General features: G+C 43.3%; 2 protein-coding genes and 1 pseudogene across 5 annotated transcripts; 1 reads left to right on the forward strand and 2 right to left on the reverse strand.

The window, feature by feature from the left end:
* The window catches only part of LOC147421173 (uncharacterized), a 19,613-nt pseudogene extending 1,903 nt beyond the window's left edge, over nucleotides 1-17,710 (forward strand).
* A 23,306-nt stretch (nucleotides 17,711-41,016) lies between these two features.
* TRP1 (tryptophan biosynthesis 1) lies at nucleotides 41,017-190,982 on the reverse strand. 4 transcript variants are annotated; one of them, XM_086504007.1, is made up of 11 exons: nucleotides 190,826-190,982; nucleotides 72,966-73,180; nucleotides 72,707-72,865; nucleotides 72,270-72,431; nucleotides 43,155-43,238; nucleotides 42,853-43,041; nucleotides 42,688-42,778; nucleotides 42,528-42,587; nucleotides 41,787-41,905; nucleotides 41,554-41,688; nucleotides 41,017-41,453 (listed from the first exon to the last, which is right to left on the reverse strand). In XM_086504007.1, the coding sequence occupies exons 2-11, from the start codon at nucleotides 73,167-73,169 to the stop codon at nucleotides 41,412-41,414; spliced, it is 1,245 nt and encodes a 414-aa protein (XP_086360133.1). In that variant the 5' UTR covers nucleotides 73,170-73,180; nucleotides 190,826-190,982; the 3' UTR covers nucleotides 41,017-41,411. The 4 variants fall into 4 exon arrangements, with proteins under 4 accessions (XP_086360133.1, XP_086360134.1, XP_086360135.1 ...); XM_086504008.1 differs by having other exon boundaries at nucleotides 72,707-72,850; nucleotides 190,826-190,981; XM_086504009.1 differs by lacking the exon at nucleotides 41,787-41,905.
* LOC147421175 (uncharacterized) lies at nucleotides 53,110-54,023 on the reverse strand. Its single transcript, XM_086504779.1, has 2 exons — nucleotides 53,793-54,023; nucleotides 53,110-53,704 (listed from the first exon to the last, which is right to left on the reverse strand). The coding sequence occupies exons 1-2, from the start codon at nucleotides 53,835-53,837 to the stop codon at nucleotides 53,378-53,380; spliced, it is 372 nt and encodes a 123-aa protein (XP_086360905.1). The 5' UTR covers nucleotides 53,838-54,023; the 3' UTR covers nucleotides 53,110-53,377.
* Nucleotides 190,983-288,358: the final 97,376 nt, after the last annotated feature.

The raw sequence follows: 288,358 nt of genomic DNA on the forward strand, positions 1-288,358 counted from the left end.
TTTTTGGCGCCGCTACCGGGGAATAGCCCTGCACTAAGCCCAAGAGGCACTTTGTGCTTCTTGTATGAGTGGTTTGCAGTAGGAAAGAAGAGGGAGAGGAAGGCGTATTTTTTCTGCAAGTTGTTAATTCTGGTTTTCTGTTGCGCACAGTTTGCATTTTCTGTGTTTTCTGCTGCGTACATTTAGTATTAGTTAGACAGTTAGCAAAATTCTGTTTTTCTGTTTACACACAGTTAGTATTTCTTGCTTTTTTTTGCATTTTCTGTGTTTTCTGTGTTTTCTGGTTTGTGCACAGTTAGGCGCACAGTTAGTTAATTAAGTAGGTTAGTAATTAGGTGAACCACTGATTAGCAGGTCAGTAGGTAGGTGGGACAGTAAATAGTTAGGTGAGGTCAACGCGCACCAAAACGCGTACCAAATAATATCTCCAAAAAAAAAAGTTTAAAAAAAATTAAAAATTAAAAAATTAAAAATTAAAAAAAAAAACGAAAAATAAAAACGTGAGCGAGGGGGAGGCTAGATTTTCGAAAATAAAAAACGTGAGTTATAAAAACGGACGGGTTGGGTTGTATAAAAGTTAGATCGGGATCGGGATCATTTTCCCAAGCCCAAGCCCAAGCCCAGGCCCAGGCCCAAGCCTCAGACTTATGATATATACTAGAGTCACTCTTATATATATACCCTACTCCCTCAAGAGAGAATGAGAGCATGTGGGACAAGTCCTCCACTCTCCTCCTTTCTCTTCCCACTTGCACCCTTAGACTTTCTAGTTTGGGCCTAGTTCCCTACTGGAAATTGACAGTTTTAGGGATTCCGAGGGCATAGAGTGACCAAACGGAGGGCTGTAAAGCACGGCACGACCCTCTGACCGATACGCTCGTTTTGAGCTATCACACGGCCCATTCCACGACACGCTCAAAAAAATCTAGCAAAAAAACAAACAAAAGACACGCTAAAAACTAGTCACAAGGCCTCCTAGAGCAGCTTTTTGACACCTTAGGGTATCAAAAGCACATGCACTTACGCTCTGGGCGGGTGCTAGAACACGAGCATATTGAGGGTGCCTCTGTTCATACGGACACCCATTACCCATCCACGATAAGCTCTAGACCCTCAGCGGGGACACAAGGTAGCACCACCCAAGACCCTAAAATAGCCGCTAGTGATTCCTCCTCCGACTCAGAAATCATGGAAGCATACCCTAACCAAAACACTGAGAGAGAAGGCCATGCACCTCCCGAAGCTCCACAGCCTAGTACTAGTATGTTTAGCCGTTTCATGGAAACATTAGGTAGAGCTACTCGCTCGGAACCTGATGCAAATGAAGCACACGAAGGGGGTGGGGAAGTGGACTCTCCTTTCACATCGCACGTGGACCCCACACCCCCAAAGAGTGTCCATGTGGATATCCTACCAACTTCTTACCAAGAAGGCCCTGTTGAGCTGCCTCCTTCAGAAGTTCCCTCTAGAGTACCGTTGGTGGCAAGTAAAACCACGGGGAGCAACATTGCTTCTACCTCACAAGAAACCGTTAACACGTCGACTCTAGAAGGATTGTTCATTAATGATCATTGGACATACGACCTCCACACTGAGGTGTTGACGGATCTACACTCTGGCCACGCCTACCATGTAGGATGGATAGAGATTGTACAATCCACCTCTAGTGCCACGAGCATCGAAGATCAACAGAAAATGATCTATAATGTTATCCATGGCATTATTCAATTAGAAAGGCAAAACCGAGGGGTAAATATACTCTCAACTGGCCCCATGAGATTTCTGGATACGAGCAAGGCTCAACAGCCTACTCTATCTCAAATGGAGACTCCTCTAATGAGCCCCATGGACCCATCTTACGTCATTTCACCTGGGGTCTCTATGCAATCTGAGCCTCCGAGCGAAAACTTTAGCTTCCCTAACTTGGCTCAACCCTCTATTAAGGAAAACACAGTGCTCACTCCAGGGATAAGCCTGACAGAGAATGTACCGATGACATCTACGGTTAGCGCAGTGCCACTACCTAGTGTCGTAGTACCTAATATGGGGCCTCGACCATATGTGCCTCTAGCCCCTTATGCACACATGGCCCCCACACCTCCAATTGTACCACTTGCTTATGCTCCTCGAGTGCCGCTCCCTAGCCCTTATCCAAGTGGACCTATGCCCGGTTATGTTCCATATCCTGCATCATCCACACATATGCCAAGACCGGTACCCGTTCCTCTCCCACATATGATTCCAAGAGTACCTCCACCGGCCCTGCCTCCTCACATAGGTGACTTGGCAGCGTTTGCTCAAACCATAGGTCGATCTATCGCGGAAAATATGCGTCATGCTTCTGATAGAGAGCCTAGAAGTAAGGCAGTACAAATTGCCAAACTCACGCAAAAATTCAATGGGGACGAAGATGCTAGGAAACACATTGAAGTGTTTGAACAAGTATGTGATTCCTTAGGGGAACGCAACGAACTACATAAGTGCAATGCCTTAAGCTTGACATTAAGTGGGAAGGCTGGAGATTGGTATAGGACCCTAAGGGTGGACGAGAAAACAATCTACCCTACCCTTCGAAGATTGTTTCTAAAAGAGTACATACGAGAAGGTGTGCTTTGGGGTGTAGCATCTCAGCTATAGAAGGCCGAACGTAAGGAAGGAGAGTCAGTAAGGGACTTCATTAGTCGTCTAAAGCACTTAAACTCTCGTTGCCCTGTAAATGAGCGCTTCAACAATAACCAACTGCTTGATCGATTCATTCGAGGGTTGAGGAATGAAGGAATCTATAATGGACTAGTGATTAGAGGTATCACAACTTGGGAAGATGTCACTGCCAATGCAATCCAATTAGAGGACAACTTGATGATAGCAGGCATGAGGGTGTCTACTGACACGAGATCCACTAGCTCACAAGCCATTGAGTATGAACCCATGACTGCAAAGCCCATTGCCAATGAGCCAAAGGTATTTGAGACATTCTTGACAGACCTCACCAAGGCAATCCAAGAGTCTCTTAAGGATAATCGACCCCCTCAAAATAGTCACATGTATCCAAGAAGGGAGCAACAATGGTGTTCCATTTGCTTAGGTCCACATAGCACTAGTGAGTGCCCTACGTTTAGAGTAAAATTTAATGGAACTTGCAACGCATGTGGTAGGTATGGTCACCAAGCTAAGGATTGTTTAATGATCAAACGTATGATGGCAAATAGACCACCTGTAGCCTACACGGATGCGCCTCGAGCTCCTGTATTGATGCCTACTCCACCTGTTGAGCAACTACCGCAACACATGGTCCCTAGACCTCAAAATGTTGTACAAGCTACGCCGTTACCACCTCCTGTGCTAGGACCGCAGCCCCCGCATCCAAAAGTCGCCCCTATGATCCAAGTGGGTTGCGAGCCATCAAATGCTTATGCAGATGGTTGTGAGGAGGAAATAGACACTAGTATTGCCTACGGACTTGATACATTGGAAGAATGTCCTATATACTACATGGAAGATTGTTGGGGACAAGTCAAGCCGGTTTATCAAGCTGCTGCTCTCGCATCCAGAGGTCAAAATATCAACACCCAGGCTAGGAGGCCACCTCTTCAATGCTACGAGTGTGGTGGACCACATCGAGTAGCGGAGTGCCCTATTAGGCTGCAAAAGAATGCTGCACAGATGCAAGTGAATCAAGGGAGCACGTCTGCAATGCCAATACTCACATGTAATCGTTGTGGCATAGATCACTTGATTGCCCAATGCCCCTATAACCCAAATGCGCCTAAAATCACACCCCTGAATTTGGTCGAAATTGCTAGTGTGACATCGCCAATACCACCCGTCGCACCCGCTTATGCGATTACACGGTCCATGCTTCAAGGGCCAGGACATATCCTCGAAGAGAGAGATACCGCGTCAATTATCCAAGCAAAGAAAAAGAAGACACGAAGGAAGAAGTCGCAGAATACGGAAAATTCAAAGCCAAGTTCCAAAACAAACATAGGAACAGGAGATGACCCCGTGTATATGAATGACCTCGAGGATGATTCAGATTCAGTCGAGACAATGGAGACTAGAACCAATACCACAAAGGGAAAGACCGACAAAGAAAACCGTAACATGGAACCAAATGAAAACCGAATGAGAGAAAACCATAAAGAGCCTCTGAAAACACCACAAGTGTTTCCAAATCCAATCCAAGACCCCCAAGATAAACCGCAGGGGCAAAAAGGGAAAAATCGTAAAAAGAAGATTGGGACGTATCCAAACCCAGTAGACGAGATTGAGCAGGTGAAACATCTAAGAGGTTTAGTGGAGGAGACTCAAAGGAAACTAGAACCAGAACCCATGCATATCAAAATTCATGACACAGTGTTTCCCACGCAAGTTCATCCACCCCACATGAACCATAGACCGTTAGCCATATCTAGTATCATCCAAGAAGGGAGTGAGGACGGGACATCAGAAAGTGAGCATACACCCTTCTTGTTGGAAAGGATGTTTAACGAAGGAATACCTGATCCCATTGAGGAATATGAGATTCCATCCTCACCAGTTCCTAGTCAAGGACCTACACCCTGCAAAACGCCAATGAATGTTGCCAAACTAGTGGACTTCATGTCTTCTGAGGTCCGAACCACGATCATAGCAAAGCTGTATGGAGATCCTGAGTTATTCCTTGCACTTCGAGCATTCCTTAACGGAGAGCTACGAACGGGATTACCGCAGTTTGCGCAACCAAATAGGCCTGACTCGATTATGATTGATGAGGAAAATCATGTGCAATCACTTGACTTAGATGGACACGAGTCTGTGATCGAGGTACCCATTAACGAATTAGGGCAGTATTTTGAAGGCGACGAGTCTAATGCGACCCTACCCATCACTACCAAGGGATTAACTATAAAGGGAATTCTTGATGGTGGTGCGGGAGTTAGCATCGTTACAAAAGATTGTTGGGAATCCATGGGAAAACCCCGCCTCAGTGTTACTAACATTGTGGTAAAGATGGCAAATGGTACCATAGCCAAACCTATGGGGATGCTCAAGGATCTTAAGATCAAAGTTCTAGGATACAAGGTGCGACATACGTTCATTGTAATGGATTTCTCTAAACACCTTATGTCATATGAAATGATTTTAGGACGACCATTCATGAGGGAAGCACAAATGGTTCACGATTGGTCTAAAAATCATGTCTATTTGCAATTCCAAGACTCTGTCCTTAGAGTGGATTTGGTGACTGGTAAGGTACACCCCTTAGGGAGTAAAACCATTATTGATCATCGCTCTGACACCACAGTTCACTCGGCCCCACTACAATATTGTTACACTTGTAAGAAGGATACAGACATTGGCCAAGATTCTCCTTATATGGATATCCTACCTGGGATGACTGAGTCGGACAATGTGGATTGGGTACACCTAGCTGCAACCATAGATACCTGGGGAAATAGAGGAACCACTTGGGTCACACCAGAGGGGGAAGAGGTACCACAAATTGCACCTCTGAACATGATAAGTGCCATACATGCATCTTCTAAGGGCAAGGCAATTGTGGACCAATCTGACAGTGACACTGATAGCTCAATAGAAGACTTTGACCAACACGACTTGGACACTGACTCCCAGAGTGAAACGGATTCTGAATCTCATGAATTAGAGAGTGGAGCAAGTTCACAGTCAAAACATTCGGAAGGATCGAGCACATCAACCGATGATAGCTCCTCCGAGAGTGAAGAGGACACCAACGAGGACTCCTTTAGTGAGCCAGATCTAAATGCAAATCAAAAGCAGGTCTCAAATAAGAAAAAGAAAAACCTTAAGAGGCGTCGATATCGAGCCAACGTACGTGCTAGGATAAACAAGAAGAGATCCTCAGCAGAATGGCTCAGTTATATAGGAGCATGCGATGCTCATCGAAAATTGGTAGACAATTGGGGTGAATATCTCCAAAATGTTATGTGGTGTAGACCACGACCCCATGACATAGCCCAATTAGAGATCATAGACAAGCCAAAGTTGAGCCGCACTGCAAGGAGGCGTCAAAACCAAGAGTTAGCTCGACAACACAAGAAAGCAGAAATGGAAGCACAAACCAACGCACAACCAGAATCCACAGACTTGCATCCTGCACCAGAACATTTCAAATCTTACACCACAGGGGAAGCAAAGGTTGTGTACACAAAAGCCCAAAGAATACCTATCGATGGGAATAATGGAATCTATGATGGTCCGGCAATAGTTAAAGAAATAGAATTAGCCGACCCCGGTGAAGAATCAAAACCTGTTTTTATTGCCCAAGACCTCACAGAAGTTGAAGAGGCGGTCCTCAAAGAGCTTCTCAAGGAATTCAAGGACGTATTCGCTTGGACATACCATGATATGAAAGGTGTTCCGCCTTCTGTGGTCCAACATACAATCCCTATGATTAGCACTGCGAAGCCCGTACAACAAAGACCCTACCCGATGAATCCTAAGTACGCAAAGATCATTCAAGAAGAACTAGAAAAGCTTATCAAATGTGGGTTCATATATCCTATTGAACACTCTGAATGGGTGTCGCCAATAGTTATCGTGCCAAAAAAGAATGGGAAACTCAGGGTGTGCGTGGACCTCAAAAAAGTTAATGCAGCTACTAGAAGAGACCATTACCCCCTACCATATTCCGAACATGTACTCGAAAGAGTTGCAGGCAAGGAAGCTTATAGCTTTCTAGATGGGTACTCAGGCTACAACCAAATCACGATAGCGCTAGAGGACCAAGCTAAAACTGCCTTCATCACAGAATTTGGCGTGTTTGCATTTCGTGTGATGGCTTTTGGCTTAACAAATGCCCCTGCTACATTCCAACGATTAATAAACACTGCTTTTAAAGAATATTTGAGAGAGTTTTGTGAAGCTTTCTTAGACGACCTTTGTGTTTACTCTTCTTGGAAAGAACATCTATCATGTTTGCGGAAGGTGTTTGAAAAATGTAGGTTATATCGTATCTCATTGAACCCGTTCAAATGCCAATTTTGGGTCAAGCATGGAGTTATTTTAGGGCATATAGTATCCAAGAATGGTATCTCAACCGATGAGAGCAAAATTAAAGTGATTCTAGAGTTACCACCACCAACCAATTACAAGGGAGTTCAACGGTTCATGGGACACGTGGGTTATTATCGACGGTTTATTTTATTTTTCGCTGAGATAGCACGTCCTTTGTACAAGCTTCTCATTGAATTTAAATGGACTGAAGAGTGTGACCAGGCCTATGAACAATTGAAGAAAACACTAGCAAGTGCTCCAATTTTAAGGACACCTAACTGGGATGTCATTTTCCATGTGCATATTGATGCATCAAACTTTGCTATTGGGTGTGTTCTCACTCAACCAGGAGAACATAAATTGGACTATCCCATTAGCTTTGCAAGCCGTCAATTGAACGATGCTGAAAGGAACTACACCACTACAGAGCGAGAAGGTTTGGCAATGGTTTATGCAGTAAAGAAATTTCGCTACTACCTTCTGGCAAACAAGTTTGTATTTTATGTGGATCATCAAGCGTTGCTGTATCTGGTAAACAAGCCATGCTCCACAGGAAGAATCACACGATGGTTGTTAATTCTTCTTGAGTTTGATTTCACGATTGTAGTGAGACCCGGTAAAAGGCACGTCATGGCTGATCATTTGTCTCGCATACCCAATGGTGAAGCCCCTACAGGAGTTGATGATGAATTACCCGATACTTCCCTATTCATAGTTGAGACTATGCCTGAATGGAGTGAGAACATTGTTAACTTTTTAGTTAATGGTTTTCCACCCAAGGAACTTCGTAAGGATATCGCTCGAAGGCTAGTAAAAGAATGTGAACCCTATTGTTTGATTGCCGGAACCCTGTATAGATTAGGCAAGGACGATATTCTTAGGCGTTGTGCCCGCGAGGATGAATATTTGTATATCTTGCAAGAAGCACATATGGGCATAGCAGGAGGACATTTTTCAGGGGACCTGACTGCTAGAAAGGTGCTGCAATCAGGCTATTGGTGGCCAACTTTATTTAAGGATGCATCACTTTTTACAAAAGGGTGTGATGAGTGCCAACGTTACAAGACCACACAGCGCAAGGAAAGAATGCCCTTACATCCTATTAAAGTAACCCAACCATTTGAAAAATGGGGCTTAGACTTTGTAGGTCCAATTAGTCCCGCAGCTCGCAACACTCAATCTCGATATATTCTAGTTGCTACGGACTATGTAACAAAGTGGGCTGAAGCTAAGGCTTCACAAAAAGCTGACGCGAGGACAACAGCTAAGTTTCTTTTTGAGAACATTATCACAAGATTTGGTTGCCCTTTTGAAATTGTTAGTGATAATGGTACCCATTTTATAAATGAGGTAATAAGAGAGCTTACCACGACCTTTATGATATCCCACCATAAGTCTACACCTTATTACCCGCAAGCTAATGGACAAGCCGAGAGCACCAACAAGACTCTAATCTCTATTTTAACCAAGACGGTAGAAGCTCATCGCACTGATTGGGATTTGAAGTTGACATCTGCTCTATGGGCTTATCGTACTGCTTATAAAGTGGCTATTAATTGTACGCCATTCAAAATGGTATACGGCCAAGAAGCGGTTATGCCTTGGGAGTTTGTCATTCCTAGTCTTAGGGTAGCTTCGCAAGAAGGATGGAATGGTAACCCCTTAACTGAGCGTTTGTTTATCTTAGAAAAACTAGACGAAGAGAGACAGTTGGCTGTGCAAAATGCTCTTGTGGAAAAGGATAGGAGAAAGAAGTGGTTTGATCGCCATGTGAAGGACAAGGATATCAAAGTTGGTGATAAAGTCCTTATGTATGGAGTACGTAAAGAGAAGAAAAAGTTGAAATATGCTGGTAAAGGACCATATAGAGTATGTGAAATTACCCCACAAGGTACCCTTCGTGTGGAAACTCTTGATGGAGTTGAAACCATTGGATTCCTCAATGGGAGTAAATTCAAAAGATATTATGATCCTTTAAGCCAAGAAGAACTACGGGCCATTCATCAAAAGAAGGCCGCCAAAGCACAAACCGAGTTAAACAAGATACAAGCTCAAGTTGAGGCTAAGGAGCGACAACAACGTATAAAACAAAAACGAGAGGCTAACCTTGGGGTCACAAATGCATTCCACGTGGAAATCGAAGAGGATGGGTTGGACTCTGACACACCTCTACGATACCCCATTGAGTTAAATAGTGCCTATGGAAAAGTGCTATATAACGCCTTATTGGACACGGGTGCTAAATACAATCTGCTATCCTATGGGGTGTGGTGTCAGTTAGGGAAGCCACCTCTATCTGAGAGTATTATCCAAGTCAAGGGTGTCAACAAGAAAAAAACTGCGGTTTTTGGAATCTGGCACACTTCTGTCAGTTATGACAATGGGGTGGTAGCTCAAGACTTTTTGGTCATGCCTACTGGAACTATGGAGGGTAATATAAACCTAGGCCGCACGTGGATGATAGCCACCAAATGCACTATTGATTGGGGGACTGGGGGTGTTACAACGCAAAAACCAACTCTTAGCCCTACCACTCAAGCCATAGTCCCTGAGATATTGCCCAAGGAAATAAAACCCAAGACATTGCATGTCCAGGAGGTTGAACCATACGTCCCCATAGCCCAACTCTCTAGAGCTTCAACTAATGTAGTTGAAAGAAAGCTTGAGACACACAAGAACCATCCTAATATAACAGAGAAAACATACAAGTGGGTCCCTAAAACCTCTGTAGTGAGCATGGTTGATGCAAAAACACGGAAACCTAGTAAGAACCGTACCACTCACTCCAAGAAATGTAAAGAAACGCTGCGTTGGATTCCTAAACGACTATTGGAAGCCCAAGGATACTATGAAGGAAATGATCAAATCTGGGTGCCCAAACGTAAAGTGTACTCTTACCTGTCACCTGGCCCATGTAAACCCAATCCTGTGGCTCCAAAACAAATTGAAAATCGCGGAAAGGAAAAAATCATGGAATGTTACACACCCGTTCTAGAGCTAGTTTGGGTACCAAAGAAAGAACGATTTGTCCCACCTAGCTCAGGAACAGGGAAATCAAATGAAGCTTCTTGCTCTTCATGTAGTTCCTATATCCAAATAGAAGCTTCGACACAACCTCCACCTACCACTGTACATATCCATCCAAGCACGAAAGAGTTTGCACCTTCCGGGGTAAGTTCACCACCTACAACAACGTTGCAAATAAAATCCTGGGAGAGTACCTTACCACCCTTACAACTTGACGAGGCACCTAGGGTAATAGAAAACTACTGGCAAAAATCCTCACCTATTACCAACTGGAACAATTGGTTTCAAAGGGTGACAAGCTCATTTCAAACGGTATGATCTACCCAAGGAAGGGGGGAGTGTTTGTGGACATCCATCATTCACTTGCTTCCCTCTCAACCTTTTTCCCTGACCTCTTAATCTCCGATCTTAGGGAATGTATATATATAGCCTTATACTCACAAAAAAACAAAAATAGTAAAGAGCAAGAGCGCCTAGCAATGAGAGAGCACCCTATCAGATCTTACATATAAGTCCAAATTCACCGTGTCAAGTCAAGCAACACACAAAAACAACTCTTATGTTTTAAAGGCCTAACCAAATCTATCTGTCTTGTCAGAAATGGCTACTTCACCAGAGGCATGCACTTCTATTTTTGATGAAAGGTACCCCTTGTCTTTTCAACAAGTGTTCTACGTATGCTACCCTATACTTTCTTGCGAATGGGATTTGATAGAGAGCCTTGCATGTGAGAGAAATTTTGAGGAGTTAGAATGGCTGATACGTCTATGGCTAACTAGTGATCCCTACCCAGTGGCGAATGTGTCTCCAATGGCACATGCTTATTCTTTTGCACAAGATGAGTATCCACGCATCACGAGGTTCTTGATTAGCATGCTTGCACAAGAGGATGATGAAGAGGAACTAATAGAGACCGAGGAAGACTATGGCCTCACGGACAACGATTTTATTTATCTAGATGATGAGGATAGAGGCCTAGCCTTAGGGTGGCCACCCGGTTTATATAATATCCTCTTTCCTTGATTCTAAAAGGGGTGACAGATAGGTAGGTTAGGGGTCTAGATTGTGTTTTGAGTTTGTTTTTTAGGAGTTTTAATTTTTCCCACTGATGTGCCTCCTAGAGGTATTGTTTGTGTTTCCTAGTGTGTACAGGAGCGTATTGCTATTGATAGGATTTGGATCTTCATGGAACCTTCAAATCAAGCGCGACCATCAACACAAACAGGTGTTTCTTATCCATTAGCATTGCCCTTATCTTTTTTGCATCCATGTTTGTCTGCTTTGATTGTGATTGGTAGCATACTATTCAGCGCGTTGGCTTAGTATCCAACATTTAATTCAATGCAATCTTTTGTCATAATCACTTGTTTAGGTGTAAAAATCAAGCAGTCCGACTAAGCTAGTTTGACCAAGCTAGGTATTAGAAATCTTCTCTTAATACCATGGGGAATGCCTTCCTAATAAACAATGGTTACTTAGGTTCTTAATCCGATTTAGGCAGCATTGTATGAAATGTACTAGGGCTTTCTAGTGGGCTTGACCCTATTGACCTTTAGCTTAAGTATTATAAAGGGAGTTTACTAATGTGATGAGCCTGGGGAGGGTAACAGTGTTATATGACCCCCCAAAGTTACAAAATTAAAATGATGAAAATGAACAAACAAAAAATCAAAGTGCCACAATGTAAAATTTTAAGCTGGAAGAGAAATCTCAGCTTGATTTGGTACTTCACTCACATGTATTGCCTACGGTACTAGAGCCCTAGAGGTTCCCAGTGTGGGCGCTTTTCCTTGAAAAGCAAAAAACCCAAGGCATACAAAATAAGCACACACATCATAATTGAATCAATGTGAAAAGACCTTGGGGGGTCAAAGAAAAAGTAATCAGTCAGGCGATGATTTCATGAGAAATTCCTTTTATGGTAGCTTAACTACAAGGTTTTCTAGATATAGCCTCTAGTCAGCCCTTGAACATGAATACTTGGCTCTCGCGATTAAACAACTTAATTGACCACAGAAAATTAAGAAGCTTACCCATGGTATTAATATTCGATCTCTAGTGCTTTTCGACCGTCAAATTAGCGACCCCAGACTTGTTTAATTTTTTGCCTTTACATCTGTTTATGCATTTGATTACATTGCAATTTAATGTTCATTGCTAACAAATTGTTTGAAATTCTTTTACCAATCAATGTGTCTACCTAAAACTGCATATGCTTTTTAAGAGAATGCAATTACTGTGCCAATGTTGTTTGATTTTGCAGTGACTGAAGAAGGCTAAGGACATTCATCTCAAATGCTCTTCCACCTCGACGAACCAGCTTCAACTCAATAGCTTCCGAGGACGGAATCTACATCAGGAAGGGGGGCATGTTAACCCTCACGGCACACGGACACCTGATCACCTACGATGGACGCGTATTATGTATGATTTAGAGTCAGGTACCGGGCTTGTCGGACCAATAGGGAAAGGTAGAGTGATCGCCGATGAGAGGCGCACTTTAACTTGGACATTCAAGGGATTAGTTGGTTAAGCATGGGCGCCCAAGTGTGAATGGGGTGAGCTCCTATAAAAGCCAACTAAACCTAATTTTTACTCATTCTCTCATTTGTGCAATTGAAGAGTGCTCTTGCTCCATCTCCATCTTCTTCTTCTTCTTCACCTCCTTGTGTGTGTGTGTGAGAGAGAGAGAGAGAGAGGGAGAGTGTGTGTGCGATCGAGCATTACGAAAGCACGACGGCGGCGAAGCGGTTGAGCGCGGCACGACTGCAGCTTCTTCTTCATCGCGGCGAGGAATCCACCACGAAGGCGAGCGTAGAGCGGTGAGTGACACACCCTTTGTTTTCTTGAGCTTGCTAGTTTAGGCTTGTTGTGTGCTTGGAGCCGTTTGTGGCTCGCATACGGTGTATTGGCAAGTCCCTTGCTTCGACAGTGCGGCAAGGAGCGCACAGCACAAAACCTGTGCTACAAACCTCTGTCATAAAACGAGCCAGCAATGCAATCAGAGTGACCACCTGTGAGCGCATAAGCGGAAAACCTATCCGCAAGCAACAAGTCAATGCATGACTAATACCTTACGAGCACTGTCACAACATGCATAAAACTCCTGGCACAAATCGGACAGAGTCTTATTTGTATGGGGACTAAGTCACACCCAAAACAACAAAGGAAATAAGATGCCAAATCCTATGGCAAACAATCTGGGAGTAGCTCAGCCAGATCACTGAGCATACAAAGAGCTCCCGCAGTGTACATACATGAGCACAAACCGGCTAACAAGACACTTCCATGCATGAAATCGAGTCACTGTAGTACATCTGCCATCTAAAGAGAAGTCACCTGTACACCTGTGGCAAAGTAAGATACCAAAGCCAGTCAACAGGACACTACAACACCTCTGGAACTGAGATCCAGGAGACTAGAGCGTAACAGCTCTCCACAATGTCATACATAGCCTGGCAAAGCACAAAACACGCTCTATGCCAACCCGGCTTCTAGAGAAATCTGTAGTGCAAACCCTATACCTGTACTTCGTCTCTCTGCTGCGAATGCGAGTAGGGCTGAACTGAGAGCTCACCTGAAGCTTATCGGTAAGCCACCGTATGGTTGTCCGCTAGCTCCATTGCTCTCTCCGCAAGCAAACTGCAACCCTCTCCTGCAAGCTCCGAAACTGTTTATGGCTTCAAGTTTCCAAACGCTGCTGAGCAGCGCGACACACACACTAGATTGTGTGTGTGTGTGTGTGTGTGTGTGTGTGTGTGTGTGTGTGTGTGTGTGTGTGTGTGTGTGTGTGTGTGTGTGGACACTACACACACAAACCCCTTTGCAGAGAGTGCACAACGTTGCTTGATTTGGTCTTCAAAAAACCTCTAGCACTGCAGTTTTATTTTGAAGCAATTCCCCCTACGCTGCTTTTAATTTGAAGCTCTTGCTTTGATTTGATGCAGGTTGTTGTAGACCCCCCTTGAATCTTGCTCCGAGCCTTGTGCAAGCTCTCAACTTTTGCTAGTCGATGTCCAAGCTTTCCAGCTATTTCTGTGCTTAAGCTTGCAATCGATTTGCCATCGATTCCGTGCTCGTGGCAGCTTCAATCGGTTCTCAAGCTACCCAAAGCTCTGCAGAGTCGACAGATCTCCTCATGCACCAAAGCTCTGCTCACTCTCAAGCTTTCAATTTTCTATATGCAGAATATCTCATGCCCGACTCACCAAGCCCCAAAGCAAGCTCACCTCTCTACGAGGTCGAGGCTGCCATAGCCGAGATCCGCATGCTCGCACACCGCAAGCACACTCGTATCGCTCCCATTAAGACCGCGCGCGCAACCACACACACACCGTCGTCCCTAGCTCTGATACCAATTGAAGGGGATCGGGGAGCACCACAGACGGAGAGTGAGAGAGAGAGAAGGAGACACACACGATGTGGGTGGGGAGACTGTGAAGTGGCAGCTCCCCCTATACAGTATACTCACTATAAGTATAGGGTAACAGTGGGCGGGCGCCCATGACCTGGGCGATCGGTCAAGGCACATAGGCCTTAACCCCAACACTATCTTAATGCTCAATATGCATGAGCATCTGAGGCTATCTGGCGTATACTTGGTTTTCACATGCATAAAGAGAAACCTGACATACAACAGCTCCAAGCTCACTTGCCTCATCAAAATCAAGTCATCTTCAGCGAGACGGAGCAACTGTACAGACTGAGTGGTTTGTTGCAAATCAACAATATCCAGAGGCCAATGATTTGTTGTACATAGACTTCCCAACAAAGTAGGTTTGGAAGCCAGCAAGTAGAACATGGACTCAAAGACATATTGGTGACATGATTGGAAGAATGTACCACATTGTTCCCAATGATGGATATTTGTACTATTTGTGTATGTTACTCAACATGTGCAAAGGATGTAAGTCTTTTGAGGATATTAGAACCTTCAATGGACGAGTATATGACACATTTAAAGAAACATGTAATGCACGAAGATTACTGCAAGTTGATGATGAATGGTTTCTTTGTTTGGAAGAAGATTCTTTTCAACAAACAGGGCAACAATTGCGCCTACTGTTTGTAGTCATTTTTGTTTTTTGTGATCCAATACATCCTGGTGCATTGTGGAATTGCTTCTGTAAGGAGCTTTCTGAGGACCATGTATATCATATGAGGGTTCACACAAATGCTGCGAATATCTATGAACACATGGCTCAAAACCAAGCTTTGTCAAACTTAGAGACAATGCTTCAACACTATGGAGAGAGGCTCTCGGATTATTCTGGAATGCCCCAGGTGGATCTCACACTGCCAATTATGAGTGAGCATGGAGTGCTTGCTGAAGAGTTCATGTATAACAGAGAGGAACAAAGAGTATTGTCTGCTCGAATGGAATCATCTTTCAATGTTGGGCAAAGGGAAGCTTACAATCAGGTTTTACAAGCAGCTAGCATGAGCAGAGGGATTGTTTTTTTCTTGGATGGGCCAGGTGAAACAGGAAAGACTTATCTCCATAATGCATTGCTCTCTCGGATACATGGAGAGTCCAAAGTTGCTTTGGCATGTGCATCTTCCAGTATTGCAGCACAACTTCTCGACAACGGAAGGACTGCACACTCTAGATTCAAGATCCCTATTGATATAACTTATGAGTCCACATGTAACATTAAAGTAAACAGCCAGCTTGCTGAGCTATTGCGAATGAGTTCACTGATCATATGGGATGAAGCCCCCATGGCTCATAGACACCCTTTTGAGGCTCTTGATAAGACACTAAGAGATGTCATGAAAAATGACATGTTGTTTGGTGGAAAGTTTCTCCTCCTTGGTGGTGATTTCAGACAGATATTACCTGTTGTGCGTAAAGGGGGAAGAGAAGACATTGTTAATGCATCTTTGTGCCACTCATACATTTGGCAACGTACAGAAATCATGCATCTAACACAAAATATGCGAGTGGTCAATTGTTTTAGTAATGTTATTGAAAGAGAGTTTGTGCAATGGACACTTGATATTGGTAATGGCCATGTTTGTGATGGGGACATACTTGATAATGTGGCTTTGCCGGCCTGCATGATGCCACCACAAAATAATTTGCAAGCATTGGTTTCTTGCATATATAGAGAACTTGAAACACAGACTTGCCATGCAACCTTTTTCAAGGATAGAGCAATTTTGGCTCCACGGAACAAGGAGGTGGATGCTATAAACAATTTGGGCTTGCAGCAATTTCCTGGTACTTATAAGGAATATGTTAGTGCAGACTTAGTGTGTGAATCAAATTGTGATAGCATTTTATTCACAAGTGAGTTTGTAAATAGTTTAGATCTTGGGGGAGGTTTTCCACCTCATGTTTTACAACTGAAATAGAATGCTCCAGTTATGTTGCTTCGCAATTTGGATCCAAGAAGTGGTCTTTGTAATGGGACACGCTTGATTTGTAAGCAATTCCACAGCAAAGTGATTGAAGCAGAAATCATTACAGGGTCACATGCAGGAAATGCAGTGTTCATTCCAAGGATTGATTTTCTCATGGGATCTAGAGAAGGTCTCCCTTCTAATTTGAGACGCCGCCAATTTCTCCCACGTTGTGCTTTTGGGATGACAATCAACAAGGCGCAAGGCCAAACATTGGGAGTTCTTGGATTGTATCTCCCAACACCTGTTCTCACCCATGGTCAACTGTATGTGGCAATGTCTCGCGCAAGATCCTCTTCAGCCATCAAGGTTGTGGTTGGTGATAGTCACTTAACAAGCGTTAGTAGACATGGAGATCAAAGAACATACACTTCTAACATTGTCTACAAAGAGGTGTTGCAATTGACCTGTCCCCTGCCACCCCCTTGCCATGGGGTTTAACGTGGTTGGATATGTTTCATCCAATAAAAAATCACTGTGACTCTCACAACTATTTCTTTGTCATTTATAAGCTTAGTATATCTTCTTATGAAACATTGTGTAGCCTCAAGCAAGGTATATTCGCTGAAACAATTGACTAAGATTTATTAGTGCTGAGAGATTTATGATTCATGTGCTTTTTGATGAATTTCTAATCCTTTATGTATATGTATGAATGAAAATGGATCCTAACGCCTCTATGACTTACACACTAGGGAGACAACCTCGACACGTCCGACGTAAAATATTGTATATGTGTGTTTGTGACATTTCGATACTTTAAAGAATTTAAATCTCACAGTCAATGATTATGTATTAGATCCACCATTATGGAGGGGTCCAATCATAGCCATGCAGGTGATTCATCTACTCGAGGACTTGGATGTAGCAAGGTAACAATTTTGATGTTGATATAGTAAAGTAATAGCTTTTGTGTATCAAAATATCTATCTATATTAATAGCTTTTTGTTTGGCTATAGATCACAATATTACCCAGAATTCTTGATGGCGGGTATATATCATGCTTCATATGATCCGAGCTTGTTGTGCTACATTCAAGTTTCTATTTAGAGAGGATTCAAAGCACGTGCCACCATTGCAGAGTTAGGCAGAACCCGTCCAATTAATGCTATGTTTGCTCAGAATCTTAGTCTCGGTGCTTGGTTCCTACGTGTTTTTGTGTTAGGATCTCTTCCTCCATTGATTGGTAGATGTGTTTTACATTGTGGGCCATGGATGGTTCGATACCGCAGCATGGCATGTCGTAGGCTATGCTTTTGAGCATATAAATCTTAAGTCTCTACGCATGTTATATTTTTTGACATGGGAAATATCACTTACTCTATATATGTTAGTGCAAAGTTAGTTTGAAAATATGTTGTGATGACTTTTGCAAAGATTCAAATGTTGTCCATCTTATAAATTTTAAACACATACAGTACCGCTCTCTCTCTCTCTCTCTTATCGAGAGAGAGAGAGAGAGAGAGAGAGAGAGAGAGAGCCCAGTTCATGGACAATAGAGAGAGAGAGAGAGAGAGAGACAGAGAGAATCCACCCAGTATGTAGACAAAGGAAAATGCTCCAAAAACACCAAGGTTTAGTGTAATCCCACCTAAAAATTTTGAGATTTACCTCTACATTTTAAATTTGAAGGAGGACTGATGAAAGAGTGCCCTATAGCCCTGATGACTGAGAGAGAGAGAGAGAGAGAGAGAGAGAGAGAGAGAGAGAGAGAGAGAGAGGGCACCAGAAGAGGGTGGCTATACTAGATTTTAACTCCTTCAACGGTGTACACACACACACACACACGCAGAGAGTGAGTAAATATTCATCTGTTTTTATGAAATTTGCCAAGAGCAAAGAGCTTGAGGGTAATAGAGGCCATGCCGCCGCCGAAGGTGGCGCCGTTTTACTAGTTAGTGTTATAATTTAGAGGTTGTCATTGTGTGCAGAGTACTCTCACATGAGGTAATAAATTTGCAAAATATAATATAAGAGGTCAGTTTTAATTAGTTCAGTGTTCGATTTTGACATGCAGATATTTTCTAACCTTAAAGTGAAGATAGGTAGAAACTTTTTTGCCATGTATAGAGCTATCACATTATGCTCTCACTCCAATTACAATTAAAAAATATCATGTTAAAATATATTGATATTTAATTCTCTTTATTTGGATTGCTAGATCTATCGTACTGTGTGATCGTACACGTGCAACAACTGTAGATAGATAAGCGTTCAAAGATCTATCGTGGAGTGTGAGAATATTATGTTCGCACTTCAGATAGATATGGCACTCGTCAAAGTGGTATGAAATTGATTATCATGTTGTATTGAGAATCAATTCCAAGACTTGATTAATATTTTCGATTATCGTAATGTGCGAAAGTCGTAAGCTTCCACTTTGAATAAATCTATAAAGTGCAAAGTGAAATAATGTGATTTATGTAAATTGTTTCTTATAACTGATTAAGATTATCGATTATCGTAATGTGTGAAAGCCAAAAGCTTGTTTTGGTCTTTGTGCATGACCCCCAATCCACAACGCCTACCTAGACGCCCTTCTATCCAAAATTTAGCATCATGTTGCGGAACTACAGGTCATTGCGGAGGTACTCATGCGCATGTAGATACTTTAGGGTTTGAAGAAGAGCATTAATTATCCGCAAGATGTTACTTTGAAACAGCTCTATTGTTCCTTCAGTGGTTACATAATCCCGAATGGCCGATTGATTGCCATCTACACTACACTCTTTTATCCACTGCTCTACATGGCCGTCATTCCAAAAATGTGAAATGAGCATTGGATGTAACAAACCTGGACACTCCAAGTCAAGAATCTACCATGACAGCACCAATAACCTGTCATAAAATATCATATCTAACCAACCCAAATGATTTTCTCATATTAAATTGATCACTTAATGTGGGATAATAAACGGGAACAAGTGTTAAGATATAGATATGTGCTTATAGATCTATCTCAACACGGGGCCAATGGTAAAGGGGCCCAAATCAGAGATGGTTGATCAAAGAGCAAGGCTAACCAATGGAGCATAAGACCTTAGGGTTAGCTTCATTGAAGACCTCCAATAATGTGTGTAAAAGTCCTTTGACCTTAGGTAAGCTAGCGCTGAGCTTGAGGCGGGAACCCGACCCAGCTCGAGGTGCTAGTCCTGCTTGTCATGCTTGATGACTGAGGTGCTTGAGGTGCTTGATGATTGAGGTGCTTGAGGTGCTTGATGATTGATATGCTTGAGGTGCTTGACATGATTGAGATGCTAGGGTTGCACTTGAGGTGAGAACCCAGCCCAAGCTTAAAGTGCTTAAGGGCCAAGCTTGTGGTGGGAACTGGGCCTATGGATGAGGGGCTTGAGGTCTCAAAAAGTCAAATATTGAATCCCTACAAGGAGGGGGTGAGCCCTACATGAGGGGGGATGAGAGAGAACACCCACACACTCACACAAGGCATGCATGGTACAAAGAAAGCAGAAGGGACACTTGTCAAGTTCCTCCTCATCTTGCCCTCATGGTGTGCCTGAAGCCTATTGGTTGGCCACCCAAGGGGTCCGATGATAATTTAGGATATTTAATTAATTGATTTTTCATTTATCAAGTCCTCTCTCTCAAAGGGGAAAGGGGGACACTTGTCCCAAGGCTACCCTTATTGCTTGTAATGCCTCCTGCTTGTGATTGGCTAGGCCTGGAGGGGTCCAATGAGCTTCAAACATGAGCTACAAGGGGGGGTCGACCCAAGCAAGCTAGGGGGTTGCTTAGGGAGTATACTCACCCACACACACTCACAAACACTCTCATTGTGTGCTATGCAAAGTGCAAGAGCTCCCTCTCCTTCTCCAAGCAAGTAGAGGTTGAGAGCCTACACCAACACTCTTGGCTATGGAGTGCAAATCCAACCAAGAGCCATGCTTCAATGCTTAAGCTTTCCATCTCCTTCTTCTTCATTACTATGCTATTATGTGTGCTAGCAACAAGAGTTATGATAAGTGAGGAACTAATTCTTTCTCCTATGAAATGTTTCTTCTTCCTCTTCCCTACCCTCATTCCCTACTAGCTCTCTCCACCTTCGAAGGTGTTTGAGGTCTTGGGACTGAGGCTTGGGATAGTTAAATCTTTCTTCAAGTTTATGTTATTCTTGTGATGCATGAATCTTTCCATCTTCATTGCATCACCTAGGTCACAAGGAACACGAAGATTGTATTGTAACAAGTCTCTCTTAATGGGAGAAATCATAATACAAATGCCTATTGGAGGGGGGACCGGCTCCACATAAATCCGGTCCTCAATTGTTGTCATGTTCTCTAAATTATCTCTCTTGCAAAATTATTGATCATGCCAAGTTAACTAATTTCTATGATTATGTTGTTATCTTGAATTATGTTCACCCGCTATTCTCACAAAGTCATTTCTCAAAAGTACTCTCATTAATTTCCGCTACTCTCAAGTTAAATAGGCCAATTCCATTACATTGGTATCAGAGCATTTGGTTTCTCTTTTCTTGCTTAAGAAGAGAGGTCCTTAAGTGGCCTATAAATGGTTGATGTTGTTAATTATATTAGGGTAGGTGGAATTGGGATTTATTATCGTTTTTGTTGAGCCCACTAGGTGGGGGATGGTGCACATCTCGGGAGCTTTGGACTTAATAATGGAGTTTTTTTAGACTTGCCTATGGCTTTACCATTATTCAGCCATAAGAAGTCCGAAAGGAGCTAGCCCTCGGCAACTCTTCTATTTTAGACCTACTCCTCTACTCTCTATAATTAACCACTTTGAGCCGTGGGTGTAGATACTTAAGAGCCGATTTTCAAAGGCTAACAGGAGTGGCAACTAAGGTTTTGAATTGCCCAATCATACACTAAGTACATACATAAATTTTGTTAACATGGCTGACAATAATCAAGAGAGTAGAATGAACATTGATAGCTTTGATTTTGCACACGAAGGTGCTAATGATGATGCTTCCATGTTTGTGAATTATCTCGTCACTAGGTTGCAGCAAGCTATGGGCAACCTTGCTTTGCAAGCCGAAGTTACTCAACAACTTCGTGCTAATGGAATTTCCCTTCCTCTCCAAGAGGAGAGAGAGCTTAGGAGGCCTCTTGAAGAGACCCCCAAAAGAAGACTCTCTCCCATTCGAGAGGAGGAATCCAAAGAGGAAGAAAGCAATGAAAGTTTAAGTTCCTCTGAAGATGTGGCTCCACGAAGACGGCGGTTTAGACGATCGCCCACTCCTCCCAAGAGGAAAAGATCAACACATAGTCCTTCTCCTCATCACTCTGAAAGGCAAGAGAGGAAACAAAGGAAGAAAAGGGCTAGGAAGAGGTCACCCTCTTCTCCTTCCTCCTCTTCCGATGAAGGTTATGGCTATTCTCCTAGAGAATACAAGAGGGGAGGACATCGCAAATCATTTCCTGCATGGCAAAGGTCACAAAAGCTAAAGAAGTTCAAGGAGGGAGGAAATAGTATCTCTTTTCTCACCTATGAAGGCACCTTTGGTGCTATCGACAAAGTGTTGGCCTTCATCCAGCAATTTGATGCGGCCTTTGGAGACGAGGCCTTCACAGAGTCCTCCAAGCTACGCAATGTAGCTATGCACTTCCAAAAATCAGCTCGTCAATGGTGGGCTAGCCTTTGTGGCAATGGTGAATCCCCAAAGACATGGAAAACTCTATGAGTTTCCATCATGAAGCAATTCCTTGCAAGCGATGCAAAGGACAAAGTTCTTATCGAATGGTGCAGCTTGAAGCTTCTCTCTCATGAGTCTATCCACAAATATGTAGATAAGTTTTGGGATTTACATCTCAAAGCTACTATCTTTCAAAAGATTGACTTTGCCGAGCAAAGGCAGCAATTCTGTGCGGGATTACCTGAAGAGATGGCCAAATACATCGACTCTCAACGGCCTGGTACTATTAGAGAAGTAATCCATCACACCATGGTTGCTTCACGCATCAATTTCCATCAAGGGGCTAGACGTAATGTCAAGCCCATGTAAAACAAAGACAAAAATGATGCAAAGGGGAAAACCAATGTTCAGAATACGTCACTTACAATAACAAGAACAACAACAGCAATCGGTCCAAGGAGAAGGGAGTTTAGAAAGGTAAAAACAAACTCTCTCCTAAAGAACTTGAAGCTTTTCGCAAGGACCATAAGTGTTTCAAGTGTGGGGAGCAAGGACATGGATATCGTTCTTTCCCCAAGAAGAATACTCGCAATGAGATTCCTAGGGTTTCCACCATCAAAGCTCCAAAAGAGGATGCTCATTGCAAAGGATCATCACTTTTCTATGCTTGGGGAAAGGTAAGAGAGCATGATGCCTTCATCTTGTTTGACCCTGGCTCTACTCTGAACTTCATATCAATGGAGTTGGCACCGAGTTGGGCATTCAAGCTTTTGAGATGGGAGATATGGTAATGGTTGATGCAGCTTTCAAGGGACAACAAGCCTCTGTTACTCCCTTGATTGGGAAGCTGAGGCTTCATGTCCAAAGCTATGTCGACAAATAAGACTTCTTCATCTCTCCTCTCCAACATGAGGATGCTATCCTAGGGGTGCCATGGTTTGATCGCATGGCTGTCAACATGAAGTTGCCTGAAAGGAGAATCTACTTCACCTACAGGGGAAAGAATATGTATATAGATGCTAGTTAGCGTGGTCGCACTATTCCACTTGTAAATCCTCTTGCTTTTGATAAGTCAATGAAGAGCTCAGTTTCTGCGTACATGATTTTTGTCAAAGAGTCTCTAAAAGATACTAATGTTTCATCAAATGTAAATGGTAGGAATCAAGAAGAGTTAGACTTATCTAATTTTCTAAAAGGATTCCAAGATGTGTTCATCGATGATATCCCTATGGACTTACCTCCAACACGAGGGGATGATGACCATCGCATTGAGCTCCTTCCATGAAGCTCACCGCCTAACAAACCTCCTTATCGAGTCTCACAAGCTCAACAAGAGGAGATCATGAGGCAAGTACAGGAATTGGTAGACAAAGGGATGGTGAGGCCTAGTTCCTCTCCCTTTTGTTCTCCAGTCCTTTCAGTGCAAAAGAAAGATGGTACATACCATATTTGTGTGGACTATTGAGCACTAAACCATATCACTATCAAAAACAGATTTCCCGTGCCTCGGGTAGAAGATCTGTTTGATAAGCTACAAGGCTCTACCTACTTCAGTAGGATTGACCTTAAGAGTGGTTATCATCAAATAAGGATAGTGGATGAAGATATCCTAAAGACCGCGTATCGCACAACATTTGGTCTTTATGAATATCTAGTCATGCCTTTTGGCTTGACTAATGCACCAGCTATGTTCAATCGTCTGATGGAGAAAATTTTTAGACCTTATCTCCAATTCACTGGAGTGTTCTTTGATGATATCATCATCTACTCCAAGTCTTTGGAGGAACATAAGCAACATCTTCAAGTGATTTTTCAAGCATTGAGGGAGAACAAGCTTTTTCTCAACCAAAAGAAAAGCAAATTCTTCCTTCAAGAGATTCAATACCTAGGTCATATTATCTCTCACGATGGTATCCATATGGATCCATCAAGGTTAGAGGTAATAAAATCATGGCCTAACCCAAGAAATCTACATGAGCTAAGAAGCTTTATTGGTATGTGCGCATACTATAGACGCTTCATAGCAAAATTCTCTCAAGTAGCAGGACCACTACACGACTTAACTAAGAAGAACATTAAGTATATATGGACTGCTAAGGAGAAAAATGCTTTTGAAAAGCTCAAAGAGAAGCTTACTTCCCAACCAGTCCTCGTGCTTCCGGATCTCTCAAAGCCATTTCAGGTCCAATGTGATGCTTGTGGTTATTGCCTTGGAGCAGTTTTGCTTCAAGAAGGGCATGCCATAGCATATGAGAGCCGAAGGCTCAATACTGATGAATGAGTCTTGGGCATTTATGAGAAAGAGCTTTTAGTTGTTCTACATGCCCTAGACACATGGAAGCACTACCTATTGGGGACTCCATTTATCCTACGAGCCGGCCACCAAAGTCTCAAGTATTTCATGACGCAAACCAAGCTTTCCGACAAACAAATGAGGTGGACAAATTTTCTTTCGCAATTTAATTTCCATATTGCTCACATAGCTGGTAAGCACAATCAAGTGGCCGATGCACTTTCACGACGACCAAAAGTTAATGCGGTGTCTATAGCTACTCACAATGACCATCCTCTATGATAGATGAGTATGATATTGACCCTGACTTTAGAGACATAATGTCAGCCCTTGCTTTGGGGAAGAAAGAGGAACCATTCACCTTGCAGGATGGTTATCTTCTCCACGGCAATAGGCTATGTTTTCGTGAGAAAGTTATGTATGAATCCCATGCTCCTCCATATGCAGGGCATAGAGGTATTCAACCTACTCTCCGAGGAGTAGAGACATACTTCTATTGGCCTACCATGAAAGTGGACATACAAGAGTATGTTTCAAAATGTGTAGTATGCCAAAAGACCAAGTATGATAGAGGGAAGCAACCTAGATTACTCTAGCCATTGCCGATTCCAAATTCACCATGGGAGAGTATATCCATGGATTTCATCTTTGGATTACCCAAGTCTATCCATGGAAATACAGGAATATGGACAATAGTCGACAGGTTTAGCAAGCAAGCACATTTTATTCCTGTCAAAAAGACTATTAAAGCACATCAAATGGAAAATCTCTTCATATCTTAGATTTTCAAGCACCATGGATTGCCCACATCCATCATGTCAGATAGAGATCCTAGAATAACCAGTAATTTTTGGAAAGGTCTCTTTGAAAATCTAGGAACAAGATTGAATTTCTCTTCGGCCTATCACCCACAAACGGATGGCCAAAGTGAGATAGCCAATCTTACGATACTCGATCTACCCAAGACTTATGTTACCGAAGAAGATCAACGCTCACAATGGGAAAAGTACTTACCTCTTGTAGAGTATGCCTACAATAATACTGTACATACTTCTACTGGAAAAGCACCTTTTGAGATCATTGAGGGAAGACCTAAAAGTCCTTGCTACTCAAAGTACATGGGAAGATCTTCGCCACCAATGAGTATAGCCGTGACCTACAAGAATCTTTTCAAAAGATTAAGGAGGCTATATCCATCTCTCAACAAAGGCAAAAAGCTGCTGCTGATAAGCACAGAAGAGCCTTAATGTTCAAAGAAAATAATTGGGTCTTACTCAAGTTTCCTAAGGCTCGATTAAGGCAAACGACGGGCAAAAATCCTACGGGTCATCAAAAGTATTATGCTAAAATAGCAAAAAGATACTATGGTCCTTTCCAAATCTTGAAGCCATCAATGAGACGGCTTATCAACTCAGGTTGCCCAACCATTGGCTCATACACGATTCCTTTCATGTAAGCCTACTTAAGCCCTACCAAGGAGAGCCACCAACAGAACCAATTATTGAAGACCCTCCTGAAGTTGAAGACCAAGAAGAGGTGCTACAACCCGAAGCTATCCTTCGGCATGACAACAAGGTACTACGACATGGTAAGATTATCCGACGGTATCTTATTAAGTTCAAAAATTATCCTTTTGAAGATGCTAGATGGATGCAAGGAATACAACTTATGGATAGTATGAACCTTGTCAATGCTTACAATGCTACATTAGAGTAAGCAAATGTACAAATTTCTTTTAAATGACTCATGTTTTTGTCTTATAAGACTAGTCCTCTTTTTAATTGTGCACAAATTTAACTAGTATGCATGCTTAGAATCATGTTTGTGATGACGACGTCTCTCAAACACCAAGTAGAATTTGTCACTCTACTTTGGGAGAATGAAATGGACTAAAGAGCACACATGCTTGCGGCATCTATGGCTCCCAAGCACCAAATGGATTAGTCATCCATCTTGGAAAGATGTCGTAGGGTAAAAAGGGATCCTCTACCCGCTAAGTAAAATTGACTAATGACTAAGGCTTTATCTCTTCTACCTCATAGTTGAGGACGACTATGATTTTAAGAGAGAAGTAATGTCATAAAATCTCATATCTAACCAACCGAAATGATTTTCTCATATTAAATTGATCACTTAATGTGGGAGAATAAACGGGAACAAGTGTTAAGATATAGACATGTGCTTATAGATCTATCTCAACACGGAGCCAATGGTAAAGGGGCCCAAATCAGAGATGGTCGATCAAAGAGCAAGGCTAACCAATGGAGCATAAGACCTTAGGGTTAGCTTCATTGAAGACCTCCAATAATGTGTGTAAAAGTCCTTTGACCTTAGGTAAGCTAGGGCTGATCTTGAGATGGGAACCTGACCTAGCTCGAGGTGCTAGTCCTGCTTGTCATGCTTGATGACTGAGGTGCTTGAGGTGCTTGATGATTGAGGTGCTTGAGATGCTTGAGGTGCTTGATGATTGATATGCTTGAGGTGCTTGACATGCTTGAGATGCTAGGGTTGCACTTGAGGTGAGAACCCAGCCCAAGCTTAAAGTGCTTAAGGGCCAAGCTTGTGGTGGGAACTGGGCCTATGGATGAGGGGCTTGAGGTCTCAAAAAGTCAAATATTGAATCCCTACAAGGAGGGGGCGAGCCCTACATGAGGGGGATGAGAGAGAACACCCGTGCACACTCACACAAGGCATGCATGGTACAAAGAAAGCAGAAGGGACACTTGTCAAGTTCCTCCTCATGTTTCCCTCATGGTGTGCCTGAAGCCTATTGGTTGGCCACCCAAGGGGTCCAATGATAATTTAGGATATTTAATTAATTGATTTTGCATTTATCAAGTCCTCTCTCTCAAAGGGGAAAGGGGGACACTTGTCCCAAGGCTACCCTTGTTGCTTGTAATGCCTCTTGCTTGTGATTTGCTAAGCCTGGAGGGGTCCAATGAGCTTCAAACATGAGCTACAAGGGGGGGTCGACCCAAGAAATCTAGGGGGTTGCTTAGGGGGTATACTCACCCACACACACTCACAAACACTCTCATTGTGTGCTATGCAAAGTGCAAGAGCTCCCTCTCCTTCTCCAAGCAAGGAGAGGTTGAGAGCCTACACCAACACTCTTGGCTATGGAGTGCAAATCCAACCAAGAGCCATGATTCAATGCTTAAGCTTGCCATCTCCTTCTTCTTCATTACTATGCTATTATGTATGCTAGCAACAAGAGTTATAATAAGTGAGGAACTAATTCTTTCTCCTATGAAATGTTTCTTCTTCCTCTTCCCTACCCTCATTCATTGCTAGCTCTCTCCACCTTCGAAGGTGTTTGAGGTCTTGGGACTGAGGCTTGGGATAGTTAAATCTTTCTTCAAGTTTATGTTATGCTTGTGATGCATGAATCTTTCCATCTTCATTGCATCACCTAGGTCACAAGGAACACAAAGATTGTATTGTAACAAGTCTCTCTTAATGGGAGAAATCATAACACAAATGCCTATTGGAGGGGGGACCGGCTCCACATAAATCCGGTCCTCAATTGTTGTCATGTTCTCTAAATTCTCTCTCTTGCAAAAGTATTGATCATGCCAAGTTAACTAATTGCTATGATTATGTTGCTATCTTCAATTATGTTCACCCGCTATGCTCACAGAGTCATTTCTCAAAAGTACTCTCATTAATTTCCGCTACTCTCAAGTTAAATAGGCCAATTCCATTACATAACCACTTCAGAAAAGTTCACAGTTCACAATTGATTCAACACTGGCCCGACGGAGTTTCGTACCTAGAGGTATTGGCCCCAAAGACTAGCACCCCTTTTGGTATTTCTTTTTGTATTAATATGAGTTCAAAGTACAAGAGTGCGGGCAGGCACTCACACTCAGACTCTGCAGCCAGATGCTCTGAGTTGTGAGAGGCTAGCTTGTTTATTTAAAGGTTACATGGATGCCAAAAGCAGAGCCCTAAAAGCTGGTAAACTCAAAAGCTTTGAAAATAAAGCAGTTCAACTTTTTCTCTTTCAAGCCTTAGCAAATAAAGCAAAAAGCATTTTAAATAAAACAAGGTGCTCTCTCTCTACCTCTATTCATCGTAGAATAAAGCAGAAGGCTCTCTCTCTCTCTCTCTCTCTCTCTCTCTCTCTCTCTCTCTCTCTCTCTCTCTCTCTCTCTCTCTCTCTCTCTCTCTCTCTCTCTCTCTCTCTCTCTCTCTCTCTGCCATGGCGTAGCCCAAAAAGCATCGCCCAAAAGCTGCCTTCGTAAATAGCGTCGCTTTTTGCGGGTGACCGTACTGTTGGTCTGCCACGTCAGCCTCTGCCAGCATCTATGCAGAATTTTTGGACTAGGGACTATTGTGTGTGTGTGTGTGTGTGTGTACGTACTGGGCATACCGCCACGTCACAGTTTGTGACATACCCCCCTCTTCAAAGCATTGTAATTGCCCTCGATTATGCCTGCAAAACAGACAGAAGCCATAAATTGTCTTAGCAAACACTGACTGTTAGTACCGACGCACTAGGAACACACATCTAGCACAAGTACCAATCGACAGTCACATCACACAACATCACAGGATATCACTAGACATCACAGGACATCACATGACATTCAACATTCATTCGGATCTTAGACCATGATTTATCAGCAATGTAGCTAGCAATCGCATCTAGATCAAGTCGGGACCTCATAGATGCCCGATTGACTAACCTCTATTACAACCATGTCTATTCGAGATCATTTAAACCAAAATGTTGCAGTCATTTTGTCTATCAGTTCCTGCATTAAAAAACAAGTCAAGAACAAATCAGTTTCATATTCCAAAATTCCATTTCATAAAGTCATACAACAGAATACTGTCATCTCTCAGTATCCCTGAAGCTCAAAGAGACATTAGTGACTCTAGTATTCTAAAAATTCGAGGCATATGTTGACAAAGGAGCAGAGTAACTCCCTTCTTGTGCATCCCACTGCACTAGATCTGTGACCAAGCTGAATTCTGGGTTCCATTTGGAGTAGACTATGCTAAACCAAAAGCTTCAAGATAAAGGTTCCCAATCTGAGGAGTATCTACTAGGTCCTCCTCCTCCATCCACTTTGCATCCAATGCAGGATAGTTCTTGAATTTAACCAAGAACCACTTTCTTACTTTACCCTTATTCTTTGTGTCCTTATGTGCCAAAATCTGTTCAGGAACAAGGATCTCCTCGTTTTCTTCCACTTCGGGTTGCTCATCGGGCTCCCCATCGTCAGGCACATCACCTTTAAAAGGTTTCAAGAGACTCACATGAAATGCATTGTGAATCCTCCAAGTGTCATGAAATTTCAGTCGGAAAGAGACGTCATTGATCTTTTCGGAGATCTGGAAAGGTCCATAGTATCTCATACTAAGCTTTGGAAAAAGCCTCTCCTTTCCCTTTTTCTTTCTCATGCGTGCCTTCTCAAAACATAAGCGCACCCAATCATCCTTCTTCAATTTCAAATCGCGACAATAGCAATCCAATGCCTTTTTTTATCGTTCTTGAGATTCTTGCAAAGCCTCGCGGACCTTGGCAAAAGCCGTGTCTAAGTCGCACGTATACTCATCAGCTTCAAAAATCTTATCTTTCGTGCTCAGGAAGGGTGGAACCTTCGCAGCACCTTCAACAATCTCAAATGGCGTCTTCCCCGTCGAAGAGTGTATCATGTTATTGGAGGCAAATTCCACCAAAGGTAGATACTTTTCCCATTGAGTCTTCTGATCCAACATATAAGACTTCAATAAATCTAAAGCCACTGAATTGGCAATCTCAGATTTCCCGTCAGTCTGCAGGTGGAAAGAAGACGAGAACTGCAACTGCGTGCCAATGTTCTCCCAAATTGCCTTCCAAAATGAACTCGTAAATCTAGGGTCCCTGTCGGAGACAATCGTCTCAGGCATGCCATGTAATCTGAAAATCTAGGCCACAAACAGTCTCGCTAAGTGATCCAGCTTGACTGTTTTCTTCACTGGAATGAAATGAGCCTACTTGCTAAATCTGTCAATAGCAGTCCAGATACCATCGTGACTACTCTGTGTTCTCGGGAGATCAAAAATGAAATCCATTGCAATACTTTCCCAGGGGCGGGTGGGTATGGGCAAAGGTTGTAACAATCCTTGTGCTTTATGCCTGTCAAACTTGACCTTCTCGCATACAAAGCAACTTGTTTTCTTCACTGGAATGAAATGAGCCTGCTTGCTAAATCTGTCAATAACAGTCCAGATACCATCGTGACTACTCTGTGTTCTCGGGAGATCAAAAATGAAATCCATTGCAATACTTTCCCAGGGGCGGGTGGGTATGGGCAAAGGTTGTAACAATCCTTGTGCTTTATGCCTGTCAAACTTGACCTTCTCGAATACCAAGCAACTGCGCACAAACTCGTCACATCCTTCTTGAGTCTCGGCCAAAAGAATTATCTCTCTACCCCTTTCATGGTGGTAGCAACGCCGCGGTGACCCGTAAAAGGTAGACAGTGGCATTCAATTTTCTCATCAAGTAGCCATCCCGAATGGAATATCCCGCTATTGTCTCCCCATCCCATATCTATGTGAAAACGTCTGCAAAATTCGGATTTGTGGCATACTGGTCGACCATATCCTCAAAGCTCCTATGTTGTATCGCGGAAATAGCCATAACCAATGGCTTTCGAGACAAAGCATCTGCCACCACATTCTTCTATCCCTAAACATGGACAATCTGAAAGTGAAACTGTGACAAGATGTTCGCCCATTGCATCTGTTTTTCCGATTGCTGCTTCTATGACAAGAAGTAGCGCAAACTCTAATGGTCTGTAAAGACAGTCAAATCCGGTCCGAGTAGGTAATGCCGCCACTGAGTAACAACATGGATAACCGCCAAAAGCTCTTTCTCATAAATCTGTGCTATCATTTTTGGCCTTAAGAACAATCGACTCTCGTAAGAAATGACATGGCCTTCTTGCATTAAGACCGCACCCAGACTACAACCACAAGCATCACAATATACTTCAAATGACTTCTGCTAGTCCGACAAAGTCAAAACTGGTCCCAAAGTCAATTTCTCTTTCAATGTCTGAAAGGCAGTCACCTCTGTGGCCCCACAAGAAAGGGACTCGTTTTTGTGTCAAGATATGCAAAGGGGAAGCAACCTCTGCAAACTTTCGAATGAACCGCGTGTAGTACGAACACAGTCCCAAGAAGCTTCAAACTTCATGGACATTCTTCAAATCGGGCCAATCACGGATAGTCTCTATCTTGGCCGGATCCATCTGCACTCTTGTTGCTGAGACAATGTGTCCCAAAAAGTGTATCTCTGGTAGAAAATTCACTTTTCTTTGCATTAATCACTAACTTGTGATCTCGTAATGCGTGAAAGACCTGAAGTAGATGATCTCTATGTTCTACCTCATTCTTGGAGAAAACAATGATATTGTCAAAGAAAGTGCCAACAAATAGCCTGTACTCTCGAGAAATCCTGTCCATCATCTGGTTAAATGTCCCAGGAGCATTGGTTAAGCCAAAAGGCATCACTAAAAACTCAAATAACCCAAAAGTTGTCCGAAAGGCTGTCTTGTAGACGTTTCCTGGCACGATTCTGAGCTGATGATATCCACTCTTCAAATCAATCCTGCAACACGAGGATACCTGTAATCTGTCGAGTATATCATCAATCCTAGGAACCGGAAATCTGTTCTTGATGGTGATTTTGTTGAGAGCTCTATAATCAATGGACATTCTCCAAGATCCGTCTTTCTTCAAAACCAACAACACTGGAGAGCAATACGGTGAAGTACTAGGTTGGACAAGACCCTTTTCCAAGAGGTCTTTCACTTGGTTCATAATCTCTTCGTTCTGTGCTCGGCTCACACGGTAAGGTGGCCGGTTCGGTGGCGTGCTTCCAGGTATCAGATCAATGGTATGATCTTCAAGACAAGCAGGTGGTAACTCGCCTGGCAGGCCCTCTGAGAAGCAATCAGCATGAGTGGAGAAAATCTTGGCATTCTTTATCAAGTTTAGACATATTTTTCCTATCCTCATCACTCAACTCTTTCATAAAGATCGAGTAAACAAACAGACTGGATTTCATTAACTTTGAAATGGCCGAAGCCGATACATTACGGACAGACTCGCCCTTAAGTTTAATATCAAGTACAATTGTTCTGCCCTTCTCTATAGTCAATGTCTCTTTCCTCGCTTGATAGTCGACCACGGCGTTGTTCTTGTGGTACCAGGGAATTCCCAAGAGGACATCACAACCTTCCAAAGGCATAATGTAAAAGTCCTCATTCCCCAAATACCCCTGACAATGCAACCGAAGTTTGCCAATGACAAGTGTAATGGCTACGTCCGTGTCGAGTGCTGCTAGAACTGCCTCTGTAAGTGGTCCCATCCAATCGAGAGTGATCTGGAGCCGCGCAGCCAATTCTGTTGAAATGAAGTTGGCCTTGGCTCCTCCATCAAAGAAGATTAGGGCTTCTTGGTCTTTCACTTTGTCCCAAGCTTGGCAAAGTTTTGTACTCTCGTCCATCGTGCTGGGGTCAGTACCCACGCAATCTGGAACCAGTTCCGTTTTCATCTTGACTTTTCTTCCACGATCCTCAGCTGCTCTTGCACTGTCATCCTTGTCATTCTATTCTTTCTGTTCCTTTTTAGGGCACTTCGCGGAGACATGCCCAGTTTCCCCGCATTCGAAGCACTTCCCCTCCTTGAAGTAGCGAGCCCTTTCTTGAGAAATGAGCTTGGGCCGTGCATCTTTCTTTTTTGAGTTGCTCTTTCTCTTTCTACTTTGATTTGCCGAAGTCTGTTCTGCTCTTTGTGTCCTGATCTCATCTGTGGGGTAAGTCAGACTGCCAGAGCGAATGGAAAAACTCCATTTTGCATGACTCATCAACTCCTGAATAGAAGTTGACTTCTGTTCCAAGCAGTTATCTTGGATCTTTGTAGGAAGACCCAAGGTAAACCGCTCAATCTGCTCCTTGAACGAGATCTTCTTAAATGAAGAGGCGGGTAGAAAAGAGCTCCAGAATCTCTCGCAATAATTGTCCACTGTATCTTTCCTGGTCATCCGAAGATGGTTCCCAGCAGTTCGTATATCACGTTCATACTCTCGATTCAACCAAGAAGACATAAAAAGCCTTTTGAATTTCAGCCATTTAACTGGCGCAATCTTGCTTAATAGAAGAGTGGACCACCAAGTTCGACCATTCCCCTTAAAGTAGGAGGCAGCTCTTTGTATCTTAGAGTGCTCTGAGTAACACCCTCCCGGGAAATCGATGTCAAACTTCTGTACAAAATACGAAGCCTTTGAAGCATCTCTATATCAGAAAATGTGTTAAATTTAATTGACTGTCCACCTTCCTTAAACTCTTGGACTTTCTTGCTTTTGTCCTCCAGAAAGTCATACTAATTGGCTTTGTAAAAATTCTTCTTCTTTGCATAAATGTTGCTGTCGTCAGAGTTTGAACTATCTGTAGACAAGTCCTATAGAACTGTCACTCACGGGGCAAGATTTTGGCTTCTTTGCCTTTTTCTTGCCCTTTCCAAAGCGTTGCTTCTTGCTTCGCTTTTTGCCTTTTCGGTCTTCTTCACTCGAGTCAGATGAGCTAGAAGAACTTTCAGAAGAAGAAGAAGAACAAGAATTGAGTACTCCTTCAAACCGAACACGCTTCTTCTGTTTCTTTGCCTTTTCAAATGTCGACTGACGACCCAAATAGCCCGGGAAGTCAGTGCCTTTCTTCTGGCTTTTTCGTGCTTTTTAGCTTTGTTTTGCGGATCAAGAAGCTGAGCAATTTGTGCATCCACCACCTCTTTTAATTCCTTCTCTGTATATTTCTTGGGAGTAGGAGGTTTCTTGAGAGCGGGTTTCTCTGTATATTTCTTGGGAGCAGGAGGTTTCTTGAGAGCGGGTTTTGGGGGTGGTGTTGTGGTTTTCTGCGTGCATCTCCTCCAAAGAGGTCTTGCTCATATATTTTTCCATTCTCGGGTCCTTGCCAAAATTAAGCATCATCTTTGTTGCGCCGTCGATCAATCGTTGACGCTCCATCTCTCGACGCTCCGCCGAAGTAGGCCGAGGCGGGCCATACTCCTTGCCTGAATCTTCGTTGTGATCCCTTCCCGCATCTCCGAATGCAGGGGGAGTCGACTGATCCTTGCCTAAAGCCATAGGTGCCGCGGGAAAAAAAAATGGGATCGGATTTTCCGTAGAAGAAAAATCGGTCGTGCTTTGATACCACTGACAGACTTGGACACTCCAAGTCAAGAATCTACCGCGATAACACAAATAACCACTTCAAAAACAGTTCACAGTTCATAATTGATTCAACACTGGCCCGCGGCGGAGTTCCGTGCCTAGATGTATTGGCCCCAAAGACTGACGCCCCTTTCGATATTTCTTTTTGTATTAATCTGAGTTCAAAGTACAGGCGCTCACACTCAAACCAGATGCTCTAAGTTGTGAGAGGCCAGCCCGTTTATTTAAAGGTTTCATGGGATGCCAAAAGCAGAGTCCCAAAAGCTGGTAAACTCAAAAGCTTTGAAAATAAAGCAGTTCAACTTTTTCTCTTTCAAGCCTTAGCAAATAAAGCAAAAATATTTTTAAATAAAACAAAGCACTCTCTCTCTGCCTCTATTCAGCATAGAATAAAACAAAGCACTCTCTCTCTGCCTCTATTCAGCGTAGAATAAAGCAGAAGGCTCTCTCTCTCTCTCTCTCTCTCTCTCTCTCTCTCTCTCTCTCTCTCTCTCTCTCTCTCTCTCTCTCTCTCTCTCTCTCTCTCTCTCTCTCTCTCTCTCTCTCTTTCTGCCATGGCGTAGCCCAAAAAGCATCGCCCAAAAGCTGCCAAGAATTTCCGCAAACAACGCCGCTTTTTGCGGGCGTCCGTATTGTCACCCTGCCACGTCAGCAATGCCACGTCAGCCTCTGCAAGCATCTGCACGGAATTTCCAGATTAGGGACTGTGTGTGTGTGTACTGGGCATACCGCCACGTCACAATTTGTGACATTGGACACTTCATTTGACGAACCATGGCAAGTGGATAAATAATGCCGCAATGAGCGATGTCCAAAACTCTAGCTTCGTCTTTAACCTATTGATCCACTGTTGGGCCATGCAAGTGGGCTTTGAAGATCTTCGCAGCATACATTGGATCTTTAAATGCAAGATGGGTAACACCTACACACTTCACGTGTGCCCATCTTCCTTCTCCCAACTGTGGAGCTTGTATGTTAAAGATTGCAGTATCATGCAAAATATATAATACAGGGGGGAGTTGTGCTGGTCTAAAGTGATAGTGGCACTAGCAGTTGGCTCCGCTCTAACGCAGACTCTTGAATCTTTAACAAGAATGGAATAGATGGCTTCCACTCTCGTACGTTTTGCTAATTTTTCCATCTTCTCTTTGCTCTTGAACTCAATATACAACTGATGTACAAGTTGTATGCGAGTAGCTATGCTTGGCAAAGTGGTAATTTTAGGAATTTTTTATCTCCTAAAACGTCCTTGAGATGTGCCCAATAGACTGCTTAACCATGTTAATGAACATGATGTCATCAGAGATATGTCAAAAGGAGTGGGCATAAAAATGAGCTAAAGTTTCTCAAATACAGACTTCATTAAAGTCTCTATAAATTGGTAATAATGCTCGAAGCTGAAGGGTTGAGGCCACGACGAAGCTCAATCCCTGACATGTGATGAAAGTGACATACTACAACCTCGAAGACGAACTTTTGTTGATGTTTCGCCAGCTTGGTGTCCTCCATATCTATGAGATATAATTTTAAAGCTTAAACACTATGATATAAATGCAAACTATTGAAATCATGTCATGATTGTGAACCATAAACAATAACATAATTTGTAACCAAAAATACTATGTTATGATTGTAAATTACACACTATACAATAGCTGATTGAAGTTTAAGGAAAAACAAAGCACATACACACACACACACACACACATAGGTGAACAGGCCGAAAGTGCATTAGAGAATACATATAGTCGATCGAAGGAGCGTACATATGAACAACCCAGTGTGTGTAAGGTACACTCAAGACAAGTCTTGGATGATGTTGTAATGTTGATTAATAGTTTAATCAATTTAATCCTTGATGAAGTGTGTGGAACTCACAACACAACCATCAACGCGGAAAACTTAAATTCAGATTCAGGACAAACATCGTATGTATCTACATCCAAGACAACACCAATTCATCCAGTGATGAACAATGGTGTATCTATGGATTAGAAAGTACAAAGATGAAGAGGGCATATGTATGCATCTCTTCACTCTTATGTTGATGAGCATAACCCTCATATTTCTAAGTGTTAATAATAATGTGACCTAATCTAATCCCTGATGAAGTGTGTGAAACTCACAACACAAGCATCAGCTAGACAACTTAACAATCTTAGATATAGACCAGACATCGTATGTATCTACATCCAAGAAAACACCAAGCCATCTAGTGATAAACAATGGCATGTGTATGGAGTTTAAAGCACAAGGGTAAACAGTATGTCACACAAAGTTGAAGACGGCATGAAGTATGCATCTCTCCACTCTTTGTTTGATGAGCTGCACTCTTGCGTTTCTATGTACAAACAAATGATATATCCTAATATAAAATCAAGAATCCTATAGGTCACTCAGAAGTGAGAGGTGTAGCTCTCACTAAATTCTAACTCAGCTCTGTGGTGGTGAGAGATAAACTACTGCATCACACGAGTGAGAATCTAAGTCTGTCCTAAAACCCTTCCCTGAAGTGATCCATGTGGCTACACATCATGGGAAGAGTGACTAAATCCTACTCACTTCTGGAGGGAGTTGTATCGCTACACACCACGAAGTGGCCTATAGGTTGCAAGCCAACTCTGTGGTGAGAGAGAAACTATTGCACCACACAATTCTTTCACAACACAAAAAACAAGTTAGTATGCAAAATTAAGTGAAAAATTATACCTTAGTAGTTCTCTACATGTCGGTGATCGCATTGTAGCTAGGTGACCACTCCTACAGGTAGTCTCTGAAAATCTGGCAATGGAAGTGGCAGTCACACTGATTTCGATTGCAATTGGCAACTGTTTGTTTTATAAGTTCTTTGTTTGATCGAAGTCTTCTTTGATCAAAACAAACTTTGATCGAAGTCTCTTTCAATTGAAAAAAAATGGGTATACGATCATTATTCGAGAATACGACATATAATGGCATTCTATACGTACATATTTTTTAAAACGGGCGAATAAATGCGACCCAAGAGTTCATTTGACCAAGTATCTTCCCATGGGGAGAACCTACTTTCTCTACACCTTTGTATCTTTGCATTATTATTGAGGTCTCAATCAAGTGTGAGTGAAGAACAAATACCCTATTTCTCGCATCGATGAAATTCTTGATAGGCTACATCAAGCAAATATATTTACAAAAAATGATCTTAGATGTGGCTACCATCAAATCAGGATAAAGGAATCATACATTTCCAAGACCACAATCAACACTCGTTATGAGCATTATGAATTTACTTAGCCTAACAAATGCTCCAACTATCTTCAACCCACTTATGCAGAATGGTTCTGTCTCGATATGGTATGCTGTGATAATATCTTAGTATATCCCAAGGATGAATAAGAGCATGAAGTCCATGTGCATAAGGTGTTGTACCTCTTACATCAACACTATAAATGTTATGCCAATCATTAGCTAGACTATTCTATCTTGGTATACTGTGATAATATCTTAGTATATTCCAAGGATGAATAAGAGCATGAGGACCATGTGCATAAGGTGTTCCACCACTTACGTTAACACAAACTTTATCCCAAGATGAGCAAGTATATTTGCTTCACTCCCAAAGTTAGCTACCTTGAATTTATTATATCACATAAAGGAATTACCATGGACCTTGCAAGGATCAAAGGTATTGTTGAATGGCCATAAGTAGACGCTAGACCTTCTTTAGATTTTTGACCCAAGCAAGCCCCTTGCTTGATTTCACGCCCTGTTTAGGATACCACCTAGCTTAGAGCTCATCCCTACTTGCTATGTTGAAATTTTTGACTTCAATAATGGCATAAGCATTAGGAGAAATATGAACCTTGCATGGGCCTTGTAAGGATTCTTAATTTTTAGGGATTAAGGCTAATGTGTGTGGGGTTTAGGGGGCAATGGCATTGAAGAAGTTAGTTTTGAGTAGGCTTTTCTAGCCTTTTTTTTAGACAAATGTAGGATGTGGACCTAAGGGGTTACTTTCTCTCTCTAGCTTTTTTTAAAGTGAAGGAAGCATAGGGGTGTGTCCACATCAGCAAAAACGTGGGTCACTAAGAGTCAAAATTTGACTTTTTTTAAAAAAATCATTTTTACTTGTTTTTTACTTAAAACTCCCTCCCAACATATATACATATCCAAAAATCATTTTTTGACCCATTTTTTAACCCACAAGCTTAGAAAGTCTATTTTTGCAAAAATCTTTTCCCCCAAAAAGTAAAAAACATTTTGTTCTCTCCTCCTCCTCCCTCCTCCCTCCTCCCTCCTTCTCCTCTCCCTCCCTGCCCCTACCTTCCTCCTCCTACCCAATCTCTCCGTCCCCCCTCTCCCTCCTTCTCTCCTCCCATCTTCCTCAACCTCCCTACCCTTCCCCCTCTATCTTTTAATCATTTGCTTCCTCACGCAACGGCTTCTATGGTGTTCACGGACATCACAAATGGTTTGCTTCCACCACCACATACTCCCCACACCAAAAGCATACATATTCGCTTACCCACAGCATTTGCACCGAAGACCGCTAGTGAGGGTGATCAAAGGTCATCACACACAGGAACGTCGCACCGCTTGTGAGACCAATGTTGACATTTGGGTGGATGGCCATTTGTACCCTTACGATCCTATAAGCCGCTTCCATCCATCGTTTAATAGCCTTTCCACATTTCTTCAATTTCTTGGGAGGGGAGAAGCAGGCTTGTTAGGCTATTGCAAGTGGTTGTGTATGGTTGCAGGTGCTTCTTTGTCTATGTGGATGCACGAATGTCAAGCTCTTCACCTCAAGACGACGGCATTACAAGAGAGTGTTGCCTCTTTGGAGAGGGTGGTTAAAACTCTTGAACAACAAATGCAAGAAAAGGACTCCCATATCCAGAAGCTAACCAACACCATCGCATACTTGAAAGAAACACCCCTTGGTGCAAGGGAACGCAGACGCACGTATTCATCCATTGCACATTTGGGAGAAGCACGTAAACGACGAGTTACAGCCACAAGGTGATTTGGTCTTTACTTGCATGATGCATTTTTACTTCATACTATTTTCTAACATTTATGTTTATTTGTTGCTAGAAACTTCATCCAGGAGGCATGCGGTGGAACAAGCCAAGATGATCGAGTCAACCTTGACAATAGTTGTCTCAATACCCAGGATGTGATTTCTATCTTACAATCACCTGGAGGTAAACACATTAAGGATGCAGTCACCAAGGACCTTATGCGTAAATTAAGAAATGTGGTTAGTGAAGCCTATCAGGCTATTTTCCAACTAAGCGAGGAATCAGCACCAAAGCCTATCAGGCTATTTTCCAACTCCTAAAGGATTCCCTCAAAGAACATGGCATTGTGGAAAACCTATTTCCCGTTCCTCACAAGGTCAAGCTCGCAAAGAAGGCCACAAACAAAGATGTGTTCTCCCGCATTGGGACATACCTACACATTGAGGACACAATGCCAACTTCCCTTTATGCTTCGTGTGCAACAAAGACAAGGGGAAAAGGTAAGAAACAATCCATAAGACCTTCGGAGAAGGGCTTTCCTTACACAATGTGGAACAATATTTTCGTGGATCTTAGAAGGCTTCAAGAAGCCATGCTTAGATTTTACGAGTGACCTGAAGAAGGTGACACACTTTACTTTTTTCTTTGGTATTGTTCTTATCATAGACTCTGAAGTTTAAGGTTTTGGCACTATTTATTTTGTAGTGCTTGGCACAAAAGTCGCTTTTGTGTTGAAACTCGATGAGTGTCCTTGTTGAAGAAACAAGCAGGTAAGAGCACACGAGGCCAGACCCAACAGAGGAACTTGAGTAGGGAGGTCTCAATATTGAAGAGTTGCTACTCACTTTGATCCCTAAACAAGACTTTGTTGCCAAAAAGAGTCAATCAATAGGATAAAAGTAGCTCTATCTTCTTAGTTATGCAATGTGAGAAGCTCAGGGTTGCAGCGACCTTCTTGGACAAAGAGTAGAGCGTCATATTAAAAGTGTAACAGAAAGGAAGGAAGAAGCACGATTGAGGGAAAAGGGCAGAGTGGAGCTGAAGCAAGGCAAGGAGGCCACTCTGAAGCAAGGGAAGGAGGCGAGAGCTATGTTTACCTGCAAGAGCCAGGACCGCAACCTCCTGCCATCAGTGTGCAAGCCCTAGGTTGCTTGATTCATTTCTTGATGTATAGGAGAATAACACAATGCTTTGATGGCTGTTCTCTAGCTATGATTAAAGCTGGTACTATCTGGTGTATAAAAGGGAAATGTTATTGATCACTTTTCAACTGAGAGCCAGGGTCTCCCTGTGCTACGAGATGCACGTTTTGAGCCCTAAAACAACAGACAACACCACATAGCGACTGCTGGAAGAGCGATATCTGACATTAATTCCAACAATTATAAGAGAAATCTTCATAATAATGGGAATGAAGAGTTTCCAACAACAAAAAGTACATTTTCTCATAAATTGATCGACATCACCAACTACATCGATACGTCACGTAGTGTGAGATATCGCAGATATCTCACAAAGATATCTGCAATATTGAGGCTCATAAACTTCATCTCCAACACTTCCTTTGTGACTTAACAAGATCCTCATCATTTTTATTCTCAAATGAACAGCTACTCATATGCTTGTAGATAGGTAGAAGTGAACAAAATTTCAGCAGCAGGCTGTTGTGTAAGTCGTCCCATTTCCCCTTTATTGGTTGAGACGGATTCATGATGGCTTCCCTTCTCCCACAAAAACCACCCTTGCTACATAGTTGTGAATTGGCAACTATATGCAATAGGAGAAGAGAAAGCTGATGGCAAGACAAAAGTGCTTCATGAGAGGGTTCCCATCTTCTGCTCTTCCTCTTTCAAAGCCTGTTGGATTACCCAAAGACATCAGGTCATATCTCAAAAAGCTCAACTCATCACACTGTAGGAAACAAATAGATAAAATAAGTGTGGCCTTGAGAGTCACCTGGGAAAGGGAAATCCATGCATCAAGAACTTCTAAGCATTTCCCTGACTGGTGGGTTTCTCTGGCTAAATGCACCCCTTCTGCCATATCCTTCACAATGCCCGACACCATAAGCCCCGCAGCTGCATTCAGGATCTGTCAATACAAAAAAAACAACCATTTTTCACTTAAATGTGCATAGCATGAAGCATCTTTTGCACCAATTGAAATGGGGAAGGGTTTTAATATGCTACTAATGCATCTGCAATAGGTCCCTTCTTTCCTCCAAGCACACTACGAAGAACCCTCGCATTATACTGAGGATCGCCCCCTCGTAGATCTTCTAGTTTGCACCGTGGTATCTGATAGTCCACTGATAGAATTTGCAAACAAAGCATGTCAAACAGGTGAGCAGAATCCCCAAAAAAATGTTCTTTCCTCGCTGTGGTTAACAGAGCAATTAATGTTTTCGTGCATTTTGTTACTGTTATAAAAAAGAGAACATGCAAATTATAGCAAAAGAGGACTTATGAAGCTAGACTAGTAACTATCCTTTCGAAAGCGCTAATATAATATGTATGGGCCTCAACATGATAAGTTGGTAATCTGCTTGCCAATGCCAAGATTGAAACACTTGCCAAAATGACTGAGTATTCAACAAATCAATCAATGGGCAAAGATATTACATAGTGTACCACCAAAAATCTCTCTTCCAGGCATTACTACAGATAGTTTTTTTAATTTGACCCAAGATTACTTGTTCAAACAAAGAGCATTCCTTAAGCTATATTAAAACAGTCCTATGGAGCGAAACTTGCTGACCGACGGCCCACAACAAAAAAAAAACTGGCAAGCCTACAAGATATGGCTTTCATAGAACACATGCAACTGTTACCATAGCAATCATCTATTATCAGATCAAAGCTAGAAAACACATGGATCCTAATTGTCCCACAAATATAAATTTTACCGTCAAATGAAACATAAAAGCTTACATGGTTCAAATTTGAATTCTTGAATATTATCGGCTGTAACCTCCAGAATGGACCCAGGGCCTAGCCAAAACCATGTAGGTAATGGTGTCAGGACACAAAAAAAGACAATTTTCCCTACAACTTGAAAAACATTCCACCGCATAGAAACAACAAAACTAACCAAGCGGACTCATTTCATCTAAGCCTTCGGAGTGAACAACAAGCGCCCTTTTTATGCCAAACTGTTGAAGAGCCTTGGCCATTTTTTGAACCTGCACAGAACGTTTTTAGGAGTACCCACCTCAAACCAATTAGCTTTTGACAGAACTGCCTAAAGACCACTCACAAGGTTGGCATGATAGACTCCTACTACAGCATATGGCACCCGAGCAGGATTGAGCATGGGCCCTAATATGTTGAAAACAGTTTTGACTTTTAGTGAACGCCTCACAGGTGCCACCACTTTCATTGCTGGATGATATTTAGGTGCCATCATAAAGCCAACGCCTACTTCATTCACACACTTCGCAACTCCCTATTTTAAAGAATAGAGCACACAAATCAGAAACAAGCGTCACATCTTTTACCACAAACTTCTTGCGCTTGTTGTATGCACAATCAAGCCCTTGTTTTGTTTGCAATGCTAACCTTTGGTCCCAAATCTATTGCTACACCAAAAGCTTCTAAAACATCTGCACTGCCACAAGCTGAAGAACTGGCTCGGTTGCCTTGCTGCAAAACCATTCTCAAAAGTGTTTAGTAACTCAAAGTGGGATGATATGTAGCTCCACGGCCAGCAACGACCAGCATACTACAGTCAGAAAATCAAAATTTTACAATAACTGATCCTCCGTCGACAGAGTTAAGTCCTAAGGTATTTCTTTTCCAAAAACACCATTCAGCCCAGTTCACAACAGAATTACGTCTCTGTGTGTGCATTTAACTTCTTTTACACCACACTGTTTCACTTTATACATCCACAGACACAAACATACACACCCCTATACCCTCTTATGATTCTGCACCTAAACTTACTTACAGAATCCACACCTGCATCTCATAACATGGTACATTGCAGGTTACAGCATCGCTTGGTGAAGAATGAAAATTATGACCACAGATGCACCATGAATAATGACTTCTCATATCTCTTCAGTTTCAAAATTGTTTGATTATAAATTTTTTGCATATAGTTAGTGTTTTCGGTACGTTTCTTTGGAAATAAGATATCAGAGCACCTATGTGTGACTCTAATGTAATAAACGAGGTTTTTTTATATTAACAAATGCAATACCCTTTTTAGTATCTGGTTGTTAAATGCTTTTTCCTGCCTTTGATTTTTCAGAAGATAAGCTCACTGGATCCCCTATGTCTAGAACAAAGGATCCCGTATACGATGTCTTCATTAAAGATATACATGTGCAACCACCACTAAGATTACTCTATCTAAATAGACAAGCGCTTCCAGCTGAGAACTCAAGCACGGCTAATTCTCTACTAGCATTGAGGGCCACCATAGCCATGTAAGCACACACTCTGCACAATTTTGCTTTTCACAATCAAGCAATAGGCAGAAATTGGCCTCCTCCTCAGGTATAATACTACCACATCTACACCAGAAAGCTATGCAAGTAGCAAAGCAAGGCATACCTAAAGAGCAGAAAGCAAAGAAAGACCCAGAGACATGGTAAGAACAAGAAGAAGGCCAAGAAGAGCGGAACCCACCGAAAGTCTCAGAAATTTTCTGACAATTCTAAGGAGGATTCATCCTCTCTGAGAGTTCAGACTTTGACGACCACATGTTCTATTCAAAGAGGAAGCATTTTTATAGAACCAATCAATATGACTTTCTCGAGGATAAGAGCAAGAAGACCAAAGAATTCAAGGAGGGTGGAAAAGCACTAAAATTTGATTCCTTTTCAGGTTTTCGAGATGCTCACATGGCCCTTGCTTTTATTCAACAATTTGACATAGCTTTTTTTGGAGGGTGCTACTGAGAGCACTTAAGCAACAGCTTATTTCAAAGGAAATACACGGACATGGTGGTCCACTCTTCTCCTATGAAAAGAAGCGCCGACAAAGTGGCTAAAATTTCCTCTTGGCTCACTCAAGAGTATGAACATGATGTGATTACAGCTTGGAATCATCTTCGGATGACCAAGGGAAACACTTTGGATCTATAGTGCAAGAAATTTGGGATGCTTTTCTATCTGCCTCTTCTTTTAAAAAGATAGCTTTAAGCAACAAATCGAGCGATTTTGTTGTGGACTTCTGAAGAGATTCGAGATTACTCCTTATTACAGAAGTCCAAGTCCATACAACAATTGATGGGACATGTTAAGCAAGGGTTTGCTATGCCTTCGGGTAACATGACTTATCCAACTGATCAACTGATGACACCAAGGACCGGACAAATTCAACAAATGTCAACAAAAGAAAAGGGAAGTTTCAGAAATAAAAAGATACACGTCCCGACTGACAAAGGAATAGAAAGTCGAGTATCTCAAAGTAGGAAAGTGTTTTGACTGTAGAGAGCAAGGACATAATGTCACCAGGAGGTGTATTTTTCCTGTTGCCTTCCGTAAATAGGTATTAGATATATTTATTTTATTTTTACTTGTTTGTCCCAAAACCCTTGAAAAGGTGCAAGTGGACATTGCATGGCTAGTGTGAAACGGCTGCAGCCAAATGGGTTTCTCACATCGGGGATCTAGGTCGGTCAGACAGGGACTGCCCGGGCCAGTTAGCACTGAATTCTGATGAGTATGGAAGCTCGTGTGCGCCAAACTGGAATTTGGGCCACTCGTCAAGTCACTGCAGCTTTATAAGTTGAAAGGGGCCAGTAAATTAACCCACATTGTAGATGGTGGTCAAATGGTAGTCTTCAATGATGGTCAGGAGACCGATAGGGACGCCATGGAAGCATCTCCTAAAATTTAGGGAACTGCTATTTTTGACCAGAAAATGTGTTCGCGTCATTAGCTCTGGAGTGACAAGGGGAACATTTTATTGCTCTGCTGCCAAGTCAACTGACGCACCAGTTGAGATATTTTTAGCAGGAAAAGCCCAAACTCGAAAACTGGGCGACGTGTCAGCCTGTGAGCGATTTTGCCACTCTGGGAGGCAAAAACGAGCTGCATCTCAACAAAGGGGGCGCCATTTTCAGCCTCAAGTGGATTGTAGCAGGTACAGAAGCTATGGAATGCTTACCTTGCCCTCTATGCACAGTATGGTGACGGGAGTGATGCCTCGCACGCTACATACTGCTCTCTTTCTCCCCTACGTACAGTATGTTATGCCCCACTAGTGGGCTTCTCATTTGACCTATGTACAGTTCTGGGGGTTTATGCACGTTTGCCAAGGCAAGAGCCTTCTGAACAGGAACCGGATTAGCTAATTGCTAATCCCCCACAGGTACGCACAGTTCCATCACGAAAGATTGTGAGTTTGGAGAGTTTTCTCGCGTGAAAACTCGTCCAATTCACAGGGGAACTGTCCCATTGCGTGCGGGAGCCCTTGGGACACGCGTAGGCGTGTTCGCTCCGCTAAAAACGATCCAAAACAGGGAATTACAGCCTGCTGTGTTTTTCTGCAGGCTTAGGGTTTCGCACCTAAACTGCAAGGGAACATCGGGGGAGCCTCGTAAGAGCCTTGGGATGCGTGTACAGGCTTTTGGGCTCCCGGCAGTGGAAAACAGAGAATTACAGCCCGCTGAATTTCTGTGACAGCTCACCAGAAAGCTTCCAGATATCGAGGGAATCCGTCCTAGACAGGTGTTTTTGACCTACAGGGGTTTTTGCACCGTTACGCTGTCGAAATCCGGTCGAAAACCTGCGTTTTCATCCCTCGCCAGGTTTAGACAGCTTTGTGAAAGCTTGTGCTAAGTGGTCGGATCGTCTACCTTAATTTGAATAAAGAAATACCGAAAGGGGCACCAGTCTTTGGGGCCTACAGGGTGTCGGTCTTGTGTGCGCAGTGACATTCTAGTCGCTGGACGCAACTGTGTTCTCTTCCCTTCTCAGTGCTCTGTGTAAAGTTAACAGGTAATTGAAATAGTCAGAGTTACCGGGGAACGGCATTTTAGGGCCTTGGAACGCCGGAACGGCGTTCCGGCCGGCTGGAAGTTTCTGGAACGCGTCGGAACGGAACGGCGTTCCGGCTAAAAGCTGTCACCGGAACGGACTGGAACGGGACGGAACGGGACGGAACGGCCCCGACGGTAGTTTTTGAAATTAAAAAAAATGATTGTTGGGCAGCCAACGGCCATTTTCAACAGTGAAAAAAGTATATAATGCCCCCCTCCTCCCCCATTCTTCACACACTCATCAAGCCTCAAGGCCCATTCTCCCTTGCTTGAGCCTTGCTCTCAACTCTCAAGCCAAGCTCATTCTCTCTAGCTTGCTCTCAACTCTCAAGCCATAGTGTGGCGCCGCGGCATGCCTGAAGGCTCAAGCTCTCAACCTCTCTCTCTCTTGGGCTAACTTCTAAGTTCTAACCCTCAACTTTCAAGGCTCAAGGCTCAAGCTCTCTTTCAAGCTCTCACGGAATCAAGCGGCAAGCCTCTCTCTCTCAAGCCCTCTCTCTCTCTCAAAGTTCAAGATCAAGCTCTCTCTTTCACGGATAATCCATCATCCATGGCCTCTTCTTCTCGTTCAACCCCCTCCATTCATGCGGGCAACACTCAAAAGGCGAAGGAATGGTCGTGGTGGGATGAAGTGACATCGGAGGGCACCTTGTCGACGGTGGGAGATTCTCGTGCATGGGGATGCAAGCTATGCTCTTACACGCAGAAAGGGGGGCATGACAAAGTGAGGGCACACTTTCTTCGAGTGCCGGGACATGAGGTGAAATTTTGTGCCAACGTAACCATCGAGTAGAGGAAGGAGCTCGAGGAAAAGGATCGGCAATTCAACCATAAAGCCAAGCCGGCACGCAAAGGTATTGATCCAAAGACCCTCATTTTCCCTTCTTCCTCTCTACCCGGTGTAGGTGTTGGTGCATCTTCAAAAGGTCCAATTCGTCGCCAAAAGACCCTTGCCACCTCTTGGGACCCAAAGAAGAAGGAAGAGGTGGATGCGGCCGTGGCCCGATTCTTCTATCACGACCATATCCCATTTGTCGCAGCGAGGTATGTTCATTGTTTTATGATTCATCAATCTTCTCTCTCATTTCTTCCGTTATCGTTGTTTCCACTTTTTTGATACTAACCTTTTCTATGTTTGATCGAAATATGTCGGAGTATTGGAAAGTCATGGTGCAACGGATAGGAGAGTATGGCACCTGCTATGTGCCACCATCTTCAGAGGCTCTCCGAACCACCTTGCTCGATCGAGAGAAGGCTATCGTGGAGCAAGCAACCCTCAACATTCAACATCTTTGGGCAAAACATGGCGTTTCCCTCATTGCTGACGGGTGGAGCGATACAAGGAAGAGATCTATCCATGGTCTCGTCGCATACTCCAGTGGAGAGATGTACTTTGTGCACTCTCATGATGCCACTGAGAGTGGCAAGTCCGCCGATGTCCTCTCTGCAGAGTGGACAGCGGCCATAGAAACCATCGGTGAGCAACACGTGGTGGCCTTTGTCACAGATGGGGAGGCATCAAACAGGGCAGTAGCAGCTATCATAGAGGGCCACTATCCGCATGTGACAGTGTGCTTTTGCATGGCACACTGCTTGAACAACCTTCTAAAAGACATGGGCAAGCTAGACTGGATTGCTCCAATCATTGCTGATGCAGTGAAGATGGTTACTTTCATCAACAATCACAACTTGGTTCAGAGTGAGTACCTCAAGAGGTCGGGCGGCAAAGTGCTTCTAAAGTATTCAGATACCCGCTTCGCATTCAACTTTCTTCTTGTACGCAGGCTGTCTGAATGTCAAAATGCGGTCCGACAGGTCTTCATCAGTGATGAGTTCACCACCTCCCCCTATGCAAAGACAGTTGCAGGGATTTTGTGCAAGGATAAGGCAGAGGATCTTGAGTTCTGGAAGGAGCTCAAGAGTCTAGATGCACAGGTAAAACCGGTGGTTCATTTGCTTCGAGTTCTGGATGGCATGGATCCTTGCATTGGCAAGATTTATGAGGCAATGGACCGCATGATTGAGCAGCTTGCACAGCTTGAGCCGAACGCAGAGCGATATGAGGAGATCCATGCGCTTTGCAGCTCGAGGTGGAATTCATATGCCTCTCCTTTACACGGGGCAGCGTACATGGTGGATCCAGAGTTCCAAGGTGCAGGGCAAGAGATAGATAGGGAAGTCATGAACCAATTTACAGAGATCTTAAACAAGATGGTTCTAGACAGAGATGGGCGACGCATTGTCAGAGATCAACTGAGACAGTACAGAGAGATGCGGGGGTCATTTGGCAGTCCAGATGCTCAGATTGATCGCAGGAAAATAGGTTCAGTGCTTTGGTGGGAGGACTATGGCTATGATGGCCCTGAGCTTCAGAGATTGGCGATCCGTATTCTCAGCCAGTCAGTTAGTACCTCATGCTTGGAGCAATTGTGGAGTACCTTTAGCCACATTGCTTCCAAGAAGAGAAATCGGCTTGGAGTGGAGAAGGCTAATGATCTTGTCTTCGTCAGCGCAAATTTGAAAATGCTTTGCAAGAGTACAGACAAACAAACAGATCCTTTTACACAGTGGGAGATGGAGCAAGAGGCTTCTCAGGCGGGTGGAGATGCACATCCACCAACACCAGGTACTTCATCTGTGGCTGAGATCGAGCCGGACCTAGACCTCGATGATGAGGAATGGGAGGATGTGCATGATTTACAGCCGGCTACTACGGATTGGGAGGCCTCTCAGGCTAGTGGCTCTTGAGTCTTGAGTCTTTGCCATTTATCCACCTTTTTGTATGGCTGCTTGAGCCTTGCCCTCTTTGCCATTTGTAGCTACTAGCATCTTTATGGTATTTGTCACCTTCAGTCTTTTGGTATTGTGGTCACTGAAGTCTGGCTTGAACTTTGCCCCCCTTTGGTTTTTTTGTAGCACCTTGGCTGCTAGCGGCCCTTGAGGCTTGTTACTATGTTAGCCATAATTAATTCCAAAGTGTTATCTCTGACTACTACTCTTGCAATTATTTGAGAGCATTGTGTATGTACTATGGGCATTGTGTTTGCTCATTGTTGTTCATCTGGCTATGTACTCTGGGCGCCTCACATCCCAATCAAGTCATAATAAGGTTAAATGGTCTTCGAATCGTGTTTTTTGTGGGTATTAGAGTCAAAGGACTCTAATACTACTTGTATTCAAACACATAACGCTAAAAAAAAAAATATTTGGGTGTTTTTTTAGCCTGCCGTTCCGCGCCGTTCCCGTTCCGGGCCCGTTCCCGTTCCCCCGTTCCGCAGGGAAGCCCGTTGCCGTTCCCGTTCCGCATTCCGGGTAACTCTGGAAATAGTACCGCCCTCTACGTTGTATAGGCCGGTTATATGGTTCCATCGACGGGATAGTCACTTTTTCTTCAAAAAGTGCAGCGTGGATTGTTGTGGGTGAAAGCAACACAGAGCTTGTCGATATGGCAGAGAAGAGAGACCAAGTACCTGAAGAGGGATCTTCCTCACATGGCACAGAGAAAATTCCTTCAACTCTTCAAGAAGAGGACAGGTTGTTTAGAACTCAACTGTGTTGTTGCATGGATATGTTTCAGCAGTTGGCTAACAACCCAAGGATGCAAGAATTCTTACAGGCTCCGACACAGGGTTTTTAGCCTCCTACACAGGGCATGACTGAGCCGTTGCAAGAAAAGGAGATTTCCAATGCGCAGAGGACTCATGATGCTCGAGGGAAAGCCCATGTGGTTGAACAACTAGCGGTGTCCAATGATCCAAAGCAACTTGCTTTAGCTGGACAGGAACCGTTTGTGAATGGTCAAGGGAGCAATGAACAGGCTATGCGTCAGACCCTTCCATTACCTAATACTTATCCTGGTTATTTTGGAGGTGGTTCAGTGTTTCAAGCTATGGCTGGACCTTCCATAGGTTATATGCCAGGGAATGTGTTCGGGACAATGCAAACAGGCATGGGTAACCCTATCTACGCGAACATGGGTGTCCAACCAGGTTTTCAGGGTGCCTACGGCCAGTTTCGAGTGCCTGGAACACAATTTGGTATGGCTGGTTTTTCGCAGCCATGCGTACAAAATGCAGATATGACAGGGAAAACAGTTGATGCGAGTGCTGGAATGAACACTCATGGAGCACCACTGTTACAGGCACCTGTTTATGATAATGTGGCTCCTTTGAGTCAGCCTAAGGATAACAAGGAAGGTGGGCAGGGAGTGAAGTTTGAAACTTTCAGAGGAACTGAGGACCAATTGAAGGCTTTGACATTCATACAGCAGTTCGATGCAGCTTATGCTGGAGGAAACTTCACGGAATCTTCAAAGATACGCAAGGCTGCCACTTTCTTGAAAGGGAATGCGCTCCAATGGTGGACCGCATTGTTGAACCAGGGTCAAGCCCCAACAACGTGGGTCCAATTCAAACAACTTTTTGCGCCTGCATGGTTGACAAACACTTTTGAAGTGGATGTGATGACGGAATGGCACGAGTTGAATGCTAAACAGTGTGCGGATCTGGAAGAGTACAATAAACGGTTTTGGGCCGCACTGTTGCCATTCACCTCTTACAGGTTTGTGCCTTTGTCAGAACAAATTGAGAAGTACTGTTGCGGATTGCCCAAGAAAATCAGGGACTATTGCACAAAGACTACTGTCATGAATATGTTTCAGTTGATAGAGAATGCAAGGGTGGCCAGTAATCTGTCGAAGGGAGATTCCGATGGATTTAATAGCCACAAGAAAGGGTCCCAGGGCAAATAGTTTTCAGCCAAGGGCAATGTTGCAGCAAAGCCTTCTGAGTCTCATTTGTAGGTTCAATAAGCAGGCCCATTTCATTCCTGTTAGAAAGAAGATAAAGCCAGAACACATGGTCAAGATATTCATGAGCAATATCTTTAAATATCATGGGATGCCTCAGTCAATTGTCAGTGACAGGGATCCACGTATGACGAGTCTTTTCTGGAAGGCATTGTTTGAGAACATGGGCACTACGCTCAAGTTCTCTTCTTCGTTTCATCCGCAAACTGATGGACAGTCAGAAGAGGCAAATTCTACTGTCTTGGACCTACTCAAATGTTATGTCTCAGAGCACAAGGCAACTTGGGAACACCATCTCCCATTGGTTGAATATGCTTACAATAACACTGTGCATACATCAACAGGTAAGGCACCATTTGAGATAGTGGAAGGAGGAAAGAAAGTCCCACCCATTTTGCAGACTAAGGACAAGATATTTGAGGCAGACAAGTATGTGCAAGATATGGATGAAACATACAGGAAGATAAAGATTGCTCTTGAGAAGACTCGGGCTAAGCAAAAGAAAGTTGCTGATCGTCACCGTCGTGAACTTGTATTTTCACTTAGTGATTGGGTACTTTTGCGCTTTGAAAAGGCCAAGTTAAGGAAAAGGAAAGGCAAGGAACACTTGTTTCCTAAGCTCAGTATGCGATATTATGGTCCTTTTCAGATTTCAGAAAAGATCAGCGATGTAGCTTACATGTTAAAGCTACCAGAAGGCTGGAAAATACATAATGCTTTTCATGTCAGCCTTCTAAGGCCCTTTGTTGGTGACGTGCCAGAGAATATGCTTGATGAGGAACAACCTGAAGTGGAAGAATTGGATGAAATCCTTGTTCCTGAACAGATATTGGCACATAAAGAAAGAAAGGTTAGAGGAAAAGTTGCAAGACGCTATTTGGTGAAGTTCAAGAACTATCCATCATTAGATGCCAAATGGATGGAAGAGTCTGAATTGCTTGATTCACCTCAGCTATTGCAATTGTATCTTGAAGCCTTTCAGATGGAACCCACAGTGACTTGATGCAGCCTTTTTGGAGCAAGGCAAGAGCATGGTTCATGATGCTCAAGAGAGTAGTTAAGCATTTGTATCTACTCTTTCCATACAGAATTTAGCTAGAGAAGTTTGTGCTCAAGAGTACACTAGAAGACTTCTATGCTTGATATATGTGTCGTAGCCAAGTTGGTGGGATTGTTTAATCGTCCAACGCTACATTTCCGGAAGCATGTATATCTTGGATTCCCATCATAGAATATATGTGATATCAGGAGATATCTGCATGTATTATTGGCATGCAAGCAAGGTCGCTTGCAGTATTTCAAGGGTGGGGTGTGTCACCAGGAGGTGTATTTTTCCTGTTGCCTTCCGTAAATAAGTATTAGATATATTTATTTTATTTTTACTTGTTTGTCCCAAAACCCTTGAGAAGGTGCAAGTGGACATTGCATGGCCAGTGTGAAACGGCTGCAACCCAAGGTTGTAAGGTACGTAGTATTCGGTACGTGTTCGGTATGTACTATACGTTGTACCGTATGGATTGGGCCATAAGGTACGTAAAATTCGTGGTATATTTTTTAAAAGCTAAAAATACAAAGAATTTCAAATTTATATACAACCTATCTAGTTTAAAAACACTGCACAATACTTAAACAGTCACAACTTTCCAAAAACTCTTAAAATCACCCCACAAGTTAAGTAACCGCTAGAATCGAGTCCAGACCACATGGCATAGTGTAAGTCAAAAGTACATAACTGAATGCTGAATCCTGATACAAAAATAACATAGTCACTCAATGAAGAGTCTGGGTGGCTCAAGCAACAAAATAAAAAGCATAAATGAGTCATGACAAATGTCCAAGTCCCAAGACCCAAAGCACTGGGCAATCACTACTACTCAAAATCATCATCAGAGGCTGATGAAGACTCAGAGAGCATGTCTCCATCTGTCAAGACATTGCCCTCATCATCATAATCGGGCTCTCTCTCCTCTGGCACAGATGCTAGGGGTGCATCACGCTCATCTGGATCATCAGCCTCTGAACTCTGGGTGTGGATGAGTCGAACAGCCTCATTGGCTCGTTTACGAGCAGGCCGAACGGGTAACTTTTCTCTGCGAATGCTCTCTCTCTGTGTGCAACCTCTGGATCTGCAGCAGCAATGCGAAGAGGAATACTGTAAGCTCGAGAGCGAGATCTAGTGACCCGACGATCCACGCTCTCTAGCTCCCTGTGCAACTCTCGAAGGATCTCCTCCTGCTCATCTCTAATCCGTGCATCGACCTCCTCCGCAGTAGGATCTGCCACCATCTTCAACTCTGTGGGATCCACCTACAATGACAAGACAAAACATAGTCCATGATTCAACACTGTCTTTTGATCATTGACTTGTTTTCATAAATGTGCATGTAAATCTCACCTGCTTGGGTGTCCCCAAGGCATGAAAGCTGTGCACAAGCCGCATGTTAGCACGGCAATAAACCAATCTCTCTAACTGCTTGGTGCTAAGACGATTGCAGATCTTCGTGTGAATAAGAGAGTATGCACTCCAGTTGCGCTCGCATGCCCCAGGTGAGCAATCCTACAGCAATTCAAATAGCGAACACTCATGGGTCACAAGTGTCACGTGTGACAATATAGATTCATCATGCCATAAATATAAATTATAATTTAGACTTCAGTATTCACCTGAGAAAGGATGCGCAATGCAAGGTAGCACAACTTGGGAAGGCCCTGGCGTCCATAGTTCTGCCACCATGTTAAAGGAAGCTTGGTAGCTTCCTTTCTCAATGCTATGGACCACACAAAGGTGGGTCCTAAACTGTTCATGTAGCTACTCATCTCTGAATCCAAAATCAATTGCTCATCCTCATCGTATATAATGTTCAGATATTCAGAGCGTAGTGTGAGCAATGAAGCCTCCTCAAACAATTCTTGGCTCTTGTAGAGAGGATGGAGAACTGCAGCCATCCCATGGATGGGACGACGCATGAACTGCCATCAAGTCTCTACAATAGCCAAAATATCATCACGACTGCAAACAAAATAGTCACAGTAAGTATGTGTTTTGAAAAATTATAAATAGACATGTCACATGAGGACATTAGAGCACTTTGTAGTTTGTACTTACCGATCCTGTGTCAATGAGGTACATCCAGAAATGTGTGTCTTCATCTGCATAAACAGATGATACACCAACCCAAGTGTAGAGCCCTCCATGTCTGTGACCCGTAGTAGTACATACAATGGCTGTAGAGCCACTGCCAAGGACTGCACCTGTGTCCAGAAGGTCTCATCAAGAACCTTTCTTTGAATGTACTTGGTCGCCTCTGACTGAGCGTGGTGCATCAATCTCCACTTTGGATCCACAACTGTCTGCAACAGTGGATCTCTCAATCTGAACAGCCTCTGAAGCACCAGATACATGTATGCAAATCTGGTCTTCGAGGGACGCACCATGTCTACTATGCTGTGGCTCTTGAAGATTGCCAAGGCCTGGTTTTTTTTGCGGAAATAAGTGGTAAGCTTGGACGCATCAGACACTGTAGGCTGCACCCAGGGAAGTTTGCCTATGTCCTCCATGAGAAGGTCTAGGCAATGTGCAGCGCATGGTGTCCACACAATGTGCTTGAACTCAGCCTCCACCATATCCCCCATGGCCTTGCAATTGGAGGCATTATCAGTGACCACCTACAATGAGTCATGACAAGATATTAAATGAAGTGTGGACATTATTACGTTGGACAATGTATGCAAAATTCAAATGTGCATGCCACATGGTCAGGAATCAGTATCTACCTGCACGACGTTCTTCTCCCCAACCTCCTTGATGGCCTGGCGAATATGTTTGAAGATGAACTCCGCAGAAATGCGTTCTCCAGCTTTCCCTGCATCCACGGCTCGTAAGAAGTATGTGCCCAAGCAGGAGGAAACAAGGATATTGATAATGTGGCGCCTCCGCGTGTCACTCCACCCATCAGAAAGAATAGTGCATCCAAATTGTTGCCACCCAACCTTCACTGGAGTCAATGCTCGGTCTATGATCTCTTTTTGGTCGTCAAGCATGGTAGTGCGCATCTTTTGGTAGTCAAGACCATTCCAGGAATCTGTAGCACCAACCTGTGAAATAGCTCTCACCATCCTCTTCCATTGATCAGTCTTCAACACATTGAATGCAATGTTGCACTCTATGAGAGTCCGCGCAATCTCCATCTCTGCAACTTTCTGTTGCTCTTTTACCCGTGAATCACTGTGTACACGTGATGGCAATGAGGTTTGCCTTGGGCCACGTACACCCTCAACCCCACCTGCACTTTCTGCTGAAGCACTAGCACCCTCATCCTCAGCCTGTGAAACATGAGCTCTCTTTCTACTAGTGCCTGCCAATGATGGCGCTGCAGACGTAGAGCGGCCAATATCTCCAAGTAATGCATCTTGCAAGGCATCCTCTGCTGCTGTTGCTGCTGCACGTGCTCCCCTTGACTGTGACGATGCAGTAGATCCTGGAGGAAAATGCTCCAAAATCAAGGCATCCCTCAATGCTTGCGGGATAGTCTCGCAACCCCCACAATGTCCAATGGTGCCAATACCAGTGAGGTGCTTCAAAACCCTTGTAATTGTACTGGTCATCTGCTCTCCGCAGTACTTGCACACCCAAGTGCAAGTCCCTGAACCTGCTTGGCCTCTTGTGTTGACAACTCTGAGGACATTGGTGTGCTCGGCCCAAACAGGATTAGGTCGACGAGGCATGATAACTCTGCAACACAATTAACGCAAACTTCAAAGTTGAATACAAAACTTACACAATCTTTCGCGAGGTCACGACTCTAGAGTGCCTCCTTCAGGCTTGCTGACTCCAAACACAAAGGGAGGGAGGGAGGGGGAACCTTATCGGCGGCGTTCCACACTTCCTTTGTCTCTGTGCAGACTCTTGAGACTGAGTTCTAACTTCTGCTACTCTGTAATGTGGTAATAAGATAGGTTGGCTTATAAAAAGGCTCGCCCAAAGAGTCCGACCAGGCGGATAAGCAACCGACGGCCGAATTTTTTTAAAAAAAGCCATGCACGTACGGAATCGTACGGTACGTACGGATTCCGTACGGAAGTACCGTACGGTACGGAAGGCAACCGGACGTACGTACGGAAACAACTATGCTGCAGCCAAATGGGTTTCTCACATCGGGAATCTAGGTCGGTCAGACAGGGACTGCCCGGGCCAGTTAGCACTGAATTCTGATGAGTATGGAAGCTCGTGTGCGCCAAACTGGAATTTGGGCCACTCGTCAAGTCACTGCAACTTTATAAGTTGAAAGGGGCCAGTAAATTAACCCACATTGTAGATGGTGGTCAAATGGTAGTCTTCAATGATGGTCAGGAGACCGATAGGGACGCCATGGAAGCATCTCCTAAAATTTAGGGAACTGCTATTTTTTTACCAGAAAATGTGTTCACGTCATTAGCTCTAGAATGACAAGGGGAACATTTTATTGCTCTGCTGCCAAGTCAACTGACGCACCAGTTGAGATATTTTTAGCAGGAAAAGCCCAAACTCAGAAACTGGGCGACGTGTCAGCCTGTGAGCGATTCTGCCACTCTGGGAGGCAAAAACGAGCTGCATCTCAACAAAGGGGGCGCCATTTTCAGCCTCAGGTGGATTGTAGCAGGTACAGAAGCTATGGAATGCTTACCTTGCCCTCTATGCACAGTATGGTGACGGGAGTGATGCCCCGCATGCTACATACTGCTCTCTTTCTCCCCTACGTACAGTATGTTATGCCCCACTAGTGGGCTTCTCATTTGACCTATGTACAGTTCTGGGGGTTTATGCACGTTTGCCAAGGCAAGAGCCTTCTGAACAGGAACCGGATTAGCTAATTGCTAATCCCCCACAGGTACGCACAGTTCCATCACGAAAGATTGCGAGTTTGGAGAGTTTTCTCGCGTGAAAACTCGTCCAATTCACAGGGGAACTGTCCCATTGCGTGCGGGAGCCCTTGGGACACGCGTAGGCGTGTTCGCTCCGCTAAAAACGATCCGAAACAGGGAATTACAGCCTGCTGTGTTTTTCTGCAGGCTTAGGGTTTCGCACCTAAACTGCAAGGGAACATCGGGGGAGCCTCGTGAGAGCCTTGGGATGCGTGTACAGGCTTTTGGGCTCCCGGCAGTGAAAAACAGAGAATTACAGCCCGCCGAATTTCTGTGACAGCTCACCAGAAAGCTTCCAGATATCGAGGGACTCCGTCCTAGACAGGTGTATTTGACCTACAGGGGTTTTGCGCCGTTACGCTGTCGAAATCCGGTCGAAAACCTGCGTTTTCATCCCTCGCCAGGTTTGGACAGCTTTGTGAAAGCTTGTGCTAAGTGGTCGGATCGTCTACCTTAATTTGAATAAAGAAATACCGAAAGGGGCGCCAGTCTTTGGGGCCTACAGGGTGTCGGTCTCGTGTGCGCAGTGACATTCTAGTCGCTGGACGCAACTGTGTTCTCTTCCCTTCTCAGTGCTCTGTGTAAAGTTAACAGGTAATTGAAATAGTACCGCCCTCTACGTTGTATAGGCCGGTTATACATAAATCCGCACGGTGCCGCAAAAAGACACCTAGTGGACAATCAGAAGATAGGCCTGACAATTCCAGAACAGCCGAAGGACGCGGAAGAAAAGGAAAGACAAAAGCAAGACTAGTACCAGACTCTGTGGGGACCGACCCCTCATCTTCTTTGACGGAGGAGCCAAGGCCAACTTCATTTCACCTGAACTGGCGGCTCTACTTGGAATTACGCCGGACCAAATGGGGCCACAAGCGGAGGTTGTTCTAGCGGCACCCTGACGGGATGTTGCCATTACACCTATCATTGGCAAACTTTGTTTGCATTGTTAGGGGTATTTAGGGCGCAAGGACTTTTACATCATGCCTTTGGAAGGGTGTGACATCCTCCTAGGAATCCCTTGGTTCCACAAGAACAGTTTGTGGTCGATTATAGGGCCAAAAAAGCGAGTTTGAAGAATGAGAAGGGCATAGAAACTGTACTTAATGTAAAGCTGAAGGGTGAGTTTGTCCCACTTGTATCGGCTTCGGCCATTTCTAAATTAATGAAATCCAATCTTTTTGTTTACTCAATCTTCTTTTTTTTTTTCCGAGAGAAAGATCCTTCTATTAGTTACTGAAATTGTCCATAGGGCTACAACCACCTCTTCAAAAGAGGGCTACAACAACCATGATGAGAGACTCTCCCAATGAAAAGACCAGCATATGTACAATGGGGCTACATCAAGAAATGGGGGGAGGGAAAAGCCACACAGGTGGTCGGTAGTGCCATCGGAGAACACCCTGGACCATGGTGTAGAAAGCAGAGTTATCGGGGAACGCCCCTACCAAGGCTTGGAACGCCGGAACGGCGTTCCGGCCGGCTGCAGGTGCCCGGAACGGCCAGGCGTTCCAACAGACCGGGAATACTGGAACGACAGGGGGGAACGGGACCGGAACAGCCCGGAACGGCAGCAATGGTAAGAAAGCATAAAGGGGCAGATTTTGGGTGTGTGTTTTTCCTTATAAATTGCTCCCCCCTCACCCCTTTCCTTCCCAAATGCAACAAGCCTCAAGGCTCTCTCTCTCTTCCTCTACCCTCGCGGTCGGGCCTCAAGCTCTCAAGCTCTCTCTCTTGGGCTTGCCCTCAATTTTCAAGGCTTCAAGCTCTCCCCCCCTTGGTCTCAAGAAGTGAAGCGTCTCTCAAGCTCTCTATCTCAAGCATGCATTGTGTCTGTTGTGAACGTACTATGACTGCACATCACCACACGATGCAATCAAGCCATAATAAGGTGGAATGGTATGGTTTTTGTGAGTATTAGAGTCAAAGGCTAAAAATTGCAGTATTTGGGTGTTTTTTAATGCCTCCCGTTCAACGCCATTCCCATTCCGGACCCCTTGCCGTTCCCCCGTTCCGCAGGGAGGCCTGTCGCCGTTCCCGTTCCGCGTTCCAGGTAACTATGGTAGAAAGGCCCAGGACGCCAGAGTCGAAGGAAAGCCTCTCTGCGCTCCCGCATGCGGTCGGAGCTGCCCTGCAGTCCCTCAAGCTGTCCACTGAGAGTATGGATCAGCTCTAGCCAACAATTGCGAACAATCTGCTGGTGGCACAGGGCGAGCCTCAAAGATGCAGAAGCAACGGGCCCGCCAGATGAACCAGAGTGTCAGGCCACTGATGAGCTCCAAACACTCCTCTCTCACTGCACCACTCCTGTGGAGTAAGCTCAGTAGCAGACTGGAGTGTAGGTCGCCCGTCCTGCATCACTATCATCCTGCTGGTGGAAGATAGCTCAAACTGAAGTGCCGGGCCCGTGAGGGTGGACCAAGCCGCTGCTCCCCAAGTGTACTGTCGAGCCGTGGAGAGAGCAGGCATCAGCCGAAGAACTCGTAGCCACGCCTGCTGGGCCGAGGGACAGTCCCAAAGACAGTGACGCAGACTCTCCACAAGATGGTCACAAGCTACACATGCGGCCGAGAGACCAGCCAGCTCCCAACTGCTGTAGCTCTGTGTGCGACCAGCCACTGAAACAAGGTGACTCGCCTCGGCTGTCTGGAGTCCCACAACCTCTCCCAAAAGGCTGCCAAGAACTCAGCTGTGAGACCCTCCTCCTGGCGATGAGGTGCTGCAACGGGGCGGGCCTCTCTCTGTGAAGCTAGTATATGACGGCCCAGTCGAACAATGTACTGAAAGAATGGGACACCTGGGTGGTCGGCAGAAGAGAAGGGGTCCCTCCAGAGCCACTCACCAGGATCCAACTGTACTCGTGCCAGTGGACAGCACTCCCAAGCCCACAGTCTCCAGTGACCAGTCTCAAGAGCTGCTGGGTCAGGATCTATGACACAAGTCCTCCCACAGATGCCCACTACTCGGATCCTTTGAAAACAACACTCTGCCACCTGCGGGGCCTCTACTACAACTCGCTGTAGGCGTCCCCCACCCTGAAGCTCGAAGAAAAGGGATGGAACAGTCTCTGAGCAGGCCTTGACTGAGATGAGAACCTCCAGTCGTGTGAAGGCTCTCATCCACCTGGGTGCTACTGGCTCGAGAGGCGTGAGCCACGCAGTTGGAACTGCCTCTGAATTGTCCTGACACATGCTCTGCACCCCTCTCATGCCCTGTAGCTGGAAACCCTGCACCTCCTCTGACAAGCCTGTGAACTCTAACCAGTCACCTAGAGAGCACGTTGGACCCGCTGCCATGGGACACCAGGAAACATGAGACTGACTACCAACCAAGCGGCCTCTCTCAATGCTAACCATGGGGTTCCAGACAAGGGAATGCCGTAGGCGCTCCTCCGTGCAAGTAGGCTGTCTCTGCTCCAAATCTCGCCGCAAGAGCTCCCAAGATCAAAGCAAACTCACAGCGAAGCGGTCCTCCAGTCTCCTGCGCAAACCAACTCTGCGCATCTCTATGAAGATCCATCTGGTCGAAGGTTGCCAGGGGCCTCCTGTCTGAGGCACCCTAGCACGAAGCCGCTGTAGCAAGAACTCCTTCCAGGGCTCCTCACCTGGAAGAAGTCCTCTGACAATGAACTTCCCAAGAAGGGCTCTGCTCTGTTGTGTTGGGTCAATGATCCCAACCCCTCCCTATGAGGGAGGAAGAGTGATAACCTGCCAAGCCACTTTGGCTCGGGCTATCTGAGTGTCACGTCCTGACCAAAGGAAGTTCTTGATCAGCCTCTCTACCTGACTGATACAAGAACTCGAGAAGATCCAGCAAGAAGTGATGTACCACATAGTCGCCAACAACACCTGGTTGGCCACTACTACTCTGCCAGCCAAAGAAAGTCGTGTTGAGCTCCAATGTAACAACTTTCTCCTGATAGATAGGAGAAAGGGGAGCAATCTGCTGCTCGGGAGACAAGTCCAAACCAACCTGGCAGCCCAAGTACCGAATTGCAGTCCCTGGGGGAATCCACCTAAAACCCTCTCCTGGCATCCAATCGGGCACAAGAGCACTACCAACTGAGAAAGCCATTGTCTTTCTCCAGTTGATCAGTGCAACCAATGCACAACAGAAGGTCTCCAGAGCCTGCTCACACTTGTGAAGGTTGGCCTCCTGACCATCTAAGTACAAGGCTGAGTCGTCGGCAAACTCAGCGTCCAGTAGCTGATCTCCCCGAATAGGGAGTGCTAAGTCCTGTAGACCAACCTGCTGCGACACCAAAAACCTGCTCATCGCCTCTGCATAGAACAGAAAGAGGAAGGGGGCAAGAGGACAGCCCTGTCTGACCAAACGTGTGAGCATGAAGCGATCACCTCTACCTCCTGCCAAAAGTAACTGACTATGAGCCTGTCTGTACAAAGTTGACACCCCTCTGATCCAAGCATCTGAGAAGCCCATCCTGCGTAGAGTGCCCTCTAGAAAGTCCCAATCAACTCTGTCCTATGCCTTCTCAAAATCAAGAAGAAGAATCACTAGGTCCTCACCTCGAAGACGTGCTAGGGCAGATGCCTCCCAAAAAGTAAAGATGTTGTCAAGGATACTGCATTCCTTGACAAAACCTGTCTGAGTCCCATGTATAAGGCTCTCTAGAAGTGGCTGAATCCTCAAACTCAGAGCCTTGGCAAGAATTTTGTAGGCTGAGTTGAGGATGGTGATGGGGCGCCACTGTCGAATCTCATCCAAGGAACCACCCTCCTTGGGAATGAGGTAAATCAGGCCCTCATTCATGTTGTCAGGCATCACTTCTGTGTGCAAAATGTACTGAAAAGCACTACATAGATCTGGGCCAAGCAGGCCCCAGTACTCCAAGAAAAAACTGGGAGTCAGCCCATCCTCACCTGGACAGCTACCACGGGGGAGGGCCCTAGGAGCTGTGTGCAGCTCCTGAAGCTGAAGCGGCAGCTCAAGCCTCTGACGCATCTCCACAAGACAAGGCATCTGTGCCCAAACCTGCTCCCTGCATGCATCCTGATGCTCTGACTGGGACTCTGCAGACAGTAACTCACGATAAAAGTCAGTAGCAACTGCACGCATATCCTTGGGCTTAGAAGCAACTGACCCGTCGGGCCTCCTCAACTGACTGACCTTGGCATGCGAATGCCAAGGTCCCACTGCCTCAAAGAAAGCAACAGTCACTCTGTCGCTCACCTGGGTCCACTGAGATGCCTGTCGGTGGAAAGCAAACTCATGTCGCCTCTCCTCTGTGCTAACAAGCTCCTGTCGAGCCTAATGTAGCTGCTCCTCCAACCAGGGACTGTCTGGATGCTGCTCCTGCATCCTCTGTAACGAAGCAATGCCCCGTCTGAGACGCTACTCCTCCTCTCTCACTGCAGCCTGGCGAGCCAGAGACTCCTAGAGAAAGAAACGGCTAATCTGAGCTAGGCCTGAGGCCACTCTGTCAGCAGGAGAATCCTGCCCGTCCAAGCTCTCTGTCCAGAGAGCCTCTACCCGCTCTCTGAGTGCTGAGTCCAACAAGACTCTCTCTAGGATGCGAAGCATCGTGCTCTCACTCCTCTGCCTGTCTGCCACTGTGAGGATTACTCATGGTCCGAGAAGAAAGTCCCTGCCACAATGCCCAATGTCCCTCCCAAGTCACTGAAATGGTCACTAGCGTAGAAGCGATCTATCCGCGATAGATTCACTCCTCCCACTGTGCGGTCCGAACGAGAGAAGGCAAGGCTGTCTGGGGGCCTCACAAAACCAGAGTGCTGCCAAACATCCGAGACTCTTAGAGTCATACAAAGCCTCTCCCAAGTTGCCAACTCAACTCCATGCACAATAGCATGGCTACCACCAATCCTGTCAGAAGGGTCCTCCAACATGTTGAAGTTCCCTCCTATGCACCAGTGTTCTGCCTGCGGTGGCAAAGACTCAACTATCTGTGATCAAAACTCTGCTCGAGCACTCGCCACATTGGGCGCATAGATGTTCAAGAAGCCCACTAGGCAACCCTGAACCTGCATAGTACTCTACTGAGCCCTGCCTGGCACAACAATCCTTCTGCCCACAATGACCTGCTGCAAAGAGTTCGCAATAGTCATACATACCCCACCCTGGATGCCTCCAAGTCCAAAAGCAGCTGACCAAAAAGTATCATATCGTTCACGCAAGAGCTGACCACAACGTCTAATGCGGCTCTCACACAGATGGTGCTCCTGAAGTATAAGGAGATCTTTATCATTCAATTCATCATGCTTCTCACAATCATGCAAATCCTGTGTGTCATGCTTTGGAGAAGAAGAGACTGAGAGTCTCCTTTCCCCAAATCTCTTGCATCTGTGCCTGAACTTGAGAAAAGAGTCGCCAGAACTCTTTGTTGTGTCGGTCGCTTTGTTCTTGTCTTACTTTCGCTTCCTTTCTTGCTGCTTCTCTTTCTGCATATCTTGCTTCGCGTTCTAACTTCCTTTTCATAAACATCTGGTCCAACTCCTCCATAGGAGTTAGTGCAATCCTTTGCGTAGATGGGGAAGGGGGAGGGTCGAAAAACCTCCTGGTGGGGAAAATTCTTCTTCGCCTCTCGCATGCTCATCACTTCCCAGCGAAGTATCCATTCCGCTTCAAGTGATGACCATTCTGAAGTCGTAGGTTCTTGTGGTCTTGGGTTCTTAAGTTCACGAGGAACTTGGGTTCTTGGGTTCTTGAGGGCCTTGAGGTTCTTGTGGTTTTCTTTCGCTTGCAAACCGTGTTTGAGAAGGATCTTCTCTTCACCCGAGTTCTACTCTTTTCACACCAAGGTTGCTTTTTCCCACCTCACGTCGATTGGCCAGCCGCTAAATGCACGATCCGCTCTCAATGAGTGAAAAGAGACACAAGGGGAGGCTGGACAAGCCCTTCTTTCTTGGGTTTCTTGTCACTCTTCAAAAACACGATTAGGAATCGACACGCCCAAGTGAACATGGGTTCGTGCGACCGCAACAAGCAAAAAAAAAATCTTGTGATTCTTGTGGTTATTTCCTTGAGTGATACAGAACACTGCCAAAGCTCTGATACCAATGTTAGGTGCAACGGAATGAATGTTTGTGCTTTGCTCAAGATGAGTGCATCATAGTGTGCTCAAGGTTCCTTTTGTTCTTATGGAAGCTAGAGCCTTCCGTTCTTAATGAGATAGTGCTATGATCACAAACAAAGTGAATGGACATTGTGCGTGCAAGCGTATGAGACTGAGAGATAGAGAGAGAAGAGAGATACGACACCAGAGACTGTTGTAAAACTCTCCTCCGAAGGCCCAACTCTCGTCGGCGAGAGTGGTCTACTTATGATTGCACAATCTGGTACAAACTGAATGCATGTGACTGCTGCAAGTCTAGGCTATGTCGGTGATGACGACGGGGACGACGACGACGACCTAAGGTCTGAAATCTGCAATCTTTTATCTGCTGTCCAAAAACGCTATGGGCTGAAATCTGGCCTGCTTGAAAACGCTTGGGAAAACGCTGGTTCCTGTTGTCTTTAAGGCTGAAAAACTGTATCTACTGTAGGGCTGAAAACCAATGATCTTTGGGCTGAATATGCTACTCTTTTAGGGCTGAATTTGTAGGTTTTCTTATGGCTGAAAATCTCTGCATGCTAAAAAACGCCAGCCAGAAAGGGAGGCGATCTGTGGTTCTGGAAAACACTAGGGATGAGAGGTGGTCTTGCTTGGAGGGAAAATCCACCAAGGTCTTGCTTGAGAAGTTGCCTGCTGAGCTTGGCTCCTGTTGCCTCTTCTGCCATTTAGTGCTAACTTGGGTTTGCTTATATATTAACTTACCCAATTTGCCCTACTCAGTTTCCAACAAAAGTCACTAAATGTCAAAAATAGGGAAAATAGGCTAAAATCACTGGAAAATTCCCCTGACTCATTCTGATGGGAATGCTTATGATCATGTTGTGTGCAACCAGAGGATATGCATCTATACTAAGTGACTTGGCATGCACGGTCTATGAATAGACTCACAAAAGTGCCAGATCACTTCTAATCTAAACTGATTGGACTAACGGAACCCTTGTTATGTTGTAGCTTGTCCACGGACACATAGGATTGGATGTGTCATGTGGCATTGTAACCCAAAGGCTTCAAGGTAAAGCTGCAATACATTTGGTGACTGACAATTCATGCTCTTCCATCCACTTTGCATCCATAGGCAGATAGTTCTTGAACTTCACCAAATAACGTCTTACAACTTGTCCTTTGACTTTTCTATCCTTATGTGCTAAAACTTGCTCAGGTACTAGGATCTCATCAAGTTCCTCAACTTCTGGCTGATCCTCATCTGACATATCTTTTGGCACATCACCCACGAAGGGTCTTAGAAGACTCACTTACGTGAAACACATTATGAATCTTCCACACATCAGGCAACTTCAGCCTGTAAGCCACATCGCTGATCTTGTCAAGCACTTGAAAAGGCCCATAGTAACGCAACTGAGCTTAGGAAATAGCCGTTCCTTGCCCTTCATCTTCTTTAACCTTGCCTTTTCGAACCTTAGCAGTACCCAATCACCAGGTGATAACAACAATTCACGACGATGATGATCAACAGCCTTTTTCTGTTTTGCCTAAGTCTATTCCAAGGCAACTTTAATTTTCTTGTACATTTCATCCATGTTCTCAATATATCGATCTGCCTCAAAGATCTTGTCCTTTGTATGCAAAATGGGAGGGATCTTTTTGCCGCCTTCAACAATCTCAAAAGGTGCTTTGCCAATTGACAAATGCACCGTATTATTCTACGCATACTCAAGCATAGGCAAATACTGTTCCCACTTGCCCTTATTATCTAACACATAACATTTCAGCAGATCTAAGACAGTAGAATTAGCCTCTTCTCACTGTCCATCAGTTTGTGGATGAAACGAAGACGAGAACTTGAGCGTAGTGCCCATGTTCTCAAACAATCCTCTCCAGAACAAACGGGTCATGCGAGGATCACGATCACTGATAATCCATTGTGGCATACCATGATACTTAAACACATTATACATGAACAAGCGTGCCATCTGATCAGATTTTATCTTCTTCCTGACAAGGATAAAATGGGCCTGCTTGCTGATCCTGCAAATAATGGTCCATATACCATCATTCCCTATTGGCGTTCTTGGAAGATCAAAGATAAAGTCCATAGCAATGCTTTCCCATGGTTTATCCGGAATCGCCAGTGGTTGTAACAACCCTGGTGCCTTTTGCTTGTCAAACTTGACCTTTAGGCAAACTGTGCATGCTCGCACAAAGGCATCTACATCTCTCCTCAAGGTAGGCCAATAGAAGAATGTCTCTACCGCTTTAACTGTCGCATGAATACCACGATGCCCTACATACGGTGGGACATGACTCTCTTCCATGACCTTATGTCGCAATGGCCTAGTGACACAAAGTTTGCCATGCATCATCATAAAACCATTTCTGAGGAGGTAGTGCTAATGATGTTGCCCCTCCTTTAACTGTTCAAAGATCCTTGCAAAATCTTCTTCAACAGTATACTGTTCCTTCATGTCATCTACCTCATGATGATAAGGAATTAACACAGCTGAAATTTGTTGCTTTCTTGATAACGCATCAGCCACAACATTCTTCTTGCCTTCCTCATGCATAATCTGGAAGTGGAACATAGAAAGAATGTTTTCCCATCGCATATAAATTTCGGATAACTTTGACCATGTCAAGAAGTATCGCAAGGTCTGATGGTCTGTCTGGACAACAAAATCAGCACTTACGAGATAGTGCTTCTACCTATAAAGCGCATGAATCACGGCCAAGAGCTCTCTCATAGACTTGCATAGTCCTCTCTGGCCCTTGCAAAATTCAGCTTTCATAAACTACTACCCGTTCATCTTGCATTAGCACTGCTCCAATGCTACTGCCACACGCGTCACACTGGACCATAAATGACTTCTTGAGATCTGGCAAGAGAATTACTAGATCTGAAGTCAACTTTTCCTACAAGAGACTAAAAGCTGAAATCTCTTTTTAGGTCCATCTGAAAGTGACCTCTTTCTTTTGCAAAGCATGAAGAGGTGATGCTATCTCAGCAAAGTTCCTGATAAACCTTCTATAGTAGGAACACAATCCCAAGAAGCTTCTGACATCGTGCACAGTCTTCAAGTCTGGCCATGTCTTAATAGCTTCGACCTTTGCGGGATCCATTCTCACACCATCCTTTGAGACTATGTGGCCAAGAAAGTGGATCTCTTCCAGGAAGAATTCACTTTTCTTAGGATTGACAAGTAACCTGTGACTGCGCAGCTCTTCGAACACAATGGTCAAGTGACGCCTATGATCCTCTTCATTCTTCGAATAGACTATCATGTCATCGAAGAACGTCCCAACAAACTGTTGATGCGAGTGGAAAATCCGGTCCATCATTTTGTTGAACGTGGCAGGAGTATTTGTTAGCCCAAACGGCATCACTAGAAACTCATAAAGACCAAATGTCGTTCTAAACGCAGTCTTGTGCACATACTCTGGCCTTATACGAATATGATGGTACCCACTCTTAAGGTCTACCCTGCTGAAAATTGCAGCACCCTCTAAATGATCGAGAATATCATCAATTCGAGGAATAGGAAACCTATTCTTGATGGTATTCTTATTCAACGCACAATAATCAATACACATGCGCCATGAGCCATCCTTCTTCAGCACTAGGAGCACTAGGGAGAAAAAGGGTGAAGAACTAGGTTGAATCAACCCCTTCTCTAATAACTCCTCAACCTAGACCATAATCTCTTTCTGCTGCGCCGCACTAACCCTATAGGGAGGTCTATTTGGTGGGCTGCACCTTGGCACCAAATCTATCCGATGGTCCGTCTCTCTGGCGGAAATTGCGACGGTAATGAATCAAAAAAACAATCACTAAACTCTCCCAAAAATGCTGACCTTTCTTTATCTAATGCAGATAAATTTGACTGACAACTATCTGAGACATCACGTGCAAAAATCAAGTACACAGAAAGATGATTCTTTATTACAGAAGTGATAGTAGAAGCACATACAATAGGGACTGACTCTCCTTTTAGCTTTACATCCAAGATGTGTGTTTTGCCCCTATGCTCTACAGTGATCTTTTTGTTGTAGGCATCCAAGACTCCATGCACTCGGAACATCCACGGGATCCCCAACAAGGCATCACATCCTTCCAACGGCATGATGTAGAACTCTTCTGTGTCCACATATGACTGGATATGCAGACGCAGCTTTCAAGTTTCCAATAATGGGAGTAACACACTCTGAGTGGCCAGGATACGCCAACCCTGCCTCTGCTGTGTACCCCATCTCTTCAGCTCTGATGCCCAGCTTCATAGCTAACTCTGGTGAGATAAAGTTGGCTTTGGCACCTAGATCAAAGAAGATGAGTGTCATTTGATCCCTAACTTTACCCCATGCCCTGCATAACTCACTGGCATCTGTACTGGGCCTGTCACCCACCATGTTTGGCACCAAACCTGCCGTGGGTTTAGGCTTCTTGCCTTTCTCGTCCTCTTTATCCATTGAGTTAGCTGGTCTTTTCCTTTGTGGACAATTGGTAGCAAAGTGACCAAGCTGCTCACATATAAAGAATTTGTTTTCAGCCATTACGACCTTCTTTTCCTCGAGTGACTTGTGCACGAAAGGCTTCCTTTTCTGTTTCTTTGCCTATGCTCCAAAAGTCTCGGCTGAATCCTTGTCTTTGGTGGCCTTTTCCGACCCCTGTGACTCTTCAGGAGCCATTTTCACAAAGGGCTTCTTCGTTGAATTTTTCTTTCGTTGCCCTCCTTTCTCGTTGCTCGGAAACCCACTGTCCTCTCCTTTCAACAAGGCAAGACCAATGTTGGCAACTTCCATTAGCTGAGTGAGGGTAGCCACTCTGTTCTTGGTACAGTAATCCCGAAGCCCTTTAGGCAGCCCACAACAATACTTCTCTATCTGCTCTGTCAATGGCACAAATCTGTAGGAGGTCACTGAGAGTAACACTTTACAAAACCTCCAATTATACTCCAGCAAGCTCTTGCATGTAGCCGAAGTAGGCTGGTGCCAATCTATCATGACGTCAGCTTCAAATTCATTTGATAGCCAAGCAAATGCAAACATTTTCTTGAAGTAAACCCAAGTGGCGGGTGTCTGTCCTTGCATTAACGATGTTTTCCACCATGTAAGCACATTGTCCTTTAAGAAAGTGGCAGCTTTCCTTACTTTAGAGGCCTCTGTAAAATTCCCTCTTGCATAAGCTGTATCAAATTGTTGGAGGAAAGTGAGAGCCTGTGTTTTATCCTCGAAGCCGCTGAAAGTGCTAAACTTCACAGCTGCACCACCTTCTTTGTAAGCTTTTGGCTTTTCCAATGCCCCCAAGTTGTCATAAGGAATGGTCTGCAACATGGACACTGTAGTAGGCATTATCGGCACATCTTGGCCATTAACATTTTGCTTCAGAGGTGCGATATCTGGCTGCTTTCCAAAAAAACCAACCATGCCAAAATGACCCTGTGGCACCTCAAACTGGCCCTGGTTGCACTGAAAACCTTGGTGCATGCCGATGCTACTATACATGGGGTTTGGCATCATGCCTTGCATACCCCCAAACACTGTTCCTGGCATGTACGGCTGACTTCCAGGTGCATAACCAGCCATACTTTGAAACACTGATCCACCCCCGAAATACCAAGGATGTACCGTGGGTGGTGGAAAAATTGGGTGCATAGCCTGGTATCCAGTTCCCTGTCCATTCAAGACAGCATGGTATCCAGTTCCCTGTCCATTCAAGACAGCATGCGGGCTCTGAAAGGTGGCGGGCTGAACTGGCATAACTGTGAAATAGGCGTTCTAGCCACCTGTTCAATTACGGGAGGAACCTGTTTTGGAGCCTCTGACGCCGCAACATGCAAGTGTTCCCTATCCTGCTGAGTCGCATTAAGTACTTGGGCTTGAGCCTCAACAAGCTCTGTACGTGGTGTAGGTTGCCTATTTTGCTATTGCACTGGTGGCGCTTGTAAGAACTCCATAAACCTTGGATTCTGCACGAGTTGCGAAAAGACATTCACCGCGGCAACTAAGTGAGTCCTGAACGCATAATCCTCAAGTTGCCCAGTCATAAAGCCATGTACTACTAGAGGGACATTCACATCGACAGGAGGTACAGAGCTGACGTGGCCGTGAGCTCTCGCCAATCTCGAAGACCATAGGGATTTCATGTCTGTCCTTTGAAGAGGAACCTTCTTCCATAATGCCTTCCCTTCGTCGGCCATAGTGTAATCCCGCGTTCCTATACTCTATGTCTTTACCCAAAACAACTGAGGCTCACTCTTTGAGGAAAAAGTGATTGGGATATCCTGGCAATGGAACCATGAAACCGGCCCGTGGGGCGGTAGGCTTTGGCTTTCACCCGAAATTCTTTACTTTAGACACACACACAAAGAGCGTGCAAAGGAAACCTGCAACGGGAATTAACACTCAAGCACACACACGGCTCGAAAGCTAGAATGCTTCGAGCAGATGCCGACAACCTGTAGACACCAAAATTGGCGCCCCTTTCAGTATTTCTTTATACTTTGAGAGCATAAATTACAAAGTGGAGTCTTGGGAATCCTTTACATATATCCAGCTAGATACGACCTGTTTGGCCAAATTTCAGTAGCATAACAGCTCCAAAACTTGCGCGAAACCAATTCCCCTGCTGGAACTCACTTCCACTGGCATAAACCCTCTGATTCCTGCCCAAAAACAGTAAATTCAGCACGCTGTATTTACTAGTTTTTGCCCTGTTTTCAGCCCCAAACAGTCCCCTAACTGTCCTCTGCCAATAGGGCACTATTCCCAATGGTTCTGGCGTCCGTATGGCTGAAAAACAGTCAATTTACAGCGCATACAAAGCGCTGAAAATGCACCTGTACGGTGAGGTTATGACCCTCACCGGTGCCTGCTTTGGAGTAGTAGTTAGCTACCCCTGTTCCTGCTCAAGGAAGCTCTTGCCTCAGCACAAAAGCTTCATTCGTGAGCAAGATGGGAGTCCATACCATCAGAGAAATCTTGCACCGGAAACTTGAGGATGGGGATAGCCTGAAGATGAGCACATTGAACCACCACCTCACTATGACAATTTAAGTGCTTCCTAAATCGAAACTACAGCCACATGTCGACCATTGATGTGACAACAAATTCCTCATCATTGAAATTTCCTTTGTGCGTAGCTTCTGGCTCTACCATCCTCAAGGTGTTAGCCCGAGGGGTAGCTAAAAATGTTAACCGGAGGGGTAGAGCTAGAAAAAAGAACAAAGTCCGATTATGTTTTTTCTTTGGATACTCCTTTTACGTGTCACCTTCATTGTGACAATGAAAACACCATTTTTTCTTAGCATACAAAGCTTGTTCTTCTCTAGTTAATTGTCCACCTAAAATTCATCGAGATCCTTTCTCAGGAGGACAGAGTTTGAGTTTATCACAAGATTCATTTGTGTGTAAGAGCGTGGACGTGTGTGCACCCCTGTTAAAACATCAATCAAACAATCAGACTACAAGACACTCTATGCCTGCAAGAAACCTGACCATAGATGGAAGTACAATGAAACGAGCACATAGCCAACACATACATGGAACAGGGAAGCCCAAATACAACTTCAAATTGGTAGCGACAGGGACTGTTCCATGACTTAGGACAGCCTGATGACATGCAATAAAGAGGGGAGAGGGAGGGGGCAAAAGGTAGGTGACAAGCAAAACTAGGAGGTGGCCAGCTTACAACCAAGGGCCTACACACATGCTACTACTCTAGGGCATGTCCTATTAGAGATTGATTTGAACATATAAATTCACTAAATCAATTTTATGGTTCCAAAAATGGCATTCATTCTGTTAGGAGTGCTACTATATATGTCTACATAGACGTGACCTTGCTTAAGGATGATGAAAGCATCACTAATGCTCAGTAAATATGTTTAAAATTTACTTTCAATAGAGCAGAGATATATCAAACGATCATGTTACCTTTGCTACTTTAGCACCACATGCTGCAGAAAGTATACAAGCCGCAGTTGAAATGTTAACAGTATTGGCACCATCACCTCCAGTACCGACAATATCAAAGGCATCGTCCAGACCTTCCACAGGTACACAGCGGTTTATCATGGCTCGAGCCAGACCACTAATCTACATGAAAAGAGAAACGTAAGCTGCGCACAAAAAAGAACTGTGGTGGCAAATAGTCAGACATTACACTAGCTCAAAGCCATGTACATACTAGCCATATCTAGAAATATAATCAAGATGTGACCAATGCAGTCATGCAAACCATTGTCATTAATTTTGTCAGTCAAGCAGCAGACTTAAACACTGTTGAAGACGTCATGGGTATCGAACAGACCCCCTTGTACTTATATTAACGTGAAATGTGACTGGTTCTGGCATCAAAGTGAAAGCTTCACCTCTTCAAAAATTTCTCCTTTAGCTCTGAGCAATACTAGGAAAGCACTGATTTGAGCAACATCACCACCACTCAATAAATTCTCCATTGCAACCTCCGTTTCTGCCTCGGTCAAATCCCTTCTACTGATGAGCGCTTCGAGCAACTGTAACTCCAAAGTCTCAACATGAATGAGACAACATTTAATTCAAATTATGGAAAACTGACAACCAAAATAAGAAGCAACCATGCAAATCAGTACAAGAATCAAAAGTAGCAACCTGGGGCATTGTAGAAAGGGATGCAGGAGCTAGTGCAGGTGCAGAAATGCTGGTTGCATAGATTGAAGAATGACGAAGGTTGACTTTACGGGACAAGTCCAACGGTGTAGAGAAGCTTGCCCTTCTGAGTGAAGCCTCGAAGAATTCACCATGCGAGGCAAATGCAGAAATGGACAGAGGACACAGATGGTGGATGCTTGCCATTTAGATCTCACCTGCACACAGAAATGTTCTAATGTTCAACTCACTTCCACTCAAGCTTTCACAGGAAAAATATTTTCTGAAAATCTGGTAGCCTCTCTCTCTCTCTCTCTCGCTCTCTCCTTCCTCTTCTCGGGTGTGTGGGTGTGTGTGTGTGTGTCTCCTAATAAAAGAGGAAAATGCTATAACCTTTCTATCACCCAAGTGTGGTAGAAAGGAAAATGGTATAACCTTTCTATCACCCAAGTGTGGTAGAAAGGAAAATGGTATAACCTTTCTATCACCCAAGTGTAGTAGAAAGGAAAATGGTATAACCTTTCTATCACCCAAGTGTGGTAGATTGGTTATGCCATTTCCCTCTTGAATAAAAAGTCTTGAGTTCAACTCTCCTCGTCGGCTAGATCTTTAAGGTCTCTTGGGATAGTTTCCTACGACATCTTCTTCTTCTTCTTCTTCTCCTCCTCTCTCTCTCTCTCTCTCTCTCTCTCTCTCTCTCTCTCTCTCTCTCTCTCTCTCTCTCTCTCGTGTGCATGTGTGAGGTGCATGTGTGAGGGTCTACCTAAGACTTGCAGATTGTCTACTAATGTGCCTATGTAACACACTTGGACACTCCAAGTCGAGACTCTACCGCGACACGACAAGAATTCACTTCAAAACAGTTCACAGTGCACAATTGATTCAACACTGGCCCGGTGGAGTTCCGTGCCTAGAGATATTGGCCCCAAAGACTGGTGCCCCTTTCGGTATTTCTTTTTGTATTAATCTACAACTCAAATTACAAGGGAGTGGGAGGCTCTCGCTCTCAGACTCTCCGTCCATATGCTATAAGAAGTGGGAGGCCTGCCCACTTATTTATTCATTACAAGGGATGCCAAAAGCAGAGCCCCAAACGCTGTCCCAAAAATCAAGGGCTTTTTAAAAGTTCTCTCTCTCTCTCATTCTCTCGCAATTTACACAAAATAAAGCAAGTCGATTTGCGTAGAAAACAGCCAGCGCTTGCGTAGCCCAAAAGCAGCCAGCAACTTCCGTAAAAAGTGGGCGTCCGTACATGCTGCCACGTGGCTGCTTTTCCGCAAACTGCACAGTAGATTCCGGGCCACTCCATACGGCAGTGCCACGTCAACATTCAGTCCGCCATTTCCCGGGACCAACAAGTCGGGCAGGTGTGTGTGTACTGGGCAGCCACGTCACCAATTTGTGACATACCCCCCTGTTGAAAGCATTGTAATCGCCCTCAATTACGCTTGCAAAACAGACATGCCATTAACTGTCTTAGGAGACACTGATTGTTAGTACCGACGCACTAGGAACACACATCTAGCACATGTACCAAATCGACAGTCACATCACAGGACATCACAGAACATCACATTCAACATTCATTTGGATCTTAGACCATGATTTATCGGCAACGCAATTAGCAATCGCATCTAGATCCACTCAGGACCTCATAGATACCCAATTGACTAATCCTATTGCAACCATGTCTATCGAGATCATTCAGAACAAAATGCTGCAGTCATTTCGTCAATCAGTTCCTACACTAAAACAAGTGAAGAACAAGTCAGTATCATGTTCGGGAATTCCAGTTCATAAAGTCATACAACAAAATGCTGTCAGCTCTCAGTATCCCTGAAGCTCAAAGAGACATCAGTGACTCTAGTATCAAAAATCGAGGCATCTATTGACAAAGGAGCGGAGTAACTCCCCTCTTGTGCATACCCGCTGCACCAAATATCCGGCCAAGCTGAATTCGGGGTTCCATTTGGAATAGACTATGCTAAACCAAAAGCTTGAAGGTAAAGATTCACAATCTGAGGAGTATCTGCTAGGTCCTCCTCCTCCATCCACTTCGCATCCAATGCAAGATAGTTCTTGAATTTAACCAAGAATCGCCTCATCGCTTTACCCTTAATCTTTCTTTCTTGATGTGCCAATATCTGTTCTGGAACAAGGATCTCCTCGTTTTCTTCCACTTTGGGTTGCTCATCAAGCTCCCCATCATCGGGCACATCGCCTTCAAAAGGCTTCAAGAGACTCACATGAAAAACATTGTGCATTCTCCAACTATCGAGCAGCTTCAATCCAAAGGAGACATCATTTATCTTTTCGGAAAATCTGGAAAGGTCCACACTATCTCATGCTAAGCTTTCAAGAAAGCCGCTCGTTTCCCTTTTTCTTTCTCGGGCGTGCCTTCCCAAAATGTAAGAGCACCCAAACGTTCTCCTTCAATTTCAAATCACGACGAAGTCGATCTGCTGCCTTTATCTGAGATTTCTCGAAAGCCTTCCGGACCAAGTCCCTCGTGAACTGGTTAGCTTCAAAGAAAAATCTTATCTTTCGTGCTAAGGAAGGGTGGAACCTTCGTAGCAAATTCAATAATCTCAAATGGCACCTTCCCCATCAAAGAGTTAATCGTGTTTCTGTAGGCATATTCCACCAAAGGTAAAAACCTTTCCCATGTAGTCTTTTGATCCAACGAAGAAGACTTCAACAAATCCAGTACCACTGAATTAGCAATCTCTGATTGCCCGTCAGTCTGCGGGTGGAACATGACGAGAACTGCAACCGCGTGCCTCTGTTCTCCCAAAAAGCCGTCCAAAACAAACTCGTGAACCTGGGGTCCCTGTCGGAGACAATCGTCTCACGCATGACATGTAATTTGAAGATCTGGGCAATAAACAATCCTGCCCACGCTGTGTTCTTAGAGATCAAAAATAAAATCCATTGCAATACTTTCCCAAAGGCTGGTGGGTATGGGTAAAGGCTGTGACAATCCCTGTGCTTTATGCCTATCAAACTTGATCTTCTAGCATACCAAGAAAATCATCCACGTCCTTCTTGAATCTCGGCCAAAAGAAGTATCTCTCCACACCTTTCAGGGTGGTAGCCATCTCGAATGGAATAGTCCGCTACTACCTCCCCATTCTGTATTCAATTGAATACATCTGCAAAAATCTGTATCTGTGGCGTACTGACCGACCATATCCTCGAAGCTTCTATGATGTATCGCGGAAATAGCCAGAACCAACGGTTTCCGGGACAAAGTATCTGCCACCAATTTCTTTTGTCCCTGCACATGGACAATCCGGAAGTAAAACTGGAACAAGATGTTTGCCCACCGCATTTTCTTTTCTGATAATTGTTTTTGTGACAAGAAGCAGCGTAAACTCCAACCATCTGTGAAAACCATAAAATCGGCTCCGAGTAGGTAATGTCGCCACTGAGTGAGAGCATGGATAGCCGCCAAAAGCTCTTTCTCACATATCTGTACTCTCAATTCCGGCCTTGAAAAAAAAGGGTTCCATAGGCCATAATGACATTGGCCTTCTTGCATTAAGACCGCATCCAGACTACGACCACAAGTATCACAATATACTTCAAACGACTTCTGCAAATCCGGCAAAGTCAAAAATTGGTCCTGTAGTCAAATTTTGTTTCAATTCCTGAATGGCAGTCACTTCTGTGGATCCCCACGAGAAAAGGACTCCTTTCTATGTCGACAAATGCAAAGGGGTAAACAACCTCTGCAAACTTTCTGATGAACCGCCAGCAATAAGAACATAAGCCCAAGAAGCTTTCAACTTCATGGACATTCTGCAAATCAGGCCAATCACGGATAATCTCTATCTTGGCCGGGTCCATCTGCACTCCTACTGCTGAGACAATGTGTCCCGAACAGGTGTATCTCTGGGCTCGGCTCACACGGTAAGGTGGCCGGTTCGGTGGTGTGATTCCAAATATCAAATCAATGGTATGATTCTCTGGACGAGCTGGAGGCAACTCGCCTGGCAGGCCCTCTGAAAAGCAATCAGCATGAGTGTGGAGAAAATCTTGGCGTTCTTTGTTCAGGTCGTGCGTCCTTTTCTTTCTTTTTTGGGTTGATCTTGCTCTTTCTACTTTCATTGTTCGAAGTCTGTTTAGTCCTTTGCGTCATGATTTCATTCGTGGGGTAGGTCAAACTGCCCGAGTGAATGGCAAAACCTCATTTCGCATGACTCATCAATTCCGGAATGAAATCTGACTTCTGCTCTAAGCAGTGATCTCGAATCTTTGTTGGGAGTCCCAAGGTAAACCACTCAATTTGTTCTTTGAACGAGATCTTCTTAAATGAAGATGCTGGTGTTGCTAAATTGTCTTTATCTTACAGAAAAATAATTCTAAATGAATTCTTGGATTTATAAGTGAGAGGGTTTTCTCGCTTGGAACACCAGGAAAAACTAATTCTAAATGAATTATTGTAATTTTAAGTGAGAGGGTTTTTCTCACTGGAGACATCCGAGTACAGAGTATTCCTAGTGCGTCATTCAAAGTAATGACGGGAGCACCGAGAACGGGAATATCTGTAAGGCCACCAGGAACGGGAACTTCTGATGTGTCACATCGGATGGGTGACAGGAAGCATTATCCGACCATCCTGGAACGGACATCTCTGATGCGTCATAAGATGGGTGACATAGAGCATCGTGAAGGGGATTGTACCGTAAGTTCGGTAGGAAAGGACTAGGTGATGGGTATTCCTGATGCGTCACAAGGTGGGTGACGGGTGCATCGGAAAGGGGATATCCATAGTCGAGAGGAAATCCGAACTGGAAAAGAGGAATACCCGTAAAGACGCAAGCACAAGAATAAAGATGGGTTCTGAGAAGCTTTTCTTAAAAAGCGAAAAATTTGAATGAGTTTTCTGGGAAGAGCAAACGCTTTCCCACGAGGAATCTATGTCTGCATTGCATTTGTGCATGTGGTTGCATCCACCGACGCTTGGAAAGTGCTGTGAAAGCATTGTTTTTAACTTATAAGGTTTTATTGAGTTTTTGGGTAGATTCATACTATTTTTAAAATACACCGGCCGCCCATTTAATAAGTGGGCAGCCATCCGATAAATAAGGCAGCAGATCAGCCATCGTTTTCTCTTTCTCTTTTTCTGACAGAACATCGAAAACAAAATTTGAAAAAAAAAAAAAAAAACCCCGCGATCTCTACGCGAGCAGCTATTCGTGTCGTGGCCAAGAAGCTATAAAAGCACCACATACCCTCACTGAAAGAGGTTACCAACGCCAGCAAGAGAAGACTCTGCCGCCAAAAGACGCGAGAGATCGCGCAAGACTACGAAGCACGGAAGTCGCTTTTCCCGCGCAAGAGCGATAGGTATCTATTGTGGATTCACCATACGAATTGTTGTCGCATGTTTGCGTGTGTGTTTGCAAGTACTTCATCGCGAAGGAGAAGCAAGAAGGCTTCGGCCTACGCTTGGGAATTCCGGGAACGAAATTCGGAAATTGTCTGTGGAGTCTCGACTCCGAGTACAGACGGAAAAAGGATTGAGAGCTCCTGTCTTGGATTTTCCTTACGGGAAGGAACGACCATCGAGTCAGAGAATTAGAATGGAGGGGTTTTCTCCGGTTCTTGTGCTTGTAAAAAAAATTCTCCCTAATAAAGAATTCTCTTTAAGGGGGGGGACCAGCCCATCTTCAGGTCCCCAGTACTGTGTCGATCTTCTCACTCTCTCTCTCTCTATATCCTTTGGCTTCAGTATTAAGTGATAAATTCTATTTATCCGAGTATATTTCATATTGTTATGCGCTCCCGTTTGTGACAGTGGTATCAGAGCATGGTCTCCTCTCTTTCTTTGTAAAGGAGGACGACTCTGGGAAGATACGGGAAGAAGCCATGACAAGCCAACAGAGAAGTAAGCAGGCGGAAACCTAAGTCCTACAGGAAAAAAAAGCTCGCAGAGTTGGAATTTTTTTTCTCTCTGCAAGAAGTCGACACAAGACTTGGGATTCTCTGAGAAGGCGACAAGAGCATGATGCTCAAGAACCTAGAGAATCCAAGGAGCGGAATGCTCGAGATCCTTGAGAATCTAGAAAATATCCATGAACATCAATCCAGAACCATAGCCAAGAAATCCCGTCATTCCGGGAAGGATATGAAGAAGGTCTTTAGACCTCAGAACACTCCGGTCAAGTTTGATACTTTTGACGGAAGGGAAGATGTCCCGAAAGCTACTGCTTTCATTTGACAGTTTGAAGTTGCCTTTGCAAACGGCAATTTCTGAAAAGCGTCGAAGGTGAGGCATGGAACCAAACATCTCAAGAGGAATTGCAAGTACTTGGTAGCATACCAAAGCTTTGCAAGGAACTTACAACAAGACTTGGATTCAATTCAAGACTGAATTTTCCGACAACTTTTTTTTTCCCTCTACGCTTTGAGGAAGGCATCCAAGAAGAGTGGGATCGGTTTGCCCAATAGGAACACGAGAAAGTCAAAGCAAGTAGTGGTTCACTCTTGCCAAGGTAGCTCCATTCTTTCCTCTCTGAGAAAGGAAATTATGAAGGAACCATTCCGAGCTTTCAACCAAGAAAAGCTTTCACTAAGCTTATGAACCAACACCCCCTACCCGGTCTCGGAAGACATGGTAGTGCTTTTCGCACAAGTGAATAAACACGCTCTTTACGAGGGAAGGAACCAGTGACCACTACGGCCTATGCTTGAGGAATCCAAGGATTGAAATCCTAGTTTATTTGATGAGCGGGTTTTGCTCTGAGATTGAGCCAAGGGATCGTCAGGTTGAGCGTCTTCACTCTAAGGATCTTACGAAGGGAAGGTAATTTCACAGGCTCACTGAAACTTATGTACACCTTTGGGTTCATGGATAACACACGAAGATGCAGACCTATGCTAAGGAATTGGACGGGAGTTTGTTATACTCTCTTGAGCGCCTTTTTGCGCGCAAGGATATTCCGACATGAGAATCTCTATTTGAGAGTGTGTTCGGTAGAAGGACTTTGAGTCTCTACCGAGAAGAGGTTTTTTGGATGATCGTTAATCGTTCAGTACGCTATGTACAGTAGCAACATATGTTTCTCCATGAGCAGGTCAAGTAGCATTTACACGCTGCTGGAATAAATTTGAACTATTATGTTCGTAAGAATATAGTTCGCCAACAGTTTCAAAATGGTAAGAATTACGTAAAGGAGAACATCCCTGAGAATCAAAGAGGGTTCGCTCTATCGTAAACCGGGTTTGAACGTACGTTCAGAAAATGCTATGGCTAGAATCCTATCTGCCTGAGATTTTGCAAGTCGTCATTGAAGCTTGCAAGGTGAATCATTTTTGATGATTTTCTAAGGAAGAGACGCTAATGGGCGTCGAGAAAACACTGTTGGTGGTAATAACTCGCAGGAGGAAAAGATTGGAAGGAAGTGCCGCCGTGCACAAGGAATCTTCGGATTGGAACCGTCCGCCTACGTTGAGTGACGGCCCGGAACAAGAACCCTCTTTAAGGTGATCGCAAACGTTGTTTGTGAAGGAAGACATCGAGATTAATACTCTTATGATTTGGGCATTCCCTATGTGGGAGGACACAAGAGGTTTAATACCCTCTCGACTAACATCGCAGGATTATGCACAAGGACAAATACCTAGATTGATTTCTAGAAAGATTATTCTTCTCGAATTTGAGAAGATGGAATCAAGTTAACAGAGTCTTGGATAAGGAAACTTTGGATCAAAACAATTGGCCTACCCAAAGCAAAGGCCCGGAATAAGAACTTACTTTGGTAAGATGACACACTTTGTCTGCCACAAGAAGATTCACAGGAGCTTAATGCTCTCGACATGCCCTATGCGGGAGGACAGAAGAGGTTTAATATCCTCAGGACTAATAGCGCAAGGTTATGCGCAAGGACATAGACCTAGATTGATTTCAAGGAGGAATTATTATTCTTCTCGGGATTGGAAAGGTGGAATTGAGCTAACAGATTCTCAGATAAGGAAAACTTCCAATATGTTGGAAAGACGTGAATGATGAGTTCTTACATAGCTCGTTAGTTTGATGATTAGTGAAGGATATTCTCGAGGTACTAAAGGAAGGACATGAACCAGTAAGTAAGTATTGAATTCTTGAATTTTTGTTTAATTTAATTTTTAAGTTCTCTTTTGAGAAAGGACTAGCTCAACTCACCTTTGAGCAAGATTTGGAATTTTCCGATTTCTCCCCGACAGTTCAGTTGGACCTCTATAGTTGAGGACAACTGTTTATAAGTGAGAGGGATGTTGCTAAATTGGCTTTATCTTACAGAAAAATAATTCTAAATGAATTCTTGGATTTATAAGTGAGAGGGTTTTCTCGCTTGGAACACCAGGAAAAAATAATTCTAAATGAATTATTGTAATTTTAAGTGAGAGGGTTTTTCTCACTGGAGACATCCGAGTACAGAGTATTCCTAGTGCGTCATTCAAAGTAATGACAGGAGCACCGAGAACGAGAATATCTGTAAGGCCACCAGGAACGGGTACTTCTGATGCATCACATCGGATGGGTGACAGGGAGCATCGGAAAGAAGTATCCGACCATCCGGGAACGGACATCTCTGATGCGTCATAGGATGGGTGACATAGAGCATCATGAAGGGGATTGTACCGTAAGTTCGGTAGGAAAGGACTAGATGATGGGTATTCCTGATGCGTCACAAGGTGGGTGACGGGTGCATCGGAAAGGGGATATCCATAGTTGAGAGGAAATCCGAACTGGAAAAGAGGAATACGCGTAAAGACGCAAGCACAAGAATAAAGATGGGTTCTGAGAAGCTTTTCTTAAAAAGCGGAAAATTTGAACGAGTTTTCTGGGAAGAGCAAATGCTTTCCCGCGAGGAATCTATGTCTGCATTGCATTTGTGCATGTGGTTGCATCCAGGGACGCCTGGGAAGTGTTGTGAAAGCATTGTTTTTAACTTATAAGGTTTTATTGAGTTTTTGGGCAGATTCAGACTATTTTTAAAATACGCCGGCCATTTAATAAGTGGGCAGCCATCCGATAAATAAGGCAATAGATCAGCCAGCGTTTTCTCTTTCTCTTTTTCTGGTAGAACAGCGAAAAAAAAATTTGGAAAAAAAAAAACCCCGCCCGCAATCTCTACGCGAGCAGCTATTCGTGCCATGGCCAAGAAGCTATAAAAGCACCACATGCCCTCACTGAAAGAGGTTACCAACGCCAGCAAGAGAAGACTCTGCCGCCAGAAGACGCGAGAGATCGCGCGAGACTACGAAGCACGGAAGTCGCTTTTCCCGCGCAAGAGCGACAGGTATCTATTGTGGATTCGCCATACGAATTGTTGTCGTGTGCTTGCGTGTGTGTTTGCAGGTACTTCATTGCGAAGGAGAAGTGAGAAGGCTTCAGCCTACGCTTGGGAATTCCGGGAACGAAATTCGGAAATTGTCTGTGGAGTCTCGACTCCGAGTATAGACGGAAAAAGGATTGAGAGCTCGTCTCTCGGATTTCCCTTACGGGAAGGAACGACCATCGAGTCAGAGAATTAGAACGGAGGGGTTTTCTCCGGTTCTTGTGCTTGTAAAAAAAATTCTCCCTAATAAAGAATTCTCTTTAAGGTGGGGGGGGACCAGCCCATCTTCTGGTCCCCAGTACTGTGTCGATCTTCTCACTCTCTCTCTCTATATCCTTTGGCTTCAGTATTAAGTGATAAATTCTATTTATCCGAGTATATTTTATATTGTTATGCGCTCCCGTTTGTGACAGTGGTATCAGAGCATGGTCTCCTCTCTTTCTCTGTAAAGGAGGACGACTCTGGGGAGATACGGGAAGAAGCCATGACAAGCCAAGAGAGAAGAGGAGCTAGAAGAACTCTCACAAGAAGAAGAAGAAGAAGAAATGGGTACTCCTTCAAATCGAACACCTTCTTCTGCTTTCTTGCCGATGCAAATGTAGACTGACGACCCAAATAACCCGGGAGGTCAGTTCCTTTCTTTTGCTTTTTGTCATGCTTTTCTGCTTTGTTCTGCACGTCAAAAAGCTGAGAAATACGTACATCAATTACCTCTTCTAATTCTTGCTCTGTATACATCCTTGGAGTAGGAGGTTTCTTGAGTGCCGGTTCGAGGGGTGGTTCTGTGGTTTGCTACCACTGTGAGTGCACCTCGTCGAAGGAGGTCTGGCTCATAAATTTTGCAAATTTCGGGTGCTTCGCAAAATTTGGCATCATCTTTGTTGCATCGTCGACGCTCCATCTCTTCAAGCTGTGCCTGAGTAGGCCGAGGTAGGCCATACTCCTCGCATGAATCTTCGTCGTGATCTCTTCCCGCATCTCCAGATGCAAAGAAAGTCGACTGATCTCTACTTGAATCCATAAGTGCCGCGTACAAAAGATCGGATTTCCCGGTAGAAGAGAAATCGGTCATGCTCTGATACAACTGTAACAGACTTGGACACTCCAAGTCAAGATTCTACCGCGACACGACAAGAATTCACTTCAAAACAATTCACAGTTCACAATTGATTCAACACTGGCCCGGTGAAGTTCCGTGCCTAGAGATATTGACCCCAAAGACTGGTGCCCCTTTCGGTATTTCTTTTTGTGTTAATCTGCAACTTAAAGTACAAGGGAGTGGGAGGCTCTCACTCTCAAACTCTACGTCCAGATGCTCTGAGAAGTGGGAGGCTTGCCCACTTATTTATTCATTACAAGGGATGCCAAAAGCAGAGCCCCAAAAGTTGTCCCAAAAATCAAGGGCTTTTTAAAAGTTCTCTCATTCTCTTGCAATTTACACAAAATAAAGCAAGTCGATTTGCATAGAAAACAGCCAGCGCTTGCGTAGCCCAAAAGCACCCAGCAACTTCCGTAAAAAGCGGGAGTCCGTACATGCTGCCACGTAGCTGCTTTTCCACAAACTGTGCCGCAGATTCCGGGCCAGTTCGTACGGCAGTGCCACGTTAGCATTCAATCCGCCATTTCCCAGGACCAGCAGGGGGTGTGCGTGTGTACTGGGCAGCCACGTCACCAATTTGTGACAGCCTATCTTCAACACAAGTGATCCTGCAGAGCCTGGAAACTACCGTACTATTATGATTGGACGCGCATTGGCACAGTTGTATACATCTATTCTTGAGCAAGAGTTGAGCAGATGGGAAGAGAGTGAGGACATACGGGCAACGGGACAAGCCGGTTTCAAGAGAGGCTTCTCCACTCTTGACCATATTCTAACACTTACAGCCATCATTGAGGAGGGTAGGGCACATGGGAGACAGATTTATTGTAGCTTTGTGGATTTCCGCAAAGCATTTGACATTGTGCCCACAGCCAGATTGATGTGCAGAATATAGGATATAGGAGTGCCCATTAAGTTGATTTGGGGGATCATGGCTCTATACATATCAGTGGTGGGACATGTACGCACTTGAGAGGGGTTATCTGAGGGAAAAGTTGAAGAGGATTGTGACAAGTGTTTAGTAAAAGATAAAGTTGGCATGACAAGTGTCCACACACTTGTCTCTTCCTTTGAAAGCTTTTTGACACCTTTTTGACGAGTGTCTCATCTTTTGGAAAGTTTGTGACAAGTGTCCCGCCACGTGTCCCCCTTTTGGAGCCTTCCTTCTAGAATCTTCTAGAATCTTCCATCTTAGAATTGCTAAAAGTACACATCAATATGGGTATCAATTGAAAGCTCTTTCTGAGTACAATATTGTTTTTGCTTCAAAACATGGATTTAACATCTCTATACGGAGGTAAAGCATTCAATGCATTCAGCCCACATATGCATAATGAGCAATCTTCATGATCATGCCATCTTGTTGATTGTAATTGTCTCCAAGGCATCAACCCTTTCTATGTGCAAGTATGATCCCGGTATACACGAGCTACAAGTCACAGGCGCCCTATTGAGTTATCTAGGTGGGAGTGTGCACTATCTATGTTCTAACCCACTGTGTGGGTCCACCATAACCTATGACTACTCGTCGGTAATCATATTAAGGTGCATTGTTCTAGCTGTCTTGTTTTACAAAAGGAAAGCACACTTGTAAAATTTAAGATTAATAGAAAAAGGCTACAAGTTCGTTTATATTGGGGTGTGACATTCCATACTCTATTAAGGATGGTTACCTTTATTTCCATCATGCTCTTTGTGTGGCGCGTCCACTTAGAACAAAGGTAATGGATGAAGCATGTGCTTCTCCTTACGCAGGCCACAAAGGCATAATGTCTACGACACAGGCTCTAGAAAGATATTTTATTGGCCAACACTACGAGCTGAATTAGATCAATATGTCAGAGAGTGTGTACCATGCCAAAAAGCTAAATATGATCTCCATAAGACTCTTGGATTGCTTTAGCCCCTTCAGGTACCACAGGTACCTTGGGAAAGTATTGCCATGGATTTTATAATGCATATACCACGCACTCCGAATGGAAATGATTGAATCCGGACTATTATATAGACAGATTCAGTAAGCAAGCTCATTTCATTCCAGTAAGAAAAACCATTAAAGCTGATCTCATGGCCAAGATATTTCGGCCCAGATTTTTAAGCATCATGGTATGCCTAAAACGATTATCAGTGATCGTGACCCACAAATGACCAATAATTCCTGGCAAGCACTTTTTACAAACTTGGAAACTAAGCTGAATTTCTCTTCGGCTTATCATCCTCAGACAGATGGACAAAGCGAGATCGCTAACTCCACAGTCCTAGATATTTTGAAGTGCTATGTCTCAGATAACCAAAGAGAATGGGAGAAGTATATTGTATCTGCCTCTCGTAGAATTTGCCTAATAACACCATACATTCCTCTACAAGAAAAGCTCCTTTTGAGGTTATTTATGACAAACCACATCTTCCCCAATCCTTCTCATTAAGGAAAAGATATTTGCAGCTGATGAATTTGTTCGAAATCTGGATACTGCTTACACGCAGGTGAAACACACTATCCTTAGATCTCAAGAAAAGCATAAGAAAGCAGCAAATAAACATCGTCGTGATCTCGAGCTAACTGAAGGACAATTTGTTCTTCTTAAGTTTGATAAAGCGCGACTTAAGAAACAGGCCAATCAGAAAGGGAAGGTTATAAAACTTTCCAACAGATATTATGGCCTATTTAAGATTACAGAAAAGATAAACGATGTAGCATTTAGATTATAATCTTCCAAAGGATTGGAAAATTCATAATGCTCATCACATGAGCCTTCTACGACCTTTCGCTGGCGAACTTCCTGCAAAACCAATTACAGAAGATCCTCTTGAGGTAGATAAAACTGAAGAAATACTTCTTCCAGAACAGATCATTAATCATCAGGAACGCCAATTGAAGTCTGGAAGCACTCATCGTAAGTACTTAGTAAAGTTTACGAATTACTCCTCTCTAGATAATCAGTGGATGACGGAATCAGACTTGAAAGATTTTCCAGACATCCTGCATAACTATCACTAAGCCTTACAGTTGAGGACAACTATTTAGAAGCCAGAGGGATGTAATATTTTTAGCTACAACTACAGTTTTTGTGCACACAGGATAAATATATGAATTTATGAATTTATTGGTACCAATTAATTATTCGAAAAAATAATACAGGTAATCTGGGAATTTATCCGTGTCCGAAAAGGATGATAAGTAGAGCAGTAGTCAAACAGAGTGTAGAATAGATCAGAACAAACTCATGAATAAGATGGTGTCTCTAGTAGGATCAAAAAAATTATAATTAAATAATTTCATTGTGGTCGCCCACACCAGTGGCCGACCGGACAGTGTAAACTCGTCCCGGCAAGAGCTGGCAGAATTGAGTCTGAAGAGATATGGATTTGGTCGGGTTGATAATGTCCCAGATGGCCAAAAAATTGGGAATTTATGCCCGTTTTTCAGTGAAAAGGTTAAAAAACCTTATAAATTCAATGGCTAGCCAGTTTGAATGCGGCCAAATTAAAAGAAACCTTAAAAAACTCAACTGCATCATTAAAAAAAACTACAGATAAGCATGGAAACAAATTACGGACTCTCTCTCTCCCTCATGCAATGCCAGGTGTCCAGAACACTCGCCCAGGCATAAGAAAGTGATAGCGCTTCCTCTTGGGGGGGATTTTGTAGAAGAAAACTAGTACAAAGAGCCTCCTCGCTCACAGCATCTTGTTCAGCCCGTTCTCTCTCGCTGCAGCAAACTTGTGCGCAAAGCTCTTATGAGAGCCGTGCAAGGTTCCCACAGCTCCCGGCTTGGCTAAGGCCGCAAGTGATCCACGAATCTTGAGTGCGTCTCTGGGGCGAAAGGCCGCACCTAGATAAGCAAGGATACCGGTTTTCCCCTCAGTTTTCAGCATTGAAGCAAGCTCCATAAGCATTTTGTCACGAGCCTGTGGCAACTAAGTTTACTTGTTGATTTCTTTTTGGGGGAATTTTATTTGACTTATTTTAAAGCACCCCTCTAGAAATGCCAATGCCCGAGTTGCATGGTGTGAGGCAGACAGTGAGAGTCTAGGCCAGACAGCCAGTGAGCACTAAAGTTGGACAAATGGACTAAGGTTAGCCACGGTGGGGCTACGAGTGTAAATCACTTGATAGCTGGCCAACATTGCATTTTTTGATGTGGTTCCAGTGGTGATTGATGGTCAGACGACCCGTGTGAGTGCCATGGAAGCATCTCCTAAAATTTAGGGAACTGCTATTTGAACCTAAAAATGTGTTTGCGTCATTAGCTCTGGAATGACAAGGGGAACATTTTATTGCTCTGCTGCCAAGTCAATTGACGACCAGTTGAGATATTTTTAGCCAAGTTGGCCAAAGTCGGAAACTGGGCGAGGTGTCACTCCGTGAGCATTTCTGCCACTCTGGGCGAGCCTACGAGAGAAAGGGGGCGCCATTTTCAGCCAGCAGGTGGATTGCAACAACTGCAAGAGCCATGGAGTGCTTCCTTTCCCTCTTATGTACAGTGTGGTGCCAGGAGTGATGCCCTACACGCTACGCACTGCTCTCTCTTCCCCCTACGAGCAGTTACGTTATGCCCCTCTAGTGGGCTTCTGATTTGACCAATGTATAGTTAGTTGTGTGGGTTCATGTGCGATTGCCGAGGCAAGAGCCTCTAGCATAGGTACTGGATTAGCTAGTGGCTAATCCCCGCCAGGTACAAGTGAATTCGGAGAGGTTTCACGTGAGAAATCTCGGCCAATTCAAAGGGCTCTCATAAGAGCTCGGGCACGGCTGTTCGAGAATCTGGTGCAGGAGCTCGAGGACTTGCTACAGATGCGACCGGCACACGAAACAGAGCCCGAAACAGGGAATTACAGCCTGCTGTGTATTTTTGCAAGTTTAGGGTTTCGGCCCTAAACGGACCCTAATACCCCCAGGACGTTCGGGGACACAAGGGACCGCAGTAGAGGTGATCTGGCGCATTTTCGGGGCAAAAAACAGAGAATTCAGCGTGCTGCAGATTCTCGCCAGGTTTTGCAAAGTGTCCGTATGCGTCGGAGAAGTCATCTATTGCATGGGAATACTGACTGTAAAGCGTCCTAGTACAGTTATGCTGCCGAAATCGGGCCAACCCGGATTATGCGGGACAGCTTGTAGGAAATCACAGGTTTTATTCCCTCTGTTAATGAATAAGGAAATATCGAAAGGGGCGCCAACCTTTGGGGCCTACAGGTGTCACTATCGGCTTGGGAGCATTCTAGCTTCCTAGCCGTGCTTTTGTTTTGAACTGTAATTCCACTCACAGTTACAGGTTCCTTTTAAGTCATTGCTTTGTGTCGTAAAGTCAAGTGTTGAAGAATCAGGTGAAAGGGCCGGTTTCATGGTTCCATCATCGGGATAAGATCACTTTTTCGTTAAGAAGTGAGCCTTGGTTGATTTGCGGCGAAGACACAAAGCACAGGAACTTGGAATTACACTATCGTTGACAGGACAGACGATGCTAGAGAAGAGAGATCCTCTTCCCAGGGTAGACAGGCTATTCCTTTACAGCATGAAGTTGGCGAGAGTTCACGACCGCCACTGTCTACGCCTTTTGTTCGTGTGAATGCACAACGGGAACAGGTTCAAGGGTTCATGACTGGGCACTTTGAAGAGGATGCGTTCAGGACACAGTTAGTTGTTGCTGTGAATGTCTTCACTCAGTTGGTGCAGCATCCTAGGTTTATGGATTATCTGCAAGCACCATCAAAGTCACAACACGCAAGGAAACGCCCTCAGCGTACAGAGCCCGTTGAGGCTCAAGCCCAGGTTCCCCATGCGACTCAGCAGGGTAGGGAACACCTGCATGTTGCGGAGTCACGGGCTCCAAAACAGGTTCTTCCCATGCTTGAACAGGTGGCTAGAACGCCTATTCCACAGGTTATGCCAGTTCAGCCCGCCACCTTTCAGAGCCCACATGCTGTTCTGAATAGACAAGGAACTGGTCACCAGGCAATGCACCCAGTGTTTCCACCACCCACGGTACATCCTGGGTATTTCGGGGGTGGATCAGTGTTCCAAAGCATGGTTGGTTATGCACCTGGAAGTCAGCCGTACATGCCAGGAACAATGTTTGGGGGTATGCAAGGCATCATGCCAAACCCCATGTATGGTAGTATCGGCATGTAACAGGGTTTTCAGTGCCACCAGGGCCAATTTGGGGTGCCACAGGGTCATTTCGGCATGGCTGGTTTTTCTGGACAGCAGCCAGATATTGCACCTCTCACGCAAAATGTGAATGGCCAAGATGTGCCGATCATGCCTACTACAGTGCCCATGTTGTAGACCATTCCCTATGACAACTTGGGGGCATTGAAAAAGCCGAAAGCTTACAAAGAAGGTGGTGCAGCTATGAAGTTCAGCACCTTTAGTGGCTTCGAGGATAAAGCAAAGGCTCTCACCTTCCTCGAGCAATTTGATACAGCTTATGCAGGAGGGAATTTCACAGAGGCCTCTAAAGTAAGGAAAGCTGCCACTTTCTTAAAGGACAATGCGCTCACAGACGACATTGTTAATGCAAGGACAGGCACCCGCCACTTGGGGTTTACTTCAAGCAAATGTTTGCATCTTTTTGGTTGTCAAATGAATTTGAAGCCGATGTCATGACAGATTGGCACCAACTTACTTCGGCTATATGCAAGAGCTTGTTGGAGTACAATAGGAGGTTTTGTAAAGCGTTACTCTCAGTGGCCTCCTATATAGATTTGTGCCATTTACAGAGCAAATAGAGAAGTACTGTTGTGGGCTGCCTAAAGGGCTTCGCGATTACTGTACCAAGAACAGAGTGGCTACCCTCACTAGGATAGCCAAAAAATAAATAAATTAAATAAATGATCACGTACGGATCCATACCGTACGGATGTACCGTATATATGGATCCATACGTACATACAGATGTAACCTTGGCCCCATGCTCAAGTCACCTTTGACTAAAACCTTGTTATTACCTTTTTTTTTGTTGATTCATAAAGTCTACCAATAAATTAGGAACTATCAACTTTGAGTTTCTCAATAATACTCGAGCGCCAGCTTTCGAGCATGCATATGATCTTTATGACTAGCCTTCCTTGTATTTACCAAATCACATCAATAATGTTTTAAAATCCATCGATGAGTACTACTGAGGAAACTGCTTCTTCTCCTCATAGTCTCACACTACCATAAATCTATTGTCCTTGCCAAAAAGCCTTGACATTGTCCTCACGTTAGCCAGCTTCATTTAAAACTAAGGCTCTTCTCAATGTAGCCCACTTGGCTCTACATCTGTGAAACTTTCTATGATACAGTATAGAAAAAAATTCTCTTCGTTAAAAGATTATAATAATAATAAATGAATAATAAACCAACCGGTCATACTAAAAAGCGAGCTTCGCTTGTACAAGTTAAATACTCATGCTATATAAAATTATCTTAGCATGGCCTTCCTATGGTATTTTAGATGTAATGCTCTTGTTATAAGGCCTTCACACACTCCATTTCTTAGCCTACTTGGCTCCAGCTATATAACAAATCTTTACATGAGAGTATCCGTAGCCCAACAGCTTTGAGATACCTTCTCTTCTATATGGGTAATGACAAACTCATCAATCTTCTCTACCTAGAGATGGTGAGTTACTTGCTAATTAAACTTGACAAATATTGAAAGAGAAATATTATAGCCATATGTAGTGCCGCTTTGCACTTTAAATCGAATACTATCTCTTCTGTAAATATTTGCACCATCTTAGATATGATGCCTTGTCAACCTTCTCTACTAAATCCACTCGGCTAAGGATAATGTATCGAGCATAATATCTCTCTAATGGTTTATCTCACCAATTGTGCTTGGTCCTAGACCTAGTATGCACCAAACATTGAACAATTACAAAAAAGCACACAAGGCTATTTCAAAGTACGTTATAAGTGCGTCCATGATTGGCAACCCATTTTGTCTTGCTATCGTATGCATTTTAGCACATCTTAAAGCCTCTATGGTTTTCCCTTATTGTTGAGAAAAAGCTATGGAAACATTGAGAAACGATACAGAAGACTTAATACTAACTTTTAATGCCATATGGTGAACACTTTCAAGCCAATGCTTCTGTTGTTGCTAAATTGGCTTTATCTGACAGAAAAATAATTCAAAATGAATTATTGGATTTATATGTGAGGGTTTTCTCGCTTGGAACACCAGGAAAAATAATTCTAAATGAATTATTGAAATTTTAAGTGAGAGGGTTTTTCTCACTAGAGACATCCGAGTACGATTTATTCCTAGTGCGTCATTCAAAGTAATGACTGGAGCACTAAGAACGGGAGTATCTGTAAGGCCATCAGAAACGGGTACTTCTGATGTGTCGCATCGGATGGGTGATAGGGAGCATCGGGAAGAAGTATCCGACCATCCGGGAACGGACATCTCTAGAATGGATGACATAGAGCATCGCGAAGGAGATTGTACCGTAAGTTCAGTAGGAAAGGACTAGGTGATGGGTATTCTTGATGCATCACAAGGTGGGTAACGGGTGCATCGGAAAGGGAATATCCATAGCCACGAGGAAATTTCAAACTGTGTTAGAATTGAGCACAAGGAAAAGCAAGCATTTGAATGAAGATGGGCTCAAAGGAAACTTTGAGGAATCACAATTGCTTTCTGAGAAAGCATGTTGCTTTTCGGGAAAGCAGATGCTTTCTCGCGAGGAAGTCTATGTCTACATTGCATCCGTGCATGTGATTACATCCAAGGACACCTGGAGAGTATTGTGAAAGCATTGTTTTTAACTTATAAGGTTTTATTGAGTATTTGGGTAGATTCAAACCATTTTTGAAAGTGACCGGCCGGCCACTTAATAAGTGGGCAACCACCTGGAAAATAAAGCAGTAAAAACCAGCCAATGATTTTTCTCTCTTTTTCTGGCAGAGGAGCAAAAAAAAAAAATCCGTCACGATCTCTACGCGAGCAGCCAGTGCTCAGCTATTCTTGCTGTGGCCAGGGAGCTATAAAAGCATCACAGAGGAGGAGTTGCCAGCGCCAGCAGGAGGAGACTCTGCTGCAAGAAGACGCAAGTGATCACGAGACTACGAAGCACGGAGATCGCTTTTCCCGCTCAAAGAGCGAGAGGTATCAATTGTGGATTCGCCATACGAATTGTTGTCCCGTGTCTGTGTGTGTTTGCACGTGTACTTCGTCTTCACGAGGGAGTAGGAGCAGAGGAAAGCATGAGCCTTTGCAAGAGAAAGCGCTCTGAGGAACTAGAGCCAGATCAGCCCAAGGGTTTCGTACCCAAGTTTGGGAAGTAGATCCACGGATTGGAGAGAGGTAGTCTCTCAAGTTGTGATCCGGCAGTGGGGATTCCTAATTAAGGACTCCGTGTCTGGGAGAGCAGAGTTGTTCTACAAGAAGAGGACTCTGGGAACAGAGTCGGAAAAGAGTTGCAAGGATGCCATGCCCTCAGTCTAGAAGGTGAGATCCAGAGGCGAGAACCTTGGTCCTCGAGCATTAGGAATAAGGAACAGAAGTTCCTTAGAATAGGGTTTTGCCCTAGGAATAGGAAGCCGAGGCTTCCAGGAAACATCAAGTCTTATTCTAGACCGAACATGGTAATATGTTCGATTCAAGTGCTTGTATAGACTTCTCCTCAGTAATAAAGATAGTATTACGGGGGGGACCAACCCATCTTTTGGTCCCCGGTATTGTGTCGATCTTTTCACTCTCTATCTCTCTCTCTATCTATTTCTCTCTATATCCTCTGGCTTCAGTAATTAAGTGATAAATTCTATTTATCCGAGTATATTTTATATTACTATGCGCTCTTGTTTGTGACAGTGGTATCCGAGCATGGTCTCCTCTCTTTCTCTGTAGAGCACGACTACTCTAGGAAGATACGGGAAGGAGCCATGACAAGCCAAGAGAGAAGGAGGCAGAAACCTTAGTCCTACAGTGTCACGTGACACATCCAACCCTATGTGTCCGTGGACAAGCTACAGCATAGCAAGGGTTCAGTTAGTCCGTCAGTCTAGATTTAGAAGTGATCTAGCACTTTTGTGAGTCTATTCGTAGACCGTGCACGCCCAATCACTTAGTGTAGATGCATATCCTCTGGTTGCACACCGCATGAGCATAAGCATTTCCGCCAGATTCCATCAGAGTCGGTCTGGGGATTTTTTCCGATGACTTTAGCCTATTTTCCCTATTTTCGACATTTTTCACTTATTTATTAAGTGACTTTTGTTGGGAACTAAGTAGGGCAAATTCGGTAAGTTAATATATAAGCAAACCCAAGTTAGCACTCAATGGCAAAAGAGGCAGCAGGGGCTCCCCGCTCAACAGGCACCTTTTCAGCAAGACCCATCAAGAACTCCTTGCCTTGGCGATTTCCTCTCCCTTGCCTTGGCGTTTCCTCCAAGCCTAGCGTTTTCTGTTTCCAGCAGATTGCCACCACAAGCCTGCCTCACAGCCCCCTAGCCTAGCGTTTTTCAGCCTTGCTATCATCACCAAGATCCCCCAGGCACCAGTGTTTTCACTAACGCTACAAGGAACATTAGTGTTTTTCATTTTCAGCCTCATTGGCAGCAGATGGACCAGCGTTTTCAGCCATTAGGAAACCACCAGATTCAGCACTAGATGCATGCAAGAGATCGTCATTTTCAGCCTTCAAAAACGCAGACAAAACAGCATTTTTCAGCCGCCCAAAACAGCCCCAAGTTCAGCAGATTTTCAGCAGTTAGAAGATTGCAGAATTCAGCCTTTAGGTCATCGGCGTCGTCACCGACATAGTCCCAAGTAGCATCAGTTTCCATGCATCATCATTGTACCACTTTGTGCAATCAATCATAGACCACTCTCGCCGACAAGAGAGGGGCCTTCGGAGGAGGGTTTTACAACGTCTCTGGTGTCGTATCTCTCTTCTCTCTTTCTCTCAGTCTCATACACTTGCACGCACAGTGTCCACTCACTTTGTTGTGATCATAGCACTCTCCATTAAGAACGGAAGGCTCTCCCTTCCATAAGAACTAAAAGGAACCTTGAGCAAATATGGATCACTCATCTTGAGAAAGAACTACATTCATTCCGCTGCACCTTACATTGGTATCAGAGCTTTGGCAGTGTTCTGTATCACTCAAGGAAAGAACCACAAGAATCACAAGAATTTTTTTTTGCTTGTGGTCGCACGAACCCAAGTTCGCTTGGGCGTGTCGATTCCTAATCGTGTTTTTGAAGAGTGACAGAAATCCAAGGAAAGAAGGGCTTGTCCAGCCTCCCCTTGTGTTTCTTTTCACTCATTGAGAGCGGACCGTGCACTTAGCGGCCAGCCAATCGACATGAGGTGGGAAAAAGAAACCTTGGTGTGAGCGCAAGGTCACCAAGGGGTGCACCCGCGGAAAGGAGTAGAACTCGGGTGAAGAGAAGATCCTTCTCAAACACGGTTTGCAAGCGAAAGAAAACCTCAAAGAACCTCAAGAACCCAAGTTCCTTGTGAACTTAAGAACCAAAGATCATAGTGCATGGTCGTCACCTGAAGCGGAATGGATACTTCGCATACAGGTGATGAGCATGAGAGAGGCGACGAAGAGTTTTCTCCACCAAGAGACTTTTCAAACCCTCCCCCTTCGCCATCTACGCCACAAAGTGTACCGAACCCTATGGAGGCAATGGTCAAGCAGATGATGGACATGATGGCTAAACAAGAAGCAAATCGCATTGCATTGGAACGCGAACGCGACGAACAAAAAGAAAGAAAAGAACAAAGAAAGGCAGCAAAGGCAGCACGACAAGTGACCTTGGCAGCCGAGAGTGAAGCTCAACGAGTGGCCTTGGAAGCCGAGCGTGAGGCTCAAAGAGACCTACGCACACAAGTATTGATTCGACAAGTGCTAGCCTCGAAGTCCGATTTAGCCAAAGATCGTGGGAGTTCCTCAAGTGGCCCAAGCCACGAGGCGGATTCCAACAACCCAATCACAGAGAAGTTGACTTTCAGTAAGTATGATGGTAAGATGGATGCTACGGTTATTCATTCTTGGTTGCATCAATTCAATGCTTACTTTGCGACAACTAAGAAGACACGAAATAGCAAGGTTTTGATGGTAGCTATGGACCTTGCCGGTGATGCCATCAATTGGTACCATGCATGGCAAGAGGCACAGCTAGCCGCGCACCTAGAGGAAGCCGACGAACTCACGCCCCTCTCTTTTAGTTGGGCTGATTTCCAAGACAAGCTCAAGGCGCGGTTTATGTCACCTCAGTACCTAGCGCCATTGAAGGACGACTGGCGCGCTCTCAAGCAAAATGGTATACCGGTTATGTCTTTCTCTAATCGTGTTTTGCAGCTAGGTACTCAATTACGCAAGTCGAATGATGAGCACAAAGAGGCCTTTCTTTATGGATTGGACGAGTATATCAAGTACGATGTCGAGGTGCTCAATCCAATCGATCTCAACAAGGCGGTAGCGATTGCTCTCGCACAGGAGATGAAGCACAACAAAGGGAAGCCTAAGAAGAACAAGACGTCCACAAGTACCTTGCAGACTTCTCAAAACCCTTAGAACGGTAAGAACGGTAAGAATGGTAAGAATGGTAACTCTTCTAACCAATCTTCCAACAGTCTCTCAAAAAAGAATTCTTCTAATGAATCTAAGGGTAAGGCTAACACAATTGCTAAACCTAAGCTTACTCCAGATGAAAAGGTAGCACAAGGAATTGTAGGAGGATACATCACGTCGGAAGAGCAAAGCACTTATTCTAAGGAAGGTCGTTCTTTTCATTGTCACATTAAGGGTCACATAAGAAGAACATGTCCTAAGCTTGAATTGAATGAATCTAAAGAATCTACAGAATCCACTTCCTCTGTCAATGCAATTAATGATAACACAAGTGTGCCCCAAGTTTCTCATGACCCTCCCATTGATGATTCTCTCATTAAATGTTATGGTTGTACGTCGGGGCAGTGTTTTGTCATATTGTTTGACCCAGGTAGCATGAATGATGTGATTAGTCTCTCTCTTGTTGAGAGAGCTTGCCTCCAAGTTAGTTAGAGATCTCCTATCGAGGTCTCTGGCTTTCTTCCCGGTATGGACGCTCTCATCAAGGAGGAGTGCTTTGATATGTTGTTTGCAATTCAAAACGCTGCTTTCACTAGAAGATTTGTTGTCTCTCCTCTTTTAGGATGTGATATGATTTTGGGCATTCGATGGTTTCGTGATGCTAACCCTCTCATTGATTGGGAGGCTAACACTTTTAACTCTCAATGCAAAAAGTGATTCTCCTATTGTCATTCAGGGAGAGGACATTGTTCATTCTCCATATCTCATTGCTAATATGCAAGACAAGATTGAACGGATTCGTGAGAAGGAGACTCTCTCAGTCTCTTTTTCTCCAAAGCATGACACACAGGCTTTGCATGATTGTGATAAGCATGATGATTTGCATGATCAAGATGTGATTTCTCACAAGCATGATGAGTTGCATGAAGATGATGTGATTATTCACAAGGATGATGTGTTAGTAAATGCTTTTTCTAGCGAAGCTAACCTCGTTGCAGATTCGATCAATCACGAAGAATCGATCTTGGCTTTCAAGTCGAGGTCTAAAGAACCCCCACAGGACAATTCGACCATTCAAGAAGAACCGATCTTGGCTCTTGAGCCTAGATCTTAAGAACCCTTACAAGAAGTCTTATGTGTTCGCATGATTGATTCGTACACACTGATCGAGTGTTTCATTCATGATCGCTTCCTGTATTTTAGTCGACGTCTCTATGTGATCCCTTTTTCTAGGCATGACATATTGTACGTTGAGCACATTTCCATCATGAATGAGCACAAATATATGCGGATTGTTCATGAAAAGCTGAAAAGTATATATGTAACAAAGTCACATTCCATGTCTCTTCCTTGGCATGACACATTCATAGAACGAGCACATGAAACTATGAGCACCAAGTATGGGCATTTCCGTTGTGAATTGCCAGCGTTGATTGATTTGGATCCAAAGAGAAAGCTTCGATCTCATTGTTTGCGTGTATGTGATAAACGGTTTGGCACTCCGTCTATTTGTTCATCCACAATGCATGCACAGTCTTTTAGGAAGACAAGATTTTTTCCCATCACTTTACATGGAATAGGTATGTTCATGGTTTTGTGTTGGAAGTGGTTTCAGGAATTTTCAACCGTGGAGATTCTTGAAGAAGAAAGAAGCAGGACTCTTGACGAAGTTGAAGCATCGAAGGAGCCACAACAGACTTTGTGTCGCTTTCGGCGCGGCCCAAAGAAGCAAACGTTGCAGACCATCATGAAGTTCAAGTACCGCACGACCCACACATCAGAGTGGACCGGCGAAGAGTCCCTTCCAGGATTCAGGATGCTATTGGCGATCTCCCTCGACGCCATAGAGTTCGGTACCAGTACCTCGCTTTGAAAAGGAGGGGATGTCACGTGACACATCCAACCCTATGTGTCCGTGGAGAGGCTACAGCATAGCAAGGATTCAGTCAGTCCGTCAGTCTAGATTTAGAAGTGATCTGGCACTTTTGTGAGTCTATTCGTAGACCGTGCACGCCCAGTCACTTAGTGTAGATGCATATCCTCTGGTTGCACACCGCATGAGCATAAGCATTTCCATCAGAGTCAGTTTGGGGATTTTTTCCAGTGACTTTAGCCTATTTTCCCTATTTTTGACATTTTTCACTTATTTATTAAGTGACTTTTGTTGGGAACTGAGTAGGGCAAATTGGGTAAGTTAATATATAAGCAAACCTAAGTTAGCACTCAATGGCAGAAGAGGCAGCAGGAGCTCCCCACTCAACAGGCACCTTCTCAGCAAGAACCATCAAGAACTCCTTGCCTTGGCGATTTCCTCTCCCTTGCCTTGGCGTTTCCTCCAAGCCTAGCGTTTTCTATTTCCAGCTGATTGCCACCACAAGCCTGCCTCACAGTCCCCTACCCTGGTGTTTTTCAGCCTTGCTATCATCGCCAAGATCCCCTAGGTACCAGCGTTTTCACTAACGCTACAAGGAACATCAGAGTTTTTCATTTTCAGCCTCATTGGCAGCAAATGGACCAGCGTTTTCAAACATTAGGAAACCAACAGATTCAGCCCTAGATGCATGCAAGAGATCGTCATTTTCAGCCTTCAAAAACGCAGCCAAAACAGCGTTTTTGAGCCGCCCAAAACAGCCCCAAGTTCAACAGATTTTCAGCAGTTAGAAGATTGCAGAATTCAGCCTTTAGGTTATCTGCGTCGTCACCATCGTCGTCACCGACATAGTCCCAAGTTGCATCAATTTCCATGCATCATCATTGTACCACTTTGTGCAATCAATCATAAACCACTCTCGCCGACGAGAGTGGGGCCTTCGAAGGAGAGTTTTACAATGTCTCTGGTGTCGTATCTCTCTTCTCTCTTTCTCTCAGTCTCATACACTTGCAGACAGTGTCCACTCACTTTGTTGTGATCATAGAACGCTCCGTGAAGAACGGAAGGCTCTCCCATCCATAAGAACTAAAAGGAACCTTGAGCAAATATGGATCACTCATCTTGAGAAAGAACTACATTCATTCCGTTGCACCTTACATACAAAAAAAGCTCGCAGAGTTGGGGAAGTCAACACAAGACTTGGGATTCTCTGAGAAGGCGACAAGAGCATGATGCTCAAGAACCTAGAGATTCCAAGGAGCAGAACGCTCAAGATCCTTCAGAATCCAGAAAATATCCATGAACATCAATCCAGAACCATAGCCAAGAAATCTCGTCATTCTAGGAAGGATATGAAGAAGGTTTTTAGACCTTAGAACACTTAGTCAAGTTTGATACTTTCGACGAAGGGAAGATATCCCGAAAGCTACCGCTTTCATTCAACAGTTTGAAGTTGCCTTTGCAAACTGCAATTTCTAAAAAGCATCGGAGGTGAGGCATGTGACAAGGAACTTACAACAAGTCACCGTCGTGAATTGCTGTTATCACCTCGTGATTGGGTTCTGTTAAGGTTCGAAAAGGCAAGGTTAAAGAAAATGAAGGTTAAGGAACAGCTGTTTCCTAAGCTCAGTATGCGTTATTATGGGCCTTTGCAAGTGCTTGACAAGATCAGCGATGTGGCTTACAGGCTGAAATTGCCTGATGCGTGGAAGGGGCTGATTCAACCTAGTTCTTCACCCTTTTGCTCCCCAATGCTCCTAGTGCAAAAGAAGGATCGCTCATGGCGCATGTGTATTGATTACCGTGCGTTGAATAAGACTACCATCAAGAATAGGTTTCCTATTCCTCGAATTGATGATATTCTAGATCGTTGAGAGGGTGCTGCAATTTTCAGCAGGATAGACCTTAAGAGTGGGTACCATAAAATTCGTATACGGCCAGAGGATGTGAACAAGACTGCGTTTAGAACGACATTTGGTCTTTACGAGTTCTTAGTGATGCCGTTTGGGCTAACAAATGCTCTTGCCACGTTCAACAGAATGATGGACCGGCTTTTCTGCTCGCATCAACAGTTTGTTGGGACATTCTCGATGACATGATAGTGTATTCGAAGAATGAAGAGGAGCATAGGCGTCACTTGACCATTGTGTTCGAAGAGTTGCGCAGCCACAGGTTACTTGTCAATCCTAAGAAAAGTGAATTCTTCCTGGAAGAGATCCACTTTCTTGGCCACATAGTCTCAAAGGATGGTGTTAGAATGGATCCCGCAAAGGTCGAAGCTATCAAGACATGGCCACACTTGAAGACTGTACACGATGTCAGAAGCTTCTTGGGATTGTGTTCCTACTATAGAAGGTTTATCAGAAATTTTGCAGAGATAGCATCGCCTCTTCATGCTTTGCAAAAGAAAGAGGTCACTTTGAGATGGACCCAAAAAGAGATTTCAGCTTTTAGTCTCTTAAAGGAAAAGTTGACTTCAGATCCAGTATTGTTTTGCCAGATCTCAGGAAGTCATTTGTGGTCCAATGTGACATATGTGGCGGTAGCATCAGAGCAATGCTAATGCAAGATGGACGGGTAGTAGCTAATGAAAGCCGAATTTTGCAAGGGCCAGAGAGAACTATGCAAGTCTATGAGAAAGAGCTCTTGGCCATGATTCATGCGCTTTCTAGCTGGAAGCACTACCTTTTAGGTGTTGATTTTGTTGTCCAAACAGATCATCAGACCTTGCGATACTTCTTGACACAGTCAAAGTTATCCGAAAAGCATATGCGATGGGCAAACATTCTTTCTATGTTCCACTTTCAGATTATGCATATGGAAGGCAAGAAGAATGTTGTGGCTGATGCGTTATCAAGGAAGCCACAAATTTTAGCTGTGTCAATTCCTTATCATCATGAGTTAGATGACATGAAGGAACAGTATGCTACTGATGAAGAGTTTGCAAGGATCTTTGAACAGTTACAAGAGGGGCAACATCACGAGCACTACCTCCTCAGAGATGGTTTTATGATGATGCATGGCAGACTTTGTGTCACTAGGCCATTGCAACATAAGGTCATGGAAGAGAGTCATGTCCCACCGTATGCAGGGCATCATGGCATTGATGCGACAGTTAAAGCGGTAGAGACATTCTTCTATTGGCCTACCTTGAGGAGAGATGCGGATGCCTTTGTGCGAGCATGCATAGTTTGCCAAAAGGTCAAGTTTGACAGGCAAAAGGCACCAAGGTTGTTACAACCACTGCCGAATCCGGATAAGCCATGGGAAAGCATTGCTATGGACTTTATCTTTGACCTTCGAAGAATGCCAACAGGGAATGATGGTATATGGACCATTATCTACAGGTTCAACAAGCAAGCCCATTTTATCCCTGTCAGGAAGAAGATAAAATCTGATCAGATGGCACGCTTGTTCATGTACAATGTGTTTAAGTACCATGGTATGCCACAATCCATTATCAGTGATCGTGATCCTCGCATGACCAGTTTGTTCTGGAGATGATTGTTTGAGAACATGGGCACTACGCTCAAGTTCTCGTCTTCGTTTCAGGCACAAACTGATGGACAATCAGAAGAAGCTAATTCTATTGTCTTAGATCTGTTGAAATGCTATGTGTCAGATAATAAGGGCAAGTGGGAACAGTATTTGCCTATGCTTGAATATGCGTACAATAATACGGTGCATTCGTCTACTGGCAAAGCACCTTTTGAGATTGTAGAAGGCGGCAAAAAGGTTCCTCCTATTTTGCATACAAAGGACAAGATCTTTGAGGCAGATCGATATGTTGAGAACATGGATGAAATGTACAAGAAAATTAAAGTTGCCTTGGAGAAGACTCAGGCAAAACAGAAAAGACTGTTGATCGTCACCGTCGTGAATTGCTGTTATCACCTGGTGATTGGGTTCTGTTAAGGTTCGAAAAGGCAAGGTTAAAGAAAATGAAGGGCAAGGAGTGGCTGTTTCCTAAGCTCACTATGCGTTATTATGGGCCTTTTCAAGTGCTTGACAAGATCAGCAATGTGGCTTACAGGCTGAAATTGCCTGATGCGTAGAAGATTCATAATGCGTTTCACGTGAGTCTTCTAAGACCCTTCGTGGGTGATGTGCCAGAAGATATGCCAGTTGAGGATCAGCCAGAAGTTGAGGAACTTGATGAGATCCTGGTACCTGAGCAAGTTTTGGCACATAAGGACAGAAAAGTTACAGGACAAAGACGCTATTTGGTGAAGTTCAAGAACTATCCGCCTATGGATGCAAAGTGGATGGAAGAGCATGAACTGTCAGAGTCACCAAATATTTTGCAGCTTTACCTTGAAGCCTTTGGGTTACAGCCTACTTATGCCCCAACCCAACGTGTGCAAAGGAGGGGTAATGATAGAGCTAGTACATCAAATGTACATATGAATTCAGTGCCATAGATGGAAATGGCAAAAGTATGAAGGTCTCATTAAGTCATTTGTATCTATGTATGTTACGACCTTTCTTGCGGATACATGCGATGATAAAAGAGTGTTAATAGCACAAGATCATCAGTGGCGTGTATTTATGGTATGCAATCGAGGACGTTTGCGATTTCAAGAGGGGGGTATGTCACAGGGACGTGACAGTTATTAACTATGTCACAAGGATGTGGCAACTGCTAACCCTTAGTTGTTGGTTTCTTTCCAATGGGTTTTGTTTTATTTTGTTTGAGACCCTCTTTTTGAAGCAGCAAACGATCGGACATTGTATGGCCAATGTGAACGGTAGTTTCACCCGCAGACGGGAAGTGGTCGGCACTGGAATTCGTATGGTAAGAGGATGTCTACGCTCAAAGCAAGATCATATAGGATCCCCCGTCGCACTTAGCAAGTTGGTGGATACTAGGAAGTGAACTCAATAAAGGCCTAAAGTCAAGGTGTGACTACCAGCAGAAAGTATCCAATAGTTGGGCCACATTGCATTTTTGGATGCGGTCCCAATGAGGATAGATGGTCAGAAGACCAGTGGGAGCCCTACGGAAGCATCTCCTAAAATTTAGGGAACTGCTATTTTTGGGCCGAGAAATGTGTTCGCGTCATTACCTCCGGTATGACTAGGGGAACACTTTACAACTCTGCCGCGAAGTCAACTGACGCACCGGTTGAGATATTTTTAGCCAAGTTGGCCAAAGTTGGAAACTGAGTGAGGTGTCACTCTGTGAACACTTCTGCCACTTTGGGGGAGTTTACAAGAGGAAGGGGGCGCATTTTTCAGCAGTAGGCGGATTGTAACAGGTTGCAAGAGCTATGGAGTGCTTCCTTTCCCTCTTATGTACAGTGCAGTGCCAGGAGTGATGCCCTGCACGCTACGCATTGCTCTCTCTCTCCCCTACGAGCAGTATGTTATGCCCCACTAGTGGGCTTTTCATTTGACCAATGTACAGTTATGTGGGTTCATGCGCGATTGCCGAGGTAAGAGCCTCTTGCACACGTACTGGATTAGCTAGCGGCTAATCCCCCGCAGGTACAGGTGAATTCGGAGAGGTTTCACGCCAGAAATCTCGTCCGATTCAAAGGGCAAGTAGCCCTACAAGTGCGGGAGCTCGAGGTCTTGCTACAGATGCGACCGGCACGTGAAACGGAGCCCAAAACAGGGAATTACAGCCTGCTGTGTATTTTTGCAGGTTTAGGGTTTCGGCCCTAAATGGACCCTAATACCCCAGGAGGTTCGGGGACGCAAGGGGACCGCTATACGGGTGAACAGGCGCATTTTCGGGGCAGAAAACAGAGAATTCAGCGTGCTGCAGATTCTCGCCAGGTTTTGCAAAGTGTCCGTATGCGTCGGGAAAGTCACCTATTGCGTGGGGATACTCACTATGAAGCGTCCTAGTACAGTTATGCTGCAGAAATCGGGCCAGAAAAGGTGTTTCTTAGCTTAGATTGTGCGGGCCAGCTTGTAGGAGATCACAGGTTTTATTCCCTCTATTAAAGAATAAAGAAATACGCGCCAATTTTGGGGCCTACAGGTTGTCGGCGTCTTAAGTGTTAATTCCCGTTGCAGGTTCTCCTTTGCAAAGTACTGTGTGTGTGTTTAAAGTAAAGAATTTCGGGTGAAAGCCAACGCCTACCGCCCTACGGGCCGGTTTCATGGTTCCATTGCCGGGATATCAATCGCTTTTTCGTCAAAGAGTGAGCCTCGGTTGTTTTGGGTAAAGACACAGAGTGCAGGAACGCGGGATTACACTATGGCCGACAAGGGGAAGGGCATTATGGAAGAGGGTTCCTCTTCAAAGGACACGCAGGAGATCCCTATGGAGTGGATCTCCCGGCTACATGAACCGCCTACAGACACGCGTCGGACGAACCACCCGACCATAGCCACCATCCGACAGCTCCCCCCGTGTTGGGACTAGCGTCTGAGGACATAGGCGTGCACCTGTAAGACCGAGCGTCCCATGCCATCCGGCCTCACCTCCTCGAGGTGACCTTGCGCACTCCTAGCCTCGCGGGCTAACCATTGGCACTCTGCCAGTGGGGGTCGATAACTGCAAATGAGGCCTTGGCCTTTCTTTTATAGTAATGACTGGCCATACTGGCCGTGTTCACACTACGTCCGTACACTGGACACCCATCCCGACGGCATCTGGGCTGGATCCCCTCTCCTATGAGCGGGACATAACATACTTCCCCCCTTAAGAACCATTGATGTCCTCATCAATGAAGTGGGGATACTGAGCTTTTAGAGCTCTAACTGGTTCCCAAGTAGCAAACCTTTCAAATTGACCCTTCCATTTATTTAAGTACTCGTCATAAGCCTTTTGGCGAGAATGACAGGTACGATGATCTAAAATTGCCTTTGGTTCCCGAGGAATATATTCAATTTCCATATCTTGCCATACATTTTCCTCAATAGGCACGACAACGTCGGCTTCGCCTAATTTTACTTTAAGGCGGCTGACATGAAACACTGGATGTACACTAACATCTGAAGGAAGAGCCAGTTTATAGGCAACTTGGCCAATTTTCTTTGTAATCAAGAATGGACCACAATATCTAGCTGAAAGCTTATAATGCTTTCCCGTTCACATAGCCTTGGAATCCTTGGGTATCTTCAGATAGACCCATTGTCCCACATCAAGAGTCCTTGGAGATCTCTTTTGATTAGCATAAGTAGTGACTCGATCACGAGCCGTTCTTATACTATCTTTAGCCAATTCGAGCATTTCTTGCATGTCATACAAGAAATCACGAGCTTGGCGTTCCTTGACTTTCTCTAAGCCAACAACAATTGGGGATTTAGGCTCAAATCCATACATCAGCATGAAGGGGCTAAATCCAGTAGCAGAATGCTTGCTACTATTATAGGCAAACTCTAATTGTGGAAGATACCTTTTCCCAATCAGGCTGCCTGTGAGAGACATAGGCTCTCAACATGTCCTCTAACATCTGATTCATCCTCTCAGTTTGTCCATCGGACTCAGGATGGTCAGAAGACGACATACTCAACTTCGTCTGAAGAACATCTCGCCGGAATCGGCCAGTGAACTTAGTATCTCGATCACTGACGATATCCTCTAGCAGACCATACAGATTATAAAGCTGATCGACAAATAAAACCGCCAACTCATGGCTTTTTACTGTCGACTTCGTTGGTATAAACTTCGCCATTTTTGTGAGTCTATCGACCACAACCCAAATAGCGTCATTGCCCCGACTAGTATTTGGCAAACCAACGATAAAGTCCATGGAAATACTCTGCCACTTGGCATCTAGGATATCGATGTAGCAAGCCAGCTTTCCTAAGGCGCTCTGTCTTATTGCCCTGACACTGAGCGCATCTCCTCACATAGCTCTATGTAAGAGCGCATCCTTGGCCAATAGAAATATCGCTTGACCAAAGCCGAAGTTCTTTGAATGCCTGGGTGCCTAGTGCTAGAAACATCGTGGCATTCGCACAAAATCCTTTGTCGAACCTCATCGATTTCCGACACGCAGACTTTTCCATTTCTGAACAATAGTCCACCTCTAATGGAATATTGTCGTTGTCTCGTCTCTCCAGCACGACTCACTTGGGTCTCCGGATCCCAAGCCTCTACGGGAGTCATGCCCCGCTTCGACCTCGTTCCATATCTTTCCAAAATGGCCATCGGAACAACATAGCCCTCGGAGAGAGAGAGATAGAAATCTGTCAAGATTTCAGCCATAGACAAGGCATTAACCTCAGGAATCCTGCTAAGTGCATCGGCAACTCGATTGCTGAATCCTTTTCTATAACGGATCTCAAAGTCAAACTCTTGCATAAGCTCAACCCATCTAGCCTTCCGGCCTCTGAGATCACCCTGATCACAGACATAGCGCAAAGAGTGATGGTCTGTCCATGCTACAAACGTAGAGCCATACAGGTAGTGTCACCATTTCCTCAAGGCGTGAACTACACCGTAAAGCTCCTTCTCATACGTCGGATAACGCATCTCAGCGTCAGAAAGTTTCTTACTTTCAAACGCAACAGGACGTCCATCGTGGTATAATGCCGCACCAATGGCATAATCACTAGCATCCGTTTCAACCACAAACGGTTTGCTAGGATTCACAATGTGCAATATTGGCACAGTAGTCACCAACTGCTTTAGTGTCCAAAAGCTCTCGTCGAGACGCTCATTCCAGACCTTTACGATGAGGACCTGAAGTCTTCGGCCCTTTCACCCCTCCTTTTAGAAGTTGTGTAAACGGAGCGGCAACTTTAGAGTAATCCTTGATAAACTTGCGAAAGAATCCAGTAAAGCCTAAAAAGGACTTTACTTGGCGTACATTCTTTAGAACTAGTACAGCCGGCCGCCTTCGGTGACCTCTCTCTCTCCCCCTCTCTCCCTCTTTATCACGTGCAAAGAAGCTTGTTTTTGTTTTGGACTTTAGCCTTCATGTCGCGGATTGCGACACGTGTAAAGGACTCCCCCTTCTACCATATTATGTTAGTAGATGGGCCAATTTCACACTTTATCCAACTTTTTAGGGTCAACGCGAATTCCATTGCGAGTAACGATATGACACAAATACAAAAGCTCTTTCCTAAAGAATTCACACTTAGAAGCCTTAGCATAAAGCTTCTCAGTTCTCAGTACTTCGACAACATTGCGTATATGCGCTAAGTGCTCAGACAAACTTCGGCTGTAGATCAAGATTTCATCGAGAAATAAAACAACGAAGTTGCCTAGAAACGTCACGTGACACATCCCAACCCTGTGTTCGTGGACAAGCTATACCATAGCAGGGTTTCTGTCAGTCATGTCAGTCTAGAATAGAAAGTGATATGGCACTTTTGTGAGTCTATTCGTAGACCGTGCATGCCCAGTCACTCAGTGTAGATGCATATCCTCTGGTTGCACACTGCATAAGCATAAGCATTTCCATCAGATTCCCTCAGAGTAAGTTTGGGGATTTTTCCAATGACTTTAGCCTATTTTTGACATTTTTCACTTATTTATTAAGACTTTTGTTGGAAACTGAGTAGGGCAAATTGGGTAAGTTAATATATAAGCAAACCCAAGTTAGCACTCAATGGCAGAAGAGGCAGCAGGAGCTCCACGCTCAACAGGCAACTTCTCAGCAGACCGCCCCAAGAGACCTAGCGTTTTTGCTTCACAAGCCTAAAGCTAGCGTTTTGGATCAGATCAGCCCTGGCATGTTGGTGCACAGCAGATCAACCTAGCAATTTTGCATTTGCAGAACCCCGACGACCAAAGGACCAATTTCAGCCCTGGAGTTTTTGGATTTCAGCAACAGATTAAGACCGGCAATATTCACCTAAAGTGTAGCAAATTCAGCCCATAAAGACCCTCAATTTTCAGCCCTAAACCTGCAGACTTTCAGCGACAAAGACCCATAGAAACAGCCCATAAATCAGCGTTTTTGGATCATTTGCAGATTTCAGCCTATAGCGTTTTTGGACAGCAGTAGAAGATTGCAGATTTCATCCCTAGTGTCGTCGTCGTCATCGCCGACATAGCCTAGACTTGCATCAGTCTCATGCATACCATTTGTACCAAATTGTGCAATCATAAGTAGACCACTCTCGCCGACGAGAGTGGGGCCTTCGGAGGAGGGTTTTACAATGTCTCTGGTGTCGTATCTCTCTTCTCTCTCTATCTCTTAGTCTCATTCACTTGCATGCACAGTGTCCATTCACTTTGTTTGTGATCATAGCATTCTCTCATTAAGAACGGAAGGCTCTACCTTCCATAAGAAAGAAAAGGAACCTTGAGCACACTATGGAGCACTCATCTTGAGCAAAGCGCAAACATTCATTTCGCTGCACCTAACATTGGTATCAGAGCTTTGGAAGTGTTCTGCATTACTCATAGAAAGAACCACAAGAATTTTTTTGCTTGTTGCGGTCGCACGAACCCAAGTTTACTTGGCGGTGTCGATTCCTAATCGTGTTTTGTTGAAGAGTGACAGGAATCCCAAGAAAGAAGGGCTTGTCCAGCCTCCCCTTGTGTCTCTTTTCACTCATCGAGAACGGACCGTACACTTAGCGGCCGGCCAATCGACATGAGGTGGGAAAAAGCAACCTTGGTGTGAGCGCAAGGCCGCCAAGGGGTGCGCCCGCGGAAAAGAGTAGAACTCGGGTGAAGAGAAGAGCCTTCTCCAACACGGTTTGCAAGCGAAAGAAAACCTCAAGAACCCAAGACCTCAAGACCCAAGACCCCCAAGAACCCCAGTTCCTCGTGAACCCCAGACCTCAAGACCCTCAAGAACCTAAGAACCAAAGACCCTCAAGAACCCAAGTTCCTCGTGAACTTAAGAACCAAAGATCATAGTGCATGGTTGTCACCCGAAGCGGAATGGATACTTCGCATACAGGTGATGAGCATGAGAGAGGGGACGAAGAGTTTTCTCCACCAAGAGACTTTTCCAACCCTCCCCCTTCGCCATCTACGCCACAAAGTGTACCAAACCCTATGGAGGCAATGGTCAAGCAGATGAGGGAATTGCTTAAACAATTGTTAGCTTTGAAGCCCGAACCAACCAGAGATCGTGGGAGTTCCTCAATTGGCGCAAGCCACGATGCGGAGTCCAACAACCCAGTCACAGAGAAGATCCAGTTCAGTAAGTATGATGGTAAGATGGATGCTACGGTTATTCATTCTTGGTTGCATCAATTTAATGCTTATTTTGCGACAACTGAGAAGATAGGGAATAGCAAAGTCTTGATGGCAGCTATGTACCTTGCCAGTGATGCCATTAATTGGTACCACACATGGCAAGAGGCACAGCTAGCCGCGCACCTAGAGGAAGCCGACGAACTCATGCCCCTTTCCTTCAATTGGGCTGATTTCCAAGACAAGCTCAAGGCGCGGTTTATGCCACCTCAGTACATAGCGAGATTGAAAGAGGATTGGAGAAATCTCAAGCAACATGGTATGCCAATCATGTCTTTTTCTAACCGTGTTTTGCAGCTAGGTACCCAATTACGCAAGTCGGATGATGAACGCAAAGAGGCATTTCTTTTGGATTGGATGAGTATATCAAGTACGATGTCGAGGTACTCGATCCAATCGATCTCAACAAGGCGGTAGCGATTGCTCTCGCCTAGGAGATGAAGCACAACAAGGGAAAGCCTAAGGAGAACAAGACGTCAACAAGTACCTCGCAGACTTCTCAGAACCCTCAAAGCAGTAAGAACGGTAAGAATGGTAACTCTTCTAACCAATCTTCTAATGAATCTAAGGGTAAAGCTAACACAATTGCTAAACCTAAGCTTACTCCAGATGAAAAGATAGCACAAGGAATTGTAGGAGGATACATCACGTCGGAAGAACAAAGCACTTATTCTAAGGAAGGTCGTTGTTTTCATGTCACATTAAGGGTCACATAAAAAGAACATGTCCTAAGCTTGATCGAATGAATCTAAAGAATCCCCAGAACCTACTTCCTCTGTCAATGCAATTAATGATACCACGAGTGTGCCCCAAGTTTCTCAGGACCCTCCCATTGATGATTCTCTCATTAAATGTTATGGTCGTACATCGGGGCACCGTTTTGTCATATTGTTTGACCCAGGTAGTATGCATGATGTGATCAATCCCTCTCTTGTTGAGAAAGCCTATCACCAGTGTGTGACTACTATCTATCCTTTTTGTTGATTTCTTTCTTATTATTTATTTACTTTCACTTTTTGGAAACACCCCTCGGGAAATCTAACTGCCCTGCATTGCATAGCTAGTGTGGAACTGTCCAGAGGGAGACCAGGCCTGAGGGCAAGAGAGCACTAAGGTTGGACAAGGACTATGGTTAGCCAAAGTGGAGTCATTGACTAGCCAAAGTGGAATCCTTTGCTACATAGGCTACATTTCAGTTTTTGATGTGGCTGCAGTGTACAAAGAGGGTCAGATGACCTAGAAAGATACAATGGCAGCATCTCCTATAATTTAGGAAACTGCTATTTTGGGACCTGAAAATGTATTCGCGTCATTACCTCCGGAATGACAAGGGGAACATTTTATTACTCTGCCGCGAAGTCAATTGGGCAACCGGTCAGGATATTTTTAAGCGGCGAACCCGAAACGGGAAAATGCTTGTAAATGCGCCAAGTGGCACATTTCTGTGCACTTGCCTCCTCATGGAAGAAGTGGCGCTGAATTTGAAGGGAGGAGGGCTCATTTGCAGCTTCTGTCACAGGTTAAGAGCTATGGAGTGCTTCCTTTCCCTCTTATGTACAGTGCGGTGCCAGGAGTGATACCCTGCACGCTACGCACTGCCCTCTCTCTCCCCTATGGCAGTATGTTATGCCCCTCTAGTGGGCTTTTCAATTGACCAATGTACAGTTGTGTGGGTTCATGCGCGATTGCCGAGGCAAGAGCCTCTTGCACAGGTACTGGATTAGCTAGCGGCTAATCCCCCGCAGGTACAGGTGATTCGGAGAGGTTTCACACCCGAAATCTCGTCCGATTCAAAGGGCAAGTAGCCCTACAGGTGCGGGAGCTCGAGGACTTGCTACGGATGCGACCGGCACGCGAAACGGAGCCTGAAACAGTAAATTACAGCCTGCTGTGTATTTTTGCAGGTTTAGGGTTTTGGCCCTAAACGGACCCTAATACCCCCCAGGAGGTTCGGGGACGCGAGGGGACCGCTGTACAGGTGATCTGGCGCATTTTCGGGGCTGAAAACAGAGAATTCAGCGTGCTGCAAATTCTCGCTAGGTTTTGCAAAGTGCCCGTATGCGTCGGGAGAGTCAGTCAATGCGTGGGAATACTGACAGTGAAGGGTCCTAGTACAGTTATGCTGCCAAAATCGGGCCGGAACAGTTGAAATTCAGCCAAGCTTGTGCGGGGCAGCTTGTAGGGAACCACAGCGTTTATTCCCTCTTTTAAATAATAAAGAAATACCGAAACGGATGCCTAAGTTAGGGGCCAATCTAGTGTCTGTCTTCTCATACAGGTGCAATCTAGCAGCCTGTATCCCTTTCCCCTTTGTTGTGTCTTGAAAGTGCAGGTAAAGTGGGCGACAACTTAAATGGGTGAAAGCAAATAAGGTTTAAGTCTAAAGTCTACCGCCCTTTTTGAAGTTAACAGGCCGGTTTCAAAGCCCGCCTCCAAGTTAGTCAGAGATCTCCTATCGAGGTCGTTGGCTTTCGTTCCGGTATGGATGCTCTCATCAAGGAGGAGTGCCTTGATGTGTTGTTTGCAATTCAAAACACTGCCTTCACTAGAAGATTTGTTGTCTCTCCTCTTTCAGGATGTGATATGATTTTGGGCATTCGATGGTTTTGTGAGAATAACCCTCTCATTGATTTTGAGGCCAACACTTTAACTCTCAGTGCCAAAAGTGATTCTCCTAAGGTCATTCAGGGAGAAGACATTGTTCATTCTCCATCTCTCATTGCTAATATGCAGGACAAGATTGACCGGATTCATGAGAAGGAGACTCTCTCAGTCTCTTTGTCTCCAAAGCATGACACACAAGGTTTGCATAATTGTGAAAAGCATGATGAGTTGCATGAAGATGATGTGATTGTTCAAATGAATGATGTGTTAGTGGATGCTTTTTCTAGCGAAGCTAACCTCGTTGCAGATTTGAGCACTCACGAAGGATCGATCTTGGCTCTCGAGCTTAGGTCAAAAGAACCCCCTCAGAAAGAACCCACTCAAGAAGAACCCCTTCAGGAAGAACAGATCTTGGCTCTCGGGCATAGGTCTCAAGAACCATTACAGGAAGTATTATGTGTTCGCATGATTGATTCGTACACACTGATCGAGTGTTTCATTTGTGATCGTTTCCTGTTTTTTAGTCGACGTCTTTATGTGATCCCTTTTCCTAGGCATGACATATTGTACGTTGAGCACGTTTCCATCATGAATGAGCACGATTGTATGCGAATTTTTCATGAAAAGCTGAAAAGTATGCATGTCAGGAAGTCACATCCCATATCTCTTCCTTGGCACGACACAGTTGCAGAAAGAGCACATGAAAGTATGAGCCCCAAGCATAGGCTTTTCCATTGTGAATTGCCACATGTGATTGATTTAGATCAAGAAAGAATGATTCGATCTAAGTGGTTGCGTGTATGTGATGAACCATTTGGCACTCCGTCTCTTTGTTCATCCACAATACATGCAGTCTTTAGAGAAGACAAGATTTTTTTCCTTCACTTTACATGGAATAGGTATGTTTATGGTTTTGTGTTGGAAGTGGTTTCAGGAATTTTCAGCCATGGAGATTCTTGACGAAGAAAGCAGCACGACTCTACACAAAGTTGAAGCAAGGAAGGAATCTCAGAAGACTTTGCATCGCTTTCGGCGCGGCCCAAAGAAGAAGGCTTTGCAGACATTCATGAAGTTCAAGTACCGCATGACCCACACATCAGAGTGGGCCGGCGAAGAGTCCCTTCCAGGATTCTGGATGCTCTTGGCGATCTCCCTCGACGCCATAGAGTTCGGTACCAGTACCTCACTTTGAAAAGGAGGGGATGTCACGTGACACATCCCAACCCTATGTGTCTATGGACAAGCTACACCATAGCAGGGTTTCTGTCAATCAAGTCAATCTAGAATAGGAAGTGATATGGCACTTTTGTGAATCTATTCGTAGACCGTGCATGCCCAGTCACTCAGTGTAGATGTATATCCTCTGATTGCATAAGCATAAGCATAAGCATTTCCATTAGATTCCCTCAGAGTCAGTTTGGGGATTTTTCCAGTGACTTTAAACTATTTTCTCTATTTTTGACATTTTTCACTTATTTATTAAGTGACTTTTGTTGGAAACTGAGTAGGGCAAATTGGGTAAGTTAATATATAAGCAAACCCAAGTTAGCACTCAATGCCAGAAGAGGCAGCAAGAGCTCCACGCTCAACAGGCAACTTCTCAGCAGACCCCCCCAAGAGACCTAGCGTTTTTGCTTCACAAGCCTAAAGCTAGCGTTTTGGATCAGATCAGCCTTGGTGTGTTGGTGCATAGTAGCTCAGCCCCGGCCCCATTGCTACACAGTAGATCAGCCTAGCGTTTTTGCATTTGCAGAACCCCGGCGACCGAAGGACCAATTTCAGCCCTGGCGTTTTTTGGATTTCAGCAGCAGATTAAGACCGGCAATATTCACCTAAAGTGTAGCAGATTCAGCCCGTAAAGACCATCAGTTTTCAGCCCTAAGAAACCTCAGTTTTCAGCCCTAAACCTGCAGATTTTCAGCGACAAAGACCCATAGAAACAGCCCATAAATCAGCGTTTTTGGATCATTTGCAGATTTCAGCCTATAGCGTTTTTGGACAGCAATAGAAAGATTGCAGATTTCAGCCCTAGTGTCGTCGTCGTCATCGCCGACATAGCCTAGACTTGCATGAGTCTCATGCATACCATTTGTACCAGATGGTGCAATCATTAGTAGACCACTCTCGCCGACGAAAGTGGGGCCTTCGGAGGAGGGTTTTACAACGTCTCTGGTGTCGTATCTCTCTTCTCTCTCTATCTCTCAGTCTCATTCACTTGCACGCACAGTGTCCATGCACTTTGTTTGTGATCATAGCAGTCTCTCATTAAGAACGGAAGGCTCTACCTTCCATAAGAAAGAAAAGGAACCTTGAGCACACTATGGAGCACTCATCTTGAGCAAAGCGCAAACATTCATTCCGCTGCACCTAACATTCATCTTGATTGTCTGAGCACAATTCGGAGCACTCATCTTGAGCAAAGCGCAAACATTCATTGCGCTAAGTGCTCAGACAAACTTCAGCTGTAGATCAAGATTTCATCGAGAAATACAACAACGAAGTTGCCTAGAAACGGTCTCAGCAGATCATTCATCATCTACTAAAACGTAGTTGGAGCATTAGTCAAACCAAAAGGCAAGACCAAAAACTTGTAGTGACCATAAGCGTATGGAAACCTGTCTTAGGAATATCTTCCAGTTTGATCCGTATCTGGTTATAGCCACATCGCAGGTCTATCTTTGTAAAATACAGCGCTCCATGGAGCCGATCTATGAGATCGTCCATACGCCGAAGCGCATACTTGTTCTTAACAGTGAGCTTATTCAACTCTTTGTAATCCATGCAGAAGCGCATAGTGTTATCCTTCATTCGAGAAAGTAACTCTAGCGCTTCCCACGCGGATTTACTTGGTCGAACAAAACCCCTGTCGAGACAATCTTTTAGCTGACACTGAATCTCGTCCTCCTCAATCTTACTAAACCGATAGAGTTGCTTTGAGAAGGGCTGACTACCAACCACCAACTATCACAAAGTGATGACGTGGCGGACAGCAAAAACCCTAATTTCTACCAGAAACCCTAAAATTCCTGCAAACCCTAATTCCTGCAAACCCTAATTTCTGCCAAAAACCCTAATTTTCGAAAATCGCAGAGACTGAAAAAAAAAATCTTTCTTTTTTTTTGGAAAATGAAGAGCGACGCGAATTTTGCTGAGAAAAGACTCTCTAAGAGAGAGAGAGAGAACTGATGGTTTTTATTTCAAAAGCTTTTGGGGCTCTGCTTTTGGGCATCCCTTGTAATCTTTAAATTAGTGGTGAGGGCCTCACTTCTCAGAGCATCTGGACGCAGAGCCTGAGAGTGAAACCCTAACCGCTCTCTTGTACTTTGATGATTGATTAATACAAAAGAAATACCGAAAGGGGCGCCAGTCTTTGCGGTCAATATCTCTAGGCACGGAACTCCGCCGGGCCAGTGCAAATCTATTGTGATCTGTGAATTGTTTTGAAGTGGTTATTTGGTGCTGTCGCGATTGATTCTTGACTTGGAGTGTCCAAGTCTGTTACAGTGGTATCAGAGCACGGCCGATTTCTCTTCTACGGGAAATCCGATCCCCGAATTTTTTTTCCGCGGCACCTATGGCTTCAGGCAATGATCAGTCGACTCCCTCTGCATCTGGAGATGCGGGGAGGGATCACAACGAAGATTCCGGCAGAGAGTTTGGCCCGCCTTGGCCTACTTAGGCGGAGCGGCGAGAGATGGAGCGTCGCCGGTTGATCGGCGATGCAACAAAGATGATGCTCAATTTTGCCAAGGACCCGAAGATGGCAAAATATATGAACCAGACCTCTTTGGAAGAGGTACAGATGGAGTGGCAGAGAACCACAACACCACTCCCGAAACCCGCTCTCAAGAAACCTTTTGCCTCCAAGAAAATATACGGAGAAGGAACTGGAGAACGTGGTTGATGCACGGATTGCTCAGCTTTTTGACCCGCAAAAGAAAGCCAAAAAGCATGGCAAAAAGCAAAAGAAAAGCACTGACTTTCCAGGTTATTTGGGTCGTCAGTCGACTTTTGACAAGGCAAAGAAACAGAAGAAGCGTGGTCGATTTGAAGGAGTACCCAGTTCTTCTTCTTCTTCTTCTGATATTTCTTCTAGCTCCTCGGATTCGAGCGAAGAAGACAGAAAAGGTAAAAAGCGAAGCAAGAAACAAAGCTTCGGAAAGGGCAAGAAAAAGGCAAAGAAGGCTACATCTCGCCCAGAGACTGACAGTTCTACTGAGGACTCGTCTACAGACAGCTCACATTCCGATGACAGAAAGTTTTATGCGAACAAGAAGAATTTTTACAAAGCCAACCAGTATGACTTTCTCGAAGATAAAAGCAAGAAAGTCAGAGAGTTTAAGGAAGATGGCCACTCGATCAAGTTTGATACTTTTCAGGATACTCAGATGCTCCGAAGGCTTTGTCTTTTATACAGCAGTTTGACATCGCTTTCGCACGAGGACGCTATTCAGAGCACTCCAGATTCGGAGAGCTGCCTCTTATTTTAAGGGGAATGCTCTCACTTGGTGGTCCACGCTTCTATTAAGCAAGACTGTGCCAGTTACATGGCTGAAATTCAAGAGGCTTTTTATTTCTTCTCGGTTGACTCAAGAGTTTGAGTGAGATATACGAGCTGCTTGGAACCATCTTCGGATGACCAAGAAAGATACAATCAATGCTTATTGTGAAAGATTCTGGAGCTCTTTTCTACCCGCCTCTTCATTCAAGAAGATCTCGTTCAGAGAACAGATTGAGCGGTTTACCTTGGGTCTACCTACAGAGATCCGAGATCACTGCTTGGAACAGAAGTCAGCTTCTATTCAGGAGTTGATGAGTCATGCGAAGCGGGGCTTTGCCATTCACTCTGGCAGTCTGACCTACCCCACAGATGAGGCCATGACACAACGAGCCCAACAGACTTCTGGGAATGAAAGTAGAAAGAAAAAGAGCAACCCAGAGAAAAATGATGCACGACCCAAGCTTACTCCTGAGGAGAGAGCTCGCTTCATCAGAGAGGGGAAGTGCTTTGGATGTAGGGAACCGGGACATATCTCCGCGAAGTGCCCTAATAAGGCACAGAAAGAACAGAATGATAAAGACGATGACAGGTCTGAGAGTTCGAGAGCGGCCGAGGAATGTGGCAGAAAAGGCAGATAGAAAAGCAGAACTGGTACCACATGGCGTGGGACCTGCATCGAATCTAATGAATGAAAGTACAAACTTTGCCGCTTTTGGGGCAAAGTGAAGGATCAGGAAGCTCTTTTGAAGGAGCCAAGGCCAACTTCTTTTCACTTGGAATTGGCGGCTCGATTTGGAATTACGCTCGACAGACTGACGCCACAGGCGGAGGTAGTTCGACTGGCACCCGGATGGGATGTTGCCATTACACCGAGCATTGGCAACTTCGTTTGCAATGACAGCGGTGTTCAGGGCACGCGAGTGACGTTCAACTCAGGATCCCTTGGTACCACAAGAACTACGCCGTGGTTGACTACCGGGCCGAGAAAGCGACTTTGATAAATGAAGGGCTTAGAGATTGTACTTGATGAACTTTAGTTTCTTACTCATTCTTTTGGGAGAGAACTGCGTTGGATAAAGTTTGAATATGTTTTGACCTGATCAAAAGAACGCCAAGATTTTTCTCCACACTCATGCCGATTGCTTTTCAGAGGGCCTGAAGATCAAACCATTGATCTGATACCTGGAAGCACGCCACCGAATCAGCCACCTTACCGTGTGAGCCGAGTACAAAATGAAAAGATTATAAGCCCAGTGAAAGACCTCTTGGAAAAGGGTCTTGTCCAGCCTAGTACTTCACCGTATTGCTCTCCAGTGTTGTTGATTTTGAAGAAAGACGGATCTTGGAGAATGTGCATCGATTATAGCACTCTCAACGAAATCACCATCAAGAACAGATTTCCGATTCCTAGGATCGATGATATACTCGACAGGTTACAGGGATCCTCGTGCTTTAGCAGGATTGACTTGAAGAGTGGATATCATCAAATGAGGATAGCCCCGAGAGATGTCTACAAGTCAGCTTTTCGAACGACTTTTGGGTTATTTGAGTTTTTGGTGATGCCTTTTGGCTTAACCAATGCTCCTGCGACATTTAACCGGATGATGGACAGGATTTTTCAAGAGTACAGGGTATTTGTTGGCACTTTCTTTGACGACATCATTGTTTTCTCCAAGAATGAGGCAGGACACAGAGATCATCTGCTTCAAGTCTTTCAGGCATTACGATATCACACGTTAGTGATTAATGCAAAGAAAAGTGAAATTTTTCCTACCAGAGATGCACTTTTTGGGACACATTGTGTCACCATAGCAGGAGTGCAAATGGACCCGGCCAAGATAGAGACTATCCATGATTGGCCCGATTTGAGGAATGTCCATGAAGTTAGAAGCTTCTTGGGACTGTGTTCGTACTACAGGCGGTTCATACGAAAGTTTCCAGAGGTTGCTTCCCCTTTGCATACCTTGACACAAAAAGGAGTACCTTTTTCGTGGGGACCCACAGAGGTGACTGCCTTTCGGACATTGAAAGAGAAATTGACTACGGGACCTATTTTGACTTTGCCGGACTAGCAGAAGTCATTTGAAGTATATTGTGATGCTTGTGGTCGTAGTCTGGGTGCGGTCTTGATGCAAGAAGGCCATGTCATAGCTTACGAGAGCCGTTTGTTCTCTAGGCCGGAGATGACAGCACAGATCTATGAGAAAGAGCTTTTGGCGGTTATCTTACTCAGTGGCGGCATTACCTACTCGGAGCGGATTTTACTGTCTTTACACACCATCAGAGTTTGCGCTACATCTTGTCATAGAAGCAGCTTTCGGAAAAGCAGATGCGGTGGGCGAACATCTTGTCACAGTTTCACTTCCAGATTGTCCATGTGCAGGGACAGAAGAATGTGGTGGCAGATGCTTTGTCTCGGAAACCGTTGGTTCTGGCTATTTCCACGTTACATCATAGGAGCTTCGAGGATATGGTCGATGAGTATGCCACAGATACAAATTTTGCAGATATTTTCACACGGATACGGGATGGGGAGACAGTAGCTGGATATTCCCCTCGGGAAGGCTACATGATGAAAAAGACTATGTTGTGCGTTACACAGAAGTTGAGGGAAAAGGTTATGACTGAATGCCACTATCCACCTTTTACGGGTCATCGCGGCATTGCTACCACCATGAAAGGGGTAGAGAGATACTTCTTTTGGCCATGACTCAAAAAGGACGTGGAAGAGTTGTGTGCAGTATGCCAGAAGGTCAAGTTTGACAGGCACAGGGATTGTTACAACCTTTACCCATACCCACTCACCCCTGGCAAAGTATTGAAATGGATTTCATTTTTGATCTCCCGATTACACAGAATGATCATGATGATTTTCCGATTACATGGCACCTCTGAGACGATTGTCTCCGACAGAGACCCTAGATTTATGAGTTTGTTTTGGAAGGCAATTTGGGAGAACATTGGCACACAGTTGCAGTTCTCGTCATCGTTCCACTTGCAGACTGACGGGCAATTTGAGTGCCAATTCAGTGATTTTAGATTTATTGAAGTCTTGTATCTCGGATCAGAAGACTCAATGGGAAAAGAACTTACCTTTGGTGGAATTTGCCTACAATAACACGATACACTCTTCGACGGGGAAGACGCCATGTGAGATTGTTGAAAGTGCTGCGAAGGTTCCATCCTTCCTAAGCACGAAAGATTAGATATTTGAGGCGGATGAATATTCGCGAGGTTTGGATACGGCTTTTGCCAAGGTTCGCGAGACTTTGCAGGAGTCTCAAGAACGACAGAAAAAGGCAGCGGATCGCCATCGTCGCGACTTGAAATTGAAGGAGGATGATTGGGTGCTCTTACTTTTGAGAAGGCACGCCTACGAAAGAAAAAGGGAAAGGAGAGGCTTTTTCCAAAGCTTAGTATGCGATACTACGAACCTTTCCAGATCACTGACAAGATAAATGATGTCTCCTTCCGATTGAAACTGCCAGATACTTGGAGGATTCATAATGCATTGCATGTGAGTCTCTTGAACCCTGTTAAGGGTGATGTGCCTGATGATGGGGAGCCTGATGAGCAACCCGAAGTGGAAGAAAACGAGGAGATCCTTGTTCCTGAACAGATTTTGGCACATAATGATACGAAGAAAGGTAAAGTCCGAAGGCGGTTCTTGGTTAAGTTCAAGAACTTTCCTGCATTTGATGCAAAGTGGATGGAGGAGGAGGACCTAGCAGATACTCCTCGGATTGTGAAACTTTACCTCGATGTTTTGGTTTAGCATAGTCTACTCCAAACGGAACCCAGAAACTCATCTTGGCTAAAGATCTGGTGCAGTGGGATGCACAAGAGGGAAGTTACTCCGCTCCTTTGTCAACAGATGCCTCGATTTTGATACTAAAGTCACTGATGTCTCTTTGAGCTTCAGGGATACTGAGAGCTGACAGTGTTCTGCTGGATGACTTTATGAAATGGAATTCCTCATTATGATACTGATTTGTTCTTGACTTCTTTTGAGTGCAGGAACTGATAGACGAAATGACTGCAGCATTTTGGTCTGATTGATCTCGAATAGACATGGTTGCAATAGAGGTTAGTCAATTGGACATCGATGAGGTCCCGACTGGACCTAGATGTGATTGCTAGCTACATTGCCGATAAATCATGGTCTAAGATCCGAATGAATGTTGAATGTCATGTGATGTCCTGTGATGTCTGGTGATGTCCTGTGATGTCATGTGATGTGACTCGATTTTGTACATGTGCTAAATGTGTATTCCTAGTACGTAGGTACTAACAGTTAGTGTCTGCTAAGACGGTTTATGGCTTTTGTCGGTTTTGCAGGCGTAATCGCGGTCGATTACAATGCTTTCAAGAGGGGGGTATGTCACAAAGTGATGACGTGGCGGACAACAGAAACCCTAATTTCCGAAAATCGCGGAGGCTGAAAAAAAAAAATTTGGGAAAATAAAGAGCGACGCGAATTTTGCTTTTTTCTATAAAAAAAAGAGAAAAGACTCTCTAAGAGAGAGAGAGAGAGAGAGAGAGAGAGAGAGAGAGAGAGAGAGAACTGATGCTTTTTATTTCAAAAGCTTTTGGGGCTCTACTTTTGGGCATCCCTTGTAATCTTTAAATTAGTGGTGAGGGCCTCACTTCTCAGAGCATCTGGACGCAGAGTCTGAGAGTGAAACCCTAACCGCTCTCTTGTACTTTGATGATTGATGAATACAAAAAGAAATACCGAAAGGGGCGCCAGTCTTTAGGGCCAATATCTCTAGGCACGGAACTCCGCCGGGCCAGTGCAAATCTATTGTGATCTGTGAATTGTTTTGAAGTGGTTATTTGGTGCTGTAGCGGTTGATTCTTGACTTGGAATGTCCAAGTCTGTTACACCAACTCAATGCCATGATCTACTCCTCTCGAAGGCGACAAGCCAAGAGGTAGATCATCAGGGAAAACATCCTTGAAATTAGTCTAGATTTATCGGATAAGGTTGGATTCGTCGGAATCCCGAAGTTTAACAGAAGAATATGAAACATTTTTACGAAATTCGGTGACAGAAGTACCAAGCACTAATGAATCAAACCAAGCAGATGGTACACATTGATAAAAGTCAACATCAAAAGACTTTGTATCTTTATACATTTCCAAAGCACTAACAACTGGTATTGCAAAACCATTATTTACAGAAACCTGATTACAAAGCAACACATACATGAAGCATGTCCTGCTTAAAAAAAACAAGAGAGTGATGTACGTAGTCTATATACAATGAGTCTTGTTTATCATAAAACCATGGAATTCCTAAAATAACATCTGCTCTATCCGAGCGCGTGATGTGGAAATCCACGTTCTCTTTGTAATTAGCCAGCTTGAGCGACAAATCTGGAACCGTCCGATTCCATACATCCGTATCCTCGCCACGAGCCATCTTCACGAGATACTCATGGTCACTGTCCCGCATCCGCAAGCTCAGTTTCTGCACCAATTTTGCATCCACAAAATTGTGTGAGCTTCCATTATCAAGGAGTACGGTCACGTCATGACCATTGATCTTTCCGAGAAAACAAGGAAGATCATGCTTATCAAACACTTTGGTGCTAAAAGTACAATTAGTGCATGAACTGTGCGCTAAATGATGGATTTCAACTTGAATGACATCAGAGTTACCTGAGATCTCGTGAATCTGAACTAAAGGACGACCTTGCGGTTTCTTTGTCTTCTTCTTGGGGCAATCCTTGATTTTGTGACCCGTCTGGCCACATCCGAAGAAAGCCCTCTTCTTCACTGCATCAGCAACTGAAGCATTTTTGGCTTTCTTCTTCTCCTGAGAAGATCTCGGCGGTGATTTGGACTTATGCTGGAATCAGGGTCGCTTCCTCGAAGCACCCTCACCAGATTGATGGTATGTTGTTCTTTTCTTCTCGTAGTTCGCTCCATTTATCAAATCAAACGTCTTGGTCTTTGCCACTGCATGCTCAACGTCAGTTGGGGCTTTGTCCTTGATTAAGGCCCAGTGGTAATCTTCATGTAATCCCAGCAAGTACATGTGCACAGTGTACGTGGAATCCACCTTGCAAAAGGTGAGCGTTTCTTTGAAAGCTGTCGTATACTTATCAAAAGATAGAGCTTTCATCGAAAGAGACTGCAATTTGGCGTAAGCTTTCAAAGGATTCATTTTGGCGAAATCCCTCTTAAATTTCACACAGAAGTCAACCCACGTCATAGGCTTCTCTGTCATGTCGTGCCACCAGGTAAGCACCTTACTACGCAAGTAGAGAGGAATCTCTGAATCCTCCGTTCATCATGCTCCCCATGGAGGTCAAAATACGTGGTCCACTGATGCAGCCAGTTATTTACAGTCAATTCCGTACAATCTTTCTCCTCCCCTGAGAAATTTGTGGTTTTGTACGGAATAGTGACAATTGGACCACCCTGTGAACACCCAAAAGCAGCAATCCGCATCTGCAATTACTGGAGATGGGTTTTGCCCTCAGAAATACGTGCAGTCGTCGACTGAGCCGTATCTTCAAGAGCAGTAAGCCGGGAACTAAGCCCTTGCACGACCCCTTTGAGAGAGGCCAAGTGAATGTTCGTCTAAACATTCGCGTTTTCCAGAGCGGTAACACACTGGTCGACATTCTAGAAAGTACCGGTAATCCAAGTGTATAGAGCATGCGTGAACGAAATTTGAACATTACTTGGCGCTGAAGGAGTACGAGCGGAAGTGCGACGCGAGAGAGAGTGCGAGAAGAAGAGCACGACGATATGGTGAACTCGCTCTACTGTAATGTGTAGAGCATAGTGAGTTCTTATTAGGTTTTTACAAAAGAATATGTGTACATACCTGGCGGCCCACCCACTTACCTGGGCGACCACATTGGGCTTTATACCCCAACAACCTCCCACTTAAAGTCCACTGTGGTACTTTAAGTGTGAGAGAAGCTACTATACAAGCTAATATACAAGAGATGTAGAGAAGTGATGTACTACCCTACACCTATCTGCTTGCGAAAATGCGCAAAGCTCTCTGAGGGAAGTCCTTTTGTAAGTAGATCAGCAGGATTTTCTGTGGTGTGAACTTTTGACAAGCTGAAGTTGCTTATCCTCGAGCATTTCCTTGATGAAATGATACTTCACATCCACATGCTTTGTCTTTGAGTGATAGACTGGATTGCGAGCCAATTGTATAGCACTTTGACTATCACAATATAACACAGGCATCTCTTCTTTGATTCCCAAATCTGTTACTAGTCGATTAAGCCAAATTGATTCTTTGCATGCCTCTGATGCTGCAACATATTCAGCCTCTGTAGTAGACTGAGTAACACAATCTTGTAATCTAGAACGCCATGATACTTCTCCACCAGCCAATGTAAAGACATACCCTGACGTAGACCTTCGGTTGTCTAAGTCACCTGCATAATCTGAGTCTGTAAAACCCTTTACACTTAGCTCCTGACTCCCATAGCATATACGCATACTCTTTGTAGCTTTCAGGTATCTCAATATTCCTTTCACTGCCTCCCAATGTTTCTTGCCTGGGTTTGACATGTATCGACTTACTACTCCCACTGCAAATGCAATGTCTGGGCGAGTAGCAATCATTGCATACATCAAACTACCCACTGCAGACGCATATGGAATCTTATCCATTTCAGCCTGTTCTTCCTCAGACACAGGACAATCTTGTTTGCTAAGTTTCACATATGGTGGCAATGGAACACTCAGTGCCTTTCCCTTCTCCATATTGAAACGTTGCAAAACCTTGTCAATATACTCTGTTTGAGATAACCAAATCAACTTCTTTGATCTGTCTCTCTCAATGCGCATACCAAGTATATGACTTGCCTCACCCATGTCTTTCATGTCAAACGATTTTGCCATCTTTGACTTCAAAGCTGAAATTTCTTCCAAGTGCTTGCCAGCAATCAACATGTCATCCACATACAAAATAAGGATCAGCCAACTGCCATCCTTAGCCTTCTTTGTATATAGACAGTGATCGAACTCACTACGTTTGTAGCCTTGAGAAAGCATAAACTTGTGGAATTTATGGTACCATGCCCTCGGTGATTGTTTTAAGCCATAAAGACTCTTTAACAACTGGCATACCCAATCTTCCTTGCCTTTCTCAACAAACCCTTCTGGCTGCTGCATGTAAATTTCCACATCTAAATCACCATGCAAGAACGCTGTCTTGACATCCATTTGGTGCAACACCAAATCTAATATGGCAACCAATGCAAGAAAGCATCTCAATGTAGTCATCTTGACCACCGGAGAGAAGACTTCATCAAAGTCAATGCCTTGTTCTTGCTTAAAGCCCTTGGCAACAAGCCTTGCTTTGTACTTTGGCTGACTATCATGAGCGGTGATCTTATACCTGTAAACCCATTTACAGGGTAGAGCCTTTTTGCCCCGTGGTAATTTAACTAGCTTCCATGTCTGGTTTTTATGCAGAGCTGTCATCTCTGACTGCATGGCCAATTACCAATTCCCGGAGTCCTTCATTTGCACTGCTTCCTTGTAACATGAAGGCTCATTGCAATCAGTCAACATGAAATAGTTCATAGATGGAACAAACCTATCAGGAGGTCGTGTGACACGTCCAGATCTACGCACAATAGGTGGCTCAGGCTCAGCCACAACCTGTGGTTCCACTCTATCATGTCCTTGCTCCTCTTGAGCCCTGACATTTTGTCTTGCACGTGCAGGTCCATCTTCTTGGAGGACAACTCTTCTAATCTCCTCAACCCTCTCTGGTTTAGAATGATATTTGGATTCATTAAAGTGAACATCATTGCTGCGGACAACCTTTCTGGATTCGGGATCCCAAAGTCTGTACCCCATCTCACCAGAATTACCATAGCCTAGAAAGATGCACTTTCTACTCTTTGGCTCAAGTTTGTTCCTAAATTCCTTTGGAACGTGAGTATATGCCTCACAGCCAAAGACTCTGAGATGCTTGTATGAGGGCACCTTGCCTGACCATACCATCTCTGGCACTGAATCCTTCTGCAACACCTTGCTAGGAGATCTATTTACAAGATGAACAGCTGTTGATACAGCTTCAGCCCAAAACCCATTTGGCAGCTGTGCATTAGACAACATACTTCTGACCTTCTCTTGTATGGTCCTATTCATCCTCTCAGCAACACCATTTTGAGGAGGATTGTAAGGAGCAGTAAGGTCACGTTTTATACCTTTTGACTCACAAAAGTCCTGAAAGGCCTTTGAAACGTACTCTCCACCATTGTCAGTGTGTAAGCATTTAAGCTTCTTGCCACTCTGATTCTCCACAAGTGTCACAAACGTTTTGAAAACACTAAACGATTCATCCTTGTGCTTGAGAAAGTAAACCCATACTTTCCTCGAGTAATCATCTATAAATGTCATAAAGTAAGAAGCTCCCCCTAGAGATAGGTTAGGCATAGGTCCACACAAATCACTATGAACAAGTGCCAACTGTGTATCTCTTCTACTGCTTCGATGCTTATGTGGCTGCTGTGTTTGCTTACCATACAGACAATGTTCATAGAATTCAAAATCATTAAATGAAAAGCCAGGCAAATAACCAGAACGAGACAAGATTTCCATTCCCTTCTCGGACATATGTCCTAACCGGCTATGCCACAAAGAAACGTTCGGCTGCTCGGTTACATTGATTACATTTTTAGAGACATTTGATACATAAATCATGTAAAGTCCTCCAGACTTTACTCCATGTGCTACTGTCATAGAACCCTTGGATATCTTCCACATGTTCTGTCCAAAAGTGGTGACGTAGCCAGCATCATCAAGTAAACCTGTGCTGATCAAGCTCTTTGTAATTGCGGGAACATGTCTCACATTCTTCAGCGTGAAAGAAGAGCCATTCTGAAACTTCAATTGAACATCTCCAACACCTAAGATCTCACATGTCTGCCCATTGCCTAGCCGAACATGATCTTTAGTGGTCACATAAGAGGTAAACCACTCCTTGTTTGGAGACACGTGAAGTGATGCCCCTGAGTCTATAATCCAGTCACTCACTGCATTTCCATCAGATGCTGTAAGAAGAGCTGAGTCCATTGTATTCTTCAAGAAGTAGATGTCTCCTGACACTAGACTGTCATCCTCTGCAACAGTGTTTGTCACATTTATTTCTTGAATCTTCACTGAGGACTTGTTCTTCTCAAATGGTTTTCAGCTTTCTCTTTGCCTTTTTCTGCTTTCCATTCTCTGCAGTCTCTTTTCATATGACCCTTCTTGCCACAATGGTAGCATTCTATGTCACTCTTGCCTTTAGCACTGCAGGACTTGCTACGAGACTGATTCCTCTTTCCACCTTTGTACTTTTCTTTGGTCCTTCCCCTGACAACTAAGGCTGTTCCTTTGCCTTTGTCCATTGTCTTTCTATTGGTTTCTTCAGTAAGCAGACTTCCTTCTACACCTGCTATGTTTAAACCATCTGGAGGTGCAGAATTACTCAAAGCTGTGCGAAAAGTGTCCCAACTTTCCGGCAATGTGATCAACAGGAACATAGCTCTAACAGGTTCATCAAACTTGACACCTTGAGCTGACAACTGACTATAGATTGTGTTGAATTCATTCAGATGATTGGACATAGGTGTCCCTTCTTTCATCTTCAAGTCAACAAGCTACTTAAGCCAGTATACCTGTGAAGCTGCACTCTGCTTCTCATAAAGATCACTCAGCTTTAACCATGATTGATAAGCCGACATCTCGTCTGCTACATTGAAGTAAACGCTTTCTGCCAAAGTCAGCATAATGGTAGAAAGTGTCAATTCATCCATTTCGCTCCATTCATCTTCGTCCATATCTTCTGGTTTTATCCCCTTGAGCTTTATAGGTTTTATCTGCTTCTTTTGTACCAACACGTGCCAAATCTGCTTCTTCCACAATGGGAAATTGGTTCCATCCAGCTTCTTGATATTGTAAAGAGCAGTGTCCTGTGATCCAGCCATAGCTACGCTTCACAGTAGTTTACTTTCCTGGGAAAAATTCGGCAGAGTTTCCCCTGTAAACTGACCTCTGAACCAATATAAACCTGTCAAATGAACCAAGAAAGCTTCAGATTCTGCATAAATTTCGGCAAAGTCTCCTTTGTAAAATGGCTCTGGTGTACTCAAAAAACAGACCAAAAAACAACTCAAAAAACACTGTCTCTCTGACACTATAAGCTGCAGGTAAACCTGTCCTGCACCTGTACTGTCTCTGACTGTCCTGTCACTGTCCTGTAAGCATAGACTGCGACAATGCCTCAACGGCAGTAAAGCAAAGATGCAATCCCAACTGTCTAACTCACAGTCAATACATCCTAGCTGCCTATCTAAGGGTGCTCGAGGGATCGCTCCAAGACCTGTATCACCGAAAGGATCTCAACATTCGAGAATCCCCCAGCTCAATAAAACCTCACTCGACCCTCAACAAAGGCTGCAGTAAATCTGACAGTACATAGACTTCTCACAAAGTCATACATCCACAAATTTCCCACTATATGTTGTAACCGCTGCGGCGGTTGTTTGCTGTGTGACTCACAGCCAGCAAACCCTCAACAGACATACATCATCTCTGACAATACATCCCATGTGGAAGTACCTGCAATGTCAGGATGAAATCTGGAATATCAAGCAGCAAACACAAGCTACCTGATGAACTAGTGGATGTCGCCTACAGTCTGTGTAGATGCGCCCGTGTCGTATGTGACACGCCTCCAAGAACTGTGAGCCGTCCTTCGATATGTAGACAGCCACAAATCAACACTCTGGGAGTGTCGATATCCTCAGCACCTGTAGTCGTAGGCCGAAAACCCCAAATTTGCAGAGTCGGATCTGCACCCGTCGAGACCACGTAGTCGAAAATGGCCTGCGCAGACCTTTGTCGAAGCCGAACGGTGGCCGAGATGACCTCAGAATGAAATTCTGAGAACACCTAGCCCTTCGAGCTTTCCCACAGGATTTGGGGCCGTGTCTTCGCCTGTCGAATTTCACTCCAATCTGAGCTGGTGACTCTAGCCTCCTGCAGTGCTGCCCCGAGCCTCGATCTGAGCTCTGATACCAGTTGAAGGAGTACGAGCCGAAGTGCGACGCGAGAGAGAGTGTGAGAAGAAGAGCACGATGATATGGTGAACTCGCTCTGCTGTAATGTGTAGAGCATAGTGAGTTCTTATTAGGTTTTTACAAAAGAATATGTGTACATACCTAGCAGCCCGCCCACTTACCTGGGCGACCACATTGGGCTTTATACCCCAACAGGCGCGTCGTCACGTTGCACATCCGAGCCGAAGGAATCCATGGCGAAGTGCGTGAAAAACTGGAAGTTTCACACGAAATTGGACCTTTTCTGCACTTTCCGATCGCGAAAAGTTGAACTTCGAAGAGCGCTACGCGTCAGCGCACACGTCTAGAGGCAAGCAGGTGATAGCGGGAGCGCGGTAGTGCAAGCAGGTGGGAGAGAGGAATAGCAGGAGAGGAGCAGGGACCTCAAAAAGTGAAGCTCTGTAGACTTTCCCCCTCTCTGTAAGAGGTTTTTAACCACCAATAGGTTTCACACCCTCTTAAAAAAAACTTAACAGTGTCCAGACCTTATTAAAAAAGTCACCCTTAATAAGTTAAGCACATAGCGTTACAAAAAAGAACTCAACGCAAGAGTCTCAGCGAAGGAAAAGAACTCAAGCGCTGGTCCATGTCACGTGGAAGAGGGGAAAGAGTGCACACGTACGAATCGAGGGAGAGCCGTTGGCTCGTGGAAGCCTGTGTCCAACACGCGAAAAGAATGCCAAGTAAGAGCCAACGCTGCAAAAAAAAAAAAAAACTCCCATGCAGGAGAATTCTCTCCACGTCGTCAGAAGAAGCAGCAGGCGGCCTTCCTCTCTTCTCCTACAGTGAGCACTCTGCTCAACAGAGAGAGGTACTCTCTCTCTCTCTCTCTCTCTCTCTCTCTCTCTCTCTCTCTCTCTCTCTCTCTCTCTCTCTCTCTCTCTCTCTCTCTCTCTCTCCCTATGCTTCGCATAGAGAACATTACAGAGAGATTAAAAAGAATACAGTACGCTGAATTTCAAGTCCAGAAATCAGCAAATCAATGAATAAATGACTGATTTTCGTCGAAAATCAGCAAGGTTGACAAAAATCCTCTGATTTCTAGCACTTGCACCTGCTAGATTGCTGAATTTTATCAAAAATCAGTGACAAGCACATTAGATTTCACCTGCAAATGTGCTTATGAGAAGAAAATAATCAATCAAATAGTTATTTCATCAAAACTGACATGAAACAGTGATTATCCGACTCTAACCAGCCAGTAGGTGTGCACACAGTCCTTCGTGCAGCCAAGCCCGCTCTAATACCATGAAACAAACACAGGGAGTAGATCTCCTACCTACAGACACGCGTCGGACGCACCACCCGACCATAGCCACCATCCGGCAACTCCCCCCGTACTGGGGTCAACGTCCAAGGACGTAGGCGTGCACCTGTAAGACCGAGCGTCCCATACCACCCGGCCTCACCTCCTCGAGGTGACCTTGCACACTCCTAGCCTCGCGGGCTAACCACTGGCACTTTGCCAGTGGGGATCGATAACGGCAAATGAGGCCTTGGCCTTCCTTTTATAATAATGACTGGCCATACCAGCCGTGTTCACATTACGTCCGCCCGGACACTGGACGCCCAACCCGACAGTGTCTGGGCTGGATCCCCTCTCCTATGAGCGGGACATAACAAAAAGCTTTCGCTAAGCTTGAAGCCTAAACCAATCAATGGAAGCTATGGTAGTGCTTTCGCACAAGTGAACGAACACTGCCACAAACTAGTGACGTGGCAACACACCCCGGACACACACACTGCTGAGAAGATCTCCAAATATTGCGCCGACAGGATGACGTGGTAGCCCGGAAATTGCGGCAGAAATTGCGTTGCCGACGTGGCAGGCTATACGGAACTGCGCAATTCTCATTGACTACTGATAATGTGGCAACGTACGGATTTCCTAAAAATACGTTGGCTGTTTTTTTATGGCAGCTTTTGGGCAAACTGCTTTTAAAATTGAAAAGCTTTTATTATTAGTGATTTTGGGGCTCTGCTTTTGGGGCATCCCTTGTCCTTATAAATTAGTGGGCCCCAGGGCTTCACTTCTCAGAGAATCTAGACGCAGAGTCTGAGAGTGAGCACCTACTTGCTCTCTTGTACTTTGAACACACATTAATACAAAAAGAAAGGGGCGCTAGTCTTTGGGGCCAATACCTCTTCGCACAAAACTATGCCGGGCCATGTCGACCTACTTGTGAATTGTGAACTGTTTTGAAGTGAATCTCTGCTGTGTCGCGGTAGAATCTTGACTTGGGGTATCCAAGTTTGTTACAGTGGTATCGGAGCACAGAAAGATTCTTCTTCTACGAAGGATCCAATCCGATTTGCAACGCACACAACTTTTGGGAAAGAATCCTAGTGTTCCGACCCTGGACTTATTAGCCACTCCCACCCTTCATACATAGCGCATCGGGCGCGCTCCCGTCTTCATTGCTTTGTCTTACAAGAATCCCAAATTACACATGGGTTCTCATGAAGAATCTGACAGAGATGACACCTCTCAGTGGGAAGGCAAAGAAAAGTTGAAAATCCGGCATGAGAACTGAAGAAAAGAATGAAGATTTGGGCAAAAAAATTCCAAAAAATTTTGCCAGAATGGAGTACAAACGTCAACTACAGATTGGCATATGAGAGAACAAATTGATTAAGTACTCCAAGGACATGAGATTGGCGAGACACCTGAAGAATTACCCGATTGATAAGATTTACTCGAGATGGCATGTAGCCATTGCTTCTCCTCTCAATACAGGAGGAAAGCCAAAAGGACAAACGAGTGCAGAAAAGCAGAACTTGTACTCGCAGAAAGAGATGGATAAGAAGAAGATGAACCAAAAAACATAAATTTGAGAGTTACAGAGCAGCAACCGAGTACGAAAGAAAAGAACAGATGAAAGCAGAACTAGTACCACTTTGCGTGGGGCCCGAACCGAATTAGATGAACGAAAAGTACAAAACTTTGCCGCCCTTGGGGCAAAGTCAAAGATCGGGAAGCCCTTATGTTTCTTTGATGGAGGAGCCAAGGCCAACTTCTTGAATTGGCGGCTCGATTTGGAATTATGCCCGACAGGTTGAGGCCACAAGCAGAGGCAATTTCTAGCGGCACCCGAGCGGGATGTTGCCATTACACCGATCATTGGTAAACTTCGTTTGCAATGTCAGGGGTGTTTAGGGCACGAGGACTTCTATGTAATGCCCTTGGGAGGTTGTGAAGTCCTCCTAGGAACCCCTTGGTACCGCAAGAACAACGCCGTGGTTGACTATCAGGTGAAAGAGAAATTGACTACAGGACCAGTTTTGACTTTGCCGGATTTGCAAAAGTCATTCGAAGTATATTGTGATGCTTGTGGTCATAGTCAAGGTGCAGTCTTAATGCAAGAAGACCATGTGATTGCCTATGAGAGCCGATTGTTTTCAAGGCCGGAATTGACAGCACAAATTTATGAGAAAGAGCTTTTGGCGGTTATCCATGCTCTTAGTCAGTGGCAACATTACCTACTCGGAGCCGATTTTACGGTCTTCACTGATCATCAGAGCTTACGCTACTTCGTGTCTTAGAAGCAGCTTTCAGAAAAGTAGATGCGGTGGGCTAACATCTTGTCACAGTTTCACTTCCAGTTTGTCCATGTACAGGGACAGAAGAACTTGGTGGCAGATGCTTTGTCCCGAAAGCCGTTAGTCTTGGCTATTTCCGCGATTCATCATAGAAGCTTCAAGGACATGGTCAATCAGTACGCCACAGATCCAGATTTTTTGGATGTATTCACACGAATACAGAATGGGGAGGTAGTAGCGGGATATTCCATACGGGATGGCTACTTGATGAAGAAAACGATGTTGTGCGTTACACAGCCGTTGAGAGAAAAGGTTCTAACTGAATGCCATTGTCCACCTTTTACGGGTCACCGCGGCATTGACACCACTTTGAAAGGTGTGGAGCGTTACTTCTTTTGGCCGAGACTCAAGAAGGATGTGGACGACTACGCAGTTGCTTGGTATGCGAGAAGGTCTAGTTTGACAGGCATAAAGCACAGAAATTGTTACAGCCTTTACCCATTCCCACCCGCCCCCTGGGGAAGTCTTGTTATGGATTTCATTTTTGATCTCTCGAAGACACATAGTGGGCATGATGGCATTTGGACTGTCATCGATAGATTTGGCAAGCAAGCTCACTTCGTTCCAGTGAAGAAAACAGTCAAGCCGGATCATTTAGCAAGACTGTTCATTTCACAGATTTTCAGATTACATGGCATGCCTGAGACAATAGTCTCTGACAAAGATCCCCGATTCACGAGTTTGTTTTGGAAGGATTTTGGGAGAACATTGGCACACGGTTGCAATTCTCATCCTCTTTCCACCCGCAGACAGATGAGCAATCTAAGATTGCAAATTCAGATGTACTGAATTTGTTGAAGTCTTCTTCTTTGGATCAAAAGAATAGATGGGAAAAATATTTGCCCTTGGTGGAGTCTGCCTAGAACAACACATGGGAAAGACGCCATTTAGAGTGTTCGAGGGTGCTAAGAAGCTTCTTCAATTTCTAAGCACCTAAGACAAGATTCTTTTGAAGACGAGTTTTGAAATAAAGTCTAGAAGGCATAGAAAGCCATCTAGCCCTTTAAAGGAGGAGAGGTCGTCCTCTTTTGACAATGACCAGATCACCAAGAAAACCAAGAAGTTCAAGGCAGGGAGTCAGGCCAGGACACCCATGGAGCCCTTGGGTTGAACAACAGTTTAACATCGCCTTCTTTGGAGCGTGGTTCTCAGAACATTCCAAGGAGCAAAAGGCGGCATCTTACTTGAAAAGAACGATGAATATGCAAGAGATGTCATCATGCCTTGGCATCACTTGAAAATGACTGAGAAAGATACATTGGATGACTATTGCCAGAGTGTAACAAACTTGGACACTCTAAGTCAAGATTCTACCGCGACACAGCACAGATTCACTTCAAAACAATTCACAGTTCATAATTGATTCGACACAGCCCGCCGGCGGAGTTCCATACCTAGAGATATTGGCCCCAAAGACTGATGCCCCTTTCGGTAGTTCTTTTAATATTAAATCTTTGCTCAAAGTACAAGGGAGTGCGAGGGTCTCACTCTCAGACTCTACGTCCAGATGCTCTACAGAGTGGGAGCTCTGCCCGCACTTATAAAGGTTTTACAAGGGATGCTAAAAGCAGAGCCCCAAAAGCTGAAAATCAAAAGCTCTTAAGCTTTCCCAAAATAAAGCAATTGAGTCCAAAAGCTTCTCAAATAAAGCAAAGCCTAAAAATTGCGTAGGAATTTTTCCCTGCTTTTTTATAGCGCAAAAGCTAAGATTTCCGTACAGCTGCCGTAATTTGCGCCGCGATTTGCGGAGGCTGCCGTACAGTCCTACCATGTCAGTAGCTTCACGGGAATTCCAAAATTTTTGCCACGTCCGCATTTCTGCCGCCTTTACCGGGAGTGCCTGCCAGAGAGAGTGTGTGTGTCTGATGTGTCACCATGCAACGTCACCAGTTTGTGACATACCCCCCTCTTGAAAGCATTGTAATCGTCCTCTATTACGCCTGCAAAACAGACAAAGGCCATACACCGTCTTAGCAGACAATGACTATTAGTACTGACGCACCAGGAACACACATCTAGTACATGTACCAATCGACAGTCACATCACAGAACATCACTTGACATCACATGACAAATCACATTCAAAATTCATTCGGATCTCAAACCATGATTAATCAGCAACGTATTTAGCAATCACATCTAGATCCACTCGAGACCTCATAGATGCTTGATTAACAAATCCTTATTGCAACCATGTCTATCAAGATTTTTCAGACCGAAATGCTGCACTCATTTCATCTATCAGTTCCTGCACTTAGACAAGTCAAGAGCAAATCGGTATCATATTATCGGGAATTCCAGTTCATAAAGTCATACAACAGAATACTGTCAGCTCACAGTATCCTTGAAACTCAAAAGAGACATCAATGACTTTAGTATCAAAATTGGGCAACCTGTTGACAAAGGAGCGGAGTGACTCCCCTCTCGTGCATACCCACTGCACCAAATTCTGCCCAGCTGAGGTCGGGGTTCAACTTTGGAATAGACTATGCTAAACCAAATGCTTTAAGGTGAAGGTTCACAATCTGAGGAGTATCCGTCAAGTCCTCCTGCTCCATCCACTTCGCATCCAATGTGGGATAGTTCTTGAATTTAACCAAGTACCGCCTTATCATTATACCTTTTACCTTTCTTTCTTTATGTTCCAAAATCTGTTTTGGAACGAGTATCTCCTCGTTTTCCTCCACTTCGGGTTGCTCATCAGGCTCCCCATCATCGGGCACATCGTCTTTAAAAGGCTTAAGTAGACTCACATGAAAAGCATTGTGAATCCTCCAAGTATCGGGCAGCCTCAATCGAAAAAAGACATCATTTATCTTTTCGGAAATCTGGAAAGGTCCATAGTATCTCATGCTAAGCTTTGGAAAAAGCCGCTCCTTTCCCTTTTTCTTTCGCAGGCGTGCCTTCTCAAAATGAATAAGCACCCAATCGTTCTCCTTTTATTTCAAATCGCGACAATGTCGATCTGCTGCCTTTTTCTATCTTTCCTGAGATTTCTCCAAAGCCTTCCGGACCAAGTCCAAGTCCCTCGTGAATTGATCGGCTTCAAAAGAAAATCTTATCTTTCGTGCTAAGGGTGGAACCTTCGTAGCAATTCAATAATCTCAAAAGGCACCTTCCCCATCAAAGACTTGATCGTGTTATTGTAGGCATATTCCACCAAAGGTAAACACCTTTTTTCATGTAGTCTTCTGATCCAACGAAGAAGACTTCAACAAATCCAGTACAGCTGAATTTGCAATCTCAGATTGCCCATGTGTCTGCGGGTGGAAAGATCTCCAACCGTGTGCCAATGTTCTCCCAAATAGCCTTCCAAACAAACTCGTGAATCTGGGGTCTCTGTCGGAGACAATTCCCTCGGGCATGCCATGTAATCTGAAGATCTAAGCCACAAACAGTCTCGCTGAGTGATCCGGCTTGACTATTTTCTTCACTGGAATGAAATGAGCTTGCTTGCTAAATCTAGCAATAACAGTCCAGATACCATCGTGTCCACTCTGTGTTCTCGAGAGATAAAAAATGAAATCCATTGCAATACTTTCCCAGGGGCGGGTGGGTATGGTTAAAAGCTGTAACAATCCCTATGCTTTATGCCTGTCAAACTTGACCTTCTCGCATACCAAGCAACTCCATACAAAATCGTCCACGTCCTGCTTGAGTCTCGGCCAAAAGAAGTCTCTCTCCACACCTTTCAAGGTGGTAGCAATGCCGCGGTGACCCGTAAAAGGTGGATAGTGGCATTCGGTTAGAACCTTTTCCCTCAACGGCTGTGTAACGCACAACATGGTTTTCTTCATCAAGTAGCCATCCCGAATGGAATATCCCGCTACTACCTCCCCATTCCGTATCCGAGTGAAAATATCTGCAAAATCTGTATCTGTGGCATACTGATCGACCATATCCTCAAAGCTTCTACGATGTATCGCGGAAAAAAGCCACAACCAACGGCTTCCGAGACAAAGCATCTGCCAGCAAGTTCTTATGTCCCTGCACATTGACAATCTGGAAGTGCAACTGTGACAAGATGTTCGTCCACCGCATCTGCTTTTCCGAGCTACTTCTATGACAAGAAGTAGCGTAAACTTTGATGATCTGTGAAGACCGTAAAATCCGCTCCAAGTAGGTAATGTCGCCACTGAGTAAGAGCATCGATACCGCCAAAAGCTCTTTCTCATAAATTTGTGCAGTCAATTCCGGCCTCCAGAACAATCGGCTCTCGTAGGCAATGACATGGCCTTCTTGCATTAAGACCGCACCCAAACTACGACCACAAGCATCACAATATACTTCAAATGACTTCTGCAAATCCGCCAAAGTCAAAACTGGTCCTGTAGTCAATTTCTCTTTCAATGTCCGAAAGACAGTCACCTTTGTGGGCCCCCATGAGAAAGGGACTCCTTTCTGTGTCAAGATATGCAAAGGGGAAGCAACCTCTGCAAACTTCCTAATCAACCGCCGGTAGTACGAACATAAGCCCAAGATAGTCTCTATCTTGGCCGGGTCCATATGCACTCCTTCTGCTGAGACAATGTGTCCCAAAAAGTGTATCTCGGGTAGGAAAATTTCACTTTTCTTTGCATTAATCACCAACTCGTGATCTCGTAATGCCTAAAAGACCTGTAGCAGATGTTCTCTATGTTCTGCCTCATCCTTGGAGAAAAAAATGATGTCATCAAAGAAAGTGCCATCAAATAGTTTGTACTCTAGAAAAATCCTGTCCACCATTCGGTTAAATGTAGCCGGAGCATTGGTTAGGCCAAAAGGCATCACCAAAAACTCAAATAAACCAAAAGTCGTCCGAACAGCTGTCTTCTAGACATCTCCCGACGCGATTCAGATTTGATGATATCCACTCTTCAAATCGATCCTGCTGAACAAGAGGATCCTTGTAGTTGGTCTACAATATCATCGATCCTACGAATCGGAAATCTATTCTTGATGGTGATTTTATTCAGAGCTCTATAATCGATGCACATTATCCAAAATGCGTCTGTCTTCAAAACCAACAACACTGTAGAGAAGTAAGGTGAAGTACTCGGCTGGATAAGACCCTTTTCCAAGTGATCTTTCACTTGGTTCATAATTTCTTCATTCTGGGCTCAGCTCACACGGTAAGGTGGCCGGTTCGGTGGTGTGCTTCCAGATATCAGATCAATGGTATGATCCTCAGGACGAGCTGGTGGCAACTCGCCTGGTAGGCCCTCTGAAAAGCAATCGGCATGAGTTTGGAGAAATCCTTGCATTCTTTTTTTAGGTCAAAAAATATTCAACCTTCAATCATCATTCAGTTCTCTCCAGAAAATCAAGTAAAGAAGCTGAATTTCATCAAGTACAATCTCTGTGCCCTTCATTTGTCAAAGTTGCTTTCTCAGCCCGATAGTCAACCACGGCATTGTTCTTTTGGTACCAAGGGATTTCGAGGACGTCACAACCTCCCAAGGGCATTACGTAGAAGTCCTCGTGCCCTAAACACCCTGACATTGCAAACGAAGTTTGCCAATGATCAGTGTAATGGCATCATCCCGTCCGGGTGCCAATAGAACTACCTCCGCCTGTGGCCTCAACCTGTCGAGCGTAATTCCAAATCGAGCCGCCAATTCAAGCGAAAAGAAGTTCGCCTTGTCTCCTCCATCAAAGAAAATGAGGGCTTCCTAGGTGGCGGCCCATAGTCACAAGGGACGCATTCCGGGACGGGGAACAGGGGACGGGGGATGGGACTCAAATGGATTTTTAGTGTAAAAAAGAGGGCGGGACGGCAAGTGGGGACAGGAAGCCCGAAAAAGGGCGTCCCCTGTTACTATGCTAGGTGCGGAAAAGTTTGTACTTTGGTTCATTAGGTTCGGGCCCCACGAAATGTGGTACCAGTTTTGTTTTCATCTACCTTTATGCCACATTCCTCCGTTGCTCTAGAACTCTCTGGGCTATCTTCAATCTGTCATTGCTGTGCCTTTTTAGGGAACTTCGCGGCGATGTGTCCAAATTTCCCGCATCCAAAACACTTTCCCTCCTTGAGATGGATAACCCTTTCTCTAAGAGTCTGTGGGGGACGTGTATCTTTCTTTTCTTTGTTCTGAGAACTCTCTCTCTTTCTACTTTCATTGTCAGAGGTCTATTGGGTTCTCTGAGTCACGATCTCATCAGTGGGGTAAGTCAAATTTCCTGAATGTATCGCAAAACCCCGTTTCATATGACCCATCAATTCTTCAAAAGAATTCAACTTCTGTTCCAAGCAGTAGTCTCGAATCTCTGTAGGAAGTCCGTAGCAAAACCGCTCAATTTGTTCCTTAAACAACACCTTTGTAAATGAAGAGGCTGGTAGAAAAGAGTCTCTCGCAATAAGCGTCCAAAGAATCTCCCTTGTCATCCGAAGATGATTCCAAGCAGTTCGTATATCACGTTCGTACTCCCAAGTCAGCCAAGAAGAAATAAAAAGCCTTTCAACCATTTAACTGGAGCTTCCTTTCTCAGTAGAAGAGTGAACCACCATGTTCGAGCATCACCGAACCCAGAAAAGCATTCAAATCGACTGTCCACCTTCTTTAAATTCTTCAACATTCTTGCTTTTATCTTCGAGGAAGTCATATTGGTTGGCCTTATAAAAATGTTTCTTCTTTGCATAAAACATGTAATCGTCGGAGTCCGAAGTATCTGAGGATAAATCCTCGGTAGAACTATCAGAAACTAGACGAAATCTACGCTTCTTTGCCTTTTTCTTGCCCTTTCCGAAGCTTTGCTTTTTGCTTCGCTTACCCATGTCTTTCTGCGAGTACAGGTTCTACTTTTCTGCACTCGTCTGTCTTTTCGACTTTACTCCCTACCTGAGAGGAGAAGCAATGGCCACACGCCATCTCGAGTAAATCTTTTTTATCGAGTAATTCTTCAAGTGTATTACCAATCTCAGGTCCCTAGAGTACTTAATCAATCTGTTCACACATATGCAAATCTGCAGTTGACGTTTGTACTCCTTTTCTAGCAAACCTGTCCGAATTTTTTTTTGCCCAAATCTTCATTCTTTTCTTCAGTTCCCGTGCCGGATCTTCAACTTTTCGTTGCCTTCCCACTGAGGTGTCATCTCTGTCAGATTCTTCACTAGAACCCATGTGTAATCTGGGATTTTTAATGGCTTTAAGCCCTGTAAGACAGAGTGATGAAGACGGGAGCGCGCCCGATGCGGCGATGTATGAAGGGTGGGAGTGACTAATAAGTCGGAGGTCGGGGCATGACGATTCTTTCCCAAAAGCTGTGTGCGCTGTAAAAAGGATCAGATCCTTCGTAGAAGAAGAATCTTTTTGCGCTCTGATACCACTGTAACAGACTTCGACACTCCAAGTCAAGATTCTACCGCGACACAGCAGAGATTCACTTCAAAACAATTCACAATTCACAATTGATTCGACACGGCCCCGAGGAGTTCCATGTCTAGAGATATTGGCCCCAAAGACTAGCACCCCTTTCGGTATTACTTTTTGTATTAAATATGTGGTCAAAGTACAAGGGAGTGGGAGGGTCTCACTCTCAGACTCTACGTCCAGATGCTCTGCAGAGTGGGAGGCCCGCCCACACTTATAAAGGTTTTACAAGGGATGCTAAAAGCAAAGCCCCAAAAGCTGAAAAGCAAAAGCTCTTAAGCTTTTCCAAAATAAAGCAATTGAGTTCAAAAGCTTCTCAAATAAAGCAAAGCCTAAAAATTGCGTAGGAGTTTTTCCCTGCTTTTTAACAGCGCAAAAGCTGAGATTTCCGTACAGCTGCCGTAATTTCTGCCGCGATTTGCGGAGGCTGCCGTACAGTCATGCCATGTCAACAGCTTTGTGTTACGAGCGCATATAGAGCTAGAAGAGAGCAAGAGGAGACGCTCACAATGTACAAGAACTTGGACCTGATGATAAGCTTGATATTGATTACAAGACTTAATACTTCATTAAGAGATCTAGATACAAGACTTGGATTACATGACTTAAGTACAAGACAAGGCTTGATTGCAAGCACAAGACTTGAACATAAGAACTAGAAGAGGGATTTCCTCATAGGAGCCTGACAACTGGTGGCAAGACTGAGGGGCTTGTGGCCCAACACCCTTATTTATACTAGTGCTTAAGGATGTTACTTGAGGAGGTTAGAACTTTCTAGGTTCTTCTTAAGGAGGTTAGAATCTTCTAGAACCTTCTTGATTCTTCTTCAACTTTCTAGAGCTGTCCAGAAACTTCTAGATTCTTTCGGAATCTTCTCCAACCTTCTATAAACTTCTTGATCCTTCTAGTTCTTCTAGAACCTTCTAGATCCTTCTTCAACTTTCTAGATCTTTCCAGAAACTACTAGATTCTTCTAGAAACTTCTAGATTCTTCCAAAATCTTCTCCAAGCTTCTAAAAACTTCTAGAATCTCCTTTATACTTTTAAAACCTTCTAGAATCTTTTAGAGCCTTCTCGTGATGATGTAGGCGATGATGCAGGCAGCGACTGACTCTCAGGCATCCGTGACATTTGATGACACAGGCAATGATGCAGGCAGCAACTGACTCTCAAGCATCCATGACATTACCCCCTCCTGTAGCGACGAGTTCCACGAGGAGCAGTGGTGTTCCTTGACTGGGGCTTCCATGGATACTATTGATGGAACTCTTGGACTTTGAGAGATGCATCTTGAAGATTGTGTACTCGTTCCAGGTTCGTTCACTGACATCATAGCCTTTCCAATGCACCAAGTACTGTAATCTACCACGCAAAACTCGAGAATCTAGGACTTTCTTGACCTCATATTCGTCATGTCCTTGAATCTCAACCGAAGGAGATGGTTGTAGGGCTCTTCCTGGGATCTTAGATGTGTGACAAGGTTCTAGGACTGAGACATGAAAGACCGGATGGATTTTCATGGATGAGGGCAATCGGAGTCGATAGGTGACTGGATTGACTTGGCCAACTATCTTGAATGGTCCAAGTCTTTGATAATATAGCTTTTGCAAAGGGTGAGATGAATGTAGATCACGGTGGAGAAGCGACACTCGATCCTTAATCTCGTATAGTAGATGTTGCGTTTGATGTTTTTCCACACTAGCTTAATACCTGTGTTGAGCTCTTCTGATATGTACTGTCAATTCTTTGTGAATGCTTTGTAGATGTGTGGCTAAATCTGTGGCAGTCCGATTCTTCACTCGATGATTCATGCGACATCCATAATTAGGTGATGATGATAGTTGATTGTACATCGATGATACTGCTCTATGGCTTGATTCACCCCCTTTGTTTGTCCATCACTTTGTGGATGATTGGATAAAGAGAGGTTAATCTTTACAACTTGAATCTTGAACAAGTCTTTCCAAAAGCTTGATAGAAACTCTAGTCCTTGATTTGAAACAATGTCACCTGGAAGTCCATGATAGCGGTAAATATCCTCAAAGAAAAGCTTCCCCGTTCCTTTCACAATGAATGAACAAGGGTGATAGCCTTGACGTAGCTTGCTAAGCTTGGTTTCAACAACTACTTCTTCAAAGCGTATTGAGAGAAGTGCGCCGATGAGATTAATTTGAGAAGCACCATTCGAATAAATCTTTGGTTGCATGTATATAAACAGCTCCGCTTGTTGGAAGAAGCCTCTAAACTTTGATCCTATCCCATCATACTTTTCAGGTAGGTTGTCCTCATGCTCCTTCCTTTGTTGTGGTGAACGAGCTGAAACCACGAGCTAATTTTGGCACATATTGGCTTCTTGGACTGGTGGTTGAGGCTCTTTAACCATTCGACTTGGAAAGTGTGGTTTCTCTACTCGACCCATTGGACTAGCCAAAATCATGGGTGGATTTCGGTACATAGTGGCTTTATGGAGTTCTTGCATTGGGGGTTGAACCTCTTGGAAATGGAATGGAGGTTGAAGCTCTTGCCCACACTTATAAAGGTTTTACAAGGGATGCTAAAAGCAAAGCCCCAATAGATGAAAATCAAAATCTCTTAAGCTTTTCCAAAATAAAGCAATTGAGTCCAAAAGCTTCTCAAATAAAGCAAAGCCTAAAAATTGCGTACGAGTTTTTCCCTGCTTTTTAACACCGCAAAAGCTGAGATTTCCGTACAGCTGCCGTAATTTTCGCCACGATTTGCGGAGGCTGCCGTATAGTCATGCCATGTCAGTAGCTTTGTGTTATGAGAGCGTATAGAGCTAGAAGAGAGCAAGAGGAGACGCTCACAATGTACAAGAACTTGGACCTGATGATAAGCTTAATATTGATTACAAGACTTAATACTTTATTAAGAGATCTAGATACAAGACTTGGATTACATGACTTGAGTACAAGACAAGGCTTGATTGCAAGGACAAGACTTGAACATAAGAACTAGAAGAGGGATTTCCTCATAGGAGCCTCACAACTAGTTGGCAAGACTGAGGGGCTTGTGGCCCAAGACCCCTATTTATACTAGTGTTTGAGGAGGTTAGAACTGTCTCTTGAGGAGGTTAGAATCTTCTAGAGCCTTCTTGATTCTTCTTCAACGTTCTAGAGCTTTCCAGAAACTTCTAGATTCTTCCGAAATCTTCTCCAAGCTTCTACAAACTTCTTGATCCTTCTAGTTCTTCTAGAACCTTCTAGATCCTTCTTCAACTTTCTAGAGCTTTCCAGAAACTTGTAGATTCTTCCAGAATCTTCTCCAAGCTTCTAGAAACTTCTAGAATCTCCTTTATACTTTTAGAACCTTCTAGAATCTTCTAGAGCCTTCTAGTGATGATGTAGGCGATGACACAAGCAATGATGCAAGCCGCGACTGACTCTCAAGCATCCATGACACTTTGCGGGAATGCCGGAATTTCTGCCACATCACTACCACACCATCATTTTTGCCGCCTTTACCGGGACTGTCTGCCAGAGAGAGTGTGTGTGTCTAATGTGTCATCATGCCAGAGAGAGTGTGTGTGCCTGATGTGTCACCATGCCGCGTCACTAGTTTGTGACACAGAGATTTTGGGATACTTGTCATAGATTCTTTTGAAAGACCAGATTGAGCCTTCGAGTGAAGAGAATGAATCAAGGGAACCAGATGATAGCTCATCACAGGATTTTGGCGAATCAGCGGTTCCGACTAACTAAGGAAACCAGAAGCAAGTTCATCAAAGGATTCCAGAGAAAGAGGAATCAGATGATAGTGCGTCTTAGGGTTTCGATGATCGACTCTGACGTGCCAATGGATAGGGAAGCGAAAGACGCTACATGCAGGTCCCAGGACACAAGGAAAGAAAGGAAAAAGGGAATAAACTGGCAGATCAAAACATTCCCCAGACGCAGGATAAGATTTTTGAAGCCGGCCAATACACGCAGGACGTGGACACCGCTTTTGTCAAGGTCCAGAAGGCTTTATAGAAATCTCAAGAAAGACATGAGAAGGCAGCAGATCGACATCGTCGCGATTTGAAACTAAAGGAGAACAATTGGGTGCTCTTACGTTTGGAGAAGGCACACCTAAGAAAACGAAAAGGAAAGGAGCGGCTTTTTCCAAAGCTGGGCATGAGGTATTATGGCCCTTTCTAAATAACAAAAAAGATAAATGATGTCTGCTTTATACTGAAGCTGCCCAATAATTGGAAGATTCACAATGCTTTTCATGTGAGTCTCTTGAAGCCTTTAAGAGGCGATGAGCCCAATGATGGGGAGCCTGATGAGAAACCCGAAGTGGAGGAAAACGAGGAGATACTCGTTCCAGTACAGATTTTGGCACACAAGAAAAGAAAGATAAAAGGTAAAGTAAACCAAAAGCTTCAAGGTAAAGTTTCACAATCTGAGGAGTATCTGCTAGGTCCTCCTGCTCCATCCACTTCGCATCCAATGCACGATAGTTCTTGAATTTAACCAAGAACCGCTTTCTTACTTTACCCTTATTCTTTGTGTCCTTATGTGCCAAAATCTGTTCAAGAACAAGGATCTCCTCGTTTTCTTCCACTTCGGGTTGCTCATCAGGCTCCCCATCTTCGGGCACATTACCTTTAAAAGGTTTCAAGAGACTCACATGAAATGCATTGTGAATCTTCCAAGTGTCAGCCAGTTTCAGTCAGAAGGAGACATCATTGATCTTTTCGGAGATCTGGAAAGGTCCGTAGTATCTCATACTAAGCTTTGGAAAAAGCCTCTCCTTTCCCTTTTTCTTTCTCAGGCGTGACTTCTCAAAACGTAAGAGCACCCAATCATCCTCCTTCAATTTCAAATCGCAACGATGGCGATGCTGCCTTTTTTTGTCTTTCCTGAGATTTTTGCAAAGCCTCACGGACCTTTGCAAAAGCCGTGTCTAAGTCGCGAATGTACTCATCGGCTTCAACAATCTTATCTCTCGTGCTTAGGAAGGGTGGAACCTTCGGAGAACCTTCCATAATCTCAAATGGCGCCTTCCCCATCGAAGAGTGTATCGTGTTGTTATAGGCAAATTCCACCAAAGGTAGATACTTTTCCCATTGAGTCTTCTGATCCGAGATATAAGACTTCAATAAATCTAAAACCACTGAATTGGCAATCTCAGATTCCCCGTCAGTCTGCGGGTGGAAAGATGACGAGAACTGCAACCGCGTGCCAATGTTCTCCCAAATTGCCTTCCAAAACAAATTGCCTTCCAAAACAAACTCGTAAATTTGGGGTCCCTATCGGAGACAATCGTCTAAGGCATGCCATGTAATCTGAAGACCTGGGCAATAAACAATCGTGCCCACGTTGTGTTCTCGGGAGATGAAATCCAATGTAATACTTTCCCAGGGGCGGGTGGGTATGGGCAAAGGCTGAAACAATCCCTGTGCTTTATGCCTGTCAAACTTGACCTTCTCGCATACCAAGCAACTGTGCACAAACTCGTCCACATCCTTCTTGAGTCTCGGCTAAAAGAAGTATCTCTTTACCCCTTTCAAGGTGGTAGCAATGCCACGGTGACCCATACAAGGCGGATAGTGGCATTCGGTTAGAACCTTCTCCCTCAACGGCTGTGTAACGCACAGCATGGTTTTCTTCATTAAGTAGCCATCCCGAAGGGAATAGCCTGCTACTATCTCCCTTTCTGTATCCAACTGGATACATCTGCAAAATCTGTCTTGTGGCGTACTGACCGACCATATCCTCGAAGTTCCTATGATGTATTGCGGAAATAGCCAGAACCAACGGCTTTCGGGACAAAGTATTTGCCACCAATTTCTTCTTTCACTGCACATGGTGTCACAAGACGGGCACCACGTGCCAATAGAAAAGAACAAACTGGACTCTTTTAGCACTTCAATAACAACTAAATTGAGAGAGAGAGAGAGAGAGAGAGAGAGACGACACGCGACACAGAGTGGCGGAATTCCACCCCAAAGAGTATTGGCCCCAAACCTTGGCGCCCCTTTAGGTATTTCTTTATATTGCATCCACACAATACAAGCCGGTACCCAGACTCTGCACCTTCGCCAGAAAGCATGCCATAGAATGAGCCCTAACCTCATGTGACAATACAAGACTGCGCAATTCCCGCTGACTGCTGATAATGTGGCAGCGTACGAATTTCCTGAAAATACGCTGGCTGTTTTTTGATGGCAGCTTTTTGGCAAACTGCTTTTGAAATTGAAAAGCTTTTATTATTAGTGATTTTGGGGCTCTGCTTCTGGGGCATCCCTTGTACTTATAAATTAGTGGGCAGGGCTTCACTTCTCAGAGCATCTGGACGCAGAGTCTGAGAGTGAGCACCTACCCGCTCTCTTGTACTTTGAACACAGATTAATACAAAAAGAAATACCGAAAGGGACGCCAGTTTTTGGGGCCAATACCTCTTGGCACAAAACTACGCCGGGCCGTATTGACCTAATTATGAATTATGAACTGTTTTGAAGTGAATCTCTGTTGTGTTGCGGTAGAATCTTGACTTGGGGTATCCAAGTTTGTTACACACTCTCTTTACGAGGGAAGAAACAAGCGACGGCTACGGTTTGGAGGAATCCAAGGATTGAAATCCTAGTTTATTTGATGAGCGGTTTTTGCTCTAAGAAGAAGCCAAGGAATCGTCAGGTTGAGCGTCTTCGCTCTAAGGATCTTACAAAGAGAAGGTAATTTCCCAGGTTCATCAGAACTCTAACACAGTTTAAGAATTATATACACCTTTGGGTACATGAATAACACACGAAGATGCAGACCTATACCAATCGAATTTTTTTTTTGTTGAACGGAATTAGATGAATCAACTTTCTTTTCAAGAAATGGACGGAAGTTTGTTATACTCTCTTGAGCGTCTTTTTGCACGCAAGGATGATCTGACACGAGAATCTCTATTTGAGATGTGTTCGGTAGAAGGAATTTGAGTTTCTCTACGGAGAAGAGGTTTTCTGATGATCGTTGATCATTGAGTACGCTAAGTGCTTTTACCATTACAGTAGCAACTTTTGGTTGCGGTATATGTTTCTCCATGAGCAGGTCAAGTAGCATTTACATGCTGCTGGAATAAATTCAAACTATTATGTTTAAAAGAGTATAATTCGCCAACCGTTTCAAAGTGGTAAGAATTACATATGGGAGAACATCCCTGAGAATCAAAGAGGGTTCGCTCTATTGTGAACCGGGTTTGAACGTACGTTAGGAAAATGCTATGGCTAGAATCCTATTTGCCTGAGATTTTGCAAGTCGTCATTTGATGCTTGCAAGGTGAATCAATTTTTTTATGATTTTGCAAGGAAGAGACGCTAATGGGCGTCGGGAAAACATTGTTGGTGGTAATTACTCGCAGGAGAAAAAGATTGGAAAGAAGTGCCGCCGTGCACAAGGGATGTTCGGATCAGAATAATTGGCCTACCCAAAGCAATGGCTTGGAACAAGAACCTTCTTTAAGGTGATCGCAGACTCTATTTGTGAAAGAAAGACATCGAGATTAATGCTCTATGACTTGGGCATTCCCAATGTGGGAGGACACAAGAGGTTTAATACCCTCTGAGAAGGCGAAAGTAAGTTGACAGATGTTCGATTCCAGCATCATTAGTGACTCTATGATTATGCAAATCTGTATATGACTCCTTTGTATAGACACCATTACTTTTCATACTAGTAGCCTTTTGGGGTAAAATATCTTGCTTAGAAGCAAGTCTATGCCTCCCATAATCCGTTAAGAGTCTCAGCTCCAAAAAAGGGTGAGCATTGACTTCTACAAATGTAAGCATTATCTAATTCAAGCTACACAAAGACGCAGTATTATAAGGGATTCCCAGTCTCTATGATTCCACTAAGTCTCTAGTTTTTTGGTCCTAGGCAGTCCTGTTCGAACTGAAGGCTCAATGGATGGGTTGGTTTCACAAAATGGCCAAAGCCCCTTTTCAAGCGCCTCCTTGGTACTGAAACATATGGAAGTCTATCGTTAGAATGAAAACTAAAGTACCCTGACGTAAGAGTCTCGTGATGGGTTCATGTCCTGCTCAACCACACAAGGGGCTAGAGTAATGTCACGTGACACATCCAACCCTATGTGTCCGTGGACAAGCTACAGCATGATCAGGGTTCAGTCAGTCCAGTCAGTCTAGATTAGAAGTGATCTAGCACTTTTGTGAGTCTATTCGCAGACCGTGCATGCCCAGTCACTTAGATTAGATGCATATCCTCTGGTTGCACAAAGCATGACCATCAGATTCCAGTCAAATCCCATCAGTAGCATTTTTACAATGCATAGACCTATTTTCCCTATTTTTGACATTTTTCACTTATTATTTTCAAGTGACTTTTGTTGGAAAGTAGGTAGGGCAAATTGAGTAAGTTTGTATATAAGCAAACCTAGACTAGCACTAATTGGCAGAAAAGGCAGCAGGAGCCCAAGCTCAACAAGTAACTTCTCAAGCAAGAACCCCTTGGCGGCGACGTTCCCTCCAAGCAAGATTCAGCATTAGCGTTTTCTTCATCAGCATCCACCGTTGGCGTTTTTCCTTCCAGCAAGAAGTACTCGCCACCAAGCCCAGTGCATAGCGTTTTTGCATCAGGATACCATCGCCACATACCCCATCAGCTAGCGTTTTTGAAAATCTCTTCCCCTAGCATTTTTGAAGATCCCAGCATTTGCAGATTCCAGCCTTTACAGCTTTCAGCCTTGGCGATTTTCAGCAATGAAAGACCTGCACATTCAGCCCTAAAAGAGTAGCACATTCAACCCAAGAAACCTCAGTTTTCAGCCCTACAGTAGATGCAGATTTTCAGCCCTGAAGACCAGAAAATTCAGCGTTTTCCATAGTGTTTTCGGCAACAACAGATTTCAACCCATAGCGTTGTTGAACAGCAGATAAAAGATTGCAGATTTCAGCCCTTAGGTCAGTTTCGCCATCCCCGTCCTCAGCACCGACATAGCCTAGACTTACATCAATCACATGCATTCAATTTGTACCAGTTTGTGTAACCATAAGTAGACCACTCTCGTCGACGAGAGTGGGGCCTTCGGAGGAGGGTTTTACAACGTCTCTCGTGTCGTATTTCTCTTCTCTCTCTATCTCTCAGTCTTATACACTTGCACGCACAGTGTCCATTCACTTTGTTTGTGATCATAGCATTCTCTCATTAAGAACGGAAGGCTCTCCCTTCCATGAGAACAAAAGGAACCTTGAGCACAGTTCGGAGCACTCATCTTGAGCAAAGCGCAAACATTCATTCCGCTGCACCTTACATTGGTATCAGAGCTTTAGCAATGTTCTGTATCACTCAAGGAAAGAACCACAAGAATCACAAGAAATTTTTTTTCTTATTGTGGTCGCACGAACCCAAGTTCGCTTGGGCGTGTCGATTCCTAATCGTGTTTTTGAAGAGTGACAGGAATCCCAGGAAAGAAGGGCTTGTCCAGCCTCCCCTTATGCCTCTTTTCACTCATTGAGAGCGGACCGTCCACTTAGCGGCCGGCCAATCGACGTGAGGTGGGAAAAAGCAACCTTGGTGTGAGCGCAAGGCCGACAAGGGGTGCGCCCGCGGAAAGGAGTAGAACTCGGGTGAAGAGAAGATCCTTCTCAAACACAGATTGCAAGCGAAAGAAACCTTTAAGAACCCAAGACCCCCAAGAACCCAAGTTCCTCGTGAACTTAAGAACCCAAGACCACAAGAACCCATGACTTCAGAATGGTCATCACTCGAAGCGCAATGGATACTTCGCTTGGAGGTGATGAGCATGAGAGAGGCGAAGAAGAATTTTCCCCACCGAGAGGTTTTTCCGACCCTCCCCCTTCCGCATCTACGTCAAGGATTGCACTAACTCCTATGGAAGAGTTGGACTAGATGTTTATGGAAAGGAAGTTAGAACGCGAAGCAAGACATGCAGAAAGAATGGCAGAAATGGAACGCAGACACGTAGAAAGAAGAGCAGAAATGGAACCCAAACACCAAGAAAGAATGGCAGCAGCCAAAGCAAGACAAGAGCAGAGCGACCGACACATGCAAGAGTTCTTGCGACTCTTTTTTCAAGTGCCAGCACAGATGCAAGAGTTTCAGGAGACGGAGACTCTCTCAGTCTCTTCTTCTCTAAAGCATGATGCACAGGATTTGCATGATGATAAGCCTGATGATTTGAATGATCATGATGAGCATGATGATTTGAATGACAGTGATAAGCATGATGATTTGCATGATCAAGATGTGATAAGCATGATGAGTTGCATGAAGATGATGTGATTATTCACACAAGGATGATGTGTTAGTGGATGCTTTTTCTAGCGAAGCTAACCTCGTTGTAGATTCGATCAATCACAAAGAACCGATCTTGGCTTTCGAGTCGAGGTCCAAAGAACCCCTACACGACGATTCGATCATTCAAGAACAACTGATCTTGGCTCTCGAGCTTAGGTCCAAAGAACCCTCACATGAAGTATTGTGTGTTCGCATGATTGGTACGCACGCATTGTTCGAGTGTTTCATTCGTAATCGTTTCCTTTATTTTCGTCAGCATCTTTATGTGATCCCTTTTCCTAGGCATGACGTATTGTATGTTGAGTACGTTTCACTCATGAATGAGCACGAATGTATGCGGATTTTTCATGAAAAGCTGAAAAGTATGCATTCAAGGAAGTCACATTCCATGTCTCTTCCTTGGCATGACACATTCGTAGAAAGAGCACATAAAAGTATCAGCACCAAGCATGGGCATTTCCGTTGTGAATTGCCACAGTTGATTACTTTCGATCAAAAGAGAGAGATTCGATCTCATTGTTTGCGTGTGTGTGGTGAACGGTTTGGCACTCTGTCTATTGGTTCATCTACATTGCATGCACTGTCTTTGAGGAAGACACGATTTTTCCCACTCACTTTACATGGAATAGGTATGTTCATGGTTTTGTGTTGGAAGTGGTTTCAGGAATTTTCAACCGTGGAGATTCTTGAAGAAGAAAGAAGCAGGACTCTCGACGAAGTTGAAGCATCGAAGGAGCCACAACAGACTTTGTGTCGCTTTCGGCGTGGCCCAAAGAAGCAAGTGTTGCAGACCTTTACGAAGTTCAAGTACCGCACGACCTACAAATCAGAGTGGGCCGGCGAAGAGTCCCTTCCAGGATTTTGGATGCTATTGGCGATCTCCCTCGACGTCATACCGTTCGGTACCAGTACCTCACTTTGAAAAGGAGGGGATGTCACGTGACACATCCAACCCTATGTGTCCGTGGACAAGCTATAGCAAGATCAGGGTTCAGTCAGTCCAATCAGTCTAGATTAGAAGTGATCTGGCAGTTTTGTGAGTCTATTCGTAGACCGTGCATGCCCAGTCACTTAGATTAGATGCATATCCTCTGGTTGCACACAGCATGACCATCAGATTCCAATCAGATCCCATAAGTAGCATTTTTACAATGCATAGACCTATTTTCTCTATTTTTGACATTTTTCACTTATTATTTTCAAGTGACTTTTGTTGGAAAGTAGGTAGGGAAACTTGAGTAAGTTTGTATATTGCAAACATAGACTAGCACTAATTGGCAGAAGAGGCAGCAGGAGCCCAAGCTCAACGGGCAACTTCTCAAGCAAGAACCCCTTGGCGGCGACTTTCCCTCCAAGCAAGATTCAGCATTAGCGTTTTCTTCATCAGCATCCACCATTGGTGTTTTTCCTTTCAGCAAGAAGTACTCGCCAACAAGCCCAGTGCATAGCGTTTTTGCATCAGGATACCATCGCCACATACCCCATCAGCTAGCGTTTTTGAAGATCTCTTTCCCTAGCGTTTTTGAAGATCCCCAGCATTTGCAGATTCCAACCTTTACAGCTTTCAGCCTTGGCGATTTTCAGCAATGAAAGACCTGCACATTCAGCCCTAAAAGAGTAGCACATTCAGCCCAAGAAACCTCAGTTTTCAGCCCTACAATAGATGCAGATTTTCAGCCCTAAAGACCAGAAAATTCAGCGTTTTCCATAGCGTTTTCGGAAACAGCAGATTTCAGCCCATAGCGTTTTTGGACAGCAGATAAAAGATTGCAGATTTCAGCCCTTAGGTCGGTTTCGCCATCCCCGTCGTCAACACCGACATAGCCTAGACTTGCATCAGGCACATGCATTCAGTTTGTACCAATTTGTGCAATCATAAGTAGACCACTCTCGCCGATGAGAGTGGGGCCTTCGGAGGAGGGTTTTACAACGTCTCTAGTGTCGTATTTCTCTTCTCTCTCTATCTCTCAGTCTCATACACTTGCACGCATAGTGTCCATTCACTTTGTTTGTGATTTAGCATTAAATTATTAAGGTGGCACCCTTGGTCTGCGTGAATAAGTTTAATAAAAAAAACAATCGCTACAACACTGCCAGCGCTGGGAAATTCTCTATGCTACGCAACAGGAGTGTCACGCCACAGGAACACTGGCCCTCCTCACCATCACTGCCTCTAGGTGCTCCTCTTCATACAGTTGCATGGATGCCGACGCCAACAAGTTCCGCGTGCCAGTGCCAGTGCCGCACCTAAGCTACATTGACGTACTCCCAGAAGAGATTCTCCCGGAAACCAACCCGCACTTGGTTCTTTAGGTGCCTTTCCCGGAACCATAACTAGAGCCTCTCCCGAAACTGGAACCTCTCTCAGAACAAGTACACCACTTGTTCCCGCATTGGCACCTGCAGCAGAGAGTCCTCTTTCAGAACCGGTTTCACAACACCCATTACTCGCTCCAGAGGCAAACCCCATATAGCAGGAATACAGGTTGTATGTGACACATCATCACGCCACAATTCAATCATTTCCTCGAAGCAATCGGCATGGCTGAGTCACAAGATGGCAAGAACTCTAAGGACCCGATAGCAGTTCTTAAAGAGCAGATGGCAGCACTTTCCACGAGCCTCGCATCGATTCACATTCGCTTGGATCAAATGCAAATGCAAACCCCTTCTCGGAGTCAACCAACAGCTTCTCGGACAATACAGGCATCTTTTTCCGACGCTTCAGTGGTCGACTAGGAAGAACCACCCAAACCAAAGCCTTCGGAACTCAAAATTTCTCACCCAGAGCATGGTTTCTCAGAGACAACTAGACGCAAAGTACCTTCGTGCCAGCAACAAAAGTCTCAGCATGAATGCTCTTGGAAATGCTACAGTTCTAAGCAGCAAACTTCTTATCGGAATCATCGGCAACAAAAGCAGCAATATGAAGCTTTCAAAGGATCGTCAACGATATCAAGATGGGCTTACTTAGTGGCACATATATCCGACCCTAGTCGAGTACTCGGTCGTGAGTGCTGCGACGTTGGACAAGTTCCCCCTCGCAAGCCATGCCCTACATTTAAGTCTTTCTTGTCTGATGGAAGTAAAGTTGAAGATTTATTGATCCTTTCCTTGTGCAAGAGGATCCTTCAGAGGTCTAAGAGACAACAACTCCCTCGACCTCCCCCTTCTCAATTGGAAGCCTTAATACCTGCTGAGAAAGCTGAAGATTCAAAAGATTTCAATTCTTGTGTGACAACGGACAAGCACATAACCCCTTCTTTGGCCGTGATCCAAGCAGGAAAAGTAGCCTCATCACCGCCCTTGCAAAATAAAGTCTTTGTCTCTCTACAGATACCAAATGCACTGGTGAATGATAATCCTTCTAAGTTGAAGACTCCATTCCTTGCCTTCAAGGGTGCAAAGGATAAAGCAGATACAGACTCTTGCAGCACGACTTTAGTCGCTACAAATGAATCTTTGGACACAACTTGTTCCAGAGATAAACCTTTACAGATGGATATGCATTCAAAAACTACTTTGTCTCAATCTACGACATCCCTTCAGGAGGATTTTACTGTTCCAGACAAACCATTGGAATACCTTATACATTTCCAACCAATGGTCACACGCAACAGAAAACTCAAGTCAGTCTACCAATAATTTCACTCGAAGCAGATACAGATTCAATCTTTTCTTGGACAAAGCTCGAAGTTACAAATGACTTTGACAAAGACACTTATCAAGTTGCAGATATGATCAATTTTCAATTTGGAAAAATAGTCATGATCAATAACAGTGCCACGACATGGGACTTAACAGAAAGAGCTTTGGATGCAGTAGCACTACAACAATACATTTCCTTCTCCCAGAGTTTTCTTCAACTACCCTCGGTTTTATTTAAAGAGGGAGGGAATGTCACGATTGTGACTATGTTAACAGCAATACATCTACTCCTAGTTGCAGATACGCGAAGTGCCATGCCAAGGAGAACCCCTACGCTTGGATGATAACACCCCTTCGCCCAAGAGACGTGCCTCTTCACCAAAAGCCGCACTCCTTCGACGACTGGTCACACCCCTTCGCTCTACGGGTACGACTCTTCGCCCAATGGTTGCAGCTCTTCGCCAAAAGGATGTGTCTTGACGTCTAAAGTCGCGTCTCTTCACCATGAGACGTGTCTTTTCATTTGCATCTATTCGTCTCCTATATAAGGAGCCTTTTGTACTCAGTTTTCAACAAGTCATCAATCAATCAAACACAGAGTCTTCTAAGTCTTGTCTCGAGTACAGTTCAAGTTTCTTAAGTCTTAATCATGAGTTTAAGTACTTAATAAAGGATTAGCATCTAGAATCCTCACATCTAGCACATGTACTAATCGACAGTCACATCACCGAACATCATAGGACATCACTTGACATCACAGGACATCACATGACAAATCACATTCAAATTCATTCCAAATCTCAGACCATGATTAATCGGCAACGTATTTAGCAATTGCACCTAGATCCAGTCGGAACCTCACAGATGCCCAATTAACTAATCCATATTGCAATCATGTCTATAGAGATTTATGAGACCAAAATGCTACAGTCATTTCGTCTTTCAGTTCCTGCACTCAAACAAGTCAAGTACAAATCAATCAGTATCATTTTCGGGAATTCCACTTCATAAACTCATTCAGCAGAATACTGTCAGCCCAATAGTATCCCTGAAACCCAAAGAGAGATCAGTGACTCTATAACAAAATCGGGGTAATCCGTTGACAAAGGAGCGGAGCGACTCCCCTCTTGTGCAAGCCCGTTGCACTAGATTCACCCATGCTGAAATAGGGGTTCTATCAGAGTAGACTATACTAAACTGAATGCTTCAAGGTAAAGTTCCACAATCTGAGGAGTATCTGCTAGGTCCTCCTCCTCCATCCACTTTGCATCCAATGCAGTTTAGTTCTTGAATTTAACCAAGAACCGCCTAATCACTTTACCTTTTATCTTTCTTTTCTTGTGTGCCAAAATCAGTTCTGGAACGAGTATCTCCTCGTTTTCCTCCACTTATGGTTGCTCATCAGGCTCCCCATCATTGGGCTCATCGCCTTTAAAAGGCTTCAAGAGACTCACATGAAAAGCATTGTGAATCCTCCAATTATTGGGCAACTTCAATCTAAAGGAGACATCATTTATCTTTTATGTTATCTGGAAAGGGCCATAATACCTCATGCCCAGCTTTGGAAAAAGCGGCTCCTTTCCTTTTCGTTTCCTTAGGTGTGCCTTCGCTAAACATAAGAGCACCCAATCGTTCTCCTTTAGTTTCAAATCGCGACGATGTCGATCTGCTGCCTTCTCATGTCTTTCTTGAGATTTCTCTAAAGCCTTCTGGACCTTGACAAAAGCGGTGTCCACATCCTGCGTGTACTGGCCGGCTTCAAAAATCTTATCCTGGGTCTGGGGAATGTTCTGATTTACCAGTTGATTCCCTTTTTCCTTTCTTTCCTTGTGTCCTGGGACCTGCATGTAGCGTCTTTCGCTTCCCTATCCATTGGCACGTCAGAGTCGATCATTGAAACCCTAAGACGCACTATCATCTGATTCCTCTTTCTCTGGAATCCTTTGATGAACTTGCTTCTGGTTTCCTTAGTTAGTCGGAACCGCTGATTCGCCAAAATCCTATGATGAGCTATCATCTGGTTCCCTTGGTTCATTCTCTTCACTGGAAGGCTCAATCTGGTCTTTCAAAAGAATCTATGACAAGTATCCCAAAATCTTTGTGTCAGAAACTAGTTGTTGGGTTAAAGGCCTAAATAACCCCTTTTTGTACATTTTATACTTTGTCCAGGTCCAATATGAACCTGGACACGTTTTTTAAAGGTCACTTATAATAAAAGTGGGAAAACCCAAAACTCACTTATTGAGTTTTCCCCAAAAACGTGAGCTCTCTCTCTCTCTCCCTCTTCTTCTGCTAGCGCTTCCTCTCCTGTTGGCCTTCGCCTCCCCTCTCTGCACACACTGCACTTCCTCGCGTGCTCTTTCACTTGCACACACCGCCGCGTGCTCATCAACTGGTATCAGAGCCCGATTAGGGTTTTCCCCCAAACCTGCAAACGCTGAATTTCAGCCAAGAAGGTCAACTTTATCGCGAGATTTTGCAATTTCGCCGCCAAAGGACTCGTCCCTGGACACCAGAGAGCTCCCAGCAACCCAAATTGACCTAAAACAGGTTGAAATTAGGTCAAAAACAGGAAATTACAGGTTATGACAGCGAAAATACAGGTTTTGCAAATGATGTATTAAGGTGTGGGAATACTTTTGCTAAGTCCCCGCTACCCGAAAACCCTGAAATTGCCGAAAAACAAGCCCTAAAACAGGTGTTTTAAGCAAATTTCATATTTACGCAGGTTTTTGCAAGTGTTTTTATGGTGCGATTACATTTGGGAAAGTGCAAATTGATGCAATCTACGCACATTTGACAAATTTTGTCGATGTATGACCATTTGTGGCTCAATTTCATGCAATTTTGATGCTACAAATTGGGGCTTTTGCGCTTACATGCTTCTGAAGGCTGTGTATTAGCCTTATGTATGTCTTCTGAGGCTAAAAACAACTAAATTCGTTGTTTTCGAGCACAAATTCGCTCGCTGAAATTTCTTGCGCATAAATTTCAGAAATTGAATTTTGTGCCCAAATCGTCCTATTTTGGCCCAAATTGCTCCTGTGACCATTTGGAGTTGTAGTGCACATCTCTATGAGGCTATACTCCGATTTTTGCGCATTTTGCCCAAAAATTCAGCCTATTATCCCTCTTATTTCGTGCAACTATGGCCTCATCTTCTTCGGATGTGAAGAACCTCTTCGAGATTAGGAGATTCGATGGTACAGGTTTTGATCTTTGGAAAGACAGAATTCAAGAAATCCTATTTCTTAAGGATTGCGAAGGGGCACTTGAACAGGTGAAGCCACAGAATATGACAGATGAAGCATGGGTCAGCATGAACAGGAAGGCCGTTACATACATTAAAATGGCCATGACAGATGAGACCGTCATTGATATGAAAGGTCTCACGACTGCTTTTGATGTGTGGGAGAAGTTAAAGGGAATGTATGAAAATACAACGTCTGTCAACTAGGTGCACTTGATGCGAAAACTTGTTGGCATGCAACTAGATGAGTCCAAGAGCGCGGCAGAGCACTTGTCATTGTTCGCAGGTACTTTGTCGCAGTTACAGGATTCTGGCTTGCCCCCTTTTGATGATAAGCTGAAAGCTATCTTCTTGCTTATGACCTTACCTGAGTCATGGGAAACTTTGGTGGTTTCGTTGTCCAATAACCCCAATTTGACCTTTGATGGTGTTAGGGGTTCTATCTTGAATGAAGAAATCAGGAGGAAAGCAAGTGGAGAGGGAGGCAGCTCTACCAACATGGTTAGAGGCAGGACAGAAAAGAAGAATGCTTATGCACAAAGGAGTAAGAGTAAGAGTAAAGAAAGGGGAAATGCAAGCAAAGGCAAGGGTGATGTGACTTGCTATCAATGTGGCAGGAAAGGTCACAAGAAACCTGATTGCAGGTACTATAAAGCTGAGTTAAAAAGGAAAAGGAATGGCGGAGACAAAAAGAAAGAGAAGAAGGAAGTCAAGGCAGACGCACAGGATAGCTCAAAGGACAAAGAGAAGGACAATGTGGCTTCTAGTGTCATGATTGAGAAGCTGTCACACATAGAGGACATCTTGTGTGCCACTTTGTCAGACGATGATGCTTATGACTATGATGCCTCTCTTAATGTTCATTCACAGGACATGCAGATCACCAAGAGTGATCTTATCGATGCTTTGTTGACTGTCAATGATGCATTGTCCCAGACTTGGATTGTTGATTCCGGTGCTTCATTTCATGTGACTCCTATCAAGGAGTGTTTCTCTACTTTTGATGCAGGCAAGCGAGGCCATGTATACCTTGGAAACAATCATGCATGTTCCATTGAGGGTATTGGCATTGTGCATCTCTCCATAGATGGCACAAATGAGCCTGTCTTGCATGATGTTCGATGTGCCGGGAATCAAGAAGAGAAGCTTTGAAAACTGCAGTGCATATATGCAATCGATCCCCTCACATGTCTTTGAAAGGTGACATCCCTGAAGAGGTTTGGTCTGGCAAGCCTGCTTCATATGGTCACGCATTTTTGGTTGCGAAGCTTTTGTGCATGTTAGACCTAAGTTGAGGAGTAAACTAGATGTGAAGTCCATTAAAGGTCTCTTCATGGGATATGGTGAAGAAGGCGAAATGGGTTACAGGATTTGGTTACCTCAGCTCAAAAGGGTTATACGCAACCGGGATGTTGTTTTTAATGAGGCAAGGCTGCTTCAAAACAATTGTGCCTCAAAGCATGACCATAAAAGGGTGAAATTTCAGTATGACCAGCCACCTGTTAGGCCTATCTTTGATACTCAGGATGCACCACAAATGGCTGAAAATGTAGATGATCCAGTGGTGTTTGAGCCAGATGATGTTGGACAGCAAATTGAGGCTCCTGAAGGGCATTTGCAACCAAGAAACAATGCTGAAAATGGTGCTGAAAATGATGTACAGCAGCCCATTGTTGATGATTTTGCAGTGCCACCTGATGTAAACCCATTGCCGGATAATGTGGATCATTGGGTGAGGCGGTCTACTCGTCAAAGATGGCCTGTGAGTCGATATGACCCCTCTTTGCATTACATTATGTTGACAGATGAGGGATAGCCTCTTACGTATAAAGAGGCAAAGACATGTGAGCACAGCGACAAGTGGGAGCTTGCTATGCAGGAAGAGATTAAAGCTTTGCGTGCTAATCATACTTGGGATTTGGTTGAATTGCCCAAAGGAAGGAAGGCTATTCCTAACAAATGGGTGTATAAAATCAAAACTGTTGATGCAAAACCCAAGTATAAGGCAAGGCTTGTGGCAAAGGGATATGTTCAAACCAAGGGCATAGACTTTCAGAAAGTGTTCTCTCCTGTTGTGAAGATGACCACTTTGCGTGTATTGTTTGCCATTGTGGCTGCTCTTGATTTGGAAATGGACCAAATGGATGTACATACCGCTTTCTTGCATGGTGATGTGGAAGAAGAGCTTTACATGAAGCAACCCGAGGGTTTTGTCATCCCTGGCAAGGAACATTTGGTATGTATGCTCAATAGAAGCTTGTATGGGCTAAAACAATCATGTAGACAATGGTACAAGAAGTTTGATCGCTTCATGCTTAAACATGGTTACAAAAGAAGCCATGCAGACCATTGTTTGTATACCAAACGTGATGAGGATGGCAGCCCGATCATTCTTGTGCTCTATGTAGACGATATGTTGATGGCTGCAAAGAAAAGAAGCACTGTAGATGCTCTTAAAGGGCAGCTGAAATCTGGGTTTTCAATGAAAGACCTTGGGGCAGCTGAACATATACTTGGAGTGCGTGTTACACGGCAAAGAGACAAGAGCCTATTGTATTTGTCGCAAGAAAAGTACATTGAAAAGGTGCTGGACAGATTTAACATGGCTGAAGCAAAGCCTCTTGGTGTGCCATTACAGCCATATGTTAAAATTTCCAAGGATGATTGTCCCATGTCAAAGGAAGAAGCCAATGACATGCAAAGTGTGCCTTCTGCTTCAGCTTGTGGTTCACTTATGTATGCTATGGTTGCTACTAGGCCTGACATAGCCCATGCAGTGGGAGTTGTTAGCCGGTTTATGGCTAATCCAGGCAGGTTACATTGGGATGCAGTGAAGTCCATTATGAGGTACTTGAAAGGGACTAAAAACAAATGCCTCTGCTATGGTAAAGGACCAATGGAGTTGAAGGGATTTTGTGACTCTGACATGGCTGATGATGTGGATACACGAAAATCCACAAGTGGCTATGTATTTACTCTTGCGGGAGGTGTTGTTTCATGGTGTTCTAGATTGCAAAAGATTGTTGCATTGTCTATGACAGAGGCTGAATATATTTCAGCCACTGAGGCTTCCAAAGAAGCTATTTGGTTAGCACGCCTATGCAATGAGTTTGGTTTGCCTGCCAAGGCACCTATGCTTGGTTGTCATAGCCAGAGTGCCATATGTCTGGCAAAGAACGCCATGTTTCATGCACACACAAAGCATATTGATGTGCAGTATCACTTCATACGAGAAGTGCTTGAGGATGGCCTTATTACGTTGGTTAAGGTCCATACATCACAAAATCCAGCCGATGCTCTCACTAAGTGCTTACCCAAAGCACAACATCATCTATGCATAGAGATGGTGGGAGTCACGTAGCTTAAAGGCGCCATTTATGCCTTTAAGTGGGAGGTTGTTGGGTTAAAGGCCTAAATAACCCCTTTTTGTACATTTTTATACTTTGTCCAGGTTCATATTGAACCTGGACACATTTTTTAAAGGTCACTTATAAACCCAAAACTCACTTATTGAGTTTTTCCCAAAAACATGAGCTCTCTCTCTCTCACCCTCTTCTTCTGCTAGCGCTTCCTCTCCTGCTGGCCTTCGCCTCCCCTCTCTGCACACACTGCACTTCCTCGCGTGCTCTTTCACTTGCACACACCGCCGCACGCTCATCACTAGTGACGTGGCATGGTGACACATCAGACACACTCTCTTTGGCAGGCAGTCCTGTTAAAGGTGGCAGAAATGATGACGTGACAATGATGTGGCAGAAATTCCGGAATTCCCGCAAAGTGTCATGGATGCTTGAGAATCACTTGCTGCCTGCATCATCGCCTACATCATCACTAGAAGTCTCTAGAAGGTTCTAAAAGTATAAAGGAGATTCTAGAAGTTTCTAGAAGCTTGGAGAAGATTCTGGAAGAATCTACAAGTTTCTGGAAAGCTCTAGGAAGTTGAAGGATCTAGAAGGTTCTAGAAGAACTAGAAGGATCAAGAAGTTTCTAGAAGCTCGGAGAAGATTCCGGAAGAATCTAGAAGTTTCTGGAAAGCTTTAGAAAGTTAAAGAAGAATCAAGAAGGTTCTAGAAGATTCTAACCTCCTCAAGAAGAACCTAGAAAGTTCTAACCTCCTCAAGTAACCTCCTCAAGCACTAGTATAAATAGGGGTCTTGGGCCACAAGCCCCTCAGTCTTACCAACACCAATTGTGAGGCTCCTATGAGGAAATCCCTCTTCTAGTTCTTCCGTTCAAGTCTTGTCCTTGCAATCAGCCTTGTCTTGTACTCAAGTCATGTAATCCAAGTCTTGTATCTAGATCTCTTAATAAACTATTAAGTCTTGTAATCAATATTAAGTTTATCATCAAGTCCAAGTTCTTGTACATTGTGAGCGTCTCCTCTTGCTCTCTTCTAGCTCTATACGCGCTCATAACAGTTTGGCAAGACCAACATCATGGCTTACCTAGCCATGCAACAATCTATTTTGGAAAGCATTGCATCCACCTTGCAAAAGGTGCAACAACAAATTCAAGAGCTACAAGCACAACGGAAAGAAGAGAAAGCACACTTGCCAAGTCTAGTGGTGCAAGAGCTTCAACCCCCATCCCATTTCCACGAGGTTCAACCCCCAGTGCAAGAACTCCATAAAGCCACTATGTGCCAAAATCCACCCATGATTTTGGCTAGTCCAATGGGTCGAGTAGAGAAACCACACTTTCCAAGTCGAATGGTTAAAGAGCCTCAACCACCAGTCCAAGAAGCCAATATGTGCCAAAATTAGCTCGTGGTTTCAGCTCGTTCACCACAACAAAGGAAGGAGCATGAGGACAACCTACCTGAAAAGTATGATGGGATAGGATCAAAGTTTAGAGGCTTCTTCCAACAAGCGGAGCTGTTTTTATACATGCAACCAAAGATTTATTCGAATGGTGCTTCTCAAATTAATCTCATCGGCGCACTTCTCTCAATACGCTTTGAAGAAGTAGTTGTTGAAACCAAGCTTAGCAAGCTACGTCAAGGCTATCACCCTTGTTCATTCATTGTGAAAGGAACGGGGAAGCTTTTCTTTGAGGATATTTACCGCTATCATGGACTTCCAGGTGACATTGTTTCAAATCAAGGACTAGAGTTTCTATCAAGCTTTTGGAAAGACTTGTTCAAGATTCAAGTTGTAAAGATTAACCTCTCTTTATCCAATCATCCACAAAGTGATGGACAAACAAAGGGGGTGAATCAAGCCATAGAGCAGTATCATCGATGTACAATCAACTATCATCATCACCTAATTATGGATGTCGCATGAATCATCGAGTGAAGAATCGGACTGCCACAGATTTAGCCACACATCTACAAAGCATTCACAAAGAATTGACAGTACATATCAGAAGAGCTCAACACAGGTATAAAGCTAGTGTGGACAAACATCAAACGCAACATCCACTATACGAGATTAAGGATCGAGTGTGGCTTCTCCACCGTGATCTACGTTCATCTCACCCTTTGCAAAAGCTAGATTATCAAAGACTTGGACCATTCAAGATAGTTGGCCAAGTCAATCCAGTCACCTATCGACTCCGATTGCCCTCATCCATGAAAATCCATCCGGTCTTTCTTGTCTCAGTCCTAGAAACTTGTCACATATCTAAGATCCCAGGAAGAGCCCTACACCCACCTCCTTTGGTTGAGATTCAAGGACATGACGAATATGAAGTCAAGAAAGTCCTAGATTCTCGAGTTTTGCGTGGTAGGTTACAGTACTTGGTGCATTGAAAAGGCTATGATGTCAGTGAACGAACCTGGAAACCAGCACACAATCTTCAGCATGCATCTCTCAAAGTCCAAGAGTTCATCAACAGTATCCATGGAAGCCCCAGTCAAGGAACACCACTGCTCCTCGTGGAACTCGTTGCTAGAGGAGGAGGTAATGTCATGGATGCTTGAGAGTCAGTTGTTGCCTGCATCATCGCCTATGTCATCGAATGTCATGGATGCTTGAGAGTCAGTTGTTGCCTGCATCATCGCCTACATCATCACTAGAAGGCTCTAGAAGATTCTAGAAGGTTCTAAAAGTATAAAGGAGATTCTAGAAGTTTCCAGAAGCTTGGAGAAGATTTTGGAAGAATCTACAAGTTTCTCGAAAGCTGTAGAAAGTTGAAGAAGGATCTAGAAGGTTCTAAAAGAATTAGAAAGATCAAGAATTTCTAGAAGCTTGGAGAAGATTTCGGAAGAATCTAGAAGTTTCTAGAAAGCTCTAGAAAGTTGAAGAAGAATCAAAAAGGTTCTAGAAGATTCTAACCTCCTCAAGAGGAACCTAGAAAGTTCTAACCTCCTCAAGCACTAGTATAAATAGGGGTCTTGGGCCACAAGCCCCTCAGTCTTGCCAACACCAGTTGTGAGGCTCCTATGAGGAAATCCCTCTTCTAGTTCTTATGTTCAAGTCTTGTCCTTGCAATCAACCTTGTCTTGTACTCAAGTCATGTAATCCAAGTCTTGTATCTAGATCTCTTAATAAAGTATGAAGTCTTGTAATCAATATTAAGCTTATCATCAGGTCCAAGTTCTTGTACATTGTGAGCGTCTCCTCTTGCTCTCTTCTAGCTCTATACGCGCTCATAACACAAAGCTACTGACATGGCATGATTGTACGGCAGCCTCCGCAAATCGCGGCGCAAATTACGGCAGCTGTACGGAAATCTCAACTTTTGCGCTGTTAAAAAGCAGGGAAAAACTCCTACGCAATTTTAAGGCTTTGCTTTATTTGAGAAGCTTTTGGACTCAATTGCTATTTTGGAAAAGCTTAAGAGCTTTTGATTTTCAGCTTTTGGGGCTTTGCTTTTACCATCCCTTGTAAAACCTTTGTAAGTGTGGGCGGGCCTCCCACTCTGCAAAGCATCTGGACACAGAGTCTGAGAGTGAGACCCTCCCAATCCTCTCTACTTTGACCACAGATTTAATACAAAAAGAAATACCGAAAGGGGCACCAGTCTTTGGGGCCAATATCTCTAGACATGGATGATGGAACTCCGCCGGGCCGTGTCGAATCAATTGTGAACTGTGAACTGTTTTGAAGTGAATCTCTGTTGTGTCGCGGTAGAATCTTGACTTGGAGTGTCCAAGTCTATTATAGTGGTATCAGAGCGCAAAAAGATTCTTCTTCTACGAAGGATCTGATCCTTTTTACAGCGCACACACCTTTTGGGAAAGAATCGTCGTGCCCCCACCTCCGACTTATTAGTCACTCCCACCCTTCATACATCGCCGCATCGGGCGCGCTCTCGTCTTCATTGCTCTGTCTTACAGGGGATAAAGCAATTAAAAATCCCAGATTACAAATGGATTCTGGTGAAGAATCTGACAAAGATGACACCTCAGTGGGAAGGCAACGAAAAGTTAAAGATTCGGCGCGGGAACTCAAGAAAAGAATGAAGATTTGGGCAAAAAAAAATTCGGACAAGTTTGCTAGAAAAGGAGTACAAACGTCAACTGCAAATTGGCATATGTGTGAACAGATTGATTAAGTACTCTAGGGACCTGAGATTGGTAATACACTTGAAGAATTACTCGATAAAAAAGATTTACTCGAGATGGCGTGTGGCCATTGCTTCTCCTCTCAGGTAGGAAGTAAAGTCGAAAAGACAGACGAGTGCAGAAAAGCAGAACCTGTACTCGCAAAAAGACATGGGTAAGCGAAGCAAAAAGCAAAGCTTCGGAAAGGGTAAGAAAAAGGCAAAGAAGCGTAGATTTCGTCTAGTTTCTGACAGTTCTACCGAGGACTCATCCTCAGATACTTCGAACTCCGACGATCACATGTTTTATGCAAAGAAGAAACATTTTTATAAGGCAAACCAATATGACTTCCTCGAAGATAAAAGCAAGAAAGTTGAAGAATTTAAAGAAGGTGGACAGTCGATTTGAATCCTTTTCTGGGTTCCGTAATGCTCGAACATGGTGGTTCACTCTTCTACTGAGAAAGGAAGCTCCAGTTAAATGGTTGAAAGGCTTTTTATTTCTTCTTGGCTGACTCGGGAGTACGAACGTGATATACGAAATGCTTGGAAATCACCTTCAGATGACAAGGGAGATTCTTTGGACGCTTATTGCGAGAGATTTTGGAACTCTTTTCTACCAGCCTCTTCATTTACGAAGGTCTTGTTTAAGGAACAAATTGAGCGGTTTTGCTACGGACTTCCTACAGAGATTCGACACTACTGCTTGGAACAGAAGTTGAATTCTTTTGAAGAATTGATGGGTCATGTGAAACAGGGTTTTGCGATACATTCAGGAAATTTGACTTACCCCACTGATGAGATCTTGACTCAGAGAACCCAATAGACCTCTCAAAATGAAAGTGGAAAGAGAGAGAGTTCTCAGAACAAAGAAAAGAAAGATACACGTCCCCCACAGACTCGTAGAGAAAGGGTTATCCATCTCAAAGAGGGGAAGTGTTTTGGATGCGGGGAATTTGGACACATCTCCGCGAAGTTCCCTAAAAAGACACAGCAAGGACAAATTGAAGACAGGCCAGAGAGTTCTAGCGCAATAGAAGAATGTGGCATAAAAGGCAGATGAAAACAAAATTGGTACCACATTGCGTGGGGCTTGAACCAACTGAACGAAAGTACAAACTTTGTCGTACCTAGGGCAAAGTGAAAGATTAGGAAGCCCTCAATTTCTTTGATGGAGGAGCCAAGGCCAACTTCTTTTCACTTGAATTGGCGGCTCGATTTGAAATTACACCCGACAGGCGGAGGTAGTTCTAGCGGCACCCGGACGGGATGATGCCATTACACCGATCATTGGCAAACTTCGTTTGCAATGTCAGGGGTGTTTAGGGCACGAGGACTTCTACGTAATGCCCTTGGGAGGTTGTGAAGTCCTCCTCGAAATCCCTTGGTACCAAAAGAACAATGCCGTGGTTGACTATCGGGCTGAGAAAGCAACTTTGACAAATGAAGGGCACAGAGATTGTACTTGATGAAATTCAGCTTCTTTACTTGATTTTCTGGAGAGAACTGAATGATGATTGAAGGTTGAATATTTTTTGACCTAAAACAAGAATGCAAGGATTTCCCCAAACTCATGCCGATTGCTTTTCAGAGGGCCTACCAGGCAAGTTGCCACCAGCTCATCCTGAGGATCATACCATTGATCTGATATCTGGAAGCACACCACACCGAACCGGCCACCTTACCGTGTGAGTTGAGCCCAGAATGAAGAAATTATGAACCAAGTGAAAGATCACTTGGAAAAGGGTCTAATCCAGCCGAGTACTTCACCTTACTTCTCTACGATGTTGGTTTTTGGAGAATGTGCATCGATTATAGAGCTCTCAATAAAATCACCATCAAGAATAGATTTCTGATTCCTAGGATCAATGATATTCTAGACCGACTACAGGGATCCTCTTGTTTCAGCAGGATCGATTTGAAGAGCGGATATCATCAAATCCGAATCGCGTCGGGAGACGTCTACAAGACAGTTGTTCGCCCTGAACCTGCAGATTTCAGCGACAAAGACCCACAGAAAAAGATCCTCCAAATCAGCGTTTTTGGCTCAGTGCAGATTTCAGCCATAGCGTTTTTGGACAGCAGTAGGAAGATTGCAGATTTCAGCCCTTAGATCGACTTCGTCATCCCCGTCGTCATCGTCGACATAGCCTAGAGTTGCATCAGTCATATGCATCATCATTGTACCAGTTTGTGCAAACATAAGTAAACCACTCTCGCCGACGAGAGTGGGGCCTTCGGAGGAGGGTTTTACGACGTCTCTGGTGTCATATCTCTCTTCTCTCTCTATCTCTCAGTCTCATTCACTTGCACGCACAGTGTCCATTCACTTGTTTGTGATCATAGCACTTTCTCATTAAGAACGGAAGGCTCTACCTTCCATAAGAACAAAAGGAACCTTGAGCACACTATGGAGCACTCATCTTGAGCAAAGCGCAAACATTCATTCCGCTGCACCTAACATTGGTATCAGAGCTTTGGCAGTGTTTCGTATCACTCAAGGAAAGAACCACAAGAATCACAAGAATTTTTTTTGCTTGTTGCGGTCGCACGAACCCAAGTTCGCTTGGGCGTGTCGATTCCTAATCGTGTTTTTGAAGAGTGACAGGAATCCCAAGAAAGAAGGGCTTGTCCAGCCTTCCCTTGTGTCTCTTTTCACTCATTGAGAGCGGACCGTGCACTTAGCGGCCGGCCAATCGACGTGAGGTGGGAAAAAGCAACCTTGGTGTGAGCGCAAGGCCGCCAAGGGGTGCGCCCGCAGAAAAGAGTAGAACTCGGGTGAAGAGAAGATCCTTTCAACCACGGTTTGCAAGCGAAAGAAACCCTCAAGAACCTCAAGAAAACATCAAGACCCTCAAGAACCCAAGTTCCTCGTGAACTTAAGAACCCAAGACCACAAGAACCCAAGACTTCAGTGGATGGTCATCACTCGAAGCGGAATGGATACTTCGCTTGGAGGTGATGAGAATGAGAGAGGCGAAGAAGAATTTTCCCCACCAGGAGGTTTTTCCGACCCTCCCCCTTCCCCATCTACGACAAGGATTGCACTAACTCCTATGAAGGAGTTGCCGCAATTGTTTATGGACAAGAAGTTAGACTACGAAGAAAGAAGGGCAGCCATAGATCGTGCCTACGAAGAAAGATGGGCAACCATAGATCGTGCATACGATGCAAGAATGGAAGCCATAGACCTTCGGTACGACTTGGAAGAAAAAGAAAGTGAAGCCAAATTTGATCGCGCGAACAAAGCCATCAAAGAAGAGAGTGACCAACACATGAAAGAATCCTTGTGACTCTTTTCTCAAGTTCAGGCACAGATGCAAGAGATTCGGGAAAAGGAGACTCTCTCAGTCTCTACTTCTCCAAAGCAAGACACACAGGATTTGCATGATTATGAGAAGCATGATGAATTGATTGATAATGATGAGCATGATGATTTGAATGCCAATGATGATTTGCATGATCAAGATGTGATTTCTCACAAGCATGATGAGTTGCATGAAGATGACATGATTGTTCACAAGGATGATGTGGTAGTGGATACTTTCTCTAGTGAAGCTAGCCTCGTTGCAGATTCGATCAATCACGAAGGATCGATCTTGGCTCTCGAGCCTAGGTCCCAAGAACCCCCTCAGGAAGAACCGATCTTTGCTCTCGAGCCTAGATCTCAAGAACCCTTATGGGAAGTATTATGTGTTCGAATGATTAGTTCGCACGTAGGATCGAGTGTTTCATTCGTGGTCGTTTCCTGTATTTTAGTCAACGTCTTTATGTGATGCCTTTTCCTAGGCATGGCATATTGTTCGTTGAGCACGTTTCACTCATGAATGAGCACGAATGTATGCGGATTGTTCATGAAAATCTGAAAGATATGCATTCAAGGAAGTCACATTCCATGTCTCTTCCTTGGCATGACACATTCGTCGACAGAGCACAAGAAAGATTGAGCATCAAGCATAGGCATTTTCATTGTGTTTTGCCACATTTGATTGATTTAGATCAGGAACGCAAGATTCGATCTCATTGTTTGCGTGTATGTGATGAACCGTTTGGCACTCCGTCTCTTTGTTCATCTACATTGCATGCACAGTCTTTGAGGAAGACGAGATTTTTTCCACTCACTTTACATGGAATGGGTATGTTCATGTTTTTGTGTTGGAAGTGGTTTCAAGAATTTTCAGCCATGGAGATTCTTGAAGAAGAAAGAAACATGAATCTCGACGAAGTTGAAGCAAGGAAGGAGATTCAGAAGACTTTGTGTCGCTTTCGGCGCGGCCCAAAGAAGCAAGCTTTGCAGACCTTTATGAGGTTCAAATACCGCACAACCCACACATCAGAGTGGGCCGGCGAAGAGTCCCTTCCAAGATTCCGGATGCTATTGGCAATCTCCCTCGACGCCATTCGGTTCGGTACCAGTATCTCACTTTGAAAAGGAGGGGATGTCACGTGACACATCCAATCCTATGTGTCGGTGGACAAGCTACAGCATAACAAGGGTTCAATCAGTCTAGATTAGAAGTAATCTGGCACTTTTGTGAGTCTGTTCGCAGACCGTGCATGACCAGTCACTTAGTGTAGATGCATATCCTCTGGTTGCACACAGCATGATCATAAGCATCCCCATCAGAATCAATCAGGGGAATTTTCTAGTGACTTTAGCCTATTTTCCCTATTTTTGACATTTTTCACTTATTTTTAAGTGACTTTTGTTGGGAACTGAGTAGGGCAAATTGGGTAAGTTAATATATAAGCAAACCCAAGTTAGCACTCAATGGCAGAAGAGGCAACAGGAGCCAAGCTCAGCAGGCAACTTCTCACAAGACCCTTGGTGGACTTCCCTCCAAGTAAGAACCATCACCATAGACCTTCCCTCACCTAGCGTTTTTGGGAAGCTTCATCAGTTGGCGTTTTGCATCAGCATCATCGGCCACAAGTCCCAGTAGATAGCGTTTTGCATCAGATCTCCCTGCAGCAGAAACCACAGCACCTGGCGTTTTTGGTCATCAGCTTTGCTAGCGTTTTTGAAACCCAGCAGCCTAGCGTTTTTGGTTTTCCAACGTTTGCTGACTCCAGCCTGTACCGCCTTCAGCCCGGCAATTTTCAGCATTGGAAGACCATCAAGATCAGTCTAAAGAAGTAGTAGATTCGTGTCAGAAAGACCATCAGTTTTCAACCTTTAGGAACCTCAGTTTTCAGCCCTAAACCTGCAGATTTTCAGCGACAAAGACCCACAGAAAAGAGCCCCCAAATCAGCGTTTTTGGCTCAGTGCAGATTTCAGCCATAGCGTTTTTGGGCAGCAGTAGGAAGATTGCAGATTTCAGCCCTTAGGTCGACTTCGTCATCCCCGTCGTCATCGTCGACATAGCCTAGAGTTGCATCAGTCATATGCATCATCATTGTACCAGTTTGTGCAATCATAAGTAGACCACTCTCGCTGACGAGAGTGGGGCCTTCGGAGGAGGGTTTTACAATGTCTCTGGTGTCGTATCTCTCTTCTCTCTCTATCTCTCAGTCTCATTCACTTGCACACACAGTGTCCATTCACTTGTTTGTGATCATCATTAAGAACGGAAGGCTCTACCTTCCATAAGAACAAAAGGAACCTTGAGCACACTATGGAGCACTCATCTTGAGCAAAGCGCAAACATTCATTCCGCTGCACCTAACAGCTCATAAAAAAAACAAAAAACCATACGCATGTTTTTATGAGACTTGGATGTGTGAGTAGATATTAAAGTATATCCTGTTATCGAATCCAAAAAAAACTACCGTTGACGGAAAACTAACAAGACATTAGTTTTTTAATAAAATAAATAGCATCCGAAAATTCATTTCAATGCTATGTTCAATAATTTCTACATTTATCAATCAACTGTTCTTGTTACTTGACATAGAATGGAGCAGTCCTGTAATGTTTTTATGAGGCTTGGGTGTGTTAGTACATGCTATACTATATCTTGTTATCGAATCCAGCACGTTTAAGCTGTCACATATGTGCGGCCTCTTATACTACATTGGAGACATGGACTCGCCTCGTACACGAGATACCTGTTAGGTATGTGTGGGATACTATGTCTATTTATATTGTGGGGCTTGAGCCGGGTCACTTGTGGGCTTGACCATGTGAGGTGGCCCTTACACACTTTTCCCAGCTTTACACGATGTACCACCATGTTCACTGCGTAGAGAACAAAATCTATGTGCGTGGTTTTAAGACAGAGGGAGTTTCGATTATACAAAACGTAAGCCTATACATCATGCACCCCCTTCACATCAAAATACTCCCCATCGCTCCACTACATAGTACAGACCAGTGTTGTGTAGTAAAGAATTCATCACTCATAGGCCAACAATCAGTCAGAGCTCATCAAAAATTAGCTTCAAAAGCACCAAGGAGCCAAGAGCCGCTTTCGTAGAAAAACGCTATACTAAAAAAGAAGTTTTGCTTAGGAACCTATTTAGAAGATGATATGTAGCCGTTCAGTGCTATCGGCTTGAGTTGAAGGTTTGGCCAGTGCCGCACACAACAACAGGTCCTGTTGCAGAGATATTCAGGCAGTCAACCAGCTTCTTGAAGCTCGACGTCGGCCTAATCTAAAGCTTCCTTGAACCAGTATAAGCTCTTGCCGCACAGATATTCAAGCAATCGATGAGTTGTTGCACGCGCGATGGAGGCCTGTTGGGCGCCAAGCTAACATGGCCAGTACGAGTATAGATGGGGATGAACGTACACTGATGGTGAGGGGTGTAGACGGCGACGGGTGCAGATGGTGACTTACGTATTGTAGGGCTTGTTGCTTTTGAATTCTAGAACTCAACCGAGTACCACCCTGCTCATGATCAGAATCCTGCACTACGATGCAATCCTCCCACGTGCTACTGTTATGATTTTTTGAAATCGGCTACAATCTAACTAGCCGCAGCCTTATCAGCCCGCTCAGATCTGGAATACTTTGCAGAGGGACCAGCAACCGCTCACATCAAGATCCTCAAAGGCTGGCTGATCAGAGCAAAAGCTCTCCACGCCTATGCTCTCCAACTTGGAGACTGCATAGCCCCATTAACCTCTTCAATTGTTTGCATTCACACAAATCTGGCGTTTGAAAGGCTGTCCACCAGCACGCAAAACAATCGCGAATTGAAGGCCAATTTCAGAATCCTCAGCTTTGGTAGAGCATTACGGGCTTTCAAAATCCCAGCTGTTTATACTCATCTTCAAAACTACCGGCAATCCCTAAATCAACCAGCCTACGCAATCCTCGCAGTTGCTGACAGTGTGACACTTCCAGGCTTTCTAGCTCGTTTAAACAGCCTATCATCAAAGGCTTCTATATGCTTTAGGGAACGGAGCGCCTTCAGATGAAGCACCACTAGGCTTGGGACTCCTATCTAGCCCCCTATCTCCTCAAGGTGGTGGATATCCTCTAGCCTCAAATCCAAAGATTCTGAGCTGCCACAACCAGACGGTAATCTACACGACAAAAGATTTTAACCCAGCTGCGGCACGACAAAAGAGTCAGGCCCACCTGCCAACTCCAACTTGCATCGTGATCATGAGTACTCTCGCCGCAAGGAAGCGTGCCACAAATTTCTATAACTAGTGAGCCACAAAACTTGCAGTTCCAATTGATCGTCGCAGGAACTTATTTCTAGGCTTTGCAACATTTTTAAAAACATACTATTCCTCGATGGCCATCATCTACCTGGCGTAAAGCTGGGTTGGCAATGATATAGCTAGTGAGGGATTGTTGGATAAAGATGTCCAACTTGGCGATGGTGATGCGTTTTCTAGACCTAGCTCTTCTTTGTGGTGTTGTTTGTTTTTATGGGCAATTAGCCCACCATGATGGCCTTCTAATATGTTGTCAACATAGGTGATTTCTTGATGGTATGACTGTGCAGATGAGCAACAATGAATCAATGGTAGCTGGGAACCCCTACCTCCGACGTGATGGTCATGCCCTTTAGGCTACACTATCCGCAGCCTCAGGCTAGGATAGCACAGATACACACATAAATCAACTCTCTCTCTCTCTCTCTCTCTCTCTCTCTCTCTCTCTCTCTCACGCAACCCTCCCTCCCTCTCACGCAGCCCCCTCCTCGCTCCCCATCCCGCAGCCATCTCTCTCTCTCTCTCTCACGCAGCCTCTCTCTCTCTCTCTCTCTCTCTCTCTCTCTCTCACACACACACACACACACGGATACATACCCACACACACACTACACACATACACGCATACACACACGTACTCCCTCTCTTCCCCTTCTCCTCTCTTCTTCACAATATGAAGAGAGGGTAGTTACGAAGACAACCATGCCTTCCCCCATCATCAAGACGCCGACATCGACAATGAAGACAACCTTCATGCTCACGAACAAGAGGCTTGCACAATTGGAGAAGGACATGAAAGAATGGCGGATGGAGAGAGAGATATGGGAGGAGAAAGCCACCTTCATCAAGCTATGGAACGAAGAGAAGGAGGAGACATGAGAGCGGAAATCCAAAATCTCAAAGAGGAGAAGGAGAGAGAAGGGAACGGGAGAACGAGAAGGAGAGGGAGAGATGGAGGAAAGAGCAAGAAGAGATGAAGGCACAAATCGATCTCCTTCATGCTTCCATCACATCCCTCCCCCGAGGAAGGAGAGATTAAAGAGGAGGCTAAGGAAGCCCTCAAGGAGGAGATCACCAAAGCCCTCACCGCAAGCATTGAGGACAAATTAGAGGCCACCAAAGAAGGATGGGTCGAAGTGGTCAAAACGAACATCAAGAAGGTAGCAAGAGAGGAAGCCCAAAAAGGTGAGGTACTCATCGTACACACAACCATCGAGGAGGAGAAGATGCGACAAGCTCGCCGTCTCAATGTGCGAGTGACCGGCATCAAAGAAGAAGAAGGGTCTACACCCGAGAGCGATGGGAAAGCTTTATGCAAGAAAGTGGGATACAAGGAAGAAGAGATCCCTTTCTCCAAAGTTTGGAGAGCCGGCAAAGATCCAAAGAAGAGAGCTCTCATCCTCCAATTCGCCTCCGAGGAGTCTCGAACTTCTTTCCTCCGAAAGAGGGTCATCTTGAGAGGGCTAGAAGGCCCCCGATTTATCTTGATGATGACCTCACAAAGATGCAACAAGATCACCGTCGCGCGTGCATGCCTAGAGTCCACCAAGCCCGCAAAGAAGGGAAGAAGGCAGTATATCGAGATGGTAGGGTTTCATTGATGGCAAGACCATCGCATAGGGACTCGCGGCCTGTGGGACACACGAGGAGATTCATGTCACGGTTTGGAATTGCAATGGAGACCTATGGACACACCCAGAGAGACTTGAGGAGGTGATGAGAGGTCGAGACATCATTCTACTTACAGAGACACACGAGAGCCCAGAGAGAGGGTTACCACGGATACATGGATTCCAGTGGGAGTCTCTACATCGGGGATGTATGCGCCAACACACCACTCGCGGCTCAGGAGGAGTGGCCATACTCTTTAGACAGGGGCTTCACAGCAAACTACAGATTGTTGCCCGGGACCCACAGGCCCGCTACATGTGGATTCGCCTCGAGCTCTCACGAGACAGGATCGTCTACATTGCCTTTGCTACTTTGCTCCACAGGCTCCAGATTCGCCCCTATTGAGCAGGAGTCACGGTACGCATGCCTCACGGAGGAGATTATGGAGTACTCCACACTGGGTGAAGTCTTCCTTATGGGAGACTTCAATGCTCGTACGCGCAGTGAGCAGTGTGAGGCATATGACCACGAGGACCCAGAGGCACTACACACTCTAGATGAGGAGGCTACTATGAGAGATACAGCAGACAGAGCTCCAGTCACAGCCTACGGACGACATCTACTTCAACTTGGCTCCCAGCACCGTCTCGTTATTTATAACGGGATGGTCCAGTGGCCCACCTCAGGGGGCCTGACTTGTATGCCACATGGAGTTGCAGAGGGAGGGGGGAGTACAGTCGATTATATTCTGGGACCCAGGGAGGCTACACACCTTATCACATCCTTCACCATTCCACCCATACCCATCGGAGCCGACCAAACATACCTCTCTTTCTCCATCACCGGAGATACCATCCCACACAGCTCCACAGCACACACTCCACACACCACCATCCATTTCACACATGAGCTAGCCTCTCTTTACTCGGCCGAGGTCGAGCATGGCCTATGCCTCCTCCACCCATCCACACCACTCTCAGTTCTCACATCACATATCTCTTCCGTTCTCCACACTTCAGCTATTAGCTCTTTTCCACACACCACTCACACAGGACGCACTCCCCCCCCCGGGACTATGCCTCAAAACCGCTGGTATGATGATGAGTGCAGAGAGCTATACCGACGCCTCCGTGCACGGCGAGCCTTAGGAGAGATCACAGAGAGAGAGGCCAGACGGCATATGAAGACGCTGACACGCCAAAAGCGGCGAGCATTCGAAGAGGCATGGGAGCTTGAGCTATACCGCCTATTCATGAGCATGGATAGCGCGACGGCATGGCGCATACTGCGCGAGCCACGTCCGACTACAGCTATTGAGGATCCACAGATATGGCATGATTATGCAGAGCGACTTTATGAGGTGCCAGGGCAGCCTCCTATCCCACAGCCACACGAGCCACGCCCCACGTGCTCCTTCTTTACAGCAGAGATGGTAGAGAGGGCCATACGCCGCATGCAGCACAGACGATCAGCTGACCATACTGGATTACAGAGTGAGCACATCATTTATGCGGCCTCCACTATAGCCCCGTTGATTGCACATGTCTTCAACCGGGCTATAGGGGAGGGCTTCCCAGAGGAGTGGACACAGCACACCATAGTGCCTATCCACAAATCTGGCGACACCCTGGACCTAGGGAACTACAGGACTATCATGATTGGCCACACGATGGCCAAGCTATATGGAGCAGTACTTGAGGCACAGCTCAGCTGCTACGCAGAGATCGAGGGTTTACAAGCTCCTGGCCAGGCAGGTTTCAGACGAGCTTTCTCCACCACTGATCACATCTTCGTTCTGCGATGCCTCATTGATGGGGCAAAGGCACGGAAGAAGAGGCTTTACTGCTGCTTTGTGGATTTCCGCAAGGCCTTTGACACAGTCCCACGTGAGAGACTCTTCCAGCGCCTTCACAGCATTGGGGTACCAACAGAGATGATTTGGGCCATATATATTCTCTCTACGAGAGGGTGACGGGTCGAGTTCGTTGCCCAGGCGGTTTTTCAGAGACCATTGCTAGCACCATTGGTGTTAAGCAAGGATGCCCACTCTCCCCGACACTCTTTGGGCTCTACATCGACGAGATCTCCGACTACATACTGCGAGCAAGAGGAGAGGGGAGCGACTTGGCAGGTACTCCGGTCCACATCATGTTATATGCTGATGATATTGTGTTGATTTCAGAGTCACCCGAGGGCTTGCAACGCCATCTTGAGGCCTTGGACGAATTCAGCACACACAGGGGGTTGACTGTGAACCTTGGCAAAACCAAGGTTATGATCTTTCACACATCCAGTGCAGTGAGGAGCGCTGCCACCTTCACAGCAGCAGGACAGGTTGATGTAGTCACCTCCTATGTCTACCTTGGCATCACATTCACCAGCCTACCAGGACCCTTCACTATGAGGCAGGCTGCTGCTGACAGGCTCACCCGAGGATATGCAGCTCTGGCCATGCTAGAGCGGAGATGCCACCAGGCACACTTTCAGGAGCCCCGCACGAAGGGGTGGCTTTTCGACACCTTAGTCACCCCGGCCTTGACGTACTCGGCGGCAGTATGGGCACCAGGATTGACAGCTGACCAGTGGACACAGCTTGAGAGGCCACAGGTATGTATGATCACACGCTTGCTCCGCAGCAAGAAGACAGTGCCACATGACATTATTAGAGCCGAGCTCGCCACACCACCTATGGTTGTAGAGGCACTATTCCAGACAGTCTGCTTCATCCAGAGGATGAGAGAGCTACCTCCTGACAGACTTACTCGTAGAGCATTTGAGGCAGCTATACAGCTATCAGAGAGTGGGCATGAGAGAGCATGGTACTCACAGGTCAGAGCATGGTTTGAGGGACACGGTCTTGACATGGAGAGCCTACCACCATTCCAGTACGACCCCCACTCACCATATGTTCACCTCTCTCGCAGTGAGAGGAACTTGGTATTGAGACAGGATCTGTGGCAGCTATACACTAGGAGAGTCTGGGAGTCACCTGGCTTGGGGACGAGGATGTCAGATTATAGAGACCAGTTTCTCACCATATTGTCTGGGGGGTTCATACAGAGACCACGCTACATGGACACATATATGCCACATAGCTCACGGGTGGCGATTGGTCAGCTGAGAGTGGCTTCACACAGGAGATCGGGAGACATACTGGTGTTCCCAGCGAGGAGCGAGTCTGCAGAGCCTGCACAGAGGAGGTGGAGAGTGAGGAGCACTTTGTATGTAGATGCAGAGCATACACTGAGATCAGAGGCAGGTATGAGGCCTTATTCAGAGGACAGCCCACTCTCCGAGAGATCATGGACTCTCAAGATCAGAGACAGCTCGGACGTTTCTTACTAGAGATACAGAGCCATCGGGACACACTACTACAGCCACACACAGCTACACAGACAGAGGGGAGACAGTCGCAGCTCACAGACTTCTTTCAGAGGATTGCCGCCCCTCCCTCACCAGACACTCAGAGGGGAGTGACACTCCCACAGGCGGAGGTGAGCCGAGCTAGACGACGACCACGAGTCACAGGCTACAGGGGCGCGAGCTCCCACCACCGACAGATCGAGGAGATCCGAGCCCGGGAGCGCCGTGCCACTGAGGAGCGAGTGGCTCAGATGAGGGCCGACCCGACAGCTTTCATCCGGGTAGCCTTGGCACCAGACCCGCCCATGTACCACATCTTACATCCCCCCATTAGTACAGGATGGAGCTAGATAGCTTGATGCATTCTCATGATTGTACTACCTTGAGCATATAGACATGCATATACCCCTAGAGATAGAGCTCCATCCCTCCTCAGATACTCCACTACCTACATTCAGTTCAGTTTTGTATCAGTTTTGTTTCATTTGTCTTTCCGATAGACGGATGACATACACACCATGTACATTTGATTTGTCTCATAGGCCGATTTCGGCCTGACATAGACGTTAAAAATCTTTCTTTCTTTCTTTCTTTCTCTCTCTCACACACACACACACACAAATAAATCAACTCTCTCTCACACACACACACAAACACGCGCGTACACACACAGAGGCACGTGTAACTACTTGGCTGCCTTGAATCGAAGAGCTGCGATTGCTGGTTACGGCTGCTTGCTTCTCTATGAGACGATGACAACAACGGCGTGCGTTTTTAACTTTTTTGGCCTGCCCAAAGGGCTAAGGCCATAGTGATGTGTTCCCTTTTTGTTAGTGAGAAAGAGAAGATTTTTTTTTTTAAATGTTTAATTTTATGATTAGTTGTTAGGGTTGGAAAAATTGTGATTGGCTTCTAGAGTTCGTGGGCGATCATTGCATGGACTGAGCTGTAAACGGAATGATTTTCGGAGGTTTTCTTCTAACATGCCTTTTTTTGGGATTGGCAGGTAAGCTCGAGGATCGAGAGACATGGCGAATCGACGATTCGGCACATATCAATATAGACACTCTCTCTCTCTCTCTCTCTCTCTCTCTCTCTCTCTCTCTCTCTCTCTCTCTCTCTCTCTCTCTCTCTCTCTCTCTCTCTCTCTTTTTGGAAAAATCAGGGCTATATATTACTGAGTACAATATAATCCCCAGCGGATGCCAAAATAGCCTATCACGTGGGGTGTACAATCTGAATGGAAGGGTGAGAGCCACTATAGTGACAACTCGACTAGAACAATCTCATGGTGGTCTGTGTGATGAGTGAAGGAGAAACCACTGAGGGGGGGCATAATGCCATGTAATCTGGCCACCTGTAAGTGTGAAGAAGAGTGGTGATCTGGCCCAACGCCGAAGGAGGCAAATCGACGAGCCTCGGCTGCTCTAGAGGTACCTGAGGAAGAATCCCACTGCCAAATGAGGGTGTGAATGATGTCCAGCCAAATGGCCATGAGGGTATCCTGAAGGAGCTGTGGTGCTGCATCAAGAATGTGAAGACAACGAGCTCTCCAAATATTCCATAGTGTAATGCTAGTGATGACTGAAAAAACTTCATCACGGGTCTGAGGATCCCCCTGCCAAGCGATCTGTGGTAACATAGCCAAAGTCCCTCGCCGATAACCAGTCGAGGTAAGCATAAGAGCTGGATCTGTGTCTGAGCCCTCGTAGAAAAGATGCGGCCCGGGCATCGGCATCAACCATGAGGCAGATCCCCAAGTGAGAAATCCATGCTGAGCACCGGCTCTGCTAAGTAAAAAGCAAATTGCTAGCCACACGATATGGGAAGAGGAGCATGACCAAAGACAGTGTGCAGGGGACTCGGGTAGTCGCAGAGGACATCGAGTACATAACGGATCATGACCCATAGTAGCTAGCCAAGTCCCAACTGGAAGTCCTGCATGTGCAATCATCCACATGCAAAAAGAAATACGACGAGCCGCATGTAAATCCCAGATGGCTGACCAAAACTGCTGTAGATAGGCATGGGAGAGACCTGAATGTAACCAGAAACGCATACGAGTGGGCTGCTCTGGGTGTTGTCTCATCAATGCTAATCTTCCAATTCTGACAGTGTACTCAAAGAATGATACAGGTGCACCAGTGGGGTTAGAGTGAGGCCAATGCCACTCTCTTGGGTCCCAATAAAGCTGAGATAGTGCACGACCCTCCCACACCCAAAGCCTCCAAAGGGCGGCATCAGCGGAAGCGAAACGGGGGTCAACACAACGACGCTTCCCACGGGAGCCTACTACTCGTATGGCCTCCCATCGAGCGCCTGGGTAGACAAGGTGCGGAGAGGTGGTAGCATATGTCAATCTAACATGAATCCCTTGAGAGTAGTCTGTAGCAACTATGAACAGCATGGTGTCTAAACGAACTAATAAGAGAGTGCTCTGAGCAAAGAGACCTTCCCAGCCACTATGGAGAGGCATCTGAACCGTGCCTCGCATGACTGCATCCCACTGTGAAGGAACGGCGGAGTCAATCTCAAGCAGTCTGTCTGTCACTCCGCGACCAATGTCATAATGTTCTGCCACAAAATCTGCATCCAGCATACGTGTCTCATGAAACAACCGCATAGAGGCAGCAGGGCCAGTGTCCCAAGCAGCCCAATCAATGTGAGTCCTCTCTCCAAGCTGACGGGGTGGATTAACCGAAGAATCAAGAACTGCATCATTCCAAATGAGAGGTTGGCGCTCAATCTCCTCACGACATGAGGGAGGTGAGCGTATGATAGCCCTTCGCATGGAGACCCAAATCTGAAGGAGTGATCGGATGAAGGGTGAGAGAGTGCTGGTGAACAAGGGGGCATCCGTAAAGAGAAAACGATACCCTGTATGCCAAGCATGGCCATCTCTAGTGCCGCAGCACGGAGTCGCTGTGGAAAGAGCGGCCTGAAGAAGCATCTTCCAAGGTTCTTGGCCGGGAAAAAGACCCCGAACAATAAGCTTGGTAAGAAAGGCGCGGCTCTGTAATTTTGGATCAATAATGCCAAGGCCACCCTCTGATCGAGGGCAAATAATCGTGGACCAGCGAACTCGGGCACGAGTATCAGTACTCCCATCTTTGCCACTCCAAAAAAAGTTCCGCACGAGTCTGCGGAGCTGAGCTATCACTCCAGAATGTAGCATCCAACAGATACAGATATGCTGCTAAAGGGCATCCCTAACGGACAGATCGAGAGAGCTGAAAACTGCGACTGACATGACCACCAATAGTAATAGCACTGTTGACAGTCCTGAAGAGAGCGGATATGCCTGAGATCCATCTCGAAGGAAAACCCATCCTGGCTAATGATCCTTCTAGAAACTCCCACTCAACACGATCGTATGCTTTCTCGAAGTCAAGGATAAAAAAAGCGAGAGGTTCAGAAGATGTTCTGGCCCACTCTACTGCCTCATAAAAAGTGAAGATATTATCCAGTATGCATCTATCCATGACAAAGTCTGTCTAAGAAGTGTGAATAATATCTGGTAAGAACGGTCGCAAGCGATGGCTGATCAGTAACGCTAATATCTTATAGACCGAAGGGAGTAGGGTAATAGGTCTCCACTGGCGAAGCTGAGTGGTGTCACCCCCTTTCGGAATAAGAGATATGAGACCTGAACAAAGATCCGGATGCATATAACCTGATGCAAAGATATCCTGACAACCACGAAGCAGTGGTGTACGCAATACATCCCAATAGGTCAAAAAGAAAGCTCTAGTGAGGCCATCCTCGCCTGGACAGGAAGATGGATCTAGACTCTCGATAGCAGCATGAAGCTCTGCAAGTGTGAATGGGGCCAACAAGATCTCTGCCATAGTGTCTGTACAACGACGTTGGGTGTGATGCCAGATCTGCTCACGGGCAAGTAAAACCTCAGTAGTGCATACATCAGCAATGAACAATGCCTCAAAATAATCTGCAGACATATCAAGAATAACATCAGGATGCATATGAAGTGTTCCTTGAGCATCGCACAAAGTCCTGAGGGTGGTGCCAGGAGGGCGCTCTTTATGCGCAGTGAAGAAGTCCTTATTCATTCGATCAGCTTTAGCTATCCAATGAGATACCGAAGCATGATGAGTGAACTCAGACCTAGCCTCCTGTATGCGACGAATTTCCTGTGTGAGCTCTGTCTGTCTAGCAGCGAGATAAGCATCCCGAGGCCACTCCTCAAGCAAGCGCTGAGTGGAACCAAGAGGAATGTGGAGGTCAGACTCGCGTACTCTCAACTGACGATGAATACTAGCAGTCTGATCACGGCAGTAAATACTAGACTGAGTAATGCAATGTGCAAGGAACTCTCCAGGGGGACCACAATAAGAATCACCTATGGACCACAAGTCACGAATCTGCTGCTGCAAGACTTCGGTGGTGAGAACACTGTCAGGGATGCGGCAGCCTCGTCTCTGTGCAGCGGATCTAGTGAAAGAGAGAAACAATGAGATGGGAAAATGATCTAAGAGGCTTGTCCTTAGCCAAATAGTAGTAAATCCACCTAGAGCTGCTGCCCAAGGGCCAATGTAAAAACAATCAAGTCGCTCTAATAGTCTTCCCTGCTGTCTCTGAAACCCCCACGAGTAATAAAGTGTAGCAGGGTGGTGACCAAAAGAGGGTATGTGCCAAGCGTCAACACCTTGAATAGCTAGAAGAAAGCGATCCCAAGCTGGCTGCTCATCTGGAGAAATGGATGATAGAACTGGAGGAGTGAGCGATCGCCAATCAGAGTCGCTCTCGACGTTGTTGAAGTCGCCTCCAACAACCCAAGAGTCCACAGCAAGTAGAGCAGCAACCAAAGAGGACCAAAAAGTAGCTCTCTCCCGAGTAGTAGTGGGTGCATATACTGACATAAAACCAATGGTAGAGTCCCGAATCCGAATAGAAACATAGACTGCTCTGCCAGCGACAAGGGTGCCATGTTGCTGAACTGATGCTAAGTATCGTGGCCCCACTGAAATGCATACACCGCAACTCTATCCATGAATGCCTAGAGCAGGCTCCCAAAAAGTGTGAGCCCCCGAGGGCATGAGATTACCAAAGGGAGAGGCAATCTTATGCTCCTGTACTAGTAATATATCCACAGTGCCTACTACATGAGCATGTAAATCTCTGCGAAGTAAAAGCTTACGTGAACCTCTTACCCGAGAAGTCTATAAACCATTAGTATTCCAAGAAACTACATGTAAATCCATAGTCTGCATGGAAGAATTGGTAAAGCATCTGACTAATTGCGCATCTTCTTGGAGGCAGCTGGGCCATCCAAGGGATGAGTTTCTGGCGGGAGGAAAGCAACACGCAAGCCTTCTCTAAAATATGGCGTCTCATTGCACCAATTGCGAACCTCAGTTTGTTTACATTGCATGACCGATGCTGCAGCTTTGACACCCCAAATGCACATAGACATAGGAAGCACCACATCTGAGGATACATGAATGATCATAGGCAATGAATAGCAAGCATAAACATCACTCCATTCCATTGCACCAATACAGGAAGGGAAGTGTGGAGACAATACATCTGGAGCGGAAGTAGACAACAATAAATTAAGCTGAGCCATAGTTTGTGCATGCACAAAATGCAGAACCTGATCCTCGGACCATTCCTGAGCTGCATGGAATGGAAGGAAAAAGGAATAGGTAGGCTGAGAGCGACTGCCTATTAAAGAGGGAACACAACCTGGCTTGTGGTGCATAATGTAGAGCTGCACTCGCAATGGTCCTTCTGAGTCACCGCACATTTCAGCTCGATGAGTGCCCCATGAAAGAGGGCAAGAGCTGAGAAAACTGCGTGGGACGTAAGTATGAGCGGCTGAGGGAGGGGGTGGACCAGAAGGTGGAGGGGGGGGAGTAAGGGCAAGAGGGAGGGGAGGAAAAGGGAGAGGAAGCAACGGTGAATGATCCATCTACATGGGAATAGGGATCTCGGGAATAGGGGAAGGAGCAGGCAGGGGAATGGCAAGTGATGGAGGAGCTGGTAGCAGAGGTAAGTGATCCTGGGCTGAAGAAGAAGAATGGCGAGGAGAAGCTGGGGGTAAGGGAGTGGCGGAAACTTGTGAGGGAGCAGGAGAGTTAACACTGGGGGTTGCTTGTGGGGTGGGTTGCTGACGAGGACGGAAGGAATGGTTACGACCTACTGTCTGCCATGCAGTCTCAGTAGGAACTGAAGCAGAGGGAGGAACATGGAGGGTTCAAGCTCTGGGAGCACCCTTAGGCTGCTGAGGTGCTCGAGTAGTAGTAGTAGTAGGAACCGGCTGTGGATGCTGACCACGTGGCTGAGTGTGGGTGCCTCGAGTTGGCTGTTGTTGGCGTCGATGGCGTGGCTGAGTGGGGCAATCGCGCGCCAAGTGTCCCATCTCGTGACAACGTAAACACTGTCCTGGGCGTCCAGTGACTACCATTCGGCAGGGGTAGTCTCGATCACGCACAGCCACAGTAACTGTATCTGGTAATGAAGTATCCCCAAACACCAGGACCTGAATGCGAGGTGGACCAGAGGAGAAGATGCAGGATCCTGGAACTACTGTGCCAAAATGAGCAGCAATCATCTGAAGGAGATGCTCATCAATAAAATGGAGAGGCATATCCGGGAAGGAAAGCGTCAGAGGGAATCTGGGAATAAGATGCCGGCTGTCAAACTCCTCAGTAGTGAACTCTGGATACCACCTCGTCAAGTATATCATTCTGCGATCAGAGAGTATCGGAGAGCGAGCCAGGAGAGCTGAGGCAGTGGCGGGATCTAAAAGACGTACCATGAATATGCCTCTACCAAGTAATGTAAGTTCCGAGACCCATCCCTGAGTAGTGCCCAGTGCAGTCTGACACCAATCACGTATAGAAGAGCGAGGTGGAGACTGTCCAATCATCCGGCCAACCAAGGCATGCTGTGCCAAGTGTTGAATTTTGGAGTCAATGCGTGTCAACAGGTCACCAGTACAATCCACGCGACAGGCAAGTGGTGATGGAGCGCCGTGTGTGGCACTCAAGACCGGCAAAGCCGCCATGAAGAATGGGCGAGACTGGCAAACGGGAAAAGCAAGACCCAATAGTGAAGCTTGAACTCTTTCACGCTCTCTCTCTTTCTCTCCTTCCCTTGCAGGTAGCAGAACGATGCACACGGTGAAGGTTTGAAACAGGTGGGGTTGGCGGACTGTTAGGGTTTCGGAGAATTAGGGTTTTTCAGGGAATTAGGGTTTCAAGAAATTAGGGTTTCCAGGAAATTAGGGTTTTGCAGGCAGAAGAGCGCGAGGAGGAACGCGTGGGGCTGCAGGCAGCATAGCGCGAGGAGGTGACGGGCTGCAGGCAGGCTGACGCCGTGACTGCAGGTTGCAGGGATGGGGGTACGCGGCAACAGCAGGATGCAGGCAGGGGGGTGCGGCTGCAGGTGCGCGTGGAGGGTTGCTCTCTCTCTCTCTCTCTCTCTCTCTCTCTCTCTCTCTCTCTCTCTCTCTCTCTCTCTCTCTCTCTCTCTCTCTCTCTCTCTCTCTCCTGTGCAATGGGCCAATGACATGATGGAACCTCAAGGCAATCGCTTTGTGCCTCCACCGCGAGGTTGGCACTCATAGCTTAACCTCATAGTAGCAGCAACAGTAGAAGCAAAAGAAGGAAACGATGCCTCCACCGCGAGGCTCGCACTCATAGCTTACCCTCATGCAGCAGCAACAGTAGAAGCAAAAGAAAAAAACGATGCCTCCACCGCGAGGCTCGCACTCATAGCTTACCCTCACAGCAGCAGCAACAGTAGAAGCAGAAGGAGGAAACGAGGAGATGGCAGAGAATAAGAGTTACAAAGCATGCTTACCGGCAGGAGCAACAGGAGACGTGCTACTACAGGGGCAGTGTGTGTCAAAGGGCTTTGGATTTCTCCATCAGCAACCTCTGAGTTGCCATTCCTTCTTCATTCAACTCCTGTAACCTGTCCAAAACCTCAACTTGGGTAGCAGCAAGCTCTCCGGGAGTTGCATGGCATCATAGTACTCGTAGTCAACACAGCGATTGATCTTGGGCAGCCGATGTGTAAGAGCCCTTACTTGTAGTTCACCACCAATCCTTTAGTCATACTAACTAGAGTGCAACGTTAGCCTGCATGACTGCAAGGGCACTATTGTAATTACTATTTTCTTCTCATCGAAGCATTGAACATGATGAGAGTGCTATAGTCAAGGGTTGTTCAAAAAGTTCAAGATACAATGCCTGGCATTGTCTTGATCAATATGTATGCCAATTGTGGTGTGCTTGAGAAAGCACGAAAACTACTTGAGAAGCTTCCTCTCCGGAATATCGTCTCTTGGAAATTTGGAATGCACTGATTGAGGGATATGCCCAACAACGGCCGAGCCAGCAAGCTCTGGACTGTTTTCAACAGGTGCAAAGAGAAGGCCTCCCTCCAAATGCAACCACATAAGCGTGCATCTTGAAAGCACACCAGACGCTGGTTTAGGCTTAATAGTTCACTCTGATATTGTTAGTAAGAGACCGTTGCAAAAAACTGCCATGCTTGGCAATGCCTTGGTCGATATGTATGCCAGATGTGATGCCCTGTGCGGGATGTCGTCTTTTGGAACGCACTGATTGCAGGATATGCCCAACAACGGCCGGGTCAGCAAGCTCTGGACTGTTTTCAGCATGTGCAAAGCGAAGGCCTTGTCCAGACGATGTCACCTACGTGTGCATCTTGCAGGCATGTCACTCTATGCAAATTGCTCTCGAAAAGAGATGGCGTGCTCGGCGCTGCCTTGGTCAATATGTATGACAAATGTGGGACACTTCAGCAAGGGTTGTTTATAAAACTTGTCGTGCTTGGGAATGCCTTGGTCGATACATGAATGTGGTGCACTTCAGAAAGCACAAAATGAGCTTGAGGAGCTTATTGCCCCAGTGCATTGATTGCGGGATAAGCGCATCAGGAGCTGGGCCAGAAATCTCTTGGTTGTTTTGAATGGATCCGAAGCGAGGGCCTCTCTCTAGAAGCAATCACATATGCGTGCATCTTGAAGCCATGTGTGTGTACGCAAGATGCCGATATGGGCTTAAAATTTCGCTTTGATATTGTTAGTGGCAGAAACCTGCTCGGCCTGCCAATGCCTTGGTTGATATGTACGCCAAATGTGGTGCTCCTGTGCGGGATGTCGTCTTTTGGAATGCACTAATCGCAGGATATGCCCGACAACAGCCGGGCCAGGAAGCGATGCATTGTTTTCAACAGGTGCGAAGCGAGGGCCTTTCTCCAGATGATATCACCTACGTATGCATCTTGCAGGCATGTGGCTCGATGCAAAATGCTTTGTAAAAGAGATGGCATGCTTGGCACCACCTTCGTTGATACGTACGCAAAATGTGGGACACTTCAGCTAGGGCTTTTTCAAAAAGTTGTAGTGCTTGGCAATGCCTTGGTTGATATGTATGCTGAATGTAGTGCACTTCAGAAAGCACAAAACGTGCTTACAGAGCTTCTACTCCCGAATGCCATCCCCTGCAGTGCATTGATTGCGGGAATATACGCCAACTATGGGGCACTTCAGATACGGCTTGAGAAAGCACGAAAACTACTTGAGAAGCTTCCTATCCGGAATGTCGTCTCTTGGAGTGCACTGATTGAGGGATATGCCCAACAACGGCCGAGCCAGCAAGCTCTGGACTGTTTTCAGTAGGTGCAAAGAGAAGGCCTCCCTCTAGATGCAACCACATAAGCGTGCATCTTGAAATCACACAAGACGCTGGTTTGGGCTTAAAAGTTCACTCTGATATTGTTAGTAAGAGGCCGTTGCAAAAAACTGCCATGCTTGGCAATGCCTTAGTCGATATGTATGCCAGATGTGGTGCTCTTGTGCGGGATATCGTCTTTTGGAACGCACTGACTGCAGGATATGCCCAACAACGGCCAGCAAGCTCTGGACTGTTTTCAGCATGTGCAAAGCGAAGGCCTTTGTCTAGACGCTGTCACCTACGTGTGCATCTTGCAGGCATGTCACTCTATGCAAATAGAGATGGCGTGCTTGGCACTGCCTTGGTCAATATGTATGGCAAATGTGGGACACTTCAGCAAGGGTTGTTTATAAAACTTGTCGTGCTTGGGAATGCCTTGGTCGATACGTGAGTGTGGTGCACTTCAGAAAGCACAAAATGAGCTTGAGGAGCTTATTGCCCCAGTGCATTGATTACGCGATAAGCGCATAGGAGCTGGGCCAGAAATCTCTTGGCTGTTTTCAATGGATCCGAAGCGAGGGCCTCTCTCCAGAAGCAATCACATATGCGTGCATCTTGAAGCCATGTGTGTGTACGCAAGATGCCGATATGGGCTTAAATTTTGCTTTGATATTGTTAGTGGCAGAAACCTGCTGGGCCTGCCAATGCCTTGGTTGATATGTACAACAAATGTGGTGCTCCTGTGGGGGATGTCGTCTTTTGGAATGCACTAATCGCAGGATATGCCCGCCGACAACAGCCGGGCCAGGAAGCTATGCATTGTTTTGAACAGGTGCGAAGCGAGGGCCTTTCTCCAGATGCTATCACCTACATATGCATCTTGTTGGCATGTGGCTCGATGCAAGATGCTCTGTAAAAGAGATGGCATGCTTGGCACCGCCTTCATTGATGCGTACGCAAAATGTGGGACACTTCAGCTAGGGCTTTTTCAAAAAGTTGTAGTGCTTGGCAATGCCTTGGTTGATAAGTATGTTGAATGTAGTGCACTTCAGAAAGCACAAAACGTGCTTGCAGAGCTTCTGCTCCCGAATGCCGTCTCCTGCAGTGCATTGAGTGCGGGAATATACGCCAACTATGGGGCACTTCAGACACGGCTTGAGAAAGCACGAAAACTACTTGAGCAGCTTCCTGTCCGGAATGTCGTCTGTTGGATTGCACTGATTGAGGGATATGCCCAACAACGGCCAAGCCGGCAAGCTCTGGACTGTTTTCAGCAGGTGCAAAGATAAGGCCTCCCTCCAGATGCAACCACATAATCGTGCATCTTGAAAGCACACAAGACGCTGGTTTGGGCTTAAAAGTTCACTCTGATATTGTTAGTAAGAGGCCGTTGCAAAAAACTGCCATGCTTGGCAATGCCTTGGTCGATATGTATGCCAGATGTGGTGCTCCTGTGCGGGATATCGTCTTCCCGAACGCGCTGACTACAGGATATGCCCAACAACGGCCGGGCCAGCAAGCTTTGGACTGTTTATAATACCACAAAGGCAGTGCGTCTACCGGATGCTCAACGTACTACTCCGATGCAAGCTGGCAGACGCCATCCTCTCCTGCTGCATATCGTGCGTCAAGCAGCAGTAGCAAGAGCATCTGTTGGGCCTCCGCCAGCTAAAGTAGCTCGTATTCATCGCGACAATCTTATTGTTGCGCCTAAACCTAAATCCGAGAGAGAGATCATGATGGGTTATAATGCTCAGCAACAGTACGAGCTGGCGGCCATGCAGATCAGGACTCCCTTGGTTGTAACCAAAGAAGCGCAGGAATGGCCGCCCTTGGAGACAGCATGTAGCAGTATTGACAGTACGAGGTTGTCCATGGTCACCATATCCAATTTGGAGATAATAGGATCTCTTGGCGAGGGAGGCTATGGGCAAGTATTCAAAGTCAGAAGGAATCATCAAAGTAACAACAGCGGGCGGCGAGTTAGAGCTGCGACCTTGCGGGGCAGAGCATATCATGGCCTGCAAGACCTTGGTCAAAGAGCTTTCTGCTCATGAAATGCACCGCAAGCACCATCTTCGGCTGGCTAGGGTAGAGATCCGCATCATGCGGCGCCTATCCACTCAAGCGGTCGCAGTAGTAATGCCGATAGTGAGACTGCGTAGGGTGCATCTAACATATGGCGATGGGAGGCCCTGCGTAGCGATGGATTTGTGCAAAGGTGGAACGCCACTTGACATGATGAATGGGAGGAGGAGGCAGGGGCTCTACATGACGTGCCATGAGGGGGCGCTGGTGGTGAAGGCCATGGTCACCGCTCTAAGGTTCTCCACGAGGAGAACGGAGTGTTGCATCTGGATGTGAAGCCAGATATCATTCTGCTGCAGAGGAGAGGGAGGCCGGAGACGGCTAAGCTGGCAGACTTTGGGCAAAGCGTTATTTGATTGCAAGGTATGCCCAACATTGCAGCGGCATGCAACGTGTTGATTGCAGGATATGCCTAGCAAGGGTTGTTTATAAAACTTGTCGTGTTTGGGAATGCCTTGGTCGATATGTATGTTGAATGTGGTGCACTTTAGAAATCACAAAACGAGCTTGCGGAGCTTCTTGCCCAGTGCATTGATTGCACATTAGGAGCCGGTCCAGAAATCTCTCAGCTGTTTTCAGAGGATCCAAAGCGAGGGCCTCTCTCCAGAAGCAATCACTTACGTGTGTATCTTGCAGCCATGTGTGAACGCAAGATGCCGATATGGGCTTAAAATTTCGCTCTGATATTGTTAGTCAAGGGTCTTGCTATAAAACATCTATAGAATACAGCGTCGTATGAAAAATGACATCAAGCAACTAGCAGTAAAGAAAAGAAGACCGCCACAAAGATATTATTATGTTTATAAGAGGACACGAAGCTAAGTGCATCAATTAATATGATATATATGTGTTATCTTGATGGCTCAGCTAATGTTTCCAAAATCGAGAAGCTATTTTTTTCTGCGCTTGACCCATCAGGTCAAAGGGTTGTAGTTGTGAATGGTGACAGATCATTGTGCCTAGAACCTCTTTAGACAATATACACAATCCTATTCTTTTGTGTGGTTGTTCAACCATGCACTTATATCTCTGTAATATGGGATTGTTCTTCTTGATATTGAAAGCTAAGACATCTGATACGGATGAGGTGGATAGTTCATGAGTTGTAGAGTATAGACTAGCGTTACTTGACTAAGATATCAGTGGGTTATCTAGCAAAAGCCTCCACTCCAATAATCCTTGTGTTATTGCATGTGTAGTTTTTATCACATTGATCGATACGTCTATAATGCTAAGCAATTGTGTATGTAGTTGTCGTGCAGACAGAATTCGTTTTATGTAGTTAGGTGCATGGATGACAACATATCTTAGATGGTAATTAGATTTTTTACAAGAAGTACAGGTCGTCCATGAGTATTTGACTTCTGCGTGTTCCAAAGCACCCAACAATAGTAGAGAAGTGAGCGTAACAGGAGTGTCTACTTCATTTATCTAACGACCTTGTTTGTCGCTATATGTGAGGTATGTGGCTGCGCAAGAGGGACATATTTCTAGATTGTGAGCAAGAATGTCACATTGCATGCTCCAATATTTATGCAGTGCAATCCAAATACATCGTTCGCATACCACATCATTCGGTCACCGCGGACTGGCATTTTGACGGTGAGGCACAAATTAGAAGGGATTTGAGGTAGTGCAATCTTCTTCAGATTTGAAGTGGCAATGTTATCGCCATCGACGTTATTGTTGTTTGCCGCTTGTCATTGCTATCATTCTTCTCTTGTGGGCACCTTGATCTGATGCATGCAACCACACGTGCTTGCAATCTCAAGCGCATACTCTCACCCCGCTTACAACCTACCCCACCAAACCCTCGGCCACAACCTTCCCACATGCTGTGACACATGCTCAACCACACCGTGACCACAACCTCAAATGTGACATACCATATCTCTCTCCCTTTTGGGTTTACTCCATGCCATACGCTTGACCCATAATTAGTTCACGACCTTACTCCCTCCTACTAAGTTGTTGTCGCCTCAGTACCTGCCGGCCTTGCGACATCACCTTTACAAGATAGTGCTCTCTCTACACGATGATGTATGGTTGTTCGCCGATCCTCACCCACCCTTGCTCTCTCACACAGGTGTTGAAATCTACTGTCAAGCTGTATGGCTGTGAAGCTTGATCCCACAATCATGCTCGATCCTTTTCTCGAGCTTCTAGTCCTACGCAGTATGGCTTCTCGGATGATCACAACAGGCTCTACAGCTCCTCTTTTTATTATGCGCGATGGCTCCCTCTGGTGCGCTTGCAACTACCTCCGCTCTCCCCTATCGCTTCGAGGTCCCCCTTTTGCATTCAGCCTTCTACTCTCCCTTCCATACCTTTTCGATCTATCCCTCTCATGCTCGGATGGTCGTATTGCTTGCGCACACCCTCTGCCCTGTACATGGTGCCATAGCCTCCTGATAATATGGACAGTTCCTTCCTCGCCCCCCTTCTCTTTCAACTTTCATGGGACCTCTGCTCCTACATCGTGCCCATCTGCTTGTTTTGGGCCATGTCATCATTCTCGCCCCAGTCCACGTACACTTGCCTTGGCACCTACCTGCCCCATTCTTTTAGCTGCTATGACACTCAAAGCCACTCGGATGCAACCTGATCTCCCTACCAGCCGCCACTGCATCATTAGCGTGCCATCTTCGTCATCAGGGAGCACTGCAGGTTTGCCTCCAAATACACACATGTGGTTAAGTGTTATCTCTCTCTCTCTCTCTCTCTCTCTCTCTCTCTCTCTCTCTCTCTCTCTCTGTGTGGCAGAGACAAACCTGTGAACTGCTGCCTCTGCGAACCTGCGAACCTGCTTTTGTTTACCTGCGAACCTGCAATACTGTATTTTTTTTAATTTTCACGGCGGAGATTTTCAGCCACGTGGGTTAATGAGAGCTCAGCATTGAGATTTAGTCTCCTACGCTAACGAAGTAACCACATATAGAGTAAGAGCGTTATGGGGTCATTGTATATGTTCAGGGGGTTTTTCACCTCAGTTTCTCCTGTTTGGATATGGCCTATGGCTTGTAATAACAGCTTTCAGCTGTGTTTTGATGTATTTCGATACAATTTTAATTATTGGGAACTAGTCGAACACTTGAGCGAGAGAGAGAGAGAGAGAGAGAGAGAGAGAGAGAGAGAGAGAGAACGTTGGACTGTGCAACATTGTACAATAGAGAGAGAGAGAGAGAGAGAGAGAGAGAGAGAGTTGTGGCTTTCTATTAGAGGCCCATTTTTCAAATTGAGCTCCTGTTTAATTTGTAGGGAATCATCCAAACATCAATCGATGTGTTATGTTGCTTTTATCATGTCACCAAATCCTTGGTTTGATAGTACATAGAGGATAGTTTTTGCAAAAGAGAAACATTTAAGCTCTGTGTAAATATTTTCGACAAGATATTATCACTTGTATTTTTTATCGAAGGACAAGCTACCCACGTGGCTCATCGTGATTGGAGCTAATTTAAGCACTTGAAAGCAAACGCAGACTCAAAACGCGCAACGCTTAGGCTTCATAATGATCGTTGCATGTTTTGAGTCTGCGTTTGCTTTCAAGTGCTTAAATTAGCTCCAATCACGATGAAGCCTAATCGCTTTGCGTTTTGAGTCTGTGTTTGCTTTCAAGTGCTTAAATTAGCTCCAATCACGATGGTAGCTTGTCCTTCTAGTTTGCAGTGTAAGCATCTTACACCCAAAAGGGTAAAGAGCAATCATGAGACATTCCTTCCCCATGTTCACCTTTTAAGAGCAAATCTCCATAATATCTTCAAATAAATAATAATAATAATAATGATCTTCACTAGTAGCCTTGAAGCCCAGGATAATAAATAAGAGAACGTGTGAAATGTAGTGGCCTTAATTAAAAAGATATTCAAGAGAGAGGGTCTGAAACGTCCTCTATTGGTGTGCAGCCAAATAAAGACATACGAGCACTAGAGAGAGAGCGCTAGAGAGAGAAACATTATTTCATGACTAGCTAAAATACACCTTTTAATTCAAAATCATGTGGCAAGCATGCCGTATTCTGTTTTTGAGCATTCTCAAACATATTGACGAAGAGAAGAGAGTATGCCAGATGCCCAAGACAAATCAACAGCAAGCCTCTTTAACTATTGCTCGTATTTATTCTATCAATCAAAAGAGGGTTGGGACGAGCTGGAAGCAAATTTCTAAAGAAGCCATGTAACTTTTTGAAGCCATGCATCTGTTGAAATCTTAATTTAACAAAACACCCAAAGAAAGAAGAGAGAGAAGAAACGAGATGAAAACCTTCAAACTATAACCAAAGCATGGTACCTTCGATCCCCCTTAGTCTTCTGGCCAATAGGAATCACGCAAGCCATTGAGTTGCTGAATGTTCATTAGACCCCTTGGAATATTGTCCGATAGTCTTCTAGAGAGCTTAATTTCTATTGGCTCTTTTATCAAGTGTTTTTAAATGAGTTAAACTAAATGTACTCTAGCCTAATTCTCATTGGTCCACCTCTATGGCCATCCAATAGGAATTGAATACATTTTGGGGGCAATTGGCTAGGGAGCTGACATATGTCCCCTATTCCCTTTGTGTAAAGGGAGCCTGCTAGAGTGTGTGTGTGTGTGTGTGTGTGTGTGTGTGTGTGTGTTTCTCTCTCCTCCCCTACAATTTGGGCCTATCTAGGGATATGTGAAGACTTTAGGGTCTTCACATAAGCATTCTATTTTACATAGAGTTTGACCATTGGACATAACCTTTGAATTTTGGAACCTTAGCATTTTGGAAGTCTTAATGGGCTGAACCTTAGGGTCTTTGAAGCCCATTGTTGCACATTGCTCTTTTGCAAATGGTCCCCCCTTTGGATCCCTATTCTCCCTCCTTTGGATCCCTACTGTGATCGTCTGCCAGCTTAACCAATATTCTAGCTTTTTCTCCCCTAGTTACTTCCCCATATTAAATGATCAGTTTAACATGAGAAAATCATTCAAGAGAATTAGATATTAGTTATTATGACATGTGTGATGGCGCTCGCTACCATTTGGGGCAAAAGGGCCTTGAGCAGCAAAGGTTGGTGGAAGCAACGTAATCGTGCTTGCAGCTGGCGATGATTTTGCTACAGCCTTAGCCTCTCGGGTAAGGCTGCAACGTATAGGGCCTGCTATGTGTAGGAAGAGCCATGTGTGATGTTGTGTGGTTGCAACAATAGCATACGAAAGCAGGAGGGGTGAAGGCGGTGCAGTCTTTGAAAAGTAGCAAGACAATCTGAAGAGCGTTCATAGGGGTAATGGCTCTAGAGAATACCTTTGAACTGCCCACTCCTATGAAGCAGGACTTTGATTCCATAGGGTGTGTATGTTTTTGGTTTACATGTATTGCATTAGTCATTCATGTAAATCTATAAACTGTGGTGAGTATAGAGTTGTTTGGTGTTTGAGGTGAATTGACATCAGCTGCTTGCTGTTTTCTTTATTAGACGAGGTGATGCGTAGCCCTGAATCAAAAGCGAAGCCAAGTATAACTGAAAAATGGGATCCCAACCCTTCCCACAGGCTGACCGAGATAATAAAACCTATTTAGGTATGAAGGTCGCACCCCAAAGCACTCCTGTCATCCTTTCATGTGGTTGAAGAAATTCGCTTATTCCTATTTTTGTGTTGCAGGTTTTGCCCGACTTCGGACCAAGAGCAATAGACTGATTCATGTTGGAAAAAAATCTTGCTACGTGTTAAGTTTGTTTGAGGAGAATTTTGAGGATGGAGTTAGGCACATAATGGGTTTCTAGAGATTTTCTACTTGCAATGATGTAAGTTATGGGTTGCCCCATGTTACATAAGTGAGCAAGTAATTCTTTTTTGGGGGAAAGGTTTGTCTTCTATGGAGTGTTGTAGAAGCGTCAATTCAAAGAGCAAGAGGAGGCATTGAATTTTACGTTGTGGGTTTTTGAGGGTTTTGCAATGATGGAAAAAATGGCTTATCTCTTTGAGATATATTCTACAAAGCATTTTAGGCCATTTAACTGAGCAAACGATCTTTGGGGACAATGAAGTTTCTATTGGAGCTCTTGCAAGCTATTTAGTGCTTTTGTTGGATGCTTGAGTTTTTTGTTGTGGCAAGGGTTTTGTGATTTTGTTGCACAATGTATGAAACATTGTGATGATTATAAAGCGAATCAAGGACTTTTATGCTTTGTGAAATATTGTCAGTGGTGTATTTGGAAGAGTTTAATTGCATTATTTAATTACCTAAAGCTCTCACAAAATGGGAAAGGGGGACACATGTCACAAGGCTATCACTCATGCTTCTTAATTATCATTGGCTAAGCTTTGCAGGGTCCAATGGGATGCCAACATGAGTAAAAATCATGAGGGGTCGACCAGAGAGAGAGAGAGAGAGAGAGAGAGAGAGAGAGAGGAGGGGGGGTGATTTTGGCAAGGCATTATCACACACACACACACACACACTCACACAATCTCATGTGTGAAGTAAGAAGACTCTCTCTCATTCTCGGAAAAAGCTCATCATCTACTCCAAGCTTGTGAGAAGGGAGGCCTACACCAACAACTCTTGGCTTTGTGGCATTCCCCATGGTATTAAGAGAAGATCTCTAACGCTTAACTTGGTCAAACTAGTTTAGTTGGACTGCTTGATTTTTAAACATAGACAAGTGATTATGACAAAAAATTACATTGAATTTAATGTTTGATACTAAGAAAATGCGTTGAATATTATGCTACCAATCACAATTAAAGCAGACAAACATGGATGCAAAAAAAAGATAAGGGGCAATGCTAATGGACAAAAAACACTTGTTTGTGTTGATGATCGCGCTTGATTTAAAGAGTGAACGAGAGAAAGATTCCGTGAAGGTCCAAATCCTAACAACAGCAATACATTCCTGTACACACTAGGAAACACAAAGAATACCTCTAAGAGGCACATCAGTGGGAAAAAGAGAACTTTGCTAATCACTAAACTCTAAAACAAAAACACTCCTATTGTACTAATCCTACCTACCCTCCATCACTCAAGTGATGAGGATCAAAGGTGTTTGATGGCATAGGTTTCTGTTTTAGTGTACCGGATGTGAATGTGTAGGTCTGAGTCAATGTTTTGACTTTTATTACGCACACTCGTTTGCCAATTGCTCTTGCTCTTTACTATTTTTGTTTTTTGTGAGTATAAGGCTTTATATATATATATACATTCCCTAAGATTGGGAGATTGAGAGGTCAGGGAGGAAGGTTGAGGGGGAAGCAAGTGAATGATGATTTTCAGCAAACACTCCCCCCTTCCTTGGGTAGATCATACCTTTTGGAATGATGTTGTCACCTTTTGAAACCAATTGTTCCAAGTTGTTATGGATGAAAGCTTTAACCAATAGTTTTCGACTGTCCTATGCATTTCATCTAGTTGCAAGGGTGGTAAGGTACTCTCCCATGATTTTATTTGCAACGTTGTTGTAGGTGGTGAACTTACAATGGGAGGCGCAAACTCTTCCTTGTTTGTATGGATATGTACAATGGTAGGTGGAGGTTATGTCGACATTTCTATTTCCGTATAAGAACTACATGAAGAGCAAGAAGCTTCATTTGACTTCCCTGTTTCGGAGCTCGGTGGAACAAATCGTTCTTTCTTCGGTACCCAAACTAGCTCTGGAGCGGGTGTGTAGCATTTTGTGATTTTTTTCTTTCCGCGATTGTCAATTCGTTTTGGAGCTCGGGCTCACATGGGTCGAGTGACAAGTAAGAGCACAATTTACGTTTTGGCACCTAGATTTGATCATTTCCTTCATAGTAGCCTTGGGCTTCCAATAGTTTTTTACGAATCCATCACAACATTTTCTTACTTTTCTTGGAGCAAGTGGTACGTTTCTTACAAGGCTTCTGTTTTTTAGCATGAGCCATGGTCGCTAAAGAAGATTTAGGGACCCACTTGTATGTTTTTATATTAGGATGAGTCTTGTCAGAAGCTATATGCATTGCTTGTAGCATATTTAAGGGTACGAGTGATGGCATTTCATCCCCCTCAAGTGTTACTCAGGTCGTCTCCCTGTTTCTCCAAGTGTCTGTGGTTGCTGCCAGGTGGACCCAATCCACATTGTCCGACTCAGTCATCCCAGGTAGTACATCCATAGAAGGAGAATTCTCCCCAACATCAGTGTCCGCTTTACACATGTAACAATACTGCGATGGGGCCGAGTGAACTGTGGTGTCAGATCTATGATCAATTATAAACATGTTTCCTAGAGGATGTGCTCGACCAGTTACAAGATCCACTCGAATGACAGAATCTTGGAACAGTAGACATGGTTTTTAGACCAGTCATGCACCATTTCTGCTTCCCTCATGAAAGGACGTCCTAAGATCATCTTAGATGCCATAGTGTGCTTGGAGAAATCCATAACAACGAAGGTAATTTTTATTGTATGTCCAAAGACCTTGATCTTGAGATCTTCTAGCATCCCAATAGGTTTAACAATAGACCCATTGACTATCTTTACTACTATGGTTGTGGTCGCAAGGTGAGGTCTTCCCATAGTTTCCCAACAATTTTTAGTCACAATGCTAACCCCAACGCCACCATCAAGGATTCCCTTCACAGTTAATCCCTTGGTAGTGATTGGTATGGTTGCATCGGATTCATCTCCCTCAAAGTCTTGTCCCAACTTGTTAACAATTATTTCTACAACAAGGTTCTCATCTAGGTTGGGTTGTGGATCTAAGTGTTCCTCCTCTATTGGCATTTCCCTAACTCCATCCATCTGTGCAAATTGTGGTAGTCCGACCTTCAGTTCTCCATTGAGGAAATCTTGAAGAGCTAAGAATAGCTCAGGGTTTCCATATAGTTTGGACATGATGGTGGTTCTAATTTCTGAAGCCATGAAGTCCATCAATTTGGCAATATTTAATGGCACCTTTTGGGCTTCCGTCCCTTGACGTGGGGAAGATGGGATCTCCATTTCTTCGATAGGGTTAGGTAGTCCCTATGTAAACATTCTTTCCATCAAGAAGTGAGTATGTCCACTTTCCCATGACTTTAAGTCACTTTCTTCTTGGATGACACTAGGTATGGCTAGGGTTCTGTGGATTTTTTGAGGTTGTTGTTGCTTAGGGAACACGGTGTCTGTAATTTGGATCTGCCTAGGTGCTGGCTCTAGATCCCTTTGGGTACCTTCTAGCAAACTCCTTAATTGCTTGACTCACTCAATCTCCTCTATAGGGTTTGGGTAAGTTCTTATCTTCTTTTTGGATCCTGACCATTGTGGCTCAGGACGATCTTTCTTCTTGGTTTCTTTCCTAGTGGTCGTTTTGATCTCCATGGTTTCACCAGAATCAGAATTCTCTTCAGCGTCATTCATATATACAGGGTCGTCACTAGTCCCTATGTTGTTCTTTGAACTGGGGTCTGACTTCGCTGCTTTTTACGATCTCTTCCTTCGTGTTTTCTTCTTCTTTTGAGATTGGGCAATTGACGCCGTGTCTCTTTCTTCAAGAATATAATTTTGTTTTTGGAGCATCGATTGTGTGAGTACGTTTACTGGTACCACATGTGTACTTTGTGATGGTTCCTTGGTAACCTCAATCAAGTTTAATGGCGTGATCTTCGGCGCATTTGGATTATTCGGACATTGGGTAATCAAATGATCTATGCCACATCGATTACAATGAGTATCAACATTGTGGACGTGCTCGCTTGATTGGTTTGCATTAGGGTGGCGTTCTTTTGTAGCCTAATAGGACACTCGAACACACGATGTGGACCTCCACACTCATAGCATTGAAGAGGTGGTCTCTTGGTAGTGTGATTGATATTTTGGCCTCTTGCAGCAAGAGCACCTACTTGATAAACATGTTTGACTTGTCCCCAATAGTCCTCCATGTAGTATTGTGGACTTTCTTCAAGCGCATCAATCCCATAGGCAATATTAGGGTCTCTATCTTCCTCACATCCTTCCAAACAAGCCATAGATGACTCACAACCCACTTGATTCACAGAAGTGATTCTCGGATGTGGTGGTTGCGGTCCTAGCACTGGAGGTGGTAAGGGTGTTGTTGGAACAACATTTTGGGCCCTAGGGACCATGTGTGTTGTGATGTTTGTTCAAGAGGTGGGGCCGGCATCAATGCAGGCACTCGAGGTGTGTGTCCATACTAAGGTTTTTCTATTGGCCATCGTGCACTTAAATACTATGCAATCCTTAGCTTGATGACCATACCTCCCACAGGCATTGCAATTCCCATCGAATTTTACTCTAAAAGTAGGGCATTCACTGGTACGATGCGGACCATAGCATAATGAGCACCATTGTTGCTCCTTTCTTAGATACATATGATTGTTTTGCGGAGCAAGATTGTCTCTAAGACTCTCTTGAATGGCCTTGGTGAGATCTGCTAAAGTCATCTCATATATCTTTGGCTCCCTAGCAATAGGCTTTAGGGTCATTGGCTGATGCCCGGATGCTTGCGAGCTAATAGATTTAGGCTCATCAGACATTCTTTCTCCTTGAATCATTAAATTATCCTCCAATTGGATTGCATTGGTGGTGACTGCTTCCCAAGTGGTGATACTCTAATGACTAGGCCATTGTAGATATCCTCATGTCGTAATCCCCTAATGAATCTATAAAGCAATTGATTATTATTGAAGCACTAATTTGGATTACAACGAGAATTCAAATGCTTTAAGCGACTAATAAAGTCTCTCACCGACTCTCCTTCCTCTCATTGGGCTTTCTAGATCTGAGAGGCTACACCCCAAAGTACTCCCTCTCATATGTATTCTTTCAAGAACAGTCTCCTAAGAGTTGGGTAAATCGTTTTTTCTTCCACCCTTAGGGTTCTATACCAATCCCCAGCCTTCCCACTTAAGGTTAGGCTTAAATCATTACTCTTATGTAGGTCATTGTGTTCTCCTAGAGAATCGCATATTTGTTCAAACACTACGATATGCTTTCTCACATCCAGGTCTCCACTAAAATTTTGTGTGAGCTTGGCTATTTGTACTGCCTTACTTCTAGGTTCTCTATCAGGCAAGTTACGCGTATTCTCAGCAATAGATTGAACGATAGTTTGAGCAAATGTTGCTAAGTCCCCTAAGTGAGCAGGCACCGTGGGTGAAGGCGCTCTAGAGACTACATGTGGAGTAGGTATTGGCATTGGGCTTGGCGTATAGGAAGCCCTTGGGTTCCATGTTTGGTACAGTGTTGTGCCATGTGGCGGCCCAAAGTTCATGTGTGGCCCTAGGCATAGCAGACGTCGGATGTGACTAATGCTAGCTGGTATAGTCCCATGGAAATAAGAGCTTGGGTGTTGTGGTTGTGGAGCATAGGTTGTTGAAACAATGGGAGGGGTAGGAACTACATGAGTACAAGGACCCATGGGTGTATACGATGGCTGTAGGTACTGTTGCAGGCATTGAGCTACCATGTAGCGGTTCTTTACTAACAAATGAGGTCCATGGTGTGTTTCTTGGCATGCCCATCATTGGGGTAGGCACGGTAGCCGTGGTGTCATCAAGGGAAAGATGAGCTAGACTTGGAAAAGTAAAGCTATCACTTGTGGGCTCCAATTGCACTGAGACCCCTGGCGAAACAACATATGGAGGATCCATCGGAATTACCAAGGGAGTCTCCGTTTGTGATAAGGTTGGTTGTTTAGCCTTCCCTGTATCCAAGAATCTCATGAGACCTGTTGAAGGCATGTGGATTCCCTTATTCTGTCGCTCTAGCTCAATAACCCTATGGATGACCTCACAGACTCTTTCTTGTTGATCCTCCACACTAGTAGCACCCGTTGTGGATTGTAGGACATCTCACCAACCCACATGATAGGTGTGACTTGTGTATAGGTCGGTTAGAGTTTTGGTTTGTAGTTCGTACTCCCAGTTCTCGTTTAAGAACGCTCCATCTAGGATTGAGGTGCTAGGGGTGTCCTTTGAACTAGATGCAATGTCACCCTCTATGGGTTGACCCTTAGTGGTTGCTAATTCAGGAGCACTCGATTGCTCTCCTAGCAATGATATTGACATAGGAGCTTTCGCTTTTAACTCTCTTCATTGCTCCGCCTTGAGTAAGCTCTCGATTTCCTTTTCCCTAGCTGCAATGATATATCGCTCAACCTCTTGCACTTCGGCAAGGCTTCTACCATCAGGTAATATAACCTCGGAGGGGAATAGCTCTGAAGAGTTAGGGTGTGCAGTGAATGGAGCATTCACGTGCACACTCTCCAAGAGCATGGGGTCTACGTTGGTTATGAATGGTGACTTTACTTCCCCCCTCATTTACATCGTTAGCTCCATGTTTGGAGCGAATGGCTCTACTAAAGGTTTCCTTTAAGCGGCTAAGCACACTCGTCCTAGACCGTGGGCCCATGCGGGTCCTGAGTGGTACTACCTTGGGTTCCCGCTGAGGGCCAGAAACCTAAGGTAGATGGGTATCAAGAACTCGCGTAAGTCGAAGTGCTCGCTAGTTGCTCGGTCTCTAGCACATGACCAGAGTGCAGATGCATGTGCCTGGCACCCTACAAGCATCGATGAATAACCTCGAAGGTTAACCGCTTAATTTTCTAGGTTATTTGCACCCCGTTTTCACTTGTTTTTGATGTTTTTTAATGATCGGTTTTTGGATTAGAGCGTGTGATAGCTTGAAACGAGCATATTGCTCAGGGGGTTGTGGTGTGCTTTACAACACAACGTTCGGTTATCCGAAACTCCGTTGGTCCTCAAAAAGGTCGATTTTTACCTATGCGTGAATCTAAAATAAGTAATTTTAAAGGGGGCTGAGGCCTGAGCCTGAGCGTGAGCTTGGGCTTGGGCTTGGGGAATATTCCCGATCCCATTCCTACCTTTAAAAATTTTAATTTTAAAAATATATATATATTTTGGATAAGGTCGGTGCGGCCGTGCTGCGCGCGCGAGTGCACACACACCTAACCTACCTACTTACAACTAACAAAGCTATTGTTACACACTAACAGAATACTACAACAACTCATTAGCTAAGAGATCTACTTACTGTACCTTACAGAACTAACATTATAGCTCTACTACCTTAATTCTAACACCTTATGGATAGAAAAAACACAGTACCTTTCAACACCTTATTAACAAAACAATACACATCAGCAAAACAAACTCCTTCTCAACACACACACCTTCCTTCTCTACCTTTCCTACATCTGAAATTGCACCACAAAGCAGCATAGAGTGCCATTCGAGCTGAGTGCAGGGCATTTCCCCGGCAACGGCGCCAAAAATGTGCACGTCTGCCGCACATATCGAAGCAAGGGCCTTGTCTAACACTCTGTGCGAGCCACATATGGCTCCAAGCACGCAACTAGCTTAAACTAGTAAGCTCAAAGATGACAATGGTGTGTCACTCACCGCTCTACGCTTGCTATTGTGGAGGATTCCTCACCGTGAAAAAGAGGGAGCCATCACTGCACTGCGCTCAACCGCCTCGCTGTCGTCGTGCCGCTGCAATGCTCGATCACTCTCTCTCTCTCTCTCTCTCTCTCTCTCTCTCTCTCTCTCTCTCTCTCGCTAGCACACACATATACACACACACTAGTACACAAGGGAGATAGAGAAGAAGATGGAGTAAGAGCACTCTTCTTGCATTGCACAAATGAGAGAATGAGGTATTTTAGGTTTGGATTGACTTTTATATGAGCTTGCCCATTCACATTTGGGCACCCACACTTAGCCAATCTTACCCAAACATTATAGGTTCCAGTGTTAGAGTGCATCTCTTATCAACGATCACTCTTAACCATTCCTATTGGACCGACAAGCCTGGTATCTGGCTCTACCAAATAAATAAAACAGCGTCTATCATAGGTGATAGGAATGTGTGTGAGGGTTAACATCATGTTTCTAAAATAGAGGAGCTATCTCATGGAGAATAATATATCATTCATCGTAGTATCTAATTTGTCTATAAACCATGATCCGCAGTTCATAACTGAGACTAATATTATCTCTCTACACTTCTCTATCTATGAACATGGGTTTCGGACTAACAGATGGTCTCGTAAGATGGTGTCTGTTGTGGTTATTTGAGAGAGAGAGAGAGAGAGAGAGAGAGAGAGAGAGAGAGAGAGAGAGAGAGAGACCTCTCTGAGTAATGTGAAAAGGTCAAAACAAAAAGGAGGATGGTTACGATGCTTTGACTCTAAGCGGTGGACCACTATATGAATCAAGAGTATTCTTGTTGGTTATGGAGGAACGAATGTCTCTAATACCATAAGCATGAATGGAAATTTCATGGATGCTTGCTCATCAAATAAAAAATTGTATCAACGGTGATATTTTTGAAGGTTACTAGCAAGCTCACATCTCACACACACACACACACACACACACACACACACACACACACACACACACACACACACACACACGATAGAGTTGCTTTTATATGATGTTTATAAAAAATCTTTCAAGAATACAATGTTCTTGAATCTTCTACTAGATTGTTGAATCATGGAGGCTGTAGAAAAGCTCCCCTTTTTGCAACAAATGTGACTATAAATGTACACTCAAAATGTGTCTAAGCACACATAGTGGTTTGTTTAGTTTGGATCTCTTTGGCTCCAGCTTGGTTACTCTTGATTACCAAGAAGACATCTCTCATTACTTAAAATTTTCTTAGACCTCTCATGTGATAGTGTGTTCTATAGTTATCCTCTAGTCTTTCTTTTCCTATGATGGCAGCACGTGCTTCAAACTTCTTGGCAGCTTTGGCAATTCTAAGCATTTGTGAACACATTGCCAAGTAATAGTACATATCCCCTAGGCCTAGCAACATCCCTAAGATGGAGTAGCCTGAGGTTGGCAAACCAATCCTTTGGGTTATCATCAATATACATAAAGAATTGGCGAAAAGGTTCTTGGTTACGAGTGAGGAAACTACGGTCCAACAAGTCATGGTTCCTAGCGTTGTCCCGATTTCAAGATAAAAGAGTCCCATAACATCAAAATATAAATGACTAGTAGAGCACCGAACCCTGTGTAGGGATCGGTTGGTCCATTGATCCACTTCCGCTCTTCTATGGATAGAGAAAATTTCACTTCGTAGGGAGTGAGCTAGAACACCTCCAACTTACCTAAGCTAAACATAAGCTGAGGCCACTTCACCTCCCTCCATGAACCTGAGCTCTGAAAGGATTCCAACTACCATTAGGTGGTAGGAAATTAACACCAACCATACTAGTTTAGGTGCCACACCTCTTTGATACCCAGCATTGAGTGTTTAGCAAAAGCCAAGGCAAGATCCTCGATGCATTAGCCATGTAGGTCATTCAACCACCGACACACTAATTGTCTAAATGAGCCTAAAAAAAAGAAGACCTAGGCAACACCCTCGATCCAACAAAGCTCCAGATCATCGACCCTTTTATCTAAGGCTAAGCGATGTAGGTGATCCTAATCTTGTAGCGATGTTGTCATGAGAAACATAACACATGAGTCCAATTGAAATAGCATCTAGCATATTCACAAATAATCCTTTTCAAATAGTCAAACCGTATAGGGTCTCTACCTTTATACGTCTACCATAAACCATCAAAACCACTTCATAATCCAATCCAAAACCATAAACCATAATCCAATCCCATCACATGGGTGAGCACTCCACCCAACTTAGGGTGATGCACATGGCTGCAAAAAAAATTGGTAGCATTTTGAGAGCACAGACTCCCTATGGTACTCTCCCTTAGTAGCACCCTTACACATGTAGGGAGTCCCGTACAAGAAATGGTTGATAACTTGTAGTCACGAAGTGCTACCGGTGATCTAAATACATTTATGAGAAAGTTTACTCAAGGTTTTGATTGGTAAAGTGGCTTCATTCATCCGAAAAATCTATATGGTGGTTCACTAAGGAGCAGTCCAAAATATTGAATGTGCAATGGGCAACAAGCTATACTTTGACCATAACTCTTTACTCGTGTTGAATTTTCACGTGACACACCAGAGAGAAAATGTTTTAAATATGTGTTTAATCTTTGAGCTTGATCTGATTCATAGCGCTTTGGGAGATACAATCAAAACAATGTTCCTATCATCTACATGACGTGAAAAAAAAGCTCTTTTTATACACCTACGTGACCATAAACACATAGTGTGCATAAATCAACATGCTAAACATGACAAAACAAGAATGGAGAATCCTTGTACACATCCAAAAGCCCATACATGCCTACATATATGAAAGAAGCAACCATCGAGAGGGTAGCTACTCATAAACGAAGTAGTGAGAGAAAAAGATGATGGTTATGGAGTTTAGAGCTTCTTATTGTGCTTTAGAAGTGATTATTGGCGCTGTTGACGGGCTTCTTGCTTTGCTACAATAGAGTGGTGATGAGAGCTACACGGAGTTTTTGCAACAAAGTCGATGAAGAGCGTGTACATTGTGAAAAGAGAAGAGAGAAGCAAGGGGAGAGAGAGAGAGAGAGAGAGAGAGAGAGTTCTCCTTCTTCTTCTTCCCACTAACGAGAGAGAAGATCTTATGGAAAAGGTGATGGAGAGCTTGCACCACTCCGTATCATATGTACGTATAGCCGTGCAATAGTAGACCCATTTGTCGACACTAAAAACTGAGCACTAGGGACAATTTATAGGTTTCCTATCAAGCCGGCTTGCTCCCCAAGTAGAAAACAAGGTGCACCCTCTATGGCCGTGAATAACTGCAAGCTTTTGGGGATTTTAAAAAAACAGGGCACTGCTTTTGGTGGTCAAGCTCTCACCCCTTTCCCTTCAATTTTTACTATAAATAAATTAATTGGAACAACATCCTAGCAACTAATGAGATCGTAATTGAACAATGATGCATCATGATACTTGGGATAATTATGGCTCTCCCATACTGCCCCGACGTATTTACGGTGCTGCTTTTTATAAAGATAATTCTCGTAAATTTTTTGTTTCTTCACTAAATGGTCATTTTTATACCTGACCGTGGCTAAAAATAATATTTTTGGGTTTAGGTCATTTTAAAAAGCAAATTGATTTTCAAAAATGCTGAAAAGCACAAACGCTAAAAATAGCATGAAAAGCAATAAAAAACAAAATTTTCTAAAATTGAATTACGGGCTCCCCTTGTCCACCCAAACAAGAAAACGGATACACTTTTCACTAAAAAGCACCAAAAATCATGAAAAGCTAAAAATAACATGAAAAGCGTATGAAAGACAGATTTTTACAAAATTGAATCATAGCATTTCCAAGACTCGTAGATTAAGGATTCGGCCCTACTTTTGACAAAAAATGCACCGAAAAGCAAAAACGCAATTTTTTCCAAAACTGAACCAAATGTCTATTTGACCTACTAGAACATGAAAACGACCTTGCTTTTCATTCTAAAACCTTAAAACATTGTCAACAAGCATACGAAACTAAAATTTTTATGAAGTGAACATTGAAATGTATTTTTCTTATTTTTAAAAGAAACACAAAAAGCAGGGATCTTACAAATCCCTCGAAGCTTTGCAATGTTGCAAGATCTCCCCTACGTGGGCGGGTCAACCTGCCCCTCATTTGTGAGCAGGGAGGCTCATGGGAGTGGGTGATGGGAAACTCCCCCACATGATTTGGATTTATTTTTTTCAGTCCTATTGATGTAATTCTCCATCTATTTATGTACAAGTGGCACACCCTTAGAGCCAAACAATCAAGTCAATTTGATCCTTCTATCTTCATGCACCTAGGGAATGGTCTGTGCATGGACTTATGTAAACTTATTTTGGTTAATAGAACTAACTCACTAAAAGTGAGTATTGCTATAGAGAACAAATAGTTTAAAAAACATCCGTACAAACAAATAGGTCAAAGCAAGTTTTAAAGAAAGGGGAGAGACAACCAAAAAAATTGTAAGTAATTTTAAGTACTTTTTTGATTGAAAATATGAAATATTATTTACATATATGCATGTTCTACATTACAAGTGTGAGTAAGACATACAACAGACACGATTGTCAGACGAGTGTGCAAGGGGAGGTTGCACTATTCTCCTCTATTAAAATAATTAGGGACATACACACCCTGCTTTTCGTGCATGGGGAAGGAGTGTGGCTGGGGCTTCCTATGCTCAAAGCGAGTCCATGAAAAACTTTGAAAAATACTTGGAAAGAGTAACCAAGTAAGAGTACTCAGTAAGAGAACTTACCTGATAAGAAAAACTTTGATTTCATCATACGCTCGGCTTGGTGATTTTCATCCTCTTTATATGGAAAAGAAGATATAAAATAGATTAAATTCAAATAGTTGTTAGATTCTATCAGTTTCTAGTAAACCACATTCCTAATAGTCATGCAATTGACTAAGTTAGTGTCAAGAAGATCATGCAACCCCTTCACGATTAGCAACTGTCTTTTTGGAAGCTTTGGAATGTTGAGATTCTATCTGGGGACAAGAACGAAGAGAGAGACAGAGAGAGAGAGAGAGAGAGAGAGAGAGAGAGAGAGAGAGAGAGAGAGAGAGAGGGAGGAACCTATGTTGATTTGTCTTTTGTGTTGTTGACACGGGTACATGAGCACACACATGTCGACATAAAAAAGGAGCCCTTAAATTCTAAGCAAGATTTACGAGAAAGAATTAGATTCGATACAGTTTGAGAAAAGAAAGAAAACACAATAAGTTAACTATCAAGAAACACAAACAGCAAAAGTATAGAGAGAGGGTTTCATCTTCTTTCACCGTTCTAACTAGCAAACATTATATTTTTTTATTGTATTTTTGAAAGATGAAAGCATAGCATTTTAGGGTGAAATCCTTGGTGATCAAGAAAGAGTCGTTCTCAATTTCCATCTTGGGAAAATAAACTAGAGCTTCATGCAAATAAAAAACTCTTGCCAATGTGCACAAAGTCAACTACAAAGGATATCCTACATTTATAATCAAACATTTCAATGGAAATTCTTGTTCTAAATCTCCATAAATGTAAAGCACACAATGGCTTCATCTAGAATCCAAAAATTTGCTACAATGAATTTGGTCTTCTACAACAAATCAAACACTACAGAATGCAAGCTACTAGCATTGTGGCAATTCTTATCTTTTGAAAGATGAAGAACTATAAAGCCTTCTTTGATGTTATACAACAACACATGTATGCCATGTGGATAGATGTAGAGAGTGAGCCATTGTGATGCTTCTCATAAAATGTGCTTGGCTTTGAAATGGGTCCACATGATTGCATGCAATAGGGCCACAATTTTGAGGTGGTGTTGAGCAGGTGAGCTTGTACCTACATTGGCAATTAGCTGATGGTAGAAAGATGATTGTTGGCTATCATCAATCATTGCCATCAAAGACTAAAACCACATGATATTGGATATCAATGGTGTAGTTACTGCAAGTCACAGACTTGTGCCACTTGTGGGGGCTATGTGGGTGACTCTTGCTCCTAAGAGCTAAGTAGGTCCCAACAACATCATTGCTTGCATGGCTACATTCCTATGAGAAGTGGTGCATACCAATTATAAAATAAATATTTCCTTGCTCAATATTATTTTGTACCAAATATGATGAATCAAGGAGATTAATCATAGTGCCTCCCAAGGCACTTTATAGAGATACTCTCCCCACGAGTTTTACTAGGATTGATAGAAGTATTTTGGTTCACCATGGGAGCTAATTATTATAGAAAAACAACAATAGGCTTTAGTCTACATATACATGATTTTATATAGGCAATGGTTGTTAGTAGAACTCTAGTATCTGCATGGCCTACATGCTGTTTGAACTACACATGAGCCTTAAGTTTCTTTCTTTGTATATTTTTTCCCTTATGATGTGTGTGAACACACTTAGGACGGTCAGGGCACTTTTTCCCTCACTAGGAGGTTTTCCCCCGTGCATTGTATATATGCCCATCATTCTAGGGCTAACTCATCTTTCTATTTGTGAACTAAGTAACACACTCTCTATTGTGTGCCTTGAGCTTCTTCATCTTCTCCAAGCTATGTGTGCATCCTTGCAACCTTGATTCCAACAATTGGTATCAGAGCAGATCACATCCTCTAGGTACACTTGCAAATCACCCCTTCACTTAAGCTCTCAAATTTTTGTGAGCTTTGGAGAATGTCAGTAGGTTGAGTAATACTTCGGGTGAACTCATAGAACATGTTGAGCTCATATTTTCATTTCGGCTCATTTACGTGTGCGTTTCCACTACATGCACTATTGCAAATGTATTTTCATTATGTTGTGTATAATTTTTGTGCCTTTTCTACAAAACAAGGCCCTTACAATCCTCTTTGGGTTTTGCTATATAGCATGTGTTAGTCCTACTTTGTTTTTTCTCTTTGGATGAAGTTTTCACATCAAGTGTAGCTACTTGCCATGGCTGACAACAACACAAATATTTTCAAGATGTTTGCTATTGAGGAAAAATTGGATGGGAATAACTACCCAATGTGGGCTTGCATGATGATGCATGTTCTTGTTTCAAAGGGCCTCTAGAACATTGTGTAGGACATTGATATATCCCGCATTCTATGGATATAAACTCTATTGAGGATGTTGCAAGTTCTAGCAAATCTGTTGCTACTAGAGTTGTTTTGCCTATGGCTAAGCAATCTCGTTGGAATATAAGAGATGCACAGGCTCATGCATTTATTGCATTATCTGTGCAGTGCACTAGTAATCCTCTCACATTTGCTCAACAAAATCAGTAAAACAATCTTGATATACTTTGCCCGGTCTTTATGCAAGTCTCTAATTCAATTTTTATTTTTAAAATTTTTGCTTTTCATGCTATTTTGAGCTTTTCGTGCTTTTTGGTGTTTCCAAAATGCAATGTGCTTTTTAAAATAGTCTAAACCCAACAATATTATTTTTAGTCACCGTATAGCCCATGGGTGAAGAATGGACATATGGCGGAGAAACAAGATTAAACGAGAATTATTTTTATAAAAAGCGGCATCGTAAAATACAATGGATGGTATAGTAAGCATCAAATTATCTCTCTCTCTCTCTCTCTCTCTCTATATATATATATATATATATATATATTTGCAATGTAATGTCTACATATATTCACCCTCCACTTGGTCATTTTCTCAAGTATGATTTCGTTCTTACACATTTATAGGTAGCACTAGTTGTTGGGTACCTTTGTATGCAATATAGATCATGGCTTAAACTCCATGCTAGGTCGGGCATTGAGAACTCCTCTCCTATACGATCACTTCCACAACTCAAACCCTCGGGGAGGGGTATCAAATAGTGTTTAGGTAAGGGAGGTGAACAAAAAGAAAAATTCTTCCTAATAGCTACTCTATTAGGTTATAAGATGTTTGTAACCTCATCATATACCCAATGATTTCTAAGTTTTGGAATCCCATTTTTTTTAACACGAGTACGCTTATAGTGAGGAAAGATAATGTTATCGATGATGAGCATCATGGTGTTGCAAGTGTTAATGCCAAAACTCATCTCTATTCCATCCTCTTTCAATTCTTGTGAATTGGGAAAGGGTCAGCTTCTCCATGACGAACCACATGGACTCTTGAAAGTAGAAATCCAACAATTGACAAGCTCTAGAGAACATATAGTTAAACACTAAAAATTGCTTGTAAGCATCTTTGTCCTCCCGCTATAGATACCACAGCTTGGGTCAGCCCTTAAGTAAGAAAAACTTCGAGAAACATTATTCAAAATAGTATCCTAGGCTTTTATACTAGTGTAATAGTCCCTCTAGATACACACAATGAGAGGCTCCTTTTGATAGTCCTACTAGATCCATGAATTCCCTTTTTGCATTCTGTTCGACTCTCATATTTGAAAGTTGCAACCGTAACAAAAAGAGAACAAAATGTAATTGTGGCTTAGACTCTATGTGCATAGCATCTAACCTGTGAAAAGAAGTTACCTGACTCATTGGGTCCACCCATCGATTGGATGACACCTTCATGATAAACCTACCACATTAATTAACGTATACAAACATGTTCTTTAATTAGGTGATTGCACATGTCCATTAAAATAGCTTTTTGTATACAATAGAGACTTGGAATGAAAACATAATTTAGCATTACCAAGTAATATTTATAGATCTTTGTACATAGGCCTAACTAGCCTTAACCAAATTGGTTACAAATTGTACAATTATACAACCATGCTGTGTATCCAACAGAAAAATTTGCATGTTTAAAACTATGGACTTCCAACTAAAACCTACTCGGTACCATGGACCATACTCTCTTCTCCTAGGTAGTCAAGAGGGCCAAAATGCCGTGTCATCTTCACATGCATTGTCACTTGTCCAACCCTCTTGCTCCTCTACATGGAGTGCAAGGTGAGTGTGGAGTACGAGGAAGAAGAAGAGGAGACACAGAGTGTTGGTGGAGCTCTCAATGAGGATTCAAATGCCTCACTACTTCTTATTGTTCAATATGAATAAAAGAATAGATAAGGTTAGTATGGTCAATGTGATGGATTGAACCCTAACAATCCCCCACTTGAAGGCCCGCATGACCCAGTGGCTATGTATGTACATTTGTACATACATAGCCGCTTGAAGTTTGCCAGCCACTTGGATTGAATCCTAAAAATATCCCACTTGAAGGTCAACATGGCCCAAATGGCTATGTATGTACATATGTACAATTGCCACAAGCAATCATGTGGCTTTACCCTACACCCATCATCTCCATGCAATGTGCAAACCGCTATGAGGGTACGCTCTTCGTGAGAGCATTTGTAGGGTTGTCATTTGTATGAACCTTGACTAGCTCAATACTCTTGCTAGCCAATATGTTGTGTATCACATGATAACGGACCTCTATGTGTTTTGACTTAGAGAAAAAAACAGGGTTCTTTGCTAATGCAATTGCACTCAAACTATCACAATGCAATAATGGAGTTGAATGATATCAAGATCTCCCACTAGGCAAGCTAACCATACAGCTTCCTTGTTGCTAGCACCAACATATTGACTAGCTCAATACTCTTGCTAGCCAATATGTTGTGTATCACATGATAACGGACCTCTATGTGTTTTGACTTAGAGAAAAAAACAGGGTTCTTTGCTAATGCAATTGCACTCAAACTATAACAATGCAATAATGGAGTTGAATGATATCAAGATCTCCCACTAGGCAAGCTAACCATACAGCTTCCTTGTTGCTAGCACCAAAAACTGCCACATACTTTGCCTTTGTGGTGGAAGATGACATACAGTTTTGGAGACATGATCTCCATGACATGCCACTCTAGCAAATAGGAAAAGCTAGTGTTGGCAAATGGATGAGACGGGCGCCCTCCTAGTCGACCCCTTCTTCATGTGCCATAAATTTTCAATGGCTCAACATTATTTTTTTAGAAAAGCCTTGTAATTACATGAGAATCTCTGAATTCAACCGAATGATCTCTGAGCCAAAGTCATTCAAGGCCAAAAACCTCCAAATAGACCTAGGGTTGGATTTTTGGCTTACCTAAAGTGATCCAAATCTCATAAAACCCATATAGCAGGGATCAAGATACTGTGAGGGACCTGTGTGCCAAGTTTTAGTGGATTCTGATACAAGGGTACATGGATCATGATCCTTGTCCCCTTGTCATAGATCGAGCCCAGATTCATACCACAACTAGCACTAGTCCCTAGAAGCAAACTATCCTTTTCAAAATTCAATTTGGATTTGAATTGTGCAAATTGCAAGCAAAATAAGATTCTGTATCAAAAGTGCGATAAGATTGTGCTTTGAACAAATTTTGACTAACAGAGCAGCTATAGACTTATAGCCACCAAGTGATTTTTGTACAGGTTGTTGAAAGAGAGTTTACAGTTCAAATTGCTATCAATTGGAAGGTTGGATGCACCATAAAAGGTAACAGGTCCGGGTCTTGCAAGCATAATTTTTCTTGATGTATTTGTGATCGGGCAAGCTATATCAAAATATAAATCCTATTGTTAGAGACTAGTGAAGTCATATTTTGATAGAAGGAAGTGTCAACCAAAGAACTTTGTCGACCCTAGAACCTATTTTAGAGGAAAGTCTTTCTAATACCTCTTGAAAGCAAACTTACACCTACATGATCGAGGGATCCAAGAGTGTGAGTTTCAAGGAGGAAACTAAAATGGGAGCGGGACCATCATAAACAACACCAAATATGAACTTTTTCACCTACAATACCAATTTGAAAATGAACAAGGTGCTAAAATCTACAAAGATGATATGGATTGTTATTGTGTGAAAATTAAATAGAGCTCAAGCTCATAGTGCCTATAGATTATAGTGGCAATCAATACATTGATGAGGAAGGAAACATGTATTTAGTTGTGCATAATCCCTTTATTGTGGACAAATGGAAGTTGACAAGCACGAAGGAAAAGGTTGATGTCGAGCCTAAAGAGAAGACACCAAAGCTGGACATTCCTAATGCAAAGCTTAGGCGAGTAAACGTGGCTACTAAAGTCAACACGGACAACACACATGTGGGTTTGTACAAGCACAATAATGGACAACAAATGCTCTATTACAAATGTGATGAACACAATGTGAGAGAGTTCAAGGAGCAAAAATGCTTGTATGTGTTCAAGTACAAAGTGGAGAGAGATAGTGAGGTGATCATGCTAGATACGTTTGGTCATAGATACTCTGCTGTGTAAGCCACAAAGATCTTGAGGGATGTACGTACTTTGGAGGAACACTCCACTAGTACTATGTCACCCCCAGCACACGTAGACCACACTGTCTTTGAAACGAGGTCAAAAACTACAAGAGTGAGTTTGACGAGAACAAGATTAGAAGATTCTTTCAATTGACCACGTCTCTCTAAGCCAAGACCAAATGAGATCTTTGAATTCAAGGGTCCTTATGACCACACATCAAGGTAGTGATGCTCCAGACATGATTTTTAGCACAAGGGTGCCTGATACTAGAACCCCAAAGGAAGGGACATGCAACCTGAGGAGAGAGAAACTGACCAAACTCCCTCCAGAGCACCTATCAATGGATATGAGGTAAGAGATGCTATATTAGGAGAGCCTAGAATGATGAGAATGGTAGTAGAAACTCAAAGAATGGTAGAATGGCAGTAGAATGCAACCTTCTCATGTAGCGAGTTGTGTGCCGAGGAAGTACAATGGATCAAGAGATCCATACACACAGGTTTCCATATTTAAGCAAGTCTTAAGAGCAAAACAAGTTGTTGATTTTCATACGCAATACGAGAGATTTTGTTTGATCTTGGAAGAAACATTGTTGACTTGGTTCCAACCATTAAATAGTCAAGATTTTCCAGATATTGGTCAACTATTGCAAGAGTTTGCCAAGGAGTTATTCAAACAAGGAATCAAGCACAACACAATTTTCCAAATCTATGCCTTTAAGCAAAAGGAGAATGAAAAGGTGAAGGAAGCTTCACTTCGCTTCAAATAGTATATTGAGAGATGTCCAATGAGAAAGTTATTGCAAGATGATCGGCTGTCAGTTCTCTTAATAGAGGACCTGAGAAACGAAACTCTCAAGAATGACCTGCACTTGAAGGCATGCACCATATTTGAACAAGTCACTAGAGAGGCGTTGTATCTAGTTGATAATTGCAAGATTTATGAGATAATGGATGACGTAGACACAAACACCTGTAGTGCTTCTTCTATAGCCAATGAGACAGCTACAAAATGTAGTGCTCCTACTTCAATCACACAAAATGTGGATCAAGTGGTGGAAGAAGTGATTTGTAGAATGAACCAAACATACAGAAAGAATCCCAACCTGAGACCACAACAGCCACAAGCAGTCAATTCTCCAAGAGTATTGAAGTGGTGTTCCATTGAGAATAAATACACCAATCATGATATGAATGAGTGTTTTAATAACCAAATTTATGTGATTGAAAAGCTGTATGGACCTTTAGCGGTGCAACAATTGCCACCATGTCCGAGGTACCAGATTGGACCATAACATAGCAAAAAGAGGAGACAAACTGCAACTTGTATTGGTCCAACAACTTCCTTTGCCTCATGAAAATCGAGCAATTGTTTGATATACACAATTGGCAGAACTAAACAGAAATCAACCAATGATGCCACCAATAATTTATTATGACGAGCCTATAAAAACCCATCTGAGAGTACCCAAGGGTGTAGCATATGCTACCGAGGATAGTCCATTTTGGGCAAGCACAAATGAAGCTATGAAACCTTCATATGTGGCTTAAACAACTAGAAAACAGTTCACAATGGATAAAAATACGTTCATGTTCATAGCAAATCAAAATTACAAACCTAGAGGATATCCTCCTAGGACAGGATAGCCAATGGGAGCACCACCAACTGCGCAATCAAAGGGTCCATGCTATGAATATGGAGGTGAACATTGGGTACGATGTTGTTCAAATAAGGGCCAACAAATGAAAATCTTTGGATTTTGTGATGGTTGTGGAAGGGATCACCTACTCCAAACTGTGCTAAAAAACCAGCTAACAATGGAAAAGCGGCTATGAATGTCATTGGGCTTTTACCTTGTTCAAGAAAATCCGAGTCAAAGATGACAATTCCTATCAAAGTGATAACTAGAGCTTAAGATTAGGAAGCAGCCAAAAACAAGACAGTGGGATAGATGAGTTAAAACCTCTAGAATAGACCAAATTTGAAAGCAGGTTAGCGAGGACTCAAAGAAAATCATGGAAAGCAAAACAAGAGAATGACAAAGAGGTTGAGGGAAAAGATGGCCTTAGAGATTGAACTAAACCAAACAAGGAAACAACTTAGGCATGAACAAGAGAATAAGAAAAACGCCAAGGAAACGAAAGAGTCAAAGACTGTGTCAGACGGATCAGTCTTGGTTGAAAAGGTGAACGAGCATTTATATGCCATGTTGCAAGCCTACAAGGCAAGGTTGAAGAGCAATCAAACATTGGAACAAAGATTGCTAACCTATCCACATCCTGAAATAGAAATCAAAGGAGTGGAAATATGCAGAAGGCTCATAGAGACAGCTCAAGCTCTAATAGGGCCAGAAACATTGAAAATCCCTGAGCAAGTAGTGTATGTGCCAAAAAAGAAAAATGCAAGCATACTCAAGGAAGACAACACGAGAAAAACAACCATAGTGAAAAAAGAAGGACCATTGGATACAAGGATTGTTGCGAACAAACTGAACGAGGCCAAGTCTCAGGAGATGCTGCCAATTCTTGAAGTGGATGAGTTGTGGCTGTAATCATTATGGGAGACAATCAAAAACAAAAAAGAGGAAAGTGCCACATTGCTATTTGGGATCTTAGGGATATACAGTCATTGGATGGAGCTGTAGAGACAAAAGTATCCTTGGAGAGAATTCCCGTGACCATAAGGACTTTACCTTCCTTCGTAGGGGAACATGAGACAAAATTCAAAGTGAGAATTGTGCCATCTCAATGGAATCCAATTCCATAGATGACGGATACAAAAAGCTTGCACAATCTGATGTCTTCCCCTATAAGATGCACCATTGAACTTTTGAAAATTAAACCACATTTGTGGGGACAAATGAGCAAAAACATGGAAAAATGGGAATGAAAATCCATCCACAAGATAAACTTGTAGATGAAATCATGGAAACAAATCAACCAGAGAGGCCAAAAGTGGAGCTTGTACTAGTGAATACTTACTGCAAAGGAAAAGAAGGGAATACAACCTTACCGCTAGAGTACAAGGGAATAAAGACGATAGCAATACTTGATAGTGGGGCCGGAGTAACTAGTGCTACAAAAGGAATATGGGAGAAATGGGGAGACCAACTCCTAAAAAATGTGCATGAAGTTGCAACTAGCAGACGAATATGTGAAGAGACCCTTAGGAATGCTGGAACACGTTACTGTGTCCTCATACAGAATAGAGTGCAAGCACACTTTTGCTATAGTTGACTTTGGAAAAAGAAACAACTTTGAGGTTATTTTGGGACGGCCATTCATGCGTTAATTTAAAATGGTTCAAGATTGGGACTACAACCATCTCTACTTATGAAATAAGGGTATCACAAAAGGGTCAGCACAAAGAAACATAGTTACAAAGATGTAAACCAAAATCTAGTGGAATTTTTTGATGTAACAATAGATTTCGGAACACAACTGCCTGCTTGGTTGATGAAGGACGCACATATTTGGATGTGTGGAGCATTAGAGTGTGGGATCGTAAAAAAGGAGGATTGCATCCTAGAGTGCTCGATGGATTACAGTCACCATGTGAAAGAGCCATTTCTAGAGGAGTTATTTGAACCCTTTAGATGGGAGAAAATACTGACGAATTTAGATGTTTGCGTAGATGAGTTAAACCCCACTATATTTTGCAACAAAGATGGCTATGAAATAATGCCCTTTCAAATGGTAAATGCTATCTTTGGAACCAAAAGAGGAAATTGAAACAACAAAACCCAATGAAACAATCGATTACAAGTGCATAGTGGATGAAGTTTTTGTTTGATATCTTAATGACAATGACGAGGATGAATTCCATAATTTGCAGAGCGATGACTTTGAGAACGATGTTGAAGACAAGCTCTCTAAAGGCTCAAGAAAGAAAATGTGCCAAAACAAGAAGAGCCAGTCTTTTACGAGTTTTCTAACCAAAAAATGAGGAGACAAAGGAGATATCAAATGAGACGAACGAGTAAAAAAAAATCAAATTCCAAAATCCAATGCCAAAGTTGATGACCAAAACACAGCATCTCATGCTCTTGGAGGAGATGACGGTGTCTGGCACTGTTGAAGATGATGAAACAGGAAACAGAAGGAAGATAGCAACTTAGAGTAGGAAGAAGATGGAGAAGGAGAAGACACAGAGCTTGCGTACGAGATCTCTGTAGTCTATCTCTCTGTATTAGAATAATAGAGTATATACAAACTCAGAGCTACAAAGCTTATATGAGACCCTAAGAGATAAGGTGTCCTTTCACACCAGATGTCCAGGGGGAAAAACCCAGTGGAAGAAAAGTGCCCCTGGTGAAGCGCGTATACACACTAACACTACTACATGTCTATAAATCCCCCCTGTAGTGATAGTGTGAATCCGTACAAGGTAGCAGATCATCATGTGTATGAGATTTAGCCCAAAGCTTTTCGGAAAGCTTCAAACTTTTCTCGTGATAACGCCTTTGTAAATAGATCTACAATGTTATCCTGTGTAGGACAGTAAGTTAGTGTGATCTCCCCTGCATGTAGCCTTTCCCTGACATAGTGGTAGTGAGCCTCTATGTACTTTGTTCTTGCATGAAATATTGGATTCCTTGCAACTGCCATAGCACTCTGACTGTCAATGAAAATGGTAGTGGGTGCCTGTTGACACTCACAAAGATCTGCCAATAACCGGCGTATCCATACACAATCAACTGTTGCCGTGAAAGCTGCCTTGTACTTAGCTTCACAAGTTGATGTAGCCACTGTGGGTTGCTTCTTGCTTAGCCAAGATATACATGCATTTCCCAAGAAAAAACAATTCCCACTTGTGGAATGTCGTGTGTCAAAATCACCAGCCCAATCTAAATCGATGTAACCAAGAAGCTGCATAGAATTGTGCTTTCCATACATATCCCCCCTTGGAAAGAACATGGAAAGATTAGGGGTACCTGAAAGGTAGCGAAGTATGCGCTTCACAGCCTTCCAATGATGCATACCTGGGCTGTGCATAAATCTGCTTGCTTGTGAAACCCCAAATTGAATGTCTGGACGAGTGTTGCCTGCCAAATATATCAAGCAACCAACCGCTGCTGCATAAGTATGTACATCAAAAGGTTCTCCAACATCGTGCATGCTCAACTTTGATCCAGTTTCTACGGGTGTAGAGATTGGTTTACAATTTTGCATACCAAACTTCTCCAAAATTTTATGCAAATATTTTGCCTGCAACATGTATATGCCATCCTCTGATTGCACAAAATGAATACCCAAGTAATAATGTAGCAAACCAAGATCAGACATCTCAAAGGTTTTTCTCAAAGCATCTTTAAATGCTTCAATTTCATCTGCAGTATTTCCTGTAAGAAGCATATCATCCACATAAAGTGTTAACATAATGAGAACTCCATCTCTCTTTTTGACATACAAAGTACTTTTTGTTGGACTATTCTGAAATCCCTGGCCAATCAAATAAGTATGTATCTTCTCATAGCATGCTCTTGGAGCCTGTTTGAGACCATACAAAGCTTTACGCAATCTACATACCTTTTGATCTTGACCTTTTACAACAAAACCACTTGGTTGACTTACATAAACTTCTTCCTGCAAATCACCATTCAAAAAAGCAGTTTTGATATCCAACTGATGCACTTTCCAACCATGATGAGCAGCAATTGCAACCAGTGATCTAACTGTGGACGCACGAGAAGTAGGAGTAAAGGTTTCATCATAATCTATGCCTTTCTGTTGCGCATAGCCTTTTGCCACAAGCCTTGCTTTGTACCTGTCAACAGTACCATCTTGTTTCCTTTTTACCTTAAAAACCCACTTTGTACCAATAGGCTTTTTACCTGTAGGCAAGTCCACTAGATCCCATGTATGATTCTTATGAATAGAATCAATTTCTTGCTGCATAGCATCTTTCCATTGAACACACTCTAAAGCTTGTTCAAATGAATCAGGCTCATCTGCATCACAAAGAGTGCTAAAGCAAGCCAAATCTACTTGCTCTCTGCCAAAAGTAGTACCAGCAAATGTTTTTCGTGGCAACGGTGCATCCAACTTGCTATCCTGCAAAGTTTTTTGAACCCATTTAGGCAAGGTTCTTTCTTCCCTGAGAACTTCTTGCTCTTCACACACAATTTCCTCTACATCATGAGGTGTCACATGCTGATCAAAAGATTGATCAAGATTATCAACCTGTTGTGATTCTTGATTCTCCACAAAAGAAGGAAGCAAACCTTCAAATACATCATGTGTCTGCATATGAGGTACATCAAAAGCAACCATAGGTTGAGAAGTAGTTTTTGCAAAAATTACATCACGACTTTCAAAAATCTTGTTTGTAGCAGGATTGTAAAGTCTATAACCTTTATTTCCACTACTGTACCCCACAAATATACATTTGATTGCCTTATCATCAAGCTTCCCATGTAACTGCTGAGGGATGTGAGCATAAGCAAGACAACCAAAAACACGAAGATAACTGACTGAAGGTTTTTTGTCATACCAAGCTTCATATGGAGTAATGGTCTTCAAGGCACGAGTAGGACCCCTGTTCAAAACATGTGCTGCACAAGCAACTGCTTCCATCCATAGCTTATGAGGCAAACTCTTAGCCTTGAGCATACATCTAGCCGTCTCCATTAAAGACCTGTTCTTCCTTTCTGCAACACCATTCTGTTGTGGTGTGTATGGCATAGTGCATTGGTGTTTAATGCCTTTCTTTCCCAAAAAATCCTTAAAGGCACCTGACATGTATTCACCTCCTCGATCGGTACGAAGAGTCTGTACTTTGCAACCTGTTTCATTTTCAACCATGGAGACATAATGTTGAAAAATTGCAAACACATCTGACTTTGCTTTGAGTGGATACACCCAACAAAACCTGGAGAAGTCATCAATGAAGGTCACAAAATAAAGGCTGTTTCCTATAGATGGAATCCTCATAGGACCACATACATCACTGTGTACAAGCTGCAACTTTCGTGTCCCTCTAACTGAACCATCCTGCGAAAATGCAAATTTGTGCATCTTTCCAAGAACGCAACCTTCACATACATGTCTTGGTGGCATCTCCAATAAAGACAAATCATGCACCATATTATGACGTTGTAAAGTCATCAAATTGCCATAACCAACATTGGTAGACTGGAACAGTTAACCCAATTAGATAAGTTGTGACTCAAGGCGGTTGCAGCCATCTACGTACAAAACGACGAATGAAAGAATTTCATGATCAACATGTGATCAACAAGGAGTTTAAGAAGGGAGACTACATATTAGTTTCAACCTTAATAAAGCAACACTCCAAGAAACTAAAAAATGATGTAATGGCCCATTTGTGATCAATGACATATCACCATGGTATTGTAAAACTTGCAACATTAGAGGGAGAGGTGATGCCTGATTGGATAAATGGATGTAAATTGAAGAAGTATCATCATTCTCTCACCAAAGAGATGTTGTAGAAGATACACGAAGCAAAGTAAAGGAAGCAAAAAGCTCAAGAAATTCAAGGACAAGTCAAGGAGGAAGCCAGGTTGTGGTTTTTAAGGCACAAAAAATGACAAAATCCAGCTCCACTACAGCAAGTAGAAGCACCTTCTCCTCCTATTGTAGTAGTCCAAATTGAAAAAAATTGCCTTAGAGGTATGGATGTACGCGTGAATGTCCAACTCGCTAATGGAACAACAGAAAGAGCACTTGTAGATACGGGAGCGTGCATTGATGCTATGTGGTATTCTACATACTATCTAACTCCATGATAGAACCGACCAAAATAGAGCTAAGGGCAGCTAATAGAGGAATGATGGTTTGTTTGGGACAAGCCAATGCCTCAATCAACATCAATGATAACAACTATCCACATCAACACCACAGCATGGTAGATACGGGTCTCAAAGAGGAAATCACCTTAGGTGTTTCATGGATGCACACTTACAAAGAAATACTAGATTGGCAAGATGACACTCTGAAGTAGAACTCAAGGGTAAAGCATATGTTACACCCTTGGCCCAAACATATCACATATGGAATGTACAGTCTCAATAAGAAGAATTGAAGCCAGAGGAGCCAAAGGCAGCTATTCACCCGAAACAGTCTACAAGCATCCTTGGGAGAAAGGTTAAGCAAGTTTGGGTAAAAAAGTCAATCATGGAAACCAAACCGTAATAGATATGGATACCCAAAGCCGTGATTTCCAATCCGTTTTCCAACTTGATTGAGCCAAGCTTCCAAGTAGCCAGAACACCTCAACATAAGCACAAACAATGGCAAAAATCCAAACATCGACTCAATGCTTCATCGAGGTCACCAAAGTAAGAATGGATTCCCAAATTCCAATTGAAGAAGTCAATAACCACCAAAGAACCAAGGTGGTGATTGAGACTAAAACAATCAAACCTCCAACCATCTCTAAGATCTCTAAAACCAACCATTAAGTGGGTATATAAAGCTAGGCCAAGCCAAAACAACAACCACATCGAACTCACCAAACCAACCATCAAAGAACAAGCGACGAGTATTCAAAGCCTTTTGTTCAAAAAATGCAGTCTAATAAAGCCATCAAAAATCACTAAACAGTCTGTTTGGTATCCATATATCACACAACCTAGTGTTACCCAATGCATCTCTGCCATCAGCATGATAGGGCCACATTACATGGCTCCAAGAAATCCCCTTATTTTAATGACGAAAGTAGGTTGAGGCCAATCTACAATGTCCTTGAATTTATTTGGGTCGATTGAGATACCTTTGTAAGATATAATAAAGCCAAGATAGATGACTTGGAGAGAACAAAAGGTACAATTACTCTTCTTAGCATAAAGCTGATATTGACGTAAGAGCTCTAATACTTTATGAATGTGCTCTTCATGATCTGCCTCATCTTTAGAATAGATCAATATATCATCAAAGAAAACCAATACAAAATCATCTAGGTAAGGTCTAAAAATATCCTGCATTAGTCGATTGAAGCTCCAAAAGACATTACCTGTGAACTCATAATGCCCATACCTAGTATTGAAAGCCGTCTTTGGAATGTCTGATTCTTTGATCCTTATCTGATAATACCTAGAGTGAAGATCAATCTTTGTGAAGATCTTAGCCCCGTGTAGCCTATCCAATAGCTCATCAATCCTAGGAATGGGGTACTTGTTCTTAACAGCAACTTGATTAAGTCCGCGGTAGTCTATACAAAGTCCTCTCCATTTTTTTTTTCAAGGTAGACAATGTGCATTGCACGCCTACCGTGTGGATTTCTAAGGTTGGAACAACAATGAATACCTTCCTTCCATCTGCTTGGGACTCAAAGATTGTTCAACACAATGGGGATACCATAAAGTGCATGGTTGTAACATAAAAAATGATCATTTGATACCACATTGTGAAGAAAAAAATCTTCATTATATTCCCTTACCGGCAATGGAAGCAGACCGGAGGTGAATGGGAAGCACTCAATTTGGACATCACTGATATGGATCAAGTTGAAGTGCATGTGTGCAAGCATGAGGAAGTGTGGGGCGTCGCCATTAATGCTAATTAGAATATGGAAAATTAAGGGAGTACTTGGAACTTAGGTTTGAGTTCAAGATGGACTACACATTTGTAATCAATAGCAACCCTCGAAGTAAGAGAAAGGAGAGGGACTTTATTTGTAAGAGCATCCCCTTGCCTAGATGTATCCATATCAAGGAAGCATCTGCCGTTGCTATGTAATACTCTCATATTAACACGATACATTTTTGTCTAATTTTGTGATCCGAGAATGTCTAATTTTCAATTTTAGAGGTGGGTGGTGAAGTTACAGTGTTTCAAATTGTGGTATTTGGATGGCAATACTATGCATTATAGCTTGGGCTTTCTGTGGAAGAAAACGTGTAAATTTTAATCACTGCTAAATTTTTAAGTTTTATAAAAGTGTCCTATTTTTAATTGTCTCCTTTATAAGTGACTTGAAAGGCCCATTTTTAAGTCACTTTCTTGTTTTTGAGCTTCTTTCATCTTCTCCACTGCTTCTTTGCTCTGTCCATCCCCAAGCACGTGCCATTGTCCCTTGCACTCCACCAGTAAGAATGGTTGCTGCTAATCAAGCCCTCATTGCCCAACTCCTTGCGCATGACCTAGGACACATGATGGATAAGCTTAGCGCCATGTTCTAGGTATCCATCAACATGGAGACTACCATCAAACGGCATGCTGATGCATTTGAAGTGTTTACATCCTAGATGGAGACACATATAACAAAGTACTCCATCAATTTTAAAGATGAAGAAGGTTTGTGGGTGCCATTGACCTCCTCAAGCACACCTTCAAAGAAGACAATAGTTCTTACTTCAGATTGGGTATGGTGATCATAGTGCTCACCAAGGAACACTACCAAGAGGAAGAGGAGGACAACCTCATAGACTTGGGCCTGGGGAACATTGGCATGGGATTTATGAGGTGGAACATGGCATTCGTTGTGATGGTGATGTCGGAATTTGAAAACAGCAAGGAAAAGGTAAAGCAAGTGACCGTAACAAGCCATCTCCGAGGATGCTTTGTAAAGGAGGTGGAGCCCAAAGAGGAGAAGATGTCTAGCCAAGAAGAGGCTTCATTGGCCCTCCTATGTCTTCAAGGGGAGCCTCCTTTGGAAGAAGTTGATCAAGACCTAGAAGGGGAGGATGTTGAAGATGAGATCCCATAGCTACTCTTGCACACCGTGCATCCAATTATAGTGGATGGTCAAGAATTCCTCTTCCTTGACGACATTACCCACTCCCTTGAAATGCATCAGGATGAGGCCCTCTCTGTTCTTGCAATATATGCTGGGGTTTGTGATACAGAGAACCCCAATCAAAAGATCGAGCTCCAAGTGGACTACTCCTCTGCTCCCCTCATCAACACGCTAGCCTTGCCAAAGGGACATAATTACAAGGATTCCCTCGTGGTGGAAGCTCTACAAACCATTGATGAGGACAAAGATTTCTACGCGAGTGTTTTTGAGAGTAGCTTTGCTCCCCACAAACGTCTCATGTGCTCGAAGTACACTAATCTTGGAACAATTGATGCAACCAACAAGAACCTTTGCGAGCAAGATGATGCGACAATAGTAAGTACTTCATTCTTCTCAATTCTCATTGTTGTTTCTTAGAATCATGTTAGCGGATCGCCGCGATGGACGTCTGTAGCATAGCTTTCTGGCACTAACATAATGTCAATACTCAGTGAAAGTGACTCGGATGGGGCACGAAGACTCTTGAGATCGTCAATCTCAAGAAGAGAACCTTAACAAGCAAACACAACAACTCTACAAGCAAACCGACACTCAATGATCAAGCAAATCTGCCTATGTCCTTTCTCACAGCTCTAGGTCATCACGCCATTTCGGGACTCGAACGGACTCGAAATGCGACGAAACTTTAGGAGGACGTCTAGGACACTTAGGGACACTAACCTAGCAAGTTTGGTTGCAATCCAACAAGGTACCAAAATCACGATCCATCATGAAAAAGGTCCTAAAAAATGCAACAAAACATGCCAGAAATGTCGTCCTATGGTCTAAGAACACTCTCCTATGGTCAAAACGACTATAAACAATGATTTAAGCACTCAAATATGCAATTAAGGCTCACTAACGCGTAGTCGCGAACCACATCAAAACTGACAATGCCTCCACTTGAATTAAAGAGCAAAGAGAGAGGAACACAATGCAAGTTTTGGAATCAAAAACGGATTACCAAATCATTAGCTGCGATGATTACAAGTTTGGAGCAGCTCGTAGCTTGAGCGTACGACAGAGCTCCTTTTCTTCTCTAAAGATAAGCCTCCTTTCATATTAAGGTTATTGACCTTTATACCTAGGGCATTCTAAATGGCCAGTGGCCGACTCACATGGACCTTTACAAATATCATGACAGCATTACAACTCAAGGAATTGATCCACTACTCTGGAATCAGGATTTACACAGATTATTACTACACTAGCTCGGACAATTAATAGAGTACAAATGTGGTGTCCGGCTATGTGTCTGACCAATTGGGCGCCTGTTTGATGTGTCCTCAAACATTCCCCCCTTCCTAATTCGTGTCGTCCCTTGACACGACCTTGTGCAATCTTGTCATAGGGTTGTCTTCAGCTTTGTCCTCAAGGTTGGTCTTCAGCTTTGGAACTGCGTTGTCGTTGATGACGCTCCCCCCTTCCTTGAGTGATTATATCTGTCATGTTGTTGGCACATGATTTGATCTCTGATTTTCTAGGCAAAGTTTCTTCTTGTTGTGCATTCACCTCTTTATTGCCAATCTTAGCCGTCGTAAAGATGGATGTTGATGTGCCTGAGCTTGTAGAACTAATCCTCTTTGTGGCATGATCTTTATGGTGGATTTTCTTTCAAGGTACACTGCAATTTGAGTTTTCCACAATAGGTAGCCAATGTTGAATCACTGTGTGAGCTACTTTTGATTGTTGTTGATGACTCTCTTGTTGAATTTGTCATTACTTGTCGTTGTAGGCCATTCTTTGACTTGCCATTGTTTGATGGAGCATTGTTGTCAACCTTGGAGATAAAATATTCTCTTGATAAGCATATGATGATCTACAATTTTTGCTCCAAGTCGTTGTCAATTGATTTGGGTAGCCATTTCTTTATTGTTGATGTAGAAGAAATATATACAAGAAGATGATGTGATTCTAGATTAGGGTCTAAAACCTGGATGACCAAAGGAAAAAAACCCGGTGGAAAAAAATTACCTTTGGTATACGCTCTTATTGGAGTTAAGCATTTGGACTTGAAGTGCCTGTCATGCAAGGTGAGTGCTTCGGAGAAACAAAGGAAGAGTGCTTAATGCAAGTGCCAATTATGGGACACTCTATATGAATACAAGAAATTTGTCAAAGAAAAGCATGTAGTGTAAGAGATAGAGTTGATGGGTGCTTCAAGGAACAAATGTAATCAAAGGACGTCTCAATAGCTTCCATGTTTCCAAGAAGGGTTTTCGATGTAGAATATTGTCTACTTATACCTCACTGTTCTAAGTGTGTGAGTGTTTTTTGGACTTCCTCCTTCACTTACCACTATACTACAATGACTTCGACTCTTATTCTTACCTATACCAGCATGAGCGACACAACGTAATTATGCTCAACTCTTCCAGCTCGAGTAGTACCTAGAATAATTAAGATGCTTAGACCACAGAGAATATTACATGAAGATTTGGGACTAATGCATTACTCATTTAGTGGCTTAGCTGCTCGACTCTGACTTATATGCCATGTATTTTTAATGGCGACTTGGACTTACCTGTTCAAGGCCAGAAACCCAATTCCATTAGTTATGGAAATTTAGGCCTTTTCCATTGTGTTGGTGTTTGGATGCCACCATTTTGTCGAGTAGGCTGGCATACTCTGGCTCCTCTTGACTTGCTTGTCGTATGTTCACACTGCTTTGTGAAACAAGTCCTTCAACTCTTGTAGGGAATGATGGAGCCTTTGCTTTATCTTGCATGAGAAGTGGTTGTCGAGATGGGTGGGTTCTCTGTGATTGAGTTTCCACGAGCGATTTTGGAACCCACCTTGTCTTTGGTCCTTGTGTGACCGTCTTTGCATTTGCTCCTTTTGATTGATGACTTGATGGACACTAGGCTTTGGTACCCAGTTTTGATGATTTTCGTTGTAAAAGCCTTGATTTTGTAATTGATGACGAGCTATCTATTTAGAGATTGCAGCAGCCTTGGTTGCAATTGGCTTCTGTTGGATGTTGGTTGTCATTGCTTGCCTTTGGGTAGAAGCTTGTGCTGCATGATTTTTCTTGGTATAGGTGTTTGCCCATTTGGCCCCATACATGAGGTCTAATGTTTAATAGCTCTGAGAGATAAAGTGTGCATTTTATAGGAGAAGACATCAATTCATGCAAGCTCTTGGTATCCATCATTTTTGGTCTGGCTTTCCTTTGAGAAGGTACCATTTTAACCTCCGATTTTGTTTTGAGTTCTCCTATGAAAGATGGCAAAGTCTTTAGAGAGCGTGGTTTGCCCTCTTCATATGCGACAGATCCGACATCCCCATATAAAGATCTTATATCCCCTGGGAAGAATTCATGATCCATGTTTATCTCAGGGATAGGTGCTGACTGTAAAGTAGCACTACCATCTTTTCGGTTTCTAATCGATTCCCATAAGGATTGTGGCCACGGTTCTTTTACCTCTGGAATAGGCATGACTACTTGTGAACCCACCCCATCTGTGGTATTGGCTATTTCCCTTGTATCTAAAGGTGCCTCAACTCTTGGATCTTCCTCTTTGTTTACAATACCACGACTTTCCAATTCTTGGATTTTTTCGTGGGCAAGCACCTCTATTTTTGGAGCATCTGGAGCTAGTTCCATGAGAGCTTGGGCCTTCTGCATGAGCTCCTTGCAGATTTGCAACCTCTCTTTTTCATACCCAAGATGAGGATACGTCAACCATCTATCCTCTTGGGTTTGATTGGGTTTTAGCCTAGCGTCATAGGCCTTCAAAATTGCATCTAAAGGTTCAAAGACTTTTTCCACTATGAGTGAACCTCCTGAGTTAGTTTTTGACTCTTTAGGTCCCTTTGCGTTTTTGTTCCTTTCTTGCTCTTGTCTAAGCTGCTCTCTTGTTTGATTCAATTTAGTTTTCAAAGGAGATTTCTCCTTCAACCTCTTCGCTTTCATTTTGTCTCATTTGGCTTTCCATGATTTTCTTCCTGTTCTCATCGATGTCTGTTTGAACAGGCAATGTGGATTCTTTAGCTGGTTTGTTTTTGGTAGCTTCTTGCGCTTGAGCTCGAGTCATCACGTTTAAAGGAATGGCGGGTTCTACCTCGGATCCGCTTGAGGAAGGCATTATGCCTACAACGTTCATTGTTGTTTTCCCCCTGTAGTTTGGATTTTTAGCACAGTGTTGGCGTAGATGGTCTATCCTACAACGTTCATAGAACACAAATAATTCAATTTGTGGACCCTTGTTTGGACAACTTCGTGCCCAATGATCACGTCCACACTCATAGCATGGACCTTGCTTTTTCATAGTTGGTGATCCAGCCGATGATGATTGTTCTTGCCTAGTAAGAATGTTATTTGAACCATACTCCTGATGATTAGGTATGAACATGAGCGTATTTGCATCCATGGAGTACTGATTTCTCATGGGTTGTGGAATATACGTTGGTTGAGCGTAGTTGACTACTACTCTACCATCATTCAGAAGAGGTGGTTGTTGCCCTAGCACACATTGTGGCTTTGGCTGAGTGCTACACCATGGAGTGGGGTGATCCCCTCCACAAGTATTACATCTCCTCAATTGAGGTTGTTGCACGTTCAGGTTCTGTTTGTAGCCATTGTTTATTCTTCTAATCACCCCCTCGATCACTTGATCAATGATTGGTTCCCAAGGAGTTTGAACATCTCTGTTTGTTGTTGATTCGCTCTTCAGAGATGAGTCACTACTAGTCGTGTTGTCTGTATCTTTACTCACCTCTCCGTAGGCCTTACAATTGTCAACTAGGTATAGAGCTTCTCTAGTGACTTGCTCAAATGTTGTGCATCCTTTCAGATGTAGGTCCTTTTTTAGAGTTTCATTCCTCAAGCCCTCTATGAAGAGAACTGATAGCCTCTCATCTTGTGGTAGCTCTCTCACAGGAAATCTCTTGATGTATTGTTTGAAGTGAAGCAAAGCTTCCTTCACTCTCTCGTTATTTTTTGGGTGAACCACGTATATCGTGTGTACTCTCTCTCTCTCTCTCTCTCTCTCTACTCTATAATCTCTTGTGTGTGAAATCTATCTCTCTCCATTAAGTAATCTACTCAAAAATCTATTTAGCTACGTCTTATTTCCTAACAAGTGAGCCATAACACCTCCAACCTACTTGAGCTAGACATAAGCTGAAGCCGCTTTGCCTCCCTCCATGAACCCAAGCTCTGAAAGGATCCCAAGTACCAATAGGTGGTAGGGTATCAACACCAAACCATATCAGCTTAGGCGCCACGCCTCTTGGATGCCTAGTTTAGGCAGAGCCAAGGCAAAATCCCCGACGCATTAGCCGTGTAGGTCATTCAACCCCCGATGCACTAACCATGTAGATGAGCCTAACAAAAATAAGAAAACCTAGGCAACACCCCTGATCTAGCAAAGCCCCAGGTCAATGACCCTTTAGTCTAAGGCTAAGCGATGTAGGTGATCCTAGTCTTGTAGCGACGCTTCCATGAGAAACATAACATGTGAGTCCAATTACAATAGCACTTTTCATATGCACAAACGATTGAACCATCCAAATCACTTCATGATCTCATCCCAAAACCATAAACCATAATCCAATCACATCACACGGGTGACCACTCCACCCAACTTGGGTGAGGTACTACCAATCCTGCATAACTACTCTAGAACATAACATGGCTGCAAAAATTTTGACAGCATAACCAAATCTAGAAGAAAAACCATGAGCCATATTCGGGTTCCTCCATAAAGTCACAACCATAATTTGTTACCATATACATGTGGTAGTGATGTGTGTGAACATACTATGACCGTTGGGGTATTTTTTCCCTCTTTAGGAGGTCTTTCCACCGTGCATTGTATATACGCCCATCACTCTAGGGCTATCTATCTTTCCATTGCACACTAAGTAATACACTCTCAATTGTGTGCCTTGAGCTTCCTTCGTCTTCTCCAAGCTGTGTGCGTTTCTCTGCAACCCTAATTCCAACAATTGGTATCAGAGCAGGTTGCGTCCTCTCGGGCTTAGTTGCCAGCAGGTCCAGCATACGCCTGCTCACTTTCTTTGATTTTTGTGAGCTTTGGATAGCATTCGCAGGTTGATAAAATTTTTAGCCAAGCTCGTAGAGCTTAGTCTGCTCAGATTTTTGATTCGGGCTCATTTCGGCCTCCGTTTCCACTACAGGCAGGTCTGCATAGGCAATTTCGTGATTTAGTGCAATTTTTTTGTTAGTCCCATTTTTTGCATAACGGGTCCTATATAGTCTACTGCGGGTTGTGCTATATAGCATGCGTTGGTCTCACTCAGTTTCTCCTCATTTTGGGCAGTTTTCACATCAGGTGCAAACATTTTTCATGGCTGAGCAACACAGATGTGTTCAAGATGTTTGCTGCTAAGGACAGGTTGGATGGGGACAATTACCCTATGTGGGCTTACATAATGCAACATGTTCTTGTGTCAAAGGGTGTCTAGAATATTGTGCAGGTCATTGATGTACGTCCTGGTTCTAAGGATGTAGGCGATGTTGAGGATGTTGCAGGTCTTGCTGCAAGGATTGTTGCTATTAGAGTTGTTTTGCCTACAACAAAACAAGCTCGTTGGGATGTAAAGGATTTGCAGGCTCATGCATTGATTGTGTTGTCTGTGAAGCGCACCATTACTCCTCACATTCGTTTAGCGAAATATGCTAAACAGGCTTGGGATATTCTGGCTGGTCTTTATGCAAGCTATAATGAGGCAAAAATTGCATTGTTGCGTAAAGAGTTGGAATCGAAGATTATGCATGAGGAAGATGATATGGAAACTTTCCTTGCTCGTATCAAGGATATCAGTGAGCAACTTATTTCTGCAGGTGAAGTCATTTTTGACAGTTCCCTTGTGCAGACTGTTCTTGATGCCTTACGAGATTCTTACCAGACTTTTGCTAGTCCTTGGAGACTAATGACCCAAGGAAATCCTGAAGTTGTCAAGTTTGATGCATTATGCACAGTATTGTTGCAAGAGTCACTTTACAAAAAAAAAAAGGACTAGAGAGTGTGTAGTTGAACAGGCTTTTATTGCTTCTCAAAGAAAGGGTTGTAACAGCAATGCAGCCACTTCTTATGGTTCTTCTGTGAGTGGAAAATCACCTGTTTCTAATGCTTCTACTGGCATCAATTTTTCTAGAAATTTTGGTGATAAAGGAAAAAAGAAGATGCGTTGCCATTATTGTAAAGCTAATGATCACTTGATATGTACTTAATAGGTGTCCTACAAAAGCTATTACTCCATATGAAGCATGGCATGATAAAAATCCTTCTATTGAGAACATGTGTGTTTTTGGCTGTTTGGCATATGCTTTGGTGCCACAAACACATTGCAAAAAATTGGATGATAAGGTTGTCAAATGTATTTTTTGTTAGTTTTAGTGCTGAAAGAAAAGGTTACAGGTTGTATCATCAAAAAACAAAGCGTATTTTGGTTTCACGGGATGTAGTGTTTATGGAAGATTTTGTTAAGCCTTTGTTGTCATGTACTAGAGACAGTAATGTAAGTTCACATGACATTTATGACACTTTGTTGCCTCTTTTCAGTGCTGGAAGTTTGAATGTAAATTCCAATGAGGCAAATGTACAACCTATGGGGGTTTTAAAAAATGTTACAGATCAGCCTCTTACTCATGCAGATGTACATGATGTACTTGATGAGGGTAGGCTAGAGGTATGCCAAAATGGCTGGTGCATACATTGTGCGACGTAAATTGGATGCACCTTTGTCTAGTTGTACTCATTCAGGCTCTAGCCATGCATCTTATGCATCAAATTTTTATGGTTCGGTTGTGTCTAGGTTACATGATGTTGAGAAATCTCTGTCTTTTGATGAAGCAAAGAATTCAAAAAATTGGATGGCTGCCATGCAATCAGAATATGATGCACTTATAGAAAATGACACATGGACTTTATGTGATTTGCCTCCTGGCAAAAAGGCCATTGGTACGAAGTGGGTTTACAAGTTGAAATGTAAGCTGGATGGTGAGATCGATCGCCACAAGGCTGGACTTGTTGCAAAGGGTTATGCACAACAAAAAGGCATAGATTATGAAGAGACTTTTTCTCTCAATTGTCGTATGACTACTGTGCGTTTTTTATGTGCATTGGCAGCTCATTTTGGTTGAGATGTACATCCATTAGACATTGTTACTGCTTTCTTGAATGGTGAAATATTTGAGGAAGTTTATGTAACGCAACCTCGCGGTTTTGTCAAGAAAGGACTAGAGGAAAAAGTGTGCAGATGTAAGAAGGATTTGTATGGGTTGAAGCAATCTCCTCGTGCTTGGTATGAGAAAGCTGACACTCATTTGGTCAACCGAGGCTTTCGTAACAGTCCAACGGAAAGCACATTATATGTAGAGCATGAGGGTGATGTACTTCTCATTGTTGTTCTTTATGTGGATGATTTGTTGATCACTGGCCCAATGAGGCACATAGTGCTGAATTTAAGGCTGATTTGAATGCTACTTTCAAGATGAAAGATTTGGGAATGTTGCATCATTACTTGGGCATACAATTTAAGCAGTGTGATGGTGGTATTGCCTTGTGTCAGAAAAGTTACATAGAGACATTGCTATGTAAGTTTGGACTTGAGGATTGCAAACCTATTGCCACTCCCATGGAAACAAATTTGAAGTTGAGTCTACATGATGGTGGAAATCTTGCTGATGTCACTCTTTACCAAACTGCTATTGGCTGCCTCATTTATGTATGCAACACGAGGCTGAATATTCAGTTTGCAGTCTCACAACTCAGTAAATTTATGCATAGCCCAGGGTCTAAGCATTGGCATGCTGTCAAGAGAAATTTTCGCTACCTTAGTGGCACTTTACATCTTGGCTTGTTTTATCCCAAGGGGGGATCATTGCCACCAGACTTACATGCTTTTTCGGACTCAAATTGGGCTGGTTGTTTTGACACACGAGTGTCCACAAGTGGTTTTTTTTTCATGCTTGGTAGTTTATGTATATCATGGTTGAGCAAGAAGCAACCTATTGTGGCCACTTCGAGTTGTGAGGCTGAGTACAAGGCAGTCTTCACAGCTACGGTTGAGTATGTATGGCTCAGATGCCTTATGGATGATTTGGGTGTTGGACAAGACATTGCCAACACTATCTACACTGACAGTCAGAGCGCACTAGCAGTTGCAAGGAACCTAGTTTTTCATGCTCTCACAAAGCACATTGAGGTGCATTACCACTATGTCAAGGAGAGGCTCTCAACAAGAGAGATCAGCTTGGCTTCTGTGTCAGCACAGGACAACCTTGCAGATCTTTTCACAAAGGCATTGTCTCATGAGAAGCTCAAAGATTTTGGCTTACTCCCCTTTGTGGTCCTCAGGGCATGGCACTTCCCTTTACTCATGTGCCAGCTCTTGTTCACCGCATCACTCCAAGGGGGATTTATTACCATATACATGTGGTAGTGATGTGTGTGAACACACTAGGACCGCCGGGGAAAATTTTTCCCTCTTTAGGAGGTTTTCCCCCCGTGCATTGTATATACGCCCATTACTCTAGGGCTATCTATCTTTCCGTTGCACACTAAGTAATACACTCTCAGTTGTGTGGCTTGAGCTTCCTTCGTCTTCTCCAAGCTGTGTGCGTTTCTCTGCAACCCTAATTCCACCATAATCCTTGAGGGAATCTTAGCCCTTAACCATAAATCATAATCACACTGAACCAACTCCCATACTTGGAGTTTGACATATCCTCTACAATCAATCGGAGTCCATACACATGTAACCTTAATACATGATTCTTTCATGCATAAAAAGAGTCTGACCAACAACTATTCATGATATAAAAATCCAATTTGGATAACATCAAATCATGCAAAGTTGATGCATCACATTTGTACTTCACCTCCCTACCACATAGAGGTAGTTTTGACCTAGTAAGGTGGAAAGCAGTCATAACCATGCATAAGAGGCATCCACATCAATCCTTAAGTTTCCATACATTATATGATAACATTCTATCACCATCAACATAATGCCAAACAGCTCCGACCTTTAGGTCAACCATAAACCATAACTTCACACATATGCAAAAAAAAACTTTTTTTTTTTTTGCATTTTCGAGAGCATGCATAACATGCAATTGAAAGTATTTGGCCTCAAACCAATGCATCAAGCTTAGATCCATAATATAGACTAGCATTTTATCACATCACTTCACACATATGGTACTCACACAACAAACGGTGACCTAAAAAGAAAGCCACTTTAATCATATCTACCTATGCGGTTCGGGATGTCTAACCATATACTCTCACATAAGTTTATGGGCATCTAATACCTGAAATCAACTCACCAAAACAAACTATAAATCATACATAAATGGCTCGATTAACTCACAACATCATATGGTACCCCTCCTTGGTAGCACCCTTATACGTGTGAAACCGGTTATGGAACGATTAATAACTCGCGTTCCCGAGGTGATAACGGAGACCTAAATTCATTTATCCCCAAGTTTCATCAAGCTTTTCAATTGGTTAAGTGGGTTTTCCCATCCGATGAATCTATATAGTGGTTCTCCAAGGAGCCTGGAGTAAAAAAAATTGGTTGTACAGTGGGCAACAAACTTTTTTTTGACCATATCTCTTAGCTCGTGCGTGATTTACACATGACACCAAAGAGACACAATGTTCTAAATGACGTGTTTTATCTCTAGTATAAAGGGTTCGGGCTGATTCATAATGGTTTGTGAGTTATGACCAAAACAATGTTCCTATTGTCTTTATGACGTGAAACAAAAAGCGCTTTTTATGCACGCACGTGATCATAAATGCATCATGTGTATAAATCCATGTGTTAAACATGATGAAATAATTATGGGACAACTTCATACCTACACTCGGTTAATCCATACATGCATTCGTATACAAAAAACAATCACTGAGAGGGTGACTACTCAGAAAAACGACATAGAAAGCACATTGCTTTTCAAAAACGCCAAAAAGCTAAAAATAGTGTAAAAAGCAAAAAAAAGTAAAATTTTCTAAATTTGAACCACGGGTTCCCCTCGTCCACTGTAATAAGAAAGCGGATTCGCTTTTTACTAAAAAGCACTAAAAATCATGAAAAGCTAAAAATAGCACGAAAAGCACTCAAAAAACAGAATTTTATAAAATTGAACCATAGCTTCTCTAGAACACGTTGATTAAGGATCCGACCTTGCTTTTTGCAAAAAAAGCACCTAAAAACATAAAAATCATGAAAAAGCTAAAAATAGCACATTTTTCAAAAACTGCACAAAACGTTTGTCTAACCTACTAGAACATGGAAACGGCCTTGGTTTTTACTTTAGAACCTTCCAATATTGATAATCAAGCATCTTAAATCAAAATTTGACAAAATAGATATTGAAAGCTATTTTTCTTATTTATAAAAGAGACCCAAAAATTGGGGAACTTACATGAATGGTTGAAATGCCACCTCAAACTGTCATGGTGCTCATGTGGGAGTGCCTATGCCGCTTGCCACCATATGTTCTCTCTGATTGGACCCCATTAAGATCTTTCCTTTGTCGAAGCGATTCGGTCGCCTTTTCACATTCTAACCTCTTTCCCACTAGTGGCTTGCTCATTAGTGTGAGGCTTGTGCACTCCACCCTCTGGCCTTTGACAACCTAACATTCATTTAATTTTAACACAAATATAGCTGTTCCACTTGTCTTCTCTATTGTGATATTGTAATATTGGATCATAGCTCGTTGCAGGGCTTCTACTTCAATGTAAACATTGTTGAACCTGTTGTAAAAAAACTCTTTGAGGACATTGGCATGTTGCCATCCACCCACTTGTACCTAGCTAACAAGGTGTAAATGTCGTTGTTTGCAGGTTTTCGTGCCATAGACATACTGTATGGGGTTGTTAACATTGATCAAGCCATTCCCTTGCTGGGTAGATGCCATGTTATGCATGTATACAATGCTTTGTATCCCTTATCACTAATCCCGGTTGAGTCACACACTATAAGCATGTCGCAAGGGGGAATAATATTTTGAAACTCCTCAGTAGTAGTTTTTGAAGGGATTATCACATGTAGCATGTGGGGGAGAAGAGATCATATTCAGAATGTCTTTCTCATCAACCATGTGCCGAAGTATGCACGCCTTGACCGACTCCTCGGTGCTATTGTAACCTAGAATTGCTTCCACACATTCTTTGCAAAAAGCAAATAGAAAAGGAGTCAATCACTAAATTCTACCAACAAATTATACTCTTACCACCTGCAATTACCTTGTTTGGCGCACATGTCTCTTATGAGCGCCTCCAAGTGTAACAAGGAGCCCTTAGCCCTGCACTTTCGTTGTTTCTTTTTGAATCCCATAGGAAGGTGAGTTAAGTGGTCGATGCGCCATCTAAGATTTTGAGTGGAATGCCAAAGACGCATGTAATTTTCTACAACCCGATTGATGCTTTCTTTATCATTGTCAAGCTTCAACTTCTTCTCTACAAGTTACTTCATTAATTCTGCTATTTGCACCATGAATTTCTCCTTTGCAGTCAAGGTTGATGCCCAAAGTTGTTCCTTTTCAGCTAAGCTTGCAACTTGCAGCATGTCTAGTTTTGTTTGAATCTGATTACATGTTGAGAGCTCTTGCAAGTACATGATGTTGCGAAATGGTGGAGATGCACCTATTTGAGGATCAAGGGGGTAAATTGCTCCATCCGTCCAAAGGTCAACGGACTTCCTCCCTTGAAATTTAATACTCTTGCTCCAAATCAACATGTAATTTGACATTCGAAGGCTTGTTGGTGATGTCTCACATAGCCATTGTAGCTGGAGATGTAGATGAGGATAAACATGGAAATAGAGATGGAAATGGAGGTGCAGGTGTAATTGGAGATGGAGATGAAGGTGGAGGTGGAGATGCCAATGGAGATGGAGCTTGCAAGGATGTGCATGTCTGCAACAAGAGAGAGAAAGGGCTATGGTGAGCTATTACAAGAAAGAGAGAGAGTGTGGAGAGAGTGAGGTAGATGAGATTTAGATCTGCACGCTATGGCTTCTAAAGAGGGGAAAAGAAGCCTAAACCCAAGCATAACCCTCCAAAGAGAGAGGGTGTAGAGAGAGAAAGGAATTTGCAACACCTCCAAAACGGGGGGGAGGGCGGGGGGGGGGGGGGGGGGGGGGGTTTGACAAAAATTTTCACATTCAAAAGTGGGGGAGTGGTATGTGGGGCTGTATTAACACCAAAAAAGCTAAGAGGATATGGTGACTAGATCTAATTGATACCTATTTTCTTTCTAGAAGAAATGCAAATATGTATTTTCAAGCCTATGCCATTAGCTTGGTCAAACCTTCATTAGCATTTTAAGCACTTCACTAAGCATCCAATTTAAAGGGCGCAAGAAGACCCAAACAATTCCTAATGGACTTGTTTGGGTCTTCTTGCGCCCTAATGGACTCCAGTATAGCCACTGGGAGTATTTAAGAAATGGGGTTTGGACTTCATGGGCCCATTCAAAAAGATTACCCCTAGGAAGAGTCAATACAACATAATGGCTTGTTATGTGATTAAGTGGGTTGAAGCCAAGGCACTACTAGATAATACTACCAGGAAGAGCCGATACATCATAATGGCTTGTTATGTGAGCAAGTGGGTTGAAGCCAAGACACTACTAGATAATACTACCAAATCAACAACATTATTCCTATATGAAAATATCATCATAATGGCTTGCTATGTGAGAAAGTGGGTTGAAGCCAAGGCACTAGTAGATAATACTACCAGATCAACAACAATATTCCTGTATGAAAATATCATCTCCATATATGGGTGTCCTATCAAGATTGTCTCAAATCATCCAAGTGCACAGTTCATGAATGAAACAATTCAAATACTGATTGAGATATTTTCGGTTAAGCACAAGAAATGTATGCCATATTATCCAAGCTGTAATGGTCAAGCCAAAAGTAGCAACAAGACAATGAAAACTATTTTGACTACAATAGTCTAGAAAGAGCCATGTGAGTGGGATGCAAAGCCTAGATAATGTTACGGGCTTATAGAACTACCTACAAAGTCACCATTGGCATGACACCTTATAGAATGGTATATGGGATAGAGGCAGTAGTTCCAATAGAGTTTGCAATCCCAAGCCTTAGGTTGGTAGTCAAACATGGAATGGATTTCAATAAGAATCTAAAATAGAGGTTGGATGAATTATTGCAGTTGTATGAAATCAAACAATGGGCTATGTTGGAACAAGAGATAGTCAACAAAGAATAGAACACTTACATGATACTAAAATTAAGGTTAGGGAGTTCAATAAAAGAGATTTGGTATTGCTATAATAGTCAAAGCCAGGATCAAAGAAACCTAATTTAAAGCTAGCATGGTCTAGACCCTATAAGGTTGATTGGTTTTTCTCTAATGGCACAATACAATTATGAAATTTATTAGGATTAATGTTGCCCAACGCTTATAGTGGGTCCAAGATCAAACTGTATTATGCAAGGTCTGACGAGATCCCAATAGCACTAGTACCAAAAACCCATTCAGAATTAAAAAATGAACCACTTGACTTGTTTCATATCACATCAATTGAGGAAGGGCACGAGGATTTACTGGAGCCACTGGAATCTTTGGGATTAATTCCACTTTAGACTCATTGTACATTTATGACCAGTACAATCTGACATTCTTAATGATCACATGAAATAAGTAATCAAGGGTAGAATCTTGTAGGTATCATTGATGTTAATGGAAAACTCACCCTTAACATGGAGGAGTTGTAGAATTTAGTGGAATCATTGAAATATGATCTTGAAGATTAATTTGATCTATACAGAGTAGCCCTAGTAAACCAAGTGCGGATGGAATATATAAAGAACCAGGTTGTGGATGACGATGAGGAAGAGAATGATGACCAGGTGCAGGGGGATGGACTAGAGAAGATCATGATAGTGACCATGATGATGATCAAACCACTCCCTCAGGTTCAACGGTTGGTGGGAACTAGACAAACAAGGGCACTGGGCTAGATAGCCAAGACAGTCAACCTGGTAGTTAGAATTAGTAGCAGGATCAAACAAGACTAGGAGCAAGAACAACAACAAACTCAATCTAAAGAAAAAACGCAAATTGATATCATTGAGATGGCTACCCAGCAATCCCTAATCTTATACAAGATGATGAATCAACTTCAAGACAAAGGTTTAAAAGGCATTTTGGTAGATTCTAGCTCAGACTCAAATTTGGATCGGACACTCTACTGCCCTATCAATGTTGACAAGAAGTTGAGGAGAGAAAAAGCTCTTGAGATTCAGGAATTTCTGCATGATGAACAATCTATATTGATTTGGAGAGGTTTCATACGCTGTTTGTAGGAGCCAACCGAATGGTTCAAGACTAGAGGTCGATCAAATACCATGATTAGCTAGTCTGCTAGCTACCACCTCACTCCAATTGTGTCTAGGTTTTGGACAAGGTACATGAATGGTTGTTTAAAATTGATGAGGGCATGGTAAATCCCCACATAAAGGACCCATCCATAGTTAATTTGAAGATCCTTGGACTATAATTGGAAATTCTATTGTGGGCAATAAGCCAACTTAATACACGAAAGTTCTTAGAACTTAGATTAAGGAAATATTGGTTAAGCTACAGATTGCAAGGGGAGTCCTTGATGAGCAAGTCAAGTTTCTCATGGAATGCAAAACTACCAGTAGCAGAGGGTAACAAACCAGAATGACCCAGAGAAAAAACTGAAAAGCCTCTATCATCTAGTTCGCATCTCCAGAAAGATGATGCAATAGGAGAATCAGATTGTAATGAAATTCATCATTTTTTCCACATTCTCCAGTGATCATGTATGCCTTGCATTTTAAAGAAGCTAAGCTCCCTAGAGTCTTTCCCTACCCGACATACACTAAACTGGCTAATCAACATACATACATCAAAGGAGCTTTAACTAAGTGGACATCATGGAATCAGATGTTGCTAAAGAAAGACCAAATGGACCATTTATTGCATACTTTACAAAACTTCAAGATCAAAATGGGGTAGTGGCGTATTCAGATTTACCAACTCATAAAGATCACTAATTAGCTTCTTCAACTCACTGTTGAAGCCTCCCAAATCCCAAAAAAGGACCTGGCAATTAGAGCAGCCTATGAACCATAGTTTAGGAAGATAGAATAAATCCTCTTTGCAACCAGAGTCAAATGCAATAATCCACTTCCTGAAGGGCGGATCCATACTTCATAGTATTGTCATAAGCTGGCCAAAGGTAGGCTCACTAGAGGAAAAATAACCATTAATGATCTACAAAAACCTAGAATTCATTAACACCATTTGAGATAGAAATGAAGACGGGACGCAAGGACCAACTCGAGCAAGAAGCTCTGTACCATCTGATCCAGAAAGAGAATCAAGCAGGTTCCAATGTGCCACCAAGAGTACTTTACATGCCTCAAAGAAAGAAGGATCCCTAAAAGAAGAAGAAAGTTTGGCGGACTGACACTCCTTGACTAACCAATGGACTCTACTAAAATTTTGGAAACATTCCAAAAAACTCAAAAAAAGAGGGAGGGAAATGTGAATGGTGGGAACATCCTCCAACTAACATTCAAATAGGCAAATGAGCTAGCTAGATTGATAATTACCAAGGCAAGTTATTGCAGTAACTAGTATATTGTAGAGGTCTAGTTTGAGGGCTATAAATAGGGGCCACTACTCAATTTTATAGAGCTATCTCTTATATCACTAGGACTTACACTGTCATAGCTTTGTATCATTGGAGCTCTTTGTGCTCTTGTATCTTTGAGGGCTATAAATAGGGGTCACTACTCAATTTTATAGAGCTATCTCTTATATCACTAGGACTTACACTGTCATTGCTTTGTATCATTGGAGCTCTTTGTGCTCTTGTATCTTTGCAACCCTGATTGAGCTCAAAATAGACTTGGCTCACATTGTTGTACTGGTTTACATTAATATGAATACATTCCAGTTCCAGTCTCTAGTTTAAGTGTTTAGTCTCAGTTCTAGTTCAATCTATATTTCAGTTCCAATCTTTGCATTTCTTTTCAGTCTTGTCTGATATGAAGTCATAACCTAATCTAAACTAACTCTAACTAACCAACCTGGAATATCTATCATAAGTGTTAGCTCATTCCACTTATGGTCAAGGAGCTTGCCAATCTCTTCCTTAACCATTTCTTTGAAGGTATCATGTATGTATATGACCTTTTCTTTCTTGGCTTGGCTTGGCATAAACCTTGAGACATACACATTTTAGAATTTACGCACTTCAAGTCCTTATAGGTATACTCAAAGACATCCCAATATTCTGTTAAGGCCTTAACAATAAGACTCTTCCTCCTTTTGTTAGTTCAATGTCTTTCCAAAACCTTTTAGAATCCTCCCCTAGGTTTGATAATTCCACATGTTTGGACATCTCATGAATATCATAGGACTCCCAGAGGAGGTGCTTATTTTGGCTATCCTAGAAGAATGATTCTATCCATAATGGTGTAGAATTATAAGGATCAGGTACCTCATTAATAGAATGTTTGTTTTTTCTTAAGCCCATAACTTCCTCATGCCCTCCATAGGGTAGCCTTGCACTGCATGATAGTACTTTTCTTGCAATTGTGACATCTTAGGCTTTTCCTTTTGTAAGGTACCCACCTCCATATCCACAAAAAGCTAAAATTCTTTTATTATAAATGGCTCAAGGAAACTCAAAGTTTGCTAAAATATGATTTAAAAAAATCTTAAGTTAAACATTGCTCCACATAGATTTTTTTGGCTATTAATCAAACAAATGTAGACCCTCGAACAAGATTGAAGCTTTAATGGAACCTTATAGCTTTACAGATCTTTTGAAATCTCTAAGGGTTGAAAAGCATACAATTGTATTGGCTAGAATGGATAATATAGCACATGGGACGCACATGGGGATAGTGTGGCACTTAGATCAAGCAAGGAAGCAACTACAAGGTCTAGAAGCCCTAGAACTTGACCAAATGTGTAGATGTTTTAGGTGGTTTGTAGGATCTCATGTGACTTAAACTAGCATGCTAGGGTGAGTTCTCAAGCTAAGGGAAAACTCTTGTAGCAAGGAGACAACTTCTAGTAGGCCACTTGGTTTGCAAAACCTATTAAAAGTACTACAACCTTACTCACACACACATGGTGTTGGTATATTCTAATGCACTTAGGCGTATACTTCTCCCAAGAGAAGGGCATCCACAAACTACTTCAAGATCAATAGCTCAAGTGGATTTACAAGGTAATCAAGTGCTAAAAGCTAGATCCCCTTAGGTAATTTATGCAACTATGCTAAGTCTCTCTTTGTGTTAGAATCTCTATTAATTACACACCTTTTTCCCTAAACAAAGTAGTTATGCTATTCATGTTAGACGATTATCTCCGATTATGCTTAGTTGGATAACTAGGAACTATAACTATGCTTGCATAATGTATCATTATTTATCAATTAAGAAATATATGTACTTGCATTAAAAAAGTGTTGATGAACTTAATTTTTTATTAGTAAACATTAACTAAATTCTAGCCTAATTAGAAAAATTAACAATTAAATTGTATTCTCTATTTCACAATTAAGAGTAATGCACTGGCAAATTTTGTCAATGTTAGTCACACTCCTAGTTTTTGAGCTATTAAAATAGCGGGGATTACTTTGTGAGAATTTAAGCTTGGATTTAATTTTCCTAAACCATTAGGACATTGGTAAAGTTATGCTACCCAATTTTTCTCTTTATATAATTGTTTCAGTAATTTCAAAATTCTTAAGAAGTAGGAATTCATCCATATAACCATTAGAAATGAAACCCTTGTAATTGACCATTTTTAGCTGAAAAATGCTAAAATTAGGCTTAGAAACTATAAAAATAGCTAAGAAAATTACCAATAATTTAGATCTAGTAATTCTCTATGAAAATAACTAGAGATAACTAAGAGACTCTTGAAACCTTGATTTTGCTAATTATTATTAGAAAAATTATCTCTTTAAAATTAAATTAAATGAGAAAATTATAAGGATAATTGAATTAATTACAAGAAAGCTAAGGTTGAAATTCCTTAGCTATATCTACCTGAGGTAGTTATTAGAGAGCCTATTAAATTCAGACAAATCCATAAATTAGGATTTATGCTAAAATTAGCCCTAAAATGAAAAAAATAGAAGAAATTATAAAAAATTTATAAGAGTGTATTTGATAGCGTTAGTGCATTCTTAGCCACTATAATAATTACAAAAAGATAATAAATTAATGTAAGTATAGTAGCTACCATCTATATACGTTGTGGCATCATGTAAGAGAGTTCAAAATCAATCGACGAATGACCATGAGGCCGATCCCATCAACCTACTGACTCCAGTGGATCATGCATTATACTTCAACCTACCTCATTTCCAGTACAATCTCTCCTATAGGCATGTTGGTGTAATGGGGAGGGTCTCTTTCCAGCCTAGCTGGCATGAAACCCCAACAATATCCCACATGAAGGCCAACATGGCCTAAGCTGCCTATGTATATACAAACCTATACAATTGTGAAGCATGCCTATGGATTAATCCCATACCTATCATCTCAATACAATCTGAAAACCACTCTCAGGCTAAGCTCTTTGTAAGAGCATCTATGGGGTTATCTGTGTGGACTTTGAGAAGCTCGATGTATTTTCTAGCCAATAGTTTTTGTATCACATTATACTTGACGTCTATGTGTTTCAACTTTGAGTGAAACATGAGGTTCTTAGCTAATACTATAACACTTTGAATATCACAATGCAACATTGGATTTTAATGAATGCCAAGATCTCCAAGGTGATGAGATAACCATTCCTTGTTGCTAGCACTAGAAACTGCAACATACTCTATGTCTATGGTGGAAGATGAAGTGCAATCCTAGAGACATTGCCTCCAGGAAATAGTTTCTCTAGTAAATAAGAATGCATAGCCAGATGTGGATTTTTAATTATCCACATAGCCTACATAATCTTCATCACTGTAATCACTATGGATGCATTGCTATCCCTAAAGCATAATCAATTGCTTGTTGTACCCTAAGGTATCTCAAAGCTTACTTCACTACTTCCTAGTTCTTTCTGCAAGGATTTTTCATAAAGCTACTAACCACTCTCATTGCAAGTGCAATTTTGGTATGGTGGCTACCATGGCATACAAAAGACTACCCATTGTTGAAGAGTATGACACCTTTTCTATTTTTTATTTCTCACTATCAGATTTGGGAGCATCATCCTTGCTAAGTTTTGCATATGCTTGCATTGGGATACTCAATGAAGCCTTCTCTCCTTGCATACTTAAACGGGAAAACCATGGTGAGGAAAAATGAGATTCAAAAACATTTTGCAGCTTGAGGTGTAGCTAGAGTTTTTTTACAGGGAGTAAAATATGCTTGCTTGCTAAACCTATCTTACGACAATTCATATCATATCATTGTGCGAAGAGGTGGGTGGAGAACTTGTGATAAAATCCATGGAAATATCTTCCCAAGGGCCCTTTAGAATAGGCAATGGCATAAGAAGTCCATGGGCTTTACTATGGTGTCGCTTGACACGTGGACAAACAATGCAGTTTGAGACAAATTGTGCAACATCGTGCTTCATGTCAGGCCAAAAGAAATAGTCAGTGCAAGCAGAGAGAGTGCTTTCAATACCACGGTGACCCATATACTTTGGCGCATGCATTTTGTGAATAGCAAGTTCTCTAAAGTGTGCAGTGACACAAAGCTTTTGATGATAAAAGGAAAAACCGTTTGCAAAAGAATAGTCACCAACAAGCAAGTAATTATTGGCAACCAAATTAGGCTAGGCATGTGAAAAATCCATATTTATTTCATAAGCAGCAATCATAGCATCAAAAGATTGAATTTCAGCAACCAAAAGATGATTAAGATACACCACTTGAATGTGAGAAAACGTGTAAGAGTGAAGGTGAGAGGGTGGCACATCATTGGTTGGCCTATGATTAAGGGCATCAACTCCAACATTGGATTTTCTAGGTTGGTATTGTATCATTGGGTGAAAGTTTTTAATAAAACTGGCCCATTTAATGTGTAATTTATCGAAGATAGTAGATTGAGATAGAAGGTGCTTGATAGACTGTTGGTCAGTTTTAATGAGAACGTGAGAGCCCATAAGATAATGTTTCCAGATACATAATGCATGAACTACTGCGAGAGTTCCTTATCATAGACACTGTAGTTGAATTCATTATGCTTAAGCTTCCTACTTTCATGTACAATGGGGTGGTCATTTTGCATTAACTCAACACCTATTCCAGATCCACTAGCATCAATGATTACAACAAAGAAAGGTTGTGTAAAGTCAGGCAATTGAAAAATAGGTGCATGTGTGAGAAAATACTTGAGTGTGTCAAATGATTTTTGTTGACTTTCGCCCCAGGAGAAAGGGGTAAGCTTACGTGTGAGAAAGGTGAGAGGGAGTGCAATGTGAGAATAATTGTTTACAAATTTATGGCAAAAGCTAGAGACACCAAGAAATGAGCGAACTTCGTGTACAGTCTTGGGGATTGGCCAATTTTGGATGGTGTCTATATTCTTTGGGTCTGAGTGAATATCGTCACTAGAGACGATGTGACCTAAGTACTCTATTGTTGTCTAAAAGAAGTGACTCTTATTAGGGTTAGCATAGAGATCATGGTAAAACCACAAAGACAGTGTGCAAGTGTTGTTCATGCTGTTTGTGATTTACTAAAATCAAAATATCATAAAAAAAGACAATAAAAAAATGCTGGTGGTCCAAAAGGATTTTGTCCATCATGCGAGAGAATGTTGCTGGTGCATTTGTGAGACCAAAGGGAAGTACAATAACTTCATAGTGCCCGAAGTGTGTGCAAAATGCGATTTTAAAAATATCATTTGGTTGCATACAAATTTGATGATACCCGAACTTTAGGTCTATCTTGCTAAACACAGAAGCACCTTTTAATTTATCTAGGAGGTCATCTACACGAGGAATAGTGTAGCGGTTCTTCATAGTGACCTTGTTGAGAGCCCTATAGTCAATGCACATCCTAAATGCTTTTTCTGGACAGGTAGGAGGGGAGAACCAAAAGGAAAAGAGCTAGATCTAATAAGGCCTTTGTCTAGGAGGTCAGAGACTTGGTGTTGGATTTCATGTTGGTGTATGGGACTGTGACAATATGGTGCACGGTGCGGTGGTTGACTGATAGGGATGATTTGTATTGTGCGGTCTATGTCACCTCAAGAGGGAGGTAAGTGAGGGGGTAATTGTTAACAAAACAATCATCATATGCATGCAAAAACTGTTGCTGTTGCAAAGAGAGAGGGGGCTAATGCTCTTCCTAAACCTGTGTGACATATACCATATACGCTTTGTTTTCTTTTCTAAGTGCACATTTAACTTGTGTGAAAGGAGTGGGTGCATCTCAAGTTTGGGGTTACCTGTGAGAGTGATGTGTTGACCTTGAAAAGTGAAGTACATTGTGTTCGTCGTGTAGTCAATGTTGGGGTTATGCTCATGACAAAAAGGCATACCTAAAATTACGTTGGTGGATTGCAGTGGTGCAACAAGAAAATTATGCTTTTGGGCGTATGCACTTATAGTTATTTCAACATCATTAACCATGTAAATACCATTAAAAAGTGTACCTTGGAATGCACTCTTCACTTTAAAGGGTGACTTTATTTTAGTTAAATGTAATTTGTGTGCAAGACATTCACAAATAAAATCATGTGTGTTGTTGTCGTCATGCAAAAGAGAAACTATTGTATCGTGTATAGAAGCATTCATTCACAACAAAGAGTGTATAGTAATAGGAGTACCTATTGCATTGGCAACATTGAGATCAACAAGTGAGGGATTGATAGTCCAGTCATCATAGAGTTCTGCATTCTTGCCACTTGATTGGGACGTTGGCGGTTGAGAGGGCAATTGGCCATGACATGGCCAATCCTATGGCAACAATGAAACACTATGCGAGGACGATTGGGTGTGTGGGAGGTACAGTGGTGGGTACAGTTGGTGGAGATGCAAAATTATGAGGTGGTTGCCCAAATGTAGGGCATTGTGGACCAGAATTAAAGACAGTGCGTGTATGTGGTGTATTACGTGGAGTAGTCAAAGCACGGAAGGTGCAAAACTGCGAGTGCGTGGTGTTTGATAATTATTGGGGTTATGCCTGCGATTATTGTTGAAGAGCAAAGAATTTTTGAAATGAGGTGGTTGGTGCCACGGTGGATTAACTTGTAGCATATGCATGATCAAATTGATCTCCTTTTCAGCATCATGCGCATAAGAAATTGCCTCGTAGAGAATGGTTGGCTTCAAAGAATGGAGCTTGGCTTGAATACCGCGTTGAATTCCATCTTCATACTTGATTTGAAGCGTATCTTCAGGAACATCCTCCATCATGCGCAAGAGCAGGAGGTGTTGCCAAAATCGGTTAGTGTACCAACTCACTATCTCCCCTTCAATCCAAGAAAAAGCGGACCAGGCACGTTGAGCCTGCAAGTGGAACTGGGGTGGGAGAAAGTTGTGCTGATTTAATTTTGAAATTTGGGCCAAGTGGCTGGGGGTTGTGCACTATTGCGGGTGACGTTCCACCAAAGCGAAGCCTTACCGATCATGTGGTTTGTAGCACACTTGATTTTTCCTTCTTGGAGAAGGATTCGTCAGCAAGTAATCATCAAATTGACTAAGCCAAGAAAGAATGACGTTACCAATTTTGCAGCCATGAAAGTGAAGGCACAACGACTGATTTTATGTTCTTTACGGTCGGCTTGGTTGTCAAAAGTGGCCTTGAGAATTTTGGCAAGTCTCTCGTCGCTGAGCTATGTGTCGCAGTTGCGTTTTTCACATTAAGTAAGTTGATGTTGGAGCTCTTGGAAATCTTGTTGGAGAAGCTCGATCTGTTGGTCGGTAGAAAGTGGGTCAAGGAGAAGAGAATCATCGGTCGGCATGATGAAGCGCGTCAAATGTGTGTGATGGTATGAACAATGCCGTATGTGTATGCGATGTGAGGTGAATTTTCTCCTTCTTTAAGAAGCATCGATGCAACCGGGCTACTTCAAATTGCGGCGAGGAACGGCGATGTGGTTGCGGCTTCTTGCGTCGATTCATGTTGCGAAGGAAGGCGCGTAGAAGAGAAGGCAAAGAAAACATTCCAAAAAAAAGACAATGGATGTGTGCGTAATCAACATGAAGGATGCGTGTGTATGTGTGTGGGAAAGGACCCTTGAGGCTTTTTTGTTAATGTGTATTGGTGTCTCGTCTTCTGGCGGGAAAATTATTTACTCGCAGGTCAGACTGCAGGGCTTCTAACAATGTGTGTGTGTGTAATTATGAAGGATGTGTGTGTGTAGGAACCTTAAGGGTTTTGTATTTTGGTGTTTCTTCAAAGGGCAACCCGTTCTGCAGGGTTGTAAGATGTGTATGTGTGTGTGTGAGAAGATCGTCCAACCCACAAAATCAACGTTGGTCAAAAGGTGTGAGTGGTGTTGTGCGAGACTGCATGGCAGCTGCCAAAAAAAAAAGAGGGACAAGAGCTGGGGATTCCATGTGTTTGGTTGCGGGTAGGTACGAGGGAGTTTACTGTGTGTAGTCGACCATTGATAACAAAGAGTTGTGTGTATCTGGTGTGTTGGTTGGTAAAGTCGTTAATTAGGTGTGTGTGTGTGTGTGTGTGGGGGGGGGGGGGAGGTTAGTTGTGCATGCAGTGGCCAACGTAACTAGAGAAAAGAAGGGACGTAGTGAGTGATTAATGGGCCGGGTCTCCATGCACAGGAGGATTGGATGAGGGAGAGAGAGACACTGGTTGATAATGAATTGCATGGTGGGTGTGAGGTGGCTGATAAGCGGTGGGTGAAGGTGGAAAAAAAATGAAAAAAAATTTTGAAAAAAAAAATGGCACCCGCTCTGCAACTACCACACCAATCGTTGCGTATTGCTTGATGGTGGCACTAACTTGTGAAGTTGAGGTTGCTAAGGTTCCAGAAGTGGAGGACGTTGATGCAAATGGAAAGTTGGTTAGGGATGCGGGATACAATGGCCTTGTTGTAGGAGGAGGCTGCATAATCAACAGGGTATCTCCATGAAGTGCTTGAGATACCTGTCACATAGATGGCCGAGAATCCGACGAAGGGCTGCATCACATGAAAACAACATGCAAAACACACAAAAAATTGAAACATGAATTGGATAACAAAGAGATTAGATCCATTCCAATGAACAAATTCGGAGAATACTATGAAGGGGAAGAAGGAAACACAACCCTTCCAGTGAGATATAATGATATAGAAACCATGGCAATACTGGATAGTGGGGCAGACATAACCATAGCCACAAAAGTAGTATGGGAATCATGGGGAAAACCAACCATTAGACAAACTCGAATGAAATTGCAATTGGCTGATGGACACATCAAAAAACCCTTAGGACTGCTTGAAAAAGTGATAGTTAGTTCCTGTGGAATTGATTATCAACACACTTTTGCAATAGTGGACTTTGGAAAGAAACTCAATTACAAAATCATCTTGAGAAGACCTTTCATGCAACAAGTACAACTCATTCAAGATTGGGGAAATAATTATTTGTACTTGAAGCAAGTGGGATGAATAACAAGGGTTAATCTAAAAGATCACACTTATAGAGATGTCATGAAAACGCCCATACAAGAATTTAACTCAGTCTCTTCACTGAAACTAAGCTTGCATCTTGGTTGAACGAAGACACGCCTATTTGGATGTGTGGAGCCTCAAAAAATGGGATTTTAAAACAAGAAGAATGTATCTTAGAAAGGGATTGCACAGATGAGGCCTATGTACTTGAACCCTTTCTAGAGCATTTGTTTGAGCCATTTCAATGGACTCAAATTTTAGCAACAATGGATGTGTGTGTAAATACATCTATGCCTACTCAATTTTGCAATGAGGATGGCTATGACATAATTCCCTTACAAATGATCTCGACCCTTCACATTGAAGATGCAAAACTCAAGAATAAAAGGACTTGATAAAGGCTCAACAAGTGTTTCAGACCTCTACTATGATGCAACAAATGAGTTAGAAGAACATTGAGCTACCTTAGATGATTCGGGGTCGAAAAAAGAATGTGAGAGCTAAATTACTCATGAAATGAGGGAAGGAAAAGTTTTTTGACTTTCCAAACCAAAATCCGAGAAGACAGAAATGGTATAGAAGAAAAAGAGACACGAGAAACTTGAAAGTTAGACCTATGCCATCAGTCTCTAGTAGAACACAGTTTCTGATGCAAATAGATGCACATAATTGTGTCAAAGACAAAATCACTAGTAGATATCCTTTAATCAAAAAGTAAGAAATATCAAAAACATTGAGAAAAACGAGAAAGGAAACTCAAGAAAAACCTAAATACTAGGACAAGGATTCAACCATGATACGAGTTGAATGGAGAAAGAAGTATCAAGAGTTGAAGGAAGCTCTAAAGGAGATATATACAACTGAAATGGAAACCAATGAGGAGGATGGTAAATATGTAATGAGTGTTCCATCCCATTACAAGAAATATACTCTCCAAGACCAAAAAATCATAGTCGAACAACTTGTCAAGGAATTACGAAAACAGGGCGAGTCCTACACGAAGGACCTGAAAATGCAAAAAAGATAGATTTGGTCGAACCAGGAGAAGAGCCTAGGTCTGCCTACATTGCAAATGACCTGACTGAAGAAGAAGAAGAGCTTTTGTTAAGCTTCCTGAAAGAATACCGAGATATTTTTTCTTGGTCTTATAAGGATCTCAAGGGTGTTGATCTAGAAATCTGTCAACATACCATACCTATGAGAGATGATGCAAAACCGAGCAGACAAAGGCCATACACTTATAATGAGACATTTGCGAGAAAGATCAAACAAGAGATAGACAAGCTAAAGGAAGCCGAATTTATTTATGAAATTGAACACACAGATTGGGTGTCTCCAATTGTGATAGTACCCAAGAAAAATTGAAAATTAAGGGTGTGTGTCAATCTCAAGAAAGTGAATGCAGCTACCATTAGAGAAAACTTTCCTCTTCCAATCACTGAGCATGTTTTAGAACGAGTTGTAGGAAAAGAAGCTTACAGCTTTTAAGATGGCTTTTCGGGATACAATCAACTTTTGGTTGACCCCAAAGATCAACATAAAACTATTTTTGCAATTGAATGGGGTATTTTTGCCTATAGGGTTATGCCTTTAAGGTTAACTAATGCTCATCCCACCTTTCAAAGATTGATGAGCCATGCTTTTAAAGAATATCTTTGGAATTTCTTGGAAGTATATATGGATGATCTATGCATACATTCATCAATCCGGGCTAATCATTTTGAACACCTCAAAAAGGTATTCAAAAAATGCAGCTTTATAGGATTTGCTTAAATCTTAAAAAGTGCACATTTATGGGCAGACAAAGAAAAATTCTTAGACATATAGTATCAAAAAATGGCATAGCTACTGATATGAATAAAATTCATTTTATTGCTGATTTTCCTAGATCAAGAACACTCAAAGGGGTTCAAGCTTTCATGGGACATTGTGGAAAGTTACAGACGATTCATTTACATGTATACTATAATTGCAAAACCCATGTACAACTTGGACTGATGAGTGTGAAGAATCCTTCATGAAGCTTAAGCAAGCTCTCACTTTAGCTCGAATATTGAAAGCACCAGATTGGAATGAGATATTCCACATACATGTAGATGCTTCCAATTTTTCCATTGGGTGTATAGTAGCTCAACTAGGAGGCAAAAAATTGATTTTCCTATTTCTTATGCTAGTAGACAATTGAATATGGAAGAGAAAAACTATACAACCACTGAAAGGGAAGGATTAGGAATGATCTATGTTGTAAAAAAATATAGATATTACCTATTAGCTAAAGTGTTCTTTGTGGACCACCAAGCCTTATTGTACTTGGTCAACAAGCCAGGCAACATAGGAAGAATAGTGAGATGGTTCATCATTCTTCTGGAATTTGATTTCATTGTATTTGTGAAAAAGGGAACCACTCACCAATGAGCAGATCATTTGTCAAGGATTATATCAGGAGAACCACTCAAGGGAGTAGACGATGATCTACCAGATGCATATCTGTTCTCCATAAAAATGATACTTTGAAGGTCGGAAAATATGGTATTGTTGATGAACATAACTCAAGTGGATTTGCAAATACCACTTCCTATCCACAACCGGATTAATTGAGCAATCAGCTATGTATCAATTACTAGCTGGAAGGCTATACAAAAGAAATTAAGATGGAATATTGCTTTTGTGCATTAATCCTGAGGAGAAAACCCAATATCTAAGTCAAGCACATATTACCATAGTAGGACTTCACTTTGCGGAAGACCAAACTATGCAACAGATCTTGAGACTTGGAGTATTTTGGCCAAATATGAGGAGTGATGTTCACTCATTTGGAAAAAAATGTCCTCAATGCGAGAAACAAGCACCCATACCTCATGTGACATTGTTTTGAATATCATTTGTTCCTAAGTGGACTAACTATCTAGTTACTTACTTATCAAGCCGAACATTGCCTGAGGATATGAGTAGACGTCGCCAAAGAGAAATTGAAATGGAAGCAAGAGACTATGCTCTTATTGGAAACCAATTGTATCGGAGAGGAAAGGATCAACATCTGTGTCTTTGTGCAAATGAAGATGAATATATTCCCATTATAGAACAAGCACATGTTGGATTGGTTGGAGAGCAATCTAATGGCAAGCATATGGTGGCCGAAGGATGCAATGTCAAGATATGATGAATGGTTAGATGGAATGGACCTTCTTATCAAAGTACAAATGAACAATCATAGCATAAATGCATTGGTCGATACAACAGCTCGAGTAAATGCAGTCAGTTATTCCACAAAAAAAAAGCAACGAATTAGTCTTTGACAGCAGGAATATCGACTATTAAAGAATGCAACAAGAACCCAACACCGACACTGGGAGTCATCAACTTGAATGTGATAGTACATGGATGTTTATGCCCTCATCAATTTGTATGCTTACTAGATGAATGCATGAATGAAACAATGATTCTTGGAATCTCATGGATGCAAACGTACAAGGTAGTACCAGATTGGGATACCAATCAGCTCAAGCTATCACCTACAGGCGGGAAACTCATTGTTCTAATTGCACCAAGAAAGGAGGAATGGAATGGAGGTTACCAGGAGAGTAAACCATGAAGCAATCAATCTTCTCCATCCTATAGACAAGTAAATGCTACAAGTAGCATGCAAGGAGTCAGAAAAATCTAGGTACCAAAAGCACAACTTAAGGACAAGCCGTGTCAAATCTGGGTGCCCAAAACATCATCGACTGTACCAAAGACGGTTCCAAGGTTCAAAACACAAAGAAGAGCATCTTCAAGGAGGGAACATAAAACAAAATGGATTTGGAGGAAAAAGGAGCACTTATCTTCTCTGCCAACTGTAAAACCGATGAAGCAGTGAAGGGTTAAGTCTCAAACCACTCAACCACAACATTTCATTGAAGAAAAACCAAGATACCAATGGCGAGTTAAAGCTCAACAACCATCATTATTGATACCGACAGCTCAAGAAATCGGCGTGCCAAAGCATCCTGATGGTACAATATTGCAAAGAGCACACAAGCTACAAGATTTGCTCTTTGGGAAACTGCAATAGAAAACTTCGACCTCAGAAACCCTTGAGTTAATTACTCAAGACCCAACTCTTTCACAACATAATGGTTTGAATTGCATTGATCTTTTAAAGCATGGTAGAGTCAACCAAGGCTATGCATAGACACGATTGTTTAGCCCATGCACACAGTCGTCCCGGAGTACGCTATCTAGGAGTGGTGGAAGGGAACTAAGTAATTAAGGGCAATGTTTGAAGAGGGAGGAAAAAGTTTGATGGTAACGTGTGATTTTTTTGCAAAATAATGCCCTTAAGAGGTCATCAACAGGGGAAATTTAAATGATAACATCTCCTCGATGAGTGTGAATAGTGTATATACTATCAGAAAATCATCAAACAATGGTCTTTTTTTTGTTATTTTCATCATTTTCCTTGATATTGAGACTTAAAAATAGAGAAATCCACCAAAAAACAATAAAGTAGTGTTTGTCAATGGATTTTCTTAATTACTGATTTTTCACTTTGCTTCTTTAGCGTTTTTTTTTTCAATAAACATGTCAAAAATTAATAATAAATAGCAAATGAGCTTACATGGAGAAGTTGAAGATACACTGATGATCAGGAGTCTTACCATACACCGAGCAACATTTTTCGAGCGAACCAAAATCCGAGCAAATATTTTAGAGAAGTTAGCTCTAAAGGTCCTTTAACTCTCTAGATAAAAAGACGAGGTGTGGGCTCCCTTTCGCCACTAGCAAAATTTTCCTCCAACATGTTAGAGTTCAAATTTTCCTAGTGGCAATATGTAACAATTGGAAGCTTCTCTACTCAACATTACTTACTGGGTTCCCATCCTCAACATCAAGGATGAAGAAGAGGGGGGCATGCCACCTAGAGAACATGTCTATAGTTTTTTCTAATATTCTCTCTCTCTCTCTCGTGCATGCACTATAGCAATTTTATTTCCTTCAAAGCCTAATAGAGTACTGATCTATGTGTGTTGATTCTTGTCTTCACATCCTTATTCGAGACAAGTTATTCGTGAGTCTTTGGCTCCAAGAGTTATAGAGACAATTATAATAACATAACTGGCACGATAAAACTTTTATCGATATGGTGGTGGAAACAATAGTGATTTTGTAGAGAAAGTGTTGTGTGGCAACAACTTAAGTTTCCCATGGCTGCTCTTGTGCAAGTCCTACATGTAGCCCATTGGCTCCTCAAGTTGAGAACAGAGTATGTATATCTCTACCCTTTCAATGGGTAGTAATTTAGACAAAACAACTTCTTGTTTCTGCAATTGACACAAATAATCATGATAAGGTGATGAGAATGGGAGGATGTATATGCAGGTGGAGCGGGGAAACAAACCAAGGGGAGGGAGCCTCCATCATTGTTGGAAGCAAGGGCTTGGTGAGGATGCGTTTGTAGCAACAATGCATGAAATTAACGGGGGTGTTTGCGTGCTGCACATGATAGGAATTGCACTTTGAAAATTAAGAACACATGAACGGGACATGAAATATGGTGAAATAACTGACATCTGTGTAACACCAAGGGAACACTATGGAGGTGTAGGCGAGCTGTGCACGGCGTAGCTTGGGGCTCGAGTGCAAGACGAACAAGGTGGTTGCGACTAGCTATGAACACTGCACCTTGTGGCTCAAAGAGACAGGAAACGTGTGCAGAGGATGGGGCCTTGCTTGACTTTTCCTAGTTTTGGAAGGGAAAGAGACTGGGTATATTTCATGAAAATTAAAAGGGGGAGAGAATAGAGCTAGGCAGGAGGGTTAACTTGATGGAAACCTGGTACATTTTGAAGATTTTAGTGTAAGAACCAGTGATAGCCGTTTTTTGGCTTTCCATAATTGCCATAGTAAGCTACCTCACCCTATCAAATCACTCAAATATTTTGGTTATCCCTACCATTTCACTGTACATTGGCGTGTGTGAGTTAGGGACTTTCTCCATATTTTCTTAAAACCCTAAGCTAGCTAGTCACTGGGTTAGTTGAGACAAAAAAATAAATAAAATAAAAAAATAAAAAATATTATGGTCCATTTGTGTATAAATATTTCATTGTATATAGGGCCTAAATAAAAGGATTTTTCATAATTATTTTGGCATTTATTTAAATATTTCTACCTATGGTGTGTTATTTATGCTATGTACATTGACTCAACATTACCATATTTTTTCTTACCATTTTGCGTACTCTTTATTCCATATAAAAATAATTTCATGCAAGCTTCTCTTATTTTTGGTGTAATTCCATCCCAACAAAAATCCAAAAAAACTAGTTTATATATGTGTATATTTTTTCACTATTGTCATTTTTTCCTTCCTACATCTATTCTCTATTACTCTCATAAATTAGACCACCCAAAATATTCATCTTTTTATGGTAGACTTATAATGAAAGAGATTTATTTTGACCCCTTTATATTTTTTCCACCTATATTATTTATATTTGACATGTACATATTTTTTTAGACCCCTCAATATTTGATTTTCTTAGTTGTACTATTCACTTATATCATGATTTCAACAATATCTTCAATGATAGACCTACCAAATAAGGTCCAGGGTATGTGGCATGCATGCATGCACCATGGGGAGCTCACTCTTGGAGGTATTCAAAAGAATCATCCAAAGAAGAACCTCACAAGGACTTTGTGCAGTGGAAAAAATAGTCGGTTTTGCTGAATTTTTAAAGATCACATGGTCCCCGAATTTGAAAAGGTGATACAAATAAAAATTGTAGCTCGTGAGCTGAAATTTCACCTCAAATATTTTCATATTTTTCTGAGCTACGAGCTGTGAGCTATGATTTTATTGGTGGACCCCAGTTTGACCATGCTATGCAGCCACACTCCCTCTTCCACTTTATCATTTTCCTCTTTCACACACACTCCTCCCTCTCCTCCCCACTCCCAAACCTGCAACTCCCATGTCCTAATTCACCCTCTTAACCATTTCCACATCTCTCACACCTCCATAGCCTTCATCCTCCATTTCAACACCCTATGTGTCCCCCTTTCTCTCTACATATATGTCCATATTACCATACTCTCTTCAGCTTTCTAAAGAACTTCAAAAAATCAGCAAAAATCCAAGGATAACCTTTGCAAATGAAGGCTTCTATCATGAATTTTCCAAGGTTTGAAGATAACATAGCTTCATCGACACGCGTTACTTTGCCATGCTGACTGCTTCTTCTACCGGTGTTGTAAAGAGGTGAATGTCAACTTCTCCAAGCTTCAACCTTGCTTTACAAGCTTATCCCTTCTCTAACTTTTCTCATCATATATCTCACCATTTGGTGAATGATTTTGTAGTGATAATTACTAACCACTAACCACTAACCTTATTGTAAAATGCACCCTCTACTAGAGTAGGCACTCCCCAATTATTCACTCAATCCTCTTTTCTTTCATCCTCAATAATTCTCTTCCCTTGAGCCCACATCCATGTGACTCAAAGGACAAGAGAGACCCACCCTCATTAATAAAAATAAAAATATGCATAATCTTTTATTCCTTCAAATAAATGTGATTAGGCCTAATCCAAATTGGGGCTTCTAAAACCTATAAATAGAGCCCTTCTCTCCCTTGTAAATCATCACATGATCACACTACACCACACCATTCTCAACACATAACACACCACTCTTCAAGCTTAGTTGTGTAGAGTGTGTGCATCGTGAGTGCTCTATTCCATCATTACACATAGGTGCATGGAGAAGCTTGAAGTTAGTTATGCCATCTAGAGGAGTGGAGTGTATGCCATACTCTTCACCACGCTTGTAGCCTACTCTTGTGCATAAATAAGATTTATAGTTTTGGGTGCAATTGTATGCTGCAACTATGACTCTTCTCTCCAAATTGACTTGATAAGTTGGCTAATTAGGTGGTTGAAGGTATATTGTCCTTGAAGTTTGTTGTGCCATTTCATGCTTGGTGGTTTGAGGGCTTGTTGAATTGTTTGCCTAAAAGGTCAATTGTAAGAGGGTGCTCGGTGAGAGGGCTCCCGTGACCCTAAGACAATTTGTGTATTGGCAACAAGGTCAAGTTTTGTGTTGTCTCTCTATTTCTCATCAAGCTTTGTGTGTATCTAGTCTTTAAGGCTAAGACTGAGTTGCTCAAGTTGATTTGTGCTCTTTACCTCTCTCTGGCGTGGTGAATGTTTGTGTTTGGTGTGTGTGGCTATCTTGCATTCCACTCTCTTTGTGCGTTTGAGTACAAGGAGATATCACGTGCGTCCTAGTTCACATCTACAACTAGGTGGTGCCCCTTTTCTTGTTTTTGTTTCTGGCTGTGGGTTGTTGTTGTCTCTGATTGTGCTTGCCCCAGCCCCATTTAAGCAGGACGGGAGCCTCGAAGGGTGTTTAGAGGCCACTCTTCTTTTTGCCCGCCCCGGACCGCCTCAAATTGGTGCCCCCACTGAGGACGGCTTGTGTATGTTTTGTGTAAGCTCAACCTTTAGCATAATCAAGTAGCTTGCATGAATCACGAGAATTTGTATGATCCCTTCATTCCCATTGCAAGGCAAAAGGTACACATAATTGTTAGTACTAAGTTGCAATTTCAGCGAGTAATTCGTAGAATTTTAGGTCCTCTTAGGTTGACCGAGATAAACGCTTTAGTAAATCCTTTTATTTTGCCTCTCATTAGGTACGACCTTAGTTTGGACGTCTATATTTTTGTTTTGTTTTAAGCATTAGGTCATGCATAGACAATGGATAATGACCCAAGAATAGAGGTTTTCCCCTTTCATTTCACTCCACACATTAGGATAAACATTGCAATTAGTAGAAAAATCCATTTTCAACAACGTATGGTGTTCATGTTTGGTGCCCAAAGAGTAGGAGAAATTCTAGCATCACTAAACCCTGTCATCTTGCCTCTTATTGATTATCATAGGTCATTTGATGTGAATATTTTTATTTTGTTGTAGAATAGATTTCAATTTAGAAAATATTACTGTGTAAATCTTAAAAAAAAAAAAACATGTTGTCACCTTAAAATTGATTCAATGGAGGCCCAACGCCAAATGGTTGGATATCCTCTTTTCTTTGGAGAGCCTAGAGAGGATGCAGAATTATTTTTAGCAAATTTCAAGATGTCTTGTCGTATCAAGAGGATAGTAACTGATCAAGAACACGTAGAGATGTTTGAAGTGGTCCTTAGGAAAGATGCTAACACTTGGTTTGACTTGTTGCCCGAGGAAGTTAAAGGGAATTACACGAAAGTTGTGAATCATTTCAAGAGATACTTCTTTGATCCCCAAAATACTCAAAAACTATGGCAAGACATTGTTTCTCATAAGCAAAAAGACCTAGATGACTACTACTTGTACAAGCAAGAGTTTCTACGTCTTTGGGCTGTATGGGTGAGAAATGTTGCTAACCCTGGTGATGGTGCAGAGTTCCTAAAGAAGGAGAGGTTCATAGCCGGACTCTTTTCTGACCTTAAGATAAAAGTTGAGGCGGGTGCACCTGCTACTGAGGCAAGTTTTTTCATGCATGGAAACTCCCCATATATTTTTTCTCTTTTACCAAAATATTTCCTATTATATAAGTTACTTTTGATTTTTTCTTCCTTTTTCACAAACGTTTTAGCCTTTATTAAATAAATAAGACTTATGCTAATCAATCACGATGTAGCATATATAAGTAAGCTTTCTTTGTTGATCTCTCTTTTGACCTTAAATATTAAATATATATATTCTAAATTACATTATATAGTTTAGTATTTTCTAATATATTTTTCATGTATATATATTATTCCACCCTACCAAATATTTTATTCACTAGTTTTCATTTTCAAACCTCAACTCCACTTTCAAATTTCAATAATACCTCCATCTAGATGATTGCCAATCTTTTCAAAACTATAGGTCATGTTTTCATACACATGAAGGAGCTTACACTTGAAGACAAGAGAGAAGTCCACTCAAAGGGGACCACCAAAAGACCTTTGCAGCCACAAATAGTACATTATTTGGCTGAATTTTTTAAGTAGAGAAGAACCCCGAATCTGAAGGAGCGTTCAACATGAAAGATGTAGCTCGTGATCTCAACTTTTAGCTCAATTTGTTTCAAAATTTTTGGAGTTATGAACACGGAGATATGATTTTTGTAGTGGACCCCAATTTTCTCGTGTAATGGTGACACAGGCCATCCCCAATTTTCTTCCCTCTAGAATGGCTATGGTTCTACAAGTCTTTAAACATGATTACAAGAGACAAGGCTATTTTAATGAGGTATTGGCAAGTCTAAAGTGATTCTATCACCATTTTTGGAGGATCCATCCTCATCAACAACTATCCACCTTTGACAATCTCTCTTGTAAATTTCTTACCTCTCTCTTCTCTCCCTAATAAGCTTATGTCTAGCCAAAGCTAGACTATTGTAAATATCTCCTATCCTCTACATCCTACCCACATTCTCTCTTCTTATCTCTCTATTGACTCTGGTATTTTAAATAATGAGGAGACAAGATGGGAGCCACAGTCACATGCACCCCATTTTCCTAGTCACCAAAGTGGGACACTCACCTCAAATAGAAATATTGCTAAATCCTTCCCTCCTTCCCTATATAAGGAGGCCATGAGAGCTCACTTTGGGGGGGGATAGACACACACACACACACACACACACACACACACACACACACACACACACACACACCTATCCATACACACTCTTGTGCTACATGCTTGTAGCATGAACCATAATCACAACAACACCATCATCATCACCATCACCATGCACAAAAGATGAGCACCACACCTCCACACCACTTGTAATTAAGGGTTGAAGGCACAATTTCGAGAAGAAGAAGAGTGGACACACTCATTATATTCCTCGCCATCAACATCCATCTCTCCATTATGCCTCCTACGATCTTGTCCCCTTCTCATTTTCTTGCCATACGCTACCTATTGTATTCATCTTTTGCAAGCAATCAACACACTCCATCTTGGTGCCATACTTTGTGTCGCTTTGGATACATCTCATTGTGAGTATGGTATATGCTTGTTCCTTGCCTTTTTTTTCTGCTTATGTAAAGGTGTGCGGATTCGCCACCATACACACACACACACACACACTCTCTCTCTCTCTCTCTCTCCCTCTCATATTCCTATCATCTTGCTACTTCCATCTTGAGGTGTGTGGATTCGCCACCTCTTGTATGATAAGTGAGCATACTCGCAAGTTTCCCCTACCTCATTATCTTCCTTACTAACATGCACGAGTAGCAAGCCCATTCTCACTCATTCACCGCTCCTCTCACCTTATTCTCCGACCACGCCATTCCACATTTGGGCGTGGATCTTGAAATTGTTTTCCATGTCATGCTTCATTGTGTATATGTATGCGTCCTAGCCGCATATCTTGCTAGGTGGTGCCCCTATTGTGTATCCCCCATGATGAGGCCATTGTGCATAGTCTTGGTGTAGAGGCCACCGGGTCTATTTTTTCACTTCCGCCTCTCACTACCTTTGATGCAGCTGAAACTAGGGCTGCTCAGAAATATAGAAAACTCAAGTGCCTAAGGGGAGAGGTTCCAATAGAAGGTCTTAGACCCAAAGGTAAGTCACAAGCATCGACATCTAGGGAGCTTCCTGAGATAACAGCTGAAGTAATCGAGAAGTTGAATGAATCTTTAAGTAGCGTGTAAATTCACCTTGCACAAGCTGTAGGTCCAAAGGGACAAGCAAAGAAGTTTGAAGAGCGAGATTCACGACTTAGGAGTCTTGCAATGTTGGAATTGCGGTGAGTCTGGACATGGGATGTATAATTGTCCTTGGCCCCGTGGGGAGCCAGGGAGACCTAACTTGAATTACCCAGTGATGAATGCAGGTGAAGGAACTAGTCAGCAACCACGACTTCTACAAAGGCCAAATGGAGCAAGACCACCTCCACAAGGAGTGGAAGGAGTTCCACCTTTGCCAGACCCAAATGTGCATGTGGTAGAGGTGACAAACTCAAAAGAGGTTGACATGGAAGCAAATGGCATTAAGCGTGGCCTGGAAAAGGGAAGGAGAAAGAAGGAGTCACGTCACCAAGTGATCATGGACGAGGCAAGAAGGCAAAGGAGACCAAGGAAGCTAAGAAGACTCGACGTCGTATCAATCTCCAAGACTTCCCTCTTGGACATGGTATGGATCCATACAACCTATTGGAAGACATGAGAGGTAAGGGTCCTGATATCTCATGGCCTCAGTTTCTTGCATTATGCCCACAAGTTAGGAGGGATTTAACGAAGGTAGTTAGCACTAGGAGAAAGAAAAAAGAGAGTGTTCCTGTTGTAAAAATTGCACATGCTGAAATGAATGAGGATATTACACATGTGCTAGATTGCTACATCAAAGGAAGATTGGTTAGGAAAGGTCTAGTGGATGGGGGTGCACAAATTTGCATCATGACAGAAGGACTCATGCAAAGACTAGGCATGCACATCCATGAGACACGTGAAATTAAAGTCAAAATGGAAAACAATAGCAAGGCTAGGTCCGTAGGCATTTGTAAAAATGTCTCTGTGGAGGCCTTTGGCATTAAGAAGGTAGTGGATTTCTATGTCATGTCTACCAAAGGAAATGGTTACCCATTTATCCTAGGGAGACCATGGCTAATAAAAATGTGAGCTTTGCAGGATTGGGAGAGTGGAAAGCTAATTTGTAGTAAGGACAATCATAAGAAGGTTGTCTTTGACATGAAGGAGCAACGCCAAGAGGAGCTCCATGAAGAATCATCTCAAAGTGAGACGGAGGAAGGCTGGACCGATAGCACTTCAGAAGGAGAAAGTAGCGGCAGCATTACTGAAGAGGAGTCTTCCATCGAAGTCATTGGGGTAAGGTTTAATCCAAAAAACCAAGAGACCTCTTGCCCAGGTTTGGAAGAGGTAGGTTCCCAAGAGAACCAAAATGTGCAAGATGAAGGAATGTTAGAAGGTATGTTGTCTACAACACTTACAAAGGACGAAAGAGAGGAGTTCAAATGTGTGCTAAGGGAATTTCCTAGGATTTTTGCTAAAGACTACACCGATGTGTGTGGAGTAGATGATGTTCAACAAAAAATTGAGTTGAAGCCAGAGGCCACACCTAAGGCTCAGAAGCTACGAAGGCTAGGAGTCATCAAGGAGTAGGCTTTACTCAAGGAGGTAAGAAAGCTTCTAGCAGCAGGTTTCATTTATCCAGTGGAGAATTCAGAGTGGGTCTCTCCCGTTGTTGTCACTCCTAAGAAAAATGGCAAGTGGAGGGTGTGTGTGGATTACCGTCCAGTCAATGAGGCAACAATAAGAGATCACTTTCCCCTCCCATTTTAAGATGAGATACTAAATGAGGTAGCTGGTCATGAGAAGTACACTGTGTGTGATGGCTACTCGGGTTACTTTCAAATAGGTATCGCATTGGAAGATTAGTTGAAAAAAACCTTCATCACTCCTTGGGGTTGTTATGCTTTTAGAGTCATGCCATTTGGTCTAACAAATGCTCCTGCAACATTCCAACGTTTCATGAACATGGTGTTTCAAGCATTCTTTGGAAAGTCAATTAGGGTGTTCATTGATGATTTCTGCATTTATAGCTCAAAATCATTGCATCTACAAAGGGTAGAAGAAGGTTTAAAGAAGCTCTATCACATGGGAGGTCAAATCAACCCCGACAAGTGTCACGTAGGTGAGGATGAAGTGATCTTGCTTGGTCACAAGGTTTCCTATGAAGGAATTGAGGTGGATCCTTCAAAGGCAAAGGCTCTTATTGAGCGCCCATCACCCAAGAATCTCAAAGAGGTCATCTCATTCATTCAAAAGGTGAAGTATATGTCACGCTTTATTCACTTAGCTTCGGAGTTGCTTCATCCTTTGCAAAAGTTGACACAACAAGTAGAATTTGCATGGTTTGATGATCTTGAAGAGTATTTTTGTCTCGGCCATGGTACCCTGAGAGATTACCTCCAGGTCCATTATGACCAAGGTTAACATATTACGTCCAATTTGTTAGTCATTACCATGATTTGGACTAAGGAGCAAGGCTTCGATAGAGATAACCTCTACACGGGTTTCTACGAGACACGATTGTCTAGTAGTAGAGGCAACTCAGGCATGGCTTGTGCCTTTTAAGGCAACGGTGATTGGAAGGCCGATCCTTAATTAAACTCTAAGAAGCAGACAATCTGAAATGGTGAAGTTGAATCCACTGTTGGCCATGCCTACTAAACCAAAGTATCTGGAAAATCATTTCTTGATTTTCTTCTTGCTGGTGACTCATTCGATTCTTACAGTGGCAAGCTTTGCGGCAAGTGTACTTAATGAGGTACATCCATCATGTACGAGATGCACATAATTTTGTTTTTCCAGTAGATCTACAAGTGGACAAGGTCTATTTTTTGTGAATGACCGACACGGTCGACTTTGTTTTGCTATGACATCTGTTTGTTAGCATACATGTCCTTTAGCTATGAGCTCTCAGGAATTCCATAAGTTGTTAAGGGAAGCAAGGCTTCTAGTTTGGCATCTTGCATCGAGATTTTCCTGTCTGACTTATGCTATGTGCATAAAAACTTCAAGGAATTTGTCAGTTTGTCTGCATGTTATTTCATTACGTGCAAAGAGAGCGTATATGCTAAAAGCAACAACTCTCTCTCGTGCAACAGCTATGGCTATGAGCCATCTTCCAGCGTGTTTGTCCTTTGGAATTTCAAGACAACTGGTTACAGCAAGATGACTTTACACAATTTTAAGTTTTGCTTGTTTTTCCATGTTTTCACACTTATTTTGGAAAATATTGTATGTTGTGCAAAGCAAAGTGCTTTCACAGTTTCACGTGAAGCAATGCTTCTAACGTGTACATCGATACAACCCATTGCCTTCAAATCAAGGGCATTGGTATACATGTTTACGGAACCGGTTAATACGGATATCTTCTCCCATTTTATGTGTGGCAACACCAAGTTAGGATGTCTCCCTAGCAGTACAGGCTACTGTGCAAGGCACTTTTGTTTTGGCTCTCACGTTTGTTTTGGCTCTCACGTTTGAGGCCATAAATCTTGGCAAGGGCTTACAATTCTGCATGCAAGGCATGTTAGGTAGGTGGATTCAATTCTACCACCTCATGAATTACGCTTCCGCTATCACAATAGAAATTTTGGCTCTCACGTTTGAGGCCATAAATCATGGCAAGGGCTTACAATTATGCATGCAAGGCATGCTAGGTAGGTGGATTCAATTCTACCACCTCATGAATTACGCTTCCACTATCACAATAGAAATTTTGTCAAGGACAAGATAAGTGATGGATTGTTTATCATGATTTTTGGTTGCTGTCAACACACAACAACACTAAAAGGAACCTAAATCTAGGATTTATTTCACAGGCAAAGTGCCCTATTTAAGTTATCCTCGTACAGTCACGACCCCTACAAGATTGATGGGTCAAGATGTGATTCGTGTTCCATGTTTCCTCTCGATGATGATGATGTCATATAGGTAGAGAGTTGCATACTTATAAGATAAGCCACAAACTAGGCATAAGATGCGTAAAAGCATGCAGATTAGGTACACACTCCAGCAACTTAAGGAACGTTCCTCAACCAAGCATGCTCTCTTTCTTCTTTCTCTCGCAGAATAATGAAAACTTTCTAAGAAGCTTTTGATACATGTTTTTCTCATGAGTCGGCCTGAGTCAAGGTGCTCTAACTCTTAAACTAAAAAGTGGCTAAGATGTTACCCAAATTAGTCTTCATCGGCTCATTGATTGAACACTAATTTTTTATTGGCATAAGGGCTATGAGCCCCAAAGCCTAAGAGCCATTGTCGGACCTAGGGTAGGACCCAAATGTTGGCAGTTCCTGGGTGATTGTTCTCCAGCTTGAACAAATCTACCCAGTGGAGTCCCCATAGATGTTAATGACCAAGCACGAGTCTTGCCATTACACATGTTTTGGATGTTCTATTAGCACTACATGTGTTTTTAGTGCCAAAATTGAGTTGAGTTTTTGATACTCTTAAACTCACATCAGCTGATCTATACCATGGAGTCTAGATGCAGCAAACAGTTGAGACATCATGGTTGTTCACAAGAGCTAGGCCTCTCACTTATGTGGATCTCTTGCCCTCTCTCTAGCACTACGAGTGTCTATGGAAGCACAGTTTTGGGGTAAGACCCAGCGGGTGATTACTAAATCACCCCATAGGCATTGAGGATCACAGTCTGATCTATTCCAGTTCTACTTTCATGTAAAGTAGTCCGCAAACTACCACGGGGTAGTGGACAAATTTAACTTTTCAAGTTGATTCCAATTATTTTGTACATGGTCGACTATGTTGGTTACCGTTCCCTGCTAGTTGAGCAATTTCTCTCAAGGGTCTTGCCAAGTGGTTTGACTACATAGACTCTAACTAACGAGTTTGGATTGCAAAGGCAACACCCAGGGTTACAAGTTTCAATTTCTTTGTCTTTTTCAAAAGGATGTTTAAGCTAGGAGTCTTTCATCCAACTTGCTCTTTAGCCATGTGACAAGGTCATGTACGAGCATAGCCTTTTTGCAAAAGTGTTGTCACTTTCTCTCTTCACTATTCATCTGGATACCATGAAGTCTATGAGGGTCACTCACTTCACAGAGTGTTTACAGTTACCTCCACACACAAGTACATCTCGTACTTGATGGATGTCACTTTTTCTGACATCCTCATTTGATACATATTCCACATGTGGAGATTATGAGTCTCTTGGACTAACACTGGCACCTAATTCCTAATGATGTGTCACGACGATGTCCCTAGGTGCTGGTCGCCTCCGTTTGTTAGACCATTTGGAGCACACAGTATCAGGAACAATTTCAATGGCCAAAGTTGTTAGGTACTAAGTACAGACTTGTTGGAATTACAAGTGATATGAAACAACCAAGTAACGGATGGTTGTTTCTATGTATAGCCAAGTATGCTATGTTAATGAGAATGTCTCACGTTTGGTACCTAGGTGTGACTATGTTTTCACATTCTATTATGGCCCAACTTATGTTGCACGGCTTTCACATCGGCATCGTGGAAAGTCTTGTCCTGAAATTGCGGTTCGAATTTGTTGGTGTTAAATGCATGCACACTAGGTGTTATGGGCTCTAGTGTTTTAACACAGATTTGTTCGGAGCAGCATGCAACTTCATGGACTTTATTGTTTCTACAAGTGTTTGCACTTCAAGTGCAACCTCTCTAGTGGATTTGGTATGAGTTCACACCCGGCCATATACGATAATGGTTTAGTATGGGTGTCTCGGGATTGGATGATCTAAACTCTATGAGTTTATTTCGCTCAAATTCACATCAAGTATCCGATTGGAACCTCACTTGGTTAGTCGTCGGTGATCGTCAGTCATGGAAGACTGTCTTTAATTGATTGGGGATTTGCTATTCATCCCACGTTGGATGGACAGTTTACAAGCATTATATTTAGTACTAAAGGATATGCTAAGCGCATACGCAAGTGAATCATGCTAAAGGATATGTTAAGTGCATATGTTAGCACAAAGCGACACAACAAGATCGGTTACCTTTCTGGTTTGGAGTTTGCTTCTACGAAGAAAGGCATGTTGCGACTAGTTTTAGTCTCTACCTGTTATTCAGCAGTTCTCAACCTTCATCATCAGTTTTGATGAGGTTGGCTACTGGCAAGACACAACAACAATTCAAGGACTTGGTTGCCACTGATGAGTATGTCAGCATATTACTTTCATGGAAAGTGGAGTAGAGGTTTTATTGCACGTTTCAATATCTTCAGAAAGTCTGAAACCTGGGTTTGTATTTAGACACCTCTTTGTTGTGATAACTTGTTTAGCATTCTCAAGTGAGTTCTACATGAAGTCTTCACGCTATGTTGGTTATGAGTCGGTTAACCAAGACGGTTGCATAGGGACGACAATGTGAAAAATCAAGATGTTATTCTTGATTTTATTGAACCTCTTACTGAACCGGGTTATGCTCTAACGAACCGTTTGATCGATGAGGGATGCCACGGTGGAAAACATTAGTGTTCTTATGAAGATACCATCACTTGTGTTTTTGAGGACGAAAACGCTTCTCCAAGGGGGGAGTAATGGCAGGCCAATGGTAGGATCGGGCAGCACGCCAAGGGCCAGGGACTGAATGGCTCAGTACGGCTAGGAGCTGAGGGCCAGGCATGAGTTAAGGGGACCTACTTGCAAGGGCCAAGGGCTATAAGTAGGGAGGTTGGGAGGAGAACCACATGCCAGTCTACCCGTTGGCCTTTCACAAACACCAACATATTGCTAGAGGGCAAAAACATGCATCGAGCATAGAAGCCGTAAAGGACTTCTTCTGAGGGCTCGCCACTTAAGTCAGAATAGAGACCTTTATTGCCTTCGAGGAAAGACATATATGGTGCTCCGGCTTGGTCACGCTCGTGAAAAGCTTGAATGCAAGTGAGCAACATTCTGCAAATCTTATACAGCATGGTACATGAGAGGTTAGGGAGGCTCTTGAAGAAAGTCATGGCGCCCGTTAGGGTTTTCACCATGTATTCTTCCGTAGTTGGTCCCTCCTTTGGAGCTGGTAGTCGTGGGTACTTTAGCCATTGTGGCCTCTTCTTTTTCAGTGCTTCATATGCGTGCCAGGTCCTTACCCTTGGTACAGGACAGAATGTTGGGTCTTTCTGAAGAGATGCAGGTGCTCTTGTGAACAGAATTAGATATCTCAAATTCTTGTTTAGCCAACTCTTTCTCCACTTGGGGTGGATATCCTCTGAGCCTTCTGCCTGCATATTTTTTGTATAGTCTTTCCTTTACCTGTAGTAACTCCACTTTGATCAAGGGGTATGGTAGTGATCTTTGATGCCACTGAGCATTGATTTGGTTGGGAGTGAGTTGAGTTACATTTACCGAGTGGAGAACTCTCAACTCCCAATCCATTGCTGCTTTCTATTCAGCATCTGTTTCGTAGGCAATCTACTCTTTTAGTGCATATTCCTCAGCTTTAGAAAGCTAGACCATGGGCACTTGCTCAGCTTCAGTGAGTGGTACTTGAAAGTCTGATTCTCCTGCCAGTTCTTTTGACAGCTGTGTTTCCATCTTAGCAAATGAGACTGAGGGTATGTCGACTGTTGGTTGTTCAGATGTTCCTCCTTCTTCTTGATTTTCTGGTTGTCCCTCTCTCAGCAGCTGATTGACTCTTTTTAATTTGTCTATCTCTTTGAGCAGTTGCTCTTCTCTTTGGACCCGCATCAAGGCAAGGTGTCTTTGTGATTGTTCTAGCTTCAACTCAAGCTTGAGATCCTTGTTTCTCTTTTCCAAATGCTTATAGACTCATATGTACCTTTGATTGAAGTGACAACCGGAATTTCTCTTATCTGTCGCAAAAATGCTACTTGATCATTGATCCTTTGCTCAGAGTACTGCAAAGAAGCATTTGCTACATCAAGCTGCACTTGAATCTTTTGTATTGACAGAGTAGTGGTTAGAAGTTCATTGGTTACTTCTGTCAGCTATTGATCTTTGCTTTTGTAGGCATCTGATAACTTAGTTAGAAGCTTTCCCAGTATTTCCATTTCTTTTTGTTGCTTCTCTTTGGAAAGGTGGTGCTGTTTTGCTTCATCCTTCAGCTCTTTGATTTGCCTTTGGAGATCTAAAAATGATGTTCATCCTGTCATGTAGCTCTCCTTGTAGAGCATCAATGACGAGTTCAAGTTATATAGCTTGAGCACTGTGGTTAAGTGCTACTGTTCACATTTTATATGTCATTAGCTGCATCTGCTTGGCATATTCATTGACCTGGATGATGAATTTGTCATTCGTTTCCCAATCTTCAAGCTCTTTTTGGGGCTGTCTAGAGGTTTCAACCATTTCAGCTTGTGGCTCTTTGGGTTGTGTTGTGGTTTTTGCCTGTGCTTGTGGCAGGGGTTCTACTTCTCCTTGAGGCATTGTGGTTGCCTCGGTTGATTCTGCTGCTTGAGGCTTCATGGATGCCTCAACTGTTTCTGGTTGGGTTGTTGTAGAAGTTCCTGCTACAACCAATTCTGTTTCCTTTGGTTGTTCAAATATGGCCTCTTCCTACTATTCAAGCTCTTTTTCTTTGGCTTCTTCACCCTCATTGGGTTTAGCTGTTGGTAAAGGGTTTGGGCCTTGCATTGGTTGGTCTTCTTGCTTTGTAGCTAGTGAAGTGGGTTTTGGAGAGACATCCCCCTGGTCGTGATGCGACTCACCTTGTTCAGTAGCCTCAGTTTGTCTCTGTTGCTCGGCCCCTTCTTCCTTTGCGTTCCTTTCAGCTTCTTGAGCTTCTTTCAACTTTAAGGCTTCTGCCTCTGCATACACGCGTTCAAGAAAATCCTTGGGATCCTCTGCTCCTTTCCTTGCAGGGTTCTTGGTTTTGGGTCCCCTTATATCTCTTGGAACCCATCTTCCTGGGTCCTCACATGTAGCTTGGTGGCTCCTTTCATAAGTCTGCTTTTCTCTTTCAAAACTCGTCTTCTTTTGCTAAAATTCTTCTTGGTGTGCGGCTACTGCTTTCTTCTTCATTTCTTCAATTCTTGCATGTCTTTCTTCGTTGTTCAAGCTCTCACTTCTATGAGCTTCGTGGGAGCTTTTGAGATATTCTTCACGTGACTTATATACTCTCTTTGATGAACACGTGGTTCTTGGCCCAAGGTTGCACGGATACAATCCAAGTATTCTGATCTAGGGTTGGCGGCAAATTATCGGCCATTCCAATAGCATGATATGCTATTCTTGTCAGCACTTCAGGGGCGCCCAAATATGTGATTTTTCCTTCTTTCTTTGTGCCTTTAAGTGTTGTCAGTACATACTGCGCATGATCAATTGCCTTCCTGGTTGTCGACTTCAACACTTGGGTGAAGGTGGTCTCAACTGCATGGTTTGGGGTGGTGTACCGTGGTGGTCTCTTTGATAAGAAATTGAAGTGTTGATGGTATAGGCAAGCCGTGTCTTCCACTTGCCTTTGGATGAGATAAAAAAAGGTGGCAGCAGCCGTCTCTTTGGTCAAAGTGCCTGCTATCTTTCTATCTCTAGCCCTCATCATCATACCTTCAATTGGCAACTTCAATGCCTCGGCCACGATCTCTTTAGTGATAACCACTTCTACTTTTTCCCCTTGTTGATCAGTGATTTGGGCTAACCCATCTTCTTTGATCGTAGACAATAACTCATATGCCTTTTGGAAATCCATGCCACATGGTTCCTGGTTGTAGAAGTCCCTTAGTCCTAGCCTTTTGTTTAGCTTGGTAGCTACATCATATATCTCCTTTGGTAGCATTTGTAGTCCTATTTGGTGTCCTTCTTTGCTCTTGAATCTGCCAGTGAAAACCGTGGTGTTGTTTTCTTCAAGTTGTTCCTTAGATAAGTAAGTTGCCTTGGCCATCTTCACTGAACTTGGATCTAGCTGGTAGGGTGGAAACTCTTGCAACTTTTCTTTTTGAGACATTCTTTTCTTTGCCTTCTCTGCAGCTTGCATTGCTCCTGTTAAGGTAATATAGTGTCAAAGTTAAAAAATTCTGCAAATTCCGCTTTGAAATGCCATGAGTCTTACTTGTTGACAAATGTTGTCCATTTTTCTTCGAATCAATTTTTGAGCATGCATAGATGCATAAAAACATGTAGAGATCAAAATTATGTACTTTAGGCAAAAATTACAACAAAAGTAAATAATCGCGATTATTTACAGCTGAGGATTTTTTCCAACTTTTTGCATTTTTGACATGATAGGCTTGAAATATATGGCATTTAGGTACTCTGAGTGAAGTGTGGAATCATTTGAGTGCACTGGGTGGAATGGTGCAAGATTGAAGCTTCTAGAGTTTGAAACAGTAGATATAAAGAGATTTTGAGTTTTTGAGATCCAAATTTGCTCAAACTTGGTCAGTGGACTTGAAACATTATGTTCTTTGGTCCCATAAGGTCAAAGTTGCACATTTCACCCATTTTGGTAAGAAAGTAAATAATCACGATTATTGACTTTTTCATCCAAATGTGTATTTTTTGTTGCAACCTGGTTCTAGGCATGATGTAGACTCTGTGTATGAGATATGGGGTGATTTGGATCAGAAAATGTGACGGATAACTCAAAATTTGGATTGGAAAGACTTTGGTGCATTTTTTGACAATTTTCAAGTTTTTCTTGATCATTTTGGCTCATACTTGAAATGTGGCATGTAATAGAGTGTACAAGTGATACTGAAGTGAAGAGATCATTTTCGAGCCATACAAACACAAAAGTAAATAATCGTTATTATTTACAGCAATCAATTTTTTTTCAAGACTTGACAATTTGATGACCTACACATATTCAATACATTTAAAACAAGTTCTAAATTGAATTTGGTAAAGTTTTGTCGTGACGGCATCACTTCGTGCTCTTGTCGACTCTGAAATCATCAATTTTTGTGACTAGGTGGCATGTGGAGTTGGTTAGTCACTTTTGAAGCTATGGGCTTGTCCGCTACATAGTCCCGATGCTACCCATCCAGTTTTGGCCCATTTGGAGTCTGTTTGACTTTATATGTCAAATTTGACGCTTTGTAGTCTTTGAGCTGTTTTTGCTTTTTGAGAGCTTGCCTTAACTGTTTTCATGAAATCATCCGTGTACATTGTGTATAGACCCAGTCTATAAGTTGCCTGTGGAGTCAGAATCCAATTCTGGCATCTAGAAAAAACCTAGATTTTCTACTTGGGATGCCCCTCGACCCCTGTTGAATGGTCATCTGGTGATATAGAAGTGTTCTATTATATAGGGGCATGCTACAATTCAAGTCTCGTTGAATTTGGTTGAGCTGACAGGTCGCTATGGTCAATTTTGGATCGTAGGACTTCGTGCACTGCTGGGTTTCTAGGGTTTTTCACTAAGCCTAGACTTGCTACCCGGACATATAGAATTGTTCATTGATAAGCTTAGAACTTACCCCTCATGTCTTGTGTGAGACGGCGCTGTAAATGGGCGACTGTGGACTTCGAAAATCATGCGCGAAGAAGGTCGAGAGTTCTCTCCTTCAAGAGTGACTAGTGGAAATGAGGTGATTTTGGGCTACCTTGGATATCTATACTCGGACTTCCCAAACTATTTTTTTCCAAATTCCCCTGTTAGTCCTACTAGGCCGTGAAATCTATGTTAGACTCAAGAATTTCTTAAAATCGAATTCCGTGAGCTCATTATGCAAGAATTTGCGAAAGTAGGCCTTTGTAGCCTAATTTAGGCTTCCCGCTTCTATCTGTCGATTTGATTGAATTTTTTTGTGCATGTCCATCTTTTCCTTCTGATCATGAGGAATCCGAAACTTCGAGCAAGTGTTTCCGAGCTAATACAAAATCAAGCGATATCTAGCAAAGCACCTTGAATATATCCATGTTGTAAAATTGATGCAACTCATGATCAAGCAAGAAATCAAATTCAAAAGTACATTTTTATGATTTTCAACTTCACATATGCATCTTCTCCATCTCTATGTTTACGGCCTTCAAACTTCACTTGTGTTCCCAAAATGTCAATGGATACAAGGATACACGGTCTCCAATAGGCTCAAAATTCTTTTCCAAACAATAACCTTGATCTCAAACATTCTACATTCTAACATCAATATAACCTTATGGCTAGGAAGAGGACTAAAGATAGGGATATGGCTATTCTCTTGCAAAAGTTGGAGAGGGATGGGAGGTACTAGCATCTGTTAGAGAGAAGCTAAGGAAGCAAGCTTGTCAGCATTGAATGTGAAACTTTTGTAAAGAGAGAGTTAGATGAATCTCTCAAGGGGAAATTTCAAAGGCCATAGATGGCACATAGTGATGCATCATAGTGGAGCATCCTTCCATACCATCCGTGCAGAACTTGTACACACAACCTTCATTTTTCTTTGGGTTAATGGAAGTCGTTTTTGGTGGTGGCTAGGTGATGGTCAAGTGAGATCACCTAGTTATTCATAAATGATAACTAAGGTGATAATGCCTAGCATTAATTACAAGTAGAAGTAGTGCTCCATGTCATGTTCAAGTGCACTAACTAACATCACATTTTCCAACATCGACCACCACATGGAGGTGATCTATGTGCATAATATATGTGATAGCATCTAGTTTCCACTACCTTCTCATATTTGCTTGGTCCATATGTGCTATTGCTTGCAACCATCTTCACAAAATTACTCTCTCTCTCTCTCTCTCTCTCAAATTTGTAGAGGAAGCTAGAAGCTTGACCTTGTCCACTTTCCTGGTCATTTTCCATGTGTCACTATCTTTTTGCTATATTATTGTTTGAGCCAATGCTTTAAGTGAGGGCAACGGGTGCTCAAATTCAAGATCAGGTGTAGCCATATCGTAAGGCAAGAGAGTCGGCAAACTGCAGAGAGAACACAAAAATCATGAGGAAAAACAAAGCTCGATCAATGCCATTGTAAATTCCATCATCCAGCCCCTTGCTCCCAAAATGAATCTGAGATATGCAGGTGTCAACGTTTGGCAAGGCGCTCAAGCTCTAAAGCTGAATAAAATATCATCATCAAGCGGGGATAGCCCTGGGTACCTTCGATATCACTGCAATGCCTCTGTTGTGGGCTCCTAGCTCCTCCTCCTACTCCTTTGTCGGTGACATTCCTGGCATTCTGGGCCACGCCGATCCTGCAAAAATGGCGAACTACGTGAAAAGAATAGGCTATGCTACAAGGATAGGCCATTTTTTAAACTTTGTAGGCGGGCAAGGCAAGATCTGGTCTCTTGGAGATGGAACATACTTATAAGGCCCTGAATCTAATAAGAGAGAATACGTGGAACACAACTTGACATGGGACCACTGCAGCTGCCATGGAGGGAAGGGGCTTTGCTCTCAGCAAGCTACTGGACAACCCTAACCTTTCCTGACCCACCACTTTTTGGGCGGCATTCCCCCCCTCATCTCAGCGTGGGACGCGGGCAACGCAGGCTGAGTGCTTAAGGTTGCTCTTGATTGGCTAGCCCTGTATGGAGGCCAGATGTGTGCCCTATTCTTTCTCAGGCTTCTCTTAACGGTCCTCTCTCCTCCCGACAAATCATCTTGCCCAATGATGACCCATCCACCATAGCATACTTGGGTGCCCTGCATGCTCGCCCTCAAAGGTCAACTCAATGCAGAGATTCTACAACAAAAGAAAACTCAGGAATGTGCCAACCTCCTTCCCGAGCTTCACACTTTGGATGCAGCGGTCCATCATGTCTTGGAAGCTCTGCTAAAACCTGCACCACTTTCGCAAGAAGCCAATGAGAACCTCAGAGTTCATGTTACCTCAGCAACCGCATTGGCGGATCAAGCGCATTGTGAAGAAACACTACCGCCAGCCCTTGTGAACAGACAGAGCGATGGCAAAAAGAAGGCTGCTCCTTTCCACTGGGCTCATCTGAACCCCACCTAATGGAAATATTTACCCGGAACTCCTGCACGCATTGGCATGATTGTTCAAAAAATAAACTACCTATACCCATCCAAGCCGGCGTGGATGGCTACAAGTAGTTTCACCTTGGACTCACACACCGCCAGCGGCTCCTCTAAATGCAGCCTAATAAGCTTAGGCCTATGTCACACTGGGGCGGGCGCCCGCCTCCTTCTTGGAAGTGTGGGCATCTGCTCCATGTCACACCTGGAAATATTCAAAAAGCTGCCGACTATTGTCATCAAATAAATTTAAGCCAAATGGCGAAGCGCCCGCCATCACTTCTTCTTGTCAGAGCTCGAGGCTTGTTAACCCACTTCGCACGCACGCTTTTGTAGTTGGCCGCGACTTTGCAGAGTAGGCCGGGCAAGCTAGGCCGCCCCTCTGACAACACGCGAGGCCATCTGCTTTTTTCTGCTGTAGCCAATAAACTGTCACCACATGATCTTGGCTTGCTTGTGCCTGTCCCAGTGTGACATAGGCCTTAGAAAACTATCTCTAGCCATCTCCGTCGTCGGCACGCATTGCTATACTAAATTCCATTATGGTTCAAATAATTCCCTTGAGTCACATGTGGTGCTCATACAAGGCAAGTTAAACACCCTCGCTAACTACCTGTATAAACTCATGATCATAGGTAAAGATTTCCATTAGAAACCTATGTGTAACCATCCGTGCCAGCTACAGACACTTCCATTATTTACCAAATATTTCCCTTGTCACATGTGGGCACTCACTCATACAAGGCAAGTTGAACACCCTTCCTAACACACATAGGTGGTGAGCCAAAGAAAATGAAGGTCTCGTCTTGCTATAAAGTGTTCATGATGCTATAGGATAGCATTAGTACACATGCTCTCATTTTCCTGCATGTGCAAGATGAGCTTATAAATTTTTTGCATATAGGTGTATCAAATTATGAAGATTCTGTGGGCAACCTACTTGACCAGTTTTTAGTGAAAGTTTTACTGCTTTTATTGGTGAGGCGGTCTGGGGCGGGCAACAAGAAGAGTGGCCTCTAAACACCCTTCAAGGCTCCCGTGCTGCTCAAATGGGGCTGGGGAAAGCACAATCAGAGACAACAACAACCCACAGCCAGAAACCAAACAAGAAAATGGGCACCACCTAGTTGTAGATGCGAACTAGGACGCACGTGATATCTCCTTGTACTCAAACGCACAAAGAGAGGGGAATGCAAGATAGCCACACACACCAAACACAAACATTCACCACGCCAGAGAGAGGTAAAGAGCACAAATCAACTTGAGCAACTCAGTCTTAGCCTTAAAGACTAGATGCACACAAAGCTTGATGAGAAATAGAGAGACAACACAAAACTTGACCTTGTTGCCAATACACAAATTGTCTTAGGGTCACGGGAGCCCTCTCACCGAGCACCCTCTTACAATTGACCTTTTAGGCAAACAATTCAACAAGCCCTCAAACCACCAAGCATGAAATGGCACAACAAACTTCAAGGACAATATACCTTCAACCACCTGATTAGCCAACTTATCAAGTCAATTTGGAGAGAAGAGTCGTAGTTGCAGCATGCAATTTCACCCAAAACTATAAATCTTATTTATGCACAAGAGTAGTCTACAAGCGTGGTGAAGAGTATGGCATACACTCCACTCATCTAGATGGCATAACTAACTTCAAGCTTCTCCATGCACCTATGTGTAGTGATGGAATAGAGCACTCACGATGCACACACTCTACACAACTAGGCTTGAAGAGTGGTGTGTTATGTGTTGAGAATGGTGTGGTGTAGTGTGATCATGTGATGATATACAAGGGAGAGAAGGGCTCTATTTATAGGTTTTAGAAGCCCCGATTTGGATTAGGCCTAATCAAGTTTTTTTGATTAGGCCTAATAAATGATTATGCATATTTTTATTTTTTTTAATGAGGGTGGGTCTCTCTTGTCCTTTGAGTCACATGGATGTGGGCTCAAGGGAAGAGAATTATTGAGGATGAAAGAAAAGAGGATTGAGTGAATAATTTGGGAGTGCCTACTCTAGTAGAAGGTGCATTTTACAATAAGGTTAGTGGTTAGTAGTTAGTAATTATCACTACAAAATCATTCACAAATGGTGCGATAAATGATGAGAAAAGTTAGAGAAGGGATAAGCTTGTAAAGCAAGGTTGAAGCTTGGAGAAGTTTACATTCACCTCTTTACAACACCAGTAGAAGAAGCGGTCAGCATGGCGAAGTAACGCGTGTCGATGAAGCTATGTTATCTTCAAACCTTGGAAAATTCATGATAAAAGCCTTCATTTGCAAAGGTTATCCTTGGATTTTTGCTGATTTTTTGAAGTTCTTTACAAAGCTGAAGAGAGTATGGTAATATGGACATATATGTAGAGAGAAAGGGGGACACATAGGGTGTAGAAATGGAGGATGAAGGCTATGGAGGTGTGACAGATGTGGCAATGGTGAAGAGGGTGAATTAGGACATGGGAGCTGCAGGTTTGGGAGTGGGAAGTAGGGAGGAGTGCGTGTGAAAGAGGAAAATGATAAAGTGGAAGAGGGAGTGTGGCTGCATAGCATGGGCAAACTGGGGTCCACCAATAAAAACATAGCTCACAGCTTGTAGCTCAAAAAAATATGAAAGTATTTGAGGTGAAATTTCAGCTCACGAGCTGCACATTTTGTTTGTATCACCTTTTCAAATTCGGGGATCATGTGATCTTTAAAAATTCAGCAAAACCGACTGTTTTTTCCACTGCACAAAGTCCTTGTGAGGTCCTTCTTTGGATGATTCTTTTGAATACCTCCAAGAGTGAGCTCCCCATGGTGCATGCATGCATGCCACATACCCTTGACCTTATTTGGTAGGTCTATCATTGAAGATATTGTTGAGATCATGATATAAGTGAATAGTACAACTAAGAAAATCAAATATTGAGGGGTCTAAAAAAATATGTACATGTCAAATATAAATAATATAGGTGGAAAAAATATAAAGGGGTCAAAATAAATCTCTCTCATTATAAGTCTACCATAAAAAGATGAATATTTTTGGTGGTCTAATTTATGAGAGTAATAGAGAATAGATGTAGGAAGGAAAAAATGACAATAGTGAAAAAATATACACATAAATAAACTAGTTACACCAAAAATAAAAGAAGCTTGCATGAAATTATTTTTATATGGAATAAAGAGTACGCAAAATGGTAAGAAAAAATATGGTAATGTTGAGTCAATGTACATAGCATAAATAACACACCATAGGTAGAAATATTTAAATAAATACCAAAATAATTATGAAAAATCCTTTTATTTAGGCCATATATACAATGAAATATTTATATACAAATGGGCCATAATATTTTTTATTTTTTTATTTAATTTATTTTTTTGGCTCAACTAGCCCAGTGACTAGCTAGCTAGCTGAGGGTTTTAAGAAAATATGGAGAAAGTCCCTAACTCACACACGCCTATGTACAGTGAAATGGTAGGGATAACCAAAATGTTTGACTGATTTGATAGGGTGAGGTAGCTTACTATGGCAATTATGGAAAGCCAAAAAACGGCTATCATTAGCCCTCCCCCAGGATGATGGTATATTCATGTACCATCATAAAGCATCTTTTCCAAAGAGAGGACTTCAGAGTCCTTGATAAGATCTTCATTGTTTGGCCCCTCGGCATTTTGACTGGAGTTACATTCATGCTTCATGGAGCAATGCTTACATGAAATAGCTGCCTTTTTGCAGATCTTTGGTTGATCCTTTGGTAGAAGGCGACTCAAATAAGGCTTCAAGCGATACCCGTTTACCTTCTTGGAGTGCTCTTTTCCATTCAAGTCCGTAAGCTGATAGTAACTTGAGTTGAAAAACTTTTTGACTATGTATGGCCTCTGCCATCTAGTTTCAAATTTGGCATCAAAACGATTATCGAGTCAATTGTCATGCCTTAGCACCAGATCTCCTTCCTTGATGCATTTGTCCTTCAATTTCTTGTCGAGCTTTTCTTTCGTTTGTGTGGATTTCCTCTTGTAGCACTCGTAAGCTGCTTCTCTTTTCCACTCAAGCTCAGCTAAGGTAAGAAGTCGATCCATCCATGCTTCTTGATCATCTTGTGCTACTTTGCCATGAAGTTGCATTGTTGGAATGTTGAGCTCGATAGGCTGCAAAGCCTCTTGACCATAGAACAAGTGAAATGGTGTGAACTCCGTGGCTTCCCTATATGTGGTTCAATATGACCACAAGGCACCATCCAAGAAGTCATCCCACAACTTTGTCTTGTTTCTTACCATCTTTCTAATGATGCCTGCAATGACACCATTAGCTTTTTCTACCAGACCATTGGATTGGGGATAGTAGGGTGTACTATGACGATGTAGAATGTGAAGTTCATCACAGTCTTCTGTAAGAAAGCCCTTTCTAAACCCTGGACCATTATCAGAAACAATCTCTAAAGGTGTGCCAAATCTACAACAAATGTGAGTGTAGACAAATTTGCTCACTGTCCTCTCATTTACCTTTGCCACACTTTGTGCTTCTACCCATCTCGTCATGTAGTCTATGGCCACCAAGATATACGATTTTCCATTTTTAGTCCTAGGCAATGGACCCATAACATCAATGCCCCATTTTTCAAATGGACCATTTGCAAGGACTAACTGATGTGGACCATGTAACAGACGCTTGTTTCCATTAATCTGACAATTGGGACAGCTTTTACACCAATGTTGAACATCAATGTGCAAGCTTGGCCAAACATATCCGGCAAGCAAAATCTTTTTTGCAGTGAGTTCCTGTGCAAAATGACCACCACACGCTTCCTCATGCAAACCTTTTAGAATGGCTGGAATTTCCTCAATAGTTGGTACTCTTCTGCACACTTGATCCTTCCCTCTTTGATAGAGGGATCCTTCTAGAAAGAGATACGCGCTTGCCTTTTTCATGAGTCTCCTCTTCTGAGCCTTCGTGAAGTCTTGTGGAAACTCACCCTCCAAAATGTAGCTAATAATGGGAGTCAATGAATCCAATCCCTGGTATCTCGGTTGCTTGACAGTTGCTTCCACCATGATGACCTGCACTTCTTTCTCAACACATGTAACTGCTTGTTGTGCAAGTAAATCGGCATCTTCATTCTGTTTCCTAGGAATATGATATAGTTGTACTTCTTCAAATTGATTAAACAATCTACGAATGGCATGAACTTTTGTCCTTAGGCTTTCATTCTTGCATGCCCAAATGCCTAAAATTTCTTCACAATGAGAAGTGCATCCCCTTTTACCATGAGACGTTGTATACCTTGGCCAATGCATATCTTTAAACAAGAAGTAGTGTGTCGTATTCTGCTTCATTGTTGCTAGTTGAACCTGGTAGATTGACCTTGTCTTTCATGACCACCTCTCCACTTGGGTTGAGCAATACTAGCCCTCCCCCTGCTTTTCCTGTGGCTCGTCGAAAAGCTCCATCAATGAACAAGGTAAAAGCATTAGGAATACTTTTAGGTGGTGGCAATGGTAGGGTCTTTACTTCAGGCACCTTAATCTCTTTCTCATGTACCCTATAAGTAAGGATCCTTGCCAATTGTGCACACACACTATCTTCTACCTTGAAAGAGTATTGGAACTCTTGCAATTCCATAATCCACTTTGAGATCCTGGTGCTAAGATTCATTTGAGATGACACCCAAGGGAACAAATTTTCTGCAGTGAGAATTACAAAAGGTTTTGGTAGCAAGTAGGATCTAAATTTTCTCACCGCAAACATGAGAGATAGCATCATGAGTTCTACCTCCGTGTAGCCTCTCTCTAAAGCATTCATGACCCTACTAGCAAAGTAGATGGGTCTCATCCTGGTACTGTGGGAATCTTGTTGCAATAAAACTGCACCAATCGTTTCCTTTCCAACACTAGAGCTAACAAAGAATGTGTACTCCCAACAAGGAGGCATGAGTGTTGGTAGCTCTGACAAAATGACTTTAATTGCAAGAATGTGAAATTGCAAACTTGATAATCCATTTGTGTCCCTATACGAGGTCAAACACTTTCTTCACCATTGACTCCTAGGAAACTTGAAAACATGACCATAGAGCCTTCACTATCGACTCCTGTCATTGATGTAGTCGAGTCGTAAGATTTTTTCACACCCTGCATAATCACCTTATGTGATTTTTGATGATTTGCTGTAGAATATCAAGGTAAATGTCTCCATGAACTGGAGTCAAAATTCAAGGTGATTGTCGATTTCTTGGCTGCGGATTTCAGCTCGGCTTTTTGTATTGTTCCCACTACTTGCATGTGTCCTTGGATGCATCAGGAATCCTCATCACTTGCTTGACATGGATGTAGAATTTCTCGTTGCAGTATCACGTACGTGCCAACGTGACCATGCCTTGAAATCTTGCGCATGCTATAATTGACTCGAGATTACTAAAATTATGCTACTGCATCATCGGTTGCGTCCCCTAACATGGCAACCTACCAAGGTACCGAAGTCTCAGGTCGAGGGGGGGGGGGGTGGTGGTCCATGGGCTCTGTCCCTTACCTTTTAAAATTGGTTCCCTAAGTCCCTTGACCTTGGGCATTCAAGTGGAAAAGAAGCTATGGCGAGCTGCATCAAAGGCTACCAATTGTGTAGGGAAGAAAGAGCACGTTCTGGTGCTCCTCAGCGGTTGTCACTGAATCAAAAATTCCTCCCCGGCCCTGGGCGAATAGACAGAACCCATCTGCGTTCAATTTGGTGAAAGTCGCTTGCACAAGCTACCTCTACTATGCCCCTCCGCACACGGTGTTTTGGGCTCGTCCTCTCTAGATAAGGGTTCATGCCTGCACCTTGTTGACCGACGATCCCTTCTCGTCGAACCAAGAGGCCATGCCCGCCATGGGAACGAGAGAGAGAGAGAGAGAGAGAGAGAGAGAGAGAGAGAGAGAGAGAGAGAGAGAGAGAGAGAGAGAGAGAGAGAGAGAGAGAGAGAGAGAGAGAGAGAGAGAGAGAGAGAGAGAGAGAGAGAGAGAGAGAGAGAGAGAGAGAAGCATTCTATATAGGTTTCTTCACTTGGCAAACAAAGATATTTGGGCTTGTGATAATTAGTAACCTTACATCCGGATTTGGTGGTATTACGCCATTGAACTTAAAAAAAGAGTCATTATGCAAGTTTTGCAAGTTCTTGACAAAGAACAAAGAATCAGATATGAGAAAGCACTACATGCACTTAAAGACCTTCTTGCCAGCCCGCCGCCAACCCGAAGACTACTTCAGTCCATGAAGTTGTGTCAAGGAACGACACAGTCGAGGAGGGGAGGAATGTTAGCAGCTAACATTCCTCAGATAACTCGGATAACATTTTTTTAATCTTTTATTGTAAAAACACTTATTATTTTGATTAATCAAGAATGTTGTAACTCCTACTTTCCAGATAAACGGTGTAATTGATGAGCCGGGGCTACAACCTTCTAAATTGTATCAACCTATCTTTAGTTAGAGCTCCCAGATTATTAGTTTTGACCACAAAAACCTTGGCTAAGGTATAAAAGCCAATTTTTGTAAGTAGTTCATAAGTTTTTGGATAATAAACGATGTAAATGGTGTAATTGATGAGCTGGGGCTACAAGCTTCTAGATTGTATCAATGTGTCTTTAGTTAGAGCTCCCAGATTATTAGTTTTGACCACAAAAACCTTGGCTAAGGTATAAAAGCCAATTTTTGTAAGTAGTTCATAAGTTTTTGGATAATAAAAACATAGCGCGAGCTAATGGTCCTCACTTCTCTCCTTCTCGCGCTCCCTACTCCCTTCCCGATTGTCACATTGCAGTGTCGTCTGTTGCATTGCAACCGCAAGTAAGAGCTCTACGCATTGACGTAAGCATTTCATGGTAATCCATAGCTTTTGGCGTCGCCAACCCACGGCCTAATAATTGTAAAATAAGTATAGGTGGTGTATTGGGACATCATTGCTAAGCATTTAGATGCATTCGGGGTTGAAAACGACTAGGTCAAAAACTCACTGCTCTTAATAATCGTGATTTTTTGACCTAAAGTGAGGTTTGAGACCATAAGCATGTGTGCTTAGGTCTTATAAACATGTCCTAGAAGTTTTAAAATGTTTGGATGTCATTTGATGCTGTAATGGTTGTGATTTGTTTGCTGATGAGCGACTAGCTTTTGGTGATTTCTGTCATTTGAGTGTAGCTTCAGTTAGATGCGAGTTGTTTGTTGTTTTCCAAGAGATTAAAAATCTCTTGCAGCCTCTATGCACTAGTCAAGTCAGCTTCATCCCATGGATTGACAATTATATCGTGGTTCTCGCTATGTATGCAATAAGATAAGAGTGAGGGTAGACACTTGTCCCACAACGCGTTTCACTTCATGTCTCTTTTGTCTTCTAGACTTCTGGTTGGGAAAATCATAGAAGAGCACCTCAGCTTGGTTTGGTTTTGTGTTGTTGTCTGAGCTACTTGATAGCTCATCTTCAACATCAATCTCTAGTGATTCATCTCGTGAATCATGTAACTCTTCATCACTTACATCGCTCACATCTCGGATGGAAACCTCATCATTTATGTGTTTGCACTCATCCATTTCTTGAGTCCCTCTATCCTTGGTTTTTGTCCCTAACTCCAAGGTACACTCACCATTTGGAAGGATGTTATGTCAAAATCCTCTTCTTCAAAGAATTTTGTTGGGGTTGTCTCATTCACGCACGCATCTAGAGTAGCCAGTATTTGTCCCATCCAAAAGTGTCAAATGAATCTTCTTGAAATGATTCTTGAAAGTAGCCTTTATCCTCCACTGATCTCTGTATCCACTATGGCAAAGGTATGCTCGTACTCAAATTTTATCAAGATACTATGATTTGTTCTAGCATACACACAGGTCTCTCCGCAAATCCATCTGCAAGTTACAATTTCGTTCGTGTTTTTTTAAGAGATGGTATCCCCATTTTTCCCATATATTTTTTGTATTAGCGATGTCCACTCCAGCCTCGCTATCCGGCATAGCTATGGTTTTCCATCCCTTGTGCTCTAGTGGTAAGGTGGCCTTTCCCTCTCCTCCTTCATAGTAGTCACCCACCTTGTTTACATGCACATGTTTCGCTTTCGGTTTCTCTAGTAGAGTTTTTCCCATGTGTTCATCTATGGAGATGTCTTAATGAGGTATTTTTAGCTCCATCTTCTCCAAAATTTTTCCCACTTCACTCCATAAATGCAGTCTACTCTTCAAGAGCTTTGAGAGAGTTAGCGTACATTATATAGGTGCTGACATAAATTCATGGAGGCTCTTGGTTTCCATCATCTTTGGAACAGGCTTCCATTGAGAGGGAAAAACCTTGACCTAAAATTTTGTTTCATGATCCCCTATAAAAGAAGGTAAATTCTTCAACATTTTTGACTTGATCTATAAATACTTTCACCCCTGCATCACTGTATAACGAATGTATATCTCTCATATAAAATTCATGATCCATATTGATCATTGTGATAGGTGAAAACTTAAAAGCTACACTATTATCCTTGCGGTTCATAATCGTCTCCCATAAAGCTTGTGGTCATGGCTCCTCCACATCTGGAATGGGCATCAATCCTCGCGACTTGGCATCATTAGTGGCGTTTGCCACTACCCTTGTATCCAATGGTATTTCAATTTCAGGTTAATTGATCAATCACTTCGTTTTTGATATGTTCATTTTCCCTCTCCTTTTGGTGTATCATCATTTTTAGGCTAGGAATGTTTAAATTTTCTGGCTTCATTAGAGCTTGAGAAGTCTCTATACGCCATTTGCACATTTCCAATCTCTCTATTTTAAATTCACGATGTGAGTATGTCAACCATCTTTGCTTTGAGGTTTGGTTGGTCTTCACTCTAGCCTCGTATGCTTGCAATAGAACCTCTAAGGTTTCTAGTACTTTATCCACTAAGACTAAACCACTTGATTTTTGATTGGAAGACACCACTTCTTCTACCCTTTCCTTGTTTTCTTTTTTACATTTGAGATGCTCCCTTGTTTGTTGTAGCTTGTTCTCCAAGGCAGTCTTTTCTTTTAACCTCTTAGCTTTCATTTTAGCTTTTCTTTTAAACTCTTAGCTTTCATTTTATCTTTTTTTCTTTCCAAAATTTTCTCTCAGTCCCAACTGTTAAACTCTTGAATTTGGTTTGATTTGGTAGTTTTTGCTCGTCCTTGACTGGCATGTTTCGTGGTGCTTCCTAATCATGTGCAACAATAGTAGATATAAAAATAGCAACAAAGTATGCAATAATAATAGTGACAATAGACATGGTAATATATAGGATAATGTTTAATTTACAAAAAAACTCCTTTTTTCCCCGTCTCTTCTCTTTGGTCACTCCATTTTCCACTCTCTCACTACAAATTCAATAAATGACTGTGGTAAACTTTGAGAAGTTTTTATAGTGGAAGGTGATCACATGTGAAAGTTCCCTTGCAATGAACTCTTTGCTTTCAGACAAGTGAAATGTAGGTGTCATAGCCTCTCAATGTATTCTCTTGAACAAAGAGCTTTCTAAACAAGGAGGACCATAAATAGACTACTACCCAACCATAGGAGTGTGAGACATATAGACATGGTCACACACACTTGGCTACACATTGACCAAACATGACTAATCTTGTTAGGTATCAGACTACTGTAACACACCCATGCGGCTATTTACAAGCCCCTAGTATATTATTGTACAGGATATTATATTATATTATTAGAGACTTAGCAAGTATAGTATACTACTCTAATACCAACATGACATTGATGTCTTACCTTCAATGTGTTGGTATTATACCGCCATAACAGTATGAATCCAAATATTTAATGTGTGAGATCGATATCATATCAAAAATTTAAGATCATCCTTTTCCTGCAATAGCAATTTTCTAGTGGGGTACCATTATTGTAAAAGTATCATACCGATATGAATGGACTCTTGTCATGCATAAAGTGCAATTTCAATCGCATTGATGCATCAAAGTGATACTATGTTAGCACATTATAAGATTTGGTTACAAAGAGTAGCTCGAGCAAGCACAACATCCAGCAATATTGATCTTGTACATATTCTAGAGGGTAATGTTTTAAACAAACAAACAAACAAACACACACACACACACACACACACACACACACACACACACACACACACACACACACACACACACACACACACACACACACACACACACACACACACACACACACACACACACACACACACACACACAGAGAGAGAGAGAGAGAGAGAGAGAGAGAGAGAGAGAGAGAGAGAGAGAGAGAGAGAGAGAGAGAGAGAGAGAGAGAGAGAGAGAGAGAGAGACAAGACAGTTACAAGATTATGGTAGCAACTTCAAAAGTACAGAGTAAATTTAAGAAATATTATCTGTTCTTAATTGTAGCATTAAAGGAACTAAAAGGAAAGAAAATGCACTGGCTTTGTAAAAATCTTTGTGTATATAATGTGACTTGAAAGATGGGATTTTCTCAATCCACCAATATTGAATTTCTCATAAAGATCAATAATACTTAATGCACATCGGCACTATGGAAGGACCACTAATTAAAAAAGGTTACCAAGAAATACAAACCATCAACATTGAGGTTATTGAAGTATAACATTGGCTGTGCTTTTGTGCATAATGTTGTTTTGTTATATGTAATTTCTTTTCTTCAATATGGAATTGCTCATTCATAAAGATCAATAGTACTTAATGCACATTGGCACTATGGAAGGACCACTACTAAAAGTTTACCAAGAAATACGAACCATAAACTTTGTGGTTATTGAAGTATAATATTGGCTACGCTTTTGTACATAATGTTTTTTGGATATTAAGTTTATTGAGAAGCATAATGTTGTTTTGCTATTACTTTTATCCAAATCTTAGCATCAAGAAAATTCATGTCATAAAATCTAATATCTAATATCTAACCAACCCAAATGATTTTCTCATATTAAATTGATCACTTAATGTGGAAGAATAAACGGGAACAAGTGTTAAGATATAGACATGTGCTTATAGATGTATCTCAACACGGGGCCAATGGTAAAGGGGCCCAAATGAGAGATGGTCTATCAAAGAGCAAGGCTAACAAATGGAGCATAAGACCTTAGGGTTATCTTCACTGAAGACCTCCAATAATGTGTGTAAAAGGCCTTTGACCTTAGGTAAGGTAGGGCTGAGCTTGAGGTGCGGGAACCCGACCCAGCTCAAGGTGCTTGTCCTGCTTGTCATGCTTGATGACTAAGGTGCTTGATGATTGAGGTGCTTGAGATGCTTGAGGTGCTTAATTATTGAGATGCTTGAGGTGCTTGACATGCTAGGGTTGCACTTGTGGGGAGAACCCAGCCCAAGCTTAAAGTGTTTATGAGCCAAGCTTGTGGTGGGAACTGGGCCTATGCATGAGGGGTTGAGGTGTCAAAAAGTCAAATATTCAATCCCTACAAGGAGGGGGCGAGCCCTACATGAGGGGGGATGAGAGATAACACCCACACACTCACACAAGGCATGCATGGTACAAAGAAATAAAAAGGGACACTTGTCAAGTTCCTCCTCATGTTGCCCTCATGGTGTGCCTGAAGCCTATTGGTTGGCCACCCAAGGGGTCCAATAATAATTTAGGAGATTTAATTAATTGATTTAGCATTTATCTAGCCCTCTATCTCAAAGGGGAAAGGGGGACACTTGTCTCAAGGCTACCCTTGCTGCTTGTAATGCCTCCTACTTGTGATTGGCTAGGCCTGGAGGGGTCCAATGAGCTTCAAGCATGAGCTACAAGGGGGGGTCGACCCAAGCAAGCTAGGGGGTTACTTAGGGGGTATACTCTCCCACACACACTCACAAAAACTCTCATTGTGTGCTATGCAAAGTGCAAGAGTTCCCTCTCCTTCTCCAAGCAAGTAGAGGTTGAGAGCCTACACCAACACTCTTGGATATGGAGTGCAAATCCAACCAAGAGCCATGCTTCAATGCTTAAGCTTGCCAACTCCTTCTTCTTCATTACTATGCTATTATATATGCTAGCAACAAGAGTTATGATAAGTGAGGAACTAATTCTTTCTCCTACGAAATGTTTCTTCTTCCTCTTCCCTACCCTCATTCCCTGCTAGCTCTCTCCACCTTCGAAGGTGTTTGAGGTCTTGGGATAGTTAAATCTTTCTTCAAGTTTATGTTATGTTTGTGATGCATGAAGCTTTCCATCTTCATTGCATCACCTAGGTCACAAGGAACACAAAGATTATATTGTAACAAGTCTCTCTCTTAATGGGAGAAATCATAATACAAATGCCTATTGGAGGGGGGACCGGCTCCACATAAATCCGGTCCTCAACTGTTGTCATGTTCTCTAAATTCTCTCTCTTACAAAAGTATTGTTCATGCCAAGTTAACAAATTGATATGATTATGTTGCTATCTTCAATTATGTTCACCCGTTATGCTCACAAATTCATTTCTCAAAAGTACTCTCATTAATTTCCGCTACTCTCAAATTAAATAGGCCAATTTAATTACATTGGTATCAGAGCATTTGGTTTCTCTTTTATTTCTTAAGAAGAGAGGTCCTTAAGTAGCCTATAAATGGTTGATGTTGTTAATTATATTAGGGTAAGTGGAAATGGGATCTATTATCCATTTTGTTGAGCCCACTATGTGGGGGATGGTGCGCACCTCGGGAGCTTTGGACTTAATAATGGAGTCTTTTTAGACTTGCCTACGGCTTTACCATTATTGAGCCATAAGAAGTCCAAAAGGAGCTAGCCCTTGGCAACTCTGCTATGTTAGACCTACTCCTCTACTCTCTATAATTAACCACTTCGAGCCGTGGGTGTAGATACTTAAGAGACGATTTTCAAAGGCTAAGAGGAGTGGCAACTAAGGTTTTGAATTGCCAAAGCATACACTAAGTACATACATAAATTTTGTTAACATGGCTGACAATAATCAAGAGAGTAGAATGAACATTGATAGCTTTGATTTTGCACATGAAGGTGCTAA

This window comes from Adiantum capillus-veneris, chromosome 28 (assembly GCF_014529385.1).
Source record: "Adiantum capillus-veneris isolate H3 chromosome 28, ASM1452938v2, whole genome shotgun sequence".
Lineage (NCBI taxonomy): Eukaryota > Viridiplantae > Streptophyta > Polypodiopsida > Polypodiales > Pteridaceae > Adiantum > Adiantum capillus-veneris.

Bases quoted from the DNA above. Each gene is read 5' to 3' on its own strand.
- LOC147421175 (XM_086504779.1), bottom strand. From the start codon at position 53,837: ATGCGGCTTGTGCACAGCTTTCATGCCTTGGGGACACCCAAGCAG. The intron at 53,705-53,792 runs GTGAGATTTACA...TTGTCATTGTAG, and splicing joins CCTTGGGGACACCCAAGCAG to GTGGATCCCACAGAGTTGAA.
- TRP1 (XM_086504007.1), bottom strand. From the start codon at position 73,169: ATGGCAAGCATCCACCATCTGTGTCCTCTGTCCATTTCTGCATTTGCC. The intron at 72,866-72,965 runs GTTGCTACTTTT...ATTCATGTTGAG, and splicing joins CCCTTTCTACAATGCCCCAG to ACTTTGGAGTTACAGTTGCT. The intron at 42,779-42,852 runs GTGAGTGGTCTT...CGTTCTGTGCAG, and splicing joins GAGTCTATCATGCCAACCTT to GTTCAAAAAATGGCCAAGGC.